This window comes from Heterodontus francisci, chromosome 37 (assembly GCF_036365525.1).
Source record: "Heterodontus francisci isolate sHetFra1 chromosome 37, sHetFra1.hap1, whole genome shotgun sequence".
NCBI classification, from domain to species: Eukaryota; Metazoa; Chordata; class Chondrichthyes; order Heterodontiformes; family Heterodontidae; genus Heterodontus; species Heterodontus francisci.
The window spans coordinates 16,453,542-16,741,899 of NC_090407.1; the positions used below are offsets into that span (position 1 = coordinate 16,453,542).

Here is a 288,358-nt window from a genome sequence, read left to right on the forward strand (position 1 = left end):
AGCTGCTCTCAATGATGAACCTGGCAGGGGCAGGCACACAGCCCTGAATAGCCTCTCCCCCATTCACTCCCTGCCTTTTCTAACTCTTTGACAGAGATAAAAATTCAATTCAGAGTGCTTGCTATAGAGGGAGTCTTGTAGAACAGAGGAATTTTTATCTCAGTTCACTCATTGAGAACTCAACACCTCTCACTGACCAGATGTGGGAGGAGAATTCCCTCAGTCCTGCTCCAGAATCCTGACTCAAAATGACATTCATCAGAAACAACATACTCAAGGATTCCCTTCACCTCTCCTGAAGAAACGGTGATGACAGGTTATAGGACCACGTGAAGCTGACCCTTTAAAAATCACTGGTAGGACCTCAGGTTGAATATTGTGCCTAATTCTGGACACCAAAACTTTAGGACGGATGGCAAGGTCTTAGAGAGGGGTTTAGAAAAATTTACTGGAATGATTTTTTAAATTCATTCATGGGATGTAGGCGTCGCTGGCCAGGCCAGCATTTATTGCCCATCCCTAACTGCCCTGGAGAAGGTGGTGGTGAGCTGCCTTCTTGAACCGCTGCAGTCCATGTGAAGTAGGTACACCCACAGTGCTGTCAGGAAAGGAGTTCCAGGATTTTGACCCAGCGACAGTGAAGGAACAACGATTTAGTTCCAAGTCAGGATGGAGTGTGACTTGGAGGGGAACTTGCAGGTGGTGATGTTCCCATGTATTTGCTGCCCTTGTCCTTCTAATTGGTAGAGATCGTGGGTTTGGAAGGTGCTGTCTAAGGAACCTTGGTGCATTGCTGCAGTGCATCTTGTAGATGGTACACACTGCGGCCACTGTGCGTCAGTGGTGGAGGGAGTGAATGTTTGTGGATGGGGTGCCAATCAAGCGGGCTGCTTTGTCCTGGATGGTGTCGAGCTTCTTGAGTGTTGTTGGAGCTGCACCCATCCAGGCAAGTGGAGAGTATTCCATCACACTCCTGACTTGTGCCTTGTAGATAGTCGACAGGCTTTGGGGAGTCAGGAGGTGAGTTACTCGCTGCAGGATTCCTAGCCTCTGACCTGCTCTTGTAGCCACAGTATTTATAAGGCTACTCCAATTCAGTTTCTGGTTAATAGTAACCCCGAGGATGTTGATAGTGGGGGATTCAGTGATTGTAATGCCATTTAATGTCAAGAGGAGATGGTTAGATTCTCTCTTGTTGGAGATGGTCATTGTCTGGCACTTGTGTGGTGCAAATGTTACTTGCCACTTATCAGCCCAAGCCTGGATATTGTCCAGGTTTAGTTTAGTTTAGTTTAGAGATACAGCACTGAAACAGGCCCTTCGGCCCACCAAGTCTGTGCCGACCATCAACCACCCATTTATACTAATCCTACACTAATTCCATATTCCTACCACATTCCCATCTGTCCCTATATTTCCCTACCACCTACCTATACTAGGGGCAATTTATAATAGCCAATTTACCTATCAACCTGCAAGTCTTTGGCATGTGGGAGGAAACCGGAGCACCCGGAGGAAACCCACGCAGACACAGGGAGAACTTGCAAACTCCACACAGGCAGTACCCAGAATTGAACCCGGGTCGCTGGAGCTGTGAGGCTGCGGTGCTAACCACTGTGCCGCCCCAATCAACGGATCAGATCTAAGCTCTGCAGTCCTGCCACATCCAGTTGTGAATGGTGGTGGACAATCAAACAACTAACTGGAGGAGGTGGCTCCACAAATATCCCCTTCCTCAATGATGGGGGCAGCCCAGCACATCAGTGCAAATGAAGCTTTCAGAAATATTTTTGGGTCACTTTGATAAACCTTAAGCTGTTAATTTTACCAATATTACCCTCAAATATAATCAAAATGCACATTAATAAAAAAATTCCAGTCTCAAGGTACAGGTCTTGTTGCATTTCTGCACAGACTGCTTCAGTATATGTGGAGTCGCAAATGGTGCTGAACATTGTGCAATCATTAGCTAACATCCCCACTTCTGACCTTATGATTGAAGGAAGGTCATTGATGAAGCAGCTGAAGATGTTTGGGCCTAGGACACTACCCTGAGGAACTCCTGCAGTGATGTCCTGGAGCTCAGATGATCAACCTGCAACAACCACAACCATCTTCCTTTGTGCTAGTTATGACTCCAACCAGCAGAGAGTTCTCCCCCCGATTCCCATTGACTCCAGTTTTGCTAGGGCTCCTTGATGCCATACTCGGTCAATTGCTGCCTTGATATCAAGGGCAGTCACTCTCACCTCACCTCTTGAGTTCAGCTCTTTTGTCCATGTTTGAACCAAGGCTGTGATGAGGTCAGGAGCTGAGTGGCCCTGGCGGAACCCAAACTGAGCGTCACTGAGCAGGTTATTGCTAAGCAAGTGCCGCTTGATGGCACTGTCAATGACCCCTTCCATCACTTTACTGATGATTGAGAGTAGACTGATGGGGTGGTAATTCGTCAGGTTGGACTTACCTTGCTTTTTGTGTACAGGACATACCTGGGCAATTTTCCACATTGCAGGGTAGATGCCAGTGTTGTAGCTGTACTGGAACAGCTTGGCTAGGGGCGCGGCAAGTTCTGGAGCACAGGTCTTCAGTACTATTGCCGGAATATTGTCAGGGCCCATTGCCATTGCAGTATCCAGTGCCTTCAGTCGTTTCTTAATGTCATGTGGAGTGAAATGAATTGGCTGAAGTCTGGCATCTGTGATGCTGGGGACTTCAGGAGGAGGCTGAGATGGATCATCAACTCGGCACTTATGGCTGAAGATTGTTGGAAATGCTTATCTTTCACACTGATGTAGTACCAGGGGATGAAAGACTAGAAATTGGGCTTGTTCTCTTTAGAGCGGTGAAGGTTAAAGGGAGATTTAATAGAGGTGTGCAAAATTACAAGAGGTTTTGTTAGAGTTGATAGAGAGTTTTCACTGCCAGGAGGGTCAGTAACCAGAGGACACCAATTTAAGGTAATCGGCAAAAAAAACAGAGGGGAGGAGAGGGGAATTTTTCACGCAGTGAGTTGTTATGATCTGGAATGCACTGCCTGAAAAGGTGGTGGAAGCAAATTCAATACTAACTTCCAAAAGGGAAAAATTGAAGGGGGAAAAATATTGCAAGACTATGGGGAATGAGCAGGAGAGTGGGATTAATTGAATAGTTCTTTCAAAGAGCTGGCACAGGCATGGCGGGCCAAATGGCCTGTTTCTGTGCTGTAAGATTCTATGTGTAAGCCATTGTCCTTTTCCTCCCTGAGCTACATTGGTGCTCTGTTCTCCATAAATAGTGCCGCTTTGCCCCTTCTCCAGGGATTTGTGAGGTCAAATGAACAGGGCAAACATTCAGTGCCACCAAAAAGAATAATAAAACCGGTGAGTATTGCCACCACTGTATCAGCCAATGAGTTGGAGGTGGAGGGGGACTGACAGCAGGACTTGCAGCAAACAGTTTATTTTACAGCAAAATCTATTTACTCAGCAAACAACAAACACAGTCTATTTAAATAGAGTCTCTATGAACTACAGCAAACAGAACTCACGACCAAAACTACAGCAAAGGGACAAATTTTTAAATGGCTGCTGAGGTGGGACCAGAGGCACATGGGCCCGCAATTTCCTGTTACTGACCAGTGCGCCGGTTTGCCGCCATAGTTCCACCTTGGCCATTTTTGAAGAGCCTGGTTTGTGGAGAGGGGATGGTTACCTGCTCGCAAGCAGTGGGTAGCCTATTAAGGAAATTAAAGGGCTTATTGAGGCCAATATTCTGAGGCCAACTGGAATTTTCTAGTTGGCCGGTGGGTCCACCCCTGCAGCCAACATACTGAGTCCTGTGGCGGGGTTCCCCCCTCTACAGAGGTGGTCACACAGTTGTGGTCACCTTTTGCTTTTAAAGTTTTTAAAAAGTCTTCAGAGGGCGCCTCCATCTCGAGGCCCCCTCTCTTTCACCTACCTACATCGGCAGTTCCCACTCTGATGGTGGGGCAGCCGATGTGTCACTGCTGTCATAGCCTCCTATTGGCCCTCCAGCCTTGGGAGCCCTCCCTATGTCCTTAATTGGATGGGGCACCCAGCGGTGGCCACTTAACTGGCCGCCTCCTTAAAAATCACCCTCTGGCTCCCAGATCCTGGATCCCAAATCGCCCTCTGTGTGAAATGCCAACCTACATTTCTTCCCGATGGTGGTATTGGGACCCACAATAGAACTGGAATTATTTCTCCAGAGAAATGCAATCAGTGGAGGATAGTTACATAGAAATTATGTGCATAAAATCAACCCCAGTCCTTTACAGCAGTGTGGTGTCCAGGCATGATTGACGGGATATTACCCAATCATCTCCATTCTACCCAGGACTAGTGGTGTCACTATATGGAGCCTAATAAGACCCAGGGGAAAGTCTGTAATTGCTCAGTCCGTAAATGTGCTGCCCTTTGTGCAGGTCAGCCCTGATTCTACTTGACAGTGCCAGTGGCAGTGCTCCTATAAGGGCCTCTGTAACTCAGTTGGGGTGGGTGTGGGGGGAATCAAACAGTCACGGTTTCCACTTTTAATCACCATCCAAAGACCCCCACCTCTGGAGGGGGAGTGCATGTGAGTTGGCCCTGGGTGAGGACAGGATCTGACTTGGCTGTGATTATTTCCATGGGTGAATAGCCAACCAACTGAATTTATCTTCACGCATAAACAATGGCCACTTGGGCAAGAAACTGAAGGGCGGCTGGTACTGGTGGAATCCTTTCCCTAACAGGAGTTTGGGAGAGGAAGTAAGAAAAATTGGATGGGGAAAGGAAGAAAACTATTCAGGAGAAGTAGTACAGATTCACAAGTCATTAAAGGTAGTGCCACAGGTTAACAAGGCCATTGTCACAAAAACCCTATATGTCAAAAGGAAAATATTAATTTCATTGGTTGGAACCTTACATTGGACTTTTATTGGAAAAGTCTTACAAGTAACTTTTTTAAAAAACTGGCAGCCAAGATGGTCACTGCAATTTACATTTGAAACACCAAAAGATCAAACTGGAAACAAGTCCAATCCAGCCTAGCCAGAACAATGGGTGGCTCTCAGTGATTAAATTACCTGGAATGGCCTTATCAGCACAGTCGTCAAAGCCATCGACACCCACTGACTTTGAAAGAGCCAACCACCTCCAAGTGTGACTGGACAGCTTGAGGTGTAGCACCTTCAATCTCAGAAAAAATTCCATGAAAACCTCATTAAAACAACAAAGGGGCTAATGGCATCATGTGACTGCCTGCGCAACTCTGGAGAGACTGTAAACTTTGTCACACAGAAAGCAGACAAAGTAGCTGAAAAGTCATCAATGAAGCAGATCGCTTTCTCTCTCTATCTCTCCCCAGAAAGAATCAAGAGAATCAAGGTTGTGACTGGGAGCACCCTCAAGCCTACAGACCACCACAGCCAGCAACCAGGGGATGAGAAGCAACTCCCTCTTCTGCCTCCAAGAGCCCTGGGCAAAGCAAGCCCACCACCGTGCACGTGACCCAGCGAGGACTTCAGGAATACATTTTCAGCTGAGGTCTATTAGACTCAGAACTGTATTTAAATTCTATTTATTCCAGACTTTAATCCAACCACCGAATCTGTTTTCCCTCTGTAATCGATTTGTGTGTGTGTGACTCTCATGTGAATGTGTAGCGGATTTTTAACCGGGTTAGAGTGTTAAGAGAAATAAACTTACCTCTTTCTTGTTTAAACTCAAGAAAACCTGTCTTACTGGTTCTTTTGCAATTACATTAGAGGAACAGGAGCAAGCGCTTATGGAGGTGGTAAGTTCAACCACTGCGTTAAAAAAGGATAAACCCTGTTGCGGTCCAACCAGAGAAGTGGCAAAAGGGGAGCTTGAGACTCCCTCCTCACCTGGCCATAACAGCCATAAAAAGTGCAAGGAAACAAAGCACCAAGGTTCACTTCTGGAGGGATAGAATTATGTTAAACTTGTACAGAACCTTGGTTAGACCACATTTGGAGTACTGTGAACAGTTCTAGCCTCCATATTACAAAAAGGACACAGAGGCAACAACAACAACTTGCAGTTATATAGCACCTTTAACATAGTAAAATGTCTCAAGGCACTTCACAGGAGCGAGAGCAAACAAAATTTGACACCGAGCCACATAAGGAGAAATTAGGACCAGTGACTAAAAACTTGGTCAAAGACGTAGGTTTTAAGGAGCATCTTAAAGGAGGAGAGGCAGGGTGGTTTAGGGAGGGAATTTCAAAGCTTAGGACCTCGGTAGCTGAAGGCACGGCTACCGATTGTGGGGTGATGAAAATCATGGATGTGCAAGAGGCCAGATTAGAGGAGTACAGAGATCTTGGGGGGCTGCAGGGCTGGATCGAAGGTACGGAGATAGGGAGGGATGAGACCATGGAGGGTTTTGAAAAGAAGGATGAGGATTTTTAAATTTGAGATGCTGCTGGACCAAGTAGGTCAGTGAGCACAGGGGTGATGGACAGATGCTGGAGCTTGTGCAATAAAGATTCACAAAAGATTTATGATTCTCGAACTGACAGGGCACATCTATCAGGAAAGACTGAACAGACTGGGGCTCTTTTCTGTCGAAAAGAGAAAGCCGAGGGATGATCTAATAGAGGTTTTTAAAATTCTGAAGGGGTTTGAGAGGTTTGATGGAGAGAAGATGTTTCCACTTGTTCCGAATCCAAAACTAGGGGCCATCAATGTAAGATAGTCACTAATAAATCCAATAAGGGTTTCATGAGAAACTTCTTTATTCCGAGAGTGGTTAGAATGTGGAATTTTTGACCACATGGAGTCGTTGAGGTGAGGTGAACAGCATAAATGCATTTAAGGGGAAGCCAGAGAAACACATGAGGGAGAACGTAATAGAAGGATATGGAGATAGGATGATATAAAGTAGGGTGGGAGGAGGTTCATGTGGAGCATAAATACTGGCTTAGACCTGCTGATTCAAATGGCCTGTTTCTGTGCTGTAAATTCTATGTAATCCTGTTTAAAAGATAAGTGAAACAAATTTACTTTACGAGGAATAGACGTGACCTCATATTCAGAGAAACGCCAGGTCAATGTCTGATTAGAATTGTAGCTCTTGGCTGCGGGCAGCAATTGAAGTCAGCCATTGCAGAGTTCTAAGGGCAGTAGGAAGAGCTGGCCTGTATTTGTGAGCCTACAAGCACGGAGGGGCAGGTCACTGGGGGAGGAAGTGCTGTTGGTTTTCAGATACAGCTGTTAAGAATGTGGAGCTGAAAGAAGCCTCTCATGAGGCAGGAAGCCAGGATGGAATGCGATGCCCTCCCAGTGCTGGGCTCAAGCCAACAGCTGGCCCTCGCTCCACACAGGCCTCTCCCGCACTCTCTCAGCCAGCCTGTAGTGAGAGGCCCACAGGCATTAACCCTGTGATTTCCTCCAGCACTGCTCCTGTTTAATTTATAAGCGCTCGTGTTGCCTGCGCAATACTTTTTAACCCTTCGAGGCACCGCTGTGGGGAAGTTTTTTTTTTAAAAGGCTCGCGTTTCTCAGTTGTTCTGGAGAATTTTTTTTTTCAAGTCTCTGCTTTGGGCTCACTGGGAACACAGCCACTGGTACTGAGCTACACAGCCCAAGAATGTCCCAGGTTGGATCCCACGTCTGTGCTGGGCTGACCGAAAAGATGGTACCATTAAGCTCAGTGTCACCGAGAGCCGCTCATTACTGCACTGGCGCCCATTGGAATGTGAGTGCTGGAGCATTGGACTCAGGTGAGATGCCCACTAAAGTTGAACAGCCAGCTGACTCATGATCTATTTCATATTGGATATATTGGAGGATTGCCACCATCCATGGCACCCCCAAAAAGAGTCAGTACCTTTAGGAGAAGGGAGAAGTAGAGTGGAATCAGACTCTTAGATGTCTAATCTCAGGCAGGAATACAAAATTTCACACCCGTCTACAGGTCCTGGAAACCAGAGCAAAAGTGGCATCAAGCGAGGCCAGGAAATTGGGCTTCAGGATGGAAAACATGTGCTGGAGTTAAAGAGGAGAAATATTCCATTCTGTTTATTTCAAAACAAAACATTTTCTTGAGGTGAGGGTGGGAAGGGGTGTTTCGTGCTGAGGAATGGAATATTTTATTTAACGTCAGCGCTGAGCACTCCAAATTCAGGCAGACACAAGACAGAGCTCCCTTAGCCCTGCCCAAACAATGTGCCTTAGCCCCCGAGTGCACAAATGTGGACTTGACTTGCCATTGGCCATCTGAAAAACATTGTGAATTAGTACCACATTGGAGGCAGGTTTGTGTAGCCAACAGAGGCTTTCATTCAAGTGATATGGGCTGGAGGTGAAAAACCAGCATCTATCCCATTGCACTTATTCACCTTTGTCTGAAGACGTGAAGCCAAGCCAGCTCTGGGTAACTTCAATGAAATCTGAGATGGGGGCAAAATTCAATAATTGAGACTGAATTTCGTGTACAATCCAAAGCAGTTGTAAGGGAAAGAAATACTAGCATTTATATAGTTCCTTTAACAATCTCAGGACATCGCAAAGTGCTTTATAGCCAATGAAATATTTTTGGAGTGTAGTCACTGTTGTAATGTAGGAAACTGGACAGCCAATTACTCCCAACAAAAAGCAATGTGATAATGACCAGATAATCTGGTTTTTAGCGATGATAGTTCAGGGATTAATGTTGGCCAGGAGAACTCACCTCTCCTCTTTGATAAAGTGCCATGGGATCTTTTACGACCACCTAAGAGGGCAGATGTAAAACTGTTACAAATTTTAACCAGTTGTCAATGGTTAAGAGCTGGTGTAAATCTCACCAGAATGATGATGTGCTAATAGCACTCAATGTTCCAGGATCAGTCATTTGTATAATTATTTCCAGTGCCAGGTGCTGATTTGGTTGGCATGATATTGGGAGCAGAAAATTGCATGTTGGTGAAATTTCAAAGGATGTAGACAATTAAAAGGAAGTGTCAGAAAATAAAGAAAAGGACTTGCATTTATATAGCACCTTTCATGACTTCAGGACATCCCAAAGTACTTTACAGCTAATGAAGTATGTTTTAAAGTGTAGTCACCACAGTAATGTAGGAAACGCAACAGCCAGTTTGTGCACAGCAAGCTCCCACAAACAGCAATGAAATAAATGATCATCTGCTTTTCAGATGTTGTGCAGGACACTGGAAAGAACTCCCTTGCTCTTCTTTGAAATAGTGCCATGAAATCCTGAGAGAGGATTCACCTGAGAGAGCAGATGGGACCTTGGTTTAATGCCTCAGCCAAAGAACAGCATCTCCAACAATGCAGCACTCCCTCAGCACTGTACTGGGAGTGTCAGCCTGGATTAGATGCTGAAGTGCCTGAGGCAGGGTTTGAACCCACAGATGAAGAGTGCTATGAACTGAGCCACACTGATAAACAAACAGCCTTGAAGACATTTCAAGTCATTGGTAGCCTTGCAATCCCACCCAGTCTGGCTTTCATGTGACTCCAGCCCCATGCTATCTGGCTGTCTTTTAATGAAGAAGGGAATAGATTGTGTTCTTGCTGGCAGTTTGTTCCCAATGAATAAATTAGGGAGGACCCAGGTCACAATCCAGAGGAGAGGAATTTTCCAGATTTTTAGCACTAAATTAGCCTGGATTTATATCTAGTTTTTCACCTCTCTCAGGAGATCAGCTGGTTTCAGGTGGTGTAGGAGTGTATATATTGCGATCCACAAGGTATCACAATTGTGTGGGGCAGGCTAAATGGACCTCTTCCTATCCATCATTGTTTGTAGGGTCTTAATGCTCTCAGTAAAGCTAGGGATGGGCAATCAACATTGCTAGTCCTGGCTCACTATTGCCATTTCAGGAAGGAAACTTGTTGTCTTTACCTGGTTTGACTCATATATGACTCCAATCCCACACCAATGTGGTTGACTCTTAACTGCTCTCTTAAGTGCCCGAGAAAGCCATTCAGTGGTATCAAGACTGCTAGGAGCACCTTTACCATACTGACTGCATCAGTTCAAGGAGAAGGCTCACCACCACCTTCTCAGGTCAACAAGGATGAGCAATAAATGCCAGCCTTGCCAGCGAAGCCCACATTCCAAGGATGAATTAAGAAAAGGTGCCCTAACACCACATGGCACAACCCTGCATCTTGCTCATTGCTGACCCAGACTCACTGAAGACAGTTTGCTATAGTCATTACCAGGCAGGTACAACAAAGACTTCATATGTGGATAGTAACATCTTATTGACTGCTGGACACCTTGGCCTACCTTCTTTCATGCAGTACCATTGATGGCATGACATGTTGTGATTGGTATGTTTCCAAAGAGCCATCCTGCATGATGGTTAATCCTTCACATGTCATTCCGGTGAGGCTGGGTCTGTTGTCATGGTTTCCCTTAGAAACAGGAGTTTCTGGAGCATGGTCTGCCACAGAAAGGTTATGTGCATCTTTTTCTGTAGCTGCTGATGTGTGGTTAATGATGGGTGGGAAAGGAACACCTCTGGTGCACCCTGACATGCTTGGCATCCCTCCACTGGACCTCCTCTTCTTCCTCCAAAAAGCTAAGATGGGGACAGGATGGGGGAATTCCCATTTTGAAGCCCACTGCTGGTAAAAATGGAGCTGGAAGAAAGACACGGCAGAGCGATGACTATCAGCTCAAGCAGAAACAGAAAATTAGGAACAACTGGCGTTGACAGCGCTGAATGAATTGTTTTAATGGGCCCTTTAAACATGCCTCTGTATACAGTTCAGAGACTGGTAACCTCAATTAGCCTGGACACTGATTATACATCAATGTCATCATGATCCAAAAAATAAATAGGAGGCATCAATATGTCAATCCCATTTTATTTAAAGATTACTGCTGAAGTCCTGCCAATCCAGGAAAAGGCTGATGAGGGCACTGAATCCCAAGTAAAGATGTGGCCCCTTTCAGAACATCACCTTTGAAAGGTAATTGCGACTGGAGTGGGGGGTGACTTTTCCCAGCCAACTGAGTATAAAAGGGTGAGGTTCAAGAGAAGTAGGAAAATGCTGAAGGATGTACTGAGAGATCTTGTCTAGCATGAAATATAAAAATGTTTGAAACTCGGATTGCTTGAGGAATACTGTTTGTTGAAGGAAGCAGGCTATGAGACAGTTGGACTGTGTAACAATAGATATAGTGCTCTGCAGAAGGTGCAAAATAAAATTTACAAGAATGATACCAGACTGAGAGCTTATATAAGTATCAGAAAGGCTGGTGCACTTTTCTCTAGAAAACAGAAGACTGTGAAGTGATCATATACAGGCCTTTGAGATTAAAGGGTGTTTGGTAGAGTAGATGTAGAGAATGTGTTTCTATTTGTGGGGGAGTCCAGATGTCTCTGCTCTCTCTAACCAAGGGTCTTTCAGACCAGTTGTAACGATCTTTTGCAGCAATCAGCTCACAAAGTGCAGACAAAAAAGGAGTTGATAGTGGGACCTCTCGCCTGTGAGACTCAGTACCACACTTGGGTAGTGCACAGCCACTCAGACATCAGCACAGCTTGTACCAAGTTTATTTCCTGTGCAAAGGATATGGATATAAGTAAAGGTTATCTGTGATAAAAATTGCTTATCTATCACTTTGCTTCCTTTCCTGAGACACAAACAGATAAGTAGAAAATTCTGACCTCACAATTTATACAATTTGTCAGAATCAAATTACTACTTTTTCAAAACTGTAACATGAGGACTCTCTTCCCAGGGCCAAACATCCTGTGTGAGGAACACCAGTCAGGGCACAATTCCATCCACACCAGACACCAGTCAGGGCACAATTCCATCCACACCAGACACCAGTCAGGGCACAATTCCATCCACACCAGACACCAGTCAGGGCACAATTCCATCCACACCAGACACCAGACAAGGGTTAAGTTCCACCTGCACCAGACACCAGACAGGGATATAGTTTCACCCTCACCAGACACCAGACAGGGATATAGTTCCGCCTTCACCAGACACCAGACAAGGGTTAAGTTTCACCCTCACCAGACAAGGATATAGTTCCACCTTCACCAGACACCAGACACAGATATTGTTTCACCCTGACCAGACACCAGACAAGGTTTAGTTCCACTATCACCAGACACCAGACACAGATATTGTTTCACCCTCACCAGACAGCAATGCTGGGTGATGAGTCGGTTTGGTAAGGAGACACTAGAATGGTTGAGGAGATGAAGGCTGGGGAGTTCCAATTGACACAGCACCATTTTGCAAATAATGTTAGACTGAATATACATAAGGTAATCAACAGATCTGGGTGTAAAATTTATAAATTCATACAGCGCAATGTCTTACTGTAATGTTTATTATTGATCAAAAGCTTGGGATCAGTTTTGGATCTTGTGGTGGATATAATTCAATATGAATTAGTGTAAGGAATTGTGTAGAAATGGTAAGGGGCAAACTCCATGAATGGTATGTTATGAGCTGGGGTAAAATTGAAAGGTGATCTTTTTGTTGTGTCATTACACCTTCCCTCAACTCTGCCCATACTGGCTCTGGTTTGAGAAAAATTTGGGTGCAGTGTTGTCGAAGGATTCGCACGTTAAACAAAGTCTGACAGGGGCCGTGACATGAACGCTCCTTCTGTGGCCCCTAACTGAAAGACATCCAGGGTTATTAGCAGATTTGGCATTTAACACACCCGATGACTATGTGCAGCAGGTAGATTGTTCAATTCTATTGTTGAGTCAGAACAGTGTAAGGTGGAGGATGTTGTGTTCAACCTGTACAGACTGGTCAGACTGCAGCTTGAGTACTGTGTGAAGTTTCAGTCATTAAGACACAAAGGAAATGGATGTTCCTGTCCAGAAGGCACTGGAGACAGGAGCCAAGAGGTGGGTTTATTCTCCTGTCCTGGCCAATATATTTATCCCTCAACCAACATTGTTAAGATAAATGATTACATTGTGGTCTGTATGTGTATGTGTGTATTATAAGGCTGTACTGCAAACTCATCATCTTTCTTTAAACCAAAGGCCATGTTTATTTTCCAATATTCTCCTTTCCTCTCCTGAATGTTCTGACTCCTCCTGGGGAACCAGTGAGTCTCTAATAGCTTATCCCAAGCAGATAATTCAGCCAAGACTATGAGTGCAGTGGGTACTTGGATGGGCAGATTTGGGTGGGTATAGCAGCCCAGTCCTGCCCTCGTTGACCTCCATGCCCACAGGCTTGCCAGCAGGACCACTGGGTGTTGGTTGGGAGCAGGAACCCAGGATGAATCCTCTTTCAGTGGTACTAAGCCCAATTGCAGCGTTCCAATTGCCCCTCCAGCACATCAGGGTCCTGGGACCTACTGAGTGCTTAACCTGCCATTTGCGGAAGAAAGTTTCATATTTCTACCACCCTTTGTGTGTAGAAATGTTTCCCAACTTCAATCCTGGAAGGCCTGGCTGTAATTTTTAGGCTATGTCCCCTGGTCCTAAACGCCCCAACCAAGGCAACTAGTTTCTCTCAATTGGCGCAGTGGTTAGCACCGCAGCCTCACAGCTCCAGCGACCCGGGTTCAATTCTGGGTCTTGCCTGTGTGGAGTTTGCAAGTTCTCCCTGTGTCTGCGTGGGTTTCCTCCGGATGCTCCGGTTTCCTCCCACAGCCAAAAGACTTGCAGGTTGATAGGTAAATTGGCCATTATAAATTTCCCCTCGTACAGGTAGGTGGTAGGGGAATATAGGGACAGGTGAGGATGTGGTAGGAATATGGGATTAGTGTAGGATTAGTATAAAATGGGTGGTTAATGGTCGGCACAGACTCGGTGGGCCGAAGGGCCTGTTTTAGTGCTGTATCTCTAAAATCTAAAAAAAAAATACTCTGAGTTCCCGCTAATGTTTTGAAAACTTTGATAAAATCATCCCTTAATCTTCTAAATTCCAGGAAATACACCCCAGTTTATATAATCTCGCCTCTTAATTTAATCTTTGGAGTCCAGGTCTTGTCTTAGGCCTCCTTGTCTCGAGAGACAATGGGTAAGCACCTGGAGGTGGTCAGTGATTTGTGGAGCAGCGCCTGGAGTGGATATAAAGGCCAATACTAGAGTGACAGACTCTTCCACAGGTGCTGCAGATAAAATTGGTTGTCGGGGCTGTTACACAGTTGGCTCTCTCCTTGCACTTCTGTCTTTTTTCCAGCCAACAGCTAAGTCTCTTCGACTCGCCACTCTTTAGCCCCGCCTTTATGGCTGTCCGCCAGCTCTGGCGATCACTGGCAACTGACTCCCACGACTTGTGATCAATGTCACAGGACTTCATGTCACGTTTGCAGACGTCTTTAAAGCAGAGGCATGGACGGCCGGTGGGTCTGATACCAGTGACGAGCTCGCTGTACAATGTGTCCTTGGGGATCCTGCCATCTTCCATGTGGCTCACATGGCCAAGCCATCTCAAGCGCCGCTGGCTCAGTAGGGTGTATATGCTGGGGATGTTGACCGCGTCGAGGACTTCTGTGTTGGAGATACGGTCCTGCCACCTGATGCCAAGGATTCTCCGGAGGCAGCAAAGATGGAATGAGTTGAGACGTCGCTCTTGGCTGACATACGTTGTCCAGGTCTTGCTGCCGTAGAGCAAGGTACTGAGGACACAGGCTTGATACACTCGGACTTTTGTGTTCCGTGTCAGTGCGCTATTTTCCCACACCCTCTTGGCCAGTCTGGACTTAGCAGCGGACGCCTTTCCCATGCGCTTGTTGATTTCTGCATCGAGAGACAAGTTACTGGTGATAGTTGAGCTGCAGTCTCTCCAATTCTAACATATCCTTCCAATGGAGCAGTGCCCAGAATTGAACAATTAAATTCTGAGGCACTTCACTCCCTCCTTCCCATCCCCCTCTTCCCTAATCTGCACTCCCTACAGTCCAGTGACTTCCATAGTCTCCTGTGCTTCCACTCAGTTTTAGTCTTTCTGTTCATTATACAGCCAGCAAACTCAATCAATTTCCTCTTTGAGCACTGAGCGTTACTGTGTTTATTTCTTCTCTCTCCAGCTGACGTTTTCTCTTTAACAATCTGCCTTTCTTGTCAAAAAAATTCCCCTTGTTCCAATAAACATTTTTATTAAAAAAGTAAAAGGCTTTATGAAAACAAATCCATGGAGTGCATGATGTTAATGAACCATTCCATTAGAGATTGGGAATTAACAACTAACATTAGACTCCAGCAGATGAAACCCGGAATGGATGTTTGTAAGGAAATGAATGTTTGAATAAAATAGAGAGGGTGGCACTCCCTGAGGGGTGTCGTATGAGCTCTTTAAAAAAAAATCATTCTCAGTTTGTGGGCATTTCTGGCATTTATTGCCCATCCCTAGTTGCCCTGAGAAGTTGGCAACCTTCAGTTCACCCGGAAATTGCACCAGGCAAGTATATTTGTTTTAAATGTTTGCTTCTTGGTGAATTTCACATTATAAATAGATGAAACAAACTCCAAGTTTGAGAGTTGTTGCTGCATTGTCTGCAGCCAAGTTGAATTTCCCATTGGCAGATAACCATGGACAGTTACCATAGTGACCCATTAGATTGCATAGTTTAATGCATGTTGGCTCCATTCTGGTTCCTCACTGTTTAATTGGACCACCTTGTTTTATATTTGATATCAAGGGTCTTCTCCTTGAAATTCCCCCCACTCCCTGCAAGAAAGGGCAAACACCTGGGGTCAGTGCCTGGCCCCCATGGTAGGATAGTCTGCCAAAACTCGATGACCAGATTCAAACATGCTGATTGGGCAGTAGACTTGAGGTATCAGTGCCCAGTGTCTTTGCACTGCAGAATGGGCTAGTGCTTACTTTAGGATATAGTATGTGAGTAATTTGGGACATGCCGTGATAGGTATAACATGCTTAGGAGAAACAGGTGAGTTTGGACCTATGGATTCCCAAAGCTCTCCGTCACTGGGGGTTTCCTCACCTCATGTCTGTCATAGAGTCATAGTCATAGAGTTATACAGCACAGAAACAGGCCCTTCGGCCCATCATGTCTGTGCCGGCCATCCAGCACCCAACTATTCTAATCCCATATTCCTGCACTTGGCCCGTAGCCTTGTATGCTATAGCGTTTCAAGTGCTCATCTAAATACTTCTTACATGCTGTGAGGGTTCCTGCCTCTACCACCTCTTCAGGCAGTGCGTTCCAGATTCCAACCACCTGCGGGGTGAAAAAAATTTTCCTCAAATCCCCTCTAAACCTCCTACCCCTTATCCTAAATCTATGCCCCCTAGTTCTTGGCCATGTGAGCCACATGGAAGATGGCAGGATCCCCAAGGACACATTGTACAGCGAGCTCGTCACTGGTATCAGACCCACTGGCCGTCCATGTCTCTGCTTTAAAGACGTCTGCAAACGTGACATGAAGTCCTGTGACATTGATCACAAGTCGTGGGAGTCAGTTGCCAGCGATCGCCAGAGCTGGCGGGCAACCATAAAGGCGGGGCTAAAGTGTGGCGAGTCGAGAGACTTCGCAGTTGGCAGGAAAAAAGACAGAAGTGCAAGGGGAGAGCCAACTGTGTAACAGCCCCGACAACCAATTTTATCTGCAGCACCTGTGGAAGAGTCTGTCACTCTAGAATTGGCCTTTATAGCCACTCCAGGCGCTGCTCCACAAACCACTGACCACCTCCAGGCGCTTACCCATTGTCTCTCGAGACAAGGAGGGCAAAGAAGAAGAAGTTCTTGACCCCTCCGCTAAGGGAAAAAGTTTCTTCCTATCTAACCTATCAATGCCCCTCATAATTTTGTACACCTCAATCATGTCCCCCCTCAGCCTTCTCTGCTCTAAAGAAAACAACCCTAGACTTTTCAGTCTCTCTTCATAGCTGAAATGCTCCAGCCCAGGCAGTATCCTGGTGAACCTCCTCTGCACTCTCACCAGTGCAATCACATCCTTCCTATAGTGTGGTGACCAGAACTGTACACAGTACTCCAGCTGTGGCTTAACTAGCATTTTATACAGCTCCATCATAACCTCCCTGCTCTTATATTCTATGCCTCAGCTAATAAAGGCAAGTATCCCATATGCCTTCTTAACCACCTTATCTACCTGTGCTGCTGCCTTCAGTGATCTATGGACAGGTACACCAAGGTCCCTCTGACCTTCAGTACTTCCTAGGGTCCTACCATCCATTGTATATTCCCTTGCCTTGTTAATCCTCCCAAAATGCATTACCTCACACTTCTCAGGATTAAATTCCATTTGCCACTGCTCCGCCCATCTTACCAGTCCATCTATATTGTCCTGTAATCTAAAGATTTCCTCCTCACTATTTACGATACCACCAATTTTCATGTCATCCGCAAACTTACCGATCATACCTCCTATATTCACATCTAAATCATTAATGTACACTAAAAACAGCAAGGGTCCCAGCACTGATCCCTGTGGTACACCACTGGTCACAGGCTTCCAATCGCAAAAACAGCCCTCGACCATCACCCTCTGCCTCCTGCCAACAAGCCAATTTTGGATCCAATTTGCCAAATTGCCCTGGATCCCATGGGCTCTTACCTTCTTAACCAATCTCCCATGCGGGACCTTATCAAAAGCCTTACTAAAATCCATGTAGACTACATCTACTGCTTTACCCTCATCTACACATCTAGCCACCTCCTTGAAAAATTCAATCACGTTAGTTAGACACGTTCTCCCCCTGACAAAGCTATGCTGACTGTCCCTGTTTAATCCCTGCCTCTCCAAGTGGAGATTAATCCTGTCCCTCAGAATTTTTTCTAATAGTTTTCCGACCACTAATGATAGACTCACCGGCCTGTAATTACCTGGTTTATCCCTGCTACCCTTCTTGAATAATGGTACCACATTTGCTGTCCTCCAGTCCTTTGGTACCTCTCCTGTGGCCAGAAAAGATTTGAAAATTTGTGTCTGAGCCCCTGCTATCTCCTCCCTTGCCTCACATAGCAGTCTGGGATACATCTCATCTGGGCCTGGGAATTTATCCACTTTAAAGCCCGCTAATACAACTAATACTTCCTCCCTTTCAATGCTAATATGTTCCAGTCTGGGTCAGTTTTACACTAAGTTATAGATTGCTATGATTAGTCAACAACTCCATTATTGTTGTGTCATTTTTTAAATTTTTATTTAGAGATTCAGCACTGAAACAGGCCCTTCAGCCCAGAGTCTGTGCCGACCAACAACCACCCATTTATACTAATCCTACATTAATCCCATGTTCCCTACCACATCCCCACCATTTTCCTGCCTAGGGGCAATTTACAATGGCCAATTTACCTATCAACCTGCAAGTCCTTGGCTGTGGGAGGAAACCGGAGCACCCAGAGGAAACCCACGCAGTCACAGGGAGAACTTGCAAACTCCGCACAGGCAGTACCCAGAACTGAACCCGGGTCGCTGGAGCTGAGGCTGCAGTGCTAACCACTGCGTCACTGTGCTGCCATGTGACTACAAGGATGGTAGAAGGTGAATTAAATGGACTTTGGTCTCTCTTCTTCCAGCGATTCCTATGTCCAGGAGAGAGAGAATTGGAAAGGCTAGATGTTCTAGTGGTCCGTTATCCTGTTTGTGTGCATAGTACAACCCTCCGAAGTCTCTGCACTCCTCCAATTGTGGCCTCATTTTTATCACCCCACTATTGGCACCCATGCCTTCAGTTGCCTAGGCCCTAAGCTCTGGAATTCCTTCCCTAAACCATTCCGCCTCTCTCTCCTCCTTTAAGACACTCCTTAAAACCTACCTCTATGACCAAGTGTTTGGTCACCTGCCTTCATGTCTCTTTAATGTGGGTTGGTGTCAAATTCTTTTGTCTGACTATGCTCCTGTGAAACGCCTTGGGACATTTTTCTAGGTTTCAGGTGCTGTACAAATGCAAGTTGCTGTGGTAGAACTGAGCGGGAAGGTTGGAGTTAATGAAAATTGTAGACTGGAGCTGTGTGAGTGCCAACGGCAGGGGAAGGGCTGGACTCCTTGGCTTGGAGACTGAGCTGGATACATTTCACCCTAGGTGAATTACTGAAAGGAAATGACAGCATCTCATTTTTTTGTCACAGGGATACATAAATCATCCTTCAAGTAGATTTGTTGATGCCTGTAACAGAATAGACTATTGTTTTATACAGACATCCTGTTGCAGCTGTTCAGCTTATCCAGCACTTAACCCTCTCAGCTCTGGTTGATGTAGCACATTCTTTTTTCTTGCAATTTTTGTTTTAAAAAACTCGTGCCAATTTTCTCCCCCTTCCCTTCTGAAGTTGCTGACTCCTTACTGGCGCCAGTCACCCTTGCTGCTCCTCCTCTCCTAAAAGATCAGCTTGTTCGGCAGGGGTGGTGTTGGGAGGGGAGAAAACTGGTAGACGAAGGAGGGGGAGGATCAAATGGGGAAGAGAAAAAGACTGAGTTTCTTTTCCCTTCTGAGAGCCCTGAGATGCGGCGCCCCTGATTGGTGGCCAGCGTTACGATCTGCTCTGGGCTTCGACATGAGTTGACACAGCTGGGAAGAGAATGCAAAATGGCAAAGATATGGGGGATGGGCCAGAGGGAGTCTGCTGAGTTAGAACCGAGCACCGTCACCGAAATAGACCCTGTTGAAAGAAATGTGAGAGCCTTGTGGTGCCAAGGGGGTAATTGGACAAGGTGCAGTTCAAAGGTTCAAAAATGAAAGGAAATTCAATGGTTCCTCACCATTCCCCCACTCGGGTTGCCAACCCTCCAGGATTGACCTGGAGACTCCAGGAATTAAACATTGATCTCCAGGACACTGCTGTGAACACGTGGCTACAGAACTGGTGTAGGAGGGAGGGATTCAGATATGTGGATCATTGGGATACCTTCTGGGGAAGGTGGGACCTGTACAAGAAGGACGGGTTGCATCTGAACTGGAGGGGCACCAATATCCTGGGCGGGAGGTTTGCTAGAGCTCTTCGGGAGGGTTTAAACTAGTTTGGCAGGGGGATGGGAACCGGAGCTACGGATCAGTGGATGGGGTAGCTGTTGAACAGGCAGATACCGAGTGCAGAGAGTCTGTGAGGAAGGTTAGACAGTTGACAGGGCAAAGTTGCAGCCAGTATGATGGGTTGAAGTGTGTCTATTTTAATGCAAGAAGTGTCAGGAATAAGGGTGATGAACTTAGAGCATGGATCAGTACTTGGAGCTACGATGTTGTGGCCATTATGGAGACGTGGATATCACAGGGGCAGGAATGGATGTTGGATGTTCCGGGGTTTAGATGGTTCAAAAGGAATAGGGAGGGAGGTAAAAGAGGTGGGGGAGTGGCATTGTTAATCAGGGATAGTATCACAGCTGCAGAAAGGGAGGTCGTCGAGGAGGGTTTGTCTACTGAGTCATTATGGGTGGAAGTCAGAAACAGGAAAGGAGCAGTCACTTTGTTGGGAGTTTTCTATAGACCCCCCAATAGCAACAGAGACATGGAGGAACAGATTGGGAGGCAGATTTTGGAAAGGTGCAGTAGTAACAGGGTTGTTGTCATTGGACTTCAACTTCCCTAATATTGATTGGAACCTCCTTAGTGCAAATAGTTTGGATAGAGCAGTTTTTGTCAGGTGTGTCCAGGAAGGTTTCCTGACTCAATATGTAGATAGGCCGACGAGAGGGGAGACTATGTTGGACTTGGTGCTTGGCAACGAACCAGGCCAGGTGGCAGATCTCTCGGTGGGAGAGCATTTCGGTGATAGTGATCACAACTCCCTGACCTTTACTATAGTCATGGAGAGGGACATGAGCAGACGGGATGGGAAAATATTTAATTGGGGGAGGGGGAATTACAATGTTAATAGGCAGGAACTGGGGAGCATAAATTGGGAACAGATGTTCTCAGGGAAATGCACGACAGAAATGTGGAGGTTGTTTAGGGAGCACTTGCTGCGACTGCTGGATAGGTTTGTCCCGATGAGGCAGGGAAGGGATGGTAGGGTGAAGGAACCTTGGATGACAAGAGATGTGGAACAGCTAGTCAAGAGGAAGAAGGAAGCTTACTTAAGGTTGAGGAAGCAAGGATCAGACAGGGCTCTAGAGGGTTACAAGGTAGCCAGGAAGGAACTGAAGAATGGACTTCGGAGAGCTAGAAGGGGACATGAAAAAGTCTTGGCGGGTAGGATTAAGGAAAATCCCAAGGCGTTCTACACTTATGTGAGGAACAAGAGGATGGCCAGAGTGAGGGTAGGGCCGATCAGGGATAGTGGAGGGAACTTGTGCCTGGAGTCGGAGGAGGTAGGGGAGGTCCTAAATGAATACTTTGCTTCAGTATTCACTCGTGAGAGGGACCTGGTCGTTTGTGAGGACAGCGTGGAACAGGCTGATATGCTCGAACAGGTTGAGGTTAAGAGGGAGGATGTGCTGGAAATTTTGAATGATATGAGGACAGATAAGTCCCCGGGGCCAGACGGGATATACCCAAGGACATTATGGGAATTGAGGGAAGAGATTGCTGCGCCTTTGGCGATGATCTTTGCGTCCTCACTGTCCACTGGAGTAGTACCGGATGATTGGAGGGTGGCAAATGTTGCTCCCTTGTTCAAGAAAGGGAATAGGGATAACCCTGGGAATTATAGACCAGTCAGTCTTACGTCGGTAGTGGGCAAATTATTGGAGAGGATTCTGAGAGACAGGATCTATGATTATTTGGAAAAGCATGGTTTGATTAGAGACAGTCAGCATGGCTTTGTGAGGGGCAGGTCATGTCTCACAAGCCTTATTGAATTCTTTGAAGATGTGACAAAACACATTGATGAAGGAAGAGCAGTGGATGTGGTGTATATGGATTTTAGCAAGGCGTTTGATAAGGTTCCCCATGGTAGGCTCATTCAGAAAGTGAGGAGGCATGGGATACAGGGGAAGTTGGCTGTCTGGATACAAAATTGGCTAGCCCATAGAAGTCAGAGGGTGGTAGTAGATGGATAGTATTCAGCCTGGAGCTCGGTGACCAGTGGTGTTCCGCAGGGATCTGTTCTGGGACCTCTGCTCTTTGTGATTTTTATAAATGACTTGGATGAGGAAGTGGAAGGCTGGGTTAGCAAGTTTGCCGATGACACGAAGGTTGCTGGAGTTGTGGATGGTATGGAAGGCTGTTGTAGGTTGCAACAGGCCATTGACAGGATGCAGAGCTGGGCTGAGAAGTGGCAGATGGAGTTCAACCTGGAAAAGTGTGAAGTGATTCATTTTGGAAGGTCGAATTTGAATGCAGAATACAGGCTTAAAGACAGGATTCTTGGTAGTGTGGAGGAACAGAGGGATCTTGGGGTCCATGTCCATAGATCGCTCAAAGTTGCCACCCAAGTTGATAGGGTTGTTAAGAAGGCATATGGTGTGTTGGTTTTCATTAACAGGGGGATTGAGTTTAAGAGCCGCGAGGTTATGCTGCAGCTCTATAAGGCCCTGGTTCGACCACACTTGAAATATTGTGTTCAGTTCTGGTCGCCTCATTATAGGAAGGATGTGGAAGCTTTAGAGAGGGTGCAGAGGAGATTTACCAGGATGCTGCCTGGACTGGAGGGCATGTCCTTCGAAGAAAGATTGAGGGAGCTAGGACTTTTCTCATTGGAGCGAAGAAGGATGAGAGGTGACTTGATAGAGGGGTACAAGATGATAAGAGGCATAGATAGAGTGGATAGTCAGAGACTTTTTCCCAGGGTGGAAAGGGATATCACCAGGGGGCATAATTTTAAGGTGATTGGAGGAAGGTTTCGGGGAGATGTCAGAGGTAGGTTCTTTACACAGAGAGTGGTGGGTGCGTGGAATGCGCTGCCAGTGGTGGTAGTAGAAGCAGATACATTAGGGGCATTTAAGCGACTCTTGGATAGGTACATGGATGATAGTAGAATGAAGGGTAGATAGTTAGTTTGATCTTAGAGTAGGTTAATAGGTTCGGCACAACATTGTGGGCCGAAGGGCATGTACTGTGCTGTACTGTTCTATGTTCTATGTAACCCAGAACAGCAATCAAAAGGGTCATTTCCAAAAAAAATTTGTGTTTTTAAAAATATTTATTTGAAAATGTTTGCTTTTTGCAGTATAAAAATATTGGTGGTGTGATAAGAGAGTCTGGGCAGGGCAGTTGGGGGCAGAAGATCATATGATAAAACCGCCAGGAATAGCTCCAACCAGAGTTGGCAACCTTTTCTCCAACAAGGCAAGAAGTGACAATGAGGAGCTTTCTCAGAGGCAGGAATGTGGACTTCGAGGATAAGGAGGTCATTTAACTAGAAGAGAGCTACAGGATGTTCAGCCTTTGGGGTTGTGGATGTGGGGCAGATAGCCAGCTGTGTCAAGATGGCGAATATGGTAAACCCAACGAGAAAGAAACAAGATAGAATGTGTATTTTATAACGTCTTTCATGACGTAAGGAGATCTCAATTCGCGTTACAGCCAATTAAATATTTTTGAAGTGTAGTTACTGTTGTAATGCAGGAAACGCAGCAGCCAATTTTCACACAGCAAGATCCCACAAACAGTAATGTGATAATGATCAGCTAATCTGTATAACTGATGTTGGTCGAGGACTAAATATTGGCCAGGGGACCAGAGAGAACTTCCCTGCTCTTTATCACTATGGGATTTGTTACGCCCAGTTGAGAGGGCAGACAGGGCCTCAGTTTAAGAGATTGAATTGAGTAATTAGGTGACTCATGATATATGTGGGGCTTGCAGGAATACTGGAACATCAACTTACATGCTATCCCACTGTTTATCCACAAGTGACAGGAAATGGATGTGATGGGTTAAATGTACAGTTTCTAAAAAAACACTTGACAATTGTAATTTCCATCTCCTCAATTCTCTTCCCTACCCAAGCTGCTGAATTCTAACACAGTAGCAGATGGCACCTCTTCCAATTGGCCATATCTTATGTGGTGGCCTAGGTGACGAGTTTTTGGCTATCAGGCAGGGTGAGCATCCTGGTCAAACCTGATTCCACCCTCACCCAGTCTCCAAACCCACCTGGAAGATGAGGCCTCAGTTTAACCTTTAGCTCAAAGGACAGTCAAGGATTGATCTCACTAATTTTGCAAGCAGATCCCGAGCAGGAGGTGGGGGTGGGTAAGGCCAGGGCAATACTGATAACAGCTTTTTATTTCCAAATTTCAAGTTTGCAAACTGCCATCGTGGGATTTGAACTCAGGTTCATTAGTCCGGGCCTCTGAATTACCAAAACAAAAGCAAAATACTGCGGATGTTGGAAATCTGAAATAAAAACACAAAATGCTGGAAATACTCAGCAGGTCTGGCAGCATCTGTGCAGAGAGAAGCAGAGTTAATGTGTCAGATCGATGACCTTTCATCAGAACTGGCCCAATTCTGATGAAAGGTCACTGACCTGAAATGTTAACTCTGTTTCTCTCTCCACAGATGCTGCCAGACCTGCTGAGTATTTCCAGCATTTTGTGTTTTTATCTCTGAATTACTAGTCCAGTAACGTAACTACTACGCTACCATAGCAATCCTACTCAGCATAGTATCAGTGGCCAATCTGTATCCCATCCATGCTCACTGGATGCCAGAAATGGGCAAGTATTACATTCCCCAGCAATGACATTCCTTCACTTACAAAGTGCATTTATATGGTGCCTTTTAGATAACTAAACACCCCAAAGCCTTATACAGGATGGAGGGGGTGAATAAGGAAAAGGGGTGGATATGGGCGTGGTGGGGGGAGGGGGGGAAGTGTAGTGTTGCCAATTCTGGTTGGATGTATTCCTGGAGGTATCATCACATGACTTCCTATCTCGAGCCATCCCACCCCCACATTCTCACCATTGGTCACAAACTTATCTACCCTCGTGGTACCCCACCTTCCTACACCAATTGGAAAGCAAATACTCTTCCAATACCTGACTGGATGATTCTTGGCTCTCGGGCAAACATTCTTTGTTCCCATGCCCAATATTTTTATAATTAAGAAAACAAAACAACTTGTACTTATATGCACCTTTAATGTAATAAAACGTTCCAAGGCGCTTCACAGGAGCATTATAAAGCAAAATTGGAAGCGTTCAAAATATTTTTTAAACAAACATTATGATCTTTCTCCCTGGCCTTCCTTCACAGCAGTGGCCTAGAGATTAGTCTTTAATTCCTGGAGCCTCCATGAAAATCCTGGAGGGGTTGGTAATCATAGAGGAGTGGTGGAGGCTGAGCAGGAAGTGGGAGCGGTTAGGGGAGATGCTGAAATGCACAGTAAGCTTTGAGGAGGCTTTTGAAGGTGTGGAGAGAGGCCAGGCAGAAAAGAGGCCCAGGCAGAGAAGTCACGGAAAAGATCTGAATCAATGATAGCGTGAGGGAAGGATGGGGATCTGCAATAGAATGCATAATGCAAGCTGAGACATGGGGCTGGAACAATGAAATTCACCAGAAAAGATAATGCTCTTTTCTTATAAGCCCGATCATGTCCTACTTACTGGTGGCTACAATTTAGATACTAAAAGTACTGAGTGAAATGGGTGACCTAATGCCAGTCAGATTTGGCCAGGAGCCCTGTACTTGTATTCATTCCACTTTATCAACTAGTTACCATTTGACTTAAAACGTTCAAGGAGCAATCTTCAAGTTCCGGGAATAGTTACATCTGCAAACTTGTAGACAAGGCTGAAGGAACAAAAAGTATTGTATTCACACTAGCTGTTCTGTGTAAATAATGTTACAGGTTGTGCTTTATACAAATGCAAGACAACTCTCCAAATGTGATACATGTCACCCTCCGACGCCCTGGCCACAGGGACACTGAGACCAAATGTATTGATCTTACTTCCTACATTATACCAGTGACTACACTTCAAGAACATTCTGTGGTGGCAAAAGGCACAGCATAAACACAAGTCTTTTTTTAACAGGTGGATTTTCCAAGATCAGCTAACTCAACACAGCCTTTCTGATCTGTGTAGTTCAGCTCCTCAATGGATGGGTCTTCCTAAAAATAAAAAAGGGTTTAATTCATAACAAGATGCTAATGTTGCATCTAGTGCAGAACTCACTAATGCTCAGCATAGTGGGGAAAGTCTTTGCTCGAGTCGCTCTGAACAGGCTCCAGAAGCTGGCCGAGCGCGTCTACCCTGAGGCACAGTGTGGCTTTCGTGCAGAGAGATCGACTATTGACATGCTGTTCTCCCTTCGTCAGATACAGGAGAAATGCCGTGAACAACAGATGCCCCTCTACATTGCTTTCATTGATCTCACCAAAGCCTTTGACCTCGTCAGCAGACGTGGTCTCTTCAGACTACTAGAAAAGATCGGATGTCCACCAAAGCTACTAAGTATCATCACCTCATTCCATGACAATATGAAAGGCACAATTCAACATGGTGGCTCCTCATCAGAGCCCTTTCCTATCCTGAGTGGTGTGAAACAGGGCTGTGTTCTCGCACCCACACTTTTTGGGATTTTCTTCTCCCTGCTGCTTTCACATGCGTTCAAATCCTCTGAAGAAGGAATTTTCCTCCACACAAGATCAGGGGGCAGGTTGTTCAACCTTGCCCGTCTAAGAGCGAAGTCCAAAGTACGGAAAGTCCTCATCAGAGAACTCCTCTTTGCTGACGATGCTGCTTTAACATCTCACACTGAAGAATGCCTGCAGAGTCTCATCGACAGGTTTGCGTCTGCCTGCAATGAATTTGGCCTAACCATCAGCCTCAAGAAAACGAACATCATGGGGCAGGATGTCAGAAATGCTCCATCCATCAATATTGGCGACCACGCTCTGGAAGTGGTTCAAGAGTTCACCTACCTAGGCTCAACTATCACCAGTAACCTGTCTCTAGATGCAGAAATCAACAAGCGCATGGGTAAGGCTTCCACTGCTATGTTCAGACTGGCCAAGAGAGTGTGGGAAAATGGCGCACTGACACGGAACACAAAAGTCCGAGTGTATCAGGCCTGTGTCCTCAGTACCTTGCTCTACGGCAGCGAGGCCTGGACAACGTATGCCAGCCAAGAGCGACGTCTCAATTCATTCCATCTTCGCTGCCTTCGGAGAATACTTGGCATCAGGTGGCAGGACTATATCTCCAACACAGAAGTCCTTGAAGCGGCCAACATCCCCAGCTTATACACACTACTGAGTCAGCGGCGCTTGAGATGGCTTGGCCATGTGAGCCGCATGGAAGATGGCAGGATCCCCAAAGACACATTGTACAGCGAGCTCGCCACTGGTATCAGACCCACCGGCCGTCCATGTCTCCGTTATAAAGACGTCTGCAAACGCGACATGAAATCGTGTGACATTGATCACAAGTCGTGGGAGTCAGTTGCCAGCATTCGCCAGAGCTGGCGGGCAGCCATAAAGACAGGGCTAAATTGTGGCGAGTCGAAGAGACTTAGTAGTTGGCAGGAAAAAAGACAGAGGCGCAAGGGGAGAGCCAACTGTGCAACAGCCCCAACAAACAAATTTCTCTGCAGCACCTGTGGAAGAGCCTGTCACTCCAGAATTGGCCTTTATAGCCACTCCAGGCGCTGCTTCACAAACCACTGACCACCTCCAGGCGCGTATCCATTGTCTCTCGAGATAAGGAGGCCCAAAAGAAAAGTGCAGAACACAAACTTTTTTTAAATGATTGAAATCTTTTCTGTCATAAGGCTCTCCCAGTGGTCCAGGGAGAAGTTTAAATCATAACAGGCCAAGAAGGCCTTGGGATTTAGTTCCTTGTCTGTATTGAAACTTTCACTACCTCAGGACTCCTCAAAGTGCTTCCCAACCAATGCAGTTGCCCAGAGGTAAATGCCAACATCTAATTTGCTGCACCTAACCAAGTTTGTCTGAAAATGTGCAACAAACCAAGGCTTTGGGTAACTTTGATGAAATCTGAGTGGTGAGCAAAAGGAAATAACTGGGTCTGAAATTCACGTACTATCCAAACCAGTTGTAAAAGAAAGAATAGAAAGAACTTGCATTTATATAGTGCCTTGCACAACCTCAGGACATCCCAAAGCAGTTTTCAGCCAACAAAGTACTTTTGAAGTGTAGTCATTGTTGTGATGTAGGAGACATGACAGCTAATTTGCACACAGCAATGTCCTTCAAACAGCAATGTAATAATGACCAGATAATCTGTTTAGAGATATAGATATAGAGATATAGAGATACAGCACTGAAACAGGCCCTTCGGCCCACCAAGTCTGTGCCAACCATCAACCACCCATTTATACTAATCCTACACCAATCCCATATTCCTACCACATCCCCACCTGTCCCTATATTTCCCTACCACCTATCTATACTAGGGGCAATTTATAATGGCCAATTAACCTAGCAACCTGCAAGTCTTTGGCATATCGGAGGAAACCGGAGCACCCGGAGGAAACCCACGCAGACACAGGGAGAACTTGCAAACTCCATACAGACAGTACCCAGAATTGAACCCGGGTCGCTGGAGCTGTGAGGCTGCGGTGCTAACCACTGCGCCACTGTGCCACCCAAAGGTGCTATATAAATGCAAGTTTTTTCTTTCTTAACTGTTTGTTGAGGGATAAATATTGGCCAGGACACCAGGGTGAACTCCCCTGCTCTTCTTCAAATAGTGGCTGTGGTATCTTTTATGTCCACCTGAGAGAACAGATGGAGTCTCGGTTTAACATCTCATCCGAAAGACGGCACTTCTGACAGTGCAGCACTCCCTCAGATGGTCTTTATAGTGGAGAAGGGACTCCACTTTGCCGTGTGGGGTCTCAGTTAAATTAGCGTCAGAGTTTTATATAGTTTTATATTCTTTCATGGGATGTGGGGATTGCTGGCAAGACCAGCATTAATTGCCCATTCCTAATTGCTCTTTTGGAGAAAGAGCTGTAAACAATACAAAAAATAAAATAAATAAATAAAGTTGTAGGGAGGTTGTGGTACATTACAGACAGCGTACACACAGTTTGAGTGTATTTTGGGAGAAATTGTTCAGTTCCATTGTTTGTTAATAAACACACTACCTTAAGAAATGGTGTTCTATATGTAGAGCAGCCTTGGGGCACTCTAAGCTTAACAATTGCCTTTATGCAGTCCACAGCTCCCTTTGGACTCAGCCTGCACAGCACAGCCAGATTTAAGAAAGCCAGTCATTGTTTCACTGCCATGTGATTCCCTTTTAATGGAAAGCAGAGGCGCAGTGTGAAATAAATCCACAAAACAAGCATGAAACAGAGAGCGAAGGAGGGAGAGAGTAAGAAGGAAACAAAAAGGGAGAGAGAGAGAAAACAAGGAGAATGGGAACTGAAGAAAAGAGAAAGTCAGAGGGTTGGGAGCAAGCGCTGAAGATACAGAGGAATCAGAACAAGAGGCCATTCAGCCCCTCGAGCCTGTTACGGAGGAATGGAAGGAGGCTATTCAGCCCCCGAGCCTGTTACAGAGGAATGGAAGGAGGCCATTCAGCTCCTCGAGCCTGTTACAGAGGAATGGAAGGAGGCCATTCAGACCCTCAAGCCTGTTACAGAGGAATGGAAGGAGGCCATTCAGCCCCTCGAGCCTGTTACAGAGGAATGGAAGGAGGCTATTCAGCCCCTCGAGCCTGTTACAGAGGAATGGAAGGAGGCCATTCAGCCCCTCGAGCCTGTTACAGAGGAATGGAAGGAGGCCATTCAGCCCCTCGAGCCTGTTACAGAGGAATGGAAGGAGGCTATTCAGCCCCTCAAGCCTGTTACAGAGGAATGGAAGGAGGCTATTCAGCCCCTCGAGCCTTACAGAGGAATGGAAGGACGCCATTCAGTCCCTCGAGCCTGTTGCAGAGGAATGGAAGGAGGCTATTCAGCCCGAGCCTGTTACAGAGGAATGGAAGGAGGCTATTCAGCCCCTCGAGCCTGTTACAGAGGAATGGAAGGAGGCTATTCAATCCCTCGAGCCTGTTACAGAGGAATGGAAGGAGGCTACTCAGTCCCTCGAGCCTGCTACAGCAGAATGGAAGGAGGCTATTCAGCCCCTCGAGCCTGTTACAGAGGAATGGAAGGAGGCTATTCAGCCCCTCGAGCCTGTTACAGAGGAATGGAAGGAGGCCATTCAGCCCCTCGAGCCTGTTACAGAGGAATGGAAGGAGGCCATTCAGCCCCTCGAGCCTGTTACAGAGGAATGGAAGGAGGCTATTCAGCCCCTCAAGCCTGTTACAGAGGAATGGAAGGAGGCTATTCAGCCCCTCGAGCCTGTTACAGAGGAATGGAAGGAGGCTATTCAGCCCCTTGAGCCTGTTACAGAGGAATGGAAGGAGGCTATTCAGCTCCTCAAGCTTGCTCCATCATTAAATTAGATTGTGGCTGATGTGTACCTCAACTCCATTTGCCAGTCTGTACTTCATATCCCTTTAAACCTTTACCCAAGAAGGGAGGAAGCTAGAAAGAGGAAGATAGGTCAGGAAGAGTTGGGTCAGACAGATAACGAAACATAAACAGCCTCAGCCAAAAATAATGGTTTTGCCATCCAACATCACTGTGTTGCTTGTTCTCCTGCTTGCAAACTAAAAGTAAAAACAACTAATAGCAAACAAGAATAGTGTGCTGGTTAGTGTGAAAGAAGTTACTGGTGGAATGAAACTTGGGAGTATGTCTCCAGTACTGTCCTGGGTGTGCAGACTTTGTTGCTACAACAAAAAGTATCCTTAAAAGGGACAGTGGCAGTGGAGCAGTGAATTTGCAGACAGTTTGAAGTCCTGGTGCAGTGACCGATAACTCACCTGAGAATTCTGTTTACAAATCCAATCTGACTGCTGGGGGTGAGTTTGCTGCAGTAGAGGTGAACTCTGGAACTGAGCTTCTTCTCAAAATTAAAGAAAGGACTTTCATTTATATGGCACCTTTCACAATCTTAGGATGCCCCAAAGTGCTTTACAGCCAATGAAGGTCTTTTGAAGCGTGGTTACTTTCTGTAATGCAGGAGCGTGGCAGCTAATTTGCATATAGCAAACTCCCACAAATAACAATGTGATATTGACCAGATAATCTGTTTAGTGATGTTGCTTGAAGGATAAATATTGGTCAGGATGGCAGGGAGAACTCCCCTGCTCTTCTTTGAAATAATGACATGGTATCCTTTATGTACACCTCAGAGAAAACAGATGGGGCCTCGGTTTAACATTTCATCTGGAAGATGGCACCTCTAACAGTGCAGCACTCCTTCAGTAATGCACTGGTGGGTCAGCCTTGGTTTGATGTTTCATCGGAAAACTTTTTTTTTTCAATTTTCTCCCCCCATAATATTGCCACTTCATTTGGGATATAGCTTTGGGCAGTGAACTACCTCCCACCCCCACCACCCACACCCCCCCCCCCACCCCACCCCCCACCGTCCACCAATACCTTGGTAATTGCATGTGAATCTAGTTTTGTATGGCTGTTCAACTATGGGAGTTTGCCTGGAGGGTAACTGACTGGATCGGGTTGGCTGCCTGATTGTTTCCTGATGGTCTTCCATCAGTTTCCTGCTCATTTCCCACAAATTTCCTGATGTTTAGGTTAAAATCAACTGCAAGCACTTTTCAGTAGGGGATCACTGGACAGCATCAGGTTCGTGAATCCTGGCTGATGGTCCATTCAGAGCAAGGTACCGAAAGGGCTGCTGTTGCTTATGGAACTGCACCTCAGCAAAAATCAGGACCTCCAAGGGTAGAAAAGAGGGTTGTCAACCCTCCCTGATTGACCTGGAGTCTTCAGGGATTATAAATGAATCCCCTGGACACTGCTCCGCGCAAAACCCAGGGAGAAAATTGTTGGAAGGCTGGTTGACTGACAGGCAAGAATCATCCAACTGGGTAATGAACAGTCTGCTCGTTTTGCAATTTGCGTGGGATGGTGGTGAGATTGGACATGTTGGGCAGGAGAGTGGGGGCAGGGTGATTTGAGGCAGCTGATCAAATGATAGAACCTCCCAGATGTCCAACCAAGAGTTGGCAATCCCAGTTCTGTGTGATATTTTGATGGCTGTATAGACGTGTCCTTTCCATCCAATTGTGGTCTGTCATTGTATAAAGTGTATTGCTTACTTAACTCCAGCGCGAGTCTCTCGCTGTTCTTTTCATAGATGTGCCTGCAAACATACTGCACTGTTATCTCCACAACCATGTCAGAACATATTGTTTGTTTTCCTTTCCTCCCATGGAAAGGCCAGTCTCCTCCCTGGTGAGAAGAAGGGCGTCAGAGGAACACAAGTCTTACACTGTGCTGATCAGTGCATCTTTAACCCTGTTAATGACACTATGAACACAGATAACCTCCAGACTTGATTATTGCAATGCGTTCCAGGCCAGCCTCCCATCCTTCGTAAACTTCAGCTCATCCAAATCTCTGCTGTCACTATGCTAACTTGCACCAAGTCTCGTTCACCCGTCACTCCGTGCTTGCTGACATACTCTGGCTCCTGTTCCACCATGCCTCCATTTTAAACTTCTCATTCCTGCGTTCAAATTCCTCCATGGTTTCATCCATCCCTCTATCTGTAACCTTCTTCAGCACTACAACCACCTCTCCCCCTGAACACTCCATTCCTCTAGCTGTAGCCTCTTATGTATTCCCCACTGGCCTGCAATTGTGGCCATGTCTTCAGCTCTCAGCCTCATGCTCTAGAATTCCCTTAAATCTCTCCACCCTCCTTAAAACCAAACCTTTGGTTACCTTTTCTAATGTCTCCTTCATGGGTTTGGAGTGCATTTCTTTTCAATTAGGTTCCTGTGAAGCACCTTGGGATGCTTTCCTACATCAAAGGTGCTATACATATGCAAAGTGTTTATGTTTTATGCGTGTGCATATACATTTGCATATGCATCTGTATGTGTTTTATTGGGTGTGTGTGTATATATATATATATATATATATATATATGAGTGTTTGTGTTTCTATGTGTTTGGCGGGTCATTATCTCACCGCTGTTTGTGTGGCCTCGCTATGTGCAAGTTGACTGCCGGGTTTCCTACATCACAACAGTGGATACATTTCTCAAGTACTTCTTTTGGTTGTAAAGCACTTTGGGACATTCTGTGGAAGGCACTATAAAAATGCAAGTAATTTATTTCTTTCTTGTGTGTATGTTTCTGTCTGTATATTTATTTATGTGCATATATGTGTGTGTCTGTATGGCATGTGTGTGCACGAGTGTCTGTCACAAGAACACAAGAAATAGAAGCAGAAGTAGACCATATGGCCCATCGAGCCTGCTCCGTCATTCAATATGATCATGGCTGACCTTGGGTTTCAATTCCACTTTCCTGCCCACTCCCCATATCCCTTGATTCTCTGCGTGACCAAAAATCTATCTATCCCAGTATTCAATGATGCAGCATCCACAACCCTCTGGGGTAGAATATTCCAAAGATTCACAACCCTTTGAGTGAAGTAATTTCTGCTCATCTCAGCCCTGAATGATTGACCCCTTATCCTGAGACTGTGTCCCCCTGTTCTAGATTCCCTGACCAGTGGGAACAATCTCTCAGCTTCTAACCAATCAAGCCCTGTCAGAGTCTTGTATGTCTCAATTACATGTATGTGTATGTCTCTGAATATGTGTTCATGTGTGTGTCTCTGTATGTGTTTATGTTTGTGTGCGTGTCTGTGTATTTTTTGTTTGTTCATGGGGTCTTTGCCAAAGCTAGCATTTATTGCCCATCCCTAATTGCCCTTGAGAAGGTGATGGGGAGCCGCCTTCTTGAACCACTGCTATCCTTGTGGTGTCCCAGTGTTGTTAGGTAGAGGTAGGGAGTTCTAGGATTTGACCCAGCAACAGTGAAGGAACGGCGATATGGTTCCAAGTCAGGATGGTGTGTGACGTGGAGGGGAACCTGGAGGTGGTGGTGTTCCCAAGCATCTGCTACCCTTGTCTTTCTAGGTGGTAGAGGTCGTGCATTTGGAAGGTGCTGTCAAACGAACTTGGCACATTGCTGCAGTGCATTTTGTAGATGACAGACACTGTGCGCCAGTGGTGGAGGGGGTGAATATTGAAGGTGGTGGCTGGGGTGCCAATCAAGCAGGCTGCTTTTTCCTGGATGGTGTTGAGTATGTGTGTGTATGTCAGTATGTGTGTGTGGCTATATGTATCTGCGTGTATGTCTGTGTGTGTACATATGTGTCTGCATGTGTGTCTGTGTACGTATGTGAATGGAATGGTAGCACCAGTTAATGACTGTGTCACTTTTGTTTGGATTATTTTTGCTTGCTATTGTGTCTTCACACATTTCCCACACTCACTGCCAAACCTGGAAGGATCTCTGCTGTGTTTTTGCAAGTATGTGCACATTTGAAACCCACTGGAAGTTGCTTGAGGTGTTGAGCTGAAAGGATCGAGAGAAATTCCCCAGCAGCCTTACTCATTGAATCAAGATGTACCCTTTCACAGTGGTGTGGCACTAATTTGTGGAGGGGAGGGCCCGAGGAATTGAGTCCAATTTCTACTTTCTACTTGGATCTTTGTACTCCAATCTCGTTTCCCTGTTCCATCCCCATTTACCTTTAAAGATTTTTTGTGCCCCACCACCCACCGCAAGAGTTTACCTGATTTCCTCCAAAATGTGACAATTATCTCGGTTTTGCAGCCACTTGCAGTACAGTATCCAGATATGATGCTTGATTGGGCAAAACAAGACAATCACCAAAACTGACTACTAAACACTTGCAGTCTCAGTCGGATCCCCAAGTGGGGGGGGCGGGGGTGGGGTGGGGGGGGGAGGGGGGAGAACAGTGGGCGAGGGGGGTAGGGGGTATGGCGGGGGTTCAGTTTCAGTTAGAACCGGGAGAGTGATCAGTTCTCATGACTCCTGAGACATCTCCATGACAACTGCCGTAAATATTAGTGTGGACAAACGCTGCAGTATACACCATTTCTGTGGCAACCGCTATAAACTTTGTAAAGCACTATGGTAACCACAGGCAGTCATAATTGCGTAGTCTGCATTTGCTGGTGGGTAAGGTTAAATGCTCCGGGCTCTACTTTGAGTTACATACCTAACTGGTAGTAAGTTCTAGTACTGCTGTCAAAACATACCCTTCGATGGTATGTAGTTTTGACAGTTCACTTTTCAGTACATCTTACAAACTAAAACTGGTGAGTACAATTAATTGTACTGTAATACCTAGAAACATAGAAAGATTTAAAGTTTAGAAGGATGCAATTCGGCCCATCATGTCTGTGCTGGCAGAAAAAGAGCCATCCAGCCTAATCCCACCTTGCGGCTCCATGTCCGTAGCCCTGTGGGTTATGACATCACAAGTGCATATCCAAGTGTTTCTTAAATGCAATGAGGGTTTCTGCCTCTTAATCCTCAACTCACTTCTAATCCTTCTAGCAATTACTTTAAATCTATGCCCCCTGGTTATTGCCCTCTTTGTTACGGGAAAACGATCCTGCCCATCCACTCCATCTCGGCCCCTCATAATTTTATACACCTCAACTAAATCTCCCCTCAAACTCCTCTGTTCCAAAGAAAATAACCCCAGCCTATCCAATCTTTCCTCAAAGCTAAAATTCTCCATTCCTGGCAACATTCTTGTAAATCTCTCTAGCATGATCACATCCTTCCTGTAATGATAATAATGTAAAGATAAGTGTTTGTGTGAAAACATTTTTCTAAACTTCCTTGCTGTTTGAACTATAACAACCCATGTTTATGTAACACCCTGAATGTAGAGAAACATCCCAAGATGTTTTACAAATGGGTAAAAGGTAGAGGAACAGATACTGAGCCTAGGCCCAGAGTCAGCTAACCTAACACTGACCTGGGATCAATTCTGTGACCACAGTGCACAGTCTGAAGAGGCCATTCACACCCTGAGCCATTGTGATAACTTAGACTAAGCATTTTTAAGGTGTGCTTACTTGGCCGTGTAAGGGTTAAAAGTGTTCGTGCTATCATTTTGTTGGCCTGTGATATGTGTCAGCACAGATAAAGGGAAGATGGGTCAAAAAGATTTCTTTCCTCCCGTTTAAACCTCTGGAGACCAGGAGTAATGATGAGCTCACACACTGATGCACTCATCCGTTTCTGATCCAGTTTGCACAGCAAACATGACACTTGAGATGGGTTATGTTCGTTCTGCAGTGTTGTCACAGACGGGAGACAATTTGAATACTGAATTTCTTTCCCAGCTTTAAAACCAGCCCATGCTGCCTATGAACAAATGGCCACCTAGTTGATTTTCTATTACTTTCAGATGCCATGATACATGGGTTAAGTATTCTGACATAATCGGAAAGTGATGCTCAGGCTATACTCAAACTTCCGACATGTGGTATCGTTGGTGAGGTCACCTGCTTGAAGTGGAAAGTCAAAAAATTACCCTCATAAATCACCTTAAAAAAATCCAAGACTGATTTTTGTTTTACCAATGGATCTCCCATGATGTTATATGTGGGGAGTCAAAACCAAGTGTAGTCTCTAGGTAAGACTGGGGTTCACAGATGTAATTCAGCCCCCATTGTAAAGTCATACATTCTGTCTTTATTTTTTTCTGATACTGGTATCCTGTGATTGACTCTTAACTGCCCTCTGAAGTGGCTGAGCAAGCCACTCAGTTGTATAAACTACTACAGAAAAAAGCACAGTGGGAGTACATGGACTGCAGCGGTTTAGGAAGGCAGGTCACCACCACCTTCTCAAGGGAAATTAGGGATTGGCAATAAATGTTGGCCTTGCCAGCGATGCTCGCAACCCGAGAACGCATTTATAAAAAACCGCTACAGGTTATGTACCCAGGACATACCTGGGATGATGAAGGAGTCTAGGAGGTTGGGCTGATAGGTATGATTCTGTGAGTATGACTGTGTTAGGCTGTTGCTTGCCTAGTCTGTGGGACAGCTCACCCAACTTTGGCACCAGTCCCCAGATGTTAGTGAGGAGGACTATGTAGGGTCGAATGGACTGGGTGTACCTTCGTCGTGTCCTGATTTGATGCCTAGGTCGTAGCCAAGTGGTTTGTTTGTTTCTTTTTGTTTTTCTTATTCTCTGTGACGGTTTTGATACAACTGAGTGGCTCACAAGGCCATTTCAGACGATGGCTATGAGTCAATCAAGTTGGTGTGGGACTGGAGCCACATATAGGCCAGACTGGGTAAGGACAGCAGGTTTCATCGCATTAAGGCCATCAGTGAATCAGTTGGGGTTTTATGACAATCCAATAGCTTCAAGGTCACTTTTACTGATACCAGCTTTTTATTTCCCGATTTATTTATTTTTTAAAAAACTAAAATTGCCATGGGATTTGCATTCACCACCTCAGGATTATTAGCACAGACCTCTGGAATACTAGTACAATAACATAACCACTACATGACTGTACCCAAATATTTACCCCTCCACCTTTTCTCTAACATCTAACTCTTGGGAGCATAGCCCTACAGTTACTGATAGTTCCCACCATTCTTCACGTTTGTCTAGCCTAGTGCTGCTCAGGAGTGATGGCTCCTTCTCACATTCCTAGGGAGAATTCACTAACACTGATAGGTATCTTTAAGATTCTTGTCTTTTATCTCTGATCTACTATCTTTTTTCCTCCTATACCCTTCTCTTCTCCTCAATCCCACTCCTTTACATTTCCTCACCAGCCTTTGGTGAAGATACACACACAGTATATGGAGATTCCAACACAGAAACTGGCCATTTGGCCCAACTAACCAATTGTTTTTTTTTACAACAATCCAACAGTTTTCATGGTTATTCTAATGTTTACAACTTGTCACAGTAAGATTCGAACTCACAACCTGTGTCTGGATCTAGTCCCACTGTGTCCCAGTCAAACAAACACTCTCCCTTCCCACCTCTCAGTGATTGATGAATATGTACAATATCAGAAGGTCATGACCCTTGAATTGGAATTCAGGAACTAATGTGTTCCAATTCAAGGGGCGTTGGAAGAGACCGTGTAAACCACAGTGGCATTTCTTTTACCCTACAATCTCCCATTTAGGATTGTTTCATCATCTCCAACTCTCTCCACCCCCACCCCGCATTCCCTCTGTGGAAGGATGTTAATATTGGACTGATTGGGACAGCCTAGCAAAAGCTAGATTAAAATGGAGATACTAGAAATAATTTCAAAATTACACTAGTACACCGATTGCAAAGTGTTTAGACCCAATCTTCAATTCTTTTAGATTTGGAACTGAGGGCAGGAGAAACTTCTTCAGAGAGAGAGAGTTGTAAGGTTGTGTAATTCACTTCCAGGGTTAGTGGTTGAGGCAGAAACTATGTCAACATTCAAGATTACATTGGACAGGTGAATGAAGGAAATGTGGGAACACGGCAGAGGTTAAATGGAGGGAACCTACCCACCCTGGCCTACATGTGACTCCAGGCCCACAGGACAAGGTTGATTCTGACTGCCTTCAGAGTAACTAGAGATGGGTAATAAATGCCTTTCCAGCACTGATCACAAGAACAAATTTTTTAAAAACATAACAATCATCTCTGTCAGCCAATCACAGAGCAGTGCAGCTCATAAAGAACTTTGCTGCTCCCTCACTGTGCCTGACTCCAGCTCAAGGAAGTATAATTTCAGCTCTGTCTTTTCCTCTCTTTCCTGAAGGCATTGCACTTTTGCTGGTGCCCAGGTTCTCCAGTCTCCTGTATCTTGCGAAATGCCAATTTCTCATGTGAGAGTCGACACTGTGAGTGCTGGACGGCCATTCTACTGAGTCCAGTCCTGTTTTCATTAGATGGATGCTCTTTGCAGCAGGGGCACTGGGTAGAGATCAGGAGCAGGAATCTGAGCTTTTTTTAATACCCCTCCTGCCTCCACCCCACCTCAGCCCATCTACAGCTGAAACTCTAAACCATGCTTTTGTTAATTCTAGATTCAATAATTTCAATGATCCCGAATGGCCTTCTATCTTCCACCTTCTATAAACTTGAACTCATCTAAAACTCTAGTACTCTTGTCTTAACTCGCACCAAGTCCCACTCACCCATCATCCTTGTGCTCACCGACCCACAATGACTCATGGTCTGGAAATGCTTCAAGTAAAAAATTTTCATTTTTGTTTTCAAATCCTTCCATGGCCTCGCCCCTCCCTATCTCTGTAACCTCATCCATCCCTACAACCCTCTGAGATCTCTTTACTCTTTCAATTCCTTCGCTCCCACCATTGGCGGTCATACCTTCAGCTGTCTCGGCCCTAAGTGGTGGGTGGTGGATTTCCCTTCTTAAACTTCTATGCCTTTCTTTCCCTCCTTTCAAGATGCTTCTTAAAATCTCCCTCTTTGGCAGAGCTTTTAGTCACCTGTGCCAATCTCTCTCAATGTGGCTCAGTGTCACATTTGGTCTTGTAATGCTCCGGTGGAGTGCCTTTGGATGTTTTACAATGTTAAAGGCTGCCTTTAAATGCAAGTTGTTGTCCTGTTGCTCGTAGCCCTGGAGGTGCTCAGATCTGCTTTACCCACCAGCCCAAACATGATCAACTAAATCGGCATAGACTGGAGACTGAACCTGTCCGGTTTGTGTGGCTCGGTGTTGCACCAAGTGCTGCATTTTCCCAGTGAGCCATGGAGGGAGCTGATACAAATATGCTGCTGGTTATTTGAATCAGAAGTAGCTGAAGTCAGCAGAATGAATTGACTATAAATTATTCATAAAGCTCCTTTAGTTTCCTTTCTCTCACTCACTCTGATACTACCTTCCTGTGAGATTCAGAGGGCTGTCTATGCAGAGCTATCATCCTAGAGCCTGGTGGCATTCTGCTTGCTCTGCCTGGAATGAACAATCCATTGCCTGATGGATTGAGGCTGGCTGCCGTCCAAACCCACACCAGACTATCCTGAATGTTAGCTGATTAACAGAGCATTCATTGTGCTGAAAGGGCAAACCACAAACCCATCTCACATCTGCAAGAAAATACGAGCCCCAGCTGGCAAGAGTTTCAACAATTACAACTCCACGATGAAGTAAAGATTGTATTTTGCGGTGGGGGCGGCTAGAAAGGGAGCTGTGTGCAGTCCCTCTTCTGATTAGTTGCTTGATTGGAGAAGGGAGGGGTAGCAGAGGGACAGAGGTTGGCGGGTGGGGCAGGAGGCCAGCCGATCACTTGGACCCAAAAATAAAGTGGTACTCGCGAAAAACTGCTGCCCTCTGCAGTCCAACACATCATTTATCTTTCAGTTTACACTCTGGTGATACACTGACTCTGAGAAAACCTCCCAACAAACGGCCCGACTTTACTCAGCCAATGTTCATGTGACATGTGAATGGGCTGCTTTAGGGTTGCCAACTCTGGTTCGATGCATTCCTGCAGATTTCATCAGATGACCTCTCAGCCTCCAACCACCAGCCTTTTTTTCTCATCTCAAATATTTTTAAAGCTAATAAATTAAAGTGTTCAAAAGAAAATGATAATAAGACCCCACAAGATTGTAAGGCCCTTATGATTTTTCTCCCAGGTTGCTTGCAACAGTGACCTGGACATTAATCTTTAATTCCTAAAGACTCCAGGGCAATCTTGCAGGGTTGGCAACCCTAGCCTGCCTACAGGTTATATAAGCACAGGTGTAGACGAACATATGTGGGACAGACCTCTGAGAAGGTGACGTAATGGTAATTATCACTAAACTAGTAATCCAGAGTGCCAGGCTAATGCCCTGGGGACATAGGTTCAAATCTCACCACTGTCAGCTGGTGGAATATAAATGCAATTAATTGATAAAAATCTGAAATTGAAAGCTAGTCTCAGTAATAGTGCCGAAAACTATAATTGATTGTCAGAAAAACCTATCTGGTTCACTAATGTCCTTCCAGGAAGGAAATCTGCTGTCCTTACCTGGTCAGGCCTACATGTGGCTTCAGACCCACAGCAATGTGGTTGACTCTTAACTGCTCTCTGAAATGGCCTAGCAAACCACTCAGTTGTCAAGGACAATTAGGAATGGGCAACAAATGCTGGCCTTGCCAGTGATGCCCACATCCTATGAAAGAATTAAAAAAAGTTACCCAGAATCGGCCATGGAAGAGGACTGAATGAATCCGGGCACTGAGCGATACGGGGGATGTTTGCGATAGTGCTGTCTTTACTTGGTGATCTAAAACTAACTGCGGGGAAGAATAAGTTAGACCTGTCCAGCCTCCTCTTGCATGCTACTGTTTTACTTTCCACGGAAGGCAGTGACTCACCTCGGGTTAAGCAGCTCAAAGCAGCCCTTTGGTACCCAGTTCCAGTGGCTATATTGAGATTGTGACCCAAGATAATGAGTATTGGCAGGATATTTGAGAGTGGGAGGAACATCACAGCCAAGTCCAATCCCAACATTACCCAACAACCATACAAATGACCTTTCCTATTGGGTGAAGGGGTCATCAGATGGCAGTCAGGAGCATGACACCCCCGTCCCCAGCCTAAGCTTTCCCTCTCCCTTTGAGGTATTAGCCTTGGTTCCATTAGTAGTACACTTGCCTCTGAGTCATGAAGGCAGTGGTTCAAGTTCCACTTTACAGCACATAATCTAGGCCAACACTTTCTGTGCTGCACTGTTGTAGGTAGCGTCTTTTGAATGAGACATTAAACCTGCACTCTCAAGTGGATGTAAAAGATCAAGGGAGTTCTCCTCAGTGTACTGGTCAACACTTATCCATCAATCAACATCACTGAAACTGATTATCTGTTCATTTATCTTACTGCTAACCTTGCTGTGCACAAATTGGCTGCTACATTTCTCTATAGTACAACCATGATTACACTTCAAAAGTACTTAATTGGCTATAAAGCACTTTGGGATGACCTGAGGGTGTATTGCTGTAATTGCTTTAGTGTCACAGTGGGCCATGCCTTTACCCACTGAGGAGCCATGCGAATGCTGGTACTCTGAGTGTAGGCTTGTGATGCAGTGTAGAAGAATGTTCTCTCTCGTACTCTGTTGCTCGGTGAGGAGCATGAGCTGTTGGACATGCAGTCAGGTGAAGCTCATTGTCAGAGGGGTATAGGGTTGCTCTCAAGCAGCTCGTGCACTTCCTAGTGGCTGACTCAAGCAGAATGTTGGCAGAGGCCTGGGAACCAGAGGCGGTATCAGGACAAGCCAGTTTTTATTTGCAAATATCTAAAGTCTAGACCACAGAAAAATCTAACTGTGTGAAAGTCATATTTTGTGGAGATTTTAGTAATTAAGGTTTTCAATTCATATTCATCATCAGCAAAGTCAACACCAGAGTGTGACCCCTGACCCCTACCTAGCTGCCATCTGATTTTTGGACTTGGTAAAAGCTGGCACCCCTAACCCCGTCATGGCTGGGCATGAGGGCATTTGGTTTCAGGCAACAACACCGAAAGGACTCTACACGGAGAGAACCAACTTTAGACAGCCAGAGACACCAGGCTGCTTTCATAGCCTGACATAGCCCAGCTGACATCTGCAGAGGTCTCATCATCCTCCAGGGGACTGAGGACAAATTGCTTTCTAAGTAACTATAATGGCGACCACTAACAAACTCAGTTAGTGTTGGCAGGCTTTTGCCTTGCGCTGTCATCCCTTTTGTCATTTAATCATTCCTGCCCTCCATTCTACGACAGATCTTGCTTGCCTTTGCTCTTTTCTTGACCCCCCCATTTCTTTCTCTCTCCACAGATGTTACTTGACCTGCTGAATATTTCCAGAACTTTTTGATTTTTCTTTCAGATTTCTAACATTCACAGTATTTGTGCTTCTGTTTTAGTAAAGGCAAGCTATTTGACTGTAGGGGGTGCCACAGTGGAAACTAATCCTGCTCTCACCCAGCACTTCCAGCAGTGGCAAACAGTTCACACTTGAAGAAAGGCCAGTTAGTTAAGATACTGTAAGGGAACTGTACCCTGGTAAGTCAGTCCCTTCAGGAGAGAGAATGGTGCAAAAATGATACAGATGGCAAATGCAATGATTAAGGATCACGGTGTTACAGCCACACCAGGGATGTAAAAGTCACCAGAGATTAAGGGGTTATCTAACTGAGGTACTTAATATGATTAAAAGATTTGATAGGGTAGATAGAAACTATTTCCTCTGGTAGGGGAGTCCGGAACTAGGGGGCATAATCTTAAAATTAGAGCCAGGCCATTCAGGGGTGAGGTCAGGAATCACTTCATCACACAAAGGGGAGTGGAAATCTGAAATAAAAGCAAGAAATGTTGGAAATACTCAGCAGCTCTGGCAGCATCTGTGGAGAAAGAAGCAGAGTTAACTTTTCAGGTCAATGACCTTACATCGAACTCAGTTCTAAAGAAGGGTCACTGACCTGAAACATTAACTCTGCTTCTTTCTCCACAGATGCTGCCAGACCTGCTGAGTATTTGCAGCATTTCTTGTCTTTATTATTAGTGGAGATCTGGAACTCTCTCCCCCAAAAAACTGTGGACGTTGGGGGTCAATAGGAACTTTGAAGACTGAGGTGGATAGATGTTTGTTAGGTAAGGGTATTAAATGTTATTAAACCAAGGATGGTAGATGGAGTTAAGATACAGACCAGCCATGATCTAACTGAATGGTGGAACAGGCTTGAGGAGCAGAATGGACTCCTCCTGTTCCTATAATTCCCCTTCCAACCTCTTCCCCCACTCCTGAGTGGATTTCTCCCTTTTGTCTCCTTCCAGCTCTGCATTTTGGGAGAAGGAGGCTACAAGTAAAGTCATTTTACACAGCCTCTGTTACTGGTGCTGTTAACTACAGAGGTAACCTCCTCTCCATTTGATGCTGCTGGTGACCCAATTGAGATCAGTAACTTGGGACAGATTAGAGGCTCACTCAAGTCTGAATGTTGCTCTTAGAAACAGCTTGAACCAGGATTCCCAGCACACAAGGCACTGTGCAGATGATCTGTAAACCACTGTTTCATGCATCAAAGCATTTTCTCCCAAATGGTTTATAAATTTCAACCAGTACAGAAAAAATGAACCATCTCGAGAGAATTAAAATGACATGTTGAACTAATGATGGAACACTGAGAGTTTCCAACTGAAGGTCAAAATAAATAATTATGGGCCTAGATCATTGGGTCCAGAGGAACTGGCAGGGGATGTTGGAGGAGGGAGGAGTAGCCATGGTTGGGATGGTAGGGGAGGGGCAGGGTTGCTGTAGATCGAGAAGCAGAAGCGCACGGGTTGACTGTGGGCTGGATCAAACACTGATTAAGAATGGGAAGACAATAGTCACAGTAAATAAAAAGAAAGCAGGTCACTCAGCTAGCTGAAATACCACAAGAATAAACAGTGCTGGAAGAGGAATTTGGGGACAGAAAAAAAACAGATAAAGAAGAGGGAGAGAGAGAAAAAAGGAACGGTTAAGAAATACCAGAGGCCAAAGAAGCAAGTCACCTAGAAAGGCATGTTTGGAGCATTCCAGACTTCACCAATCCTGTCACAAATTCCCCCCAATATGGATCCTTAACAGGCTAATGATTGCACTGTGGTAATTTTTAAAATTCCCCTTAATTTTATCCACTGCATACAATCATACAGTATAGGAGGCCATTTGGACCATCATGCCTGTGCCGACTCTTTGTAAGAATGCTCCAGTTAGTCCCATTCTCTTGCTCTCTCCCCATAGCCCTGCACTTCTCTGCAAAAAGGAAGGGTCACAGTTTGGAGGTCAATCTGGCAGATCATCTGAGTAATAATTCTTAAGTAGCAGGGCATTTGACTGTGGGTGACTCACAGGCGAGCTTGCTCCTATCTTCATCTAGTGTCTATAGTTACTGGATAATGGTCAAGAGTAGGGCAGCTTTGTTTCTCCCTACCTGGGGCAGTGAGGCAAATTATAGCTCCTCTATAACCAGTCCAGCTGAAATCTGCTAACTCGACGTAGGCTAGGGAGTGAACCTGTTGTGCATGGCACAGTTACACACTAACTAAAACATTGGAGAAGTTGTACATTCCGATGGTCAAGCAGGCCACTTAAAGTACATTATTTAACTTTTTTTTTTACAGAAAGTGTTCGCTGCCCAATCTCTCTTCAGATCTGACCATCCTGTCTGCTTCACAACACTAACCTCTCGATGAGACAGAAAGCCTTTCCCACCAGCAGCTGCATTGAAAGCTTACAGACTCTTGCAGTTTTAAGGGAAGTGAAAACATTCAAACACATGATTTATTAAATAGAGATTTAAATAAAATATTTATACCTTAATTAACTGAAGTAAACAGAGTATAAAAAAAACCTCTACTCTGTTCTGGTACAAATCTGTTCTGAAAAAGACACCTCCGCTTACAACAGGGACTTTTCTTTCTGTGCATTTGTTGGTCCCAATTATAGACCAGACTATTTTGGGACTGGGTGTTTACTGTGGTTTCGCACATTCCCTTTCACTTCTCAGAACTGGACTCGACTCTGACCCAGACTAATGGGATGAGAGTCTCCTCTCTCTGCTGACTGTGAGAGTGCAACATGAAATGATGATATCAAGGGAGAAGGAAAAGATCAAAGAAGAGGGGTCTCTCTAGGAGATCAAAGGGGTGCAGGACAAAAATAATACACTGATATTATTGTTTAAACTTCCTTGGACGTAATGGTCTTCAGGAATATCATTAGTTGTTGGGCACCTTGTGGTGCTCCTTTCTGCTACCCTTTTTGTTTCCTTTCTGTGGTATAATCTTCAGGAGAATGAAAGCAGGTGAGAGAGTGCGACCCAGGAAAGGAGGAGCTGTCACGTCCTTCACCATGATAATATAGTCACCTGAAATTAGATATGCACATTTTTAATTTTTATCATTTTAACTTTATTTGTTCCCCCCAGTTTACTTCTCCCATTCCCCAAAGGCAGGGTCCTACTGAGGTATACAGTTCCACGGGCACTGACAGTAGTGTCCCATACCCTATCCAAGTGGGCAGTTTTTTAGTGTGAGTCTTACAGAAGAATCAGATATGTCTTCACACAACTAAATGTGGCAAACTACTCACTGTGGACCTGTCCTGCCCTGATAAGATCTCTGCTCTCCTCCATTTCTGGCCTCTTGAGCATCCCCGATTTTCAAAACACAGCAGCTATGCCTTCAGCTACCAAAGCCCTAAGCTCTGAATTTCCCTCCCTAAATCTCTCTATCTCTATCCCCATCTTTAATACACTCATTATAACCTATCTCTTTGACCAAGCTTTTGGTCACCTGTGCTAGTATCTCCTTAAGTGGCTCGATGTCAAATTTTGTTTGATAGTTGCTCCTGTGAAACACCTTGTGGGTGTTTTACTTCTTTAAAGGCACTATATAAATACAAATTGTTGTTGTTGATACTCACTGTAGGAGTCACAGGATAGGGGTCAGGAGTAGGAACCATGCCTGCTTTTCCCTTGCTATTCTTGGGGGAAGGAGGCCAAATGTAGCAACACTACTGTGGCCCCAGATAACTCAACACAGATCAGGGATAAAACCTGGGAGCATCTGATCAGTGTGGCTTGGGAGTGTGGTCTAATGCAGGTCGTCTCATCCTTTGATGCTGACTCCTGTCCCTTTTAGGATGTAACAGAATAATATTTGTTGGAAGCTCAGCACAAGGGTCCTTTATTAATCCTGTAGTAGGCACACTCTGCTGGTGGCTGGGTGAGTAAGTGTACTATCTGGTGTGATATTGGTTCATATAAACCAGAGAGGTCTCGCTTTAATTTCAAGTCTGTGGTGATATTATTTGGGATGTAATAATGCCCCTGGGCTAGGCAGCAAAATCAACCAGCGTTCTCCTGATCTCTCTTGTGATCCTGGTGAGAAGGTGTGCATTGATGTTGAAATGATGACAGGATTCTGCTCATTTGTAATGACAAACAGCCAGCCTCCTGACACTCAATGTCTAGAAACAGTAGGAAAAGGAGGAGGCCATTCAGCCTGTTCCGCCATTCAATTAGATCTGCACCTCAACTCTATTTTCCCATCTCCCCATCTCAGCTCAATATAAAAACAGAGGAAATTTGTGGCACAGAAGCAGACCATTTGGCCCATCATGTCTGTGCCAGCATATCTCTTGGTACCTTCACCTAACAAAAATCTATCGCTGTCACAGGTTCACGGGAGGAATGGGAAGTTGGGTTGGGTAGTGGAAGGCTGCTGACGCCTGTGGAACTGTACCCAGCAAAATTTGACACTTTCTGGGTGGGAATGTCTCCAAATTAAGCATAATATTGATCTTTTGAAGAATCAGACAAGTCACAGTGTGTGTGCTTGCTGTGCGGCAAAAATATTTTTACAGCTGAATCAAAAACCTGTACAAAAGGTCATTTTATCATGTCTTGAAAGACATAATTTAGAAAAAGAGGAAAATTGAGCTTACAAGAAAACAGCAGCCCAGTAGAAAAATAGAGAAAATGACTTGCATTTATATAGCACATTTCCCAACCTCAGAACATCACAAAGTGCTTTACAGCCAATTAGTTTTGAAATGTAGCCACTGTTGTAATGTAGGAAACACAGCAGCCAATTTGCACACAGCAAGATCCCACAAATAGCAATATGATAATGACCAGATAATCAGTTTTTACTGATAAAAACAGAAAGTGCTGGAAATACTCAGCAGGCCTGGCAACATTTCATCATGAAAGGTCATCGACCTGAAACATTAACTCTGTTTCTCTGTTTTTATTTTAAATTTCCAGCATCCGTAGTACTTTGCTTTTATTTCAGTTTTCTGTGATGTTGGTTGAGGGGTAAATATTGACCAGGACACGGGAGAGAACGCCTCTGCTCTTCTTCGAAAGAGGATCTTCTACTTCCACCTGAGAAGGCAGACAGGGCCCTCGGTTTAACATCTCATCTGAAAGATGGCACCTCCAACTGTGCAGCACACCTTCAACCCTGGGCATGCCAGCCTATATTTTGTGCCCAGGTCTCTGGAGTGGAACCTGAATCCACAACATGCTGACTCAGAGGTGAGAGAGTGCTTCCTACTGAATCAAGGCCGACGCTTTGGTCTAAACCACATAAAAGATCATTTCTCTCTGTCCGACCTGTGAGCTGTGGGCTGAGTGTTCAGGAGTGCGTGATGTAAAGCTGGTGAATGAAGCCTTGCTTCATACTGAGCACTCAGCCCCAGCATTCCCTATGCTTTGAGTTTCTAATCTGACATGAAGTATTGAGATCAACATTAGTCACTACACAACAGGTGGGCTGAAATCTGGTTTTAAGAAAAAGATATTATTTAATAATCGTAACCACTGGTGCTATGCTGGTACAACAACAAAGAAATAATGCAGGGAGTCAGGATTGGGATGCTGACAAGCTCTGACTTGAGTACAGAGTAGGTTTAGCTGTCCAATGTGATTTCCTTCACTGTTTTGTGTTGACAGTCCAGGCAACTTTTTAAGTTCTGGAAATGCTAATCAGCACTCCATGCAATGCCAGCTCAGAGTGTGCCATGTGTATTGGATTATATGCACCATGCCCACTGTACCACCTCGCTTGCAAACTACAAATTGAACAACAGTGTTCTACATTACAACAATGAAAGAAAGAACTTGCATAATATAGTGATTTTCACAACCTCAGGATGTCCCAAAGTGCTTCACAGCCAATTAAGTACTTTTGAAGTGTGGTCATTATTGGAATATAGGAAATGTTGCAACCAATTTGCTCCCACAAACAACAATGAGATAATGACCATATAACCTTTTTTTTAGTGATGCTGGTTGAGGGATGTCCAGAGGTTGTGAAAGGCGCTATATAAGTGCAAATTTTCTTTTTCTACAAAACAGAATAAAAACCTTCTCTCTCTATGCCGTCACTATATTTCACTTTGATTTGAATTTAATTTAAATCTTGATCTAGTTACAGGTGTGGAACAGACCGGGCTGATCCTGCTTAGGGAGGGGACAACTGCTGCGCTGAACTAATTTTGGGATTAATCTCGCCACCTGTGCTGCAGCATTTTGGGGCTCCTGCTTGCCATTCTGGTTCCAAACAGGTTGAACCTCCTCTCTTACCTGGTCTCACGATCTGCCGATCTGTGGTATTCAGCACCTTCTTTGATTTTCCACCCAATTTGATACTTACATCAGATCTGAAAAGAAAAACAACATACAAGTGACTAGCCAGCATATTTCCTTTACCTGTCCTCTCCGTGGTAACACTGTATTTTGTCCTTCCAATCTGCCCCTGAATGTGTTGACGCTTGCCTGGGGTCAAGATCTGATGGGTTCCTGGTAATTCTTGGTCAATTGACCATTCTTCCCATGGACAGCAATTGGTTGGGCAGGCTATTTGACTGCAAAGGGTGGGGTGGAGGAAGGGGAGGTTAACCCTGTTATCACTCAATGTCCAAATATACATTTTACAGCTAGGTAGCTGTCAGGGCTCCACGGATGATTCCATAAGACAATAACAGGAGAGGAAAACCATCCAGCCCATCTTAGTTCATCCATCCAGAATGGCCCGAAGACTTCCCCAATTGCAGCATCCACTTTGTTCTTTATTGATTTCAAGATTTTTGCCTCCACTACTCTATCTGCAGGCCCATTCCATGTACTGAAGGCAGAACAGAGCCATTTGTGGATGGGGATTACTTAATATTGGTCTAAATTTTAAAAATATGTAATTTAATTCACGTGGAAATACACAGACAAATGTCTTCACAGTCCCAGCCTTCAATGACCGTATCAGACTACTGACAGCAGTGTGAACCTCACGTGGTATGTTGCGCTCTATAGGATAGTTGTTACATGGTTAGGGGCATGTTTTGTAGAAGGCACTTGATTTAATTTATTAGGGAGAGAACAATCAATAAGTATGGAGTAAAATTTGGCTGCGGTGTGTTACAAGGCGATAATTCAATCGCAGACATCTAAAGAGCCCTGAAAGGAAGTTCTGTTTGGTTCCAGAGTATTAACAGAAGGGAGTGTCTGAGACTCACTGCTGGGCAGTCGATATCCTTTGCAGAAAATAATTAACATTAGTTTTACATTTTAAAACAAAACCCCTTCAATCCTCTCCCCTCCTCTCCTGCAGGTACCGGAAGGGATTTTCTGCTGATAATCCATGACAGTAAACTATTCGTTTTGAGTAGTTTTCTATTGACATTATGATCAGGAAATCAAGGCTTAGGACTCTTGTTGGGGTCTGATTCCATGGCAGTAGCAGCCCTCCAGCAAGTTAGCCAATTCCTGGAAGGCTACTTGGTAAAATGGCAAATATATAAATATATACAAATATATGACACGGAACACAAAAGTCCGAGTGTATCAGGCCTGTGTCCTCAGTACCTTGCTCTACGGCAGCGAGGCCTGGACAACGTATGCCAGCCAAGAGCGACGTCTCAATTCATTCCATCTTCGCTGCCTTCGGAGAATACTTGGCATCAGGTGGCAGGACTATATCTCCAACACAGAAGTCCTTGAAGCGGCCAACACCCCCAGCTTATACACACTACTGAGTCAGCGGCGCTTGAGATGGCTTGGCCATGTGAGCCGCATGGAAGATGGCAGGATCTCCAAAGACACATTGTACAGCGAGCTCGCCACTGGTATCAGACCCACCGGCCGTCCATGTCTCCGTTATAAAGACGTCTGCAAACGCGACATGAAATCGTGTGACATTGATCACAAGTCGTGGGAGTCAGTTGCCAGCATTCGCCAGAGCTGGCGGGCAGCCATAAAGGCAGGGCTAAATTGTGGCGAGTCGAAGAGACTTAGTAGTTGGCAGGAAAAAAGACAGAGGCGCAAGGGGAGAGCCAACTGTGCAACAGCCCCGACAAACAAATTTCTCTGCAGCACCTGTGGAAGAGCCTGTCACTCCAGAATTGGCCTTTATAGCCACTCCAGGCGCTGCTTCACAAACCACTGACCACCTCCAGGCGCGTATCCATTGTCTCTCGAGATAAGGAGGCCCAAAAGAAAGAATACAAATATATAAGAAGGGGGGGAGGCAGAAAACAGGTAACCATAGGGCAGCTAGCTTGATGTCTGTCGAGGGGAAGGTGTTGGAATCGATCATTAAGGAAGCTATAGCTGGGCACTTCAAAAAAACTCAAGGTAATCGGGAATAGCCAGCATGGTTTTGTGAAAGGGAAATCGTGTTTAACCAATTTATTGGAGTCCTTTGAAGGATTAACATACGCTGTGGATAAAGGGAGCCCGTTGACGTACTGTACTTGGATTTCCAGAAGGCATTTGACAAGTGCCACATAAAAGGGTTATTGTGCAAAGTAAGAGCTCATGGATTAGCATGGATAGAAGATTGGCTGGCTGGCAGAAAACAGACAGTATGCATAAATGGGTCCTTTTCTGATTGGCAGGAAGTGACGTGTAGAGTCCCACGGGGGTCTATGCTGGGGCCTCAACTTTTTACAATTTATATCAATGACTTAGATGAGGGGAGCAATGGCATGGTAGCTAAATTTGCAGATGACACAAAGATAGGTAGGAAAGTATGTTGTGAAGAGGACATAAGGAAGTTGCAGACTGATTTAGATAGGTTGAGTGAATAGGCAAAAATCTAGCAGATGGAGTACAATGTGGGAAAATGTGAAGTTGTTTACTTTGGCAGGAAGAATAAAAAAGCAGAGTATTTCTTAAATGGGGAACGACTGCAGAATTCTGAGGTGCAGAGGGATCTAGGTGTTCTAGTGCATGAGTCACAAAAGGTTAGTATGCAGGTACAGCAAGTAATAAAGTAATAAAATGGAATGCTATCCTTTATTATGAGAGGAATTGAAAATAAAAGTAAGAATGTTATACAGGGCATTGGTGAGACCACATCTCAAATATTGTGTGCAGTTTTGGTCTCCTTATTTAAGGATGTGAATGCGATGGAGACGGTTCAGAGGAGGTTTAGTAGATTGATACCTGGAATGAGCGGGTTGTCTTATGAGGAAAGGTTGGACAGACTGGGCTTGTTTTCACTGGAGTTTGGAAGAGTGAGGGGAGACTTGATTGAAGTATGTAAGATCCTGAACGGTCTTGACAAGGTGGATGTGGAGAGGATGTTCCCTCTTGTGGGTGAGTCCAGAATTAGGGGGCACTGTTTTAAAATTAGGGGTCACCCTTTTAACACAGAGATGAGGAGAATTTTTTTCTTTCAGAGGGTTGTGCGACCTTGGAATTCTCTGCCTCAGAAGGTGGTGGAGGCGGAGTCATTGAATATTTTTAAGGCGGAGGTAGATAGATTTAGGTAAAGGAATCAAAGATTATCGGGGGTAGATGGGAGTGTGGAATTTGAGACAGAAACAAATCAGCCATGATCTTATTAAATGGCGGAGCAGACTCGATGGGCTGAATGGCCTACTTCTGCTCCTAATACGAATGGCTATATGGTTGTGGCGGTATCATAGCCAAACCGTTGCTTGTTATTACATGGGCTCGGGAAGGAATGCATTAGGTTATGAACCCCATAAACTGTCTGCAATCTGTGTAGAAATAATTAAACATCAATTCAGAGTTTAGGTTGCCTTTTTCTGTGATTAAATGCCTGGTATGGATAAATTGGATGATACTACCTTTACCTTTACATACCTGTGTGGAGTTTGCAAGTTCTCCCTGTGTCTGCGTGGGTTTTCTCCGGGTGCTCTGGTTTCCTCCCACAAGCCAAAAGACTTGCAGGTTGATAGGTAAATTGGCCATTATAAATTGTCACTAGTATAGGTAGGTGGTAGGGAAATATAGGGACAGGTGGGGATGTTTGGTAGGAATATGGGATTAGTGTAGGATTAGTATAAATGGGTGGTTGATGTTCGGCACAGACTCGGTGGGCCGAAGGGCCTGTTTCAGTGCTGTATCTCTAATCTAATCTAAACATATACACAAAAACACAAGGGATATAGAGAGGAAAGAATAATAGTGATGGATATCCATTCTATGGGAGTAATATTACCCCCAAAAATGGTTGGATTTGGGTTGAGTGAGATGTTAAAATGTAAAAAAAATCAAATTTGAACCCAATCTGCCTCTCACCCACTTGCTTCCAGTTATAATGGTGGTGGGATTGGGGAGGGTGGGTGGGTGACCAGTCCGCTCAAGGAAGGTGGGTTGGTCATTTAAATATCTTTATGAGGCTGTGAATCTCAGATTTTATCGCCGTTCCAGCTTTAACACTGGCTGGCTGGGTTTCTCAGGCCTCAAGAAACCTGGTACCTAAAGGGAGGGGAGGACTGCTGCCTTCCTCCCCCAACAAAATCCACTTGGACCAACACCCCCTGGTGACTGACCACCTCCCCACCCCCCCCACTCCGTCCACCCCGATCTCCCATCTTCCATCTCCCCTAAGAAATCTCTCTGAATCTCTACAATCACCCGTCAAGACTCCAGACCACACTATGTCCAACCCCCTCATTGTGATCTCTACCCCAAGGAGCAGGAAATCTACTTGTTACTGGGCAATGGCCCCTTCTGGAGTGTTTCCTGCCCAAAAGGGACCCAGGCCTGTCAAGCAAGCTGACCTCCCGGTGGGGAACCTGTTAAAAAAAAGCACACATGCTGTGGAGTTAAAACTTCATGGCGTTTGGGGAAACCCAGACTTCCAGGTTTCCCAACCAGAACTCTCTGCTTGGAAAGCCCACCACAGTAAATATCGGCACCTAAAATTCTCAACTCTACTGTTCCCATATTTGGAGAGCCCTTTTGTATATCTCTCTCACTCTCAGACATGATACAGAAAAAAAATTTGGAGATGAGGAAAAATGTTTTCACTCAGAAGATGGTGGGGGTCTGGAACAGCCTGCCGGTAAGGATAGTTGAGGCAGAAACCCTCAACTCATTCAAAAGGAGTCTGGATATACACCTCAAGTGCCGTAATCTGCAGGGCTACAGACCAAATGCTAGAAGGTGGGATTAGACTGTGTGGATCGTTTTTCGGCCGGCATAGATACGATGGGCCAAGTGGCCGCTTTCTATGACGTAAACTTTCTATTTTCACAGCTGACCCTTCTCACACCTCTGCCCCTCTCTCTCTGCCACATTCGCCTACAAACTGCAAAATGGCATAGGGCCCAGACAATGTCGGGAATGGTGCCCCATGCCATTTTGCTTGCTCCCCTGCCTCCGATGGCAGAATTTTATTCTGCCCCATATATTCCCTTTTTAAGCAAGAAAATTAAAGTTTGAAGCCATCAAGCCATCGTTTATGCCCAGTAAATGCAGCATATTTAAGAAATGAAATCATGAAAGCTTTTCAATTTTAATGTAACTTATTCTGAGGCCAAAAAAATTGCATTCAAAGAAACAGAAAATACAGCGCAAGTTACGGAGAGGAGAAATTGGTGAAAACTGCTTAAAAGAATCACCATAAAATACCAGAAAGAAGACTTTGGATCCTACAATGCTTAAAATTTTGCAGCGTTAATGGGAATCAATAGAACTAAAACTGGGGAGTAATGTAAAACAGGCTATCAACACACAATCACCCACTTCACCCTCACACAAATCTAAATTACCGCATCGCTTTCGGCACAGTGTTACACAATTACAGGTTCTGTCTTTATTCTGGTCTCTCCTTATTTTGCTGGCGTTGGGCCCTTTATGTTAGACCGCACTCTCTGACTGCACTCTTGCTGTCAAGCACAACCCCTGCAGCATTTATCCTTTGACTGGAGTTATGTTGCACTCAATGCGAAGTCAATCCAAGGTAACAGCCTCCTGAAAGGGCCTCGCCCTTCATAGCTTTAATGTGCTTACTAGTCTGCCACTTTTGGACTGTAGCAGTGATATAATCTAGGGTGAAGTGGTTTTAAAAGACCCAAAAGTAGCAGTGGAACTGCAGCCTGAGTCTTCTGCATTGCACCATCTGCATATTAGCTGACAACAGTGTTAGTATTACTCACAATTCACATATCTATATCCTGTTGTCAGCCAGTTCAATAGTGCAGTAAAGATCAAACAAATCTACACCCTCCAAGGTCACTGGCCTGTCAGGTGAAGACTCATCTCAGTTGAAAACCAAATCCTTCACTTGCTTTCTACTTAAAGATGCACAAGGATTTTTATTCTCTCCATCACTAAGACGGTCTTACAAACTACGACAGCAGGTAGGTTGCCATGTCAACGTATCAATATTTTATTTTGTTCTTTTTCAACCATTAGACAAATACATAGAGTGAAGGCATGGACTCAACCCTCTCATGATGCTGTGTGTGGGAGGCAGTGTTGTAATAGAGAGAAGCGTTTAAAGGGATATACGCCCCCATGAAAAGAAGTCACTTACCCTCGTGTCACTTAGCCCCAATGCGTCACTCCCCCTCTCTGCATCAGACACCCTTGCTGCACCACTCACCCTCACTGAGTTACCCTTGCTGCATTACTGACACTCATACGTTATTCGCCCTTGCTGCATGATGCACCCTCACTGTGTCACTCACTCACTGTGTCTCTCACCCTTGCAGTGTGATGCACCCTCTTTGCATGATGTACCCTTGCTATGTCACTCACTCACTGCATCACTCACCTTCACTCCATGATGCACCCTCTCTGCATTACTCACTCGGTGTCATTCACTCTCACTGTGTCACTCACCTTTGCAGCGTAATGCACCCTCACTGTGTTACTTTGTTCCATTACTCACCCTCATTTGGGTCCCTGCTCTCAATCATTATCCAGTAACGCTGGAGCGTAGGACAAGTGAGTTCAGAGTTGAATTTGGCTGTGCTGCCCCCATCATGGTCGAATGGCCTGATGATACTCAATCACTGGGCTGACACAGCTGTTACCTGCTGAGTGGGCAAGGTAGCTGGGGATGCCCAACGCTCATAGGACCACATCCAGCAAGAATCAACAGTGAAACCATTGCAACAAGAGTCAATGGTGTAACCATGTTCAGAGGCAGTCAACAGTAAAACAATCACAATGAAAGTCACTGATGAAATGTGTACAGAGAGTAAAAGGTGAAATCATCGCAGTGAGACTCAACAGTGAACCCACTGCAGCGAGACTCAACTGTGAAACCATCGCAGTGAGACTCAACAGTGAACCCACTGCGGCGAGACTCAACAGTGAACCCACTACGGCGAGACTCAACTGTGAAACCATCGCAGCGAGACTCAACAGTGAACCCACTGCGGCGAGACTCAACTGTGAAACCATCGCAGTGAGACTCAACAGTGAACCCACTGCGGCGAGACTCAACAGTGAACCCACTGCGGCGAGACTCAACTGTGAAACCATCGCAGTGAGACACAACAGTGAAACCACGACAGCGAGACTCAACAGTGAAACCACTGCGGCGAGACTCAACAGTGAACCCACTGCGGCGAGACTCAACTGTGAAACCATCGCAGTGAGACTCAACAGTGAAGCCACTGCAGCGAGACTCAACAGTGAAGCCACTGCAGCGAGACTCAACAGTGAAACCATCGCAGTGAGACTCAACTGTGAAACCATCGCAGTGAGACTCAACAGTGAACCCACTGCGGCGAGACTCAACAGTGAAGCCACTGCAGCGAGACTCAACTGTGAAACCATCGCAGTGAGACTCAACAGTGAAACCACTACAGCGAGACTCAACAGTGAACCCACTGCGGCGAGACTCAACTGTGAAACCATCGCAGTGAGACTCAACAGTGAAGCCACTGCAGCGAGACTCAACAGTGAACCCACTGCGGCGAGACTCAACAGTGAACCCACTGCGGCGAGACTCAACAGTGAACCCACTGCGGCGAGATTCAACAGTGAACCCACTGCGGCGAGACTCAACAGTGAACCCACTGCGGCGAGAATCAACAGTGAACCCACTGCGGCGAGACTCAACAGTGAAACCATCGCAGTGAGACTCAACAGTGAAACCATCGCAGTGAGACTCAACAGTGAACCCACTGCGGCGAGACTCAACTGTGAAACCATCGCAGTGAGACTCAACAGTGAAGCCACTGCGGCGAGACTCAACTGTGAAACCATCGCAGTGAGACTCAACAGTGAACCCACTGTGGCGAGACTCAACAGTGAACCCACTGCGGCGAGACTCAACTGTGAAACCATCGCAGTGAGACTCAACAGTGAAACCATCGCAGTGAGACTCAACAGTGAAGCCACTGCGGCGAGACTCAACAGTGAAACCATCGCAGTGAGACTCAACAGTGAAGCCACTGCAGCGAGACTCAACAGTGAAACCACTGCGGTGAGACTCAACAGTGAAACCATCGCAGTGAGACTCAACAGTGAAGCCACTGCAGCGAGACTCAACAGTGAAACCACTGCGGCGAGACTCAACAGTGAAGCCACTGCGGCGAGACTCAACAGTGAAGCCACTGCAGCGAGACTCAACAGTGAAACCACTGCGGCGAGACTCAACAGTGAAACCATCGCAGTGAGACTCAACAGTGAAGCCACTGCAGCGAGACTCAACAGTGAAACCACTGCGGCGAGACTCAACAGTGAAACCACTGCGGCGAGACTCAACAGTGAAGCCACTGCGGCGAGACTCAACAGTGAAGCCACTGCGGCGAGACTCAACAGTGAAACCACTGCGGCGAGACTCAACAGTGAAACCATCGCAGTGAGACTCAACAGTGAAGCCACTGCAGCGAAACAGTGGTGAAACTGTGTCCAGAGAGAGAGTCAACATATTCAGGAGAGGAAGGGAGGGAATATGGAAGACAACTGGCTAAAAGAAACAAAGAATATTTTCCTGAACATTGTATGGCAGTTGGTTGAAGAAGGTCTCCATTGTAGTAGAGGTGGAGGGGTTGTCGGGGAAGTGGAGAAACTTGCTGGGGTTCTGGTGCCAGTCCATGCAAGGTCTCTCATGTGAAAAGTGGTGCAATCCCATCACAGAATGCCTGCTTGTTCCACTTTTAAAAAGGGGAAAACTATCAAACACATTGTATTTTGGTTCTTGGCTGAAACATTCGAATTTGACTCAACTCGTTAGTTTGACCTGGCAGCGTACAGTCGGGAAGGGGTTAAAACAGCTGGCATTCCCATTACCTCAGCGGCAGCATCCGCTCCATATAGTGTGCTACATTCTTATTTCAGCATTGCGTCAGAAGAGAAGCATTCATCCCGAGCAGCAGGGATTTAACATTTAAGCCCACAGCAACCAAATTACATCCGTCAGATCCAGCTGGTTGGTGTTCAGGCCTTACACCTGCTTTACTTTATTATTTGCACCATGAAGGGACAGGCTGTACATTTGGAGACAGGCAACCTCTGAGGCTCAACACACCCCAAAGAAACTCTAAATTTTGTTTCAATAAAAATACATCTTTTTTCCTTTGCCAGTGACTCTCTTGATATAGACCCAGGCACGCCATGTATGCCCCAGGATAGATCCCTGGTCTGTGCTGTTAGCTAGTGGCTACAAGGCCTGCTACAAGTTGGCTTCATTGGCCCCAAAGTAAAAAAATATCAGTCAGGGTTCCTGCTCCTGATCACTGTCCAGTGATGCCTGCTGGGGGAGGCCAGGACCAGGCTTAGCCATAATTCCTGGCCCTTCCCAATTTCAGTAACTAATGTCTAGACTTACACATGACAAGTGGAAACTTGTGTGGGGTGCCGGAGAGAGGGGATGGAGTGGGACCTTTGGAATTGTCCCCCAATGAGAACCATCACCTTCAGGGGAGAAACCTAGAAGGGATAAAACATTTTCATATTGTAGTCTGAAGGGCAAAACTAAGACTATTACAACAGGGAGCAGCTCAAAAGCGACTCTTCAAAGAACCAGCCAGAGCCGCTGAACTCTTCTGTGTCTGTGCATCTGACCTCATTCTGTTCACATTGGAGACAGAGAGAATTCTGTTGGAACTGGTGGAATACCTAGTCGGCGACTGATGTGGTTTTTGTCAAATAGTCGAAACCTTGAGGATGCAATCAGCAATCGGAGTGCAGGGGCTGCAGTAGGGTTGCCAACTCTGGTTGTACGTATTCCTGGAGGCTTCACAATATGACCGCCTGCCTCCAACCAGCCCACTCCCCATTGGTCCATTCTTGTGGTGCACTGCTTTCTCATGCCAATCGGAAAGTAAACAGACTTCAGATGTAACACAGTGTAACATCAACTAATTATTGACTCTCAGTCAAGCAGCATTTTTTCCCACCACCAATATTTTTATAATAAACAAAAGTGTTCGAAGAAAATGAAAAAACCTGCAATAGTTTTTAATGCCCCTATGACTTCTCCAAGACTACTCACAGCAGTGTCCTGGAAATTATTTGTTAATTCCTGGAGACCCCAGAGTTGGCAACCCTAGGCTGAAGCAATCTGCTCTTTGATTTCTCGGGTGGTAAAGCCAGTGTATTACACTGGTCAGACAGGCCAGAAGGGTTCAGGCTCGACCTCTGGTCTGTGCCAAGTTCTTAGCTTGGGTGGCATCAAAAGCATTTTGATTTGCCTCAATGTGCCTTCCATAAGGGTGGTAGAAAAACGAACCAGGGCTCCTGTTCCTGATCTCTTATCCAGTGACCCTCTGCTATAAAGTGGAAATATGTGGCTAACATCTGCATAGAATCATACAGGACAGAAGGAGGCCATTCAGGCTATCGTGTCTGTGATGGCTCCGAAAGATCTGTCCAATCAGTCCCACTCAACCCCTACTCTTTCCCTGCAGCCCTTCAAATTTTTCCTTTTCAAATATTTATCCAATTCAATTTTGAAATTTACTATTGAATCTACTTCCATTACCCTTTCAGACAGTTTCTGTAACAGCAGCATCCGAGAAAGGAAAGGACAGGGCTCAGTTGTGATAGCCACCAGTAACATTCATGGTCCAGGGCCCACAGGCCACTTAAACAATGTACCACAAGGGACAATATCAGCCGAGGAACGAAGTGGGCATAAATCAGAAAAGGAGGGGAGAAAATGGCAGAGGAAATAAAGATTAACAAGCAGCTGGCAGCATGTTTAAAGCTATTTCAATTTTGGGTTTTGCTCTTGGGGCTCGGGACACAATCAGAAGCAGTTGATTGAATTGCTGCTCTGCAATTCACTGGCAACCACCAATTACCCCCCAGGCTCTCATTACACTACCCATTTAAAACTTTACACCACAACTGGGAGAAAGGTTGCTGCAGAATGGGAACAGCTTCACTGCAGTAATTACTGATCCTTGATGGTGGAACTGCCAATGTCCGTGCATAGGCAGTAAGGTTTACCTACAGGTCTCAGTAGTAGGTAATGAGGTTGATTGCAGAAAATGCAACTGCCGCTTTCATTCTCTCCTTCCCCACTCTTCTTCTGATTGTATTGACTAATAATGGAGCACAGTCCAACAGGGTCTGGCTGCCTATCGATACCCCACCCAAGCAAATATTCAAATGAGAACCTAGTGAATGATGGTGACCTATTCAACTAACCCTGCTCTCACCTGATGTGCCTCTATGGCAGGGTGAGCACTAGATGATTTCCCTGCCACCATCACACCGAACCCCCACCACCCAGTTCAGGAGCACTAAGGAATTTCTAGCACCTCAGTTGTTTGCTTGGTACCCAAGCACTGATCTGCGATAAGACTTGGCAAATCCCTGGGTAGTACAACTCAGTTCCACACTGGGCAGCTCCATTACCAAACTTTTATTAACCTGAAACTGTAAAATATGCTGCAATTGACTTCCTACACTGGCTCTGTGGGTAAAGGCATCACTTGATGCAGTACTAAGCTACAAAGACCTGAAGGTCTTGGGTTCAATTCCTGGTCTGTGCTGATTTATCTTATCTCAGACTGAGCAACTGTTGGAGCACCCTGTGTTGAGGAGAGGTCTGGAGACTTTGTAATGGTTCCCAGTCCTGACCACAATCCAGTGATTTCCTTCTGAAAACTGTATATATGTTAGGGCTGTGTACATATGTCTGTGTGTGTTGAGTGAGGGCAGAAAAGTAAGGATTGAGTTTAGCTATGCCACCTTCAGTGGTTGGATTGCATACTGACTGGGCTCTCCTCTGAAGAATAGCCACTTGAATGAGGAGAACACACAAGAAGGAATTCTGTGAAGGCTTAGCCATTGGTGCCAGAGCAATGGGTGGAATGTCGCTGGGTTGATGAAATGGGTTTATAGATTCCATATGGCTTGCTGCTGAGATTTCTGATTCAGGATGGGAGTGTTTTTTTAAAATGAAAAACATATGTAAATAAAGCAACAATCTTTCCAAGCATAGTTCACCCATTAATAACCAAATATCATAAAAATGTTGACGTCTATCAGAGGGCTGAATCATCCAAGCATGACTGGAACATTCCTACAAGGAATGTTTATTTATTGGGAACTGCAGTGAGTGAAAGTAACACTAGAGAAGGCAAAGAAAGCCAGACCTTTTATATTCCTTCATGGGATGTGGGCATCCTGGCAAGGCCAGCATTTATTGCCCATCACTAAATGCCCTTGAGAAGGTGATGGTGAGCCACCTTCTTCAACCTCTGCAGCTCATGTGGTGAAGGTACACCCACAGTGCTGACAGGTAAGGAATTCTAGGCTTTTTACCCAGTGATGATGAAGGAAAGCTGATACATATTCAAATTAGAATTGTGTGTGTGACTTGGAGGCGAACTTGCAGGTGGTGGTGTTCCCATGCAGCTAGGGCCCCTGTTTTTCTTGGTGGTAGCAGTCGTGGATTTGGGGTGTGCTGTCAAAAGAGCCTTGGTGAATGGCTACAGTGCATCTTGTAGATGGTACACACGACAGCCACTGTGTGCCAGTGGTGGAGGGAGTGAATGTTTAAGGTGGTAGATGGGGTATCAATCAAGTGGCTGCTTTATCCTGGATAGTGTTGAGTTTTCTTGAGTGTTGTTGGAGCTGCAATTGTCCAGGCAAATGGAGAGTTTTCCATCACACTCCTGACTTGTGCCTTATAGATGATGGAAAGGCTTTGGGGAGTCAGGAGGTGAGGCACTCACCAAAGAATACCTAGCCTCTGATCTTTTTTTTAAATTCATTCAGGGATGTGGGCGTTGCTGGCTAGGCCAGCATTTATTGCCCATCCCTAATTGCCCTTGAGAAGGTGGTGGTGAGCTGCCTTCTTGAACCGCTGCAGTCCATTTGGGGTAGGTATACCCATAGTGCTGTCAGGAAGGGAGTTCCAGGATTTTAACCCAACGACAGTGAAGGAACGGCGATATAGTTCCAAGTCAGGATGGTGTGTGACTTGGAGGGGAACTTGCAGGTAGTGGTGTTCCCATGCATTTGCTGCCCTTGTCCTTCTAGTTGGTAGAGGTCGCAGGTTTGGAAGGTGCTGTCTAAGGAGTCTTGGTGCATTGCTGCAGTGCATCTTGTAGATGGTACACACTGCTGCCACTGTGCATCGGTGGTGGAGGGAGTGAATGTTTGTAGATGGGGTGCCAATCAAGATGGCTGCTTTGTTCTGGATGGTGTCGAGCTTCTTGAGTGTTGTTGGAGCTGCACCCATCCAGGCAAGTGGAGAGTATTCCATCACACTCCTGACTTGTGCCTTGTAGATGGTGGACAGGCTTTGGGGAGTCAGGAGGTGAGTTACTCGCCTCAGGATTCCTAGCCTCTGACCTGCTCTTGTAGCCACGGTATTTATATGGCTACTCCAGTTCAGTTTCTGGTCAATGGTAGCCCCTAGGATGTTGATAGTGGGGGATTCAGCGATGTTAATGCCATTGAATGTCAAGGGGAGATGGTTAGATTCTCTCTTGTTAGAGATGGTCATAGCGTGGCACTTGTGTGGCGCGAATGTTACTTGCCACTTATCGGCCCAAGCCTGGATATTGTCCAGGTCTTGCTGCATTTCAACACGGATTGCTTCAGTATCTGAGGAGTCATGAATGGTGCTGAACATTGTGCAATCATCAGCGAACATCCCCACTTCTGACCTAATGATTGAAGGTAGGTCATTGATGAAGCAGTTGAAGATGGTTGGGCCTAGGACACTACCCTGAGGAACTCCTGCAGTGATGTCCTGGGGCTCAGATGATTGACCTCCAACAACCACAACCATCTTCCTTTGCGCTAGGTATGACTCCAGCCAGTGGAGGGTTTTCCCCCTGATTCCCATTGACCTTAGTTTTGCTAGGGCTCCTTGATGCCATACTCGGTCAAATGCTGCCTTGATGTCAAGGGCAGTCACTCTCACCTCACCTGATCTCTTTGCCACTGTATTTATATGGCTGGTCCAGTTAAGTTTCTGGTCAAGGGTGACCCACAGGATGTTGATGGTGGGGGATTCAGTGATGGTAATGCCATTGATTGTCATGGGGATGTGGTTAGATTCTCTCTTATTGTTTGGCACTTGTGTTGTGTGAATGTTACTTGCCAATTATCAGCCCCAGCCTGAATGTTGTCCAGTTCCTGCTTCATTATCTGAGGTGTTGCGAATGGAGTTGAACACTGTACACCATCAGTGAACATCCCCAATTCTGAACTTATGATGGAGGAAAGGTCACTGATGAAGCACCTAAGACACTGCCCTGTGATGTCCTGGGCTGAGATGGTTGGCCTCCAACAACCACAGCCATCTTACCTTGTGCTGGGACCGCAGGGAATGGGAGTGTGGGTGACTGAACACAACTGGCCTGGTTATTGGGTGTTCCTGCTCAGAAAATACAAACTGCATGACACAAAACATTTGATAGCTACAGGAATGATCTATTGTGTTTCTGCGAATGGGCAAGTGCCAAGCTGGGAATATGCCACCCAGCCTTTCTGCTCTTAAATACTATTCAGTGACCCCTTGCTAGAAAGTTTCACACATGAATGTTGAAAGAGGATAGGATTGGACTTGGCCACGATGACTCCTGCAGTCAAATAGCCAGTTGACACTCACTGCCTCGTTCACACATGAAAACTGGTGTAGGAAAATAACAAGGAAATGGTAATAGAATGAATGGTGACTTGGTGAAGTACTGGACAGTGACTGGCAAAAGTGTAACCATATCCCAGCAGGAGAGTGACTGGCACATAGGCTTGCATGGATCATAAATGCCTGCATCAATCAGTTGAGCCAGATGGCCTGTGTTTCTGCTGTGGACTCTATATAATTCTCTATGTAAGTAGAACCATATCCTAGCAGGACAGTGACTGACACAAGTGAAACTGTATCCCAGCAGGAGTGGCTGACACATTTGACCCATATCACACCAGGAGAGAGACTGAAACAAGTGGAACCATATCCCAATAGGAAATAAACTGGTAGAAGTGGGATCATATGTTATCAAGCACCTTCAGAAGAGGAGAGGAAACAGATGGAATAGGAAAGATGACTAAAAAAAATTTCAGAGGTAATAATATCGCTTTAAGATCCGCCTATTCTCTGTATTTTACAGCTTAACTCATTCGGTACAGACCCTGCACGGACCTGGGGCTAGCTGTATATTGGAGCATTTCAAAACCATCTTGGAAAACAAAAATTAAGGTTGAAATTTTTTTTGAAGCTTCTTCGAAATGGCATCACCATCGGATCGGTTGACTATGAAATGATTAGCTTGTTCAGTACTTCATGTCCTTGGCAGCTTTTAAATGTGATTCGTTTGCCCAAAGCAACTTAACCACCATCATATGGGACGTGGGTTATTTTTGCTAATTGAATTGAAAATGCAAGTAATTTGCTGAGATTTTAATCAGTTTTGACTCAGTTGGTGCATGTGCAGCCTTGTAAGAACCTGGCTCCAACTGACCTGAATGGGTCCAAGGCTCCATCCCCTGTTTATACTGGGTTAGCTGATCTCACCTGGGGAGATGAATGGGTCCTACAAATGGTTCTGGATGCGGCGTGTGTGTTTGTATGTGTGTGGGGGTGCGGGGGGGGTGCAGGTGGGTGGAGGGCGGGTGGCCGCAGGTGAGTAATTGTGAATGGTATTTGCCCCTGGCAAGAAATGAGGTATCAGAAAAAATGTGCTGCGCAGCCTTGTAAAGTGGTGACCAATCGATTTAATTTGTCACAATAATTGGTGACTGATGTTTTTACTGTTGCAGCATTACTATTTTACACCAGAAATAAAATGGAAAACACTGGACCTTAAACCCGAGGGGAAAATATAAACTAGCACTGTTGGATTTTATAGAGTACAGATTATTTACTTAGTTGCTATAAGCAGTGAAATTTATCAGCTCTGTTTATGTACCTGTTCAGAATTCAGTGCTTGTGTTATACTACCTCTGGGTTCTAGGGTCCCATTTATATGTGTTTAATACATTCCTGCCCCAGAGTTGCACTGGTTCTCTGTGCTGCTAGATAAGGTGATGTCACAGAGTTACCTGCTGTGACCAGTCTGCTAGACAGCATTACTACATGAGGTGCTAAGTGCATTGTTGTGACAACACATTTCCCAGCTTGAAATGACTGTGACAGATACACTGCAGAATACTTTTATGACTCCACTGTGTGAGGCAGGAAAATCAGAGCAGCAAGCATATCCTCAGCTAGTTTCCAGACTGCAGATTAAAACCTGCGAACCATTCAAGTATTTAACATACGCTGCTGTTGTGTTTTATTTAGCGTGCATTTATTTGCTAATTCTCTTCCCTTCTTTCTGGAAGACGCTTGCTACGACGACCCACAGAGTCAAATGACACTCACTGACTGGGCCCACTCATGACGAATGGCCAAATGGGTGAAGTGTTAGAGGGTACCAGGTGTAGGTGGAACTTTGGAATTAGTTATTGCCCCGTGTGAGTGTTTGCTGGCGTGTGTGTGTGTGTCTGTGTGTGTGTCACCATTAATACATCTGCATCCTGGTGTCCCTATTGACAGGTTCTCTTTTCCGGTTACAAGCAAAATCCTGCACATGCTGAAAATCTGAAACAAAAGCACAAAATGCTGGAAACCCACGGTCAGCATCTGTAGAGAAAGCAGGCGTTCACATTTCGGGTTTGCACCTGAAGTGTTAACTTACCTTCTATGTTCTTGTGTCTCTATTAACAGATTCTGCGTTTCTACGTTTGCAAGTAATCCCATTAAAAGACTCTATGCTTGTATCTCCAAAGGGATAAACACTCATGGCCCCTCATATTTGTAAGCAGTATTTCAGTCAGTTTCAGGAGAGTTACTGTGCATCATTTTCTCACCTTTACATTCAGTCAGTCTACATTGGCATGCTGGGCTCTGCTTTTGCATGGAGCCCCACAACACCAACAACAACTTGCATCTTTGACATAGTCAAATATCCAAGTGCTTCACAGGAGCAGAATCGACAAAATTTGACAGTCATATAGGACACATTAAGACAGGTGACCAAAAGCGTGGTCAAAGAGGTAGATTTTGTGGAGCATCTTAAAGGAGAGAGAGATAGAGAAATGGTGAGGTTTAGGGAAGGAATTCCAGAGCTTAGAGCCTAGACGGCTGATGGCACGGCTGCAGGCAGTGCAGGAATGTGCAGGAATGCATCATGCTTTTACATTTATATAAGTGTCTTCCCTATCCTGACAGGCAACTCGCAGACCAACAGTTTTGTGACTCTATGACGCCCTCTGATAACAGAGAACGGATCTCCTTCTGTCGGCTGCACTGATGTAAGGGTCATTATATGAACGCGTAATCCTGGCAATGAGCCTCGCCCGCTGGCAATTTCCTACGACGTGCTCCTGATGTGCGATGTTCCCCACTGGGAGCATGATTTTGTAAAATTAGTCCTACAGTGCAAAAGCAATTAGTTTTGGACACCTGCAGCCACCAACCAGCAGCAAATGAGGTGACTTTAGTTCCATCTCGGTGAGCTAGATTTGAACCAGAGATGAAAGGACAATTTACTGCGTCAGCCATTCCCTCTCTGAAGGTGAACCCTGAGCTTTCTACATTTGCACTTTTTTTTCTTATTGTGAACAATGTTGGTCTATCAGCATTTATAGACAGAGGCTGCGATTCCAGCAGGATGCCAGCAGAAACCCAGCAGATCCCAGCCACCAAGCTTAGCAAACCTGGCAAGTATACTTTGTTGCAGCTGTCACCTGTGCCATATCAATGTGCCACTAATATGGCATTAAAAGATGGGCTAAATAGCAGCCTCTATCCAAAGCATTAATCCAATTTTTATCTTTGCAGCTGCTGACAGATCTCCTCTGTATTTCTAGCATTTGCTGTAACCTTTTAGAATTAATTTGCCAACCACATTGAGATGTGTAATTATTTTTATGATGTTGGTGCTCTGTGGGGCACTCTACCTAAAGGTCTCAATGTGCTTCTGTGACAGACTGTGCAAAAGTGGCCCATCAAGATATCGTCACCTCAGCAACTTGACAGTCCTTGCTCCCCAGACCAGCAGCTTGTTACTGAAGAAAATGAGCTAACAACTGCTTGCTGCTTCTCCCCAGGCTCAGGGCATTGTGTTAAGTGCTACACAGAGGCCCTTGTACTGGCTAAGCTGCAACTCACACCCACCTGCTCTCAGTTATCTTCTCCTGTGAGACTGGTCCTTTGTCACTCAATGTTCTACTGCTCGACTTCTTGCTCATTTTCTGCATTTAAGAAGATAGGACACAGTGATTTATACAATACAAAGTACAACAGACATCTCGTTTAACACTAGCTTGGGCTGGTAAGTGGCAAGTAATATTTGCGCCACAATTCAGTGCTAGGTAATGACCATCTCCAACAAAAGAGAATCTAACCATTTCCCCTTGAATTTCAACTGCTTTACCATCACTGAATCCCCCACCATTAACATCCTGAGGGTTACCAGTGACTAAAAACTTAATTGGACCAGCCACATAACTCCTGTGGCTACAAGATCAGGTCTGAGGCTGGGAATTCTATGGTGAGTAACTCACTTCCTGACTCCTCAAAGCCTGTCCACCATCTACAAGTCAGCAGTATGATGGAATACTTTCCACTTACCTGGGGATGAGTGCGGCTCCAACAACACTCAGGAAGCTCAACACTATCCAGGACAAAGCAGCCCGTTTGATTGGCACCCCATTCACCATCTTAAACATTCATTCCCTCCACCACCAGCACACTGTGGCACCAGTGTGTACCATCTACAAGATGCACACCATCCACTTGCCAAGGCTCCTTTGGCAGCACCTTCCAAACCCGTGACCTTGGTCACCTAGAAGGACGAGGGCAGCAGATGCTTGGGAACACCACTACCTGCAAGATCCCCTCCAAGCCACACACCATCCTGACTTGGAACTGTATTGCTGTTCCTTCATTGTCACTGGGTCAAAATCCTGGAACGCCCTTCCTAACAGCACTGTGGGTGTACCTCTACATTGGGGAGACCAAACGCAAACTGGGTGACTGCTTTGCGGAACACCTTCGCTCAGTCCGCAAACAGGACCCTGAGCTTCCGGTTGCTTGCCATTTCAACACTCCCCCCTGCTCTCATGCTCATACCTCTGTCCTGGGTTTGCTGCAGTGTTCCAGTGAACATCAACACAAGCTCGAGGAACAGCATCTCATTTACCGATTAGGTGCACTACAGCCTGCTGGACTGAACATTGAGTTCAATAATTTCAGAGCATGATGGGCCCCCCATTTTACTTTTACTTTTTGTTATTTTTTTCTTTTTCCTTTTTTTATATATTTTTTGTATTTATTTTATTTCATCTTAGTTTGTTCAGTTTGCTTACCCACTGTTTTTTTCATGTTTGTACTTGCGGCTGTTCAATTTTCAGTCCGTTAACACCCTTTCTGTACTCATGCTTTGTCTTTCAACACACCATTAACATATCTTTGCTCCATGACCTTCTGGTCAGTTATTTGGACCTTGTCCTATCTACACCTTCTCCTTTGTTATCTCTTGCCCTACCCCCACTTTACTTGCTTATAACCTTTTACATTTCTAATATTTGCCAGTTATGAAGAAGGGTCACTGACCTGAAACGTTAACTCTGCTTCTCTCTCCACAGATGCTGCCAGACCTGCTGAGTGCTTCCAGCATTTCTTGTTTTTATTTCAGATTTCCAGCATCTGCAGTATTTTGCTTTGAACCCTGCCTAATAGAGTGGGTACTTATGCCATTCGTAGACTTAGACCTGGAACTTCCCCTTGTCCAAATGGTTAAGTTCTACACTATGTGTCGCATTTAACAACTTGGGTATGCAGACCTTTGTGATGTTCTGATTAAAGTAGTAGAACTTGAGGTGTACTCCAGTGGGAGTAGTGGCAAAGTAGAGATGCAGTTCGTCACTGAGAATACAGCATAAAAGCTTTTGGTTAAAGTTATTCTTTTTTTTAAATATAGCTCAGCAGGACCAATTAGGATAGGACTGTTATAAAAATCCAACTGAACAAAGTCTTTTAGGGAAGGAAAGCTGCTGTCCTTACCCAGTCTGGGCCTATACCTGACTCCAGTCCCACACAAACATGGTTGATTCTTAAATGGCCTATTAAGGAGAAGGCCCCACCACCACCACCTTCTCAGGGTAACTAGGGATGGGTAATAAACGCTGGTCTTGCCAGCGAGGCACACATCCTGAGAATGAATGCTGAGCAGGGTAAGATACTGATTGAAACCAAGCTGCTGTGAGGCTGGCAATCCCATGTGCTATTTTGAAGGACAGAGAACTGCGTTCCTCCTCAAACCTTGCCACCAAAAAACACTGGTCGTTTAACACACTGCTGTTTGTAGGGATCTTTCTTTGCAAAAATCAATGGCTGCATGTCAGCCTTCACAACAACAGTGACTAACTTTGAGAGTAATTCATTGGCTGTGAAGCACGGTGAGATGTAATAAGATGTATAAAAAAGTAGGCCCTGTTTCATAGAGGAATCGAATGGTGAAGTAAGCACTGATCTGCATTAGTGATTAAATAGTTCTGGGCACATCATTAGGCTTTTCATGCCAGTGGGAATTGTCAAGGTGCCATATGTGGTTGAAACCTGTCCTTGAAGCTGGAAGAATGCTACCTGCAGCTGGCTGGGAACTGCTGACATGCATGTTTGCTTATTTAAGCTTCTATCCCCTGCAGCAGGAAGATGCAAACCCCATTCACAGCTCCACCATGCCCTCCCAACACCTGTGGAACATATGCCAGTCCAAACATGCAATACATGGGCTGTTGTGGGAGCTGTAACAGTACCAAATGTGCAGACCACTGTGGTCTTTCTGTGAGCTCACTCTACTCTCATGAGGCCTTTCATCGATCCTTAACTCCTGCCAACCCACCACCTCCCCCTCTCCCACCAGGATAATCTGGAGTGACAGAATTTTCCCTCCTCAACATCAAACCCCAGGACAAACCCACAGTTACTCCACTGCCACTCAGATCTGGTTGCCAGACTCCCATGCCCCCACTCTGTCTCCGTATGACTTGCAGCCACCTGCCAGAGAGTAGTCGTGACCCTCCTGACAAGTTTAGGCTAAAATCTGCAAGTTCTTCACGCCCTTTTAAGATTTGAGATGGATTTCTGTTTACAGTAATGCAGGCAGAAAACCTTGGAAATTATTGAAAAGGCAGATGAATACTGTGAATGGCTTTCCTCTCTGTTTCTATCTTGGGATCTTGTGAAGTGTACACAACAGTTTGTATATACTTCCCCATGCATATATATGAAGGGTATAGATTCTGTCCACCAAGATTGATTACTTGAAGGGGAGAGCTGAGGGAGGGAGCCGTGTGACATCAGTACAGATTCTGAAAGCCTAGAGTTCAGTTAGATGTTCGTGTGTTCTTTTCTGAGGGTAATCGACCTCTGGAACAGGTTACCAGTGAATGCTGATTTGCTGCAAGTTTTCAAAATCGAGCTGAATAAACTGTGAATGGAAGACATTTTGAGTTATAGCGGGTAGGTGGGTTATGGAGATAGTGATACCAGTCACCATAATCTCCTGCAGCTTGCTCTTAAGAGGATGGAAAGGAAATTCCCAGAGTTTTATCCTAAGGGATTTTCTTACTTATCCCAGGAAACTGCTTGCCGGGGTCAGTGGGTGGAAGAGGTGAGCCAAATGGTGTGTGGAAGTGACACAATGTTGGGATAAGACAGGCTTGATGGACCAGCCAGTTTGTTTCTTTTTGTATGTTCATGTGACCCAATATGCCTTGTGACCCAACCAGATATGTACATTTTTTGCTGATGACAAAATTCTCAGTGGAGATGCTGCAGTCCCTGATCTCTCACCATCACATCCTATCTCTTCCCACAGGTGTTACTCCCTGACATGCTGAACAAAAATTACATTGCATACAATATACAGCACAAAAACCGGCCATTCGGCCCAACTAGTCAGTGCTGGTGTTTATACTCCATATAAGTCTCCTTCCATTCCAGCTGCCTCATCTCAGCCTTTCAGCTTAACTTTCTAATATTTTGATCTGGGACATTATGAGTATCACAAATAGAGAGGTTTGGGTTCTGGCAAAGTGAACTCATCTGTGGCTTAGTGAGTAGCACTCTGGCTTCTAAGTCTGAAAATTGTGGGGTCAAGTCCTACTCCAGACACTTGTGCACAGAAATCTAGGCTGACACTTCAGTGCCGTACTGAGAGAACTCTGCACTATCAGAGGGGCTATTTTTCATATGAGAATATCAACTGAGGCCCTGTGTTCCCTCTCAGGTGGATGTAAAAGATCCCATGGTGCTATTTTGAAGAAGAGCAAGGAGTTATCCCTGGTGTCCTGGCCAATATTTATCCCTCATCAACATCACTTAGAAAAAGAAAGATCAGCTGATCATTATCACCAAGGTTGTAATGAGGTCTGGGTTCTACAGGGACACTCGGTTCCAGACATCATTACAGCCTTTGTCTGAACATGGATAAAAGAGCTGAATTCCAGAGGTGAGGCAAGAGTGACATCAAGGCTGCATTTTTGACCGATTGTGGCATCAAGGAGCCCTAGCAAAACTGAAGTCAATAGAAATCAGGGGAAAACTCTCCACTGGTTGGAGTCATATCTAGCACAAAGGAAGATGTTTGGTTGTTAGGGACCAATCATCTCAGCCCCAGGACATCGCTGCAGGAGTTCCGCAGGGCAGTGTCCTAGGCCCAACCATCTTTAGCTGCTTCATCAATGACCTTTCCTCCATCAGAAAGTCACAAGTTGGGGACGTTCACTAATGATTGCACAATGTTCAGTAACATTCGCAACACCTCAAATACTGAAGCAATCCGTGCTTGCATGCAGCAAGAACTGGATAACATCCAGGCTTGGGCTGATAAGTGGCAAGAAACATTTGTGACACATAAGTTCCAGGCAATAACCATCTCCAACAAGAGAGAATCTAACCATCTCCCCTTGATATTCAATGGCATTACTATCCTGGGGGTTACCATTGACTAGAAACTGAACTGGACCGGCCATATATCGGGCGGCACAGTGGCGCAGTGGTTAGCACTGCAGCTAACAGCTCCAGCAACCCAGGTTTGATTCTGGGTACTGCCTGTGCGGAGTTTGCAAGTTCTCCCTGTGACCGCGTGGGTTTTCGCCGGGTGCTCCGGTTTCCTCCCACAGCCAAAGACTTGCAGGTTGATAGGTAAATTGGCCATTATAAATTGCCCCTAGTAAAGGTAGGTAGTGAGGGAAGGTGGGGATGTGGTGGGGAATAGGGGATTGATGTAGGATTAGTATAAATGGGTGGTTGATGGTCGGCACAGACTCGGTGGGCCGAAGGGCCTGTTTCAGTGCTGTATCTCTAAATAAAAATAAATATAAGTACTGTGGCTACAAGAGCAGGTCAGAGACAGGCAATTCTGACAAGTAACTCATCTCCTGACCCCCCAAGGCCTGTTCACCATCTACAAGGCACAAGTAAGGAGTAATGAGTGCAGCTCCAACAATACTGAAGAAATTCAACACCATCTGAGACAAAGTAGTCCACTTGATCAATATCCCATCCACCATGTTAAACATTCAGTCCCTCCACCACTGGTGCTGTGTCAGGTGTGTACCATCTACAAAATGCAATGTATCAACTTGCCGAGCACCTTCCAAACCTGCGACCTCTACCACCTAGGAGGACAAAGGCAGCAGACGCTTGGGAACACCACCACATGCATGTTCTCCTCTAAGTTACACATCATCCTGACTTGAAACTATATCGCCATTCTTTCACTGTCGCTGGATCAAAAACCTAGACCTCACTTCCTAACAGCACTGTGGGTGTACCCAGAGCATATGGACTGCAGTGGTTCAGGAAGGCAGCTCACCACCGCCTTCTCAAGGGCAATTAGGGATGAGCAAGAAATGTTGGCCTTGCCAGCAACGCTCACCTCCTATGAACAAATTTAAAAAAAACTCACATTGCTGTTTGTGGGACCTTACTGTGCACAAATTGGCTGCTGCATTTCTCTACATTACGACTGTGACTATGCTTCAAAGAGTACTGCATTGGCTGTAAAGCGCTTTGGGAGGTCCTGAAATCATGAAAGGGGCTATATAAATGCAGGTCTTTCACTTTTTTATTTCTCACCACACTGAGCCATTCTAATGGTTCAGTAAGAAGATTCAGTACCAACAAGGGTAGTTAGTCTTAAAGGTCTGCTTAGGTCGGGAAAAAGAACCCGACCCGAACCCGACCGATCCACAGCCGACCCGAGCCCGACCCGGCCCGAGGCCCTCCAATTCCGCCCCGAGCCCGACCCAACCCGAGCCTGACCCGACCATCCCTTTACTTACCTTCTGACTGGGAGGCTCCACGAAGCTGCAGCGCATGCATGATGATATCATAGTGACATCACTCGCTCACTGCGCAGACTCAGTTTCGTCTTGGACTCCCAGCTCAGCTAAGTTTTTTATTTTGAATACTTACCGGCAGAGCACTTACCCTGCGTGGCCGGCCCGACCCGACCCGACCCGAGCACGAAAGCCGGACCCGGAAGAGGGGCCCAACCCGACCCAAACCCGACACATGTCGTGGGTCCTGTCGGGTTCGGGTCAGGTAGCAGGCCTTTAGTTAGTCTTAATAATCATCATGAACACATGATTGGCAATCTGCCTGCTTTTCTGGTATATTATCCAACTGGTGCAGAAAACTCCTCCCCCTGGGAATCCCCACATTGTGAGTTGGTTGCTCTATGGAGACACTTACCCAAAGGAGGAAGGGATCAGCAAGTGAGTCATTGCAGTGATGGAGTGCTAAGGGGCTCTGCTGAGAAAAGTCATGCAGTGTGGGTGTGTGGTGGAATTCACAGAATGGATCTCGAAAGGAACTTCGAAAATACAAAATTGAATAAATATTAATTCTATTAAGTTTAGTTAAGTCTCACACAGTCAGGCAGGAAAGATTAACAGAGAGGGAGCTCCCTATATGCCACACTTCAGTAAGTTGGCCAAGACCTACTCTGAAGCTATCAGCAAATGTTGGTGGGCTGAAATATCCCACCAGCCCTGTGGATTGAGGATGGTATTAGATACGTGTGTGGGGAATCATTTTTGAAATGTGTTTTTGTGTGTGTGTGTGTGTGCATAGCTCGCTCCCACCCTGCCTGAACACGATCGTGGAAGAGTGGCCCCCGTGACACCATCTCATACTTCTATGTTTCCTATCTCCTCTCCGAGTGAGATAGCTTCATCAAACAACATCATGGATCAGAATCAAATGGGTTGGGTCACTGTCTAGATCTTAAAAGATGCCTTGTATGAAAATTTGAGAAGCACGTTGATTTTGAAGCTTTTACCTTTTCCAGTTCGTCCAGAATCATGAAAGGGCGATAGCAGACTGGGGGCAAAGAAAGTGCAATGTTCCGAAACACTGCGTAGCCAGATTCTGCTCTTTGATTGGCCAGAGCAGGAACAGAATCCTTTTCCACTGCTGGAGACAGCTGGCACCCTACAAAAGTATGAACAGTCAATTAGTACATCCACATTGACCACTGATATCCCTGTTGTTAGGATCACAAATTCAGAACCAGGCAATCGAGCTTAATGTGACATTTTGTTAGACACAACCTTTAGTCTCCACCCTATCTCTCTATTGCTTAAACCCCCTACAAAAGCAACTTTCTTTTATATTGCACTTTTAACAAAGTAAAAACATCCCAAGGTGTTTCACAGGAGTGTAATCATCGAAACTTTGACACCTAGCCACATAAAGAGATATTAGGATAGGTGACCAAAAGCTTGGTTTTATGGAACAATTTAAAGGAGGAGAGAGAGGTAGAGGTGGTGAGGTTTAGGGAAGGAATTCCAGAGCTTAGGGTCCAGGCACCTTTTGGCACAGCCATGAATGATGGGATGATGAAAATTGGAATGCACAAGAGGCCAGAATTGGAGGAGCGCAGAGATCTTGATGGGTTTTAGGGATTAAGGAGGTACAATGGCATGAAGGGGTGAATCTACTTTCCAAATAAGTATCTATCTCCTTTTTAAGCATCTCAATTGAATCTGCATTAATTGTCACTACCCTTTGAAGAGATTTTTTTCCGGATTTGCTTTTAACTGGCTCAGTTCAGATGATAAGATTTTGTGCCCCTTGTTCTGGATTTCCAAATTAAGAGTCAAGAAGAGTCATTCACTTTCTATCCTGTTAATTATTTTTAATCTCTCAATTATCAGATCACCTCTCAACCTCATCTCCAAGGAATATAACCCAAGGTTACCCAGAGTCCCATTATTGTTAGGTGTACTGTTTTACATTAACTGTCATCTCATTTTGCTTACCAAGCTTCCTCTGCTGAACAATTTGCAACAGTAGGCTTTGACAGCCTAACTCAGAAGCATAATGACACAAATTAATGAACAATGAAATGTGACACTAGGACAGATGTTTTACTTATTGACAATAATTTGAGCTTTTACTTTTTTTATTACTTGTTCTTGGGTTGAGGGCATCGCTGGCATGGCCAGCAGTTATTGCCCAACAGTAGTTGCCCTGTGAAGGTGGTGGTGGGCCTTGTCCTGGAACTGCTGCAGTCTGTGTGCCAATGGTGCTCCCACAGTGGCGTTACGTAGGGGGATTTTAGAGACTTTGACTCAATGATGATGAAGGAAGAACAATATATGCCCAAGTCAGATGGTGTGTGACTTAGAGCAGACAGTGTTCCCATGATATTGCTACTCTTATCCCTCCTGGTGGTAGAGGTCACAGGAGTAGGAGGTACTATTCCAGTAGGCTCACTGAGTGTATCCTGTAGATAATATACACTGGCCAGTTGTGGAAGGGTGTATATGCAGCTCAGGTACAGGAGCGCCGATCAAGCAGACTACTATGTCTTGGATGGTATTGAACATCTTGAGTTTTGACCTACTGGCTCCTAGTTTGACAATGACTGAATTTTGAAATCCTCATCCTTGTTTTCAAATTTCTCCCTGGCCTCACCCCTATCTCTGTAACTTCCCCAGCCCTATAAGCCTTCGGGATCTCTGCACTCTTGAATTATGGCCTTTTACACCCCCCCTGATTTTAATCACTCCACCATTGGCAGCCGTGCTTTCAGTTGCCTTGACCTGAAGCCCTGAAATTCCCTCCCTAAGCTTCACCTCTCTCTCCTTTGAAATGTTTCTTAAAACCTACCTCTTGGATCAAGCTTTTGGTCATCTGTCCTGATATCGCCTTCTGTGGATTGGTGTCAAAAATGTTTTTATTGATAATGCTCTTGTTAAGCGCCATAGGATGTTTTGCTATGTTAAAAGTGCTATATAGATGCAAGTTTTTGTTGTCGTAGTTGATGAGCTGCATGCAGCCTGGTGAATGGTGAGTGCTCCATCATATTCCAAACTTGAGCCTTTTGGATGATAGAGAGGCATTGACAGGTCCTCTAACATTCCAGTGGTGGTGGGGTGGGGGTGACTGGGTAGTGATGAGCAGAAAGACCATGGCTGATTTTCACCTCCATAGCTCCTTAGTCCAGAGGTCCTGAGCTATTTGTAGTTCCACTATCACCTGGGCTGGGATCAGCTAACTTAGCACAGATCAGGCACTGAACCTGGGACCTTCGTAGTCTCTATGGTCCAGCTGCTCACTAGATAGGGCATGATTTGTAAATCTGCAGAGTTTCTTGTAATGAAACTTCTTTGATTATCCTTGTGACATGCAGTAGGTCCCTGGCTGTTAGGATGAGCGGATAGTTCACTTTGAAGACATGTTGCCAGTTCCACCCTAGAGGTGGCTCGTGGGGAGACATTTTTTTTACATAGTATTTACAGCACAGAAACAGGCCATTTGGCCCAACTGGTCTAGGCCGGTGTTTATGCTCCATATGAGCTTCAATCCACCCTACTTCATCTCACCCTATCATATGGAGTAGTTGAGGCGAATGAGATAGATGTATTTAATAGAAAGCTATATAAGCGCATAAAGGAGAAAGGAATAGGAATCTGCCAGAATTTCTTGAAATGAACCCTCTTTGATTATTCTTGTGACATGCCTTTCTCCCTCTTGTGCTTTCCATTAAATATATCTATTGCATTCACCTCAACAACTTCATATGGTAGCAAGTTCCATTTCTTACCATTCTCCTGAATTCTCTATTACATTTATTGGTGACCATCCTATATTAATAACCCCTAGTTCTGATCTCCCCACAAGTGGAAACATCTTCTTTATGTCTACCCCATCAGCCCTCATAATTTTAAAGACTTCTATTAGGTCACTCCTTAGCCTTCTCTTTTCTAGAGTGATGTGGGCTTAGCCAGTTGATTTTATTTATTGGAGTAAAGGTCTAGTGTATGCTCGCTGTCCTTCCCTTGTTCTCCCCAGAGGAAACAGGAATTAAGGGAGGAATTGAAGTTAACCAACTTTGTTGAGATAATGAAGCATGGGACTGTGTGTAATACCCTGTGGGTAGCAGTGGCAGTGCATTTCTGGTTGCTGAGCATCACTATCACCATGGTACTCACTGACTTAAGTTAGAATGCCAAACGCAGTGGAAACCATTGATCCTGCCAGAAGAACAGGAGAGATAAATCTGTTTGTGTTAGCAAACAGCTCACTTCCATGCTGTCTGACACTCAGAGTCAATCACCTAATCCTTTCCCATCTGTTCAGATTTATATTTCTTGAAGATTAAAAAAGCAACTGCAAACATACTTACAATTAACTCCTCAGAGTAACTGAAGGGCTCTGGAATAAAAGCTGAGCGTGAAACACTCACCTGGAGTGATGCTGGTGATAACCCCAGTGGCATTGCAGGGCAAAATGCTGGAGTCTGTGCCTCACAGCAACAATAGAACTTTCACTCATAGCCCCAGCCTCTATGTTACATTTATTTGTAAGGCTTGGACTGCACAGAGCTAAGTGTTTGTTTCAATCTGGAGGCTATTTTCACTGGCTAATAGGTCACTGGGTCCGATGCATGAGACATGCTCTCAGTTGCCCTTGGCAGTGTTAATTGCTAATTTCATTTATTAATGTAAAAGGTTTATCGAAAGTGTATTGGCTGAATCAGTCACTACTTTTCAGGTGGGAGGAAGGTCACCTCTGTTACAATCAGCAGAGCACTTAAGTGTACAAGTTACAGGTTTGCGTTTTCTTACTGCCAAACATGCCTTGTCTACCTTTTCCTGAGGTTTCTCTCCTACAAGCTCTGACTCCTTCCCAGGGATAAGGTTCCACACCTAAGTGACTATCCTTTGTACTTGAGAGTATAAAGCTATTTGACTGTGGGAAGGCATTAGATCTGGCCTTCAGCTGAGGTTAGCACACAGGCACTTGCCCACTGAGATAACTTGACAGTGATGGGAGTCTCCCCTCTCCCAGCCCTGGCACACTGAGGGTGATGGTAACGTCCTAATGCCACACTATCTGGGATCAACTAACTCAGCACAAGCCTGGGATCGAACCTGATATATGCCTCAGTACCACAAATTCCTGCTGCAATTAGCCAGTAAGCATGCTCTGGTAAGTGTGTGATAAAGTGGGTTATTTCTTAATTAAATATATAGGTTAATAATACATGCCCCTTCTTAACATTGTAAATATTATCTGATTATTGTTCATCTAAGTGCATCATTAAAAATATTACATCGGAGTACACTTGCTGTCTATTATGCTGTATTACAAACTCCTATGTCCACATTTCTTAAAATGAAAACTGCCTATGTAAACTTTTCATGTTGCAATTACACCCTCCCACAGTGGAGGTGCTACAGCTTCATGTGAATATACTTGGTCTCAACTTTCTACTGCAACACCACAGGAGATTGGCTAGATTTTTTGGGGGGTGGAGGCGAACTCTCCATAAGTAGCCTTAAACTGTCACTTTATAAATATAAAAAGGCCATTTTACAAATTATTATGACCACGAGAAAGGTGTCTAGCAGTCCTTCTCAGCCTTCACCTGGTCTTACTGTAACAGGATTTAATTTTAAACACACCGTGTTTTGAGCTCACCCTTGGTGAATCCTTACCGATTTCCAATTATAAGGTAAAGAAACGAGCACAAACAGGCTTCCTTAGTTTTAAAGGTGAAATTTTATTAAAACTTAAACTCTAATTCGGTTGACACCTACGGATACATAACTCGCCCACGCTAGCACGCATACACGATACGCACATGCAAATACAGACAGAGAAGAGCAGAAGAAAGATAAAGTGAAAAGGTTTGAGGCAATATATGAAGAGTTTGTTATGGCTCTTCGAGCTCACTGTAGAGTTCTTTTGTAGGTTGATCTTGCTTTTCGTTGGGGCCCAGTATTCTTCTTAAACCTCATTCACTGTAGGAGACTTTTCTCTCTTGGGGTTCATGTGTCTTCAATGGATTCCGAAGCTGGTGAGAGAGAGATGGGAGCCGACAGGTCAGAGATGTTCTCAATCCAGGAGCTTTCTGTCTTCAAAAACTATTTCTCCAATTTAAAACTCTCAGTTCAAAACTCTGCAACAGCCAGTTAGTCATGTGACTAAACTGGTCTGACCATGTCAGTTCTGTGTATTGTATGGGAGCAGGGGATAGCTCCTTTGTTCCAACACCATCTGCTAATATGCAAAAATGTCTTTCCGGCTAGGAGCCTGGCAATTCCATGTAACAGGCCCTCTTTTCCTCCCAGCAACAATTTGAAGTTTAATGTCCATGTGGAAAAATTAATGTGCCTCATTCTTGGCAGGTGGGGGCCTGCATGACAAAATAATCAGAATTGTTGGTTGTCCTACACTATCCAGTATATGAAATTCCCTTAAGTGTATGCAGAGTATGAGTTGTGCAGTGGTTAAGCAGACTGACACCTCTAGGGTCTCAGTTAGAATCTGAACCAGAGTAATGGGTTGACCTCTCTTGCTCTGCTCTAGGGCTCTTTTTCCTCTCTGTCAGCTGTTTCTTCACCCCTCTTCCCTCCAGCATCTTCTGTGCTGATTTCAGTCTTTCTCTCTCTGCCACTATAAAGGGTTCTATACAAGATAAGCCTGGCAAAGATCTGCAGCATAAGAACAGGATATTCTTCAACACAAGTTTGCATTAAATTAGCAGTCTCATTCAGAGGCAATAAGGATGTGTAAAAAATGGAATACTTTATTGTAGGAGGTGTGGTTGGAAATTAAGCAGCTTTTATATTGGATTCCAAGCCTTTGGCCTTAGCACCTCCAATAAAGTTACTTTAGGGTCTTCACTGGCTGTGTGAGACACATGTCGGGAAGTAGTGACGATAACATGCCACAAAACCAATGTAAAGTAGGTAAAACTATTCTATTGGGACAATCTAGGGATTGAGGGAGCTATACTCTGCACATAACCCTTGCTATACCTGAACTAGGAATGCTTTCTATTAGGTTGGAGTAGAACTTCCTCCCTTGTGCTATGTTAACAAAATTGTTAAGCCATTAAAACTGATTTGTTAATGACTAATTTAAAATAGAATATAGAGGAATCTTATCCAAGCAAATTAATCAATTCATCAAAAACAGGACACGGAGGAACATTTATCCCACAAAGTAAAACGTTGAGCTCCAAGGTGTCAGAGTCCTGAGGCTGTAGCCAGGTAAGGGGTGGAGTTGAAGGTGTGCATATGCAGTTTGCAGTGGTGACCAAAGATGACCGGAAGAAGCAACAGTTAATCCAAGATTGCACGCATAGAAACACACACACTCAGGCACACACACTCACACACACACCCACACACATACGCACATACATACGCACACACACACACACATAAAGGTAGTGGAGGGATTGAGAGAAGTGGTGGAGAGATAGAACTGGGTGTCATTGGCATATAAGTGGATGACATTACCAAGGGAAAACCGGCAGATGAGGAAGAGGATGGGGCCCAAGGATGGGCCCTTGGGTGATTTCGGAGGTGATGTGGAGGGCTGGAAACGGAAGCTAATGTTTCCTGGTCTGTCTCACTGGTCAAGCTTGAGGGGTCATTGAGGAAGCCACTGAAATATAAAAATCAGTTGCAGACTGAGTGCCTTTGACTGAGAAGGGAAGACTGTTTCCCTCTTTGATCATTAATGCAATCTAATATTCATGCACCTTTTAGCACCAGTGCAGTTAAACTGTACACAGCATTTCAGTGCTGACAGTAATGTATTACCCTCACCTGCAAAAAAGGTGGGAACTTATACACTTTACAGGCTACGGCCTTCCTGCCTATCATTTACTTGGCTTGTATGATTAATGTGACCCTAATTTGCTATAACACATACTGCACCATGATTCTGCCGGTGGAAATAGTTTTCAGCTGAGTAATTGGGAAGGAGAGTAAAAACAGACTATGGAGGGAAAAGAACAGCTGACCGATGGAGATAGCCTGAGATAGTGCAAAAGATTCTATGGGCGTGCCAAGAGCAGAGCAGGAGATGTCACGTCAAATTGAGCAGATTTCCATGTTCTCGGCCTCTCCTTCCTCTCAGCATTTGCCAGACGTAGCGTCTGGCATCTCTTGCACTGTCCTCACTGCTCTTGGTTTATGCCCAGCATTTCCTGTGTAGTTCTGCAACCTTTTCTTGAAGTCTTTTCTTTCTCTAGCATCGCTCTCCCCTCTTGTAAAGGAGCTAACTTGGACCCTGTTATGGTTCCACAGGCACCAACAACACTGTGACATCTTGACAGCTCACAAGATGACCAGAGTGATGCTGAAAACCTGGCACATGGGAATGACGGGCACAGAGCAGACTCCTGCCACTCCAACGTACAGCTGCACCTGGAATCACTGATTCATTAAAGCAAAACAGCTTGTCAATTTGAAGCTTCACATTTTTGACATGACAGAGTTCTGTAATGTTCATGTGTTGGTGAGTTTGTAAAGCCGCTGGCACATCCACAGGAAACAGAGACATGAGGCCATGCCATTGGCATTCTTTCCTTGGTGAGCCTGAGGTTACTTGATAGCAGATGACATCACATCCAAGCCTGATCCTGTATGTCTACACGCACTAAGATCACTGAGTGATCAGAAGTGATTTGCCCCAACAAACCCAGCACTGTTGAGACTAATTGTAAGAAAGAAGAAAGAAAGATTTGCATTTATATAGCGTCTTTCACAAGCTCAGGATGTCCCAGATCACATTACAGCCAATGAAGTACTTTTGAAGTGCAGTCACTGTTGTAAGAAATATAGAAGCCAGTTTGTGCACAGCAAGCTCCCACAAATAGTAATGTGACAATGACCGGATAATCTGTCTTTCGGTGTTGGTTGAGGGATAAATGTTGGCTAAGACACTGGGGAGAACTCCCTAGCTCTTATTCAAAATAGTGCCATTGGATGTTTTACATCCAACTGAGAGAGCAGACAGGGCCTTGGTTTAATGATTTGTCCGAAAGATGGCACCTCTGGCAATGCAGCACTCCCTCGGTACTGCATTGGAAGTTTCAGCCTAGTTCAGCTAACTCAGCACAGACTGGGGAATCAAACCTATGACCTTCCCGAATCTACAGCTCAATTTTACACCAACTTTGCCAACTGAGGCATCAGGAGAGCTACCGAGATATCAAGAGTCAGACAATGCTGGTGGAAGTAGTTTATAGGTCCCCCAACAGTCGATATACCATTGGACAGAGCATTAAACAGTAATTATTGGAGCTTGTAACAAAGGCAATGTAATAATTGGGGGAATTTTAATCTTCATATAGACTGGACAAATCAAATTGGTAGATCGAAAGATGAGTTTGTGAAATGTTTTTGTGACAGTTTCCTGGAGCAATACATCGTGGAACCAAGTAAGGATAAAACTATTTTAGATATAGTATTGTGTAATGAGGCAAGGTTAATTATTAACCTCATAGCAAAAGATTTGGCGAGTCGAAGAGACTTAGCAGTTGGCAGGAAAAAAGACAGAGGCGCAAGGAGAGAGCCAACTGTGTAACAGCCCCGACAAACAAATCTTTCTGCAGCACCTGTGGAAGAGCTTGTCACTCTAGAATTGGCCTTTATAGCCACTCCAGGCACTGCTCCACACACCACTGACAACCTCCAGGCGCTTACCCATTGTCTCTCGAGACAAGGAGGCCAAAGAAGTAAAAGATCCACTGGGAAATAGTGATCATAATACAACTGAATTCCATGTGAAGCTTGAAAGCGACACACTCCAATGACAAACAAGAACTTAAACAAAGCCAATTATATAGGTATGAGCAGAGAGCTAGTTGAGGTTGACTGGGTAAGTAGAAGGTATGGCAGTAAATAAATAGTGGGAAACATTTAAAGAAACAATTCAAAATGTTCAACAAAAAATATTCCATTGGCTTACACAGGAAGTTAAGGATAGTATTAGATTAAAAGAAGAGGCTCATAATGTTGCAAAGAATAGTAACAAGTCTGAGGATAGAGAATGTTTTAGTAACCAGCAAAGGGCCACCAAAAAGTTGACAAAAAGGGAAAGAATAGAATACGAGAGTAAACTAGCAATGAATGTTAAAACAGATTGTGAGAGCTTTAGCAAGTATATAAAAAGGAAGAGATGAGCTAAAGTAAATGTTGGTCCCTTAGAAGCAGAGACAGAAGAAATTATTATGGAGAATGAGAAAATGGCAGAGACATTGAACAAATATTTTGTGTCTGTCTTCAGAACAGAATACACAGGTTACATACCAGAAATAGAGGGTAACCTAGAGGCTTAAAAGAGTGAGGAAACAAAGGTAATTTTTTTTTTTGAAGCAGCGATAGTGCGAGCGAGGTGGCAGCTGGGAAGGTGAGTTTCAGTTTAAATTAACTTACCTTTTGTTTCGGCAGCTTTTTTTTGAAGCGGACACGGGGACTGCTGGGTAAGTAAACCTATATATTTGGGTAGTGGCTAAACCCGAAACAGTACACATGTAGTGTCTCCCACCCATCCTCCTCTTCTAACCAAAAAAAAAGGACTCTTGCGTGGAGGGTTTGGTAAGGTAAGGTTTTCCTTTTTTTTAAAAATCTCTGTTGTCAATATAGAGCCGACGGGATGGAAGCTAGGGCAGTTGCATGCTCCTCTTGCAGGATGTGGGAGGTGAGGATCACCACTTCTGTCCCTGCTGACTTCACCTGTGAGAAGTACACCCAACTCCAGCTCCTCGCAGACCGCGTTAGGGAACTGGAGATAGATGAACTTTGGATCATTCAGGATGCTGAGGGGTGATAGCGAGCAGTTATAGGGAAGTAGTGACACCTAAGTTACAGGATAAAGGTAGCTGGGTGACCGTCAGGGGAGGGAAAGGGAATAGGCGCACAGTGCAGGGATCCCCTGTGGCCGTTCCCCTCAATAATACATATACCGTTTTGGATACGGTTGGGGGGGATGACCTACCAGAGGAAAGCCACAGTCTCTGGCACTGAGCCTGGCTCAGTGGCTCAGAAGGGAAGGGGGGAGAATAGGAGAGCGATAGTGATAGGAGATTCAATGGTTAGAGGAACAGACAGGAGATTCTGTGGTCGCAAACGAGACTCCCGGATGGTATGTTGCCTCCCGGGTGCCAGGGTCAGGGATGTCTCGGATCGAGTCCACAGGATTCTTAAGGGAGAGGGGGAGCAGCCGGAGGTCGTGGTACATATCAGTACCAATGACATAGCTAGGAAAAGGGATGAGGACCTGAAAAGCGAATATAGGGAGTTAGGTTGGAAGCTGAAAGGCAGGACGAGCAGAGTAGTAATCTCAGGATTGTTATCGGTGCCACGTGCTAGTGAGGCTAGAAACAGGGAGCGAGTGCAGCTGAACACGTGGCTACAGAACTGGTGTAGGAGGGAGGGATTCAGATATGTGGATCATTGGGATACCTTCTGGGGAACGTGGGACCTGTACAAGAAGGACGGGTTGCATCTGAACTGGAGGGGCACCAATATCCTGGGCGGGAGGTTTGCTAGAGCTCTTCGGGAGGGTTTAAACTAGTTTGGCAGGGGGATGGGAACCGGAGCTACGGATCAGTGGATGGGGTAGCTGTTGAACAGGCAGATACCGTGCAGAAAGTCTGTGAGGAAGGTTAGACAATTGACACGACAAAGTTGCAGCCAGTATGATGGGTTGAAGTGTGTCTATTTTAACGCAAGAAGTGTCAGGAATAAGGGTGATGAACTTAGAGCATGGATCAGTACTTGGAGCTACGATGTTGTGGCCATTATGGAGACGTGGATATCACAGGGGCAGGAATGGACGTTGGATGTTCCGGGGCTTAGGTGTTTCAAAAGGAATAGGGAGGGAGGTAAAAGAGGTGGGGGAGTGGCATTGCTAATCAGGGATAGTATCACAGCTGCAGAAAGGGAGGTCATCGAGGAGGGTTTGTCTACTGAGTCATTATGGGTGGAAGTCAGAAACAGGAAAGGAGCAGTCACTTTGTTGGGAGTTTTCTATAGACCCCCCAATAGCAACAGAGACACGGAGGAACAGATTGGGAGGCAGATTTTGGAAAGGTGCAGAAGTAACAGGGTTGTTGTCATGGGTGATTGGAACCTCTTTAGTGCAAATAGTTTGGATGGAGCAGTTTTTGTCAGGTGTGTCCAGGAAGGTTTCCTGACTCAATATGTAGATAGGCCGACGAGAGGGGAGGCTATGTTGGACTTGGTGCTTGGCAACGAACCAGGCCAGGTGGCAGATCTCTCGGTGGGAGAGCATTTCGGTGATAGTGATCACAACTCCCCGACCTTTACTATAGTCATGGAGAGGGACATGAGCAGACGGGATGGGAAAATATTAAATTGGGGGAGGGGGAATTACAATGCTATTAGGCAGGAACTGGGGAGCATAAACTGGGAACAGATGTTCTCAAGGAAATGCACGACAGAAATGTGGAGGTTGTTTAGGGAGCACTTGCTGCGACTGCTGGATAGGTTTGTCCCGATGAGGCAGGGAAGGGATGGTAGGGTGAAGGAACCTTGGATGACAAGAGATGTGGAACAGCTAGTCAAGAGTAAGAAGGAAGCTTACTTAAGATTGAGGAAGCAAGGATCAGACAGGGCTCTAGAGGGTTACAAGGTAGCCAGGAAGGAACTGAAGAATGGACTTCGGAGAGCTAGAAGGGGACATGAAAAAGTCTTGGCGGGTAGGATTAAGGAAAATCCCAAGGCGTTCTACACTTATGTGAGGAACAAGAGGATGGCCAGAGTGAGGGTAGGGCCGATCAGGGATAGTGGAGGGAACTTGTGCCTGGAGTCGGAGGAGGTAGGGGAGGTCCTAAATGAATACTTTGCTTCAGTATTCACTAGTGAGGGGGACCTGGACGTTTGTGAGGACAGCGTGGAACAGGCTGATATGCTCGAACAGGTTGAGGTTAAGAGGGAGGATGTGCTGGAAATTTTGAATGATATGAGGACAGATAAGCCCCCGGGGCCAGACGGGATATACCCAAGAATATTACAGGAAGCGAGGAAAGAGATTGCTGCGCCTTTGGCGATGATCTTTGCGTCCTCACTGTCCACTGGAGTAGTACCGGATGATTGGAGGGTGGCAAATGTTGTTCCCTTGTTCAAGAAAGGGAATAGGGATAACCCTGGAAATTATTGACCAGTCAGTCTTACGTCGGTAGTGGGCAAATTATTGGAGAGGATGCTGAGAGACAGGATTTATGATTATTTGGAAAAGCATGGTTTGATTAGAGACAGTCAGCATGGCTTTGTGAGGGGCAGGTCATGCCTCACAAGCCTTATTGAATTCTTTGAAGATGTGACAAAACACATTGATGAAGGAAGAGCAGTGGATGTGGTGTATATGGATTTTAGCAAGGCGTTTGATAAGGTTCCCCATGGTAGGCTCATTCAGAAAGTGAGGAGGCATGGGATACAGGGGAAGTTGGCTGTCTGGATACAAAATTGGCTAGCCCATAGAAGACAGAGGGTGGTAGTAGATGGAAAGTATTCAGCCTGGAGCTCGGTGACCAGTGGTGTTCCGCAGGGATCTGTTCTGGGACCTCTGCTCTTTGTGATTTTTATAAATGACTTGGATGAGGAAGTGGAAGGATGGGTTAGCAAGTTTGCCGATGACACGAAGGTTGCTGGAGTTGTGGATGGTGTGGAAGGCTGTTGTAGGTTGCAACAGGCCATTGACAGGATGCAGAGCTGGGCTGAGAAGTGGCAGATGGAGTTCAACCTGGAAAAGTATGAAGTGATTAATTTTGGAAGGTCGAATTTGAATGCAGAATACAGGCTTAAAGACAGGATTCTTGGTAGTGTGGAGGAACAGATGGATCTTGGGGTCCATGTCCATAGATCGCTCAAAGTTGCCACCCAAGTTGATAGGGTTGTTAAGAAGGCGTATGGTGTGTTGGCTTTCATTAACAGGGGGATTGAGTTTAAGAGCCGCGAGGTTATGCTGCAGCTCTATAAGGCCCTGGTTCGACCACACTTGAAATATTGTGTTCAGTTCTGGTCGCCTCATTATAGGAAGGATGTGGAAGCTTTAGAGAGGGTGCAGAGGAGATTTACCAGGATGCTGCCTGGACTGGAGGGCATGTCTTACGAAGAAAGATTGAGGGAGCTAGGGCTTTTCTCATTGGAGCGAAGAAGGATGAGAGGTGACTTGATAGAGGGGTACAAGATGATGAGAGGCATAGATAGAGTGGATAGTCAGAGACTTTTTCCCAGGGTGGAAAGGGCTATCACCAGGGGGCATAATTTTAAGGTGATCGGAGGAAGGTTTCGGGGAGATGTCAGAGGTAGGTTCTTTACACAGAGAGTGGTGGGTGCGTGGAATGCGCTGCCAGCGGTGGTGGTAGAAGCAGATACATTAGGGACATTTAAGCGACTCTTGGATAGGTACATGGATGATAGTAGAATGAAGGGTAGGTAGTTAGTTTGATCTTAGAGTAGGTTAAAGGTTCGGCACAACATCGTGGGCCGAAGGGCCTGTACTATGCTGTACTGTTCTATATTCTTCTATGTTCTTATAATCAGTAGAGAAAAAGTATTGGAGAAACTTAAGGGACTAAAATATGACAAATCCCCAGGACCAGACTGCCCACATCCTAGGGTTCTAAAAGAAATCATTTGCACTGGCTATGATTTGCCAACATTCCCTAGATTTAGAACTGGTCCCAGCAGATTGGAAGTTAGCGAATGTAACACTGCAATTCAAGAAAGTAGGGAGAGAGAAAACAAGGAACTACAGGTCAATTAGCCTGACATCAGTTGTCAGGAAAGTGCGAGAATCTATTATTAAGGCAGTCTTAACAATGCAGTTGGAAAATCACAGTATGAGCAGGCAAAGTCAACATGGTTTTACAAAAGGAAAATCATGTTTTACAGATTTATTAGAGTTTTTTGAGGATATAAACAGTAGGGTAGATAAAGGGAACCAGTAGATGTAGTATACCTAGATTTCCAAAAAGCTTTTGATAAGGTGCCACACCTCACCTTGGACCGGAGCGGCGGCAGTCGGCAGGCAGACTTGGGAGGAGGCGGATCCAGAGTGGGACCTGTAAATAGAAAGTGCAGGGCTTGAGGCCTACACCTACCTTGGACCGAAGCAGCGGCAGTCAGCAGGCGGACCTGGGAGGAGGCGGATCTGGAGCGGGACCTGTACAAAGAAAGAACAGGGCTCGAGGCCTACACCTACTTTGGACCAGAGTGGCGGCAGTCAGCAGGCGGACCAGGGAGAAGGCAGATCCAGAGCGGGACCTGTGAAATAAAGAGCGGGGCTCGAGGCCTACACCTACCTTGGACCGGAGCAGCAGCAGTGGGCAGGATCACTGTCTGTGTCGGCATGTGCTGAGTTTCAAAAGAGGAAATAAGACTTACAGGAAATCTGTAAGCTGATTGGTTAGGTAAGTAACAGCTGTTATTACCTGTAACTAGCTTTAAAAAAATCTGGGGAGAGAAAGTTATTTTTTAAAAAAACCTTAAAACCTACCTTATAAATGATAAGGTTAATACTACTAAGGTCTGTTTTTTAAAAATGTATTAATAATTACTCATTAGAATATTGCTGTTTGGACAGAGTGAGGCTGTGAGTTGTGTGTGAGGGGAAAGAGGTGCTCTTGGTCTCTTTCTTTTCTTTTCAGCACGGTACAGGGGAAGAAGCTGATTGGCAAGTAACTGGTAAGTTATTTCACTTATTATATTAGCAATAGTTAGTTTGCAAAGCTAAGTAATGGCAGGGCAGCTTGGCCAAATGGAATGTGCCTCCTGCGGTATGTAGGAAGTCGTGGACGCACCATGTGTCGTTGACAAACACATCTGCAGCAAGTTTGAGAAGCTTGAGTTCCGGGTTTTGGAACTCGAGCGACGACTGGAGTCACTGTGACGCATCCGTAAGGCAGAGAACTATGTGGATAGCACGTTTCAGGAGGTAGTCACCCCAAAGCTTAAGAGAGCACAGGCAGAGAGGGACTGGGTGGCTGCCAGACAGTCAAGAAGATCGAGGCAGGTAGTGCAGGAGTCCCCAGAGAGCATCCCACTTTATAACCGGCATTCAGTTCTGAGTACCGATGGGAGAGAGGGTTCCTCTGGATAGTGCAGCAAGAGTCATGACCAGAGCACCATGGGTGGCTCAGCTGTGCAAGGAGAGGGGAGAAAGGACAAGAGAGTAATAGTGATAGGGGATTCTATAGTTAGGGGCAGATAGGCATTTCTGTGGTTGCAGATGCGATTCCAGGATGGTATGTTGCCTCCCTGGTGCAAGGGTCATGGATATCACCGAGTGACTACAGGGCATTCTGGAAGGGGAGGGTGCACAGCCAGAGGTTGTGATCCACATTGGCACCTATGATATAGGAAGAAAGAGGGATGAGGTCCTGCAGGCTGAGTTTAGGGAATTAGGATCGAGATTAACAAGCAGGACCTCAAAGGTAGTAATCTCCGGATTACTCCCAAGGCCACGTGCTATTGAGTATAGGAATAAGAAAATACACCAGATGAATGCATGGCTGGAGAGATGGTGCAGGAGGGAGGGCTTCTGATTTCTGGGGCATTGGGACCGGTTCTGGGGAAGGTGGGACCTGTACAAGCCGGACGGTCTGCACCTGAACAGGACTGGAACAAATATCCTTGCAGGAAGGTTTGCTAGTGCTGTTGGGGATAGTTTAAACTAGTTTGGCAGGGGGATGGGAACCTGAGCGCAGTCTTAGATAGGACGATTTCAGGGCAGGGAACAGGAGGCAGAAAATTAGCGAGTGACTCTGAAAGACAGAAGAAGCAAAGGTTAAAATGTGTGCATTTGGCAGTGTTAAAGGGTATTTATTTAAATGCAAGAAGTATAGTAAATAAAGCCGATGAGCTGAGAGCACAGATAGACACATGGCAACATGATATCATTGCTATGACAGAAACGGCTCAGAGAGGGGCAAGAATGGCAGCTCAACATCCCTGGAAATAAAGTTTTCAGGCGGGATAGAGGGGGAAGTAAAAAAGGAGGGGGTGTAGCATTATTAGTTAAGGAATCAGTACCAGCCTTGAGGAGGAATGATATGCTAAATGAATCATCAAACGAGGCCATATGGGTGGAGCTCAGAAATAAAAAAGGGGCAGCCACACTACTAGGAGTGTACTATATCATATCCCCCCAAATAGTGAGAGGGAGGTAGAAGAACAAATATGTAGGCAAATTTCTGAGTGCAAAAACTATAGGGCAGTAATAGTTGGGGATTTAAACTACCCCAATATCAACTGGGATGCAAACAGTGTGAAGGGCACAGAGGGCACAAAATTCTTGAACTGCAGTCAAGAGAACTTTTTTAGCCAGCGTGTAACAAGCCCAACGAGAGGGGGCACAATTCTAGATTTAGTCTTCGGTAATGGAGATGGGCAAGTGGAGGAATTAACAGTGGGTGACCATTTTGGAGATAGTGACCATAATCCAGTAAGTTTTAGCATAATCATGGAAAAGGACAAAGATAAAACAGGAGTGAAAGTTCTAAATTGGATGAAAGTGAATTTTAAGAAACTGAGAGGTGACCTGGCGAAAGTCGACTTGATACAGCTACTTGAGGGAAAATCAGTGGAAAACCTGTGGGAGGCATTCAAAAGCGAGATACTACAGGCATAGTGTAGGCATGTCCCCACTAAGATAAAGGGTGGTACGGCCAAATCTAGAACCCCCTGGTTATCTAGAAGCTTATAGGGTAAGCTGAAGTAGAAAAAGAAAGCTTATGATGATCACAAAAATCTCAATACTTTAGAAAGCCTAGAGAAGTATAGAAAGTGCAGGGGTGAAGTACAAAAGGAAATTAGAAAAGCAAAGAGAGGACATGAAACATTATTGGCAAGTAAAATCAAGGAAACCCCAAAGATGTTTTATCAGTACGTTAAGAGCAAGAGGATAACTAAGGAAAGGGTAGGGCCCATCAGGGATGTACAAGGAAACTTATGCGTGGATGCAGAAGATGTGGGCAGGGTTCTTAATGAGTTTTTTGTCTCTGTCTTCACAAAGGAGAGGGTTGATGTAGATATTGTAGTTAAAGAGGAAGAGTATAAAATATTAGATACAATAAGCATAATGAGAGAGGGTCTGACATCCTTGAAAGTGAATAAATCACCAGAGCCAGATGGATTGCATCCCAGATTGTTAAAGAAAGCCGGGGAGGAAATAGCAGATGCGCTGAGGATCATCTTCAAATCCTCACTAGATACAGGCGAGGTGCCAGAGGCTTGGAGGTTTGCGAATGTTGTACCATTGTTTAAAAAGGTGCCATGGATAGGCCAAATAATTATAGGCGGGTCAGTCTGACCTCGGTGGTGGGTAAATTGTTAGAATCTATTCTGAGGGACAGGATAAACTGCCACTTAGAAAGGCAGAGATTAATCAGGGATAGACAGCATGGATTTGTTAAGGAAGGTCATGGCTTACTAACTTAATTGAGTTTTTTGAGGATGTAACAAGGATTGATGAGGGTAGTGAGGTGGATGTGGTCGACATGGACTTTAGTAAGGCATTTGACAAGGTCCCACATGGCAGACTGGTCAGTAAAATGAAAGCCCATGGGATACACGACAATGTGCCAAGTTGGATCCAGAATTGGCTCAGGGCCAGGAAACAAAGGGTAGTAGTCGACAGATGTTTTGTGAATGGAAAGCTGTTTCCAGTGGGGTTCCACATGGTTCAGTGTTGGGTCCTTTGCTGTTTGTGGTATGTATTAATGATTTGGACTTAGGTGTGGCAGGCATGATTGGGAAATTTGCTGATGACACAAAAATTGGTCATGTAGTTGATAGTGAAGAGGATAGCAGTAGACACCAGAATGATATCAATGGTTTGGTTGCGTGGGCGGAACAGTGGCAAATGGAATTCAATCCAGCTAAGTGTGAGGTAATGCATTTGGGGAGGGCAAATAAAGTGAGGTCATACATAATAAACAGGAGGATATTGAGAGGGGTAGAAGAAGTGAGAGACCTTGGAGTGCATGTCCACAGGTCCCTGAAGGTGGCAGGACAGGTAGATAGAGTGGTGAAGAAGGCATATGGAATGCTTTCCTTTATTGTCCGAGGTATAGAATTCAAAAGCAGGGATATAATGCTGTAACTGTATAAAATGCTGGTTAGGCCTCTGCTGGAGTATTGCGTACAGTTCTGGTCACCACGTTACAGAAAGAACATAATTGCTCTGGAGAGAGTACAGAGGAGATTTACAAGAATGTTGCCAGGGCTCGAAAGTTGCAGCTATGAAGGAAGATTGGATAGGCTAGGGTTGTTTTCCTTAGAACAGAGGAGGCTGAGGGGTGACTTAATTGAGGTGTGCAAAATTATGAGGGGCCGAGATAGAGCAGACAGGATGGACCTGTTTCCCCTAGCGGAGAGGTCAATTACCAGGGGCACAGATTTAAGGTGATTGATAGAAGGATTAGAGGGGACATGAGGAAACACTTTTTCACCTGGAGGGTGGTGGGTGTCTGGAATTCACTGCCAGGAATGGTGGTGGAGGCAAATACCCTCAATTCTTTTAAAAGGTACCTGGACATGCACCTGAAGTGATGCAAGGCTATGGACCAGGTGCTGGAAGGTGGGATTAGATTGGGCGGCTAGTTTCTATTTTTTTTCTTCTCGGCCGGCACGGACACGACGGGATGAATGGCCTCCTTCTGTGCTGTAATTTTTCTATGGTTCTAAAAGGTCAATGGACAAGATAAGGGTACATGGAGTTGGGAGTAATATAGCATGGTTAGAGGTTTGGTTAACAGACCAGAAGCAAACAGTAGGCATAAATGGGGCATTTTCAAGTTGGCAGGCTGTGACTAGTGGAGTGCCACAAGGATCAGTGCTGTGGCATCAGCTATTTAAAATCTATATTAATGACTTAGACAAAGAGACAGAGAATAATGTATCTAAGTTTGCTGATGATACAAAGCTAGATGGGAATGCAAGCTGTGAAGAGGACACAAAGAGGCTACAAAGAGATATAGACAGGTTAAGTGAGTGGGCAACACGATGGCAGATGGAGTACAATGTGGGGAAGTTTGAGGTTATTCACTTTGCTAAGAATAGAAGAGCAGAATATTTTTAAAAGGTGTGAAACCTGTAAATGTTGATGTTCAGAGAGACTTGGGTGTGCGCGTACAAGGAACACAGAAAGTTAGCATGCAGGTACAGCAAGCAATTAGGAAGACAAATGGCATATTGGTCTTTATTGCAAAGGGATTGGAGTACAAGAATAAAGAGGTCTTGCTATAATTGTACAGGGCTTTGGTGAGAGCACATCTAGAGTACTGTGTGGAGTTTTGGTCTCCATATTTAAGGAAAGGATATACTTGCATTGGAGGCAGTACAATGAAGGTTCACTAAATTCGTCTCTGGGATGAGAGGGTTGTCCTATGATGAGAGGCTGAGTAAATTGGGCCTATATTCTTTGGCGTTTAGAAGAATGAGAGGTGATCTCATCGAAACTTACAAGATTCTGAGGGGGCTGGATAGGGTAGACACTGAGATTGTTTTCGCTGGATGGGGAATCTAAAACACGGGGGCACAGTCTCAGGATAAAGGGATGATTATTTAGAACTGAAATGAGGAAAAATTACTTCATTCAAAGGGTTGTGAATCTTTGGAATTCTCTACCCCAGAGGGTTGTGGATGTCCTATTGTTGAATATATTTAAGGCTGAGATGGACAGATTTTTGGTCTCTTAGGGAATCAAGGGATATGGGGAGGGGGCAGGAAAGTGGAGTTGATACTGAATGGCGGAGCAGGCTAGACAGGCCGTATGGTCTACTCCTGCTCCTATTTCTTATGTTCTTACATGCATACTCCAACACACGTGGGCATGGTATCACAATGTAATAGCAAGACCCCCACCCCGCCGCCACCCCCCCCCCCCACACCCCAACCCCTGGAAAGTGCATGTGTATTAGTTGTCGAATGAAAAGATAATCAGGCTGTTCTGCCCACAATGGTCCAATAGTCTACTGACATGCACCACCCAAGCTCAGTCGTGGGAGAGGTACTGGAGCCTGTGGATCGGTACCCCAGTAAGAGCCAGAACCTTCAGGAGAGGGGAGAAAATTGACAACAAAAAGTCATGTCTGCCCACATGTAGCTGTGGTCAATAAATAAAATGTTGAATGCATTGCTGCCCTCACTATTAGCCATGCTTAGAACAATATTCTGTGCTTGCCAATGCTGTGTGAGCTCTTATGATTCAATGTAAAATCATTTACCATTAGATGTGTTAATGTAATAGCTGAATGGCTTAATTAATTTTAAGTGGGTAATAAGTTCTATTTGACAATTCATTATTTTTCCTTTAGGGGGTCAGAAAATAGCTTAACTCATTCACTGCACATTGGCAATGTCACCTCACTCGACCCAGATTCAACCCATTCTCTACAACTGCTCCCGGAAATTTCTGTTTAAATGACAGTTGCGTATTTATCTAAAATTAAGGTAAAACAGTAGGATCCTGAGAAATATCAGACAAGATGCTGAAACAAGGTCCTATCTGCGCACTCAGGTGGAAGTAAAACATCCTAAGGCAAGAACTTCAAAAGCTAGACTTGAAACTTGTCTCTCTTGACATTGTTAGCTGGTTAGTGCACTGCCCAGTGTGGAGCTGAGCCATTGGGAACAGAAACAGGTTCTAGGATCTATCGCCAGTCTGTCCTCACTATCCAAGCATGGTAGAGGAGTGTCACAGTTGGCCTCAGGGCCCCTGGGCCAGGGGAGGGGTGGCAAGAGGGGAAAAAGCGGTTTGGGTTCCTGCTCCTCGAGAGAGTGCAGAGGAAATTTACCAGAATGATTCCAGGGATGGGGGATTTTAGTTGCAAGGTTAGGGTCGGAAAATCTGGGTTTGTTCTTAGAGCAAAGGAGATTGAGGGGAGATTTAATAGAGGTGTACAAGATTATGACAAATTTGTGTTAGATAAGTTAGACAAGGAAAAACTGCTCCCATTAACTAATGGTACAAGGACTAGGAGACACAGATTGAAGGTTTTAGGCAAGAGATGCAGGGGGAATATGAGGAAGAACTTTTTTACGCAGCGAGTGGAAATGACCTGGAACTCGCTGCCCACAAGGGTGCTGGAAGCGGAGGCAATCAATGATTTCAAAAGGAAACTGGATGACCACTTGAAGGAAATAAACTTGTAGGGCTATGAGTGGGGGAGTGGGACTGACTGGATAGCTCCATGGAGAGCTGGCATGGACCCGATGGGTCGAATGGCCTCCTTCTGTGCCATAAATGACTGTATGACTTGATGTAAGGGTGTGGTGGTGTTGGGTGTGGATAGGAAAAGGTTCAGTTGTGATGCCCTGCATGCCCATATGGCCCCCAATACTGATTGGGCTCATGCATGAAGAATAACCATGTTGACAAGGTGCTGGAGTGCAGCCGGGACCTGTGGTTCCATACCCCAACAGGAGTGGGGAGGACAATAATTTTATTTTAACAGGGTTGACTTCAGCAGCAAATGATATGATCACCAGTCAATAATAAGGAGTTCAAATAATTCCCTTCTGTTCAATACCTTTTTCCAGCTTAATCACCTGGAATGTAATGGTTTTCTGTATCCTGCCCCCTTGCAATTCCCTCATACTCCATATTTCTTTGCAGCTTTATAATAGTTTTAGCTTATGCCCCTTTGAGTGTCCAGACACTTCAAGGCTCTGTGAGTGTGTGAGAGACCTTATCAGCCTATCTACTCTCATGCATTATAGAACTGTTTGTGAAATGAATCATTTACTCTCTAATACCTAGCTGCAGCTGTGCTTTGAGTGCTAGGGGTATGCTCTGTGCCAGTAATTTGCACACATCCTTTCTGGTCATCTTGCGAGCAGCAAATGAACACAAACCATGTCCCGAACAGAGACTGAAATCAAGCAGTCGGTCAATCGGCTGCCTTTCATGCAACTCATAGCAGTTAGTTACACAGCAACACTGAGAGGGGTTATAATCGTCCAGCTACATGGCTGGGAACTGTCGATAGCAGTTAGCAGCAGGGGCAGGTTACACATCTATTGTGTGTCTATGCCTTAAAATGTAGTCTTGTAATATCTTTGTGCAAAAATATAATGCGTTCTAAGGCCCCAGTCCCAACCTCAGTGCATTCCACTGTATTATTCATTTCCTATACAAGCTGCCTCTCATGAGTGTTTCAAAAGCAAGTCGCTGGGTTGAAAGAACAGGGTGTTAACTCACTAGATTGCTCAGTCTTCTTTCGATGCTTATTTTAGCTCACTGTCTGTTTGAATCCAGTTTAAGAGTGATTGGCTGGTGAATCCTGTTGATTGATGGGATGATTGTCTTCTCTCTCAGCTAGTTCTAAGTTTTTTTAAGTGAACTGATTTTCAGGCTTTCAACTGATATACTGCCCATAATTCAGTACTAAATTGGCAACCTTCCTCAGGGAGCCCTCAAAGGTGTTAAGGTTTGGAGAAGGGAAATGTCATGTAGAGCTGTTTTTCCAAGGCTGGGGTCCAGGCACGTAGAGTAGAAGGAGCTTTCCCCTATTATTTACCCCAGCGACCTGCTTCTGAAACTCTCGAGAGAGGCTACAAAAGCAGCTGGTGTAGGAAAGGATAATACAGCAGGGTGCTCTCCTGAGATTGGGCTCAGGCTTCTGAAGGCATTATATTTTTGCACAGAGATATTACAAGACTACATTTTAAGGCAAAGATACTCAGCAGGTACTTATTCAGCTCCTGCTGCTCACTGCAATCAACAATTCTCAGCCATGCAGCTGGGCTGGGGACCTGCTTGTAGCCTCTCTAATTAATGTGTGCCATACCTGACCCAGGAGTGCCCAGTACTGGTTAACCAATGTCCAGTTCCCCGCTTTGACAACCATAAAAACGTATTAGCAATATGAAATAATGAATAACTTATAACACTCTGGTCATTATTAGCAGTAAATACAGTAAGTAATTCAACTGGAATCGATACACCAAGATTTAACTCTGCTGTCTTTGCAGATGTGAAAGTGGAACCAAGAGTGGAAACCTAGTGAAGCTCCAGTGAGGTTAAAATTTTAACCTGAATACAAGACGTTAAATAGAGAGAAATACAAATCTTCCAAATTTTTTTTAAACCCCTTTCATCTTCCTTATTGTACTGGTGACAATCTGTATTCTGCTGATAGATATTTCACCAGCCCTGCTCCTGACCCAGGGTTAATGACATGCACTGCACACCACCCTGATCAAGTGAATAAAGCAGATTTTTTTTCTTTACGGGATCTCTGTAGTTTAGAGTGAAAGGCTAGGTCACAAAGGGAAGCAGCAGCGAGCAACTCCCTATGTGTCTCTTTTAATTAACACACTCGTAACTAAACCTGCTGGCCAAGGTCAGACACCCGTCTTTCTCAGACAGGCAGGAGGACGAGACTCAGAACAGCAGGGATGAGGACAAGGGAATTGACCTCTCCAGGAGCAAAATGTCAATTAATTATACTTTTACTACCCTCTCAATTATTACACGCTGATAAGCTGAATAGGATATCTGAAGACTGCACTAAATCATCAGGAACACCCCGGCTGGTGAGTACAGTGTGACAATTACCATAAAATTCACAGATGTGGTGGCTAATAATAGGGCATAAATAGTTATAGGCTGTTTATGGCCTAATCCATACACCTGTCATATTTCCCATCTCTTTAACTGGACAGTTTTTCACACTATAGAACTTTAAGATGAGAGGCAGAAAAACCACAATGATCAAGTGTTTGAAGGAAAGCAAGTACTTTACACAGTGCTGTTTAGGCTGCATTTACACTGTAATTGTTAGAATGAGGCAGTTCAATTTCCTACTGATGCTCAGACGTTGTAGATTTGTGGATGAGGATGGGGGTGGGGAAGAAAACAAAGTGCAAAATACTGCAGATGTTGAAAATCTGAAATTAGGTCAAGCTGCTGGAAACACTCAACAGGTCAGGCAGCCTCTGTGGAGAAAGGAAGATAGAGTTCATGTTTCAGGTCAAAAGCCTTTCGTCAGAACAGAGGAATAAATCAGCCGGGGCCTCTATTCCCAACTGGCAGTCAGTACATGGAGCCAGCATCGGGCTTGGCTGTGATGCTCTTCTGGTTGATTAGCCATCAAAACTCACTTTCTAGAGCTCATAAACAAAGAATGGATACTTGAGTGAGGTACTGGAGGGCTGTTAGGGGCCTGTCAAACCATATCCAGCAAAGCTGGCACTTTTAGAAGAGATGGGGAGAAAATTGACAAAAGAAAACTACTGAGGGCGATGTGGGTCTCAATGTCGCTTATCTGCTGATCGTACTGCTAACGTTCATAGCTGCCTGCAGGAACTCAGGCCTTAAATCAGGAAGCTGCTACTTCTCAGTACATTGTGGAGGTTTACTCAGAGCTGGTGCACTTGATCACAACCTTTGTCTCTTCCGACACAGTGTGCGCTTGGTCAACTTCCCTGAAGCAACAGCAGGCACAGGGCAGTCTAGATCGCTCAGGAGCTGATAACTGAGCGCTTGTTGTAATGAGCCAGGTAGGAAGTTTCACTCACCATGCACTATGAAACATCATTCACAAAGAGGATAATGATGCTTGTGGCCTTGGGGGAGACAGGGGTTGGGGTGGGGTGATCCTGCTTCATTATTTTGTAGATGCAGTGATTCTCCTTCACCCACCTTCTCCCCTTCTTGGCGCCCTTCTTGGGTGCTGATTTCTTCTCCTCAGGCATTGCCATGTTCATTTTTAAAAATCGTGTTCCTGGAATTCAAGCCTCAATCCCCTCCATTGAAGACTGCATGGATTGAGGGCCACAGCTGGGAGGATGACATGCACTAGTGAGATTGAGTCCCCCATGGATTATTTGATGAAACAGGGCTGAATAATAAAAGAGAAAGCAGATAAACTAGATAATGGAGGTCATTAAAACAAGGCCAGGATATGTGGAGTCCCAGAGGATTTAGAAGGTAGGGCACCATTAACCTCCCCATTGCATCTTACATAAGACATAGCTTTTGAACGCAGAGCTAGATTTAATGCTGTGTATGTACTGCCCCCTACACCAACACTGATCTACTAACTCACATCAGCCACTGGCTTGAATGACACATTTCTTATAGCTCCAACAATACAGACTGGGAAAACCCCAGGTCTGATCTCCAGTCTGTGCTATTTTAGTTGAATTTCAGTCAGGCCTGTGATAGGAGCACTACAATTGGCCTCAGCACCCCTGGAGTAGCCAGGATTCTTGCCACTGCTCTTGCTGAAAAGCACCAGTGTACAGATGTGTGAGGACAGCTTCAGCTTTGAGACCCCCCCCCACTTCCTATTATTGAATACCCCATCAACACTCAGTATCTATGCTCATGTGAAGAATGAACACTCAGCCAAGATACTCCAGTTTCAAGTGTGGAGTATAAACACCAGCATGGACCTGTTGGGCCAAATTGCTTGTTTCTGTGCTGCAAAATTCCATGTAATTCCATCCTGAGTTAGCAACTTAAGGAGGATCGGATAATTCTGATGCGTTGCTGAAGCTTTTGCTAACGCTGTTGGGGAGGGTTTAAACTAATGTGGCAGGGGGATGGGAACCAATTGAGGTCAGTTGACAGTAAGGAGGTAGTAACAAAAGCCTGTAAGGAACTAGATAATGAAGTCAGTGTGACTAAGGGGAAGAGCAGGCAGGGAGCAGATGATGAATATAAAGGGACTGGTGGTCTGAGGTGCATTTGTTTTAATGCAAGAAGTGTAGTAGGTAAGGCAGATGAACTTAGGGCTTGGATTAGTACCTGGGAGTATGATGTTATTGCTATTACTGAGACTTGGTTGAGGGAAGGGCATGATTGGCAACTAAATATCCCAGGATATCGATGCTTCAGGCGGGATAGAGAGGGAGGTAAAAGGGGTGGAGGAGTTGCATTACTGGTCAAAGAGGATATCACAGCTGTGCTGAAGGAGGGCACTATGGAGGACTCGAGCAGTGAGGCAATATGGACAGAACTCAGAAATCGGAAGGGTGCGGTAACAATGTTGGGGCTGTACTACAGGCCTCCCAACAGCGAGCGTGAGATAGAGGTACAAATATGTAAACAGATTATGGAAAGATGTAGGAGCAACAGGGTGGTGGTGATAGGAGATTTTAATTTTCCCAACATTGACTGGGATTCGCTTAGTGTTAGAGGTCCAGATGGAGCAGAATTTGTAAGGAGCATCCAGGAAGGTTTTCTAGAGCAGTATGTAAATAGTCCAACTCGGGAAGGGGCCATACTGGACCTGGTGTTGGGGAATGAGCCCGGCCAGGTTGTTGAAGTTTCAGTAGGGGACTACTTTGGGAATAGTGATCACAATTCCGTAAGCTTTAAAATACTCATGGACAAAGACGAGAGTGGTCCGAAAGGAAGAGTGCTAAATTGGGGAAAGGCCAACTATACCAAAATTCGGCAGGAGCTGGGAAATGTAGATTGGGAGCAGCTGTTTGAAGGTAAATCCACATGTGATATGTGGGAGGCTTTTAAAGAGAGGTTGATTAGCGTTCAGGAGAGACATGTTCCTGTGAAAATGAGGGATAGAAATGGCAAGATTAGGGAACCATGGATGACAGGTGAAATTGTGAGACTAGCTAAGAGGAAAAAGGAAGCATACATAAGGTGTAGGCGGCTGATGAAAGACGAAGCTTTGAAAGAATATCGGGAATGTAGGACCAATCTGAAACGAGGAATTAAGAGGGCTAAAAGGGGTCATGAAGTATCTTTAGCAAACAGGGTTAAGGAAAATCCCAAAGCCTTTTATTCATATATAAGGAGAAAGAGGGTAACTAGAGAAAGGATTGGCCCACTAAAGGACAAAGGAGGAATGTTATGCTTGGACTCAGAGAAAACGGGTGAGATTCTAAACGAGTACTTTGCATCGGTATTCACCGAGGAGAGGGACATGACGGATGTTGAGGTTAGGAACAGATGTTTGATTACTCTAGGTCAAGTCGGCATAAGGAGGGAGGAAGTGTTGGGTATTCTAAAGGGCATTAAGGTGGACAAGTCCCCAGGTCCGGATGGGATCTATCCCAGGTTACTGAGGGAAGCGAGAGAGGAAATAGCTGGGGCCTTAACAGATATCTTTGCAGCATCCTTAAACACGGGTGAGGTCCCGGAGGACTGGAGAATTGCTAATGTTGTCCCCTTGTTTAAGAAGGGTAGCAGGGATAATCCAGGTAATTATAGACCGGTGAGCCTGACGTCAGTGGTAGGGAAGCTGCTGGAGAAGATACTGAGGGATAGGATCTATTCCCATTTGGAAGAAAATGGGCTCATCAGTGATAGGCAACATGGTTTTGTGCAGGGAAGGTCATGTCTTACCAACTTAATAGAATTCTTTGAGGAAGTGACAAAGTTGATTGATGAGGGAAGGGCTGTCGATGTCATATACATGGACTTCAGTAAGGCGTTTGATAAGGTTCCCCATGGCAGGCTGATGGAGAAAGTGAAGGCGCTTGGGGTCCAAGGTGTACTAGCTAGATGGATAAAGAACTGGCTGGGCAACAGGAGACAGAGAGTAGCAGTAGAGGGGAGTTTCTCAAAATGGAGACGTGTGACCAGTGGTGTTCCACAGGGATCCGTGCTGGGACCACTGTTGTTTGTGATATACATTAATGATTTGGAGGAAAGTATAGGTGGACTGATTAGCAAGTTTGCAGACGACACTAAGATTGGTGGAGTAGCAGATAGTGAAGGGGACTGTCAGAGAATACAGCAGAATATAGATATATTAGAGAGTTGGGCAGAGAAATGGCAGATGGAGTTCAATCAGGGCAAATGCGAGGTGATGCATTTTGGAAGATCCAATTCAAGAGTGAACTATACAGTAAATGGAAAAGTCCTGGGGAAAATTGATGTCCAGAGAGATTTTGGGTGTTCAGGTCCACTGTTCCCTGAAGGTGGCAACGCAGGTAAATAGAGTGGTCAAGAAGGCATACGGCATGCTTTCCTTCATCGGACGGGGCATTGAGTACAAGAGTTGGCAGGTCATGTTACAGTTGTATAGGACTTTGGTTCGGCCACATTTGGAATACTGCGTACAGTTCTGGTCGCCACATTATCAAAAGGATGTGGATGCTTTGGAGAGGGTGCAGAGGAGGTTCACCAGGATGTTGCCTGGTATGGAGGGCGCTAGCTATGAAGAGAGGTTGAGTAGATTAGGATTATTTTCATTAGAAAGACGGAGGTTGAGGGGGGACCTGATAGAGGTGTACAAAATCATGAGAGGTATAGACAGGGTGGACAGCAAGAGGCTTTTTCCCAGAGTAGGGGTTTCAATTACTAGAGGACACGAGTTCAAAGTGAAAGGGGAAATGTTTAGGGGGGATATGCGTGGAAAGTTCTTTACGCAGAGGGTGGTGGGCACCTGGAACGCGTTGCCAGCGGAGGTGGTAGACGCGGGCACGATGGAGTCTTTTAAGATGTATCTAGACAGATACATGAATGGGCAGGAAGAAAAGAGATACAGAACCTAAGAAAATAGGCGACATGTTTAGAGAGAGGATCTGGATCGGCGCAGGCTTGGAGGGCCGAAGGGCCTGTTCCTGTGCTGTAATTATCTTTGTTCTTTGTTCTTTGGCATAAATACGTGTTAATAGCAGGGATGCACAATACAAGATTGGAACACACTATTCAGTAACCAATCTGTTCAAAGAAAACTACTATGAAGCCACAGCGCTGATCAGGTCAGTGAATTTGCTGTTGAAAGGTCCATTGCAAAACCCTGTGTTGGAGTTGATGGTGGAGGGGGCCCCAAGGAAACATGCACCCTACAAGATAAGAAGGAACTTGTATTTATAAAGCACCCGGTCATATCTTCAGGACAACCTGATGCAATTTGCATACACTGAATTATTTTTTGAAGTACAGTCACTTATTATGTTGACAAACACACTCTGCAATTTACATAGAGCAAGATCCCACAAACAGCAAAGAGATGAATGATCAGCTTTTGGTTCATTTCAGAGTTCTAGCATCTGCAGTATTTTGCTCTTGGTATTTTAGCTTTTGGTGGTGTTGGCTGAGAGGAAATGTTGGCCAGACACGAGTAAAGCTCCCTGCTCTTCACAATTAGTATCGCATGATCTTTTTCACCACTCGAGTCGGCAGATTACACTGTCCATATTGCAAAGTACTAGTTAGATTGCTACCGGTTTTGTGGTAACATGATCAGAAGCAACATTACGTAAATTGCACAGGACAGTTCACTTCATTCACAATATAGTACCTACATATATATTATGTACACGCATATATATGTGTGGTTCAGGCTGCACCTCCAACAATGCAGTACTCTCGCAGTGGTGTGTAAATGCTTCAGCCCAGATATGTGCTGAAGTCCTGGTGTGGGCCTTGAACTCACAAGCTTCTAACTCAGGGGCAAGACAGCCAACAACTGAATCAAACTGACATTCTGTGTATTTGCATTGTCAGTCAAATGCAGGGGCTGACAGTTTACAAAGACAGCACCAAGGTCTATATTGGACTAAATAAATTGAATTAGTTCCCACTGAGGTATTATATTAGTCAGAATTTTTCCTTCCTCCCATGAAGGTGTCAACTCAGGCTGGGATACAGTTCTATCACTCTTCAGTAACCTAAGCAGCAGTGTGAAGGAAGAATATTCCCATGTTAAATATTTATTATCTCAATGAGGACATGCTGTAATTCCACGAGGGAATCCTTCTGCTGCTAAGCCAACACCATAATGAAATTAGTTACTGTACGGCCCAATTATAATCTCATCTGAAATCCTTTCCACGCTGATAGGCTACAGTGTCACAAAGGTGATTGCAGTAAATCCACCGTCCTGTTGCATGCACGTGGCAGAACATTCATCCAGCATCTGTTAAGTTCCTAAAGGACCCAAAGGGACAGAAGCTTTCTCTGTCTTCCTCTGTTCTACATCAAACCTACTGGAGTGTAATATTTCCGATGCCAAGAACCTCAACACTCTTCCATTTAGAACACATCCTCTGTCCAAGGCTCAGTATGCTCCCACATTACAAATAAGCAGTCTGCCTCCAAGTTATTGATGATGATGACTGTATATATCTCTTTCAATGGCTCTGGTATGGATTAAAATTATATTTAACTTTTAGTTTCATCCTCTAGTACCAGAGTGGGAAACCACTGGTGCCAATGCTCACAGGTGGACTTAAGCTGTCACTCACCTGGTTCTTCTCAGTGATGGGAGTTGAACTTAAGGCACCTGTACACTATGGGCATCATTTTGCCATCATCCGCTCACAGCCTGGAGCTTCGCTGACAGTGAATACAGGAGTAGAGATAAGGAAACAACACTGTAGCTCTGACTTTCCAAACTGCAGTCACCACCAAGAAGACTCTGTGCCAGATTACCGCCATATACAAAGGCAGTTCTTTTGGATGGGATGTTAAACTGAGACCCCTGTATTCCCTCTTAAGTGAACATAAAAGGATGTAAAATCGTAAAATATTTTGAAGAAGGGCAAGGTAATTATCCCCAGTATATCCCTGGCAAATAGTTATCCCGCAAACAACATTACTAAAACAGATTATCTGGTCACTATCACATTGCTGTTTGTGGGAGCTTGCTGTGTGCAATTTGGCTGCTGCTTTTCCTACATTACAACAGCGACTACTCGCAGTGAAATTGTCGTGAAAGGAATTTTAAAAATATTTTTAAATTACAGTGAAAAATGATGCAATGCAGCAATTTCACAGCCTCTTGCCTGAATGAGATGGGAGTCAATCAAACTAGAGAGAGTGGGAGAATAGAAAACACTCTGTGCCTGCAGATAATAAACTGCTGAAGGCATTGACTTGGATGTTGGACTATTATTGTCCCTGTGGATTCAGCCTGCCAGAAACTGCTACAGTCACCAAGATTTAAGAAGTTTGTGAATGCACTGCTTTACTGGCCCGTACTGGAGATGCATCAATGCCTTTGCAAGGATACACTAACATAATTCTTTGGTTTTGTTTTCTATGGAGCAGCAGCTGAATTGAAAAGATTACATATGTTCATTGGCTTTTTTTTTAGAACTGACTCAGCAACTTTCATCAATAACAACCAACTTGCAGCTCTATAGTGCTAGTCACATGCAGGAAGATGTCTCAAAGTGTTTCACGTTAAGGGGTTGGGGAAAACAGAAGTGGGAGGTTAATGACAAAACTGAGCAGGGTTTAAGGTAGGGGCTTGAAGATACAATTCCATAAAAAGGCTTTTAGGAGGTCTTTTGATTGCAGGGAGGGAAGTATAAGGTGGCGGGAATTAGGCAAGGAGATCTGTAGGAAAGGAGAATGTTTGCTGAATGAATGGCTATCAATGATGGAGTGGAGGGGTTGGTGGGCAAGGAGGTTGGTATTAGAAAAGAGGTGGGTGTATGTGCCAATATAGGGCTGCAAGAACCCAAATCTCCCTATTCAACATCTTGTTGTATTCATTGAGTGTCATCAGTGGTAGGTATATAATACTCTTGCTGCCACAAGTGGCACATTGTTAATATAAAGCAGCCCAGCTTTCTGCCTCTAATTGCATCCTAGCCTGCATCTTACTAGACAGAGCAGCCATTGGAGCTGTGGAAACATGGGACACTTCAATGCAGTACTGAGGAAGTGCTGCATTGTTGAAGGTGTCATCTTTGGGGTGAGATGTTAAAGCAAGGCCCCTTCTGCCTGGTGAACATAAAAGCTCCCATAACAATATTCGAACAAGAGCAGGGGAGTCCTCCCCGGTGTCCCAGCCAAGATTTATTCCTCCATCAACATCACTAAAACAGATTATCTGGTCATTATCACATTACTATTTGTGGGATCTTGCTGTGTGCAAATTGGCTGCTGCATTTCCTACATTACAACAGTGACTACACTTCAAAACTACTTCATTGGCTGTAAAGTATAATGGGATGTCCTGAGGTTGTGAAAGGTGCTATATAAATGCAATCTTTGTTGTGTGTCTTGATGACCAAAACTCGACAGTTCTCAAGGTGCTGACTGACCAAAGTACGCATGATTTCCATTTTTCCTTTCTATATGCAATACTTCAAAACACTCCCACAGGGGATGCTGAGACCAAGTGGGCCCACATCAGAGACGCCATCTATGAGTCAGCTTTGACCACCTACGGCAAAAGTGCGAAGAGAAATGCAGACTGGTTTCAATCTCATAATGAAGAGCTGGAACCTGTCATAGCCGCTAAGCGCATTGCACTGTTGAACTACAAGAAAGCCCCCAGCGATTTAACATCCGCAGCACTTAAAGCAGCCAGAAGCACTGCACAAAGAACAGCCAGGCGCTGCGCAAACGACTACTGGCAACACCTATGCAGTCATATTCAGCTGGCCTCAGACACCGGAAACATCAGAGGAATGTATGATGGCATGAAGAGAGCTCTTGGGCCAACCATCAAGAAGATCGCCCCCCTCAAATCTAAATCAGGGGACATAATCACTGACCAACACAAACAAATGGACCGCTGGTTTGAGCACTACCTAGAACTGTACTCCAGGGAGAATGCTGTCACTGAGACTGCCCTCAATGCAACCCAGCCTCTACCAGTCATGGATGAGCTGGACATACAGCCAACCAAATCGGAACTCAGTGATGCCATTGATTCTCTAGCCAGCAGAAAAGCCCCTGGGAAGGACAGCATTACCCCTGAAATAATCAAGAGTGCCAAGCCTGCTATACTCTCAGCGCTACATGAACTGCTATGCCTGTGCTGGGACGAGGGAGCAGTACCCCAGGACATGCGCGATGCCAATATCATCACCCTCTATAAAAACAAAGGTGACCGCGGTGACTGCAACAACTACCATGGAATCTCCCTGCTCAGCATAGTGGGGAAAGTCTTTGCTCGAGTCGCTCTGAACAGACTCCAGAAGCTGGCCCAGCGCGTCTACCCTGAGGCACAGTGTGGCTTTCGTGCAGAGAGATCGACCGGTGACATGCTGTTCTCCCTTCGTCAGATACAGGAGAAATGCCGTGAACAACAGATGCCCCTCTACATTGCTTTCATTGATCTCACCAAAGCCTTTGACCTCGTCAGCAGACGTGGTCTCTTCAGACTACTAGAAAAGATTGGATGCCCACCAAAGCTACTAAGTATCATCACCTCATTCCATGACAATATGAAAGGCACAATTCAACATGGTGGCTCCTCATCAGAGCCCTTTCCTATCCTGAGTGGCGTGAAACAGGGCTGTGTTCTCGCACCCACACTTTTTGGGATTTTCTTCTCCCTGCTGCTTTCACATGCGTTCAAGTCCTCTGAAGAAGGAATTTTCATCCACACAAGATCAGGGGGCAGGTTGTTCAACCTTGCCCGTCTAAGAGCGAAGTCCAAAGTACGGAAAGTCCTCATCAGGGAACTCCTCTTTGCTGACGATGCTGCTTTAACATCTCATACTGAAGAGTGCCTGCAGAGTCTCACCGACAGGTTTGCGGCTGCCTGCAATGAATTTGGCCTAACCATCAGTCTCAAGAAAACGAACATCATGGGGCAGGACGTCAGAAATGCTCCATCCATCAATATTGGCGACCACGCTCTGGAAGTGGTTCAAGAGTTCACCTACCTAGGCTCAACTATCACCAGTAACCTGTCTCTAGATGCAGAAATCAACAAGCGCATGGGAAAAGCTTCCACTGCTATGTCCAGACTGGCCAAGAGAGTGTGGGAAAATGGCGCACTGACACGGAACACAAAAGTCCGAGTGTATCAGGCCTGTGTCCTCAGTACCTTGCTCTATGGCAGCGAGGCCTGGACAACGTATGCCAGCCAACAGCGACGTCTCAATTCATTCCATCTTCGCTGCCTCCGGAGAATACTTGGCATCAGGTGGCAGGACCGTATCTCCAACACAGAAGTCCTCGAGGCGGCCAACATCCCCAGCTTGTACACACTACTGAGTCAGCGGTGCTTGAGATGGCTTGGCCATGTGAGCCGCATGGAAGATGGCAGGATCCACAAAGACACATTGTACAGCGAGCTTGCCACTGGTATCAGACCCACCGGCCGTCCATGTCTCCGCTTTAAAGACGTCTGCAAATGCGACATGAAATCCTGTGACATTGATCACAAGTCGTGGGAGTCAGTTGCCAGCGTTCGCCAGAGCTGGCGGGCAGCCATAAAGACGGGGCTAAAATATGATGAGTCGAAGAGACTAAGTAGTTGGCAGGAAAAAAGACAGAGGCGCAAGGGGAGAGCCAACTGTGCAACAGACCCGACAAACAAATTTCTCTGCAGCACCTGTGGAAGAGCCTGTCACTCCAGAATTGGCCTTTATAGCCACTCCAGGCGCTGCTTCACAAACCACTGACCACCTCCAGGCGCGTATCCATTGTCTCTCGAGATAAGGAGACCAAAGAATGGAGAAAGAATGGAAAGAATGCAATACTTCAGACTTGCCTGCATTGGCGCAGTGGTTCGCACCGCAGCCTCACAGCTCCAGCAACCCGGGTTCAATTCTGGGTACTGCCTGTGTGGAGTTTGCAAGTTCTCCCTGTGTCTGCGTGGGTTTTCTCCGGGTGCTCCAGTTTCCTCCCGCAGCCAAAAATACTTGCAGGTTGGTAGGTAAATTGGCCATTATAAATTGCCCCTAGTATAGGTATGTGGTAGGGAAATATAGGGACAGGTGGGGATGTGGTAGGAATATGGAATTAGTGTAGGATTAGTATAAATGGGTGGTTGATGGTCGGCACAGACGCGGTGGGCCGAAGGGCCTGTTTCAGTGCTGTATCTCTAAACTAAACTAAACTACATTCCATCCCCCATTGTTTGACCCACTTGCATATTTTTATTTTGGCTCACTGTTTAGTTTTTGGGCTGCTTTTCACTGCCCTACTTTGGCACCATCTGCAATTTTACCTGATTTGCATTGTGTTTCAGAATCTAAATAATTTATGTAAATTAGGAACAGTATTGCTCCCAATACTGAGCCCTGGAGTGTCCCACTCAGTACTTCTCCCCAACCTGGCATTACCTACCCCCCACTGTCCATCACACCAGTAGCTGCTGTTTTATACCCTTCAATCAATTTCTGCCAAAGTAGGGCAGTGAAAAGCAGCCCAAAAACTAAACCCAAGTTTAGCCTGAAACCTCACACCTTTGAGCATTATTAGTAATCATTTATGTGGAACTTAATCAAATGTTTTTTTTAAAGTTTAAATACACAATCTTCTGGCTGCATAGAAGTCTAACTCATTAGCTGACAAACTGATGTCAATAGTCACTTTACAAGGTTATAGGATTTACAGCCAACCTGGGTGGTCACTTCCTCTAACAAACTTAAGTAGAGTTTTTTTTAACATCCTGAGATTTGTGGATGCTCCACCTTCTTCTCCACACTGTGATAACGTACTAGCCAGAGATGCAGTACTGTGTGAGTGCAATTCACAGCCAAAGCCAGCTCACAGGTCCTGCCGGCAGAAATTTTACACTGTATGGTTGCCGACTCTGCTTGAACATATTCCTGGAGCTTTCATCAGATAACCTCCTATCTCCATTCGCCGCGTCCCCACACCCCTGCGATCCGTTGCCTAACATGTCCATCCTCACTATACCTTGTCATCCCTCGCCAATTGGAAAGTGATCTCTTTGTTACCCAACTGATTGAAAGTCAATAATTATCCAAACAGTTCTTCGCCTCTTCACCTCCAATATTTTTAAAATTAGGAAACGAACGTATTCAAAGACGACAAAGAAAAAAATACAATTTTTTAATGCTTCTCTGATTTTCCCCCCGGGTTTTTGTTCACAGCAGCGTCCTGGAGATGAATCGTTAATTCTTGGAGACTCCAAGATAATCCTTAAATGTAACTCTAGCTACTGGTCTTGGACCCGTAATCCTTTCCTTTTGGGCCTCCTTATCTCGAGAGACAATGGATACGCGCCTGGAGGTGGTCAGTGGTTTGTGAAGCAGTGCCTGGAGTGGCTATAAAGGCCAATTCTGGAGTGACAGGCTCTTCCACAGGTGCTAAAGAGAAATTTGTTTGTCGGGGCTGTTGCACAGTTGGCTCTCCCCTTGCGCCTCTGTCTTTTTTCCTGCCAACTACTAAGTCTCTTCGACTCACCACAATTTAGCCCTGTCTTTATGGCTGCCCGCCAGCTCTGGCGAATGCTGGCAACTGACTCCCACGACTTGTGATCAATGTCACACGATTTCATGTCGCGTTTGCAGACGTCTTTATAGCGGAGACATGGACGGCCGGTAGGTCTGATACCAGTGGCGAGCTCGCTGTACAATGTGTCTTTGGGGATCCTGCCATCTTCCATGCGGCTCACATGGCCAAGCCATCTCAAGCGCCGCTGGCTCAGTAGTGTGTATAAGCTGGGGGTGTTGGCCGCTTCAAGGCCTTCTGTGTTGGAGCTATAGTCCTGCCACCTGATGCCAAGTATTCTCCGGAGGCAACGAAGATGGAATGAATTGAGACGTCGCTGTTGGTTGGCATACGTTGTCCCGGCCTCGCTGCCATAGAGCAAGGTACTGAGGACACAGGCCTGATACACTCAGACTTTTGTGTTCCGTGTCAGTGCGCCATTTTCCCACACTCTCTTGGCCAGTCTGGACATAGCAGTGGAAGCCTTACCCATGCGCTTGTTGATTTCTGCATCTAGAGACAGGTTACTGGTGATAGTTGAGCCTAGGTAGGTGAACTCTTGAACCACTTCCAGAGCCGTAATACAGTGTAGCAATGTCTCTTAATTGGCTTTGATATAGCACAGCCAGGGGCAAAGTAAATTTGCTGAACTTGCTGAGACTGGCTGCTGGGAAGACCTGAATTTACTGGATTTTCCTGCCTGCTGGCTTTAGTGAATCCACAAGTCTAGGCTGGGGTTGCTGCTGGTTGTGCAAGGCTTGCCTGTCGGGAACAAATGGCACTAACCTCAACATAAAAGCAGCTTTCGAGTCTGGTGCCCAGCATTGATACAGCGAGGCCAGTCTTGGCATCCTGACTCTAAAGATTCACATGTTTCTTTATGTCACTTTCTACCACTAAATACAGTGCACGCTAATGCACTTAAGAACAAGTCTGATTACACGTTTGCTACATGTTTGGATTTTCCCCTTTATTATAAATTGATACAGGATACTCGATAAGAGGAAGGTGCTCTTTTATAAATTTGTTTCTTTTCCACCTACAGTGCAAGCTGGCATTCAGTGATGTGAGGTGACCTTGCACTCCTTTGTCCTGTAATCATCCTCATTAATTATCCATTAACGATCCATTGTCACACAACAAAAGCCTCTGAATGTCTTAATTGCCTACTAGAAAAGGTGAGAATGAGAAGATGTGCTAATGTATTTCAGTATTACTTGTGTGTGGTTTCAGAATTTTCCCTTATACTTCCATTTATATTAAGAATTTCCCACAACGACACTGCTGAAGTTGGCACATATTGGCTTTGCCTGGCTATCTGAGTTATAATATGGTAGCAAAGAATGGCTGCCTAAAGGTGAAGGATATAACTGGAGCCTATTTTCCGCACACTTGCAACATGTGTCGGGTTTGGGTCGGGTCGCACTTCCGGTCCGGCATTCGGGCTCGGGTCGGGTCGGGTCAGGCTGGATCGGACACGCTCTATCACCACCTCAGATAAGTGACTCCAATGTTAGTTTACATTTTGGACTTTTAAAGGTGGTTTTATTAGTTATTTTATGCTTGTGCAGGTAAGGAACAAAGTGAAAAACGGAAGGTAGGTTAACTGATGGTCGGGTCAAGTCAGGTCAGGCGCGGAAAAAAATGGAAGGACTCAGGCTGGGTCGGGGGCAGGGTAGGATGGGGTTCTGTCGAGCTCGGGTTGGGTCTCATTTGCAGAACCGAGCAGGCCTTTATTTCTGGGTCAGATGTGGCCAACTGGTTGTTTGGCATTTGGTGCTTTGGATGGGAGATGCAAAGCCAATCAGCACAGCGATTACAGATGGGGTTGATCAGGGGATAAAAACAGAAAATGTTGGAAATACTCAGCAGGTCGGGCAGCATCTGTGGAGAGAGAAGCAGAGTTAACGTTTCAGGTCAGTGACCCTTCATCAGAACTGGCAAATGTTAGAAATGTAATAGGTTTAAAGCAAATAAAGCAGGGGTGGGGCAAGAGATAACAAAAGGCAAGATGTTGATAGGACAGAGGGTCACAGAGAATAACTGACCAGAAGGTCATGGAGCAAAGGCAAACGGTATGTTAATGGTGCGCTAAAAGACAAGTACTGTGTTTCAGTTGTGGCAGAGCAGAGCGATCAGAGTGCGAATGGACATACCACCACCAGGATTGGGCAAACAGGGAGCACATTGTGGCTATCATCAGCAACGTCAGAAAGATAGCGGATAGCGGATTTCCTCACTTCTTTCAGTAAGGAGCAGCAGCCAGTGAATAATAAATAATCAGCAGTAACAACACAGTCACCAAAGCTTCCTCTTTGAACCCACTCATTCTGGCGGTTGCCAGTAATGCTGGGGTTTAGGGCCTTCTAGTTACATCAAGTGAGTAAAACAATAATAATAAAGATATTTATTTAATTGTATAACTAACTTTTACACAGGAAAATACTTGTGCTGTGTTTCGGGGGTCTGTGGAATTTTTACATTGCAGGAAGGGGGGGCCTCAGAAGCAAAAACATTAAGGAGGCCTGATATAGGAAACATGATAGTTAACCTGTACACAGTAAACTCTGAGATGAATCACTACTGTAGTTAATCCGTTTTTGGTGATGCTGGTTGAAAAGGAATGTTTAATAGCGAACTAGAGAGAACTCCCTGCTCTTTGAATAGTGTCATGAGATCTTTAATATCCATCTGAACCAGTGAAATAGAGAGACTGTGCCACAGAGTAACTTCTCAACTGAAGGACAACACCTCCGACAATGCAGCACTGCCTTGGAATTTCGCAATACGATCTCTCTTGTAATAGAAACACACTCGCTGCTTTCTCGCAATCCATGTTCTGACTGCTTTCTTTCATTTTCTGAAGCAGGTCTGTAGTATAAGACAGCTAAAGGAGTACAAACTGTGCTTGTACTAATTACTGGGACTGTTCTAATATTTTATACAAGGTAGCAGGCAGGGTAATTCTGCCCGTGATTTTCACTGCCAGTAACGGAGTGGGTGGCGATGTGAACCACATGAGTAGGCAGTGCATCATGTGCGAGAGTTGGACCAAAAAGGCAATTTGGTTCAGGGATTGCATATATAAATGTCATATAACAAAAAGGGAGATTAATCACTTTTAGGTGCAGTAATCATTCTTTAGAGGAAGGTTACACTCCATATAACGTGGGTAAGCTAAAATATGCAACTGGAAAAATCGAAAGGACTGAACTGTGTGATCTTCGTTTATGCCACCAGCAAGAATTGTCCCCGTGCTGGATATTTTCTTATTTTCAACCAAACATAGCGGGTAGCAAAAAGTTCTGCTAAAAACAAATTTCAATACTTTTTTGTTTAGCAGCAGATACATCTGGAACATTCTGGATTCCCTCTGTTACTATAATTGTGGTGTCAGCCGTGGCTTACTGGTTTAGCAGTCTTGCATCTGAGTTAGAAGGTTGTGGGATCATGAGTATAAAATTTGAGCAGTTACTCCAGTGCAGTGCTAAGGAAGCAGAACCGCGCCCAACAACAAAAATAACTTATATTTATATAGTGCCTTCAACTTACTAAAACATCTCAAGGCGCTTCACAGAAGCATTATAAAATGAAGTATGACACTGAGCCACAAAAGGACATATTAGGTCAGATGACCAAAAACTTGGTCAAAGAGGTGGGTTTTAAGGAGTATCTTAAAGGAAGAAAGTGAGGTGGGGAGGTGTAGGGAGGGATTTTGGAGCTTGGGGCCTGGGCAACTGAAGGCACAGCCACCAATGATGGAGTGATTAAAATCAGGGATGCTCGAGAGGGCAGAATTAGAGGAGCACAGATATCTTGGAGGGTTGTGGGGCTAGAGGAGATTACAGAGATAGGGAGTAGCAAGGCCATGGAGGGATTTGAAAACAAGGATGAGAATTTTAAAATGAAGACGTTGCTTGACTGGGAGCCATTGTAGGTTAGTGAGCACAGGGATGATAGGGGAATGGGACTTTGTGTGAGCTAAGACATGGGCAGCAGAGTTTTAGATGACCTTAAGTTTACGGAGAGCAGAATGTGGGAGACCAGCCAGGAATACGTTGCAATAGTCAAGTCTAGAGGTAACAAAGGCATGAATGAGGGTTTCAGCAGCAGATAAGTTGAGAGGGGTGAAGTCAGGTAATGCTTTGGAGGTGAAAATAGGCGGTCTTAGTGATGGCGCGAATATGTGGTCGGAAGCTCATTATGGGGTCAAATGTGACGCCAAGGTCGTGAACAGACTGGCTTAATGTCAGACTGTTGCCAGGGAGAGGAATGGAGCTGGTAGCTAGGGAATAGATTTGAAGCAGGGACCGAAAACAATGGCTTCAGTCTTCCCAATGTTTAATTAGAGGAGATTTCTGCTCATCCAGTACTGGATTTCGGATAATTTAGCAACAGTGGAGGAGTCAAGAGAAGTGGTGGTGAGGTAGAGCTGGGTGTTGTCAGCATACATGTTAATGCTAATGCTGTGCTTTTGGATGATGTCGCCGAGGGGCAGCATGTAGATGAGATATTGGAGGGGGTTAAGGATAGATCCTTGATGGACATCAGAAGTAATGGTGTAGGAGCAGGAAGAGAAGCTATTGCAGGTGATTCTCTGTCTAAGATTAGATAGATAAGAATGGAACCAGGTGAGAGCAGTCCTACCCAGCTGGACAACAGTGGGGAGGCACTGGAGGAGGATGGTGTGGTCAACCATGTCAAAGACTGCACACAGGTTGAGAAGGACAAGGATGGAAAGTTTACCTTTGTCACAGTCACATAGGTTGTCATTTGTGACTTTGATAAGAGCTGTTTTGCTACTGTGGCAGGGATGGAAACCTGATTGGAGGGATTCAAACATGGAGTTCCGGGAAAGATGGGAATGGATTTAGAAGGCAACAATATATTCAAGGACTTTGGAGAGGAAAGGGAGGTTGGCGATAGGATGATAGTTTGTAAGGGCAGTGGGGGAAAGGGTTGTTTTTTTTTTAGGAGAAAGGATGGATGGGGGAAAAGCAGAAAAACACCAAACTGCATTTTAGAAAGGATCTTAATTAAAAGTAACAACTAAAGAGAAACTTACACTCATGTCAGATTGCATAAATGGTGGTAGAAATATGAATTACTGAGCTTTTCACATTAAAACCCAAAAATAACAATTACAAGCTTTCTTCAGCTATGGTACACAATAGGATGCCTGCCACATTCCTAAAAGCAACACATTCCTCAAGTCCATTCCCTTTTTCTGGCACATTGTTGACTATATCGGTGCCGTTTCCTGCTCTCGTCGAGGACTGAAAGATTTCATTTCCAACCTTCCCTCACTTTCACAAGGTCCCTTTCCAACTCTTCCCTTCCCCTCCTCAACTTCTCTAGCTTCATTTCTAAGGATAGGCTATGGACCAATATCCAATGTAAATCCACTGACTCCCACAGATAACTTGACTACACTTCTTCCCACCCCACTTCCGGTAACGACTCTATTCCATTCTCCCTGTTTCTCCAACTCATTTGTTCTGTCAATGCCACTTTTCATAACAATGCTTTTGATATGTCTTCCTGTTTTCTCAACCAAGGATTCCCCTCCACTGTGTTTGACCTGGCCCTTGACTGTGTCCGTCCCATTTCCCACACTTCTGCTCTCACCTGCTCACTTTCTCATCTCCCTCCACAGATGCTACCGGATCTACTGTGTATTTCCAGCATATTCTGTTTTTATCACATTCCTTCCACAATTCAGATGTTACAGTTTAGCATCACCTCTACCTTATCATGAGCAATGCCACATGCAGTCATAACAGCATAGAGGAAGCCATTCGGCCCATCGAGTCCAGGCATTAATAAATCTAAAACGAAATGCTTGTCTCATTAATAATCATGAAACTACCAGATTGTTGTAAAAGCCCATTTGGTTCACTAATCTCCTTCAGGGGAGGAAATCTGCCGTCCTTACCTGGTCTGGCCTACATGTGACTCCAGACACACAGCAATGTGGTTGGCTCTTAACTGCCTTCTGAAATGGCCTAGCAAGCCACTCAGTTGTATCAAACTGCCACAGAAAAGTCAAGGAAGAATAAAACTGGGTGGACCACCTGGCAACGACCTCGGCACCGGAAATGACAAAAGCACGCTCTGCCTGGTCGATCTCGCAAAGTCCTCCTTACTAACATCTGGGGACTTCAGCAAAAATTGGGAAAGCTGTCCCACAGAATAGTCAAGCAACAGCCTGACATAGTCATACTCACTGAATTATGCCCTACAACCAATGTCCCAGACTCCTCCATCACCATTCCTGGGTATGTGCTGTCCAGCGGGAGGACAGACCCACCAGAGGTGGTGGCACAGTAGGATACAGTTGGGAAGGAGTGGCCCTGGGAGTCCTCAGCATTAACTCTGGACCTCATGAAGTCTCATGGTATCAGGTCAAACACGAGCAAGGAAACCTCTGCTGATTTCCACTTACCGCCCTCCCTCAGCTGATGAATCAGTGCTCCTCCATGTTGAACACCACCGGAAGAAGCACTGAGGGTAGCAGGGGAACAGAATGTACTCTGGGTCAAGGACCTCAATGTCCATCACCAAGAGTGGCTCGGTAGCACCACTACTGATAGAGCTGCCCAAGCCCTGAAGGATGTATCTGCCAGACTGGGTCTGTGGCAGGTGGTGAGGGTGAGAGAATGAACAAGAGGAAAAAACCTACTTGACTTCCTCCTCACCAAAATACCTGTCGTAGATGCATCTATCCATGACAGTATTGGTAGGAGTGACCACCACACAGACCTTGTGGAGATCAAGTCGCATCTTAACACTGAGGGCACCCTCTATCGTGTTGTGTGGCATGACCACCATGCTAAATGGGACAGACTCAGAAGAGATCTTGCAGCTCAAAACTGGGCATCCATGAGGTACTATGGGTCATCAGCAGCAACAGAATTGTATTCAACCACAATCTGTAACCTCATGGCCTGGCATATCCCTCACCCTACTATTACCATTAAGCCAGGGGACTAACCCTGGTTCAATAAGGGATGTAGAAGAGCACGTCAGGGGCAGCACCAGGTTTAACTAAAAATGAGACACCAACGTGGTGAAGCTACAGCACAGGACTGCGTGCATGCTAAACAGCGGAAGCAGCATGCTATAGACAGAGCTAAGCGATCCCACAACCAACAGATCAGATCAGAGCTCTGCAGTCCTGCCACAGCAAGTCATCAATGGTGGTGGACAATTAAACAACTAACTGGAGGAGGAGGCTCCAAAAACATCCCCATCCTCAATGATGGGGGAATCCAGCACATCAGTGCAAAAGACAAGGCTGAAGCATTTGCAACCATCGTCAGCCAGAAGTGCTGAGTGGATGATCCATCTCAGCCTCCTCCTGAGGTCCCCATCATCATGGATGCCAGTCTTCAGCCAATTTAATTCACTCCACGTGATATCAAGAAACAGCCGGCACTGGATACAGCAAAGGCTATGGGCCCTGACAACATCTGAGCTCTGGTACCGAAGACCTGTGCTCCGGAATTAGCCACGCCATTAGCAAAGCTATTCCAGTACAGCTACAATACTGGCATCTACCCAACAATGTGGAAAGTTTCCCAGGTATGTCCTGTCCACAAAAAGCAGGACTGATCCAATCCGGCCAATTACTGCCTGATCAGTTTACTTCCAATCATCAGCAATGTGGTAGAAGGTGTCGCTGACAGTGCTATTAAGTGGCACTTACACAGCAACATCCTCCTCAGCAATGGTCAGTTTGGGTTCCCCCAGAGGCACTTAGCTCCAGGCCTCATTACAGCCTTGGTCCAAATATGGACAAGAGAGCTGAATTCCAGAGGTGAGGTGAGAGTGATTGCCATTGATACCTAGGCAGCATTTGACCGAGTGTGGCATCAAGAAGCCTAGCAAAATTGAAGTCAATGGGAATCAGGGGAAAACTCTCCAATAGTTGGAGACTTGTTCCCCTGGGAGTGAATCACAGTTTACCTACTCTTAGGAGATACTTGCCAGGTCTCGGAAAATGTGAGTGTGATTCTACATATTTTGTAAAATGTTTTTTTAATCCTCTGCTGGATTGAAATGAGTTTAGTAATCCTTCTGGCTTTTTGTCTTCATAAAACCTTGATCCTGGTAATGTGCTGAGGTTGGCAGCTCTGTATATGGTCAGAGATCTGACAGCCAGCAATTCCGGCATACTTGATCTGCTTAGGAAGCAGGACCAGTGAGCCCCAGACTGCAGTAATAAAATTAAATCACTCTTAAAATAGAAATGATTGGAATTAAATAATTACAGGAATCCAAACAGGATATGTTGTCGCTGAATTGGTTATGGGCTACAGCCTATAAAACACCCTCAGGGAAAGGAATGTTGCAAATGAATAAGGTCAAGTGACGAGGCAGAGATTTTTAAATAATTACATTTATGAGGCCAATAAATTACGATACATTTTCCCATTTTCAAATGACTGCATTAGTCCTTTTATTCTTCAGTGGCTTTTTTTTCCCTCTCAAGGACTATTACCTCCCTCAATAAACAGGATGAGGTGATGACCTGTTCAAAGTCAATTGATGTTCTATGTGTATTAACCACGAGTTACACTTGGCTGATTCACTTGTGCTAATTTTCTTCTCGCTTTCTCCCCAATTTACAAACTCCAGGACTGTGAGGTATCCCAATGTTCAAGTCAGAAACTGATGCACTGGAGTGTCACTTTGTTACTGAGGGCATTCATTAAAAAAGTGACGGACAGATTCACTTATTGTAGTCAGCTGGGTTCATTATTGCACTAAGTTCTGATAATTCAGGTAAGAAACAAAAGGTATTTTTTTCTGAGTGCAATGTAACTAAATGTTGAAAATTCCATAGCCTAGACCACATATAACCGAACTAATTACAAACTGGCTGAGTAGCAAAGAGGATTGATTATTTGAAATTCCGAGGTTGAAGGAATTGGGAGATTCAACAAAATAATCTGCTTCTTGTCCTGCAAATCTGTCTTCACTTGTTGTCCTGTTGAATTAAACTCCAACTCAACAGCTAACAATTGAATGTGCGCATAGATTTCTTGTCCATCAACTCACTGTTTCATACTTAATTGCAGGGAAATTTATTTGAGGCAAATATCTTGCTGCTGATAATCTTTTCTCCTCCCAAAAGTAAGTTGTTTGGAATATAGAGAGAAACTCCATTATTAACACAGCAGTCAGAATGTCTGCATCGCCCTAAAAAATAACTCGGCAATCACACTTTTAAAAAAAGAGATGGAAAGACAAGTGTTTAATTCTGGGTTCTGATTTACAGTCTGATGAGAATCTAAACTTTGACTGTCCAGATTCACCACCAAACAATTAAACCCTGATTGACCTGACGCTCTGTGTTTCCTTAATAATTAAGACTTTGGGATCTTAGAGAGCCATCTTATGCGTAGGAAAATACATTGTGCATTACATGTTATAACATTTGTGTCCTTATTAATCTGCATATCACATGATTTAGTATGTTCAATGCTACGGTATGTCCAATGGTCATGCCCAGATGACACACACGTTTACCAAATACAGGAATAGGAATTTGCAATCTTAGTCAATCCACCACAAATAGAAGAATCACTGTTACGTAAGTTAGCTACAGGCGTGACAAGACTAAATGGCAGAATTTTTGTGAATTTTGTGCTCATCAATGTGAGGGATGTTAGTGCTCTGTGTGTCAGCATCAAACACTCTATCAGGTATAACAGCAGAGTAAATGCAATTTAATTCTGCCCCCAACTTCAAAGCCATCCCCAACTTCACCAGCGTGACCAATTTTTTATCCAATGCCACTCATCCTCTAGCCTTTGTCTTCATTGCCAAATTTGTTCAATTAATGCTGAATTAGAGGTAATTTTGTGTTGAGAGCATTCCGACTAAGGGCTTGATATATATATATATATATATATATATATATATATATATCTCATATATGGCACCAAACTGGCATTTATTAATTAGAATTCTATTTTAAAAAAGGTCCACAACAGTAAAATAAGACCTCCGAACATATCTATTTCTAAACCCTCCTTTAAATCTATGTCCAGCTCACATCCTCTGCTCTACTGTGTGCCCTTGCTCCCATTCTACCTTCGATGGCAGAGCTTGCAGTCATCGCAATCCACCATTGCCTTTCAGTTGTGTAGTGGTCATCTTACTAGAACAGTAATCCAGAGATTGTAAATTCAAATCCCACCAGGACAGTTTGAGAATTTAAATTCAATTTAAAAAAGAAAAAAGCTGGTATCAGTGAAAGTGAACATGAAGCTTTGGATTATTGTAAAACTCCAGTTGGTTCAATAGGGAAGGGAATCTGCTCTTCTTACCCTTTCTGGGTCTAAGTGACTCCATCCCCATCAATGTAGATCCCTGAAGTGAGCAAGCCACTCAATTGTATCAAATTGCTATCTTCTCAGCGGCAACTAGAGATAAACGATAAATACTGACCTTGCTAGTAACATCCACAGCCTGAGAATGAATTTTTAAAAAATCTCCTGCACCTTGACATATCTCTCTCCACTTTCAAAAATCTCCACATACCTACTCTTTCAACCCAACTCCTTCCCCGTATTTGGTTGCTCTGTGGAAAATAACTTATGGCATTTTGCTATTTTACATAAGTGCAAGTTTCTATTGTTGAACAATGGCCCTCCAAGATCTTGCACAATTGGAATCGGGAATAAAACTCTCCACTGGTTCGAGCCATCCCTAGCACAAAAGAAGATAGTTGTGGTTGTTGGAAGTCAATTAGCTCAGCCCCAGGGCATTGCTGCAGGAGTTCCTCAGGGTAGTGTCCTAGGCCCAACCATCTTCAGGTGCTTCATCAATGACCTTCTTTCCAACATAAGGTCAAAAGTGGGGTTCTCGCTGATGATTGCAGTGTTCAGTACCATTTGCAACTCCTCAGATACTGGACAACATCCAGGCTTGGGCTGATAAATGGCAAGTGACATTCGCACCACACAAGTGCCAGGCAATGATAGTCACCAACAAGAGAGAATCTAACCATCTCCCCTTGACATTCAACAGCATTACCATCGTTGAATCCCCAACTATCAACATCCCACGGATTACCATTGACCAGAAATTGAACTGGACCAGCCATATAAATACTGTGGCTACAAAAGCAGGTCAGAGGATGGAAATTCTGCAGCGAGTAACTCATATCCTGACTCCCCAAAGCCTGTCCACCTTCTACAGGCATAAATGAGAATGGATGGAATAGTGTCCACTTGCCTGGATGACTGCAGCTCCAATACTCAAGAAGCGCGACACCATCCAGGACAAAGCAGCTCACTTGATCAGCAACCCATCCACCACCTTAAACATTCACTTCCTTCACCGCCAGCGCATGGGAGAAGCTGTGCGTACCTTGTACAAAATGCACTGCAGCAACTTGCCAAGGCTCCTTCAACAGCACCTTCCAAAACTGCGACCTCTGCCACCTAGAAGAACAAGGGCAGCAGACGCATGGGAACACGACCACCTGCAAGTTCCCCTCAAAGTCACACACCATCCTGACTTGGAAATATATTGCCGTTCCTTCACTGTTGCTGGGTCAAAATCCTGGAACTCTCTCCCTGACAGCACTTTGGGTGCACCTGCACCACATGGACTTCAGCAATTCAAGAAGGCGACTCACCACCACCTTCTCAAGGTCAATTAGGATGGACTATAAATCCTGGCCTTGCCAGTGACATCCACATCTCAGGAACTAAAAAGAAAACATTGACTTACACTTTTATATCATGCAGCAAATGACCTCAATATGCTGCATATTACGCACACACAGATTTATCTATTATATATGTGCATAAATATATGTGTGTGTATATAATGTACTTTTTGTTTCCAAAAATTGCACTTTTTGCCTCCTGCTTTGGAACTATGTAGATACGGCAAGCATTTCTTACCTTTAATTCTGCACTCCTGGTGGAAGCAGCAGGAAATGATTAGTCAGTCATTTTGCTGCAAGCTCCTTTTCTCCTGTGGCCCTACTGTGCCAGGTCAGAGAAGGCAGACGAGAACATTGCGTGAGACTGTCTGGAAAACTGCCACATGGCGTTATGGAAAATGACAGGCTAACAGATGGCAGTCTCTCTCTCTGAGGAATTTATTACACCGCTCCGGAGGGTGACTGACTCTGTGACGGAGTTGTGTGTTTCATAATTCATCTTTTCTGCTTTTTAAAGGCACATGTCCCATTTACCTCGGTAAATCCTGGACTGTCTCGCATACAGAATAATAGAATTCTACAGAACTGCATCAAAAAATCTGGTTGCTTATTTGACTGTTTCTGCATAGGAGATGCTGCTGGAACATAATCCCCTACTGTTCCTGCAGTCGAGTGTTCTGCCTGATAGTATCTGAAAATAACTATTCATCCAATATTAAAGGCTGTTATCACCATACCAGTTGTTCCTCCCAATTTTCTCCCCTCCATTCCTGAAGTTTTGGCTCCTTGCTGCTGCCCCATACTCCTCTGGTGATGCACCCAATACCCCATCTTGTAAATGCAGCTATGGCTCAGTGGGTAGCACTCTTGCCTCTGAGTCAGAGGTCATGGATTTAAGTCCTACTCCAGAGACTTAAGCACAAAATCTAGCCTGACGCTCCAGTGCTGGTGGGCATAAAAGATCCCACAGCACTATTTCCGAGAAGAGCAGCAGAGTTTACCCTGGTATTTTGGCCAATATTTATCCCTCTGGCTTCATAAAACCAATTATCTGGTCATTATCACATTGCTGTTTGTGAGACCTTGCTGTGTGCAAATTTGTTGCCACGATTCCTACATTACAACAGTAAGTACCTTACAAAAATTACTACACTAGCTGTGAAATGGTTTGGGATGTTGTGAAAGGTGCTTCGTAAATGCAAGTTCTTTTTTTACAGTGAGTGTCAGCAGGCTATTGGACCTTGCAGGGCATCACAGTGAAGCCTGATTAATAGTCATGCATGTGCAGCTCCCATCAGGAGCAGAAATCCTTAATGATTCCTCCTCTCCTTCGCACAGTCGCATCAACTGCCACCAAGCTGAGATCAAATAAATCAACCCAAGCCAGGGATGGGACCTGATACAGTTTAGTGGAATACCATATGGTACTTTTATCTTTTAAAACATTGGAGACCTCTAACTACTTTTTAATGTAAAATGAACTATTATTATTTGCAGCTTGGTCCAGGAAGTAGCACTCATTTCTGTTTCAGAGATTATGGGTTCAAACCCCACTTCAGGACTCGTGTACATAATCTAGGCTGATATTTAATTGCAGCACTGAGGGAGTGCTGCATAGGGCTGCGTTTTACCGGCCTCTCGACATCGTCGCGCAGGGGCCAGTAAAATTCTGCAGAGAGAGAGGCCCACCTCAACCCGTGACGTCGAGAAGGGCCAGCCACAAATTACCGCCAGTGGGGGGACCTTGGTGCGGCCCCCCACCCCCGCCGCAGGGCGGTGGCACCACAATTAGAATATGTTAAACAGTACTCACCTCTGCAGATTATGCAGCCTGCTGCCTCTCCATGGATACCTCCAGATTTTTCGCTGAATGGGCGGCTGTCACGTGCCGTCCTGTTCACGATTGGAAAAGCCGGCGGGTCCTCAGAGGCAGAAGTTGTCACCAGAGAAGGTAAGTTCTGCTATTCAGGGGTCTCACTCTACATTACAGAAGGGAGGAGGGAGGGGGGATATTCAGGGGCCTCACTCTGCATTCTTAAAGGGAGGAGGGACGGGGGGATATTCAGGGGTCTCACTCTGCATACTGGAAGGGAGAAGGGAGGAGGAATATTCAGGGGCCTCACTCTGCATTCTTAAAGGGAGGAGGGACGGGGGGATATTCAGGGGCCTCACTCTGCATTCTTAAAGGGAGGACGGATGGGGGATATTCAGGGGCCTCACTCTGCATTCTTAAAGGGAGGACGAATGTGGAATATTCAGGGATCTCACTCTGCATTCTTAAAGGGAGGGGGGATATTCAGGGGTCTCACTCTGCATACTGGAAGGGAGAAGGGAGGAGGAATATTCAGGGGCCTCACTCTGCATTCTTAAAGGGAGGAGGGACGGGGGGATATTCAGGGGCCTCACTCTGCATTCTTAAAGGGAGGACGGATGGGGGATATTCAGGGGCCTCACTCTGCATTCTTAAAGGGAGGACGAATGTGGAATATTCAGGGATCTCACTCTGCATTCTTAAAGGGAGGGGGGATATTCAGGGGTCACTCTGCATACTGGAAGGGAGGAGGGAGGGGGTTATTCAGGGGTATCATTTTGCATACTGGAAGGGAGGAGGGAGGGGTTCTGGGATTACTGGAGGGAAAGCTTTGCGGGCAGGAAAGGAGGTACTGTGTACCTTCTCTCCGTAAACAGTGTATGCTCTGCATTTGTTTGTGATTGTGAAGGAGCAATGGCACTCTAGTCACCCTATGTGTGGGGAGGGTGCCAGAAAGGGTAGGAGCATTAAGGTTATATGGATGGTGGGGGCATTCGATTCAGCTGGTAGGATCTTGATGTGGTTATGCTGTGCCACTCAGTGTTGGCCAACATGAGCACTGCCATGGCATGCCACTTAGTTGGTCCATGAAAGCAGCTGATGTACCCGTCAACACCAATCCCTGTCGTGTTAGGAACCTTCAAATACATGAAGGGATCAACTTTATTTATCACAAGGAAATAGGTATGGCTCATCCTACACTGCGTGAACCTCTGCTTCTGAGGATTCGTATGTGCCAGAGGCAAAATCAACAGGCAGGTGTAATTCACCTGGAGGCCCCCGGTCGTGAGCAGCTGCCCCAAGAGAAGCTCGCCATTACGATTGCCGTGCATCTACAGGCCTCACATGACATGCGATCGGATGTCCGCACCAGTGTCAGAGGCGACTGCGCATGTAGAGGGGGTGGTGACACTTCTCTGTGCCCTGCTCAAAGATGACCTGTAGCCCATGGGCTTCGGTGGACATTCTATGCCTTTGCTCCTCATCGTGGCAACGGTTCTCAAGCTTGACACCTATGCAGCTTTTCAGGGGCCCACCAGAGACGTTTGTGGGATCAGACAGTCAGCAATGCACTGCTGCATCAGGGAGGTCACCAATGCCCTGCACCCGGAGGGCCAGTGAGTATGTCTGCTTCAGGACAGACTCTCACAGCCAGGCCCAGAGGGCCATTGGTTCTGGCACCATTGCCAGAGAATCATAGGTTGTAATGTTCATAGACTGCACTCTTGTGTCCATCAGGCCTCCTGCCAGGCTACCACCTGCAGACGTCACCATTAAAGGAATCCTATCAATTTAGGTGAAGATGGTATGTGATCAACCCAGATGCTTCATGCAAATATGACTGCTTCTCAGGCAGCTGTCATGACACCTGGGACCTGCACCAGTCCCAGCTGCCATCACTGCTCACTGAACTGGTTCAGATGGAGGGGTGGCTTCTTGGAGATAAGGGCTATCCCTTGCAGACATGGCTCCCGACACTAGTGAGAGACCCCACTACCGCTGAAGAGGAGAGATACAACGCCAGCCACTGAGCTACATGACCCACCATTGAGCAGGAGATCGGCATGCTGAAAGTGCACTTCCAATGCCTGGATGGATAGGGTGATACCCTGTACTACGGGCCAAAAAGGCCAGTTCCTTTCTTTGCTGCTCTGCGCAACTACACGCCCAATAGAGGCCAGGTCTGGCATGATGAGAGATGTCAACAGGATTCCTTCTCGGACTATGAGGACATTGAGGACCTACGACATGAAAGACGCATGGGAGGGCAGATGACACCCAGGCTCTGCATGCAGAGCTAGAATTGAGCTAGGGATGTACGGAAGTGGCATATCAGACAAAGGCTGTCTGCTCCATAGGAACTGACATGAGCTCTGCAAGCCACAGTTCACCCTCGCTCACCAGTCCACATCTGCAGCATCCCTGTGTAAACCATTAGAGGCAGCAGCTAACTGAGCCAATGTCCATGTCACTGCATCCGTGGAGACACTTATGAGTAATGGTGGCAAGGCAATGATGTTATTGCATATATTGGCCCTCCTGTAGGGCCACAGTGCAAAGGGATGTGACATTGACGCTACATGCTGGCACTCATCATTCACATAGAGAAAAGGACACACACGTTGGTGAAGAACATTTAGTGAAAGACGTACTGACATTGCTGTGACACCCGTGCATTCCTATCTGTGTTTGTGTGTTCTCTGTAAATCTCTGTAATACCTTTTATGGTCTATTTAAGTCTCACGTCCTGGAAGGTGCAAAATTAAGATTATTCACCCAGGTGCGGCATGCCTACAAGAAGAAATGTTACACTTGAGTGGACAAAGAGGATCGCAACTTCACAGGACACTGGAACACAGCAGGGTAAGTATGTGGCAGCAAAGCAGAAAGTGCTGGGGTAACTCAGCAGGTCAGGCAGCATCTGTGGAGAGAGAAGCAGAATTCAGGTCTTGAACTTGGACAAGTTAACTCTGCTTCTCTCTACAGATGCTGCCTGACCTGCTGGGTTTCTGCAGCACTTTCTGCTTTACTGCCAGATTGACAGCAGCCTCACTCTTCAGCAGTCAGGTATTTCTTTGACAGCTGTCAGGAAGCAGGTGCTGGTGCGCTTAAAATAGGGCCCCAGCACCTGCTGCACAACTGTCAAAAGGTCTCTCGCTACGCTGAATGTCCCGCCTCTCCCCATGTAATAAGGGGAGGGCGGCTCGGCGCCATGATGCTAATAAGCCCTTGCGCATAATATTGCAGGGGCTCTGTGGTGGTCGCTAAATGCAAGCACCCTTTGAATGAAATGTTAAACTAACACCTCATCTTCTGTTCAGCTGAACCACAACTGGTGTACTGTATTGGTCTCCTTATTTAAGGAAAGATGTAAATGCTTTGGGAGCAGTTCAGAGAAGGTTTACGAGGCTAATACCTGGAATGGGCGTGTTGTCTTATGAGAAAAGATTGGACAGGCTAGGCTTGTATTTGCTGGAGTTTAGAAGAGTAAGAGGCGACCTGATTGAAACATGTAAGATCCTGAGGGGTCTTGACAGGGTGGATGTGGAAAGGATGTTTCCTCTTGTGGGAGAATCTAGAACAAGAGGTCACTATTTAAAAATAAGGGGTCGCTCATTTAAGACAGAGATGAGGAGAACTTCTTTTTCTCTCAGAGGGTCGTGAGTCTTTGGCACTCTCTTCCTCAAAAGGCAGTGAATATTTTTATGGCAGAGGTAGATAGATTCTTGATGAGCAAGGGGGTGAAAGGTTATTAGGGGTAGGCGGGAATGTGGAGTTGAGGTTATAATTAGATCAGCCATGATCTTGTTGAATGGTGGAGCAGGCCTGAGGGGCCGAGTGGCCTATTCCCGCTCCTAATTCATATGTTTGTATGTTTGCATGGACATTGAAGATCCCGTGGCTATTTGAAGTCAAGCAGGATGTCCCAGCCAACATTCCTACTTCAAAGACATGACCAAAAACTGATGATCTGATTGTTTGCCTATTTGTTGACTATAAAGCACTTTATGAGATTGTGAGGATATGAAATGAGCTACATAAATGTAAGTTAGCTATTTCTATTGTGCAGCAGCTAAGACCAAAATAGTTCCTGTAAAATTGCCTCCACAAATATAGTATGAGTTGTGTGCTACAGACAAGGTTTGTCAAAGTTTACTTTTATCTGGCTTGGGGTGCTACAATTATCTTCAGTAACCTTGGGCTAGGAACAGGAAAAGCCCAGTCCCTGAATATTTTCTTGTGATTCTTGTAGGAAAGTGGGGGTGAGGACAGGATTACGTGATCCCCTGCAGTTGAATAGCCTGCCAACACAAGGCTAGGGTGAGGGCCATTAGTGTCTTACCAGCATATGTCAGCACCTTCAAAAGGACCCTCCCATCCCTGCACAAAGGGATGCATTGCACTATTTGCACCTATGGCTTCAGGTAACTTGAGGTTTCAGGCTCCAAAAAGGACATTTTGAACATCTTTCTGAGTGAGTCAGCAAGCCCGGTACCCTGTCTGTGCTGAGCAAAACTGCCAGGTGTGAGTTTTCAAGGACAGAGCAGTTCTCAAGCCTAAGCCTTTGTAAAACAGGCTCTCAGCTTATGCTTCACAGCATTAGCTGATGGATGGACCATTCCTTTTCCCTCTGTGTCTCACACCCACGTGACATCTGGAACACATTTTCTGCAGATATCCCATGGACAGGGTCAATGAAAATGAAAATCTGTGAGAAATTTGAGTAAAATTTGCTGGGATTGTTTGCAGAAATGTGTAAAAATCTGTGGGAAATCTATAGTCCACAGTCAGTTCATTCTCCCCCACCTCAAATTAATATAACAGAAGCAGCCATGATACCACCTTGTAATTTACAAATATGTAAACTGCAAATAACAAATTGCCATCCTCAAAACCACATAAGTTAATTCCTACTACTTTACATAACTCTAGAATTTTGGGCTAGAAATTGATCCGTGCCAGTTGTTGGGTTGCGATTTGCAATCTGCCTGCATTTGTTGCCATGGAGGTAGGCAGCATGTAAATTTGATGCCACATCCTCATTACCTGAATGTAGTGTTGGTGCAAAAGGACCCATGCTGCTGGCTGCCTCAGTGCTCAGCAGGAGGCCAAGCAGCATGTGCTGATAGCATGTGGTGGAGCCAGCTGCTCTTCTTAAAGGCAGTCTGTCCCTCAAATGGAAAACTGCACTGAATCACAGGAGGCTGCTGTTAAATGCTATTCTGAAGATGGAAGATAGAATGCCAGGACAGAGAGAGGATTCCCAGGTTCACGGAGGTGGCACTGGTGGCCTTAGTCATGGAGGTAAACAGGCGGAGAGATGCTATGTTTCAGGGGGGATGGAGGGCAGAAATCCCTCAAGAACAACACTGGAAGTATGCCAGGGGGTCAATTTCCGGCACCTGACCCCGAGGAGCTGGCAGCAGTGCCACAAGAAGTCTATTGATCTCACGTGGATGGTCAAGGTCAGTGAATGCATCTTCACATGACATCGCCTCCTCACCACTCCACCAACCGCTCATGCTGCTCAGTGCACCGCACCCCCCCCCCCCCCGTCATTCATCCAGCACCAATCGCTGGTGCTCAGGACTCATGCCTAACATCCAGATACTCCACTTCACCCTCACACACCTACCAATGCTGCTAGCCTCACACCCAGGTCCTATTACTTCCACAAACACAGTTATTCAACTGTGGCAGGCACATCACCCAAACACAGTGCAACACAATTACTGATATTTTTCCTTCTCCATTGCAGGACAAAGTGGCACACAATAGAAGGGAGCATAGAAAAACCAGTGGGGAACAAGGACGTCTACATCTCCTAAGCCTACTGAGGAAATGGTTCTTCGCATCATGGGGCTGGTTGTGACAGAACTCGGCATCTGGCATTGCTGAGAACATTGAGGAAGATGGTATATTCCTGCCTTATGCCTCTTCCCAACTCCCAGCTCACCCTCCTTCTGCTACCTGGCATGATGAGCAAGCTGCAGATGGCGTGACCATGGACCTCTGGCTTTACTCTCCAGCTCCCTTCCCTCACCCAACCTTTCCCTTTCTGATTTCCTGCTTTCAAACACACAAGAACTGCTGCCTGCCTAGCCACAGCACACCCAGAAGGAGGAGAGAGAGCAACAGCACAGCACTGATGAAGAGGTCCTGTCACTTGATTGACACACGTAGTCACCAGCTCAGATACTGGCACTGCACATACCTTAGAGGCAAGTATATATTTGGGACCAACACGTGGTGAGTCAGCAGCACAAGTGGGCTGCAGCCAGGCCAGGGGGAAAGGACACTTCATGTGCCAACTCATCAGAGAATGAGGTCACAGACCAGTTCTGCTACAGGAGACTCAGATGAACGTCCCGATGGGGCAGCATACATGAGAAATTGATGAGGAGGCACACCGACACACTGGGTGAATTGGTTAGCCTGCCAACTAGCCTCCTGTCACAGTTAAGGAATGTAGAGGAGTCTGGCTCCAAGTTGGCAGAGTGCATTGTGCAGAGCACTTCCTCTCCTCAGCTCCATCTCTCCGCTGTGCTGCTAATCCAGAGGCATTGCGACTGCAACCCCCATATCTGTTGCAGCCTGTGTGTGGAGAGGTCGCCAAATCCTCTGCCCTCCCAGTGATTCACCACAACACCTCCAAAAACACTGCACAGTACTTCCAGAGACTTTGCAATAGCAGAAATTATTCTAAATTACCTGTACTTGCAAGTTGGGTGCCTGGCCCTTTAAATAACAATCATGCTAGGCCCCTCTTCCATGGTCTTTGGTAAGTGACAAGCAAATGTGTCGAATGGCCCAACTTTGCAAATAGGGCATAAGTGACGTCATGACAGCACCAGGGGACACCCATGCGAGCCACACTGGAAATGGCTGGAAGTGCTTCTCGCCCCGCTCAAAGGGCCTCTGGCTTCCCAACTTACTGAGAGAAAGCTATTTAGAAATATAAAAACAGATAGTAAGAGTTTCTACAGGTTTTTTAAAAAGTGTTAACAAAGTGAGCTTTGGTCATACAGGAAGTGAGTCTCTGGAATTAATAAGGGAAAATAAAGAGATGGCAGATGAATTGAACAAGTATTTTGTATCGGTCTTCACTATAGACGATACAAGTAACATCCCAGAAATAGCTGTAAATCAGGAAATGGAAGGAAGGGAGTGAGGAACTCATGAAAATTACAATCACCAGGGAAGTGTTCCTGAGCAAATTGTTGAAGCCGTAGGCTGACAAGTCCCGGGTCCTGATGGACTTCATCCTAGGGTCCTAAAAGAAGTAGCTAGTGAAAAATAGTGAATGTAACTCCTTTATTGAAAAAGGGAGGGTGACAGAAAGCAGGAAACTACAGGCCAGTTAGCTTAACATCTGTCATAGGGAAAAAGTTAGAAGCTATTATTAAAGACGTTATCGCAGGGCACTTAGAAAAATTCAATGTAATCAGGCAGAGTCAACGTGGCTTTTTGAAAGAGAAATCATGTTTAACCAATTTATTGGAGTTCTTTGAAGAAGTAACATGTGCTGTGGATAAAGGGGAACCGGTGGATGTACTGTACTTAGATCTCCAGAAGGCATTTGTTAAGGTATCACATCAACGATTATTGCAGAAAACAAAAGCTCATGGTGTAGGGGGTAACATATTGGCATGGATAGAAGATTGACTAGCTAACAGGAAACAGAGAGTAGGCATAAATTTTCTGGTTGGCAAGATGTAATGAATGGTGTGCTGCAGGGATCAGTGCTGGGGCCTCAACTTTTTACAATTGAGCGAAATGACTTGGATGAAGGGATCAAACGTATGGTTGCTAAATTTGCTGATGACACAAAGATAGGTAGGAAAGTATGTTGTGAAGAGGACGTAAGGATGCTACAAAGGGATATAGATAGGTTAAGTGAATGGGCAAAGATCTGGCAAATGGAGTATAATGTGGGAAAGTTGTCCATTTTGGCAGGAAGAATAAAAAAGTATATTATCTAAATGTTAAGAGATTGCAGAGGGATCTGGGTGTCCTAGTGCATGAATTGCAAAAGGTTAGTATGCAGGTACAGCAAGTAATTAGGAAAGCTAATAGAATGTTATTGTTTATTGCGAGGGGAACTGAATACAAAAGTAGGGAGGTTCTGCTTCAGTTATGCAGGGTATTGGTGAGACCACATCTGGAGTACCGTACACAGTATTGGTCTCTCATTTAAGGAATGATGTAAATGCATGGAAGCGGTTCAAAGAAGGCTTACCAGACTAATACCTGGAATGGGCATGTTGTCTTATGAGGAAAGGTTGGATAGGGTAGGCTCGTATCCGCTGGAGTTTAGAAGAGTAAGAGAGGGCTTGATTGAAACACATAAGATCCTGAAAGGTCTTGACAAGGTGGATATGGAAAGGATGTTTCCCCTTGTGGGAGAATCTAGAACTAGGGGTCACTAAAGTTGGTAACAGGAGGTAGAAAAGTAGCAAGTGACATTAGAAGGCAGGCAAAACAAAGGCAAGCACCAACTAGGCTTAGAATGCAGAATAAAGTCAAATAGACAAGGTTAAGGGCACTCTCCCTGAATGCACGCAGCATTCGCAAAAAGGTAGATGATTTAAAGGCCCAAATAGAGGTAAATGGGTATGATCTAATTGCCATAACGGAAACGTGGCTACAGGGTAACCAAGACTGGGAACTGAATATTCAAGGATATTCGACATTTAGGAAGGTCAGGCAAAAAGGAAAAGGAGGTGGTGCTGCTGATAATAAGGGATGGGATCAGTACATTCGTCAGGGAGGATCTCAGATCGGAAGAACAAAATGTGGAATCTGTTTGGGTAGAGCTAAGAAACATCAAGGGGCAGCAAACATTGGTAGGAGTTGTTTATAGGCCAAACAGTAGTGGTAGTGTGGGGCATGGTATTAATCAGCATATTAGAGAAGCATGTCGCATGGGTAATACAATAATCATGGGTTACCTCAATTTGCATATAGATTGGGTAAACCTAATGCGCACTAATACTGTGGAGGACAAGTTTCTGGAGTGTGTTAGGGATGGTTTTCTAGAGCAGTATGTTGACTAGAGAAGAGGCTATTTTAGATCTAGTATTATGTAATGAGAAAGCTAATTAATAATCTTGTTGTAAAAGAACCTTTAGGGTTGAGTGACCATAATATGATGGAAGTTTACATTATGTTTGAAAGTGAGGTAGCTCAATCTGAAGCGAGAGTGTTAAATTTGAACAAAGGAAATTAGGAAGCTATGAGGGGCAAATTGGCTGAGGTGGATTGGGAAAATACATTAGAAGGTATGAATAGTACATAGGCAATGGATAGTCTTTGAAGAAATATTACATAGTTTACAGCAACTATACATTCCTTCAAGGCACAAAAACCCCAAAAGTAAAGGCAGTCAACGGTGGCTAACAAAGGAAGTTAAGGATTGTATAAGATTAAATGAAAAGGCCTATTAAGTTGCCAGAAATAGTAGTAAACCTGAGGATTGGGAGGATTTTAGAATACAGCAACGGTGAACCAAGAAACTGATAAAGAAAGGGAGAATAGAATATGAATGTAAGCTAGCAAAAAATATAAAAACGGACTGTAAAAGCTTCTACAGGTACGTAAAAAGGAAACGTTTAGCTAAGACAAATGTGGGTCCATTAAAGGCAGAGTCAGGAGAATTTATAATAGGGAGTAGAGAAATTATTTTTGTGTCTGTCTTCACTGAGGAAGATACAAGAAATCTCCCAAAATTGGAGATCCAAGGGATTAGGGGGAATGAGGACTAGTAAGAAGGTTGTATTGGAGAAATCAATGAAGCTGAAGGTTGATAAGTCTCCAGGACCTGATATTCTACATCCAAGAGTGTTGAAAGAGGTAGCTATGGATATAGTGGATGCATTGGTGATCATCTTCCAAAATTCTATAGATTCTGGAGCGGTTCTTGCAGATTGGAAGGTCACAAATCTCACCCCACTATTTAAGAAGGGAGCTAAAAACGGAATTACAGACCTGTTAGCCTTACATCAGTCATTGGGAAAATGCTAGCATCTATTCTAAAGGATGTGATAAATGGACACTTGGATAATAATCTGATTAGGCATAGTCAACATGGATTTATGAATAGGAAATCATGTTTGACAAACTTGTTGGAGTTTTTTGAGGATGTTACTAGCAAATTGATAAAGGGGAGTCAGTGGATGTTTATACTAGGATTTTCAGAAGGCTTTTGATAAAGTCCCCCACAGCAGATTGGTTAGCAAAATTAAAGCACATGGGATAGGAGGTAATATATTGGCATGGATTAAGGATTGGTTAACAGGCAGAAAGCAGAGAGTAGGAATAAACGGATCAGTCTCATGGTGGCAGGCTGTGACCAGTGGGGTACCGCAGGGATCAGTGCTTGCACCCCAGATGTTCACAATATATATAATTTGGATGTGGGGACCAAATGTAATATTTCCAAGTTCGTGGATGACAAAACTCAGTGGGAATGTGTGTTGCGAGGAAGATGCAAAGCGACTTCAAGGGGATTTGGACAGACTTAGTGAGTGGGCAAGAATATGGCAGATGGAATCTAATGTGGAAAAATATGAGGTTATCCACTTTGGTAGGAGGAATAGATGTGCAGAGTATTTCTTAAATGGTAAGAGATTAGAAAGTGTAGATGCACAAAGGGACCTGGATGTTCTTGTCAATAAGTCACTGAAAGCTAACATGCAGCTGCAGCAAGCAATTAGGAAGGCTAATGGTATGTTAGCCTTTATCGCAAGAGGATTTAAGTATAGGAGTAGTGAAGTCTTGCTTCAATTGTATAGAAGCTTGGTTAGACCACACCTGGAGTACAGTGTACAGTTTTGGTCCCCTTACCCTAGGAAGGATATTATTGCCATAGAGGGAACGTAACGAAGATTCACCAGACTTGTTCCCGGGATGGCGGGACTGTCCTATGAAGAGAGATTAGGGAAACTGGGCCAATATTCTCTAGAGTTTCGAAGAATGAAAGGTGATCTCATTGAAACCTACAAAATACTTAAAGGGATAGACAGGGTAGATGCAGGTATGATGTGTCCCCTGGCTGGGGAGTCTAGAACCAGGGGACACAATTTCAAAATAAGGGGGAAGCCGCTAAGGGCAGAGATGAGGAAAAATTTCTTTAGTCAGAGGGTTGTGAATCTTTGGAATTCTCTACCCCCAGAGGGCTGTGGAAGCTCAGTCATTTGAGTATGTTTAAAGCAGAGATTGACAGATTTCAAAATACAGATGATATAAGGGATATGGGGATAGTGTGGGAAAAAGGCATTGAAATGGATGATCAGCCATGATCATATTGAATGTCGGGGCAGGCTTGATGGGTTGAATGGCCTACTCCTGTTCCTATGTTCCTATTTAAAAATAAGAGGTTGCCCATTTAAGACAGAGACGAACAGAACATTTTTCTCTGAGGATCATGAGTCGTTGGAACTCTCCCTCAAAAGGCAGTGGAAGCAGAGTCTTTGAATATTTTTAAGGCAGAAGTAGATAGATTCTTGATAAGCAAGGGGGTAAAAGGTTTTTGTGGGTAGGTGGGAATGTGGAGATGAGGTTACAGTCAGATCAGCCATGATCTTATTGAATGGCGCAGCAGGTTCGAGGGGCTAAGTGGCCTACTCCTGCTCCTAATTCGTATGTTTGTATGAAAAATGCCAATGAGGGTTGGCTGAGTTTTCACAATGTAAGATAGAATGCAAAGGAACAGTGGAGGAAGGGACTGCAGTCTGGTTTGACTAAAGTGAACTGCTCATGAAAAAAAATCCCAACTCTTCAACTGGAATACACAAAAAGGAGACATTCCCTAGATTAGTCCATTCTGAGGAAGACCATTCGAACCTGTGCCTTCTAATGCATTTAAGGGGAAGCTAGGTAAACACATGAGGGAGAAAGGTAGAAGATTATACTGATAAGGTTATATGAAGAAGGCTGGGAGGAGGCTTGTGGGAATATGGACCAGTTGGACCAAATGGCGTGTTTCTGTGCTGTACATTCTACGCAATGCGTGCTGCTCATCATCATCTCTCTATCAATGTTCTATTGTTGCCTAATTGTTGTCTGTTCTCCATGCTAGTTAGCATCATAGAGGCCAACCAGCCAGCCACATGGAGAGGTAGATAGGAGAAGTGTGGCTGCCCCATCAAGGGTCAGCTTGAGGTGTTGAAGAATTGGAAACTATTAATGTAACAACATGGTCAGTGTAGCAACGGGAATGTTAATTTGTACAAGTTATTTGTTAACAACTGAGTTAAAACAGAATTGAAAGTCTATGACCATTTTTAAAATTTTAAATGGAGACACTGAAGCTCATATGTTCAGCCTGAGCAAAATCAGGGTGCTTCCCTGATGGGGCAGGACTTCCACCTGCTACAAAGTTGTTCCCTTGACCTTGCCTGATGTTCCAGCTTGGAGCCATTTAAATATATTTGGTGATTCCCCCCCACCTCCCCCCCCCCGAGCCTCCACCGAGAAGTCCTCTAGGAGTCAACTAAAGAGATTTACCTTGGAGCTGCCAGTAAAAGCTGAAATTTAAAAGAAAATTGCGCTATAGGCTGAGAAATTGATCACAGAACAATCAACTGCACAGGATTCCCAGCTTTCAAAAATTGCCATTGCAATACTGGATGCCATGGATAAACAGAAGTCCCTGGTGTTCAGCGTTGCTTTGGGTCAAATGACAGAAAATTCATCGCATGATGCATTTCTATTGCTTGAGTATCAGTTCAGTACATGCCCCATGTATGGGTGAACACGGACAGATCGATTGTCACCAGTCACGTCTGGCAGGAAACCTGATGGATGTGGATTTGGCAGTGAGCGTCCCTGTTCCTTTTTCCATTCCAGTGCCGCCCAGAACTTGGTGGTGGGAGGATGGAAGATCCTGTTTAGAGTATTTAACTTGCTAGTAACTGAAAATATCTTTTGTTATTCCACCAGGTTCCCCTCTAGTGAAGATGAGGATTTGCACTTGGAATGTTAAGAAAATTACACACTTAATATTTCACAAGTCTTATCAGAAGATTCTCATTTAGCATATCTCATTCTCAGTAGTATATGTTTAATAGGTTTCATAATTCATCTCACTCCCAATATTTCCTCCATGTTGACAGTTCTATTTACAGTCTCATATCAATATTCCTCTGCATTGGTTTCAAAATAAATCCGGATATTACTTCTGCCCTAATTACGTTGTACACAATGTGAGAAATGTACTCTGAGACTTCATAGTGGTCCCTTGTTTTATACTCAATGGGAGGGCACGGAAAGGTGATGCTGCTAGGTGTGTCATGTGCAGAGTAGGTCAGGAGCATCCATGCTGGCAGGAGCTTTGAGCCAACACGTTGCTCTGCAACCTCTGAAAGGACTGAGCCCAGAGTGACATTTTTTAAAGGAGACTCCTGGTATTGATGTGTTGCTCAAAGATACATGTAGAGTTCTTTCTGTGTCCTGTGCAGCTCACCAGTTGGCTATGCAGCCATGCACCTGTGCTTTTCCCTCAGCCAGGGGAGTACCTAGTAGCACATCCACAAGCAACACAGAAAAGTTCACAACATACAGGGAAACAAAGCAACTGAAAAATGTAATCAAATGAATTCACCTTAATATAACTTGCAATCTACCATAAAAAAGACTTGCCTTTATACAATGCCTTTCATGACCTCAGGATGTCCCAAAGCACTTCACAGCCAGTGCAGTACCTACTGATGTGTAGTCACTGTTGTAAAGAAAATTGTGCAAAGGTCAAACAAAGTGGCTAACTCCCATTATGTCGCCTGCAAGGGTCTGGAAGATTTCTGTGGCATAACAGTGGTGACCTTCACTGTCCCGGGTAGTGCATCGCAGATTGTTAACTGTCCCCACAAATCTTCATGGTTTCAGTGGCAGACTTCAGTCTCAGCCTCCCTGGTGAGTCTGAGCTTCCCCAACTATTACCCCTCCGCCATGCCTAGGTGGTTAACTCCATTCCAGTGCCTCCGTTGCCTGAACGTGGTGCAATTCCTACATACTGTGTGCTCCAGTGCCACACTCTCCTCCTACTACTGGCCACTACACTCATTCCTGGGCAGCAAACATCTTTCGCATCTTGTTAATGGTGATTTTCCAGGCTCACATCCCTGTGGCATAATACATACCTTTATTTGTCTCTGCTGGCTGTCACTTTGTGCTGCTCTCAACTGTCGTCTTACTAGAGAACCTGCAGAGGACTGAGACTAACTTGGTCTCTACCACCAGTAATTTAGCAGGTTTGAGGATCAAGTGTGAAACATTTCATTCAGTGACAAAAAATTGCATTTATACAGCACCTTTAACAGAAAAACACCTCAAGGGGCTTCACAAACATGTAACGAGGCAAAAATGGCACCATATCAAAGAAGACAGCAGGAGCAGCGGCCAAAAGCTTGGTTAAGGAGGGTCTTAAAGGAGGAGAGAGAGAGACAGAGCAGTTTAAGGAGGGGATTTCAGAGCATAGGTCAAAAGATCGGAGTCGAAGGAATGCAGAGATCTGGAAAGGGGGGAGTACGGGTGGGGTGTAGGTCTGGAAGAGGTTACAGAGATGGGGAGGGGCCAGGCCATGAAGGGATACCAACACAGGAAGCACAACACACCAAAATTTCACCTGTCGGCTATCAACCCAAAATACATCCAGAACTTGCAGATGCAGAAGCATAGGCATAACCAATAGGACTTATAAATAGTACATTGTTCTAAATAATGCCAGACTGCAGTAGCAGAGAAAAATTGAGAAGCTGTAATTCAAACTGAGAGTTCAAATGATAGGGACATCTGATAAGATTTAGTTACACTTATACATCCAATTGATTATTCTGTAGGGTAGAGGTGCTCACCCATGGAAAGGTATCCACATTGTGTGCGCATATTGGAAAATCCCAACCCCCTGGCCATTGGTCCACTGCTGAGTGTATGGTAAAAATCAGAGTTTGTACTGGTTATAAATAAAAATAAATGTGTATGCTCACTGTTAATGTCTGTCTAACTTCATAAATTCTTTATGTTTTGGTGCGGACAATGAAAAACACTCCCAGATGGATTGAACTGGGGCTATTAATAGTTAAATATGCTCATATTAGGATATTCCACCGCAACCCCCTCACCCCACCGACATGTTCCCTTTTTGGCTCATCATGCAGCAGCTCCAAGCCCTAAACCACCGCTGCTCTAAAGATTCATTGATGAATGATTACAGGATGGGGATAGACAAATGACTCCCTCAACAATCTCTCCACACTGCCTCCAATAAAACTGGGCACTCAGTATGTGTACATAACAGAAGAAAGAAAGAGAGAGTGAGAGATTGATAATGATACAAGGACATTTCTGTAATATAAGCAATGTTACATTAATTCACAACACTTTCTCTGCTTGCATCCAGTGTATTCTGCCAACATCATATCATTGTTGAGAGGGTCTGAACTGTTTACCTCCTTGACTATGACAATGGTTCAAATGGTATCTGTGAGCCAAGAAGCTGAGACTTAATTGATATTATTAGCAGAGCCTACCTGTGATGTAAAGAACTGGGAAAAGATGAAATAATTAACAAACTTTACATGAAGCTTCTTTCACCTTTCACTAAATAGATTTGCATATTGTCAATCTGTGAACTACCTTTAATTGGTTTTATGCACAAAGTAAAGTTTAATTTGTTCAGGAAATTGTTTATATACAATTCCCTGTGTTAATCGAAAAGCTGCACAAGGGATGTTTAATTTGATTTGGGAAAGATAACTATTGAGAATTCGTATAAATTTTGGTTTTGATTCCTGAACAAATAATAACTTAAATAGCTCTTGTTGAAGTGATGGACAGTTAATTCAAAAGATGTTCTGAAGAAATCATGAAATTCTCTGTCATTGAAAATGGTCAAAAAGGAAGATGGATTTGAGGCACAGTAATATCAGTTTGACAAAGCCATTTGCAAACTGTGCTTTACTAAGGATAATTAACTCATCAAGATGCTCCTTAAAACCTACCTCTTTGACCAAGCTTTTGATCATCTGTCCCAATTTTGGAACATAGAAACATAGGAGCAGGAGTAGGCCATTCAAACATTGAGCCTGCTCTGCCATTCAATATGATCATGGCTGATCATCCACTTCAATGCCTTTTCCCCACACTATCCCCATATCCCTTTATGTCATTGGTATTTAGAAATCTGTCAATCTCTGCTTTAAACATACTCAAATGACTGAGCTTCCGCAGCCCTCTGGGATAGAGAATTCCAAAGAGTCACAACCCTCTGAGTAAAGAAATTTCTCCTCATCTCTGTCCTAAGTGGCTTCCCTCTTATTTTGGAATTGTATCCCCTGGTTCTAGACTCCCCAACCAGGGGAAACATCATACCTGCATCTACCTTTTAAGTATTTTGTAGGTTTCAATGACAAATCTGGTGAACCTTCGTTGCACTCCCTCTATGGCAGTAATACCCTTCCTAAGGTCTTTCTTCTTTTGGGCCTCCTTATCTCGAGAGACAATGGATACGCGCCTGGAGGTGGTCAGTGGTTTGTGAAGCAGCGCCTGGAGTGGCTATAAAGGCCAATTCTGGAGTGACAGGCTCTTCCACAGGTGCTGCAGAGAAATTTGTTTGTTGGGGCTGTTGCACAGTTGGCTCTCCCCTTGCGCCTCTGTCTTTTTTCCTGCCAACTACTAAGTCTCTTCGACTCGCCACAATTTAGCCCTGTCTTTATGGCTGCCCGCCAGCTCTGGCGAATGCTGGCAACTGACTCCCACGACTTGTGATCAATGTCACACGATTTCATGTCGCGTTTGCAGACGTCTTTATAACGGAGACATGGACGGCCGGTGGGTCTGATACCAGTGGCGAGCTCGCTGTACAATGTGTCTTTGGGGATCCTGCCATCTTCCATGCGGCTCACATGGCCAAGGTAAGGGCACCAAAACAGCACATAATACTCCAGGTGCAGTCTAACCAAGGTTCTATACAATTGAAGCAAGACTTCACTACTCCTGTACTCAAATCCTCTTGTGATAAAGGCTAACATACCATTAGCCTTCCTAATTGCTTGCTGCACCTGCATGCTAGCTTTCAGTGACTTATTGACGAGGTCCCTTTCTACATCTACACTTTCTAATATTGTGAACAGCTGGGGCCCAAGTACCGATCCTTGCGGTACCCCACTAGTAACAGCCTGCCAACGCGAGAATATTTCCTATGTTGCTCAGTACTAAATGTTGTTTGATAACGCTCCTGTGAAGCACCTTGGGTCATTTTACACATTAAAGGCACTAAATAATTTCAAGTTGTTGATGTTATTGGAAGGAACATAAGACAGGAGTAGGCCATTCAGCCCTTCAAGCCTACCGCACCATTTAATTAAACCATGGCTGATCTGTATCTTGACTCTAGTTAAGATGGGTGGCACAGTGGCGCAGTGGTTAGCACCGCAGCCTCACAGCTCCAGGGACCCGGGTTCGATTCTGGGTACTGCCTGTGTGGAGTTTGCAAGTTCTCCCTGTGACCGCGTGGGTTTTCGCCGGGTGCTCCGGTTTCCTCCCACAGCCAAAGACTTGCAGGTGATAGGTAAATTGGCCGTTGTAAATTGCCCCTAGTGTCGGTAGGTGGTAGGGAATATGGGATTAAGGTAAGTAGGGTTAGTATAAATGGGTGGTTCTTGGTCGGCACAGACTCGGTGGGCCGAAGGGCCTGTTTCAGTGCTGTATCTCTAAATTAAAAAAACACCTTGGTTTAGTAAATCTATTAACCCTGTCTAACAAAAATCTACCTCAGTTTGAAATTTTCAATTAAGCCTCAACAGCTTTTTGAGAGAGAGAATTCCAGATTTCCACTATCCTTTGTATGAAGACAAGCTTCCTAACATCATCCCTGAACAGCCTAGCTCTAATTTTAAAGTTATGCCCCCTTGTTCTGAACTCTCCATCACAGGAAATACTTTCTCTTTATCTACCCTATGATATCTTTTAATCATCTTAAACACCTCAATTAGATCACCCAATAACCTTCTACACTCAATTGTTGTAACAGTTCCTATTTTGAAGGTAATTTAATGCAAAACTACATTAAATCCACTGGAGAGGGGAAATTGTTATCCTTTGAGACATTATCTCTATAGCAGAAGGTACAGCTTCTGGATCATTGGGGGCGGTGAGAAGATAGTACTAAACCCCACCCCCCACTCTCCCTAATTGTAGCAATCACTACAATGGCTGCAGCTCACAATTAAAATGAGTCAGTTTCCTGCGGGTCTCGCACCAAAATCGTACCGCAGAGTACTTAAAACCATCTTGTGGAAAATTGACCTTTATTTCTGCTGGGAAACACAAGCCATTAATTATAAACTATAGTGCCATTTCAATTATTGCCTCCTTTTGTCCTTAATAATAAAAAGGTACGTTGAGGTTATCTAACCTTCTCATTTGTCGGTGGCTCTGCAGCATTCTAATAATATGAAATCCAATTAGCAGAGTCAGAGAGTGTCGGGCTGCATAAGACTGGTCTTGCCTTGCACATAACAATTGTGCAATTAGCAGCACCTTGACTATAGCATGCTGGGTTAAAAAATACACAGACTTGTCACAGACCCCCTTAACTGGCACCAATTAAGTGAAATGAAGAGAATTGAAGTCAGTGATAATGATCAAGAGGAGGATGAGACGGAGGGGGCAGTGGAAGTAAGCAGCGTTAAATTATAATGGTGAAGTAATGGCTCATTAAATTCTGTTATTCACACACTGCTGCAGACATGCTGAATCTCCTTTAGTACTCTTAGTGGGAGGCTATCAGATGATAAGGTCAGATCATAGGACTAGATACAGCGGGAAACTGTTAATCACTTAATGTCTGCAAAGAGATTCTTTTTTCCATTTTTCATTCTTTATGGGTTTAAGAATATTGCTAAGAGCCTTTCAAAAAAAAATTGCCAGGATGGAAAATCTGAAACATAATCTTTTCTGTCAGATGAATTACTGCCCAAGCACTGATCACAGTAAGAAAGGGAGAAAGAAGGTGCATTTACAGAGACCATTCGAAGCAGACGGATCGGCAGTAAATGTGAGCTGCAGGAAGGGGTTGCTAATTTTGAGACATCTTCTGCATCTGCTGCAGATCCTTAAATCCAAATAATGGCCAGCCGTGAAATAGGATTTATCGGTCACTTGATGGCATGGTGGGTAGATACATCACATGGTGTGGTACGGAACTTTCCAAACTTGGTGGCTCCAGTTTTGATTTCTGGCCTGTGAAAGGGTAAGCTGGGGTCCTGCAATTGCCAGGGTTCCCTCTCCTGGTTTCTATCCAGTGCATGATAGGATCTGTGATGCCACCTATTATCAAACAGCCTACTGATACTCGACATCTAGATTCAAACAACAGTAACAACTTGCACTTATATGTTGCCTTTAATGCAGTAAAACATCTGAAGGTGCTTCATAGCAGCGTTATGAAGAATGGCCACTTGGGTGAGGTATTAGAGAGCTGCTGGTGTAAGTGGAACCAAAGCTCAGCAGGAATTAGTATCTGCAGATAGGAGGGAAGAAAATTGAGAAATAATATAGGGTTTATATTTTCACTGGTGAGACTGACAAGATAAGGTCTGTAGTCATTAGGGCTGTTTGAATGTTAAGGGCGGGGTGATTACCCCCATTTACGATCCCAAATGCTAACAAGTGATTTACTTTTTTTGACTTTAATTTAGCACCCTTAGTAAATCCAGGCAATCAACCTGTGCAACATTGGAAAGGAAGGAAATACACCTACTCAATATAACATTATATGCCGCAGTTGATTTCAAGTGCTATAGGGTAAATTTACCAGCCATGCTCAACTACTTTACAGGTCAGAGAAATGGTGCTACATTATCTTTGTCTCTGATCCGTGCTCACTGTGAGTGCAGCTCCCTGCTAAGAGCACAGGATCAGCAAATTGCTCTCATAGGAACATAGTAACAGGAGGAGGCATTCAGCCCCTTGAGGCTGTCCCATCAGGCTCATGTTGCTTTCAAATCCTAAAAATTCTCTGCAATTGTTTAGATCAATAATCAATTATAACAGATATTCACATTACTGCGCTACAATTTGTAGAAAAATATATGTGGAGGATCTGTGTCCAAGTATTTCTCTTATGGAAGAGAGATGGTAAACATGTTTTTTCAAATATTGCTTGAGCAGGATTAGGTTATCTAATACAAATGAACCTGTGGTAACTGTTTTTAGTTAGACATATAAAATTCTGTCAAAGGTTGGGTTTTCCATGTATATGACAAGACATAAGACCAGAAGAAATAGAAGCAGGAGTAGGCCATACGACTCCTGCTCTGCCAGTAAATAAGATTATGGCTGATCTTCTACCTCAACGCCACTTTCCATCTATCTCCATGACCCTTGATCACTCAGTGTTTAAAAATCTCAGTCTTGAGTATACTCAACACTGAGCATCCACAGCCCTCTTGGGTCAAGAATTCCAAAGATTCACACCTTTTGAGTAAGAAATTTCTCCTCAGCTCAGCCCTAAATAGCCGACCCCTTATTCTGAGACTACAACCCCTAGTTCTAGACTCTCCAGCCAGGGGAAACACCCTCTCATCATCTACCCTGTCAGACCCAGCTCCCCAGAGGGTCAGTTTGTATAAGCAGCATGGAATTGAGTCATACAACCTTGAACGTCCCAGTCCAATTTCCAGTCTGTGTTGTCAGCTGATTTCAACCAAGATAAGCATGGAGGAAGCCTCACTGTCTTGAACTAGGGTTGATTACATAGAAATAATATTCACATGTGGGCGTAGCTTTATCACCTGTAATATTAGTGTTCATTTCGATGGTTGAGCTGTAAAAGTGGCCTGCACAGAAAGCCTGAAATTCCCTGGAGTTCTCAGCAGTCTAAGAGTTAACAACACATGTTCTACGCACAAATACATTGACGTCAAATAGTTACTGGGCTTATTTTACTCCATTCCGCCCCTTAATTATTGGTTTAATTGGTGATTTTCTACTTGGGTGGTAATGCTTTACATCTGTGATTAAATCACAACAGAAAACAATGCAAAAGTACAGTTAACAACCAAAATTTCACCAATAGATGCTAATCGTGTTAAAACACTACACTAAAATGGGGACTATTAAAGCAGACGGCATATTTAGCATAGTCTCTGTTGAAATAAAATATAAGCATAATTTACTTCAAAAACAGTGTTTTTTAACCACTTGGCATAAAAAGAATGTATCATGGCAACTAAAGAAAGGAATCAGAAGCAGGAAAACAAACTCAGAGCTGGGAAGGAAACCAGACTCAGTAATTTTCCCCATTTTACTCACCATCAGGGCAGCCTATCACGCAAACTAATTCTAGAGAGGCTCTGTCTGGAACATATCAGGCTAACTTCTCACTTTTGTAAAAGGTAGACAGAAAAGAATAGATGATAGAGAAAGCAAAATATGATCTGTATAGTTTATTCCGGAAGGGATCGTCTGATGAGCCATATGCCAGTATAGATTATCCACAGTGTACTGAAAAAGACTAGGCCTGAACCAGGCTTTGTGGCATCATACCTTTCCCAGTTGGTAATGTTATTTCTCCCACTCCCATTTTCTCCTCACTGGTCCACTCCTAAAGTCACCAGTGGTCATTCTTCTCGTGAGCTTCAATGCTGTGTGATGGAGAGCTATTCAATCACGTTCAATTGATTTATTTGATTTAGAGATACAGCACTGAAACAGGCCCTTCGGCCCGCCGAGTCTGTGCCGACCATTAACCACCCATTTATACTAATCCTACACCAATCCCATATTCCTACCACATCCTCACCTGTCCCTATATTCCCCTACCACCTACCTATACTAGGGGCAATTTATAATGGCCAATTTACCTACCAACCTGCAAGTCTTTTGGCTGTGGGAGGAAACCGGAGCACCCGGAGGAAACCCACGCAGACACAGCGAGAACTTGCAAACTCCACACAGGCAGTACCCAGAATTGAACCCAGGTCGCTGGAGCTGTGAGGCTGCGGTGCTAACCACTGCGCCGCCCCTTTTTTTTTATAAGTTTGATTTGAATTGTGCACTGATTTGATGCCCATAGAAACACTCTGCAGCAGAGGCTACTGGATAATGATCTGGTGTTGGAACCCTGAATGATTTCCCCTTTTGCCAGTCCAGGAACAGCATGGGCAACTATAGTACCCCAAGTTCTGGCCTGCTCCAGATCAAATAACACAGCATCAATTGGAGAGGCAACCATTTGTAAACTGCTCTGTTTCAAATTAAGATATATTAATGTCTATACCTACCTAGACTTTGTAGTTGATCTACCCAGTGTGTGAAACCAGAGGGGTGAACTGTTCCAGAGCCAGAATGCAATATGGCATTCTGTAGTATCAGTGCTATTCTGGATGCAGGAGTATCAATGTACTGCAGGGTACTGGAGTATCAGTGTGATGCAGCATTCTGGAGTATCAGTGTGATGCAGTATTCTGGAGTATCAGTGTGATGCAGCATTCTGGAATATCAGTGTGATGCAGTATTCTGGAGTATCAGTGTGATGCAGCATTCTGGAGTATCAGTGTGATGCAGTATTCTGGAGTATCAGTGTGATGCAGTATTCTGGAGTATCAGTGTGATGCAGTATTCTGGAGTATCAGTGTGATGCAGCATTCTGGAGTATAAGTGTGATGCAGTATTCTGGAGTATCAGTGTGATGCAGCATTCTGGAGTATCAGTGTGATGCAGTATTCTGGAATATCAGTGTGATGCAGCATTCTGGAGTATCAGTGTGATGCAGTATTCTGGAGTATCAGTGTGATGCAGTATTATTTTATTTTTATTTTTATTTAGAGATACAACACTGAAACAGGCCCTTCGGCCCACTGAGTCTGTGCCGACCAACAACCACCCATTTATACTAACCCTACAGTAATCCCATATTCCCTATCACCTCCCTACACTAGGGGCAATTTACAACGGCCAATTTACCTAGCACCTGCAAGTCTTTGGATGTGGGAGGAAACCGGAGCACCCGGCGAAAACCTACGCAGACACAGGGAGAACTTGCAAACTCCGCACAGGCAGGACCCAGAATCGAACCCGGGTCCCTGGAGCTGTAAGGCTGCCGTGCTAACCACTGCGCCACTGTGCCGCCCATTCTGGAGTATCAATGTGATGCAGCGTTCTGGAGTATCAGTGTGATGCAGTATTCTGGAGTATCAATGTGATGCAGTGTTCTGGAGTATCCGTGTGATGCAGTGTTCCGGAGTATCAATGTGATGCAGTGTTCCGGATAATCAGTGCGATGCAGTGTTCTGGAGTTTCAGTGCGATGCAGTGTTCTGGAGTATCAGTGCGATGTAGTGTTCTGGAGTATCAGTGCGATGTAGTGTTCTGGAGTATCAATGTGATGCAGTGTTCCGGAGTATCAATATGATGCAGTGTTCCGGAGTATCAGTGTGATGCAGTGTTCCGGAGTATCAATGTGATGCAGTGTTCTGGAGTAACAGTGCGATGCAGTGTTCTGGAGTATCAGTGCGATGTAGTGTTCCGGAGTATCAATGCGATGCAGTGTTCCGGAGTATCAATGTGATGCAGTGTTCCGGAGTATCAATGTGATGCAGTGTTCCGGAGTATCAGTGTGATGCAGTGTTCCGGAGTATCAATGTGATGCAGTGTTCTGGAGTAACAGTGCGATGCAGTGCTCTGGAGTATCAATGTGATGCAGTGTTCTGGAGTATCAGTGCGATGCAGTGTTCCGGAGTATCAGTGCGATGCAGTGTTCTGGAGTATCAGTGCGATGCAGCGTTCTGGAGTATCCGTGCGATGCAGCGTTCCGGAGTATCCGTGCGATGCAGCGTTCCGGAGTATCCGTGCGATGCAGTGTTCCGGAGTATCAGTGCGATGCAGTGTTCTGGAGTATCAGTGCGATGCAGTGTTCTGGAGTATCAGTGCGATGCAGTGTTCTGGAGTATCAATGTGATGCAGCGTTCTGGAGTATCAGTGCGATGCAGCGTTCCGGAGTATCAATGTGATGCAGTGTTCCGGAGTATCAATGCGATGCAGTGTTCTGGAGTATCAATGCGATGCAGTGTTCTGGAGTATCAATGCGATGCAGTGTTCTGGAGTATCAATGTTATGCAGTGTTCTGGAGTATCAATGCGATGCAGTGTTCTGGAGTATCAATGCGATGCAGTGTTCTGGAGTATCAATGCGATGCAGTGTTCTGGAGTATCAATGCGATGCAGTGTTCTGGAGTATCAATGCGATGCAGTGTTCTGGAGTATCAATGCGATGCAGTGTTCTGGAGTATCAATGCGATGCAGTGTTCTGGAGTATCAATGTTATGCAGTGTTCTGGAGTATCAATGCGATGCAGTGTTCTGGAGTATCAAAGTGATGCAGTGTTCTGGAGTATCAATGTGATGCAGTGTCCTCCTCCTCCTCCTTCTTCTTAGGCAGCCCCTTGGGAGGGAGGATGACTTGCTTCCACTCCAGTTCTGAGATGGCTGATGTCCAATGCATGATCTGCAGACTCTGTCACGTGAGGGACAGGTGGTGCTTGAAGGATCAGGTAGATGAGTAGTTTTGAGGTTTGTGCATTCCCTCTGATGCCTCGACTTTGACTCCGCATGTTCCCGACGAAGTCCCTCGAGGTGTGTGTGAAGCCTTCCCAAATGAGCTTTTTCCATTTAGCTGGTCATGAGCCAGGGACTCCTACGAGTTGACAGGAATGATCTTTTCAGGGATGCGTTACGGACATCTCTAAAGTGTTTCTGCTGTCATCCTGGGAGTCTCCTTCCGTGACCAAGTTCGGAGTAGAATTGCTGCTTCAGGAGTCTGCTGTCAGGCATGCAAATGACATGACCCTCCCAGTGGAGCTGCTTTGGGTGATTAACACCCTGATGCTGGACAGGTATGCTTGGAAGAGGACGCTGCTGTTGGACCACCTTTCTTGCCACTGGATTTGGAGGATCTTGTGGAGGCACCTCTGCTGGTACTTGTCCAGTGCTTTGAGGTGCCTGCTGTACATTGTGCAAGTCTCTGAAGCATATCGGAATGTAGGGATCACGGATGCCCAGTAAACCATGATTTTAGTCTCGGATTTGAGATCTTGATCCTCAAATACTCTCTTTCTCAGCTGGCTGAAGGCTGAGCTGGCACATTGGAGGCGATGATGAACTTTGTCATCAATGTTTGCCTTCGCCAAGAGAAGGCTCCTACCGTATTAATGTGATGCAGTGCCCTACAGTATCCATGTGATGCTGTGTTCTGGAGTATCCAGTGAGCTTTTTGTTTTCCAAATCCAGTGATCTGCAAAGACGGGGTGATGGGTGAGTGGGTCTTGGTAAACAATAGGTTACTTGCAGAAGTGTTTTGGGTGAGCTGAAGTTTCTGGAAGGTGTAAGATAAAAAGAGCATTGGTATAGTTGAGTCTGGAGGTGCATGGATGAAAGCTTCAATGGCAAATGGGTTGAGAGAGGGGTGGAGGTGGGCAATGTTATGGAGATGCAAGTAGGTAGTCTTTGTGTTGGAGAGGATAAATGGTCAGAAGCTTAGCTTAGGGAAAACTGGAAGCTGAGGCTGCAAACAGTCTGGTGCAGCCCAGGACAGTAACTGGAGAAGGGGATGGAATTCGGTGCTTGTGTTAGGAGCCAAAGACAGTGGTTTTAGTCTGAATTGCAGCTGATCCAAGACTGGATGTTAGACAAGCTGTCTGACAACACAGAGGCAGTGAAGGGGTCAACAAAGACGGTGGTGGAGAGGTACAGCTGGATATTGTCAGTGTGCTTGCACGAAGCTGACCCAATGTCTGCAAATGATGTTGCCAAGAGGAGCACATGGAGGGGACCAAAGATAGAATTGTGAGGGACTTTGAGGTAACAGTGCAGGCATGAGAAGAGAAGCCATTATTTGAGGTTCTGGCTACAATTGGATACGTAAGAATGGAAGATATAGTCCTAAATGCGATACCATGTGAAACAGAAGGATACAAATTGATTCCTGGTCTCTGAAGAGCTGGCTGATTAAGTAATTGGTATGCTACATTTGGCCTCAGCACTCCTGCACTATGTAATGCAAAATCAGGCAGGGTTCCTGCTCCTGATCACTGTCCAATGACCCCGGTTGGAAAATGCTTGCTTGTAGATGTCAGATGAAGACAGGATCAAGCCTGGCGACATCATGTGTCCCTAGAACTACAGGTTGGACACGCCTGCTCCAGGCTGTCTGGGAACTGCTAAACTACTTTCTGTCAGTAAACACTAGTCCAAATTACACATATTCAAATAATTGTCTCACAAACACATCTATCTAGTCCAGTTATCCCCCACCATCTAATCCTACTTCACCTGAAGACTACCTTTGGTGTGTGACGCTGCAGGAGATTCACTATTTATATATAACTATGATACAGTGGATGCAGAACTTTGGATTTACATTAAAAGTTGTTTAGTTTTTAAAATCTTTAAGGATGATGGGATTGAAAGCAAATCTGTCATTTAGTCTCAGGGTTGGGCTAACATTCATGATCTCATCTCTCCATTACATTAATACTGCATTTCATTCCCTGCTATTCATTATTCTGTCAAACTAATCAAATCATTTTTTCCTTTTTCTGTCTGTTGCTACTCTCTACTCCTTTTGCTCCTGAAGGGATTGGTTCCATGATGGGGTATAGTTCCACAGATGCTGGTTGCCCTCCAGCACCTAAGCAAAATGAAAATTTTCCATTTGTGAACCGGACACTGAATGCAAGCAGATATCTAATAAGCAGACATAAACTTTCTTCTAGCAGGGGTCTTCAGATAGCAATCAGGAGTGGGAACTCCCTACCTTGCCATCTCCCTCATTGTCTTCAAAATACGGCCTCTTACTCAGCTCAGTTCCTACAGTTATTTTTCTTCCTTCTAATTTTACAAAGCACTTAGGGAGTTTGCTGCATGTGAGGACTGCAAAATAAATGAAAGTTATTGTTGAGTAAATATGTCACATAATATGGTACGGAACCATGCACACAGTCAGGAAAGTCCTAGTTTTAATCCTTGGTCAGTGCCAAGTTAACTGATCTCAGCCAGGATGGAGGTGGGCCTTGCTACAATTGAACTCAGTGTTTGCAGGTTGGATTGGGGAGAAGGTTTGATGGGAATTAGTCAGCATTCCAACTCTTGATCACTTATCCAATGATCCTGTTCTAGGAATGCATGTGTGGACCCCAGGTGAGAATGGGATCAGGCTCATCCACAACGTTCCAATAGATTGTCAATACAATCAACCGAGGCTCAGTGATAGGACTATTGCTTCTGAGTCAGAGGGTTGTGGGTTCAAGTTCCAAAACAAAACGTAGGCTGACACTGTAGTGCAGTACTGAGAGAGTACGGCACTGTCAGATGTGCTGTTTTTTGGATGAGATATTATGCTGAGGGCACGTTTGCCCTCTCAGGTGGACTCAAAAGATCCAATGGCCCTATTTTGAAGATGAGCAAGGCAGATGTCTGGTGACCAGGCTAATCTTTATTCCTCAACCAACATCGCTAAAACAAATTATTTGGTCAATATCATATTGCTGTTTGTGGGACCGTGCTGTGCATAAATTGGCTGCTGCATTTCCTACAACAGTGACTACACTTCAATAGTACAGTATCTGGCTATAAAGCACTTTGGAGTGAGGTCCCAGGGTTGTGAAAGTATATAAATGCAAGTTTTATCTTTCTTTCTTAATCATTACCCTGTCTAGACTCACACAAGAATCAGCTCTTGGGTGAGGTACAGCTAACCCAGTGGAGCCCTATCCCAACAAAAGTCACCAGCATCAGGAGCAGAAAGGCAAAGGGAGAAATATAGGGGGCGGGGGGGCGGTGGCAGTTGGGAAGAGTGGCGATGAAAGATGGAACTTCGCAAAGAGTGTGCAGTGGCACAGGAAGCTACCCAGGGTTTGTTTTTCTGCCTTTGTCCAACCTCAGAACAACCTGCCCACAGCATGATTATGAAAGAGCTCTGTCTGGAACATGTCAAGCTAACCAATTGCTTTGACGAACTGTAAACAGGACAGCATAAAATTTGATCTGCATAGGATTAAAAAAGAGGATCTTCTCAAGAGCTATTTGGCAGTACAGTTAATCTTCTGTGTACTGATAAACACTGGGTTGAAACACTATCAATTTCTGTCACAACTAATACCAGGTTTTGTGCTGTACAACCTATTCCAGTACTACAGTCAGTAGCCATCTGTAAATCATTGTGCCCTAAGCCATGCCATATCATCTGTGCTGGCAAATTAAACACATTTGGCAAATTCCTGCATTTTGTACTACTCTCTGAACAAGATTCTTCCCAAACGTTCCAGCTCTAACAGTTTGCCCCAAAATTAGTTCACTTGGATATCAAATGCTTAAAGAAAAGGGCAAAAGATTATCTTTCCTAAATCCTGTAGATATTCTTGTTGAAAATTCAACTGATAAAAGAGTAACTGGCAGCTTCCCGGGTGGTCTGGTTGGTCAGGCACCACCCACTGTAGTACTAAGCCATTCAGGCCAAGAACGGTCCTGATTTGAACCCTAGAGTTGGGTACACGAGTTACCTGATCACAGCCGCAGCCGGAGCTGGGGCATTACAACTGAGTTATGGGGTGAGGGGGAGGGGTGTAAAATCAACCCATGCTGTTGCTCTTGAAAGCTATCAATAGCCCTGTTGAAAGATGTGTGCATATAGAGTCATAGAGAGATACAGCACCGAAACAGGCCCTTCGGCCCAACGAGTCCACGCCAACCATCAACCACCCATTTATACTAATCCTACATTAATCCCATTTTTTTCCCTCTCACATCCCCACCTTCCCACACTAGGGGCAATTTTTACAATGGCCAATTTACCTATCAACCCGCAAGTCTTTGGCATGTGGGAGGAAACCGCAGCACCCAGAGGAAACCCACACGATCACAGGGAGAACATGCAAACTCCGCAAACCCAGAACCGAACCCAGGTCGCTGGAGCTGTGAGGCTGCGGTGCTAGCCACTGCGCCGCCCAATATGGATGAGGATATTTTGAGTGGGGATAGGATCAGGCTCATTTGTGGTGCCTTCCATGGCAAAATAACCTGACAGGACTTACAATCTAGCTGCACACAAAGAATAGCCACTTAGGTGAAACCGGTACCTATGGAAATGTACCCCAGCAATTGTAGTCACTTCAGCAGAGAAGATGGGGGAAAGCTGCAGGAGCAAATGACATCTTATCTATTCAGTCACAATAACAGGCTTACAAGGGAGGTTGTGTCAACAAGATACAAGTAAGAAAGCATTATAGAGACAAATGGAGCCAGGGTAGTCGATACTGGTGGGACATATACCGGGAGCTTTCATCACATGACCTCCAACCTCTAATTGCCCCACCCAATCAAACAGCCTTTTTCCTCCGTCTTCAATATTTTTATAACTGAGAAATGAAAATGTTCAAAGTAAATAAGAAATTACACAAGTTGTTTTAATGCCTCTATGATTTTTGTCCTGGGTTGTCTGCAGCAGTCTCCTGGGGATTCATTTTTCATTTGTGAGGACTCCAGGAGGACCCTAAAGGGTTGGCAACCCTACACACATTACCTGCAAGTGTGTTAATATTTGTCACTCTCTAAAGAGACTAACCAGATCAGAGGGATTTTATTTTAATGGGGACTGAATTCCAGAACAAGACAGTGTTGGACAGGAAATAACTTTGAATGAAATTGCTACAAACCAGGATATATTCCTACTGCATAAATATATGCATGAAATAAAGAACTCGTATTTAAATAGCACTCATCACATCTCTCAGGATGTTGCAAAATACTTCATATCAAATGAATTACTCTTTGAAGTTCAGATTGTTAATCAGGTAGACATGGCGACGATTTTTCAGAGCAAGGCCCCACAAACAGCAATGAGTTGATTTACTAGTTCCCTGTTTTGTGGCAGGGTTGGTTGTGGGACTATTTGCAAGGGCACCAGTAGAAATCCCTGTTATTTTTCAAATAGTATTATGAGATTTTTAACATCCACTGGAATCACTGGGCCAGGTAAAGTAAGCCTCAGGTTAATGTCACATCTGAATGATAGTACCCCCTTAGTACTCCACTACAGTGTCAGCCAAGATTATGGGCTCAGGTCTCTGGAGTCTAGCTTGAAACCACAACCTTCTGTTTGGAGGCAAGAGTGCCACTGTCTGAGCCAAGAATACCAATTTTACATTTGAGTTGAAAACGTACAAAGAGATGTGGTTAATTTTGCACAATGAATCCATATGTACAGCAGCAGGTTTGATAATGTGCAGTAAGAGAGGCTGCCTACAGGTGGCAGGAGTGAGTGTGTCTGAGAAGTCACCGCCTAATGAACCTAACCAATGGAAACCTTCCACATCCAGTTTTGACTGTGAGCTCTAAGGGAGGCACCAGCTGTGAAGAGGCAAATAACTCGCAGAAAACCAACAACCTGTGAAACATGCACTGCCCCAGGGACAGCAGTACACATGGATCCTCCATCCCTATCCATGCTGAAGCCACAGATGTGTGACATGTATTTGTGTCATTATACGTGTTGTCTGTATTAACTCTTTTACGGTCATTAAACTCCTGGCACGAAATGTCTCTCTGTAGATCATTATGACACAGATAGCGGCTGAACCAACTCCCTGTGTCACAACAGATAAAACCAATTTGTACCACCAGCACTTCTTATTGTTTGATGCAAGCAGAACTGTTTTTGCAACCCATGTTCTGTCAGTTGATGTGACATAAAGTAGGAAGTTAGAAACACTAAGGAAAGTCGGGAGGAACTTTTTAACCCAAAAAGAAACAGATATGTGGAACAAGCCATCAGGGAAAGCCATTACAGTGAACAGTAGAAATGGGTTCAGGTGCAATTAGGTGTCTTTCTGGAGAGAGAAGAAATAAAGTAGGGATGTCTACATTACTGCCTCTGGGCCATATGTGACCCATGAGACCTGCAATTCAGTTTTATTGATGCTAATATTTCTTATTCATAGTTTTTCCTGCTAAATTTCATGGGCCTGAGGAAAATGGTTGTTCTTAGTGTTGTTGCCACATTGGTGGATAAATCTTTAATCGGAAAATCAAGATTGATTAGTGTCAGTAACTTCAGACTTATGGAAATTGATCAGAACATGGCCTTAAAAGTTTATGTTTAAGCACCGTGTACATATTTTCATGACCACTTACACTCCTGGTTTAAGGGTTACAGGCAGGGAGGTGGAGTTGATCTATGACAAACAGCCATGGTCGCCAGGTTTAATGTGCTTTTTTTGTGCTCCTGAAAATGATTAGTTTCTACCTGCTGCTATTAGCACTGGCTGGTTGCCAAAGCTGTGAGGCAGTCAGCTCCTACACAATAGACACACTGCAGAAAGGACCCCAGGCCTCCTAATAATCAATGAAGGCTGGTGCAGTACTGGGGATCTGCCACTAGGGTATAATAAGGCTCAATTACCGTAAAGATCTTCCTCCTGCTGGTTTGTCCCTTTTCTTTCATTGACAGGTGAGTGGTTTGATGTACCTAGGAGACAAACAAAGAACCTTCAGTAAAATAAGTGATAGTTCGGTCATTGTCGCTCATGCTGTCCAAGCATTTGTAGGTCAGTTTTCATCAAAATAGATTGATTTACTTAGATTAACCATATACATATGGTATGGATAAGTGGATGTGATGTGCTTTTGTGAGGCACAGTGAAGCTGAAACAAGGAAAACAGTTATTTGTTACATAAATTCTAAATGATTACAGAATTGAGATTAGTAGCAAGTTGCATTTAAATAGGAGCTTTAATGTAGGGAGGGAAAGGCCCTACAGGGAGGAAGAAAAGAATGGACACCGAGCCTTTGTGGGTGAGTTGAGAGAGGTGATTGAAGGGATGTTGAGGGAGCTAGGATTTCAGGAGGCTTTTAAAGGTAAAGACTGAAGTAGATAAGGAGCCCCAGAGAGTAGTGCCAAGACAGTTGATGGAATTCTTTTTTATTGGTGAGAGAATAGTAGCTGTGGAGGAGAAAGGGGATTTGGGTCCATGTGCACAAATCACTAAAAGCTAGTGCACAGGTACAGAAAGTAATCAAAAAGGTTAATTGAATGTTGGCCTTTATCTGAAGTAGGTTGGACTTCATTTGTACAAAGCCTTGGTCAGATCCCATTTGAAGTACTGCGTTTAGTTTTGGGCACTGAACCTCAGGAAGGATATACTGGCCGTGAAGGGGATAAAAGCGCTGAGTCACCAGAAAGATACTGGGGCTTAAAGGGTTAAGTTACAAAGACGGTTTGCACAAACTTGGCTCATATTTCCTTGAGTTTAGGAGGTTGAAGGGTGAACTAATTGAGATGTTTGAAATGATTAGGGATCTGATAGGCTAGATACAGAGAAATTATTTCCTCTGGTGGGGACATTCAGAACAAGAAGGTATAATCTTAAAATTAGAGCTAGGACATTCAGGAGTGAAATCAGGAAGTACTTTTTCACACAAAGGATAATGGAAATCTGAAACTTTCTCCTCCAAAAGGCTGTGGATGCTAGTAAAAGAAAAAAATCTGCTTTCACAAGTTCAAAAGAGCAACATAGGCTTTAATTAATGTTGTTAATAATAGAGAACAAATGCTTAACATGTTCTTTAGACTTCCTCTAGTATTTTAATGGATGGCTTTAACCCATTTATTTTGACTTATTAAAGTCCATACAACTACTTTTGTTTTCACAATTACAATATCTCTAACCATTCCAGGAGGAATTATTTTTTGTTTGAAAGGCAGAATTACAGGAGGCTCCAAAATGCTGGAAAATTCACAAAGCACAGTGTCAAAAATCAAAACTTTCTGGGGTGTATGTCCCAGAGAAAACAAACCTCGTACCTTCATTAGTCACATCCCTCGCAGTAATTTTTAACTTTACAATTGTTGCAAACACCACTTTATGCAGTTTAGGATTTTTTTTCCTGCATAATGAAAGTGATCAAATGTTGGGTTCACCTGCAGTTTAAATAATCTTTGTGTCCCACTGCAGCCACCTATCTTCACAGCTATATTTTAGGGGTATATTTGGACTGTCAGCTTTTGTAAAGCTGTTGACCAGCTTTTGGTAGTTTTTTAATGGTGAAGTGTTGGAAGAGGGAAGCATGCACAGGAAGTCGGAGTTAGAGGAAGGGAAGCCATGTATGGCTGGACAGATTGATCAGTGAGTAGAAAACTGCCTTTGGATGAATAACTGAAAAAAGTAATAAATCAAGTAGTTTTGGTCTCCTTATCTAAAGGAGGATATACTTGCCATAGAGGGAGTGCAATGGAAGTTCACCAGACTAATCCCTGGGATGGTGTGATTATTTTATGAAGAGACATTGAGGAAACTGGGTCTGTATTTCTCTAGAGTTTTGAAGAATGAAACATTGAAACTTACAAAATTCTTACAGGGCGACAGGTTGGATGTAGATAGGATGTTTCTCCTGGCTGGCGAGTCTTGAACCTGGGGACAAAATCTCAGAATAAGGGGAAGGCCATTTAAGACTGAGATGAGGAGGAATTTCTTCACTCAGAGGGTGGTGAATCGTTGGAATTCTCTACCCCAGAGGGTTGTGGAAGCTCAGTCACTGGGCATGTTCAAGATAGAAATTGATAGATTTCTGGAGACAAATTACATCAAAGGATATGGAGATAGTGCAGGAAAGTGGCGTTGAGGTACAGGATCTAATTGAATGGTGGAGCAGGCTCAATGGACTGAATGGCCTACTCCTGTTCCTATCTTTCTAGAAAAATTCTATGGGGGTTATCTTGGGGAAAGGGTGAAAAAAGGCTGTATGTGGGTGCTGTGCTAATAAGATATGCCTATTTAAAAGTCTGGTTTTCGCCCACAATTTTGGGGCTAGTTGGTGATTACCATGATTTAAACGTGCCTGTAGGCACTAAAACAGACAACTGCAGGTATAGCACTCAAGCACTGATTAGGTGCAATTTTCTTGGAGTGGTATAAGTAGCCTTTACACATCCACTTCCACTGAATGTGTGGATTGCGCTGGCTGAAACACAACAGGATGTTTCAGGGTGACTCAGGGACTGAGGGAGAGGGTGCACAGCTTATTGGACACAACACTGAGGGTCCTGGTGGAGGAAGTCCAGAAGAGGAGGGATGTCCTGTATCCACAGGGGGGGAAGGAGGCCACTGGCGCTGCTCTGCCTGGTCTCATCTCCTCCTCCTCCAGACCAAGAGGGACCCCTAGCAAATTCCCAATCACCAATCACCCTTTCTCCTGGTGACATCACCAGTGAGGCAGAATAGCACAGCACTCACTCTCTTAGGTCCTCAGCGATAAACATTGATAGAGCATTGGTAAACACCTGACATAGTGTCCCAGAAAGTCTCCTGACATGTCTCAGAAGTCCTCTTCAAACACAGTGTAGTCAGCCCACCTCCAGCAGCAAGTGAACAGTGAAAGCTAAGCTTGGCTTTAAGTAGTGCTCACAATCCTCAGCTACGACTTGTTTACCCCTGTTCAACTGGTCAGTTAGGAGAGGTTGTTAATTGAAGCGCTAGCCAGCAAAATGGTTTGCAGCCTCTTTAATGAGTACTAGCAGGCAATTTAATTGCCAATCACAGCCTTAATCATCCTTGGGGTGGGTGTTTCTCACACACGTTTCAACTCCTTTACAAAGATAGTGTCTGGCACTAAAGGTGGGCTAAAGTGGCATTGCAGTTTAAGACTCCATTGTAACTACCTCAGAGGTCTTTAGCATCTAAAGTATCTGAGAAAATCACCCTCTATATCTTTTATTTAAAAAAATCAAGCAACTGGTAACGGCTGCAATACTGTAATTTTAATAATTAATTTTTAAGTCCTTATATTTTTCCCCTCCTCTGCTAAAGGCACTCACTCTTGTTGCAGTATAGTTCTATGAGCATTGGCAGCACTTGGGTCAATGTGAGCTACCTTCATGAGTGAGCCGAGGCAATGTGTGTCAATGGGCTAGTTGACAGCGGAGGGCATCACAGTGAGCCTGATCTGTCATCACCCACATATGTACTTTCCAGAAGAAGTCACTGAATAGTGATCAGAAGCAGCAAGTACAGTATTGCTGCTTTTTCTCCACTCTAGATCAGGAAAGCTGAGGCCAATTATAACAGCTGGCATCAGCTAACCTGGCACAGACTGCAGACTGAATCTGGGATATTCCTGGTCCATGTGGCTAAGTTCCACAGGGGGCAGCATTTTACTAACTGAGCCATCAGAGGAAAGATGAGCAGTTTGATCAAATTTTCCGTAAATTGTTAAAAGGTAAATTCCTTTGGTGGAAGGCATGATGTCTGGCAAAACAAATTGTGTAGGAAGTGCCCACAATTTATGGAAAATAAATTGGATTTAAATGTAAGCACCTCTAAACTGTGAATTGTTAATTATTCCATTATTTTTCCACACCATCTGGCTCGTTCAGAGTCATCAATTCCCGAAGATGTGATCTTTAACACCAGTGGCATCTCCATCGAATCTATTTACAGAAAAGCCTGCTCATCTTTAGTACAAGTCTTTAGACTTATTCTGGTTTCCAAGTCCTAGCCAAATTAAATAATACTGTGTAACCAGTTCACTCAAAGGCTGTGAAATAAGCCTTTTGGAATTGCCCACAGTTATGTTTGTACCCAACTTGATGACGGTACAATCGCAGAATAAAAATGTTAATTGCACAGTCTGCAGAAGATGACTCAATTTAAACCAAACTATAAGACATCATGCTCCCCTTAGCTGTCTTTCAAATTTACATGCATAGATTCTCTTATTGGTTGTGTGCTTTTTCCTCATTGGGTCTGTCTCACTCCTCATATCTCAGCCCTACTTTGCTGCTCACCTGCATGACCTGCACTCACTACCTCATTTTCTCCAGACCAATCGACTGCCTAAACACCATTTCAAGAACACAACTTAGCTAATAGCACTTAGGTGCTGGGGCCAACTGTAGCACTTCTATGACCAGCCCAGCTGAGATCAAGTAACTTGGCATAAACTGGACATCAAACCCGCATGGTTTCTGGTCTCTATCATATTTGGGAGTGTATTTAGCAATGGAGCCTTTGGAGGGAGATCAACAGCTATTCTACAAGGATTTTCACCAGGCAAAACAGGAACAACCCTTCTCCCACACACCGTAACTAATGTTGGAATCAAGCTGCTCCAAATAAGCTCTTTCTGCTTTGTGCATATTGGGTTTTGTTTATATTAGAATATGGATCTTACTACCACAAATAGTTGATGCAAATAGCATGGATGCATTTAAGGAGAAACTGGATAAACACGAGGTAGAAAGGAAAAGAAGTGTGGTGCATGGACCACTTGGGCCAAATGGTCTGTTTCTGTGTTGTACATTCTACTCAATTCTGTTATTAAAATACACAGTGTGACATGAGGAGAGCAGGCATATCAGCCTAAAATGTTGGAAACTGTTTCCATGCAGTTTCTTTTATTAAGGGATCATACCAAGCTGGATGTTCAAATTTAACTCAACATTTACATCCTTTTATGTACGTGAAAACTTTTTTTTCAGTGGAACGTCTCATTTAAGTAGTGCGAAAAAATCCAATGGTTAAGTCTCCTATCCCTGGTTGCATTCACCCAGGACAGTGGGCTGACATGTAACAGCTGAGTCCCAGCACCTCTGGAATTAAAGATAACTGCTGATCTTTGTTGAGCAAGCCCTGCCAGAAAGTGTAACCATGTGCACAGCGGATGAGGAGCAGGCTGGGCACTTGATCCCATGCGCAGACAGAATGGGGGATCAGAGAACTGTCACTATAGTATTTGTAGCCCCATCACCAAGCTGTGCTCCCTTGGAGTGGGGCTCCTGGCTGGGAGCACAGCATCAGTGAACTTATTTTATAGGTCGAACGATTGTGAAAGATGCATGGGAAATTCACTATTCAAAGGGTTAATTTGTTGCTGAGACTCTCAGCGATGAGGAGCATGTTGGAGTCTTTGAAGCACGATGTGGTAATTTTGATCTTTCAGTTTCTTTCCTCCTCAGACTCTTGATCTTTATATATTATACGTATATATAAATATAGGAGAAATCGTTTAGTGGCAGAGTTATAATTAAACACAAGGTTACATTTCAGCCAACAAAGATGTCAAAGACTTTGTAATAAATGTTATACATCAAAATATCATATCTTTAGGGTGCCCCTTTGAAGTTGATTAGAACAGAAGTTGTCTCTGGCAGCACATCACCCAGGCGTGGCTATTTATGAATGAGCTCTCTGAAGCTCACTTTGCCCGAGGGCCAGTCCATGGATATCACTGGGAATGACTGGAGAAAGGCTGACTTTGTCTTTCATCTCTTCGCCTGCTCTCTGCTGGCTTGCAGGATGAATCTGTGAATGTTCATGATGTCAGTGCACAGAGGCACCAGGTTTTCTCTTTTGGGAAACAGTACTGGGCTTCAAGTAAGACTCCTTCCATCACTACCAATCCTGCCACCCCTACAAGCTTCATAAATCTGCTGTGGCAAAGCTAACTGTGAATTACTAACAATCAGTTCTATTTAGTTATGGACATATTGCAGAAAGGCAAAATAACTTAGTCAAACAAGAGAGATGTATCTCATGTTAGGTCCCACCGTTAGAGAGATTGCTGACCACAGGATAATCTTATACCAGTAGAAACAAGAAGTACATTTTTCTGTGAAATAACATCAGTAAACCAGGCACAAAAATCAGAAAAACTAAAACAGGCAGCTTAAGGCCTTGTGAATGATGCTCAGAGGCAGTTTTTCTACAGTAACGCAGTGTAAGCATGGTTCAGTGGGTCACCCTCTGAGTCAGAAGGTTTTGGGCTGAAGCTCCATGCCAGGACTTGTGCACCCTTAGATCCTGAAATTCCACTGTGGGCAGTTGCATTGCTGCTCTCCGATACTGACCCCTGATTGACTTTGTGGGGTCAGTGAGAGGGCAGCTCTTTAGCAGGGGTACAGCAAGTAGCACTGCCACTTGGGAGTACTTCTTTGGGATCATGCCAGTGGAAATTTCACCATGGAAATGGACCTCTATGCACTCTCATCCGAACACTGCTCCAATCCGCCTCGGGGCAGAAAGCTGATCCAAAAGAATTTTAATCACATTTTTCCCTCTCTGAAGGCTGCTTGCTTTGGTAGGCCCACAGACTTCTTTGGTAAGGAAAATATGTCTCATCTCACATCATGCATCACAACTCACTGATACGCTGGGTCCCCAACCAGAGCTACGCACCGGAATTCCTGGCTTCGAAATTCCCCACCCTAGTCCCACTCTCATCTGCAAAGATCCTATATAACTAAATCTCCCTTATTTTCACCAGCCTCTGCTGAAGTTTAAAACCATGGTACTCCTCACCTCTCTTAGTCTAATGTTCTCCTAGGTGTCAGCTGTGGCTCAGTGGTAGCATTCTGCCTTGGAGTCAGAAAGTTGTGGGTTCAAGCCCACTCCAAGACTTGTGCACATAATCTAGGCTGACATTTTAGTCCAGTACTGAGGGAGTGCTGAAATGTTGGAGGTGTCTTCTTTTGGATGAAACATTAAACCAAGGCCCTTTCTGCCCTTTCAGGTGGATGTAAAAGATCCCATTGCACTCTTCAAAGAAAAGCAGAGAGGTTCTACCTGGTGTCCTGGCCACTGTTTATCCCTGCACCAACATCACCAAAACATTATCTGGTCATTTATCTCATTTCTGTTTGTTGGATCTTGCTGTGTGCAATTTGGCAGCTATGTTTCCTATATTATAACAGTGACTACACTTAAACAGTAGTTAAAAAGCATTTTGGGACATCCTGAGGTAGTGAAGGGTGCTTTTTAAATGTGTTCTTTTTTTCTTTCTTCCAATTCTCAAGCTTTTAAACCCAAGCCTGGCCTCACCTCTTCTGGGTTTAGCTCATCTTCTCCTTTTTCAACTTTGGTGGTTTCTCAATTGAAAAATAGCACTCAGCATAATAATTGCTCAGAAAAGTCTTAATGCACTTCACATATAGTGAATTACTTTTAAGTGCAGTGACTCGTTATGTGGGCAAGCATGATAGTCATTTTACACACAGTAGATAAATGGCCAGTTAATCTGTTTTTGTTGATGTGAGTGATGGTGGGGAGGAGTGGGTAAATGTTGACATTACACTGTCCAACTGAACAGGCAGACTGAGATTCAGGCCAACATATCAGCAAGACAGCACCCTCTGACAATGTCGGTGCTGTCAGAGCTGCACTGCAGTGTCAGCCTAGATTATGTGCTCAGGTCTTGGAAGTGAAAACTGAACAACCTACTAACACATAGAGCAGAATGTTACCAACTGAGCCAAGCAGACACCTGCAGGTTATTTGCATTAAAGATATTGTGCTGCATACTCTTACTGTGACAGGAATTGCTTGCAGCTCCTCTGATTGTCTTGTCTCCTGAAATGGTGACATCGCCCTTTTAAGAACTCCATTATTTTAAGCTACATAAAATATTTATAGAACAGCCTTATGCTATAGACCTAAGTACAGGTTTGTGCCAGTAAAAAGATCAATAAAGTATTTTCTGGCAGACTGTTGACACAGTCAGCATCTCCTGTCTCCTTGTGAGGGTACCAGCGGCTGCAGTCTGCAAGCTGCTAAGGCTGTCTGGAGACGGATGTGCTGCCTTCAGTCCTCTTGCTGAAGCTCTTATCGGACCTAATTCTGTTTAAACGCCCTTCATCAGCACAGCAACATTCATCAAGAGCTATCTAAAATTCCCCACACGTAATTCACTGGGGACAAGCATCCAGATAAATTCAGACCAGATTCAAAGGCTACAAAATTTGTTAATCCTCTAAAGCAGAAGTTTTGAAACTAACAAGCTCAGCAGTCAAGAAAGAACCTCCACAAAGCTGCCAGTGATACATATATAGGCTGTCATTAGTACCCGTTCCACCACTTCTTCCCTCCTGGAATACTGCCACTGGGAAAGAGGATCTAATTTTTTCTTCCTCCAGAGCAGTCTCAAGCACAGGTAGCCCTCTGCTATCTTGTTCTATGTGACCATTCTTCACTGAGCTTAGACAGTGAGTATTTTATCCACTTATTCACTGGTGGAAAGCATTGTAGCCAAGCCCAGTGATCCAGCTAAATAAGTAGTTAACTCAGTGCAGACTGGGGATCAAATTAGGCATCTTCTGATCATATGGCTCAGTGCTACACTGGCAGTGGCTGCAAGAAAAGATAAGAAAGGCTTGCATTTCTATAGCACCTTTCACAACCTCAGGATGCCCCAAAACACTTTATAGCCAATGAAGTACTTTTAAAGTGTAATCGCTGTTATAATGTAGGAAACACAGCAAACAATTTGTGCACAGCAAGATCCCTCGAACAGCAAAGTAATAATGGCCAGCTAACTGTTTTAGTGATGTTAATTAAGGGGTAAATATTGGCCAGAACTTCATTGCTTTTCTTCGAATGGCACCTAGCACATGCTAAGGATGCGGGATAACAAAATAAAATCAAGAGAAAACAGACATGGAGAAAGGAACATGAAGGAAAAATATAAACCTCAAAGCAATTCTCAAAGGTTTTCTTAGCCACTGAGGCATCTGCAAACTAACAAGCAATCCAAGTAGTGAAAAAGCAACTGCAATACAAAAGGACTTGTACATTGAAAATAAATTCTATGTGGGATTGGCTGACACAATTTTTTTTAATCCAGTGAACAATGTTTTACGTTGCAAGGTCTTCCAGGAAAAGTCACAATTGTGTGATTTTCTTTTTTTTTAAGTGCAGCTGCTTTCTGCAGACCCATAAAGCAACACTCTGTCGACATGCTTGCGGTGTCTCTCCCATCCAAATGCATTATTCACTTGTGCTTCCACTTCTATTTCTGGTGCACTTCAGCATGGTTAATACATCAAGTGCTGTTCCATAAGTGCACAAATCAATACAGAAGGAACACTAGGGCTGCAATATATAACTGTCCTATCTGCTTTGTCTAGTCAAGTTACTGGATTTTTTTTTTATAGCTGCTTAAAGTTGCCTATTTATTCAGTTCAGATCTGGAACAGTGTAGAAGGTCCTTCAGAAAATACTTTTAAAATTTCAGCTGTCCCACAGACTTCTGATGACTAAATATGGAATTTGCATGTTCATGAAAATACATTTCATTACATGCTGCAGCTTAACATTTTGGGAGCTCAGACAAAGTACTGTGAATCTGCTTGAATCTTTGCTGCTTTCTGGTGCTGTGCGTTTCTAGCACTTTTTCCCTTTATTTTGTATTTCAACTGAATTTTTATTGTGTTGCGGGTGGGGTAGGTGTGAGGGGTGGTGCCAAAGTTTGCGCTAATCAAGGTGTGAGATATCAGCACTGAGGATGGAAGATGCCCCATTGTTGGCAACTGATGCCTGTATCAAGTACTGCCAAGCCTGCTACCAGCAATGTGTCTCCACCCTTCTCCCAACCTCAGAATGGCACCTCCTACTGCATCAGCCTGACACTTCCAGTTCCCACACGAGCCGCTCTTCATTTCAGAATGTTAATTTGAGCGACATTCAAGATGTTTTGTGTGCTGTGCACCCACACCAACTCAGAACTGGGCTGAGACTGCCCAAGCTCAGTTCATTCAGGAGTCAGATAATCATAGAGAGACTTTCATCCCAGCAGTTTGGGTTGGATTTGAATCCAGGTTCTGGGGGTGAAAGAATACTATGCTTACCCACCACTCAGTACCCGTGCAAGGGATAGCATTCTGACATAACTCATAGAACTCCCAAGTTTATATGAAGGAAGTTTTGTAACTATTCTAGGACAGGAAAACACAGTCCAAGCAGTAGCTATTTAAACACAACAAATGAAACTCAATAGAACTCTGGATTTGGCCCAGTATGGTTAAATTGGCTCAAATCAGAGTTTCTTGTAATTTGAGTTTATTGATAGTTTGAGTCAACCTGTTTCTGTCCAGGTCAGCCTGCCCTCTGTTAACACTAACTTGTGGTATATCAGCAATGTCAAGCTGGCCTGATCTCCCTTAACAGAGCTGTCTATAGCTGACGATATCTGTGAAGGACTTTGGATTATTGTTCATAATTAAATTGAGAGGCACCAAGGTTGTGATACAGGATATGGCCAAGGATGAAAAGACTAGGAGAGAAGACAAGGAAGAAGTGATAAGGTGATGCTAAACTTAGGGTCTAAAAGTGTGTAGGTTGTAGGGGAGAGGAGGATGGAGGGTGGTGGAGAGTTCCACAATTGGGAGATCCCAGGAGAGAATGCATTCGAGTAGGAGATGGCACAATGTTTCATAGGGTTTAATTATCCACCTTTTCATAGTCAATGAGCAGAAAATCTACCCTCGATTTCAAACTCAGAGAGGATGCAAGGAGGAGGGAGGACTCTCTAATGCTATAATCTGAGGGGGCCCATTCTATGTGTCTCCGTATCTGTAGAATGCAAAACCTGGATGAAAAGGAACTCCGTAATTTTACTCTGGGGGAAAATAGTCTGCATTTCAGCTCGGGCAAGAAACTTTGATAAATAATTAAGATGAAAGCACTATTTGAAAATTTACAAAATTAACAATTCAGACAAGGAGAGATCTAAATTGCATCCTGTTCTTTGATGAATTAGCTAATCTCAGCTAAAGCAGTAGTTGGTGTGCTAATAAGTGATAGCAGTAGTCCTGAGCTAGGGAAGAAAAAAATATGCCAGGGTCCTATTCGTGATTTTCACCCAGTGAGCTACTGGATAGCGCATGTGAGTGTGTGTGAAAGCATATGTGAGAGCAAGCGAGCTTGTGTGTGTGTGTTGCATGTTGCGAGTGTTAAGTGTTGTGTGGTGTGTGTGTGTTATGTGAGTGTTGGGTGTGTGATATGTAAGTGTTATATGTGAATATGACAGTGTTGCGTGAGTGCGAATGTTATGTGAGAGTGTGTATGTTCTTAACAAGAATATGTAGGGGTGGGTGTGAGGGGCAGTGGAATAGCAAGTTGTGTTGTATTCTAGGTCATGGAGTTCACACAGAATATATCAAATATAGAAACTCCCTGACTTTGCCAAAAAGCCAGCCACTCCTTCTCACAATTGGTTTTACAGTACGGAAACCACAAAAGGATCTCCTGTCTGCAAAATGCGTAGAGAGATATAAAATTCAGAGAAACTGAAAATGTTCAAAACAAATGAGGGTGGATGAAAAAGGACCATTCAACTCCAGAATTTTGGAGGATTGACTTTGTAATGAGATGGAGTATTCACCATCAGTAGTGCAGTCTACTTGATCAGCACCTTGCCACTGGATTCAGCATGCATCCCCTCTGCCACTGATGCACTTTGGCTGCAGAATGTACCATGTACAAGATGCACTGCAGCAACTCGCCAACCTTATTTCAACAGCACCTCCCAGCCCCACAACCTCAACCACCAAGAACAACAAGAGCAGTAAGATTGCGGAAATGCCATCACTTTCAAGTTCTCCTGAAGTCACACCATGAATAAGGACACATAATCGCCGCTGGGTCAATATCCTGGAGTTCCCTATCTGACACCATTGCGGGAGTACCATCAACTTAAGAACGGCTGTGGTTTCTAAAAGGTGGTCCACCATGGGCAATAAAAACATGGTTTTTCCAGCACAACCCACATGCTGAAAACAATTTTTAAAAAAGCTGGCGAACTTACAGGGACGGTGTATACAATAGTGCAACTAATCAGTAAGAATCTGGCACTTGCGCTAGGCTAACAATTACTGTCTTGTGCATAGATGCAACTAGAGCAACCACTGTGGACTACCCTGTCCTGTCTGCTGCAGTCCCTGCCAATCTGTGTTACAGCCACGAATGCTGGCTCTGGATGAGTATTGATCATCCTGCCAAGCAGACTGCAAAACTAGCAGATACAGCAATCAGAAAGAAGGATCAAATATAAAAGTAACCAGTTGACGTAATCTTTTTCTTCAATGGAACTAGGTTAACTTGTCCTTCAGAACATGGGATCTGAATGGGGCTGAGGGCGACAGGTCTTCCTTTCCCCCGATAGCTGCCAGGGCTAAGAAGATTTATAAACAGCACGTTGTACCTTTTCGGATTTGGGAGATTACACAAGGTGTTAGGGCTTGTTAGTTGATTGATTTCCAGCAGCCTTAACCTTGTCCTCAGTAGACATGAGTCTGCAGCATAAACTGTTACCAGATTTGATCCCTGGTGTATGCTGAGGTAGATGATCTCAGCTGGGGTCAGCAGTAGGGACCTTACAATTGGCTTCGGTGTACATGGACAAAGGAGGGGGAAATTTCACCAGGATTCCTGCTCCTAATTGCTATCCAGTAGAGGTTTTCAAACTGTTATCCAAGACGGAATTTGAAGAGATCGTTAAGGTCACTGAGTTAGTGTCTGTTGGGGGCAGGTCTCACGATGTACTGTCTTGAGAATTCTGTATTTTATCTTTCATTCGAAAAGAAAGACCTGCATTTTTATAGTGCCTTTCACAATCTCTGGACTTCCAAAACAACCAATTAAGCACTTTTTGAAGTGTAGTAACTGTTGTAATGTAGGAAACTTACTGGCACATTGTTTTTGTTGCTGTGTAGTACACCTTCAGCAATAATGGCACTGTTTCTTTTTGTAATTGACATTGTCTTTAGGATGTTGCGCCATGGAGCACGATGAGGGGGAGGCAGAAGTGGGTCAATATTTGGAAGTGAGATTGTCTCCCCACACACAGGGAAATAAAAACTCTGGCTGTACAGTAACTGTTGCTATAAACTGGACGTGTAGGTGCAAGAAGGGTGGTGTGGGGGTTTTGGGGGAGATAGAATTCTGTATGATGCCTTCTACAGTCAAATAGCCTGTCAACTCCCACTCTCTGGGATTACAAATGGCCACTTGACTGAGATACCAGAGACCTGCCACGGTTTGTGGTACTCTACCCATCAAAAGCCAGAATCTTGTGCAAAGGTGGGGAGGGGAGGGAATTTTAAAAAACATACAGCAACATGCATTTATATAGCATCTTTAATGTAGTAAAACATTCCAAGGCGCTTCACAGGAAAATTATCAAACAAAAATGAACACCAAGCCCATAATGAGATATCAAGACAGGTGACAAAACACTAGGTCAAAGAGGCAGGTTTTGGAGTGTCTTAAAGTAGAAGAGGTAGAGGTTTAGGGAAAGAATTCCAGAGTTTAAAAAAAGACTTGCATTTATACACCGTCTTTCACAACCTCCGAATGTCTCAAAGTACTTTTGAAGTGTAGTCACCGTTATAATGTGGGGCCTAGGCAGCTGAAGGCACAGCCGCCAATGGTAGAGTGATGAAAATTGGGGATGATCAAGAGGCCAGATTTGGAGAAGTGCCGACATCTCATAGGGTTGTGGGGCTGGAGAAGGATACAGAGATCGGGTGAGTACAAAGTAACATAGGTGAATTGAAAATACTGAAACTCCAGAAATGCACATACTGATGTAATGTGGGGAGACGGTGGCATAGTGGTAATCTCACTGGACTAGTAATCTGGAGACCCAGGCTAATGCCCTAGGGACATGGGTTCAAGTCCCACCATGGCAGCCGGTGGAATTTAAATTCAATAAATTAATTTTTAAAATCTGGAATTGAAAGCTAGTCTCAGTAATAGTGCCATGAAACTATCATCGATTGTCGTAAAAACCCATCTGGTTCACTAATGTCCTTTAGGGAAGGAAATCTGCCGTCCTTACCTGGTCTGGCCGAAATGTGACTCCAGACCCACAGCAATGTGGTTGACTCTTAACTGCCCCCTGAAATGGCCTAGCAAGCCACTCAGTTCAAGGGCAATTAGGGATGGGCAACAAATGCTGGGCTTGCCAGTGACACCCACATCCCATGAAAGAATAAAAAAAATCCTCATGATTACACTTTCTGATGTGCCTCACTCTCCTCACCATCATCCTGTCTGGCTTCTCATGATACTCGTGCCATGAATGTAGCTGAACAGAAGCATCCGAAAAGTGCCAGGAGGTAACAAAAGTCCACCTCAACACCACAGGTACACAGTGCTCCCTCCACAGTCTCTTTCCAAATCTGTTTGCAACTCCTGACAAAGGTCAAGAACCGTATAAGTTAACACCAAAAATTACACGTTCTCAGGCCAAAAGCACAGAACCGGTGCAGATACACGGTCACACCTCTTTGCTGCACCATCCCCCACCTCACCCACCCCATCACCTTCTTTCCCTGTCTTGCCTCCCCATCATGTTGGACAGAAGTAGGCTTTGCCACTTTCTCTGCTGTGGAGCGGTGCAGTCTGTCCTGTGTCTTCACTGCCCTCTGCCGTCCTTAGCTCTTATTACAATCTTCAGTACTCTTTCAGGATCAGGCTGGAAAAACTGTGGGTGGAATGCAAGGTTACCGGATACACTTCAGTTCACTGCGCCCGTTTGTTGTCGAGATGGTCACGAGCTGCAGCTTTGCTCGCGTGTGGGGCAAAGTTTTCAAACCCTAGCATGGCACAAAGATGCATGAAAAAATAAACTGCGCTTATACACGTGTAAACCACAACTGTACGTTACTTGCCGAGAGTAAATGGAACAAGATGTGTTCACTAATTTTTTTAAATATTAAAACAAGCAAAAGCAGAGTGTAACTAAAAGCTGATATAGTGATAAAAAATGACTCCAGCCTTCAGCAGGGCTAATTACCAATTATTTTTCTCAATCACCGCTGTGATGCTAAACATCCCCACACTCTGGCATATGCTGGGACATGTTTAGTGCCACGTTTCACATTCAGGTTCCTATTAAAAATCCTCCAGGTTCTAACAACAGAGGACTGTGGCTGTGTAGGGTAGGCCAGAGGGAGCAGAGGTAGGGTGGATTCAGGTAAGTCATTGGAGCACCATTCCAGCAGCTCAAATGGTAACGGTTAATTAGCCAGCTCACAAAGGCTTCGTGGAACTAACCAACTCTGCTTTGGAGAATACAGTGTGAAAATATTCAACTAAGTCTTTCAGAATTAAGATGACAAAGGAAACGTCCCTAGATTACAACAGTGACTAACCACACTTCAAAACTACTTCAATGGCTGTAAAGTGCATTGGGATGTCCTGAGGACATGAAAGGTGCTATAGAAATGCAAGTTCTTTCTATCTTATATGTGGTACTGGTGCTGTTTTGAAAGGGCAAGGGGAAAGACATGCTCCACGATCACAAAATTAAAGTAATTCTGCATGGGTCTATTCACTATGGATGAGAATCTGCGTTTAAGTCTCTGATTTATGAAGGAAAATCATCTAGATCTAAGTCAGAAACTGATGTCCTACCAATGAATTTCAGGGGACAAAGCAGATACATGTTAACCCAACCCCCCCACCACCAAATTTCCAGACACACACAACCCCCAGGGGCTATCCAGGGACTATCCAAATTTATACACCTCCTATACTTCTCCAGGCACTCCAGACATGCGCAGCTCTCAGGTTGCATAGGCACCACTTCCCCAAACCCCTAAGGGCTCACAGTTCCCAAACCTCTAGGGTGTAAATGCACACAGATCATGAAATATAAGAATGAACACAGCAACAGGAGTCGGCCTTTTAGCTCCTCGAGCCTGTTCTGTGCCTCAACGTCATTCACCCGAAGTGACCAAGAAGTAGGAGTCCTCCCACCTCCCACTCAATTACATTGCTAGCCATTTCCTACATTACAACAATTACTACACTTCAAAAAGTACTTCATTGGCTGTAAAATGCTTTGAGACGTTCTGTGGTCGTGAAAGGCGTTATATAAATTTAAAGCTTTCTTTCTTTCTTTCTATTAGATCTAAAATAGCATAGGCAACTTTTCAATAGTGCACTTAGTTCAAATAGCTGTAAAGAAACATGGATAAAGATGCTGCCATTTTATCGGCAGAGTTGACCGAAGTGTGCATGGGGTGTTCGAGTCGAAGTGCGGGAGTGTGTAATGCTGGTGATACCAGCATTATACGCACAATCAGCAATAAACCATCTTGAACTATGGATACCAACTTTTCCTATTGAGGTGCAGGATCAATTAGCTCAATGGAGCCTTAGAGAGCTGAATAATCAACAACCATCACTGGACCATCTGGGAATGAGTTTAATTCATCTCCCGAGACCACCAATACCAGTTTAAAATAAATATGCAATGGGGAAGGGAAGTGATTGAAGTCACATATGCACAGGACACTGTGGAGCTCCACTGGATGCCATGGGCTGGATTTTCCATCCCGTTACTGTCCAATTTCAGATAGAAGTGGAAAGGTTGGGGTTCAGGGAATGGGCAGTGCAGTCATTCCACTGGGTCCCTGTTGTCCACCTGTACTCTCAGGATTATTGACCAGATGTGATGGTGGACACTGAAGATCTCTATCCATATTTGGGCAGGTGTGTTTAAAGCAGATTTTAATGATGGGCAAGCATTATCCAATGAATTGTAAACATTTATGAGCTATGCTATTGTGCTCTTGGCCTCCAAAATTGCAAAACAGAGGGTGAGCGATGGGTGTTAAAATTTAAAGATACATATTGTCTGGGTAAAAACAACTTGCATTTTAAAAGTGTCTTTAATATAGTAAAATGTTCCTGGGCACCTCACAGGAGCATTATCAGATATAATGGGCAGGATTTTCTCTCCAGGCTTCTGAACCCCGCCCCATGTGGGAAACAGTCACTCAATGTAATCTTCCCCAGAGCAGGCAATTAATGACCAGAGGGTGGGCTCACTTCCAATTAAGGATGGTGGGTGGGCTCTCGAAGCTGGAGGGCCAATCAGAAGCCTTCCAGCTTGAAAGCAGCAGCAGGATGCAATGGAAGATAAGTGAGGGAGAGGGCACTTCAAAATGGAGGCAATCTATCTCCAACTTGTTTTTATAGTTTAAATAAAAAATGGCTTTTGCAGCCCGGCCACCACTGTTGGGGGGAATCTCCTCTAAAAGGTGGCCTGCAGATACTGCTACACCCAGGCAGGCAGGGAGGGCCTCGAAACCTGCTTGGAGCACTGGCCCCCAGACTGGCAGCCAGGAGGCTGCCTCCCGGCAGCTAAACTGGCCCCAGCTGCCTGCAGGAACCAGGAAGCCAACTGGAAAATCCCAGTCAGTCTCCTTTAATTGGCCTTAAGAGCCTGATAGGCTACCTGTGCAGGCGGGTAGCTAAGCTGTGTTCCCATCCTGCGTCCGTGAAAATGGCCCAGGAGCGGGATGGAGCCGGGGAACTGGTATGCCTGCTGGCGGCGTTATTTTTAGAACCCGCCTGCCTCCACTTCCGTTCCAGGCAGGAGCTGAAAATCATGCCAATGTGAAAGCAAGCCACATAATGAGATATTAGGGCAGCTGACCTAATATTTGGTTAAAGTGGCAGGGTTTAAGGAACGTCTTAAAGGAGCAGAGAGAGAGAGAGAGGCCGTGGTTTAGGGAAGGAATTCCAGAGCTTAGGGCCTAGGTATCTAAAAATTCCACAAACAGCAATGAGATGAAGGATCATTAATTTGTTTTTGGGTACTGGCTGAGGGAGGAATGTTGATCATGATGTGCAGTGACTGGAGTAGCAATGCACCAAGCAACATTACCATCAGGCACAGAAGCAGCAATCCTAGCAGTCTGATTATGATAATCAGATAGCTTAATGTTCAAAATTAGAGTGGAGGAGGAAAGAGTTATCTGAGTGAGAGGAAGACAAATAAACAGCAAAACTTAAAAGCATCCAACTGCCATTTCTGACCATCTTATTCATACTCTAATTAATACACTAAAAAACATGCCCAGGTCCTGATGACTTATGGGTATATGCAGCTCTTCAAACTGTAAAGACCAGAAAGATGTAAGGTTTGATTTCCAATGGTGCTGAACTCGTCAGAATGGCACGTGACACATTACAGTTGGCCTTGGTGAGTGTGTTAATCTCCATTCCTGATTGCTATCTAAGAACCCTTGCATGAACCCTGAGCGAGAACAGTAGATGGCTTGGTTGTGATGAATAGCCTGGTGACATTCTCCGGGTTCATACACGAACAATGTGTCATTTGACGGGGGTAATGGAGGGCCCCTGGCACAGCTTAATACAGGCCCCATGCACATACCTGGCAGTAATCATTGTTCAAGTGTTTATCAACTCTTACCATGCAATGAACCATGCGTGTTTCAACGCTTACTGTGCAACAAGCCATGCATGTTTCAGCTCTGAGCATGCACTGAGCCACCTGTGTTTCAGCTCTTACCGTGTAATGAACCATGCGTGTTTCAGCTCTTACTGTGCAATGAGCCACGCGTGTTTCAACTCTTACCGTGCGTTGAGCCACATATGTTTCAGTTCTTATCAAGGACTGAGCCACTTGTGTTTCAGCTCTTACCGTGCAATGAACCACATGTGTTTCGGCTGCGTGTTTCAGCTCTTAGCGTGCAATGAACCATGTGTGTTTCAGTTCTTACCATTCAATGAGCCACGCGTGTTTCAGTTCTTACTGTGCAATGAACCATGTGTGTTTCAGCTCTTAGCATGCATTGAAGGGTTGCCCATTTAAAACAGAGATGAGGAGAAATTTTTTCTCTCAGAGGGTCGTGAGTCTTTGGAAATCTCTCCCTCAAAAGGCAGTGGAAACAGAACCTTTGAATATTTTTAAGGCAGAGGTAGATTGATTCTTGATAAGCAAGGGGGTGAAAGGTTATCAGGAGAAGGCAGGAATATGGAGTCAAGATGACAATCAGATCAGCCATGATCTTATTGAGTGGCGGAGCAGGCTCAAGGGGCCAAGTGGCCTACTCCTGCTCCTAATTTGTATGTATGTATGTGTGTTTCAGCTCTTACCGTACAATGAGCCACGCGTGTTTTCGATTGCTGCAAGAAAATCCAGTTTAGCTTCATTCACATCGCCGTCTTTGATGCTGAATGAACCGACCGTGGTAATTCCAGATTTACTTGATGCAGCACTGCCAGCCTTCACCTGTTCAGATTCAGGCACATATTGTGTCAGGGGATAGCTGATGGCATCATAGCCACTGCATGAACAGAAAACAAGAGTTTGATGTTTTAGTCACATCCAGTCCTGGGGAGAACCCCACGATTACCAACACGATGCACCTTGAATTATGGGCTTGAAATACATTGCGTGGAAGGCAAATCACCTATTCGGTCATAAAATAGCTAACTTTCCATTGAGGTTATGCAGCTCTTTGGCCATCCATTAGGAGGCTCACTATAGTGAGCCAGTGGAGAAGCTCCCTCTGATGTTCCCTCCCCACTGTGAGCAGATGTTAGATCTTAATTGCTTGCTGCACCTGCTTGCTACCTTTTAGTGACTCATGAACAAGGACATCCAGGCCCCTTTGGACATCAACACTTCCCAACCTCTTACCATTTAAGAAATACTCTGTCTTTCCATTTTGTCTACCAAAGTTGATAACTTCACACTTATTCACATTATATTTCATCTGCCATTTTCTTGCCCACTCATTTAGCCTGTCCAAGTCCCCTTCAAGCCTCCTTGCATCCTCCTCACAACTCACATTCCCACCTAGTTCCCATGCAACTGCTGTCCTTATTCTTCTAGGTGGTAGAGATCATGGGTTTGGAAGGTGATGTTGAAAGAGCCTTGGTGGGTTCTTGCAGTGCATGTTGTAGATGGTACACACTGCAGCCACTGTGTGCCGGTGGTGGAGGGAGTGAATGTTTAAGGTGGTGGATGAGGTGCCAATCAAGCAGGCTGTTTTGTCCTAGATGGTGTCGAGCTTCCGGAGTGTTGTTGGAGCCGCACTCATCCAGATAAGTGGACAGTATTCTATCATAGTCCTGAGTTGTGCTTTGTAGATGGTGGACAGGCTTCGGGGAGTCAGGAGATGAGTTACTCACCACAGGATTCCCAGCCTCTGACCTGCTGTAGTAGCCACAGTATTTATATGACTGATCCAGTTCAGTTTCTTGTCAATGATAACCTCCAGGATGTTGATGATGGAGAATTCAGCGATGGTAATGCCGTTGAACATTAAGGGGAAATGGGTGGATTCTCTCCTATTGGAGATGATCATTGCCTGACACTTATGTGGTGCGAATGTGAAGATGATGGTATGGACTTGATGAACCGAATGGCCCCCTTCTGTGCTGTAAATAGCTCTGTGACTCATACCTAATTCTCCTTCTTACATCCCACTTCCTCCTCATCCCACAATCTCTTCTGAATTACAAGCTGAAAATGGTGTAAGCATGCACCTATTACCTTGCCCCCTTCCCTCACTACAACCTTACCCTTGTGTGCCTTTCTCCTTTCAGACACCTAAGAAATGCAACCTGACCAGGCAGTGGAGGAACAGCAAGAAGACAGTGATGACAAAGACACACTGTCACTCAATGTCACACTCGCAGCTGCCAGCTCACATGCTGACACTATACGTAATTTAGATGATAGCATAGAGGTGGGATCTGCAAGTGGTGAGACATCGGGCATGAGTGGCCTGCAGCCAGGGCACGGGCAAGTATAGTACAGGTGCGAGCTTGTCAGAGGGTAAGGTCGCACATGAGTTCTGCTACAGAGGACACAGATGAGGACATCAATGGGGCAAGTTACAGAAGTAGGGCTCATGGGTACGTAAAATGAAATGCTTGATGCATTGGGAAGCCTGCCAGAAAACCTGCATTCAATGAGAAGGAACATAGAGGAGTCCGGCATCAATTTGGCTCAGGGCTTTGTGCAGAGCTTGGAGTCTATCCTTTCCAGCATGGAGGTCGCGGCCAACTCCATTAGCATGCTTGTAGACCCAATCATAATGTAGCTTCCGAGGGCAGATGTCTTAGCTTCCATTGCTGCACAAGTAGCTACCACCAGAAGTCTGAGTGCCACAGTGGAAGCTCAGATCGGTCACACAAGGTCAGCTTGCTGCCTTGCAAACTTGGACCGCTGCCATCATGGCTGTGGATATCAATGTTCAAAGAGACTTGCAGGGTGTCACAGCAGTCCAGCGATCTGTCTTCCAACAGATTACTAGGATTGCTGAGGCCATCCCAGGGAGTGCTCCATGGAGTATGAAACACTGTCCTTTCTCAGAATGACATCATTCCTGTCCTCTTCCCAGCCACTCCACAAGTGCCCTCATTGTTACCTGTCAACCAGCCCACCCAAATTGTTGCTGCCCATGACAAAATGGTGCAGTCTGAAGCTGGGCCTTCTAGGCCCAGAACGCCTCCAGGTTCTCCTCCAAGGCCACCTGCAGTTTCCTCCACAGAAATTCAGCAGCCTTCCACCAGCCATGTTACATCCACTGGGGTAGCACTTTGTAGGAGCACTAGCTCAGGCAAAGGCAGGAAGATAACAACTGAGGGAATGCAAAAAGGTTTTTAGTTTATGCTTGCTTGCAATATGGCATGATTTCATTTATAAATTTGGTTTGGAATGTTTATTTTGTGGTGACTTCTATTCTAGCACTGTTGCCAAGATGACAATGTGATGGTCAGTGACAAAGGGAAGCGAAGTTGTGGGACTGTTGGTGAATGGGGAATTGCAGTTGCGTTTATTGGTATCTCACTCAAAATAGTTCTTCACGTACATCCTGTCTAGGTAGCTGCCTCCCTTCCTGTTCCTCTTGCTCCTTTTCCTCCTCCTCCTTCTGTTGACAGCTTGACCTGCTGTAAGTGACCTCTACTCATTTTCCTGGTCATGCTCTATTCCAAGGGGACGGCCCACTAGTGAACCCATGTTGGCAGCAACTGGTTTGTGCAGAAGCCTTAGAGTTAGCAAAAAGTCATACCATACCATGTCCTGTAGACTTTTACAACTTGAAACAACTATGGAAAGCACCAAACACTTGTAGTATCATAGTAACAGACAGAAGAAATCAACCAGCAACTAACCTGAAAGTATTTGATAACCCTTTTAAATAGTGGTGGTGGGGGGGGGGGGGGGGGGTGGGGGGGGTCCTTCCTGCTGCTTAACCCGTGCTCAGCTGTGTGAGACTAAGAAAGGGTGTTGGCAGGAGCGATGAGCTCAAAAGTGGCACCATTGGCGTCAAATCAGCATGACTTAACATCATGATCTGCCTGCTTTGCATACCTCCCTGAAGGTCAGCTGCATATGCACCAATGCCTTCTTCAATATAGTGTCTGTCACGATTCATGGCAGAAGTGTGTGCACACGCATCAGACGCCTTTTTGGTCTGCAAACGTCACACATAACGCAAAAACAACGGGTACTACTAAGCCCAATTTCTCACCTCCTATTTCCTATTAGCCTCAGCCAGACATCCCAATGCAACTTGCCTGACAAATTCAAATGGAAGCAGGAGCCTCAAAATCGTGGGTCTCTTCGCCATCAGGACGAACAGTCGATCAGCACTCTCCACTGGCCGGTCAGCCAAAGGTCAAAATAGACCCCACTAAAAAGTAGCACACAGAGGAATCTCAACTGCAATGTGCTATACAGGAGCATTTTATATGGCTTCTCTAATAGGGAAAGAGTCAAAAACATATTGCATCAAAAACCATGTACTTCTCCTAATGGCTTGCTGGGTAAATGCACTGACTGGTACCAAGCCATACCCAAGTCCTAGTATGTGCTGTGTTAATTAATCCCAACCAGGGCACCTGTACAATTGGTCTCAAACCCTGGGCAAAGGGAGGAAAGGAAGTAGCCAAGGCTGTTGAACACTATTTAGCGACTTCTGCTGGAAAGAGCATACAGGTGTATAAGTGTCCGAGTACGCACTTGTTGAATGAGGGTCTAGATCAGGTTCAGTTGTGAGGTACTGAACAGTTGAACAGCATGTCAACACATACTATCCAGGTTCATATACGATAGGTAGCAACTTTGAATTCTACCTCAATGAGAACTGGTATCTACAAGACAGGAGGGAAAATCAGGTGATAAACACAACATCAGAGTTTGAGTGAGGCATGCCTGCATTATAGCATCACCCAGAACACTTACAGTGGTGTTTCAACAAGTGATTCTTCCAGATCCTCCAGCTCTAGGACGGTGCTGCTGACATTTGGGGAGAGCTTAACGTGCTTGACTCCTGCCCAGATCTGCAACACTCGTCCATTTTCAGCTAAAAGGAGACAAAAGCACATCACCATTAAAAGTTCTGTCTTCCACTTCAGTCCCTCTTCTATATACAAACCAGTGACTGACTAAAGAGGCCTCAGCTCACTGTTTATAACCATGTTGGGGTGCCCTGGCAACTTGGCTTTAATTGCTATTATATTTTTTGTCCTGTTTGAATAGGGCTGTTGTCTCATTGCCAGATAAAGTCTAGATGAGAAAAACAGGTTCTGTTAGTATCAGCAACTTGAGATATTTTGGAATTAGTGGGGGACATGGATTTAAACCTGATACATGGCCCATATGGCTCCATGCTACACACTAAGTGGCCACAAAGACAAAAGTTCTGGACACTCCTGGTTTATGAGGTCATCCAAACATCTGAATCACATTACAGGCTCGGGAGTATTGTATGGCCATTCAAAACCTTCTAGGAGGCAACGTCTGTATTCCAAAACAGATCACACACAGTGAGCCACATTTTTTTAATTTTTGAATTTAAAGAAACAAAAATGATATTTTGCCCAAATCTCTTTTTGTATTATACAGCCCACTTCCTGGCACAGTGACCAGCTGTCTAACATGTTCCAACATCTACTGGGAAATGCATTCTTAATTTACCCTTTCTCAGGGCATTAGCTCAAGGGGTTAAATATATCCGATACAAGAGTTTTATTATTTATTAATTCCACTCCCTCCCGAGAGTGCTGACTCTTTCTGGGGTACCTTGTCCAAATGGTTATTTTATCTTGAAGGGAGTACAACATAGATTTACTATACTGACTCCTAGAATGAGGGGATTGTCCTATGGGAGATTAGACTCGGCCGATATTCTCTGGAGTTCAGAAGAATGAGAGGTAATCTGATTGAAACATCTAAAATTCTTAAGGGGCTTAGGATGAATGCTGGATATTTCCCCTGGCTGGGGGGTGTAGAACTAGGGGTCACAGTCTCAGCAGGAGGGGTCGGTCATTTATTATTGAGATGAGGAGAAATTTCTTCACCTAAAGGGTTGTGAATCCTTGGAATTTTCTACCCCAGAGGACTGTGAATGCTCAGTTGTTAAGTATATTCAAGACAGAGATTGATAGATTTTTGGGAATCAGAGATATGGGCACAGTGTGGGAAGGTGGAGTTGAAATAGATTATCAGCCATGATCATACTGAATTGTGGCCTAATCCTGCTCCTATACCTTATGTTCTTATTTTCATGACAAAGAGTGTTGATGTGCTGGTCAGTTGTGGGGGCGGCGTCACAGCTGGGACCGATCCTGTCCCCAGCCCAACATGCAAACATGCATGAACTTCCCAGCAGGGGCCAAGAGTGGGAATTCCAACTGCTTTTCACCTCCCTAGATTAGGACCGCAGGGACCAGTTGCAACTACTGCCCCTGCCACTGTTTCCAACTGATATCAGCTAACTCAGCTGATCTATGATTGAGCATGGGACCTTCCTGATCTGTAGGGCTCAGTACCACACTGTATGGTGCACTTACTCAGCAAATCATTGGCGGGGAGGGGGGGGAAGTGGGTGGGGAGCCCCAACAAAAAGAATTGAAAATACAAGTGTGATATATTTATTAACCTGACAATAAAAAGAAATCCAATAGTTTTACATATATTTTTGTTGACATAGCAACAAGAAAGCAATAAATTCTTTTGCACAGCTGGAATCTAACATCTGTGCATTAGCAAGATTCTTGTGGATTTTTCAGTTTGAAGCCATCAGTAGAATGTTTCCAGGTATCTGTTGTCACAACAATAGTCTCGAGTTATTACTGCTATTATATGGGCAACAGATGGGTCGATCACCTGACTATGAGCAGATTAACCAGGCATTTATAACTTCCACAGTGAATGCTATAACATCAGAGAGCTGTGCCTGCCAAAAGGAAACATGAGAGAATCTGGCTGCCTCACTTCTTCCCAAAGATAGCTGTGAGGGGAATACAGCTCGATCCACTTCCAAACATTTTGGCAAAAGAAGATCACTGGAGGGCGATTTTACTGCACTATTGAGTAACTCTCCTGGTTACCCAACTGAATGCTACAAAAACGTTCTGCCCAAGCTACCCAACCTGACTCAAAGCTGTTAACACATATCATTGAAGCTGGATTGATGCCCAGCACCTGGAGGCAAGCAATGTTGTAGCATAGACATAAAAGAAAATCAAAAAGGATTTGTTAAATTCGATTCTTTGCACCTAATTTTCTCCTCTCCTTTTCCTGAAGTTACTGAATCTTGCTGGGCTACTGCCTCATCGCCAACATCTTGGATCTCACCCACATAGCCACCCCTTTCTGTGAGGCTCGATAGTGAGTCACCACAGACTATCTGAACACAGGGGTAAGCCAAGTCCTGTTCTCACTGAATACCCACACAGCACAATTTCCAGCATTTGACAGCAATCAGGTAAGACAGCCCTGGCTGATTACTTCCCTGGCCTCCACCCACTCTCCCCCACCCCACCCCCTGCCCCAGGGACACTGATGCCAATTTACTGCTTCCACTGCTGCCCTGACTATGGGGCCAATTTTAATCTTCAGGTCTATGTCATTTCTAAATGATTTAGAGCTGGTGCAAATCCCACCCGAAAGGTCAAATGCTAATAACACTCAATTCTCTAAAGTATGCTCATTACACAGTGCAGGATCTGATGGGTCTAAGGAAGACAGTGGCGAAAGATGATAAGTAAGTTAAATTTAAAGGAATGGGAACAATTTACACTTGGCACCAGTGCCAAATAATGAGTGTCATCAATTCTTCTTATTTAGAAAAAAAAGAGTTTAGCCTGCTGTAGCCAATCAAGTCAACAATGGAAACAGCACATAAATTCACTTCCTCTGTTTCTCCATGCCTTGGGGAAAGCTTATCATCCCATCCGACATAGCTTAACTAACTTCAGCATGTGGGGAATATCTTTGGAGACGCCACTCCCTAGCACAGCTTCATTACATTGTGTTTGTCCTGGTTTATGTGGCGTACCTTCACACTGGGCAGAAACATTGGAGAAGCGAGAAGCATTAGTTTATATTATTACAAGTTGAACGAGCAGAACTCCAGTGAGCCTACCTCTTTGGATCCTACTTTCTCTATAAACAAAGCAGACTATCATTGGTCCACAGGGAGATCTGTCTCTACACGCCCCATTTGCAAGCTCTATCTCTAAAAAGCTGGACAAGTGCCAGTCTGTAGTAAGGGTTGTCTCTGCAGGCCTCGTTTATTGTCTCATCTCTATAATAAAGCTGAACAAGCACCAGCCTATAGCAGCCTGCCTCTGACAGTCCCATAAATGCCTGCTCTGCAATTTTAAAAAGCTTTTCTTCACCTTTTCTTCCTATGTTTTGTATTTTGCATCATCTTTTACTTTCCTTCTTTTTGATTTCTCTCTCTTTCTCTTTATCCTTTTCTATTATTCACCAAATTATTCTTTGTTTTACTGTCTCAGGTTCCTGCTATTCCTGGTTCTTTCTCACGCTCTCTCTCTCTTTAATTTTGGAGTCTACTTTTTATTTTATTCTTATTTCTTTGCTACGCTTTGTCCCTTATCTGGCTATCCGTTTCTCAGGCCTCACAATATCGCAGCTCCAGTCCAAATATGTCTGCTCTAATCTGTTGGCTTTGGGTCAGCGCATTGAAATAGCTTCATTGGTTTCTGCAGTCCAACTCCAAAAATGCTTTATATTTGCTCCTTCAACTTTCTTCCCTTTTCCCTTCTGACATATACTGTAGTACCTCTCTGTAGTCCATCTCTGACACTTCCCTTCCCTTCTTCGACTTCTCTGTCTCCATCTCTGGGGATAGGTTGTCTACCAATATCCATTATAAGCCCACTGACTCCCACAGCTACCTCGACTACACTTCTTCACACCCTACCTCCTGTAAGGACTCCATTCCATTCTCCCAGTTTCTCCGTCTCCGACACATCTGCTCTGATGATGCTACCTTCCATGACGGTGCTTCTGATATGACCTCCTTTTTCCTCAACCGAGGATTTCCCCCCACTGTGGTTGACAGGGCCCTCAACTGTGTCCGACCCATTCCCCGCACCTCTACCCTCACCCCTTCCCCTCCCTCCCAGAACCGTGACAGGGTTCCCCTTGTCCTCACTTTTCATCCCACCAGCCTCCATATCCAAAGGATCATCCTCCGCCATTTTCGCCACCTCCAGCGTGATGCCACTACCAGTCGCATCTTCCCCTCCCTTCCCGTCAGCATTCCGAAGGGATCGTTCCCTCCGCGACACCCTGGTCCACTCCTCCATTACCCCCACCACCTCGTCCCCGTCCCAGGGCACCTTCCCTTGCAATCGCAGGAGGTGTAATACCTGCCCATTTACCTCCTCTCTCCTCACTATCCCAGGCCCCAAACACTCCTTTCAGGTGAAGCAGCGATTTACTTGTACTTCTTTCAATGTAGTATACTGTATTCGCTGCTCACAGTGTGGTCTCCTCTACATTGGGGAGACCAAGCGCAGACTGGGTGACCGCTTTGCGGAACATCTCCGCTCAGTCCGCAAGCAGGACCCTGAGCTTCCGGTTGCTTGCCATTTCAACACTCCCCCCTGCTCTCATGCTCACATCTCTGTCCTGGGATTGCTGCAGTGTTCCAGTGAACATCAACGCAAGCTCGAGGAACAGCATCTCATCTACCGATTAGGCACACTACAGCCTGCCGGACTGAACATTGAGTTCAATAATTTCAGAGCATGACAGCCCCCCACTTTACTTTCATTTTTAGTCATTTTTAGTTATTTTTTCTTCCTTTTTTTTTTGCATTCCTTTTTACATTTTTTACAATCTTTTTTTGCATTTATTTCATTTCATCTTAGTTTGTTCAGTTTGCTTACCCACTGTTTTTTTCAGGTTGTTTTTCTTCAGGTTTGCACTTGCTGATGTTCAATATTCAGTATATTCACACCTAATCTGTACTCATGCTTTGTCTTTCAACACACTATTAACATATTGTTTGCCTTTGCTCCGTGACCTTTTGGTCAGCTATGTGGCCTGGTCCAATCTGCACCTTCTCCTTTGTTATCTCTTGCCCAACCCCCACCTCACTTGTTTATAATCTGTGACTTTTCTAATATTTGTCAGTTCCGAAGAAGGGTCACTGACCCAAAACGTTAACTCTGCTTCTCTTTCCACAGATGCTGCCAGACCTGCTGAGTGAATCCAGCATTTCTTGTTTTTGTTTCAGATTTCCAGCATCCGCAGTATTTTGCTTTTATATTACTGTAGTACCTCACCAGGTAACTATTTTTCCTTACATGATCCTTGACATTGCTGCTGGCAGGGCATTCCACCATGGGGGTCATCATAGCTGGACTTGATCCTGTCCTTATTTGACATCTGCATACATGCCCTTTCCAACAGGAGTAACTGGCTTGCTGTCTAGATCAGGTGCTCGGGTTTGTATAGCTTGGCTCACTGCCTGGCACGGAACTAACAGCAGAAGAAGCCATGTCTATTTACTCTGAATGAGTGTGTCAGGGTATTAGTTCCCCCAGTTCACCAGATTAATAGAAAATGGGCATGATCAGTCTGCATTTACACCACTCTGCATATTGTAAATAAGACATTAGGTGCAGTAATACAAAATCAGATCAGCATCAAATCCTTCCAGTGCTGACAAAATTGTGAGCATTTGTAGGAAATGCTCACATAGCCTAACTGTTTGTTCCTCCCAAAAATTAGTCTTTTTGTTGCCGGCCAGCTTGTCAGTTTGGTTTTGGTTTGGATCAGTTTTGCTAGTGGGAAATCAGAGTTGCTACTGACAGGTCCTAGCCCTTAGCAAGCATTTGCTGTCTGTGAAATAAATTAAATGGGAGTCTTAGTCTTTCAGGTACTCTTTGTGCATTTAAAATTTGTGAAATATGGGTCATCTGCTGCAGGCTGTCGTGGATGACATCTAGCGATGCACAATCTAAAATAATGGGACAAAGCGGCTACTTTATTCACACCTCCCAGCCCAAAAAACGTTACTTTATAGGTTTAAACATTTTGCTGCAAGCTATTAAAGATCGATCACAGCCTTAAAGGAATACAAAACCATTGCAACATTGGTATTAGTTTACAAAATAATAATAGATGCTCTATTTCTGAGGCCGGTTATTAATTTGTGTTGAGAAATCCCACCCTTTCTAGACCACATGTTTCCCACTTCACCTTACCCTGAGTAGTCATCTCTGGCCAGAGCTATTTCTTGTCTTGTGTCCTCAGGGTGCTCACCCTGCTGAGGTATGGTTCCTCACCCAAGTGGCAATTCCTCATGTGTGAACTCAGGAAGCAAGTGTTGCAGTCTATGGAACTGGGGGTGGTGTTGGCAGGGGCATGGAGCAGGGAAAGGGATGGGAGAGTTGAGATGCTTCACATCCAAACCTAAATTTGCACATATGCCCTTTCTGACTGGGGTCACTGCAAAGTGATCAGCAGCACTGAGGTTAAACGCAGCAGTACAACCAGTGCTCCAACTGCGATTAACCAACTGGGTATGCTGACCAGAGATCAAAGCCAAGGCCTTCCAAGCCTGTATGACTAAGCTACTGGAGCAGCAGCAAATCTTGAGTGGTGTTTGCTTGTGCTGTCTGGGCACCCTGTAATTATGATAATGGACAACCCTTACCTTCTATAAGTTCTCCTTCATTGTTTTGGAGTTGAACTTCAATTGTAAAAGGAGACCCCTGCACCACCTCCCGTATTTCCTCACCGAGGATCACCAGTTTAGTGGCTTCAGCTTTTCCCAAAAAGAGACAGATTCCATTATTTATAAGATGTTGTTAGTCACACATTGTAAGACAAGCAACATTAGACTTTGTTTTCAAAGTAACATCTGATGTGTAATGTGTGGTACTAGAGGTGGAATGTCCAGATATTAGGTTGAGGGTTACGTGTTGACAAAATTGTAACAGTCTCTCCAGCCACAGACTAATGAATTAATTCTTTTAGGAATAAAGTGTTATATTTCTTTCTGAATTTTTCATTCATTGTGGACAAATGTACTGCACATATGAAGAAAAATGGGTGCCAAAGAGCGAAGGATGAAGTTGAAAGATCTGGGAGTATTAATGAACTCAATGCTCCATGTGATCAATCACTGCAGAGCAGCAATCAACAAAACCAAAAGAATGCTGAACCATAAAATCAGAAAGAAAGTGTACAAGCCACAGGAATTCATGTTCAAACAGTGCAGTGATCGAGTTAGACCACACCTTAAGTACTGTGAACAGTTCTGGTCATTGAGACACAAGGGAGATATTTAGAGAAGAAACACCAGAGTCTAACATCAGAGGAAATGCTTAGTCTTATCCTAAGGTTCATTATAGATAAAAAATCTTTCCCCAGGTGGCATGAATAGGGCAATGGAATTCAGTTCATCTAGTCTGAGGAACTGCATGATTCAGTGCATTAATATCTTGAAGGGCGCTACAACAACAACTTATACGTAAATTATGGTTACCCAGAAGGTTCCTGTGGAACTGTACCCCAGCAAGAGTCAGTGCCTTAAGGGAGATAAGGAGAAAATATAGCACCTTTAATGTTGTAAAACGTTCCAAGGCACTTTACAGGAGAGTTATAAAACAAAACCTACATTGGGCCACATAAGGAGATATTAGGGCAGGTGACCAAAAGCTTTTTGTTTATTCACTCATGGGATGTGGGCGTTACTGGAAAGGCCAGCATTTATTGCCCATTCCTAATTGCCCTCAAGGAGGTGCTGGTGAGCCACCTTCTTGAACCGCTGCAGTCCAGGTGGTGTAGGTACATCCACAGTGCTGTTATGGAAGAAGTTCTAGGATTTTAACTGAAAATTTTTGGGAAGTCAGGAGGCGAGTTACTTGGTGTAGAATACCCAGTCTCTGACCTGCTCTTGTTGCCACAGTATTTGCATGACTTGTCCAGTTAGCTGGTCCTTCCAGCTTGGTCAAAGAGTTAGGTTTTAAGTGGCATCTTAAGGGAAGAAAGAGAGGCAGAAAGGTTCAGGGAAGGAATTCAAGTGCTTAGGGCATGGCAGCTGAAAGTGTGGCCGTCAACAGTGGAACGATTAAAATCAAGAATGAAGAGGCCAGAATTGAAAGAGTCCAGATGCCTTGGAGAATGAAAGGGCTGGAGGAAATTACAGAGATAGGGAGGGGCAAGGCCATGGATGGGTTTGAAAATAAGGACAAAAATTTTGAAACCAAGGCTTTTCTTAACCAAGAGCCAATGTAGGTCAATAAGCCCAGAGGCGATGGGTGAGAGTTAGGACAATGGCAGCAGAGTTTTGGATGATCTCAAATTTATAGAGGGTCGAATGTAGGATGCTGGCCAGGAACGAATTGGGATAGTTTAGTGTAGAGGTTACAGAGGCATGGATAGTTTAAATCCAGCCCATATTAATGGATTAAAAGTCTCCACTCTTTCCTGGCTATAGGTTTCCTGCATTCAACTAGCCTGGGCAACACAAACCCAATTTTTACTCTCTTTAGTGACATATTTCCCCCTTATCCCCCTTAAAGCACTGACTCTTGCTGGGGTATAGTTCCATAGGAACCTTCTGGGTAACCATAATTCACATATAATAATTGACAGTAAATACTGGCTAGCTATTCTAACACCGAATGCATCACAGATAAGTTTGATTGTGTTTTCAACCATTGTCCATACATTGGACCTCCAGCTGAACTCTGAATGATTTTCCCCTCCCTAATACAAAGAATTAAGCGGAATCATCCCGGAGAATGTTTCGCACAAACACTTGCTCGCCAATTCAGAGACTGATGATGGACGAGCAGTTGTGCACGTGCAACCTAAGACAGTAATATACTGGTTATGCTACTGCACTAGAAAACCAGAGGTCCTGAGTTCAAATCTCACCATGGCAACTTACGAATCCAATCAATCTGCTAATTTGTTACTAATATTAGGGAAGGGAACCTGTCACCTCAACGCGTGACTCCAGTCCTACACCACATGAGTGACTCTTAATGTCCTCTGAAAAAGCCTGGCAAGCCAATCAGTTCAATTCAACCAACAATGATGGTCAATGATGGGCGGCACAGTGGCGCAGTGGTTAGCACCGCAGCCTCACAGCTCCAGCGACCCAGGTTCAATTCTGGGGACTGCCTGTGTGGAGTTTGCAAGTTCTCCCTGTGTCTGCGTGGGTTTTCGCAGGGTACTCCGGTTTCCTCCCACAGCCAAAGACTTGCAGGTTGATAGGTAAATTGGCCATTATAAATTGCCCCTAGTATAGGTAGGTGGTAGGGGAATATAGGGACAGGTGGAATTAGTGTAGGATTAGTATAAATGGGTGGTTGATGGTTGGCACAGACTCGGTGGGCTGAAGGGCCTGTTTCAGTGCTGTATCTCTAAATTTAAAAAAATAATGTGGCCTTGCCAGTGTATCCACGCTGAGGACAAATAATAAAGAAAAGGCCTATCAAGGGGAAATATACCTTAACAAAAGAAGAGGGAGTTTCAACATTAGCAAACCATAAATTACAGCAGTTTGGAGAGCTTACAAAATAATTTTTGTGCAGAAACATAAAATGGGGAAAAAGCAGGGCTGTCTTGTTCCAAGCAGCAATATTCATTTTTTTTTTAAATCACACAAAGAGCGCTTGCCCTTTAAATTGTCATCCAGATCTAAACTTCTTACTACCCTTCATCACTAAAACAACACAGACAGGACAATTGTTAATCAATGTCTGTGTTATCAGTGCGACACATGGAACTGGTAATGCAGTCTGAAGGGTACGCACCGGCGGGACGACCATTGATCCACATTCCATCATAAGTGACTCCGCTGCAATGAATCAGGGAGCCTTGCCCATTAAACAGGTCATTTCTCCACTGTCCCTGAAATGAAGGGAAAAGGTTTCAACCACAGCTTTATGTTGTCAATTAGCAACTACTATATTCCCCCACTTCAGAAGAGTATTCTCCTGAGAAGCGTACCTTTCACAAAACCATCCCCCCAATACAGAACAATAGCCTCCACATAATCATACCCTCCCACAGAACCATACCCCCCACTATAGAACAATAGCCTCCACATAATCATACCCTCCCACAGAACCATACCCCCCACTATAGAATAGCCTCCACATAATCATACCCTCCCACAGAACCATACCCCCCACTATAGAATAGCGTCCACATAATCATACCCTCCCACAGAACCATACCCCCCACTATAGAATAGCCTCCACATAATCATACCCTCCCACAGAACCATACCCCCCACTATAGAACAATAGCCTCCACATAATCATACCCTCCCACAGAACCATACCCCCCACTTTAGAACAATAGCCTCCACATAATCATACCCTCCCACAGAACCATACCCCCCACTATAGAATAGCCTCCACATAATCATACCCTCCCACAGAACCATACCCCCCACTATAGAACAATAGCCTCCACATAATCATACCCTCCCACAGAACCATACCCCCCACTATAGAATAGCCTCCACATAATCATACCCTCCCACAGAACCATACCCCCCACTATAGAACAATATCCTCCACATAATCATATCCTCCCAGAGAACCATAAGGCCCACGCAAACAGCAATCTCCAGAGAACCATACCAATTATTGAACCATACCTTCCACAGAATCATTCACCGAGTACAACATCATAATCTCCACACTATAGAATCATATCCCCCACAGAACCATATGCCCCACTATAGTACCATATCCCCCATTACATAACATATGACCATTAAAGTACTATACATGCCCAACAGTATCATATGTCCATATTGTTATAAAGGGAGCTTGACACTGCATCTAACAGCGCTATACATAGTCTTGGAGTCTTTGCTGTTGACACTGCCGAAATGTAAAGTGTTCCAATCCCAGCCCCTCATCTTGATGAGCACAAAATGATAAACTATCGTAAATTGCAACAAGTTTAAAGCAATGAACTGAAACTCTGAGAAAACTTCCTCCCACCTGCAATCAAGCGAGACAAGCATTCAACAGATCATACCTCTCCCTCCCATTATCACCCCATCTCCTCTCCTGAAGGCACTGGCTCTTCCTGGCGTAGAGTTCCACAGGTGCCAGCAGCCCACTACCGTCTCATTTAAACTGGCCATTCTTCGTACCAGAGCCTAGACAGTGAGTGTTGGCTATCCAATAGTGAGGAGCAAGTCAGTGCCAAGATTGTTATATGAGTGAGGAGGACTTTGCACCGCCAAATTTTTTGAACTGACTCTTGAAGTATTCATAGGCGCCATTACTGCCCTCCCAGCATTCACTATCTGCACATGGTAATGCTGAGACCTACAAACAGTCCCAAAACCATTGGATCAAATCAGCCTCTTTAATTTTTTATTCCCTTGTGGATCTATCCAGATCGGCTATTTACCAAAAATGAATGCACTTCACCGGTTATGCTTCACTCCACCTGGTCTGCCTGGTTGACTTTAGGTCTGATACCCAGAGGTGAAAAAGTAGTACTGGAACATATTGTGCCACCCTGCCCCTGTGCACAACAAAAGCATTGGTGGTTTCCAAAGCAACTCCAGTAATAAATGCAGCCAGCAGCTGTTTGTGTGTCTTTTAACATATGCAGGATGTTTGTGTACAATCATAAGAGTCGGCCTGTAAATAACACCGGCCTGATTCTCAGAGGTATTCCTGAAAAAGGATCCAGGGAGATAAAACGAATACCCTCCTTCAGAGAGACCGGAATGCATAGGGATCACATTCCCATCAACTTACTTCCCTAAAACTTCACAGGTGAGAGGACCCATAAGAACCCCCATCTGTTCCGTGCAGTAAACAGCCACAGCTGATTGAGCAGGTGTGGACGAGAGCAAGGTCTCCTCTGGGAAAGACTGCAGTTTACAGGCAGCCAACAAAACCCTCCCTACTCCAAACATTTGCAACAATTGAAGTAAAATGTCTGCTTTGGAATCCTAGCCAAAGCCAGACAGATGCTAAATAGACCTACATAAGAACATAAGAAATAGGAGCAGGGGTAAGCCATATGGCCCCTCGAGTCTGCTCCACTGTTCATAAGATCTTGGATGATTTTTGACATCAAATCCACATTTCTGTCCTATGCCTTCATTCCCTTAGTGTCCAAAAATCTATCAATTTCAGTCTTGACTATACTCAATGGGTACAGAATTCCAAAGATTTGCAACCCTCTGAGTGAAGCAACTTTCTCCTCATCCTGAGACAATGGCCCCTATTTCTAGATTGTCAGTATTTACCCTGTCAAGTCTCTGAGAATTCTATACATTTCAATGAGATCACCTCTCATTCTTCTAAACACCAGAAATATAGGCACATTCTACTCAATCTCTCCTTAAAGGACAACCCTCTCATCCTAGGAATCAATCTAGTGAACCTTTGTTGCAACCCATCTAAGGTAAATATATTCTTCCTCGGGTGAGGCAACCAAAACTATACACAGTACTCCAGGTGTTGCCTCAACAAAGCCCTATATAATTGCAGCAAAACTTCCTTATTCTTATATCCCAACCCCCTTGCAATAAAGACTAACATAACATTTGTCTTCCTAATTGTTTGCTGTACCCGCCTATTAATTTTCTGTGGTTTGTGCACAAGTACACCCAAATTCCTCCGAATACCAACATTCACTAGGTGCTCACCTTTTAAAAAATATTCTGCTGTTCTATTCTTCCTACCAAAGTGATAATTTCACATTTCTCCATGTTGTATTCCATCTACCACCATTTTGCCAATCACTTAGCCTGTCCACATCCCTTTGCAGCCTCTTTGTGCCCTCCACAAGGCTTACTTTCCCACCTAGCTTTGTATCATCAGCAAATTTGGATATTTACACTCTGCCCCCTCATCAAAGTCATTGATATGGAATGTAAATAGCTGAGACCCAAGCACTGGCCCTCATGACAACCACCCCCCCCCCCACCCCAATTGAAATGACCTGTTTATTCCTACTCTGTTTTCTGTCCGTTAACCAATCCTCAATCCAAGCTAACATACGACTGCCAAATCCTGTTGATTTAGTTTTCCGGCTCTAATTCGTCCCGTTTAGACTCTGAACGTACAGGCCCTCTACACCTCCGTCCCTCATCAGGACGTACGGTCCCTCTTCACCTCTATTCCTCACCAGGATGTCCAGTCTCTCTAGGGGGTAATGTATTAGCTTGGATTGAGGTTTGGTTAGTGGGCCTGGAACTAGAAAGGGATCATCCAGCGTTCACCAATCCATTGGGCAGAGTGAAATAGGTTATATTCTTATTACTGTTTGAAGTGATTTGTTGTTGATCCAAATACTCTGATCCAACCATACAGCACAGTCAAAGTCACAGATGCAGTCTGATTAGAAGGTCCAACTTCCTCCCCTCCTTGATCCATACTAGCATACAGTTCCACAAGCATGGGTTACCCTCCTTGCCCAAAGTGGCCATTCTTGGACAGTGAGTGTCAACAGGTTATTCAACCTTTTAGGGGGACAAAGAGAAGCCCAATCCTATTCTCTCATCTGAGACCTAGGGTCACTGAATATTCATCCGGAGCAGGAAGTCAGGTTAATTTTTCTCTCCCTAGCCCAGTACACTAAGTTAAATTGTATTAGCCTTTTGTCATTCTGGTTGAGATACAGACTGGGTATCAAACCTTTCTGGTCTATGTAGCTTAGCGACACACTGGTCAGTGCACTTCGAAACTGAGCCATTAATGGCAGCTGCATTCAAATACTTTCTCCCATTCTCAACCTTTTGTACATGACAGAATACCCTTGTGTCCATTGAACAGGACACAGAGCGCATGCAAGAAAACAGACGGCCAAGAGGGAATTATAAGAGAGGAATCCACTCCAGAATTTCAGAAGAATGAAGAGGAAAGAAAAGAATGTTTTTTCCCCCCACACAGATGGTTATTAGAACATGGAATGCTCTAACACAAGGGGCTGTTGAGGTAGAGACTGTAACATTATTTAAAGGGGAACTGGATAAGCATTTAAAAAGAATATAAAAGGGCAGAGGGAAAGGGAAATGGAATTACAGTAGATAGCTTTAATTGAAGTGCTCGTACTGATACTGGTGCAATGGATCGAATGGTTGTTTTCTATGACTCTATCACTTCTCAAATTTGAATAGTAAAGCTCCAGCCCATTTATTGAGCTTTTAAATGGTATGCTTGACTTAATTCCTTTAAAGTCAAGGGCAATGCAAGGGAATGGGAAATTTTTCCACTTTTTGAAAGCAATGTTAGCATTGAGAATTCCCAGGTTGGACACAGCAAAGGATAGATGCATGATAATGTTCCCAATGTACTGCCTTAATTACATATGTAACCTCAGTCTTAGGAAAGTATCCCTAACCTAACCAGTGTAACATTTCCAGCCATTCTCATGGTTTCCGCTTCATGGGATTATCAAATAAGTATCTGTGTGGTCCTTGGCTGGTGAGGAACTGGGTGTGGCCATCCAGTCATTTCATGTCAAACTCCCACAGGCTGCAGGAGCACATTCTCTTCCCATTAGTTTGAGCCTGAAGGGCAGAGTGCTAACACATTGCGCCATCAGTTTGGGGAATGTTGAATTTTGACAGTTTTTTCCCCCTTCCCTCACTCTGGTAGAAATAAAACAAGCTTATTTAAACATTCATTTTCTCTACTTTGTATCAGGCCACTTATTTGCTCATCCAGTGGCCATTTGCATGTGTGAGCTTTGAAAGGCTACCTGAGTGTGGAAAACATCACAGCTAAACATGATCCTGTCCTCTCCTGGCAGTCATCCACCCACATTTCCAGCAGGGAGGTGAGGAGCAGGAACCTGAGCCAACTTTATACGAGATTGCATTCATAGATTGTACACCATGGAAACAGGTCATTCGGCTCAACTGGTCCACGCCAGTGTTTATGCTCCAAAACAGCCCCTTCCTACCTAGATAACCTATCTCCTAACTAGATAGTCAGCACCCTTTGTGCTTATTTTACGTCACTGTCCATCTGAATCCAGCTTAGATGAATCTAGCTGATTGACAGGATGAATGTCCCTTCTCTCAGACAATTCTAAGGCAGTTAAGAGTTTCAGATTCTCAACCAATATACTGCTCGTAATGTGGTACTAAATTGGCAATGTCCCTCAGGGAGCTCTCAACGGTGGTAAGGTCTGGGAAAAGGAAATGTCAAACTGGTGTAGCAGGGTTATTCTTCTAAGGTTGGGGTCCAGGCATGTGACTGGGGTACAGCAGACTTTGCTCTTCCTAACACAGGGATGCTCTGGCCAGCTACGGTGCTGCCTGATTGAATTCAGCTCGTGATGAACTGTTGAAGGGGAGGGAGGAACTTAAAACAATTACCATTACCAGGGAAAGGGTACTGAGAAAAATTATTAGGACTAAAAGCTGACAGGTCCTGATGGACTTCATCCTAAGGTCTTAAAAGAAATGGCTGCTGAGATAGTGGATGCATTGATTTTAATTTTCCAGAATTCGCTAGATTCTGGAAAGGTCCCATCAGATTGGAAAACAGAAAATGTAACTCCACTATTCAAGAAAAGTGGAAGACAGAAAGCAGGAAACTACAGGCCAGTTAGCTCAACATCAATCGTAGGGAAAACTATGGAATCAATTATTAAAGAGGTTATAGCAGGTCATTTAGAAAATCTCAATGCAATCAGGCAGAATCATCATGGTTTTGTGAAAGGGAAATCATGTTTGACTAATCTATTAGAGTTCTTTGAGGAAGTAACAGGCAACGCAGATAAAGAGAAACCTGTGGTATACTTGGATTTCCAGAAGGCATTTGACAAGGTTCTACATCAAAGGTTACTAAACAAAATAACAGCCCATGGTATAGCGGGTAACATATTGACATGGATAGGAGATTGGTTAACTAACAGGAAACAGAGAGTAGGCATAAATGGGTCGTTTTCGGGTTGGCAAGCTGTAACTAGTGGAGTGCTGGGGTCTCAACTATTTACAATCTATATCAATGACTTGGATGAAGGGACAGAATGTATGGTTGCTAAATTTGCTTGTGACAGAAAGATAGGTAGAAGAGTAAGGAGTCTGGAAAGGGATACAGCTAGGTTAAGTGAGTGGGCAAGATTTGACAGATGGAGTATAATGTGGGAAAGTATGAACTTGTCCACTTTGGTCTAAAGATTAGAAAAGCAACATATAATTTAAATGGAGAGAGATTGCAGAACTCTGAGATGCAGAGGGATCTGGGTGTCCCAGTACACGAAACACAAAAAGTTAGTTTGCGGGTACAGCAAGTGATTAAGAAGGCAAATGCAATGTTGCCGTTTATTGCAAGGGGGGTGGAATATAAAAGTAGAGATGTTTTGCTACAGTTGTACAGGGCATTGGTGAGACCACATCTAGAGTATTGTGTACAGTTTTGCTCTCATTACTTAAGAAAGGATATAATTGCATTGGAAGCAATTCAGAGAAGGTTCACTTGACTGATTCCTGGGATGTGACCATAATATGATAGAATTTTACATTATGTTTGAAATTGAGGTTGTTCAATCTGAAGCCAGGGTGTTGTTAAATTTGAATAAAGGAAATTATGAAGGTATAAGGGAAAAATAGGCTGATGTGGATTGGGAAAATACAAGAAAAGGTATGACAGTGCACAGACAATGGATAGTCTTCAAAGAATTATTACATAGTTTACAGCAACTATACATTCCTTCAAGGCACAAAAACCCCAAAAGTAAAGGCAGTCAACTGTGGCTAACAAAGGAAGTTAAGGATTGTATAAGATTAAAAGAAAAGGCCTATTAAGTTGCCAGAAATAGTAGTATACCTGAGGATTATGAGGATTTTAGAATACAGCAAAGGAGGACCAAGAAACTGATAAAGGGAGAATAGAATATGAATGTAAACTAGCAAAAAAACATAAAAATGGACTGTAATGGACTTCTATAGGTACATAAAAAGGAAGAGTTTGGCTAAGACAAATGTGGGTCCATTACAGGCAGAGTCAGGAGAATTTATAATGGGGAGTAGAGAAATGGCAGAGAAGCTAAATGATTACTTTGTGTCTGTCTTCACTAAGGAAGATACAAGAAATCTCCCAGAATTAGAGATCCAAGGGACTAGGGAGAATGAGGAATTGAATGAAATTAGTATTAGTAAGAAGGTTGTACTGGAGAAATTAATGGGGCTGAAAGTTGATAAGTCCCCAGGATCTGATATTCTACATCCCAGAGTGTTGAAAGAGGTAGCTATGGAGATAATGGATGCACAGGTGATCATCTTCCAAAATTCTATAGATTCTGGAACAGTTCTTGCAGTTTGGAAGGTAGCAAATGTCACCCCACTATTTAAGAAGGGAAGGAGAGAGAAAACAGGGAACTACAGACCTGTTAGCCTTACGTCAGTAGGAGGGAAATGATAGAATCTATTCTAAAGGATGTGATAAATGGACACTTGGATAATAATGATCTGATTGGGCATCGTCAGCATGGATTTATGAATGGGAAATCATGTTTGATGAACCTGTTGGAGTTTTTTGAGGTTGTTACTAACAGAATTCATAAAGGGGAGTCAGTAGACATAGTATACTTGGATTTTCAGAAGGCTTTTGATAAAATCCCCCACACGAGGTTGGTTAGCAAAATTAAAGCACATGGGATAGGAGGTAATATACTGGCATGAATTAAGGATTGGTTAACAGGCAGAAAACAGAGAGTAGGAATAAACGGGTCATTCTCGCATTGGCAGGCTGTGACTGGTGGGATACCGCAAGGATCAGTACTTGGGCCCCAGCTGTTCACAATATCTATCAATGATTCGGATGTGGGGACCAAATGTAATATTTTCAAGTTTGCAGATGACACAAAACTAAGTGAAAATGGGTGTTGTGAGGAAGATGAAAAGTGGCTTCAAGGAGATTTGGACAGACTTAGTCAGTGGGCAAGAATGTGGCAGATGGAATATAATGTGGAAAAATATGAAGTTATACATTTTGGTAGGAGGAATAGATGTGCAGAGTATTTCTTAAATGGTAAGAGATTAGAAAGTGTAGATGTACAAAGGGACTTGGGTGTCCTCGTCAATAGGTTACTGAAAGCTAACATGCAGCTGCAGCAAGCAATTAGGAAGGCTAATGGTATGTTAGCCTTTATCGCAAGAGGATTTGAATACAGTAGTAGTGAAGTCTTGCTTCAATTGTATAGAACCTTGGTTAGATCGCACCTGGAGTACTGTGTGCAGTTTTGGTCCCCTTATCTTAGGAAGGATATTATTGCCAGAGAGGGAGTGCAATGAAGGTTCACCAGACTTGTTCCCGGGATGGCGGGACTATCCAATGAAGAGAGATTGGGGAAACTGGGCCTGTATTCTCTAGTGTTTCGAAGAATGAGAGGTGATCTCCTTGAAACTTACAAAATACTTAAAGGGATAGACAGGGTAGATGCAGTTAAGATGTTTCCCCTGGTTGGGGAGTCTAGAACTAGGGTACACAATTTCAAAATAAGGGGGAAGCCACTTAGGACAGAGATGAGGAGAAACTTTTTCTTTCAGAGGGTTGTGAGTCTGTGAACTCTCTTCCCCAGACAGCACTGCAGGCAGCGTAATTGAATGTTTTTAAGGCAGAGGTGGACAGATTCTTGGCAAACGAGGGAGTCAAAGGGTATCGGGGGTAGGCAGGAAAGTGGAATTGAGTCCACAAACAGATCAACCATGATCTTACAAAATGGCGGAGCAGGCTCGAGAGGCCTAATATTCCTATTTTGTATGTTCGTATGCTTGAAACCTACGGCAATAAGCAGCTTCATCAAAGTTTTGAAAGAAAGAACTTGCATTTATATAGCACTTTATCACACCTTCAGGACGTGCCAAAGTGCTTCACATCCAATGACTTACATTGAGCGTGACCAACCGAGCCAAGCTGACATACCAATGGTTCATATCCTTTGTCTGCCCTGGGCTTACTGATCCCAGGAAAGCTAGAATAGGCCTCAACATTCCAGTGTTATGGAGGATTTGGGGTGGGGGGTGAGGAAGGAACAAAGAAGCAAGGAATTCTTAGCTTACAAAACAGTTTAAAATATTAAAACCATTAACCCCCAGTCCTATCTCCCCCCATGCTGTGAAGGACTGCAACATTTTCACAGAAAAGGAAAGGACAGGAGATTTACACCCTAACCCATCATTGCTGACCTTCAGAAGGAGATGTGAAGGAAGCAAAAACTGCAGCTAAAAACCTGACGGCCAACTTTCAGCATAAATTTGTATTACATACACATATTTGTCACAGTGCAGTCGAGAGTTTCTAAATGATTAAGCGCTGTTTGCAATAGTGTTCAGCAATCAACACGCAAAGAGGTATTTGCAGCAAATCCAAACATTCATTCTCATAGGCAGATAGTAATTCCCCACACAAAACTCCACAGTCCCAGCCACTAGAAGTCAAAGATGATTCATTACCCAGTTGCTGGATTATTACAGAATTGTTTTGCTAAGTGCTTTGCAAAAAAAAAATTCCAAAGTCCCACTGTCAGCATGACAGACAAGCAAAGTAAAGTAGGGAGCTTTAAAACAAGGATAGTGTTAGGATTCTCTGGTTCTTTGCTTATTTGGATTTCTCTCTGCTGCTTTGTTTGGTTTTTTTTGTTTGGTGATGCTGAGTGATAAAGTTATTGAGGGAACTGGCTTGGAGGAGTTGCTGCGTGTTAGTGCGAAGGAGCTGAAAGTCACACACATATTCAAAGTGACACAGCCACTGAAGCACACAGGGTCTAATTGGCTTTTTCCCACTTAAGTTGGTTCAGTTCTCTTGCACTGTCAGGCTCAGTAACTCCTCCAAGTTTGTCCCCTAATGTATTTATCCATGCACACAACTTTGTGGGTGCCACCATTCATTGCCCACCCCTTTGTTACCATACTGATATCTTTTCTGGTGCTAATCCACCACCGATATACTTCACTACTGGCTGTGGTGGGATCTAAACTCACAACCTCTGGGTTGCTTGGCCAGTACCATAAGCACCAGGATACTGTAACTGCATTCTCCTTTTATGAGGAATGGAGTGACAAAAAATATATACCATAGAACAAACTTGGTTTATTGTTGAGATTTAAGCCTCTACATAATCAATATCTTTTGCTTTTCCCATTGTAGAGTCCAAGATTTTTCTTGAGTTACGCCAACCTTAATATTACAATGTAATTCACATAAAGTTAAGAAACAACAACTTGCATTTATATAATGCCTTTACTGTAGTAAAAGGCATAGATAAGTCAGACAAGAAAAGACTGTTCCTATTAACTAATGGTACAAGGACAAGGTGACACAGGTTGAAGGTTTTGGGCAAGAGATGCAGGGGGAATGTGAAGAAGAACATTTTTAAGCAACAGGTGTAATGACCTGGAACTCGCTGCCCACAAGGGTGGTGAAAGCGGAGACAATCAACAATTTCAAAAGGAAATTGGATGGGCACTTGAAGGAAATAAACTTGCAGGGCTACAGGGTCGAGCGGGGGAGTGGGACTGACTGAATTGCTCCTTGGAGAGCTGGCATGGACTCAATGGGCCGAATGGCCTCCTTCTGTGCCTTAAATGACTTAATAAAATGTCCCATGGTGCTTCACAGGAGCATTATCAGCCAAAATTTGAAACAGAGCCACATAAATAAATATTGGGACAGGTGACCAAAAGCTTGGTCAATGAAGTAGGTTTAAGGAATGTCTTAAAGGATGAAAGAGAGGTGGAGAGTTTTAGGGAGGGAATTCCAAAGTTTAGGGCCTAGATGGCTGAAGGCACAACTGCCATTGGTGGGGCAAAGAAAATCAAAGATGCGCAAGAGGTCAGAATTGTAGAAGCACAGAGTTCTCAGGGACCTGGAGGAGATTACAAGGAAGACCATGTATGGATTTGTACGCAAGAATGAGAATTTTAAAATCGAGGCATTGCTGGGCCAGGAGCCAATGTAGGTCAGTGAGCACAAGCTTGATGAGTGATTGGGACTTGATGTGAGTTAAATATGAGCAGCAAAGTTCCCTTTCTTAAGCTGAGACATATAGACCAGGAAGTTTGCAGGTTCGCTCAAGGTTCTCAGCTGAAATGATAGCGAGCTTCAATTGGTTTCAGTGTTCTTAAGGGAGAATCTCCATGGAGAGAAGGGAGAAAGAGCTGACCAATTAGTCCCTCCTCCCTGCTCTTTCCCCATAGCCCTGCAAATATTTTCTTTTCAAGTATTTATACAATTCCATTTTGAAAGTTACTGTTCAATCTGCTTCCACCACCCTTTCAGATCATTGTGTAAAAATGTTTTCCTCATTTTTTTTGCCAATTATTTCAAACAAATGGCCTCTGGTTACCTGCCTTGCTGCCATTGGAAAAAGTTTCTGCCTATCTACTCTATCAAAAACCTTCATAACTTTTAACGCCACTATTAAATTTCTTTGTTACCTTCTCTGCTTCTGTGGCTTACATACAGGTCAAAAACATTTTTGGGATGGTTTGCCAGTTTGGAACAGAGATAACATTACATTGCTGCTTCTGCCCTGAGACTTTAAGGATGATGAGGTAATGTTCTAATGGTGCATTTCCTCACCCACTGGTGGGGAATTCAGGCATGCAATGTCATTTAAAATAATATACAGAAAATGGGCTGTACATACCTGGATTCCCAACATGCACACTCAGCAGGCACTGCTCCCCATCAGTGATGCCAGTGTAGAAAATTACCCTTCTTATACTTTAATCAGTAATCCCTGAGCTGGTTTGTCTTTTTAGCTTTGAGACACCTTGCAATTCTAAAAACTGAAGATGAAGAAAGCCTCTCAGGTTGCATTTACACCAAAATGGTGTAAAGTGGTTTTGCTTCTTATCAGTGCTAATAAGTTGCAATCTAAACCTGGAATCAGACCCCAGACAAATTCCAATGGGTGTGTTGGCTAGGGAAGGTGGATCTGGATGGATGTGGTGGGTTGGGGGAGATGGAGTACCAATGTGAATTTGATGGCCTCAATAGCCTTTTCTCCTCCTCAACCTTTTCTTATGATCGCATGGCAGTGACTAGAGGCAGGCTGCAGATAGTTCTACTCAGAGCTAAAGGGAAAACAGACTGGTTTCTATCTCTTTATTCAAGAAGCCCCTAGGCACTTCATGCCATACCTTTGGCAAACGCGAGAAGCAGAATGCAGACTGGTTTCAATCTCACTCTAAAGACCTGGAACCTGTCATAGCCGCTAAGCGCATTGCACTGCTGAACTACAAGAAAGCCCCCAGCGAGTTAACATTCTTAGCACTTAAAGCCGCCAGAAGCACTGCGCAAAGAACAGCCAGGCGCTGTGCAAATGACTACTGGCAACACCTATGCAGTCGTATTCAGCTGGCCTCCGACACCGGAAACATCAGAGGAATGTATGATGGCATTAAGAGAGCTTTTGGGCCAACCATCAAGAAAATTGCCCCCCCCCTCAAGTCTAAATCAGGGGAAATGATCACTGACCACGCAGGCAAATGGACCGCTGGGTGCAGCACTACCTAGAACTGTACTCCAGGGAAAATGTTGTCACTGATACCGCCCTCAATGCAGCCCAGTCTCTGCCAGTCATGGATGAGCTGGACGAACAGCCAACAAAATCGGAACTCAGTGATGCCATTGATTCTCTAGCCAGGAAAAGCCCCTGGGAAGGACTGCATTATCCCTAAAATAATCAAGAGTGCCAAACCTGCTATACTCTCAGCACTCCATGAACTGCTGTGCTGGGATGAGGGAGCAGTACCACAGGAAGTGCGCGATGCCAATATCATCACCCTCTATAAAACAAGGGTGACTGCGGTGACTGCAACAACTACTGTGGAATCTCCCTGATCAGCATAGTGGGGAAAGCCTTCACTCGAGTCGTTTTAAACAGACTCCAGAAGCTGGCTGAGCGTGTCTACCCTGAGGCACAGTGCGGCTTTCGAGTAGAGCGATTCACCATTGACATGCTGTTCTCCCTTCGCCAGCTACAGGAGAAATGCCGTCAACAACGGATGCCCCTCTACGTTGCTTTCATTGATCTCACCAAAGCCTTTGACCTCGTCAGCAGACGTGGTCTCTTCAGACTACTAGCAAAGATCGGATGTCCACCAAAGCTACTAAGTATCATCATCTCATTCCATGATAATATGAAAGGCACAATTCAGCATAACCGTGCCTCATCAGACCCCTTACCTATCCTGAGTGGCGTGAAACAGGGCTGTGTTCTCGCACCTACACTGTTTGGGATCTTCTTCTCACTGCTGCTCTCACATGCATTCAAGTCTTCAGAAGAAGGAATTTTCCTCCACACAAGATCAGGTGGCAGGTTGTTCAACCTTGCCCGTCTTACAGCGAAGTCCAAAGTACGGAAAGTCCTCATCAGGGAACTCCTCTTTGTTGACGATGCTGCATTAACATTCCACACGGAAGAGTGTCTGCAGTGACTCATCGACAGGTTTGCAGCTGCCTGCAACGAATTTGGCCTAACCATCAGCCTCAAGAAAACGAACATCATGGGACAGGACATCAGAAATGCTCCATCCATCTATATCGGTGACCACGCTCTGGAAGTGGTTCAAGAGTTCACCTGCCTAGGCTGAACTATCACCAGTAACCTGTCTCTAGATGCAGAAATCAACAAGCGTTTGGGAAAGGCATCTGCTGCTATGTCCAGACTGGCCAAGAGGGTGTGGGAAAATGGCGCACTGACACGGAACACAAAGGTCCGAGTGTTTGAAGCCTGTGTCCTCAGTACCTTGCTCTACGGCAGCGAGGCCTAGACAACGTATGTCAGCCGAGAGCGACATCTCAATGCATTCCATCTTCGCTGTCTCCGGAGAATCCTTGGCATCAGGTGGCAGGAACGTATCTCTAATGCAGAAGTCCTCGAGTTGGCCAACATCTCCAGCATACACGCCCAACTGAGCCAGCGGCGCTTGAGATGGCTTGGCCATGTGACCCACATGGAAGATGGCAGGATCCCAAGGACGCATTGTACAGTGAGCTCGTCACTGCGATCAGACCCACTGGCCGTCCATGTCTCCACTTTAAAGACGTCTGCAAATGTGACATGAAGTCCTGCGGCACTGACCACAAGTCGTGGGAATCAGTTGCCAGCGATCGCCAGAGCTGGCAGACAGCTATAAAGGCGGGGCTAAAGAGAGGCGAGTCGAAGAGACTTAGCAGTTGGCAGGAAAAGAGACAGAAGTGTAAGGAGAGAGCCACCTGTGTAACAGCCCCGATAACCAATTTTATCTGCAGCGCCTGTGGAAGAGTCTATCACTCTAGAATTGGCCTTTATAGCCACACCAGGCACTGCTTCACAAACCACTGACCACCTCTAGGTGCTTACCCATTGTCTCTCAAGACAAAGAGGCCAAAGAAGAAGATTCAAGAAGCCCCAAGGCACTTCATGCCAAGCAAGAAGAGAAATTAGGGGAGGAGGAGACTGAAGGCACAGTCAACGGTTTTTGAAAATGTGGGAGAGAGGCATCAAAGGGAAGGAATTTAGGAAAGAGAGTTCCTGAGAGTGGGGCTTAGGTAGCTGAAGGGTCATCTACCATTAGTGGAATAGAGGGAAGGCATGAGGAGTGTGCAGAGGAGGTCCAAATCAGAATAGCAGAGAAGAAGGAATTCACCAACAAAGGTCACAGTATATTACCCTATTCACTCCTCATATTATTACCTTGGTAGATTTAAGTTTATCAGGATTCCAGGAACTCAGAATATTCAAAGACTTTTAAAATTTATAACTAACCTAAACTCCCAAATACACAGACACTACACGCATTAAAAACAGTTCCAGTGAATGGTGTGAAAAGAGAAATGATTATACTATGGGAAAGTGATGTTATCAGGCACTGAAACTGAATTAATTCATTCATTACACAGTGCCATGGTGAGGTAACGTGTTCCTGCCTGCACGCACTCCACACAGCTGCACTACTGACGTCTGGGGAGACTGGAGCCTGGAGCCTGCAGTGGGCAATGACGCCAAATGGCATCCACAGTCCTGCAGCAGTTAACCATTCGAGTACCAAAGTTTTATTTTCTGCCAAGACTGGATTTAAATGTCCCTTCTCCCCATCGAACACTGCCATTTAAGAGATGGTCGATGATGCTGTGCACTTTTCTGATTCTGTTTGATAATCAGAACTCAAAATGAAAGGATAGGGAACAAAAGGGCAGAGGAAAACCATTTTTATAGAAAACTATTTATTTAGGACTGTACTTTTATTTGTTCTTTTGATTAAAAAAAGCATGTTTCATTATTTTGTTCCCATCCCTTTTCCTCAATACACAAAGAATTCCCCAGCTAAGAGGGCAGGTTGGCCACCAGCTCCCAGGCCTTTGCTAATGGTGCCCTATAACCCAGCTGCAGCAGCAGCCTGCGACAATCCCCCTCTGACTTTTCTCTTCAATGGCAAAGCTGGATTGGGAATTCACTGCATGCATCGTTCCATGGAGGTTCCACATAAACCCATTGACAATCCCACAGAGGGAGAAGCCCCATTTAGATTAGATTAGATTAGATTAGATTAGAGATACAGCACTGAAACAGGCCCTTCGGCCCACCGAGTCTGTGCCGAACATCAACCACCCATTTATACTAATCCTACACTAATCCCATATTCCTACCAAACATCCCCACCTGTCCCTATATTTCCCTACCACCTACCTATACTAGTGACAATTTATAATGGCCAATTTACCTATCAACCTGCAAGTCTTTTGGCTTGTGGGAGGAAACCGGAGCACCCGGAGAAAACCCACGCAGACACAGGGAGAACTTGCAAACTCCACACAGGCAGTACCCGGAATCGAACCCGGGTCCCTGGAGCTGTGAGGCTGCGGTGTTAACCACTCCACAGCAGAGGTGAACCCCACCCCCCCCTTCCCACTGGCCCTCACTTTCTGCATCTACTGTTCTGTGGCAGAAATAACCCCCATTTACTGCTGCACAGCAGGATAAACCATCATTTATCGTTCCACATCTGGATGAACTGTCATTTACCTCTCCACATTGGGTGTGACTCCCCCATTTACCGCTCCACAGTGGGAGAGAACCCCCGACTTACCACTCCAAAGCAGGATAAACCGCTGCATTGCTCTCAGTGGCCTGAACCTCCATCTACTACCCCACAAGGCTGCCACTGCTTCTCAGAATTAAAAAAAAACTGCACTCAAGGGTTTTAAAATTTAAAAACAGCTCTATTCCCAAGAGAAAGACTTTGCGGTTTAGTTCAAAAGCTGATATTTCCATTCTGCCTTAATAGAAAATGCTTCAATTGAGAGAATCATAACATTTAAAGCTGAAAACATTGAAAGCTAAGCGCTGTAAAAGGCCCGTGTGTTATGGTTCTGAATGGGAAGTTGCCACCCTTCAACCCCAGACTGTGCTGCAGTTAGCAGATCTCAGATCAGACTGGGGTTCAAGTGTTGCATTTGATCCGGATGCCTCATCTAGTAAAGTCAGGAGAGTTCAACCTATGTCACATGAACCATATCCAGCCCTGGCAATCTGGCGGATTAAATAGAGGCAACACAGTTCTCTTTATCCTGGTTTGCCCTGTTTGAATTTGATGGGCCTGAAGGTTTGAAATGGGCTGTTCTCTTTTGGTGGACAAATTCTAAATTAGAACATAGAGACCAGCTAGTACCAGCAACGTGAGATACATTAGGAATTAATAGGAACATGGATTTCAACTTTACATGGAGCCCACAGGGCACATGGCGACATTGGGTGAGCATCAGATTGGGGTCAGCTGTGATGCCCTCCACTGTCAAACAGCCTGCTGATGCTCATTGTACAAGTTCTCACTTGAGGAATAGCCACTTGATTGAGATATGGCAGGGCTGACACCATTGTTGGAGGGGTAACCAGGTAAATGTCAGTGTTGTCAGGCTAGGAAGGGACGAAAGCCAAAGTGTGGGAAGGAAGTCAAAGAAGAGAAACTTTTGAATATTTTGCAATGTGTTATTCCCAGACTTTTTGAAATAAAATTGCAGCTTCAGAAATTTCAGTTGGCTTCTGATTCTGAAAATTTGCAGTCTGTTAAAGCCTGCAACGTGTTGCCTTTGAGATGAAAAGTGTGCTCACAGTGACATCTACAGCCAAATAGGAATACCTCATAAAGGGAACCGTCTGCATACTGCAAGATGCCATGGCCCTGTCGCCGGTTCAGGACCCAATCTCCCTGGTATTGGTCCCCATTCCTGAATAAGAGGAGGAAATATGAGTCATGCTTTCTATTTTTCTTTTCAATAAATTCATAAACGATTCATTGTAAAATATCAAATTTTAAAAAATGTGGTCAGCTTGTTTCCCCCTCTGCTGGCAGGCAAGAGCACCGACCAGTTTGAAACAGAGCTGTACAGACCAGGAGGTACAATCCCTTGTTGGGGGCAACGGTAAGGGTGCTACAATTGACCTTAGAAACCCTGGGCTGGAGGGGAGGGAATGGGGATATCTGCCATGGTTCTTGCCCCTGTTCATTGACCACTGCTGAAAAGGGCACATTGGGTAAGGAGAAAATAAGTCTATGCTACAATTCACCCCCTTGGAGAATAGCCAGCCAACAGTCATTGCCTGTGCTCACAAATAAAGAATGATTCTTTGGGCAAGGCACCAGAAGCTTGTAGTGCCCATGGAACTGCACTACAGCATGAGTCAGCAACTTGTAGAAAAATAAGAAAAGGCAAAGAAAATGCTGGCTAAGTATTAGGGGCAGGCGCAGGACAGAGGACATCAATTCAGCTGAAGCTGCAACGCTGCCAATTTACTATTGGAAAGTTTTCTGCTGTTGCTGTTGTTGGTATGCTCAAGCTGCAGAAAAATAAATAAATCTGTTCTCTGCAGGCTCCAGACCGTCTGCTGGAGTTTCCTGAAGTGAAGCGAGACAAAGAGGAAGTACCGTAAGATCCAGTGCAGCAGGCGCAACTTCACACTTAAGCTACAAGCACACTACAAGTCATGTTTTGCTGCCAGGTATAACTGATGTCAATTGTGTTTATTACAAAACTATTTTCTTAAAATCTTTGTAAAATTTTCACAAACCATTTTTTATTTCCTTCAGGAAATAAGAGGACAGTCATGGGTCACTAGTAAGCAAATGTATTGCTGAGACTGCGCCAATAATTGCTTTAGTAGAGAAAGCCAAGATGGCAGCTTCCCAGCTTCACCTTACTGTCCTTTTTGGCTGCACCTATTTTGTAGAAATCAGTCTCAAACTTTTAAATAGGTTCCAAATAAGTTAATAAAAAGTATTGAAAAGGAAGAAATAATTTGTATTTATGTAGCATCTTTGATGTCCTCAGAATGTTCCAAAATTCTTTACAGGTTAAACATCCACTCTCTCCATCAGTGGCACACCATAGCTGCACTGTGTACTATCTATAGGATGCACTGCAGCAATCTGCCGAGGCTTTCTGGACAGCAAAGGCTGCTAACACATGGAAACCTCATCACCTTGAAGTTCCCCTCCAAATCACACATTATCGTAACTTGGAAATATATCAACGTTCCTTCATCACCACTGAGTCAAAATCCTGGAATTTCCTACCCAAAAGCACAGTGAGAGCACTTTCACCACACAGAGTATAGTGATTCAAGAAGGCAGTTCACTACCACCTTTGCAAAGGCGACTAAGGATGGGTAATAAATGTCGGCCTTGCCAGCAACGCCCACATCCCAAGAATGAAAGAAAACAGCTAATGAATTACTTGTGAACTGTAGTCACTGCTATTTAATAGGCAGATAGGTGAGATAATTTGTGCAGTGCCACCAACAGCAATGACATGAAGACCAGTTTATGTGTATTGCTGGTGTTGGCGGAGGAATAGGTGTTAGCTGGAACACGAGGAAAAGTCCACTGCTTTCATTCAAATAGTGTGATAATTTACAGTCAGGCAGACGGAGCCTCAGTTTAATGTCTCATCCAAAAGATGACACCTCTGACAATGTTGCACTCACTCAGCACTGCACTGAGGTGTTAGCCTAGATTAAATGTTCAGGTACCAGAAGTGGGATTTGAATGTACAACTTTCCCACACAGAGGCGAGAGGGAAACCCCACTGACACTCATTGACAATTGCACTCCCCCCCGAGTTTATCTTTACCAACCAGCTCCTTCATGAGTGTCTCATATAATTCTATTTTAGCCGAGTCAGGCGCTGACTCTGTGGAGCTACACTGGCACATTTGCATTGGTTAGGACTTTACACTGCCGTAACCTTCGATTAACTTTATATTCCTGTTCTGGAGACATACACAGATCAGGCTGGTCAAAGCAGCAGCATTTGTGATAGCTAATGAAAAGACTGGCCCAGACTGTACTGCTTCTCCTCAAGACTTTAGAAACCATAAAATGAGTAGTCTGAGTCAAATATCTTGCCATGTTATTTACTCCAAGTCATTAATGTGTAAAAGTGATCTTGGCAACTCCTCTGACAGCTAATTCGGTAAAGGCATTGCTCAATGTAGCACAGAGTCAAACAGAGTAGAAACTTTTACTCCCCAGTCTGTGCTAAATCTGCCAATCTCAGTGGCATGAAGGGGAGCATCTAGCAATTGAGCTTAGCGCCTTCGTGTTGTGGGAAGTGGGAGTGAGGAAAATCGGCTAACGTTCCCGCTCCTAAATACTATCCAGTGCTCTCTGTTGGAAAGTGCAGGTGTGTGGACTTAAGGTGTGGCCAACAGCAGCCTCCGCTGTGGCTTACCAGGGTCAAACACTGGCCAGCCATGTTTAGCTAAGATCAAAACTGGACAGGGGTAGGGAAAAGCATATGACAATGCTTTTCTAATTAAGTTTATTAAAAACATTAATAACACAGCAATAAATTAATGTTCGCACATTGCAACTAAAATAGGCTTCGATTTAAAAAAGGCAACTTTTGGCAGCAGATTTCCATTTTGGAATTTCCAGACGCCCACTCAAAAACTTGACTATCCAGTTCAAGACTATATGAACAGCCTGCCAAAACACATGAATAAAGGCTGCTTGGATAAGATATAGTAGAACCGTTCTCCTGCATTACTCAGTGCCTATGGAACTGTATCCTAACATTACTCAGGACCTGTGGAACTGTACCCCAATGTTAGTCAGTGCCTGTGAAACTGAACCCTGATGTTAATGCTAGTCAGTGCCTCTGTGGAACTGTACCCCAATGTTACTCCGTGCTTGTGGAACTGTACCCCGATGTTAATGTTAGTCAGTGCCTCTGTGGAACTGTACCCCATTAGTCAGTGCCTGTGGAACTGTACCCTTGCATCACTCAGTGCCTGTGGAACTGTACCCCAACAATACTAAATGCAGGTGGAACTGTAACCCAGCATTAGTCAGCACCTGTGGAATTGTACCCCAACATCAGTCAATGCCTGTGGGAACTGTACCCCAGCATTACTCAGTGCCTGCAGAAAACTGCAGCCCAGGATGGAATCAGTACCTTCAGGATACAAATGAGGAAAAAATAAAATAGAAAAAGCAAGGTAGCTTTTATATAGCACTGGGATAATTGTACACATTTACCAACTGAAGCCCATAGTTCAATGGCAGTGTGAGGAGTTGGAGTCACTAGCTGCAGCCTGAGCACAATATGAATGCATTCGCAGACAGTACCAAGTTAATTCCCTTTTCCCTTGATTCTGGCTCTCTCTCAATGTCACCTGCTTTTCTCCCTCCTTGCTTTATTTCCTTCTCTCCTGAAGATGCCCAGTCTTGCCAAGTGTCCACTGATACCTCAATAAGACAGTCATTAAATGCATGCGAGCCCAGCCAATGAGTGATTGGCAATTGATTTAACTGCGGAGGGCATCTCAGCTGAGCCTATTGCCTTCGTCACCCAACAGCCACAAACTATGAGCGCAGAGAAATGGAGGAATTTCCCCTCAAAAGCATTGATGATATTTCTTCCTCTCATTCACCATATTTACGGCTCTGCACTTTTGGTTTTCATTTTTGAAAGGGTTTCCCAGGAGATTTTCCAGCTAGAAAGATTTGCTGATGGGGTGAGATGAAGTAGGGTGGGAGAAGGCTTATCTGGAGCATAAAAAACCAGCATGGGCCAGTTGAGCCGAATGGCTTATTTCTGTTATATAAATTCTATGTAACTCTGTATGTAATATTTTGGGACTTCCAAAATTGGATGAATGGAAGAGGAGATAAAAGCTTGGTGGAAATCAGAAAAATAATACAACCATATGCAGCTGGAAACAGCTGTGTGGCTCATTGTGCATCCGCTAGTACTGCTTCACTAACTAGGAGGACTTGAGTGGCAATATGAAGGGTTTTCAGCTCTGGACTTCACTTACTTATAGTACATCTCTCCTTCTCCTTGTTTCTTATTGTTGTGGAAGGAGCCTCGGTATACCTGGCCCTCACCATCAGTCAGTGCTCCATGTCCTAAACAAAGAAATAAGATACAGTTAGATATTCTGCCAATAGAAAGCAGAGAGTCAGTCACTGGTTCTATAGTTATAGGGAATGTCAGATGACACAGCATGAAGCTGCACAGCCAGGCTGCAGATGGAGTCAGAATCAGACAAAAATTCATTCACCTGCTCGGGCACCGAAGTGAAACTCCCCTTCATACTGGGAACCATCTAGGTACTTCTTCACTCCATATCCATGGATCTCTCCCTGTGTGAACTGTCCGCTATATTCATTTCCTTTAAAAATGTAAAAGCAATTCTTCATTTTTTTTAAATTTCTAAATTCCTCACCTTCACTTCCTTCAGATGCTGAATCTTTGCTAGGAGCTGTTTCAAAGGGCATCAAGCACTCCAGTACCTCATTAAACAGCCATTCTTTGTGTGAAGTGTTGTATTTAAATGTATATTCTTTCCCCCCAAAAGAGGTTGATCATTTGCCAGTACTGCAGCGAGCTTCTATTGTTTATGCATGAGCCAAAACAGTAAGTGACAAGCAGGCTGTTCATCGACAGTGAAGCCCGATCTGTCCTTACCCGATATCCACACACAGGCACTTTCCATAAGGGACCCACTAGAAAATGATTCACACTGAACTGCAAAGTGACCATCTATTTTTGCCTCCGTAACATCATTGTCCCTGTCTCAGCTCATCTACTGATAAAACCCTCATCTATGCCTGTGTTATCTTCAGTCTTGATGATTCCAATGCTCTCCAGGCCGGCCACCCACCATGCACCTTCTCTAAACTTGAGCTCAACTAAAACTCTGTTGCCTATATCCTAACTTGCACCAAGTCCCATTCACCCATCACTCTTGTGCTTGCCGACCTGCATTGCCTCTCGGTCTGACGACAACTTGATTTTGAAATTCTAATCCTTGTTTTCAAATGCCTTCATGACCTCTTGCCATCCCCATCTCTGTAACCTCCTCTGTGCTCCTAGAATTCTGGACTCTTGAGCAACACCAATTTTAATCGCTCCACTACTGATGGCTGTGCCTTCAGCTGCCTAGGTTCTGGAATTCCCTCCCTAAACCTCTTCACCTCTCTACCCCTCTCTCTCCTCCTTTAAGATGCTCCTTAAAATTTGCCTTTTTGACCAAGCACTTGGTCATCTGCCTTAATATCTCTTTATGTGGGCCAGTGTTAAATGCTGTTTGATAATCGCTCCTGTGAAGTCCCTTGGGATCTTTTACTACATTAAAAGCACCATATAAATGCAAGTAATAAAATAATGAAAGGTTCTGATGAAAGGACACAGACTTGAAATGTTAACTGTTTCTATCTCCACTGATGCTGCCAGACCTGCTGAGTATTTCCAGCACTTTCTGTTTTTCATATTTCTAGCACCTGCAGTATTTTGCTTTTATTTATATAAATGCAAGTTGTTATTGATCAACTGAAGCACCAGGCAAGTTTGAAACTCTAGCCATCCTGATATCCAATCAACCTTCCACAACGGATGGGGATAAATAAGAACTGTCCGAGAAGAGCCCAAAGAATTTAGAAACAAAGTCCGTACAGGAAATAAAGACAATTAATAATTTCTAATTGTTCATAAATACAAAATGTCATAATGCATTGAAATGTTTAATCATGTGTGTGAGAGACATCACTGAAGTGAAAATGACAAATAGCTAGCTCACTTGCTCACTCTTTCTCAATCCCTGGTTTGCTAGGTTCTATTTTTCTAAAAGAGGATGTGCTTTTAAGCTCATCCGTAAGAAGTTATTCGAACAGGGAGAAATGTGAGGAGTTTGTGTACCTGAAGAGGCCCAGTAACGAAAACCATTCCCTTCCATTTCTCCGTTCACAAATTCTCCCTCGTAGTAACTGCCATCCTTCATCAGAAACTTCCCTATACCTAGTGTGGACAAAAATAAAATCAATCACAGCCTTCATGTCTGACACAGCCAGAGAGTTCAAATTTGAACTGTGTGACCTGTTTACAAATTAGAGAATAGTGACGGCAAGCAATGCCAAGACAGACCGGAGTTGCTCTCTAAAAAGGTTTGTTTGAAGATATACATGACCCAGGAGGAAGAAAACCGGAGGCAAAGATTGTAACCCAGGTTTAAGAAAAAACACCTGTAAACATAGAGCCATGGACATGTTGTGACAGGTCACAGAGAGTAGTCCCTATCATGAGAAGGCACCTAACATAAAAAAAACTTATGGAAGCATAGAATCTTACAGATATCAGCTATTGCTTAGTGGGTAGCATGCTCACTTCTGAATCAGAAGATTTTGGGTTCAAGGTCCCACTCCAGAGAGTTAGCACAAAAATCTAGAGTTATAGAGTCATTTACAGCACTGAAGGAAGCCATTTGGCCCATCGAGTCCATGCCGGCTCTCCACGGAGCTATGCTATCAGTCCCACTCCCTGGCTCGATCCCCATAGCCCTGTAAGTCTATTTCTCTCTGGTGGCTATCCAACTTCTTCTTGAAGTCATTGATCATCTCCACTTCCATCACCCTTGTGGGTAGTGGGTTCCAGGCCATTACCACCTGCTGTGTAAAAAAAAGTGCTTCCTCATATTCTCCCTGCATCTTTTGCCCAAAACTTTCAAACTGTGCCCCCCTAGTCCTTGTACCATTTGTTAATGGGAACAGCTTTTCCTTTATCTAAGCCTGTCATAATCTTGTGCACTTCTACTAAATCTCCCCTCAATCGCCTTTGTTTTAAGGAGAACAAATCCAGGTTTTCCAATCTAACCTTGTAGCTAAAATCCCCCATCCCTGGAACCATTCTGGTCAATCTCCTCTGCACCCTCTCAAGGACCCGCACATCCTTCCTGAAGACTGACACACTAGTGTAGTACTAAGGGAATGCTGCAGAATCGGAGGTGCTGTCTTTTGGATGAGTCATTAAACCGTCTCAGGTGGACATAAAAGATTCCATGGCAATACTTTGAAGCAGAGCTTGGAATTTATCCATGGTATCCTGGCCAATATTTATCCCTCATCCAACAAGTAGATTATCTGGTCGTTATAACATTGCAGTTGTCGAGTTTGCTGTTCGTAAATTGGCTGCCCTGTTTCCTACATTACAACAGTGATTACGCTTCAAAAGTAGTTCATTGGCCGCGAAGCACTTTGGGATGTCCAGAGGTTGGGAAATGTGCAATATAAATGCAAGTTCTTTGACAGCACATAAAGAAGGAGGTCATTGTGACTGAAAGGTCTTATATCTCAGAAAGCAGCACATGGATAACTTACCATGTTTTTTTCCATTTTTCCATTCTCCCTCATACTGAAAAAAGCTGTTTGGATAAACGTACAGACCAAACCCTGGAAAAAAAAACAATGTCCTGATTAGCTTTGACGTGTGGAGCTGTAACCATGTTTGTCCCTGGGCGTGTAAACTCACACTGTATTACAAAGGCAAAACAATCAAGAAAGCATTTGATTCAGAGCTGCACCCCGAGACTTACAAGCAAATTTACAAGTAGACAGCATAAAGTTACCCAGATGACACCAGGGATGTGGAACTGTAGTTATCAGAGATCTGACCTACTGGGACCTACTGCCACTGGGGTAAAGGTAACAAAGGAGAGATTCAATAAAGGCTTAGAAAATGAAGAGGGGCTCTAGCCCACCTGGGCTACTCAATTTCTGGCTACATTTCTCTCCCACACTCCTGATCTTTGACTCCTGGTGCGGAGGGGTGAGCAATTCAGAAGACCTCCTCATGGGACTGCTCCTGTTTCAGGCAGTGAGCAGTCAAGGGGGTTCTTCAGTCTTGGAGTGTCTATCTCTCTTCTGTATCTAAGTCCATGCCCGGGTGTCCCTGGAGAAGGAGCACATGGTCTCTGCTGGTACGCCTGAGCGTACCAGAGGAATTGGAATGCACAACAGACACAGGCAACAACATTTCAATTTGTTAAGTTTAATTTTAATTATAATTTGCAGTTTTTTGTTTTTGCCCCATTAAAAAGGCGCCATGTTTGTTAATTCGATTTTTATTGATGATACCTGTCATCCTAATTGGCACTTAAAAGAGTGGAAAATGATGAAGGGTTTTGAGAGTGAATGGGGAAGGACTTTGGTTGGGTAGTCAGTGGGAAGATCACCAATTTAACATTGCAAATAAGAAAGCATGATTGTTTTTATTTACTGTTGAGATGAAGGCAACGTTGGCAAGATCACTTTTATTGCTCATCCTAGTTGCAGTAACATGATGCTGGCCATGGGCCTTGTGCTAGTGATTGTTTTTAGCACTGAGTGAGATTGTTAGGCCACTTCAGAGATTCCCCATTCACTAAAAGAGGCAACTATATAACAATCCAATTCATGGTCATTTTTTTCCCTGAGGCCTTCTCACAAATTTACCAGATCGACTGAATTCAATTTCACCTGCTCTCAGGCAAGGCAGAAAACTGAGGCCCCACCTGCCCACACAGGTGCATACAACATGCGTCATGGCACCATTCAAAGAGCCAGGAAGCAACCTCCCCCCCCACCAGTCAATCCTTTTCCCTCAACTAATGCCTTAAAGAGATCAACAAGTTAATAGAATCAAAGAATGGTTACAGCATAGAAGGAGGCCATTCGGCCTGTCATGTCCTTACCAGCTCTCTGCAAGAGTGACTCACTTAGTCCCACTCCCCTGCCTTTTTCCCATAGCTCTGTAACTTTTTTCTCTTCAAATAATTATCCAGTTCTCTTTTGAAGGCCTTGATTGAATCTGCCTCCAGCACACTCTCAGGCAGTGCATTCCAGATCTAACCACTCACTGCGGAAAAGGTTTTCCTCATGTCACTGTTGCTTCTTTTGCCAATCATCTTAAAGCGGTATCCTCTGATTCTGGATCCTTCCGCCAATGGGAACAGTTTCCCCCATCTACTCTGTCCAGAACCCTCATGATTTTGAACACCTATCATCAAATCTCCCCTTAGTTTTCTCTTCTCCTAGGAGAACAGCCCCAGCTTTTCCAACCAATCCCCGCAACTGAAGTCCCTCATCCCTGGAACCATTCTTGTGAATTTTTCTGCACCCTCTCTAATGCTTTCACGTCCTTCCCAAAGTGTGGTGTCCAGAATTGGACACAATATTCCAGTTGAGGCCAAACCAGTGTTTTATACAGGTTTATCATAACTTATTTATATTGCCTCTCCTCATTCTTCCTACCAAAATGAATCACTTCATACTTTTCTGCATTAAATTTAATCTGCCGCTTGTCTGACCATTCCACCAGCCTGTCTCACAGTTCACAATACTGTACTTCCAAGTTGTCTCATCTGCAAATTTTGAAATTATGCCCTGTACACCCAAGTCTAGGACATTAATATATATCAAGAAAAGCAGTGGTCCCAACACCAACCCTTGGGGAACCTCACTATATACCTTCTCCCAGTCTGAAAAACAAACATTCACAACTACTGTTACCTGTCACTCACCAATTTTGTATCCATGCTGCTACTTTCCTGTTTATTCCATGACCTCCAACTTTGCTGACAAGCATGTTGTGTGACACTTTACCAAATGCCTTTTGGAAGTCCATGTACACATCAACTGCATTACCCTCATTAACCTTCTCTGTTACCTCATCAAAAAACTCAAGCAAATTCATTAAACAAGATTTGCCCTGAACAAATCCATGCTGGCTTTCCCTACTTAATCCACATCCAAGCAACTATTAATTTTGTCCCGAATTATCGTTTCTAAAAGCTTCCCCACCACCAGGGTTAAATTGACTGGCCTGTAGCTGCTGGACTTGCCCTTTTTTGAACAAGGCGTAACATTTGCAATTCTCCTGTACTCTGGCACCACTTCTGTATCTAAGGAGGATTGGAAGATATTCAATTCATTCATGATTTGTGGGATGTTGCTGCACACAAGTTGGCTGCTGAATTTGCCTACATAAAAAAAGTGACTACATTCAAAACGCAAAGAGCTTTTCTTTTTTTTTGGGGGTTGTTGAGCACATGATAAAATGCTATATAAGTGCACGTTCACACCCAGGCTTCATTTCCACAGCCAATGGTAACCTCAGTTGGCCACTAACATGGCCCTTAACATTCCCAGGTTGGGGACAGAAAAATCAACCAGGGTCACAATCTACTAATTCTTGCTGGAAAATGTGTAAGGAAGAAATCAGAGGAGGGCAGAACTGGGCTGAGCTGTGGTACCTTGCAAGGTACAACTGCCAATCGACATTTACTGTCTGGGCTTAATCATTAATGCTAATGGTGTTAGGGTTTAGGGTTAGTGTTTAAGAGTTGGGATGAGTTGTCGGGTTAATGGTTAGAGTTAGGGGTTTTGTGATATTCTGCATTTTTTGACAAAGCAGAAGCCACCAGCAACAACGCCATAATTACTAGGCGCCTTGTCCAAACTTTTACTCAGGCAGGCACCGTTCCTTTAACCGGCCGGGCCCCTCTCCCGTTCAGCGGCCTCACCATCCCGCAGCTGCTGCTTCATTTCCCCGACATAACGACCAGAAACCCCCGGCTTGTCCATCGCACCGCGGCCCCGACAACAATAACGTCGCCGCCCATTGGACACCCCACAGGCACCGTTGCCAGGGAAAAGCCACCAATCGCGATGCGGAGGTTCCACTCCTTAACCAACGGCAAACAATAGGAGGCAAGATGGCCCCGGTAGGAGGCTTCTAGGAGCTGGTCCTCCAAGTACTTGCGCCACCTATAGGTCATAGTGGAAACTGGTCATGCTCCAAGGAAGCCATGTGACTACTACGTTTCAGCTTTAATTGGCCTCAGTACCCTCTTCAGATGCAAGATTCTGTAATTGCTTCCACCTGCACAAGTCAAATGCACAGACCTGGATACAGACCCACCTCCAAATACAACTTCCCATGTGAGTTCCAAATCTGTGTCTTGCCCAGTCCTCTTCTTTTATGCCCCCAAATCAGACTCTAGCCTCTTGCTCTCGGGCTCTAGTGGTTCACACTGTTACATGTTTTGAACATAATTCTTTACCTTACTGACAAACTGGATGTGATCAGGCCAGAGACAGTACAAAGGGGATTCAAAGATGTTGCCAGAAATTGAGAATTTTAGCCATGAGGAAAGAGTAGATAGGCTGTGTTTATTTTCTGAGGAACAGAGGAGGCTGAGCAGAGATTTAATTATGCATAAAGTTATGTGGGATCTAAATAGAATGGTAGGAAAGGGCTATTTATGTTTGTAGGAAGCATAGATTTAAAGTAGTGGAAGGATTTGAGGGGAGTTGAGGAATCTTTTCACCCAGAGAGTGGTGGGGTTTGGAACTCACTGCCTGAAAGGCTGGTAGAGGCAGAAACCCTCTGCATTTAAAAAACACTTGGATATCGGAACATAGAAGCAGGAGGAGGCCATTCAGCCCATTGAGCCTGCTGCACCATTCAATCCATCGAGCCTGCTGCACCATTCAACCCATCGAGCCTGCCCCGCCATTCGATATGATCATGGCTGATCATCCACTTCAATGACTTTTTCCCACATTATCCTCATATCCCTTTATGTCATTGGTATTTAGAAATCTGTCAATCTCTGCTTTAAATATACTCAATGACTGAGCTTCCACAGCTCTCTGGAGTAGAGAATTCCAAAGATTCACAACTCTCTGCGTAAAGAAATTTCTCCTCACCTCTGTCCTAAGTGGCTTCTCCCTTATTTTGAAATGTGTCCCCTGGTTCTAGACTCCCCAACCAGGGGAAACATCTTACCTGCATCTACCCTGTCTATCCCTTTAAGTATTTTGCAGGTTTCAATGAGATCACCTCTCATTCTTCGAAACTCTAGAGAATACAGGCCCAGTTTCCCCAATCTCTCTTCATACGGGAACAAATCTGGTGAACCTTCGTTGCACTCCCTCTATGGCAATAATATCCTTCCTAAGGTAAGGGTACAAAAACTGCGCACAGTACTCCAGGTGCGGTCTAACAATATACAATTGAAGCAAGACATCACTCCTCCTGTACTCAAATCCTCTTGCGATAAAGGCTACATACCATTAGCCTTCCTAATTGCTTGCTGCACTTGCATGTTAGCTTTCAGTAACATATTGACAAGGACACCCAGGTCCCTTTCTAACCTCTTACCATTTAAGAAATACTCTGCACATCTATTCCTCCTACCAAAGTGGAATAACCTCACATTTTTTCACATTATATTACATCTGCCACGTTCTTGCCCACTCACTAAGTCTGTCCAAATCCCCTTGAAGTCACTTTGCATCTTCCTCACAACACACATTCCCGCCTAGTTTTGTGCCATCTGTGAACTTGGAATTATTACATTTGGCCCCCACATCCAAATCATTGATATATACTGTGAACAGCTGGAGCCCAAACACTAATCCCTGCGGTACCCCACTAGTCACAGCCTGCCAATGCGAGAATGACCCGTTTATGGGCTACGGACCTACTTGGAAGGTGGGATTAGACTGGATGGCTCTTTCTCAGCCAGCATGGACACGATGGGCTTCTGTCTGTGTCATAAATCTTTCTATGTTTCTAAACTCCAGCTATTAGTGAACACCAGAAATTCAGTGACCAGTCCCTGCTCTCCAAACTCTAATTTATATAGCGTCTTTCACAACCTCAGGACATGCCTATGAATCACTTTTTGAAGTGTAGTCACTATTGTAATGTCGGAAACCCAGCAGCCAATTTGCACAGTGCCAGCTTCCACAAACAACAATGTGATAATGACCAGATAATCTGTTATTAGTGATAACAATTGAAAAGTAAATATTACCCCAGGACACTGTGGAGAACTCCCTACCCACCCTTCCCCCCCACCCCCACCCCCACCCCCACCCCCACCATCTTCCCAAGTCAAGTCATGGCTGGGAATTTCCTCGGTGCTGCTGTTCCACTGTAATTTGGCTGGAAGTGCAGCAGAGCAGGAGCAGCTCTGAGGAAATTCCTAGCTTGGTGTTCAGTCTCCCTTTCCCCCCAATCCCCTTCCAGTCTGCAGCCTAAGTTCTGGCCCAGCCTATAGTCTTCCAGCAGACTTTCCCCACCCACAGCTGGCCATGCCAGCTACACGGCCTTGACCTTAGCCCCACAAACAATGCCACAAATGATCCAATAATATATATTGACTATATGTACACAGCATTTCCTGTGCGCTGGTAACATCCTGGGTCAGGTGAAGCCTGCAATTCTCATCAGTCTATATCAGTAGTAAAGTTAAAAAACCACACCATAAGATTATAAGGGAGTGGAACCAAAATATGTACTTCAAGAGGCGGGTCAGTTCAGGGAAGTTTTATTTTAATATTACTATTGATATCAAATAAATGCTTTTCATTGATGCAGTACTACATCAACATAATGAATGACATCTCACATTTTGTTCAAGTAATAATTAACTATGTACAGACTCTTGTTTTCCTGCAATCAACTGTGGGTTACCATTTGATAAACTTGCACAAGAATTTCTAGGAACAGGAAAAGGCCAATATGTCCAAACAAGTCTGTCCCTTTCATCAGAACTCGACCCCACCTTCTCTCCATTATCTGTTAGGACCTTGTCTCTCTGGAAGCACCTCAGATGACTCTTTGAGACTAGTAACACAGCCTATATGGGTTGTATTTTCTGGTAACCTATTCTACAATTTATTTAACCTTCAGGTGAGGAAAGCTGTAATCGACACTCCTTCTTGCTCCTAACCATCTCACTTGGAATTTGAACCTTTCACCACCCTAAACCATTAAAGAAAGACTTGGATTTATGTAGCACTTTTTGAACGACTTCGGAACATCCCAAAGCCCTTTACAGCCAACAAAGTACTTTGGAAGTGTAGTCACTGTTGCACTGTAGGAAACATGCACACAATTTCCACAGAGCAAGGTCCCACAAACAGCAATGTGATAGTTTTTAGTGATGTTAGTTGAGGGATAAATATTAGTCAAGACAGAGGGGAGAACTCAACTGCCTTTCTTCAAAATAGTACCACGGGATCTTTTACATCCACCTGAGAGGGCAGGTAGAGCCTTGGTTTAAGGTCTCAATCAAAAGACGGCACCTTCAACAGTGCAGCACTCCCTCAGTATTACACTGACGTGTCAGCCGAGATTTGGTGCTCAAGCCTCTTGAGTGGGACTTGAACCCACATCCTTCTGACAGAGGAGAATGTGCAACACACTGCGAGAATAGCACAGAAGGTCGGGGACCACAGTGGGGATAAGGCAACAGCAGAGAGAGAGTGAGAGAGAGAGCACTGCTCAAGAAAAAAAAGTGACACCACAGGAAAGCGGGTAGGTGATTGGTTGGTGAGTATTTCTTTTTTTCTATCCCTGAACTAGGGCAGTTTTTCAAATTAGGAGCCAGGAAATTAATAACCTCAAACAGGTGGAGTATAACAGTGTGTGAATTCATATGAGTAGTAGCACAGAGCATGTATAGAGACATTCATTAAAATTAACGGTTTAAACAAGGTGCCAAATAGTTTCTAAAAGGGGGAATTTTTTTAGACCATGGATGGGCAGCTGCGGCCTATTGCTTGCAATTCCTATGCTATGTGGGAACTCCAGGAAACTTCACCCGTTTTGGGTGATCACGTGTACAGGAGGTGTCTCTAGCTGCTTCAGCTCGAGCTCAGGATTTCCGAGCTTGAGGAGCAGCTGGAATCATTGCAGAGCATCAGGGAGGATGAGGGCTTCCTGGATTATACCTTCCAGGAGGTGGTCACTCCACAGCAATAAGAGTTCAGGATACCAGGTGGGTGGCCATTTGGAAGACTAGGGAAGAGGCAGGAGGTGCAGGAGTCTTCAGGGTGTGTAACACTCTCAAACAGGAACTCAGCATTGGAGACTGCTGGGAGTGAAGACACTGTGAAGGAGTGCAGTCCAGAGCAATGAGCAAGGGACTGTGCAGGAGGGAGCAACAAAGTGTGGAAATGCTGCTGTTACAGGAGATTCCATAGTCAGGGGGACAGACAAGCACTTCTGTAATCGTCATCATGAGTCCCGCATGGCTTAATTCCTCCCTGGTGTGAAGGACCACAGAAAGGGTGCAGGACATTTTGCAGGACAAAGGGAGTGAGCAAGAAGTTGTGGTACACGTCAGTACCAATGACATAGCAAGGGCAGGTATTGAGATCCTACAGTCAGATTTTCAGGAGCTAGGGAAGAAGTTTAAAAAGTAGGACCTTGAAGGTAGTAATCTTTGGATTACTCCCAGTGTCATGCAGTAGCAGGAGTAGAAATAGGAAGATAGGGAAGATCAATGCGTGGCTTGAAGTATGGTGCAGGAGGGAGGGCTTCAGATTCTTGGGCTATTGGGACCAGTTCTGGGGCAGGAGGCACCTATTCAAAAGGCACAGGTTCCACCTCAACAGGACTGGGACCAATGTCCTTGCGGGGAGGTTCACTAGTATGGTTGGGGAGGGTTTAAACTAAATTGGCAGGGGGTGAGCACCAGCATATAGAAGTAAAAAAGAGGAATAAGGTGCATGAAGGAGTGAGAGTGTTGGATAGTACTAGAGAAGGAAGTAGTACCATATTAGATAGGAACAGACTGAGAAGGGCTATGAGGAATGCAAAGACATGATTACAATGCATGTATGTAAATGCATAAAGTGTGGTGAATAAGGTTGGTGAACTACAAGCACAAATAGCAGTATGGGAATATGATGTAGTGGCAATAACAGAAATGTGGCTTAAAAATGATGCAGACTGGGCGCTTAATATATAAGGATATAAAGTGTTCAGTAAAGACAGAGAAGGAAGAAAGGGAGGTTGGGTGGCGGTACTGATTAGGGAAGACATTGTAGTGCTGGAAAGGGAGGATGTCCTTGAAGGGGTAAGGACGAATCCATTTGGTTGGAATTGAGGAGCAAAAAGGGTGTGATCACACTACGAGGGGTATTCAATAGACTTCTAAATAGTTGAGATAGAGGAGTAAATCTGCAGGGAAATCACAGAGATATGCAAGAACTATAGAATGGAGATACTGGGGGACTTTAATTACCCAATTATCGATTGGGATAATTTTAGAGTAAAGGGAAAGGTGGGGGAGGAATTCCTCATGTGTTCAGGAGAACTTCCTTGATCAGTATGTTCTCAGTCCAACTAGAAGAGAGGCATTGCTGGATCTGGTGCTGGGAAATGAGGTGGACCAAGTGTTTGTGGGGGAGCACTTGGGTAAGAGTGATCATCATATCATAAGGTTTAGACTGGTAATGCAGAAAAGCAAGGAACGATATAAGGTAGAATGTCTAAATTGAAAGAGGGCTAATTTAAATGTGATGAGAAGGGATCTAGCCAGGATAAAATGAACCAAAGACTGAGAGGCAAAACTGTAACTGGAAGAGATACTTCAGGTACAGGTTAGGAACATTCCAACAAGGGCGGAAGGAGGGGGAACGACAAACAAGGCTCCTCGCAAGAGGAAGAAGATAGAGATTATGATGAAACAAAAAAGAGGATGTATGATGCATGTCAGGTGAATTCTTCAAATGAGAACCAGGCCACATACAATAAGTTGAGGGGGGAGATGAAGAGGAAAATACGACCGGCAAAGAGAGAACATGAGAATAGAATGACAGTCAACATAAAAGGGAACCCAAAAATCTTCTACTGGCATGTAAATAGTAAGTAGTAGTAAGAGGCGGAGTGGGGCGTATTAGGGACAAAGAGGGTAATAAATGCTTAGAGGCACAGGGCAAGGCTAATATACTTAATGAGTATTTTGTATCAGTGTTCACCAAGGATGAGGAATCTGACAAAATATCAGTAAAAGCAGTGAGAGTATAGGTAATGGACAGGGTAAAAATTGAGAATGAAGATGTACTGTAAAGGCTATACATAGGGTAGATAAGTCACCTGGTCTGGATGGCTTGCATCCCAGGTTACTAAAGGAAGTGGGGGTGGAGATAGCAGAAGGGCTTGCCATAATCTTTCATTCTTCCCAGAATATGGGGGAAGTGCCAGAGGATTGGTGAGTGGCAAATGTGACACCCTTATTCAAGAACGGGTGTAAGGACAGTCCTAGCAACTACAAGCCTTTTCGTTTAACATCAGTGGTGGGTAAGGTTTTAGAAACAATAATCAGGGGAAAAATCAACAGGCATTTGGAGAGATTTGAGTTAATTAAGGATAGCCAGCATGGATTTGTAAATGGCAGATCATGCTTGACTAATCTAATTGATTTTTAAGTAACACAGAAGGTTGATGAAGGGAATGTGGTAAATGTTATCTATGTGGATTTTAAAAAAAGCATTTGATAAAGTACCAAATAAAAGGCTGGTTAACAAAATTGAGGCTAATTGAATAGGAGGGTCAGTGTCCAATTGGATAAAAAATTGGCTGAAGGACAGAAAACAGTGAGTCATGCTAGATGGTTGCTTTTCAGACTGGAGGATGGTAGACAATGGTATTCGCCAAGGGTCAGTGCTGGGACCACTACTTTTTTTCGTATATATAAATGACTTGGATCTTGGAATACAGAGTAGAATCTCAAAATTTGCCGATAATACCAAACTTGGATGAGTGGCAAACAGTGGGGATGTTATGAACCGCCTGCAACAGGACATAGATAGGCTAGCAGAATGGGCAGAGAGGTGGCAGATGGAATTTAATCCAGACAAGTGTGAGATGATGTATTTTGGCAAAAGGAATAGGGTGAGGCAATATAGACTTAATGGCAGAAAGTGCTGAAAATACTCAGCAGGTGTGGCAACATCTGCGGAGAGAGAGAAACAGAGTTAATGTTTCAGACCTGAAACGTTAACTGTTTCTCTTTCTCCACAGATGTTGCCAGACCTGCTGAGTATTTACAGAACTTTCTGTTTTTATTTCAGATTTCTAGCATCTGCAGTATTTTGCTTTTATAGACTTAATGGCGCAGTTCTAAAGAGTGTGCTGGAACAGAGGGACCTGGGGGTGCATGTGCATCAATCTTTGAAGGTGACAGGACATATTGAGAGAGTGGCTAGTGAAGCATAAGCATTCTTGGACTTCATGAATAGATGCATGGAGTACAAAAGCAGGGAACCTTTATAAAGATCTGGTTAGGCCACAACTGGAGTGTTGCGTCCAGTTCTGGTCACCACACATTAGGAAGGATATGACGGTCCTTGAGAGGGTGCAGAGGAGATTTACCAGAATGGTTCCAAGGATGGGGGATTTTCATTACAAGGTTAGGTCGGAAAAGCTGGGGTTGTTCCCCTAAAAACAAAGGAGATTGAGGGGAGGTTTGATAGAGGTGTACAAGATTATGACAGACTTAGATAAGTTCGACAAGGAAAAACAGTTCCCATTGACTGATGGTAGAAGGACTAGGGGACACAGATTTAAGGTTTTGGACAAGAGATGCAGGGAGAATGTGAGGAAGAACTTTTTTATGCAGCAGGTGGTAATGACCTGGAATTCGCTGTCTACAAGGATGGTGGAAGTGGAAACAATGAATGATTTCAAAAGGAAATTGGATGGGCACTTGAAGAAAATAAACTTGTGAGGCTATGGGGATCGAGCGAGGGAATGGGACTGACTGGATTGCTCTGCGGAGAGCTGGCATGCACTCGATGGGCCAAATGGCCTTCATCTATGCCATAAATGACTCTATGACTGATACCTTGGTCAGATATCCTCGAAACACTTACGGTCTAGATCAACCCATGAAGAATGATAACCTGACTGAGGTATGAGAGAGACACTGTTCTCTTTTCCAATTCTGGCCTCTTGCGAATCCCCAATGTCTTTCGACCCTCCGCTGGTGGCCGTGTCTTCAGTTTCCTGAGTGTAAGCTCTGGAATTCGCTCCCTAAACCCCTCTACCATTGTGTGGGATACCACTTCTTAAAGCCTACCTCTTTTGACCAAGCTTTGATACCTATCCTAATTTGTCCTTATGTGGTTTGGTGTCAAATTTTGTTTAATAAAACTCCTGTGAAGCACCTTGGGGCATTTTACTCTATTAAAGACACTATATAAATGCAAATTGTTGCAGAATCATAATTCTATAACAGCTAGCATTTTAGAAAGCAGGGACATGTGTATGGGAAAAACAGAAACCCAATTCCCAGCACAGGAGTGAGGGCTTTATCCTGATTTGTTATTGGATAACTGCACATCAAAATGGCAGAGAAAGCTGGTAGTCAGGATGAACTGCTGCATCCTGAAACAGCAGACTGAGATAAAGGCTCCACTGTAGCACAGGGCTGCACTCTGCCTCTCCCAGCTCCTCCACTGAAAAGGGATTAAATCAGTGGAATTTGGAGCAGTGTTGAGACATGGATTCCACTCTGCCACAGAATACAATATACGTTCAGCTCCACCAGTGGGTCATGTCTGGGCAATAAGTTACAGCTAAGCATTCAATGGAGTGATGCTCTGCATAACTGTAGGAATTGGGCGGGATACCAGTCCTGCAATTGGATTATTGTTGAGCACTCAAGTGAAAGATGAAGTCATGCACTTAGTTACAAAATTTGTATCTCTGTATCATTTACAAGTGGATTCCTTTGTCTTTTTAAACTGGCCATGGGCAGCTTGTTTTCTGATTGTGGGGCCCAACTTTTCTGGCACCTTGTCCGAGGCCTAGGGCAGAAAAAACACATTCTGTAACTCTGGTTTCTCTCTCTTTCTCTCTCCCAGCTTTGCGCTTTCTCCTTGCCCCAGCAAGCAGCCCATTGCTTTGGGAAGCAGGCCATCTTGTGGTGAGTTGAAGAAGGTGGTTGGAGGGAAAACATAAAGAAATAATTTCAGGTCCTGACAACATTTTCCTCTCCTCAGCCAGGCGGGGAGCTTCCATGGGGTCTCCAAGAACCCATCCACCTTCATGTGTGAGCCTACTGCTAGGGCCGAGTTAGTCAGAGGGCAATTTAGAAAATAAAAACTGAAAAGTGCTCAGCAGGTTAGGCAGCATCTGTGAACAACTTATATTTATATAGTACGTTTCATTGAATAAACCACCCCAAATGCTTCACAGGAACATCAAAAAGCAAAATTTGACACTAAGGCATATAAGGAGATGTTACAGCAGCTATCCAAATGCTTTGCCAAAGAGGTAAGTTTAAAGAATGGCTTGAAGGAGGAGAGAGAGGTTTAAGGAGGGAATTCCAAAGCGTAGGGCCTTGGCAGCATGGTCACCAACGATGAAGTGATTAAAATCAGAAAAGCTCAAGAGGCCAGAGTTAAAGAAGCGCAGATATCTTGGAGTCAGTTCTGACAAAATGTCACTGACCTGAAACATTAACTCTGTTTCTCTTTCCACAGTTGCTTCTGACCTGCTGAGTGTTCCCAGGATTTTCTGTTATTATTTCAGATTTCCAGCATCTGTAGTATTTGGCTTTTGAAGACGGCTTCGGAGCTTTACTCAGATATCCTCATTCATACACTTCCCAGCAGGGGTGACGAGACAATGGATAGGAGTGGGAACCCTGGCTGATTTTTGTTCCTCTGGGGTGCCAAAGCCAATTGTAGCTCCGCCTACTGTTCAAGTTACCAACCATCCAGTTGGAACCAGACTATCAAGGTTTTAGGGGTTCTTTTTGTGTTAAGACTGATATGTTATCACCTCTCAAATCCATACCCAACTTTCCCAGAGCTCCACGTTTGAATCCCTCCAATTGATTTCCAGCCCTGCCACAGTACTGAAACAGCTCTTATCAAAGTCACAATGTGACTGTGCCAGGTAAACAATCCGTCCTCATCCATCTCGACTTGTCTGCAAACTTTGAGACAGTTGACCACGCCATCCTCCTCCAATGCCTCTCTGCTGTTATCCAGCTGGGTGGGACTGCACTCACCTGGTTCCATTCTTATCTGTCTAATCATAGCCAGAGAATCATTTGCAATGGCTTCTCTTCCCACTCCTGCACTGTTACCTCTAATGTCCCCCAAGAATCTATTCTTGGCTCCCCTCCTAATAATCTTCATGCTGCCCCTTGGTGACAGCATCCGAAAACAGAGTGTTAGTTTTCACACGTACGCTGATGACACTCAGATCTAGCTCACCACCACTTCTCTTGACTTAGCTGCTGCTTCTAAATTATCAGACTGCTTGTCACTACTGATGAACAGAAATTTTCTGCAATTAAATTTTGGGAGGACCAAAGCGATTGTCTTCGGACCCTGCTACAAACTCTGTTCCCTAGCCAGCAATTCCATTCCTCTCCCTGACAACTGTCTGAATCTGTTCGCAACCTTGGTGTCATATTTGACCGAGATGAGCTTCCAACTGCATATTCGCGCCGTCACTAAGACCACCTATTTCCATCTCTGTAATGTTTCCCCACTCTGCCCCTGCCTCGGCTCATCTTCTGCTGAAACCTTCATTCATGCCTTTGTTACCTTTAGACTTGACTATTCCAATGCACTCCTGGCTTGTCTCCTACATCCATAAACTTGAGGTCCTCCAAAATTCTTCTGCCCATGTCCTAACTTGCACCAAGTCCCATTCACCCATCACTCCCTGTGCTCACTGGCCTATATTGGCGCCCACTTTAGCAACATCTCAATTTTAAAATTCTCATCCTGGTTTTCAAGTCCCTCCATGGACTTCCCCCTCCCTGCCTGTATAATCTCCTCCAGCTCCACAACCCTCTTAAATTTGTGCTTCTTTAATTCTGGTCTCCTTAAACTTCTCTGCCTCTCTTTCCTCCTTTAGGCACTCTTTGAAATCTATCCCTTTGACCAAGCTTTTGGCCATCTGAATTAATATCGCCTAATGTGGCTCGGTGTCAAATTTTGCTTTAAGTGCCTTGGAACATTTTATTACATTAAAGGTGCTATATAAATACAAATTATTGTTGTTGTAAATGCAAAGCTGTTCCCACAAGGACACAATCAGAGGGGGAACCATCACTAAAACTTTATTTCCCTCCCACCCCATCCCCAAGGTGATTGGCCCCAAAATACTAATTTTTAAACAAGAACATAACCTAAATTGGTAACCATGAAATTATTAGAAATTAATCCAAAAATTCCAGTGCCCAGAGGAAATCCAGTGAGTTGGTAGATGGCATATTTGAACACTGGATATATCAAGGTCCAACACTGCTTCTTAAACAAGGCATATGCTGGCAGCAATCTGCCCGATTGCACACACACAGACTGAGTTCCTGTGCATCAGTTGTCAGTGAAAACAGCCTCTGTTGTCCACATCTTTTTGCAATTACACTTCCTGCTTTGAACCTGCCAAGTCTCCCAGATTGTCCTGGAGTTTCCAGGAATTAAAAGTTAATCTCCTGGATCCAGCTGCAAGCAAAACCCAGGAGAAAGTTTATTAGTTTTAAAAATAGAGCTGGAGGGATACAAGACAGTCAAGAACCATCCAATCAGGAAAGGAAATGTCTGTTCACCTTCAAATTGGCTGTGGGAAAGCAGGGAATCGGAAGGATGGACATGTCAGGTGACCAATGGCGGGATTGGGGGGGCAGGTTTGGAGGTCATGTGATGAAACCTCCAGGAACACATCCAACCAGAGTTGGCAACCCTACCTGGGCCAGGCAAAAGGCTAAAGAAATCAGGCAACTCATCACTAACTCGAATAAAAGCAAAATACTGCAGATGCTGGAAATCTAAAATAAAAACAAGAAATGCTGGAAATACTCAGCAGACCTGGCAGCATCTGTGCAGAGAGAAGCAGAGTTAACGTTTCAGGTCAGAGACCCTTCTTCAGAAATGGCAAATATTAGAAATTCTCCCATTCCATTCTCCCAGTTTCCCTGTCTCCGACGCATCTGCTCTGATGATGCTACCTTCCATGACTGCGCTTCCGATATGCCTTCCTTTTTCCTCAACCGAGGATTCCCCCCCACTGTGGTTGACATCCTGTCTGGCCCATTTCCCGCACCTCTACCTTCACTCCTTCCCCTCCGTCCCAGAACTGCGACAGGGTTCCCCTTGCCCTCACTTTCCACCCCACCAGCTTCCATATCCAAAGGATCATCTTCCGCCACCTCCAGCGTGATGCCACCACCAAACGCATCGTCCCCACCCTTCCCCTGTCAGCATTCCGAAGGGATCGTTCCCTCCGCGACACCCTCGTCCATTCCTCCAATACCCCCACCACCTCAACCCCTTCCCATGCAATCGCAGGAGGTGTAATACCTGCCCATTTACCTCCTCTCTCCTCACTAGCCAAGGCCCCAAACACTCCTTTCAGGTGAAGCAGCGATTTACAGGGTGGCGCAGTGGTTAGCACTGCAGCCTCACAGCTCCAGCGACCTGGGTTCAGTTCTGGGTACTGCCTGTGTGGAGTTTGCAAGTTCTCCCTGTGACCACGTGGGTTTCTGCTGGGTGCTCCGGTTTCCTCCCACAGCCAAAGACTTGCAGGTTGATAAGTAAATTGGCCATTGTAAATTGCCCCTAGTATAGGAAGGTAGTAGGAAAATGGTGGGGATGTAGTAGGGAATATGGGATTAATGTAGGATTAGTATAAATGGGTGGTTGTTGGTTGGCACAGACTCGGTGGGCCGAAGGGCCTGTTTAATGCTGTATCTCTAAATAAATAAATAAAAATAAAATACTTGTACTTCTTTCAATTTAGTATACTGTATTCGCTGCTCACAATATGGTCTCCTCTACATTGGGGAGATCAAACGCAGATTAGGTAACCGATTTGCGGAAACCTCTGCTCAGTCCGTAAGCATGACCCCGAGCGTCCGGTTGCTGGCCATTTCAACACTCCCCTGTGCTCTCATGCTCACATCTTTCTCCTGGGATTGCTACAGTGTTCCAATGAACATCAACGCAAGCTCGAGGAACAGCATCTCATTTACCGATTAGGCACGCTACAGCCTGCCGGACTGAACATTGAGTTCAATAATTTCAGAGCATGATGGGTCCCCCTTTTTATGCTTAGTTATTTTTTTCTTTTTCCTTTTTTATTTGGTTATTTTATTTTAGGTTTTTCAGTTGGTTTAATTTGTTTCCACTGTGCTACCCACTGTTTTGTTTTTAATTTTTTTTAATGTTTGTGCTTGGAGTGCTCTGTACTTTACAGTCATTCACACCCTCTCTGTACTAACGCTTTGTCTTTCAGCACACCATTAACATACCGTTTGCCTTTGTTCCATGACCTTCTGGTCAGTTATTCTCTGTGACCTTGTCCTATCGACACCTTCACCGTTGTTATCTCTTGCCCCACCCCCGCTTTACTTGCTTAAAACCTTTTACATTTCTAATATTTGCCAGTTCTGATGAAGGGTCTCTGACCTAAAACGTTAACTCTGCTTCTCTCTGCACAGATGCTGCCAGACCTGCTGAGTATTTCCAGCATTTCTTGTTTTTATTTCATCACTAACTCGGATCTGTGTGGCTCTGCACTGGGAGATACACTTACGCAGGGAAGGATCACATTTTAAAAATATATAATTTTTAAAGTTATTCTTGGGACTTTGGCATTTCTAGAAAGGTTAGGATTTATTGTCTATCCCTAGTTGCCCTTGAGATGGTGGTGGTGAGGTTTCTTCCTGAACCGCTGCATTCCGTGTGCTGGAGGTGCTCTCACAGACTGGTAGGTTGAGCGTTCCAGGGTTTTGACCAAACAACAATGAGACAATGGCAATATAGTTCCAAGTCAGGATGCGACTTGGACATTGAAATAAGTCACATTGAACACACATGAAATCCCACTGTGGCAAATGCATCACAAGTTTTTTTAGTGATGCTCCTTACCCCAAAACATACACTGTCTCTTTAAAAAAAAAAAATGTGGCTGCTCATTGTTTTGCAAATACCTTTCCCCATGCTCCACAGTCAACCGAGCTCCATCCAGCCATGTATCAACTTTCTATGTGCTTCGTTTATTTGTGTGGGTGTTTCAGCAAACAGCAATGTCGGCATTTGATTCATCATTGCTGAATGTGAGATAAACTGCAAACCCATTTTTAAAAAATTAATCATAGGAACAGGAGCAGACCATACAGCCTCCTGAGCCTGTTCCACCATTCAGTCAGATTGTGGCTGATTTCCACCTCAACTCCATTCACCTGATTTTGCTTCAAATCCCTTGATAACCTTACCCAACAAAATTCTATTCATTTCAGTCCTGAAAACATCAAACATCCAGCATTGAATCTCTATAAACACCTCAATTAGATCACTGGTCAATTTTCTAAACTCAAGGGAATACAAGCCAAGATTTAGCAAGCTGGCTGCAAAATTTAACCCTTTAAGCCCTGGTATCATTCTAGTTAATCTGAGCTGCATCCTCTCCAAGGCCAATATAATATTCCTGAGGTGTGGTTCCCAGAACTGTGAGAGCACGATCTGTGATGGAGTCTGACCAAGGTTCCATACCACCGAAGCATCACTTGCTCGCGTTTGAATTTCAACCTTCTAGAGTTAAAGGCCAACACTCCCTTTAGTTGTTGATTACTTTTTGTATCGGTGCACTGGCTTTTAGTGATTGGTGCAGATGGCAGTTTGAAAAAAATCTGGAAATAAAAAAATGGTATCAGTAAAAATGACCACGAAGCTGTTGGATTGTTGCGAAAGCTCAGCTTCACTAATAGGGAAGGAAATCTGCCATTGATACCTATTCTGGCCTACAGGTGGCTCCAGTTGACTCAGCTACTCTCTGAAGTGGCCCAGCGCATCACTCAGTTGTATCTCAGGAGAATTAGGGATGGGCAATTGATTCCAGCCTAGGCAGCCATGCCCATGTCCCATGAATGAATAGAAAAAGTGTGGAATTCTGGGTCATAAACCATTGTTAAAGTAGATTCCATAAATGTATTTAGAAGGGAATTAGATAGTTGCTTGAAAAAGAGAAATATTAAAGGGTCTGATTGTCAAGCAGGAGATCAAGATTAAAGTGGGTGCCTCATGTAAAGAAAAACACTTGTACATACTTGATGTTTCCGTTTCTGCACTAGAACATTCTATGATGTTCCTTCTCCAAATCCTGGGATTAACCCTGACATTGGCCCCAACAGCCGTTTATGAGTTGATTAAGAATGACAGTAATTCATTTTAATGTAAAAATGTAACTGTCGCACTCAGAAAAACACAGTCCCATGTGTTTAAGTCAGTTTTGAATACTGATGAGAATGATGGTTCCTCTGGGGAGTGCAGCCGGAGCCAAGACTATGGCACCAGGGGTGGCTCAGCTGTACACAGGGGCAGGAGGAAGATTGGGAAATCAATAGTGACAGGGGATTCGATAGGGGAAAAGACAGGCATTTCTGCAGCTGCAGACATGATTCCAGGATGTCAAGTTGCCTTCCTGGAGCCAGGGTCATGGATGTCACTGAGTGGCTGCAGAGCACTCTGAGGAGGGTGGGTGAACAGCCAGAGGTCATGGTCCATATTGGTACCAACAACATAAGTAGAAAGAGGGATGAGGTTATGCAGGCAGATTTTGGGAAACTAGGAAGGAGACTAGCAAGCAGGACTTCAAAGGCAGTAATCTCTAGATTATCCCCAATACCACATGCTAGTAAATATAGAAATAGGAGGATAGAGTAGATGAATGTGTGGCTGCAGAGATGGTGCGGCAGGAAGGGCTTGAGATTCCTGGGACATTGGGACCTGTTCTGTGGGTGGTGGGACCTGTACAGGCCAGATGGGTTGCACCTCAACAGGGCCAGAACCAATATCCTCGTGGGATGGTTTGCTAGTGCTATTGGGGAGGGTTTAAACAAACTTGGCAGAGGGATGGGAATTAGGATGTGGCATTAGAAAGGATAAACAAAGTGCACAAAGGATTGGGAGAGACAGAGAGCACTAGAGTAAGAAATAGTAAGGTATTACGTGGAGTCAAACTAAGAGGGAATCCAGTATGGTCTAAATTAGGTTTATGTATTTGAAAGCACAGAGCATGGTAAATAAGGTTGGTGAGCTACAGGCACAGATGGCTACTTGAGAATATGATGTTGTGGTGATAATGGAGACTTGGCTCAAAAAACAGCATGACTGGGTACTGAATATTCCTGGATACAAGGTGTTCAGGAAGGATAGAGAATGAAAGAAAGGAGGAGAGGTGGTGTTATTGATTAAGGAGAATATTACAGTTTTGGAGAGAGAGGATGTCCTGGAGGAGTCAAGGACAGAATCTATTTGGTTAGAGTTAAGAAACAATAGAGGTGTTCCACAGGGATCTGTGCTGGGACCACTGTTGTTTGTGATATACATAAATGATTTGGAGGAAAGTATAGGTGGTCTGATTAGCAAGTTTGCAGACGACACTAAGATTGGTGGAGTAGCAGATAGTGAAGGGGACTGTCAGAGAATACAGCAGAATATAGATAGATTGGAGAGTTGGGCAGAGAAATGGCAGATGGAGTTCAATCAGGGCAAATGCGAGGTGATGCATTTTGGAAGATCCAATTCAAGAGGAAAGTATACAGTAAATGGAAAAGTCCTGGGGAAAATTGATGTACAGAGAGATTTGGGTGTTCAGGTCCATTGTTCCCTGAAGGTGGCAACGCAGGTCAATAGAGTGGTCAAGAAGGCATACGGCATGCTTTCCTTCATCGGACGGGGTATTGAGTACAAGGGTTGGCAGATCATGTTACAGTTGTATAGGACTTTGGTTCGGCCACATTTGGAATACTGTGTGCAGTTCTGGTCGCCACATTACCAAAAGGATGTAGATGCTTTGGAGAGGGTGCAGAGGAGGTTCACCAGGATGTTGCCTGGTATGGAGGGCGCTAGCTATGAAGAGAGGTTGAGTAGATTAGGATTATTTTCATTAGAAAGACGGAGGTTGAGGGGGGACCTGATTGAGGTGTACAAAATCATGAGAGGTATAGACAGGGTGGATAGCAAGAAGCTTTTTCCCAGAGTGGGGGATTCAATTACTAGGGGTCACGAGTTCAAAGTGAGAGGAGAAAAGTTTAGGGGGGATATGCGTGGAAAGTTCTTTACGCAGAGGGTGGTGGGTGCCTGGAACGCGTTGCCAGCGGAGGTGGTAGACGCGGGCACGATAGCTTCTTTTAAGATGTATCTAGACAGATACATGAATGGGCAGGAAGCAAAGAGATACAGACCCTTAGAAAATAGGCGACATGTTTAGATAGAGGATCTGGATCGGTGCAGGCTTGGAGGGCCGAAGGGCCTGTTCCTGTGCTGTAATTTTCTTTGTTCTTTGTTCTTATTACACTACTGGGTGTATTCAATAGGCCACCAACTAGTAGGAAAGATATAGAGGAACAAATTTACAAAGAAATTACAGAGAGGTGTAAAACTGTAGAGTAGTGATAATAGGGACTTTAATTATCCTAACATAGACTGTGATAGTAATAGCGTAAAAGCCAGAGAGGGGGAAGAGATTCTGAAATATGTTCAGGACAATTTTCTAGATCAGTATGTTTCCAGTCCCAGTGAGGAAAGGATCTAGTTCTGGGAAATGAGGTTGGTCAAATGAATCAAGTATCAGTAAGGGATAATTTAGGGGACAGTGATCATAGTATCACAAGGTTTAAGTTAGCTATGGAAAAAGACAAGGAGCAATCTAGAGTAAAAATACTTTATTGGAGGAGGGCTGTGATAGTTGATATGGACTTCCAAAAAGCATTTGATAAAGTGCCACATAATAGGCTTGCCAGCAAAGTTGAAGAATAAAAGGGACAGTGGCAGCACAGATATGAATTTGGCTGAGACAAGAAACAGAGAGTAGTGGTGAATGGTTGTTTTGCAGACTGGAGGAAGGTATAAAGTCAGGTCCCTAGAGGTTGGTACTAGGATGCTGCTTTTTTTGGTATATATTAATGACTTAGACTTGGGTGTTCAGGGCACAATTTCAAGATTTGCAGATGGCACAAAACTTGGAAGTATTGTGAAATGTGAGGAAGATAGTGATAGACTTTGAGAGGATATAGACAGGCTGGTGGAATGACGGACATGTGGCAGATGAGATTTAATACAGAGAAATGTGAAGGGAGACATTTCAGTAGGAATAATGAAGACAGCTAATATGAAGGGTAAAATTGTAAAGAGGGTGCAGGAACAGAGAGACCTACAGGTATATATGAAAAAATTGCTGAAGGTGGCAGGGCAGGTTGTGAAAGTGGTGAAAAAGGCATGCAGGATCCTGGGCTTTATAAGAGATATAGAGTACAAAAGCAAGGAAATTATGATGAACTGGTTCGGCCTCAACTGAAGTATTATATCCACTTTTGGGCTACACACTTTAGGAAGGATGTGAAAGCTTGAGAGGGTACAGAAAAGATTTACGAGAATGGCTCCAGGGATGAGCGACTTCAGTTACGTGGATAGATAAAAGAAGCTGGGATGTTCCCCTTAGAAAAGAGCGGAGATTTGATAGAGGTGATCAAAATCTTGAGCAGTCTAGACAGAGTAGATAGGGAGAAACTGTTCCCATTGGCAGAAGAGTCGAGGACACTGATTTAAGGGGATTTTATTTTTTATTTTATTTTTATTTAGAGATACAGCACTGAAACAGGATACAGTTGGGTCTTTCAAAAGGGAATTGGATAAACAGCTGAAGAGAAAAGAATTTTCAGGGTTACAGGAATTGACCGAATGACCTAATTCTGTGCTGTATTCATTCTATGATATGTTGTTGGCATCTTTCTCAGCCTAGGTGATGATGAAATTCCCTGGGAGAAATACACCAGAATGACATCTTGCAACTTCCTCAATCCTGGTGATTGACAGGTGAAGTCCATGTGGTAACATAGGCAGCGGAGCTCCGCACAATCGATGAGAGCCAATCGATGTTAGCCGGTGGCGGCCGGTCGGGTCTGGCTGGGAGTGGGAACGAGGCCGCAGTGACGTGTTCAGTTGGGGAGCGGAGGCCGCAGCGAGCGAGTGGCTGCTCAGGTGAGAGAGGCCGGGGAGGTGAGTGCGGGGAGCGGCCTGCGCCGCCCTAACCTGACAATACGACTGAAAATACCGTAACTCGAACGGTTGCGCTTCGCCGCTCTTTTTACCGTCAGCCTCCCGTGGCGCTTTTTTCTGTCTCAGGCACGGCCGCTGACGGATGGGAAGACCGGAAGCTGCCGGCGGGCGCGCGGTGCACGCTGGAACTTGCTGTTTTATTGCGTCACCGGAAACCGTGTCGTGCGGCCCTTACTCACTGACGGACTTCAAGTCCCAGCATGCTCGCGGGCCACAGAATTAATTACTCTTTTACATCGAAACAGCTAACATTCGTGAATGAGAGTCGGATCTTTATGCCGCAGCTCATTTTTCTTTCTTCTCTAAACTCAGTAATATCGAGTTTAAGAAGGTCCTGGAGTTAAAAGGACGCGAAAAATCGACCCGGAGCGGTGTATGGTGGGAATGTAGTTCCTGATCTGAAACAGTGAATGGGAGGAGTAGACGGGTGGACTACACTTCCCATGATGCTTTGCGGGGGCCAGCGCCTGCATGGGGCTTCTCTTTACCTGTCTTACAGTGCTGCTAGTCAAATACATTGCTTCCAATTGGTGTCTCTATAGTTGAAACTCTCACCTCCTCGAGGTAAAGGCCTCCGGCTGAGGCTGTGACTAACTGCAGATGACAGGTGTTTCCTCAGTGGTATCTTGAATCTTTGGTTTCATTTTCAGAGAAAGGCAGATGTGTTGTAACTTTGCTATTTGAGGAAACATATTGTAAAGGTAAAACCAATTTGGTTCGTCGAAGTCTGATATTCTAATCACCCAGTTTTGAAAGAGTGTCATCATATTGTTCTTTTACCATGGGTTGTCCCATGATCTTGAGTAGCACTGACAAGGGCAATGAGAGGTAAACATCAACCTTTTGTTGCCCATAGTTTCATTTGACCTCAGTCATTGTGACAGTAACTCTTCAGTAACCAGTTCAGGGTTAATATGTATGAATTACTTACTGTACACAGGAATGTTGTAATCGCAAGAGAAGTACAAATTTCCCTTCTGGCATTCTGGTTTACTGTCTGAAATATTTTTTCTACTTTTTCTTTCTGTGGGGGTAGAGCATTTTGCTTCTTGCTTAGAGATCTGTGAACACTCAATGATGTGTTTCAGCCCCCCCTTGTTTCCTTTTTTGTTGGAAGTAGCTTGGGTGCGTTAGTTGGTTGCGACTTCAGGTTGTTCCACTGGTGGTGTGATTTTCCACAGCCTTCCAAGTGATGCCGTACTCCAGTGATATCACTGTGAGAACATAGGAATAGGAGTAGACTTTCAGCCTTAGAATCTGTTTTACCATTCATTTAGATCATGGCTGATCAGTCTCTTAACTCCATCTGCCTGTCTTGGTTCCATAACCCTTAATACTTTTGGCCAACATAAATCTTTCAATCTCAGTTTTGAAATTTTCAATTGACCCTGCCTCCCCACCCCATCCCCCCCCACCCCACCCCACCCCACCCCACCCCACCTAGCCTCAACAGGATTTTAGGAGTTATCTTGTACCAAAAATGGCCCTTCATGTTGTGACTCACTTGTAATATCTGTGAAGGAATGTAGTTAATTTTCTGTAGAGGATAATCAGTTCAGAATATGCACTCATCTCTTTATCTGGTAATTTATGACCAATAATGGATCTGACACTGCAGAGATCAGAAAATTGGAAAATGCTTTTGCAAAAGCCAAAATAATCTAGGCTGTTGGTAAATACCCCACAGAACTCAACCATACAGACCACAGAATGCCAGGTTAGATCACTGGCCTGTGTTGAGTTAGCTGATCTTAGCCAAAATAGGAGTTGGGACATAAGTTAACAGTGCCCTGAGCTAGAGAGGAAAAGATAATTTAGGGCTACAGCTCCTAATTGTTATCCAGTGATTCCTTCTGGAATCATATCCCAGTATGAACTAGTGCCTGCAGCAGAGGAAGGGTGAAAGAGAAAAGTAAATTGCTCCACTTTGTTAAATTTATACTGAGTATTTTCTAATTCTCTGAATTCCTTTTCCATTTTGAAGATGTTTAACTGCTGGTGGGTCTCTCCATAGCCTTTTTAACAGCTTTGAGTTGTGGGCGAGCAGGAGCAATCTGGACTTAACTAACACTGGCTGATGTAACTGACACTTTAAGTATATAGTTAAAGGTTTAAAGCCATAAAACCATTGCTATATCTTGAACACACTGGGATTTCTCAGCAAAATTCAGAATGTGCTAACTACACACGCTGAGAAACAGCAGATAAGAATATCACTGATTTTTACTGCAGTGTATATGTTTAGGTAATTCAAGACAAGCTCCGAAAGGAAGCTCCAGGAATCCCACCACCTAAAGGAACATTTAAATGTTTTATTCCTCCATTTTGCTGAACAAAATCAAGAATTTTTGTTAATTATTCAAGTTGTAAGAATCTGTTATGATTGCATATAGTTACAACATGAAAACAGGCCATTTGGTCCAGCCAGTCTGTGCTGGTGTTTATCTGCCACATGAGCAGTAGATTCTAATCCCATTTGCCTGCTCTGTTCCCATATCCCTTTATTGCCCCTTTTTCTTCAACCATCTATTCTTAGATGCTGATATAGTCTCTGCTTCAATCTCTAATTTGCATTCTGCAGAATATCGACTTTTTTTTCCCTTTCATAACGTTTCTCCTGCCCTGCCCCAAATCTCTTAGATCTTTAAGTCCAGCTTAGTCTTTGCAGTAAGTTGGTGCTGCACGTGATCTCTGTTATTTAAAGATCCAACGGTGACATTTGAAAAAGAACGGGGAATCTCCCAATGATCTGGTCAATATTTCTCCCTCAACCAGCACCCTTAGAATAGATTCACTGGCCATTTATGTCACTTTCTCTTTGTGGGACCTTGCTGTGCACGAATTGACTGCTGCAATTTGCCTACATATCATTGTCTGCCCTTCTGAGTGTTTTATTGGACGTGAAGCACATTGGGATGATGTGAGGACATGATGAGGCTCTATTTGAGTGCACATTCTTTCTTTTCCTGCTTTCCTGACATCCCCTGAGAGAATAGAGTTGCTTGCAAGAGTGAAACTGAGGCACCTTGGGTGGAAACTTCTGACAGCAAGTGAAGGCAGTTAATGAATGAAGATTGCTCTAGCTGACAAGGGTAAAAGAAGATAATTGGTATGGAGTTATTCAAAGTAATCTGTCTGGGAAGGGGAGAGTAATTATTGTGATACGTCAGAACGGACAGTACATTGATGGAGTGGGTGAAGGAGTGCTTCTTGATGCAGTGTATTCAATAGGCAGGGGCTGCATGTGATATATTTAGCAGTCTCTCTGACATGGTGAATGGTGTTAGGATACAGATCAGCCATGATCTAATTGAATGGGGGAACATGCTTGAGAGGCTGAATGGCCTCCTGCTTCTGTGTTTCTGTGGTGTTGGGGAACAGTTGTGCACAAGTGATCATGGTACCATTGCATTATAACGTCCGCCTGAACAGGTAGCCAGGGCCTTGTACAGGGAACGGGTGTTTTCGCTATTGAAGATATTGGGGATATTTTTGATCTGATAGCTTAGGTGGCAAGGCTGATATGGCAGAATAGCAATCTGCCTTGAAAGTCTCATTAAGAAATTGGACTACTTGAATCTTAAAAGCACAGGAACATCATTTATCAGTTGCAATGATGACTCGACTAACATAGAAACGTAGAAAATAGGAGCAGGAGTAGGGCATTCGGCCCTTCGAGCCTGCTGTGCCATTCATTATGATCATGGCTGATCATCCAACTCAGTAACTTGTTCCCGCTTTCAACTCAACTCTCAATCTCTCCTCATATGTCAGTCCCGCCATCCCAGGAATCAGTCTGGTAAACCTTCGCTGCACTCCCTCTATAGCAAAAACATCCTTTAAGATAAGGAGACCAAAACTGCACACAATATTCCAGGCGTGGCCTCACCAAGGCCCTGTATAATTGCAGCAAGACATCCCTGCTGCTGTACTTGAATCCTCTCGCTATGAAGGCCAATATACCATTTGCCTTTTTTACCACCTGTTGCACCTGCATGCTTACCTTCAGCGACTGGTGTACGAGAACACCCAGGTCTCGTTGTATATTCCCCTCTCTCAGTTTATAGCCATTCAGATAATCTGCCTTCCTGTTTTTGCTACCAAAGTGGATAACCTCACATTTATCCACATTATACTGCATCTGTCATGCACTTGCCCACTCACTCAACTTGTTCAAATCACCCTGAAGCCTCTCTGCATCCTCCTCACAACTCACCCTCCCACCCAGTTTTGTGTCATCTGCAAATTTGAAGATATTACATTTAGTTCCTTCATCTAAATCATTAATATATATTGTGAATAGACTACCAATGTCCCACATGACACATTCAGCAGCAAAAATATATAAATAAAATGAACTAGTAGAGGTAGGTTGTGGGTTCATGTCTCATTTCAGAGACATGAGCACAAAATTCAGGCTGACACTCCAGTACAGAACTGAGGGAATGTTGCACTGCCAGAGGTGCTCTCTTTCAGATGAAGCATTAAACTGAGGCCTGTCTGCTTACTCAGCTGGATGTAAAAGATCCCATGGCACAACTGGAAGAAGAGCAGGGACTTTACCTGGTGTCCTGGCCAATATTTGTCTCTGAGCCATGATCACTAAAACAGTTTATCTGGTCATTATCACATCACTCTTTGTAGGAGCTTGCTGTGCACAAACTGGCTGCTGCTTTTCCTACATTCCAACACTGACTATTGACCAAGTCCAGCATTTTAAGTAATTGTAGATTTGATATAAAAAGCGCAGAATTCCGTGGTGTTGCTAGTCTTGAAAACATCATCACTTCCAGGCATTCTAGGTCTTTTTCTTGCTGTAATACATGTAAACATTTGGCTGATCAACAAATCAACTGTTGGGATGTATTTGAAGATCAATATTATGTTGGAATGTGCTACCACAAGGAGTAGTTGAGGCGATTAACATAGATGTATTTTAGGGGAAGCTAAATAAGTATATGAGGGTGAAAGGAATAGAAGGATATGCTGATAGGTTTCGATGAAGAAAAGTGGGAGAAGGCTCGTGTGGAGCATAAATGCCAGTGTTGACCACGCTAAATGGCCCATTTGTGTTGTATGTTCTATATATGTAATACTTCATTGGCTGTGAAATGCTTTGGAACAATCTGAGGCTGTGAAAGATGATATAAATATAAGAATTTGTCTCTTTTCGATAACTAACGAACTGTATATTATGTAGTGAGAGTATCCTTCACACTTCAAAGTTTCTGAAGCACATTAAAGAATGGAATAATTCATGGTGAGGTTGATTATAGGTTAGTTTGTGTTGATGAGATGAGTTTGTCAAACATCTCTCCCACCAACTGAACTATGATTGATCTCAGGACCTTCTTAGAGCATTTCCCCTGCACGGCATTGCATCTTACAAGGACAGGCCAGATTTGCATTGAAATATCACAGCCGCACCACAAGAGATCTATTAGTACATTTATTGTGAGATAACACTTCAGACTGACGATAATCTTGTCAGGGTGTAAATTGCTAAGCTTTACTGCCATTGAATTGAATTTAAGATCATAAACTACAACATTGTTGCCATGTAAGCACTCTTGGACATCCATTAACCTCCAAGGTACTGCTTTAAAGTGTTTTCTAGTAACTAAGTGAACAAGACACATAAAGAGAGAACTTGCATTTATGTTAATACCTTGCACAACATCAGGGTGTCCCAAATCATTTACCGCCAATGAAATAGTTTGGAAGTGTTGAACCTGCTGACTCGGAGGTGAGAATGCTACCACTGATCCAAGCTGACCCCTCCCCATGTAGTCTTATACAAACTTAACTTCTCCCTTTGTTCTTAATCTTAAGAGAATTTTCTTTTGCACTGAGCGTTGTTAGGACATGAAATGCCTTAAAAGAATTAGTGGCGGCAGCGGAATCCATTTGTGTTTTGAAAAGTGAAGTAGATAAACAGTTTGGAGGGGGGAAAAAGAATAAAATTGAGAAAATGCGAAGGAATGCGGGGAAAAAAGTGGATAGATTTTTTTCAGAGGGTTGGCACAGGCATAATGGGCCAAATGGCACCCTTTTTAAGCTGTAAAATTCTATCATCTAGTGGTTGGTACAAAAACCAATCAAAAAGGCTAATAGCCTCAATCTCAAGGGGGCTGGAATACAAAGGGGAGGAAGTTATGCTTCAGTTGTATAGAACCTGGGTCAGACCCTATTTGTCGTACTGCATTCAGTTCTGGGCACCATGTCTCAGGCATGATCTATTGGCCTTGGAGGGAATCAGCGCAAGTTCACCCGAATGCTACCGGTGCTCAGAGTTAAATTTTGAGAACAGGTTTGCCTAAACATGTTTTGTATTTCTTTGAGTATAGAAGATTGAGGAGTGATGCAATTGAGGGTTTTAAAATGTTAAAAGGATTTGTTAGGAGAAACTAGTTCCTCTATGCGGGGAAAGTGTGTAGGGGGAATGTCCAAGAACAAGGGAGCACAATTTTGAAAATACAGCTCGGCTATTCAAGAGAGAAATTACATAGAAGTACATAGCATATTCTTCTTTCTTCTTTCTTTTGGGCCTCCTTATCTCGAGAGACAATGGATACGCGCCTATACAGCACAGAAACAGGCCATTTGTCCCAGCCAGTCCATACTGATGTTTATGCTTCACTCAAACCTCCTCCCATCCTTCCTCATCTAACTCCATCAGCATTCCTGTTGTTCCCTCCCCCTTGTGCTTATCTAGCTTCCCCTTAAATACATCTATACTGTTCGCCTAAACTACTTCCTGTCTACTGAGTTCCACATGCTCACCGTTGTCTGGATAAAGAAGTTTCTTCTGAATTCCCTATTTGATTTCTTGATGCCTGTCTTATATCGAAGGTCTCTTGTTTTGCTCTTTCCCACAAGTAGAAACACTGTCTTTGGGGGAAGTCCAGAACAAGAGGGCTTATTAAAATTAGAGCACAAGAGATTCAGGGGTGATATTGGGAAGCACTTTTTCACAGAAGGTCGTAGAAATCTGGAACTCTTCCCCAAAAGCCTTTGGAATCTAGGACAATTTGAGCTTTCAAGACTGAGATTGAAAAACTTTTGCTAGGTGAGGATATCAAAGGATATGGGGTAAAGGTGGGTAAATGGACTTGAGGTAGAATCAACATTATCTAATTGAGTAGTGGAGCAGCTCAAGGCCTTGAATGGCCTCCTCTTGTTCCTATATTAACAAGCCTGTAATATTGTTCCCCTTTGATTTAGATTTCTCTCTTTTACCATTAGATTTAAGCTTTCTCCCATTTACACTCCCTGTATTAGAAATCTGTGCAGTTCCTTTTCCAATGAGTGAAGGTCTGTTTGAAGCACAAGAAGATATTTTTGAAATACAACAGATTCACAACACGTTTCTTCACTTTGCCCAAAAATGTTAGTGATTCTTGATGGAATTCCCAGTTAATATTTAGACCTATTTCCCAGATATGAAGGACAGAAATAAATTGTTTTAAAATCACTTGCTTTTGGTGAGAAGAATTTATATTGCTTGGCTCATTGACTTTCTAAGAACCATAGCAAAATATTTATGAACGATTCAGATGAGCCCTGTGATCCAAGGCTATGCTTAATTAACCTCAATTTGGAAGAATTGGTTGCTGTCGTTAGGAATTCAGCCCTATTGAAATAAGTGGGAAGTTGAACTTTATTTACGGACTAAGCTTGTTCTTAAGGTAGAACTTGCAGTAAGCATCGTTAGTATTGGGCACTGCAAGTGTGTGAATAATTAACGAGTTTAAACATTGCAAGTTAAAGCTTGACGTTGAGGAACAGTTCAGTGTTATTTTAAAATACATCCACTTCACTCTGGTGAATTGGTACATGTGCAGTAATGGCTTACAGTTATCATGTAAATGGAAAACCCTCATTAATGTTATAAACCAAATCCATTACACCACTGTAACGTTACCAAAAACACCCCGCAGCAATTAGAGCATGGAGGAGCTCTTTCAGCCCACTGTGCCGGTGCTGGTTTCAGCTCTTCAACTCAGGCTGCCTGCTTTAATCCCATTTCCCTGGCTCCTCCTGTACCCTTTTATATTATTCCTTTTCGGGTAGTTGCCCAGTTGGTTTTAACTGATATGACAGTCACTGCCTCTATATCTATCCCCTTGTGGTACGGCACTCCGGGTTTCTCTCTAGTCGAAGACATTTCTTCTAATTGTCCCCTTTGTTTTAGTGATGATGCAGTCTGACGAAGCCTTTCACTGCTTGAAATCTTTCACACTTTTGAAAAGCTTGATTACATCCCCCTCTCTGCAACCATCACTCATTCCAGTGGGAAAAAATCCAATTTCTCTAAATTTTCTTCATAATTATAAGACTTAATCCTACTATTTTAGTGAATCTTTCCTCTCTGCATGCCTCAAATACCCTTCCTATACTGAGGTGCCCGGTGCTACACACAGTACTGCAACTGTTGCCAAACCATTTCTAGAAATTCAACATTACTTCCTTGTTTTGAAACTCTGTGTTCCCTCTGTAATCTTTTAACACAGTATCCTAAGAGTGGAGATTACGATTGTGGCCTCCACAGCCCACTGAGAGTTACTAAATAAAAGAAAGTTCTACCATCAGCTTGTAATGTTCTTTATTTTATGAAGAAAATAATGTGAAGATCCCAGGTTCAATTCCCAGTCTATACTAGGACAGCTGATTCTCAGTAATGGTGCTACAGTTGGTCTTCACATCCATCTGGGCGAAGGAGGGGAAAATAAGCCAGGGTTGCTGTTCTTGATCACCCGGTGGTGACTCCTGCTGGAAATGTGCTTGTCTACTGGGAGTTGGATCCACCTCATCCCCCACAGCGAATAGCCTGCTAAAGTTCTGTGACCAGGGTTTAACACGAATGGTTGTGCAAAGGCGAGACAAGTTTATTGGAGGTGGTTGGTGCCTGTGGAATAACACCATCAGGAAGAAAAGGGTGAAAATGAGAGGAATAACAACAAATGGGAGTTGTTGGGATGAAAGTGTGTTGTGCTTCTGTTCAAATCTGCTGCAGCCTAAAGTAGCAGGATGCAGGGGTTCATACACCCGAAAGCGGCAGGACGCGGGCGTTCATACACCCGAAAGCGGCAGGACGCGGGCGTTCATACACCCGAAAGCGGCAGGACGCGGGCGTTCATACACCCGAAAGCGGCAGGACGCGGGCGTTCATACACCCGAAAGCGGCAGGACGCGGGGGTTCATATGTTTAATGTCTTCGTTCCTTGTCACACGCTTAATCGCCATTTTATCAGACCTTATTAGAATATGAAATGGCTGCTAGACAGCAGTGACACACGTCAGGTATGTTTGAAGGAAGTGTGCAAAATAATTTCTGTTTTTCAGACTGACAACTGAGGAAGGCTTGGCCAGTAGAAGATGGGTTGACATCACAATTTTTTCAATTTTTTAGTTCCACACATTTCTCTCCAACAAGGATGTTGTCATCTGTTTTGAGTTACTTGAGTGAAATTATTTAAGTCGCAGTACTTTGGGCTTAACCTGATGCCGAGTTAAGCAACAAGCTTTTGAACCCTGCAAATTCAAACAGAGCCCCTTTCAAAAGTTCAACAATGTACACTTTTTTTTTATATAGAACCTCCAGCCACACCATGTTTATTTTATCCTTTCCAGTGTTCTGAGAAGTTTGCATGAATTCACTATCTGACCTCAGGTTTTGAATGTTAGCAGTTTCCTTGAGCAATGTAAATTTTCATCCCTTCATCAGAAGTGGATTTTTAATTGGAACACACCTGAATTGTCCAAGTCCTCCTTTACTCTCACAGCATTTCTTTTAGTGTTTTTAGTTGGAGAGGAGGTGACATAGTGGTATTGTCACTGGGGACATGGGTTCAATTCCCACCACAGCAGAAGGTGGAATTTGAACTCAATTCATAAAAATCTGGAATTTTAAAAAAAAGCTAGTCTAATGGTCATGAAACCGTTGTCAATTGTTGTAAAAACCCATCTGCTGTCCTTACCTGCTCTGGCCTACATGTGATTCCAGATCCACATCAATGCGGTTGATTCTTAGATGCCCTCTGAAATGGCCTAGCAAGCCACTCAGTTGTATCAAACTGCTACGAAGTCTAAGAAAAGGAATGAAACCGGACAGACTATCCGGCATTGACCTAGGCACTGGAAACGACAACGGCAAACCCAGCCCTGTCGACCCTGCAAAGTCTTCCCACAGACTAGTCAAGCAACAGCCTGACATAGTCATACTCACAGAATCATACCTTACAGACAATGTCCCAGACATCGCCATCAACATACCTGGGTATATCCTGTCCCACCGGAAGGACAGACCCAGCAGAGGTGGCGGTACAGTGGTATACAGGCGGGAGGGAGTTGCCCTGGGAGTCCTCAACGTTGACTCCAGATCCCATGAAGTTTCATGGAATCAGGTCAAACATGGGCAAGGAAACCTCCTGCTGATTACCACCTACTACCACCCCCCCCCCCCCCCCCCCCCCCACTCCCCCCTCCCCACTCCCCCCTCCAGCTGATGAATCAATACTCCTCCATGTTGAACACCATTTGGAGGAAGCACTGAGGTTTGCAAGTGCGCAGAATGTACTCTGGGTGGGGGACTTTAATGTCCATCACCAGGAGTGGCTCGGTAGCACCACTACTGACCGAGCTGGCCGAGTCCCAAAGGACATAGCTGCTAGACTGGGTATGCGGCAGGTGGTGAGGGAACCAACAAGAGGGAAAAATATACTTGACCTCGTTCTCACCAATCTGTCTGCCACAGATGCATCTGTCCATGACAGTATTGGTAGGAGTGACCACCGCACAGTCCTTGTGGAGACAAAGTCCCGTCTTCACATTTGAGGATACCCTCCATCGTGTTGTGTGGCACTACCATCGTGCTAAATGGGATAGATTTCAAACAGATTTAGCAATGCAAAACTGGGCATCCATGAGGCGCTGTGGGGCATCAGCAGCAGCAAAATTGTACTCAACCACAATCTGTAACCTCATGGCCAGGCATATCCCCCACTCTACCATTACCATCAAGCCAGGGGACCAACCCTAGTTGAATGAAGAGTGCAGGAGGGCATTCCAGGAGCAGCACCAGGCATACCTTAAAATGAGGTGTCAACCTGGTGAAGCTACAACACAGGACTATTTGTGTGCCAAATAGCATAATAAGGATGCGATAGAGCTAAGCAATCTCATAACCAACGGATCAGATCTAAGCTCTGCAGTCCTGCCACATCCAGTCATGAATGGTGGTGGACAGTTAAACAACTAACTGGAGGAGGTTGTCCACAAATATCCCCATAATCAATGATGGGGGAGCCCAGCACATCAGTGCTAAAGATAAGGCTGAAGCATTTGCAACAATCTTCAGCCAGAAGTGCTGAGTTGATGATCCATCTCTGCCTCCTCCTGAAGTCCCCAGCATCACAGATGCCAGTCTTTAACCAATTCGATTCACTCCGTGTGATATCGAGAAACGACTGAAGGAACTGCAAAGGCTATGGGCCCTGACTGCATTCCGGCAATAGTACTGAAGACCTGTGCTCCAGAACTTGCCGCGCCTCTAGCCAAGCTATTCCAGTATAGCTACAACACTGGCATCTACCCAATAACGTGTAATATTGCTCAGGTATGTCCTGTACACAAAAAGCAGGACAAATGCAACCCAGCCAATTACCGCCCCATCAGTCTACTCTCAATCATCAGTAAAGTGATGGAAGGTGTCATCGACTGTGCTATCAAGCGACACTTGCTTAGCAATAACCTGCTCAGTGACGCTCAGTTTGGGTTCCGCCAGGGCCACTCAGCTCCTGACCTCATTACAGCCTTGGTTCAAACATGGACAAAACAGTTGAACTCAAGAGGTGAGGTGAGCGTGACTGCCATTGACATCAAGGCAGCATTTGACTGAGTATGGCATCAGGGAGCCTTAGCAAAACTGGAGTCAATGGGAATCAGGGGAAACTCTCTGCTGGTTGGAGTCATACCTAGCGCAAAGGAAGATGGTTGTGGTTGTTGGAGGTCAATCATCTCAGCTCCAGGACATCACTGCAGATGTTCCTCAGGGTAGTGTCCTGGGCCCAACCATCTTCAGCTGCTTCATCAATGACCTTCCTTCAATCATAAGGTCAGAAGTGGGGATGTTCGCTAATGATTGCACAATGTTCAGCACCATTTATGACTCCTCAGATACTTAAGCAGTTCGTGTAGAAATGCAGCAAGACCTGGACAATATCCAGGCTTGGGCTGATAAGTGGCAAGTAATATTCGCGCCACACAAGTGCAAGGCAATGACCATCTCCTGCAAGAGAGAACCTAACCATCTACCCTTGACATTCAATGGCTTTACCATCGCTGAATCCCCCACTAGCAACATCCTAGGGGCTACTATTGACCAGAAATTGAACTGGAGTAGCCATATAAATACCGTGGCTACAAGAACAGGTCAGAGGCTCGGAATTCTGCGGCGAGTAACTCACCTCCTGACTCCCCAAAGCCTGTCCACCATCTACAAGGCAGAAGTCAGGAGTGTGATGGAATACTCTCCACTTGCCTGGATGGGTGCAGCTCCAACAACACTCAAGAAGCTTGACACCATCCAGGACAAAGCAGCCTGCTTAATTGGTACCCCATTCACAAACATTCACTCCCTCAATCACCGACGCACAGTGGCAGCAGTGTGTACCATCTACAAGATGCACTGCAGCAACACACCAAGGCTCCTTAGACAGCACCTTCCAAACTGCGACCTCTACCACCTAGAAGAACAAGGACAACAGTTGCATGGGAACACCACCACCTGCAAGTTCCCCTCCAAGCCACACACCATCCTGACTTGGAACTATATCTTGGAACTTCACTGTCACTGAGTCAAAATCCTGGAACTCCCTTCCTAACAGCACTGTGGGTGTACCTACCCCACATGGGCTGCAGCGGTTCAGGAAGGCGGCTCACCACCACCTTCTCAAGGGCAATTAGGGATGGGCAATAAATGCTGGCCTAGCCAGCGATGCCCACATCCCTGAATGAATAAAAAAAATCAGCTACCTTTTCTGAGCATTCTTCAAGTGATTGTTTAGGGTTTTAAATGGATCGCATGAATCTTGCAGCCTTCTAATCCTATTTATCATCTATTTTGCTTTTTGGTGTTTGCTCACAATTGAATGGAGTATTTGCATTTGGAAACATAGGAATGGGAGTGGACCATTCAGTTCCTCAAGCCTGTTCCTCGATTCAGTTAGATCATAGCTGATATGTATCTTATCTCTATCTACCTGCCTTTGTTCTGTAACCCTTAATATTCTCGTTGAACGAAAATGTATTGATCTCACTTTTGAAATTTTCAGTTGGTTCCCCCCCGTCCGTCCCCTCAGCCTCAGCAGCTTTTGGGAGAGAGAGTTTCAGATTTCCACTACCCTTTGTGTGAGGAAGCAATTCCTAACATCACCCCTGTTAAGGTTCTGGACTCTCCCATCAGAGGAAATAGTTTCTCTCTGCCTAACCTGGTAAGTCCTTTAATCATCTTAAGCACCTCAATGATATCATCCCTTAATCTTCTGTACTCAGGAGAACAAGCCTAGTCTATGCAACTTGTCCTCATAATTTAACCCACTTAGTCCTGGTATCATTCTTGTGTATCAGTTGGGAATTATTCAGCTGCATAATGTGGCCTTGCTATGCAGAACCAATGCTACATACTGAATGGGGTTTGTGCTTTTTAGAACAGTATGGGCAATACCAAACTTGGCTAATTGTCCTTTGCAGAGCTGCTTATCACAGTTAACATTGTGCACCTGGTTGTATGTCTGACAAGTTTTCAGTGCGAATGTTCCATCTGCCGCGTTGCGGTGAGTTCATTAACAGTTTTGTTGAATTTCTGCAAGCTTTGCCAAAGGTTGTTCTGTCAGAACCAGAAATATGGTATCTTTTAGTCTGTATTCTTTTGTATTTTCTGTGTATCATTTAATCCTTCCACATTTACTGATTGTGTGTCCAGCTCTCCTGAAACACCCTCGTGTTTACAGTTGGGAATTTCTGTTCTTAAATAATTGACAGTGTTGCTTTTAAAGCGACTGTCAGGAAGTAAGTGTTTTGCCCTTTCTCTTCTCTCGCCTCACCCCCACCCCCCCCATTACCATTTCTGTAACAGTCTCATTACTTGGGAAAATGGAAAAGTCCAGGGGATATCTGCTTCACTGTCTTCCCTTGTCCCAAACCCACTGGCTGGATCCTTCCCCTTGCTACTCTTCTGTTAGGCTTCTCAATGTTGTCCCAGATTCAGAGGAGTTTACTTCTGACCTAAGTGCCTGACAGAGTAGCCCCTGATCTGCTATCTCTGTCTATGTTTGTGCAATTTATTTTCGACACTCCTCACATCCTTTCTTGCAAATCTTCATTTTGGTTTATTCTGTTTTTGTTCTCTCTCTCATGTGCAGTATCTGACTCTGTTCTCTTTTACAGTTACTGCATCTAATTCTCACTTCCCTAGGAGCCCTCTTGCCTGTCATTTTATGTTGTTTTGTCCCCAGCTTTTAACACTCTGTGCCCTGATTCTCTCTCTGCATTTGAGAAAGTGAGAACTTACATTTATATAGCGCCTTTCACAACCTCGTCCAAAAGCGCTTCACAGGCAATGAAGTGTAATCACTGTTATAATGTAGGAAATGTGGCAGCTAATTTGCAAGCCCCCACAAACAACAATGATGTAATGACTGGTTAGTCTGTTTTAGCAATGTTGTTTGAGCGCAGACAGGATCTCGGTTTAATGTCTGAGCTGAAAAAAAAGCACCTCCAACAGTGCAGCACTCCCTCAGTATTGTGCCGAGTATCAGCTTCGATCAATCTTCAACCTACAACTTTCTGACTCAGGACGAAAGTGCAACCACTGAGTCAAGGCTGACACCGAGGAAGAACGGGAGGCTGAGCGAGATGAGAAGTTGTTGATAAAGACTGAGTTAGGGTAGTTCAGGTGTCACTACTGGACCAAGGCTAACACCCTTTTGATTCATTGGTTATCGATTGCATGCTCTGTATAGTCTATATGGGAATTATCTGTGCCACTACCCTTTTTGTTTCTCTACCTGTCACATTGGATTTCACATAGCCCCTTTAGCAATCAAAAAAAGATTGGAATATATGCTGTCCTTCTGCCACCTAACTTGTGTATCAGATTTAAGACCAGAGTTGAAGTGCTAACTGATGATCAATATCTAAACCAACAACCATACCACCTCCCCACTCATTCCTGTGAAATCTTTACTTGCCCAGTGCGACTCTATTGCTTGAACTGAATTCCTTCAATTGTATTTCCTCAGAGAAAGGCTCCCTGATGAAATATGATCATTCTTTGGCCGAGCAGCAATGTGCACTTGGCAAAAAAAAGGCGTGTCAGCGCAGGCAGAAGAAAAAGTAACGTCAGTCTATCTTGTTGGCATAGAATATCTCACAGTTTGCGCTTTCTGTACACTCCCTGATCTGGAGCTCCAGCCAGATCAGCATATCAACAGGCTGTAAAAGTTTAAGCAAGTACACCAGAACGCTTCTGCTTACTTCAGCAACCCTGTTCTAAAGTTTGGGTTTGGCATAACCTGCTTATTGAAGGAACTGTTTTCATTGTTTGTGTTATAAAATGCCTACCGTAAACATTAGCTGCTTTTGTACATAAAATCATTGTAACTTTACAGTTGATATTTTGATGAAAATCCAGCATCATGCATTTCTACTTGATTTTGGGATAGGACAACCATGGCAAAGTAGCCTTTATTGACCATCCCTTCCCCCAGGGTAATGTGTCAAAGCCTGGGACAGGTCACATATAGGTCAGACTGGGTAGGGTTGGCAGATTTCCTTCCCTCCCATGAAGGTCATTAGTGAACCAGTTGGTTTTACACCACAATCGGGCAGTTTTCATGATCATTTTTTCAAGTGCTGGCCCACAGATTTTATTGTATTAGATTCTGTAACTTCTCAGTGAGATTTGAATTTGCAGCCTCTGGGTTGTTAGTCCAGTACCATAACCCCTACAACTTTAATCAGAAAGAGAAGGAGTTGGAATTGGTAGCGCTGTCTGTTCAGGGTGATGAAACAACAATAACGTGCATTTATTTAGCATTTCTGTAACATGCCAAAAAGCTTCATTGTAGGCTGTCAGACTCAAGCAGGAGTAGGGTGCAAGGGGAGGAGACTGAAAATGTAGTGGAAGCAGCAGGTTTTAAGGAGGTATTTGAAGATGGGGAAAGATGTAACATGATGAAGGGATTTAGGGAAGGAGTTCCATATTGTGGGGACAAGATGGTTGAATGTTCTGCCACTGATGGTAGATTGCACAGTTGACCAGGGTTGGAGGAGAGGACAGTGAGTGGAGGGAATGGGAGCTGGAGCAGATTGCAGCAGTCGGGAGAGGCTACGGTAACGTAACGTATAGTCTGTTCATGAGAAGTAAACTGTCCAGCCTCTCAATCTATTTTGTTTTTCTACTAGAAACAGTATGTCAGAAGGGGACAGTAGTGGAGATGCCATTCATGGGAAACCATCAGCAATTAGCAGGTTTTTTACACAGATTGGACAGGTAAGATATCATCCTTTTCCCTTCCTTCCCCCTTCCCTCCGCCCACACCGCAGCGGTTAACCAACGTTCATCTAATTTCCCAAATCACAATGGAGCATTGCTGTCTCTGTGAGAATTCAAATCCTGTTTCTCGTAGTTGATTAAGCAATTATAGTTAATTATTAAATAAATCATAGAATAAGAATGAACCCTACTTTTTTTCCAGTTTAAGAATGAGTTGAATCTAGCAAGTGCCCAGCCAAACTGGACAAATATGAATTAACACTATTCGTCTGTTGGAGATGTGATCCCATTGATATTGATGGTTCAGAGAAAGCTTTTGTTTTGTACCTCCCTTCCTTTTAAAGAGGCCACTGATTTTGTTTTGGGGTATACTTCCATGGTTAACTAGCTGCCATGCTGCCCATGTGGCCATTATGTTGGCAGGCTATTGGATTATGGCGGGGGAGCATGGATCTCCCGGTCTTTACCTGACATCCACACAGGCGGCTTTCAGCAGAAGGCCCTGTGTAGCATTCGCCCATTTCTGCTCCCCCGCCCAGAGCCTCGAAGATCTGTTGTAGCAACTCAGCAGCTGCCCCTGGCTGAGTTCAACTAACTCTGCACCTTCCTTATCTGAATATTGCTACCAGATGGGGTAGTACATTAATCTTAAAGGAAAAGTCAACATAGAAATAAACGCTCAAATCTTAAATATTTTCTTTTTAGATCTACCAGTCCTCCTTAGACAAGTCCACACCCTATGGCATCATACGATGGATTGTAACATTTGTCTTTGGTGCAGTCTACATGATTAGAGTTTATATCCTGCAGGTGAGTACATTGTTAACATAAAAGTATTGTCGCAGTGCAGATTCTAGCCTGGGTCTTTGCCAGAAAACTGAGAAGCAAGCCCCACACAAACCTTTTCCTTTTTGCTGAGGAGATTTTAGGATGGGATACAGTGTGGGGCAGTGCGGTTGAACACTGCCCTCTCGCCTTTGTGACCTGGATTCAAACACAGACCAGACTAATGGGATGTTTCTCCAGCCTGATGTAAAAATGCCCCATTTCGTACCTACTGCCACATGAACTGAGTGTAGTATTGGCAGCAGCAGTGGTGGAAAAGCCAGTGAAACAAACCAGTTACCCTTGTGCTTTGAGAAAGGCCGTAAGCACCAGCGAATCCTTACTGAATGAAAGTTGTGGCAAATGTTATTGTGGTAGAGGCTGGTTTTAGATTTAATGACATCCAGTTGTTGGCAAGCATTCTATTTGCTCTTCTCTCCCCGTTTGCCCTCCTGAACAAGCTGACTCTCCTGGGGTACAATTCAGTGGCATTATCTGCCCTTTAGGAGTCTTCCCAAGTGTCGCACTTCATGTGCAAATCCAAACAGTGGGTGTTGCCAGGCAATGTAACAAAATGGAGCATCATAGTCAAATTCACCAGAAGTCCACCTGCAGCAGCACTTCATGAATAACATTTTGTTCCCCCACCCCATAGCCAGGGACACTAAGGCCAATTACCTCTTCCCCACCTGAGGATAACTAACTTGACACGGGCCAGGGATCATTCCCTGGATCTTCCTGGTCTGCATGCCTTGGATACTGATTATCATAGGATAAAAGATGCCAAAAATGGACAGTAATCCTCCTGTTTGAATCTTCTGGGTCTGCGAAAGGAACATAGGAACAGGAGAAGGCCATTTAACCCCTTTCATCTGCTCTGCCATTCAGTGAGATCACGGTTGATCTGTAACCTAACTCCATGTATTCACCTGTGCCTCATATCCCTTAATGTTTTTGGTTAACAAAAATCTATCAATCTCAGATTTAAAATTTATGATTGACTTAACATCAACTGCTGTTTGCGGAAGAGTGTTCTAAACTTCTTCTCTTTGAGTGTAGACGTGTTTCCTAACTTCAATCCTGCAAGATGTGGCTCTAATTTTTTGGGCTATGTCCCCTAGTCCTAAACTCCCCAATCAACAGAAAGAGGGTAGATAGTTTTTCACTATCAGTTCCCCTTAATATCTGAAAACTTTGACCAACTCATGGCTTAACCTTCTAAAGTCCAGGGAATACAACTATAGTTTATATAATCTTCCCTCATAGTTTAACCCTAAGAGTCCAGCAATGATTCTGATAAATGCAATCATTCTATGCTGCACTCCCTCCAAGGCTAATATATCCTTCCAAAGGTGTGGTGTGCAAAATTGAACACCATACTCCAGATGTGGTCTAACTTCTACCCCTTATCTGCTAGTCCTGTGAATATAAAGGCCAGCATTCCATCAGCCTTTTTGATTATTTCTATACCTGCCCATGACATTTTAATGATTTATATACTTGGACCCCCTCAGACTCTCTTGATGCTAATTTGTGGTGTTTTTCTTGTTCAGGGATGGTACATTGTGACGTATGCCTTGGGGATTTACCACCTGAACCTCTTCATTGCGTTCCTGTCCCCAAAAGTCGACCCTTCACTAATGGAAGATTCAGGTACTGAGACTTCAATGGATTTGTGCGAGTGAAGATTTGACATGTCATTAATTTAAAGAATTCTAGGACTCGTGAAATTTGATTCCTTTTATTTAAAGAAGAGTGACCAGAAATATTACTGAATAGAATTTTGGAAAAATAATCATCGGACTCAATTTGTGTTTGTTGTGGAGAAAAGATTGAGCAAGGCGACATGATACCAGGACTCAACTGATGGGAGAGCTGAATACTACAGATAAAAGCAGCATGTTTAACTGGAATTGTGAGCAGTGAACTAGAGGACAGAGTTAACAAACTTCATGCTATCAGGAGTTTAGAAGGTTCTATTTCTGCCAGTGTTGGAGATAATGTAAATCCCAGATAAAGCAGCTGATGCTGAGTTTATTAACACCTTTTAAAGCACTTTAATATTGTGTCCAGGCTGTGCCAGTGCCATTGGTTCACAATGCATGGGTACCACACAGCCCAGTAGTATAACTGAGTCCTCTCAGTCACAGAATCATTACAGCACAAAAGGAGGCCATTCAGCCCATCATGTTCACACTGGCTCTCTGAAAGAGCAACTCACTCAGTTCCATTCCCCTGCCTTCTCCCCATAACCCTGCACATTCTTCCTTTTCATATATCTGTCTAATTACCTTTTGAATGCTTCAATTGAATCTGCCTCACCACGTTCTCAGGCAGTGCATTCCATTCCTTAACTACTCGCTGCGTGAAAAAGTTTTTCCTTATGTCACTTTTGCTTCTCTTATCAAATACTTTAAATCAGTGCCCTCTCGTTCTCGATCCTTTCACAAGTGGGAACAGTTTCTCTCTATCTACTCTGTCCAGACCCCTCATGATTTGGAATATCTCTTATCAAATTACCTCTCAGCCTTCTCTTCTCCAAGGAAAACAGTCCCAACTTCTCCAATCTATCTTCATAACTGAAATTTCTCACCCCTGGAACCATTCTTGTGAATCTTTTCTGTACTCTCTCCAATGCCCTCACATCTTTCCTCAAGTGCGGTGCCCAGAATTGGACGCAATACTCCAGCTGAGGCCGAACTGTGTCTTATACAAGTTCAACATAACTTCCTTGCTTTTGTCCTCTATGCCCCTATTAATAAAGTCCAGGGTACTGGATGTTTTATTAACCACTCTCTCAACCTGTCCTGCCACCTTCAATGACTTATGCAATGACTAATGATCTTAGAAAATTTGCAAGTATATATAAAGGGTTGGCCATTTAGGACTGAGATGAGAAATTTCTTCATTCAAAGTGTTGTGAACCTTTGGAATTCTCTACCGAAGAGAGCTATGGATGCTCTGTCGTTGAGTATATTCAAGACTGAGATCGATAGATTTTTAGATACCGGGAGAATCAAGGGATAGGGGGATAAGGCAGGAAGATGTAGGTGAGGTCAAAGATCAGCTATGATCTTAATGATGGAGCAGGCTCAAAGGGCTGAATGGCCTACTCCTATTTCTTATGTTCTCCCTTAAGTCCTCCCTAGACAGGAACTTTTGGGTATAAGTGGGGATTGAAACTTCAAATTTATGCTAACAGTTTTAGTACTGTTTAAGTGTAAGATTGCCCTTGAAAAACTATTAGAGTTGAATATTTTCCATGTAAATTGACACAGGAGTTGATAGTATAATTACCTTAAGATACTGAGACACAATGCATAGTTCTGTTTAGTATTGTAGCATTCCAGGATTGTAGTAGTTATAGTATTTCTGTTGTAACATGTACAGTTGTAATGGCCTTTAATGTATTATAGTGGTGATTCTGTATTGTAGTGATATTTCCATATTGCTGTGGTGGTGTGCCAGTATCATAGCAGTAGTATTGAAGTAGTGGTGTTTCAGTATTGTAATGTTATTGTTTTATTTCCCTTGTAAGCTGAAACAGCAGTAGAAATGACACTGCAGCATAATAACAATATCATTCTCATAATCGACTGACTGCTAGATATTTTAGCTGGCCTGGTCTCAAAGCAGGTCTTGTACATTGACTAACTTTATATTCAAAGCTGCCATGTTGGCTACAGATCAGCCAGTACAATGGTGGAACAGGCTGAAGGGACTGATCAGCCTGTTCCTATTATATACAATTCACATAGTTTGGTAGTATTTATCTTTATATCTTTATGGGCGGCACAGTGGCGCAGTGGTTAGCACCGCAGCCTCACAGCTCCAGCGACCCGGGTTCGGTTCTGGGTACTGCCTGTGCGGAGTTTGCAAGTTCTCCCTGTGACCACGTGGGTTTCCGCCGGGTGCTCCGGTTTCCTCCCACAGCCAAAGACTTGCAGGTTGATGGGTAAATTGGCCATTGTAAATTGCCCCTAGTGTAGGGAGGTGGTAGGAGAATTGAGGGAAGGTGGGGATGTGGTAGGGAATATGGGATTAATGTAGGATTAGTATAAATGGATGGTTGAAGGTCGGCACAGACTCGGTGGGCCGAAGGGCCTGTTTCAGTGCTGTATCTCTCTGACTCGATATCTGTGGCATTGCAGCTGTAACCCAGGTGACAGGATTTAGCAGCACTGGCACAGCATAAAAGCTTTTTAAAGAACCAGTGGAATTGGATTGAGAGTTCCAAGGATAGAGATAGAGAGAGATTGATTGAGACAGCTCAGGACTCCATCATTGAAAAACATCAAGGAGGAGAATGGGTCCGAGACATAGGATGTAAGATTAGATTGATATCCTGGAGGATTCTTTGATTTACATTTGAAGAGGTAGATTAAAAAAAAAACTTTGCTGGATTTTTCATTGGGGATTAAATGGATTGGCTGGATCCCATTATATGTGTGGATGGAACAGGTTTAATGAGCTGAAGACACATAGCAGGTCCACCGGCCTCTGGGGCGAGAGCAGACAGTAGTCAGTGATTGGTGTGCACACTCTTCTTTGAGAGTGCAGAGACGAACAGACATATTAATGTGATCAGAAAAAGGCAGGGAATATACATTTTGAAAATAAAATTCTGAAGAAACCTCAGTGGAATAATAGAACATATTTCAGTGAAGTAAAAAATAAAAGACTTCGGTTGGATCACATTTGGAGTTCTTCGTACAGTTCTGCTCGCCATATTATTAAAAAGATATAGAGGCACTGGAGAGAGTGCAAAAAAGATCTACAATGATGATACCAGAACTGTGAGGTTATACCTATCAGGAAAGGATGAACAGGCTGGGGCTCTTCTCTTAAAAAGAGAAGACTGAGGGGTGACCTAATAGAGTAGAGGCCTTTAAAATTATGAAAGGTTTTGATAGAGTAGACATGGAAAGTGCTTTCACTTGTGGGAAGAACAAAACTAGAGGCCATAAATATAAGATCCTCACCAAGAAATCAAATGGAGAATTCAGGAGAGACCTCTTTACCCAGAGAGTGGTGAGAATGTAAGAACTTGCCACCACAAGGAGTGGTTGAGGTGAATAGTATAGGTGGGGGAAACTAGATAAGCATATTGGGGAGAAAGGAATAGGGGGTTATGCTGATGGAGTTAGATGAGAAAGATTGGGAGGAGGCTCAAGTGGAGCATAAGCACCAGCATGCACTGGTTGGGCTGAATGGCCTGTTTCAATGCTGCGTATTCTAAGTAAACAAAGTATGTGCAAATGATTGAAAGAGTGTGAAATTAGAGGGAATGGGAGAAATGGAAAACCTGGGGTGGGGGCAGGAGTGCTGTCTGGACTGAAATTAAAACCAGTTTTAAAAAGACTATATAGCTAAAGGAATACGCCTGCTCGCACCTGATTTTTCAGTTTTGTATGAGAATCCACACAGGAAACATTGTCTGTCTATCCTCACAACAGCTGCTGATTGACCTGTTATGTGCTTCCAACTCCTTCTGTTTTTGTTTCAATTTTTCAGCATCTGCAGTATTTTATTTTTAATTAATGAGTTGAATAGCCTTTTCATACTTTGTTGTTAAGCATGTTCCAGCACTGAAACAGGCCATTCAGACAGTCAAGCCAGTGCCAGTGTTTTTCTCCATATGAGGCACCAAATCTAATTCCACTCTCCTTGCTGTTCGTATCCATTAACATTCCTCTTTTATCAAATGGTTACCTTAATTCGCTTGTGGGATGTGGGCATTGCTGGCAAGGCCAGCATTTATTGCGCAGTCCTAATTGCCCTTGAGGAGGTGGTGGTGAGCTGCCTTTTTGAACTGCTGTAGTCCATGTGGTGTAGGTACACCCACAGTACTGTTAGGAAGGGAGTTTCAGGATTTTGATCCAGCAAGGATGAAGGAACTGTGATATATTTCCAAGCCAGGATAGTATATGACTTGAAGGGAACTTGCAGGTGGTCGTGTTTCCATGCGGCAGCTGCCCTTGTTCTTCTAGGTGCTAGAGGTTGCAGGTTTGGGAGGTGCTGTTGAAAAAGCCTTGGTGCATTGCTGCAGTGCATCTGGTAGACGATACACACTGCAGCCACAGTATGCTGATGGTGGAGGGAATGAATGTTTAAGGTGGTGGATGAAGTGCCAATTTTACCTGCCTTTTTGAAAGAACTTACAAACTGGTATTCAGTAATGGTTTGTGGCGGAGAATTCCATATGTTAAACACCCTCTGCAAAGAGATTTTATTCCATCATGGATCTTGGAGACCATGGTACAGACCTAAAGTGTTTTAGTGAGATCTATATATGTTGTGCTCATTTTTGCTTTGTTCCAAGAAGTGTTTTTAATTTAATCCCAGCTGAAAGCTGTTCTTTGTGTTCCTTACTCCATGAGGAATGGTGAGGCTGAGCATTCATCAGTGTTAAGTATCCAAGTTGGCGTCATTACAGTGATACTGGGAGAGTAGCACTAAAGTTTGCCTTGTGATCTAGTGCACTGGTTCTGTCCTGCAATTTCTCCCTAGCTGCCTATCCGGTGGAACCCTTAGGGAGGGTCAGTTAGGAGATCCACGCTTCCTGCACATCCAACAACGCTCTTGGCTAGGAATATTTGGGAAGTGTAGCGTTTTCTATCTTTATGTTGTTACTGAGCCTATTGCAGATGGCAGGTTGTCAGTGGAAAATTCTTTTAAAAGCTTGCTGCTGTTCCTATGCACCAGTGAATGGCTCTCTCCTACATGCGTGTGAGTAATAATTACAGCTACAAAAGCAATGTCAAATTTAATCAATGAGCTTTACTTGTCTGACTTATTTGGTGCTGTGAATGTGTAGCAATTACACTGCCAGTGAACAGGGGCTCCCCATGGGCCCAGAGCTCATGTAATGGGGAAGAGGCAATTATTAATTCAGGTTGACTGTGTTTTTACATTCACTCTTCCTTTGTATATGTTTCCACCTGACACTGTTCTTCTGACTGATGCTCTCCGTTTAGTCTCCGGAGTGCACAGTAGAAATTTATGTGCACGATTAAGGATTCACCTGAAGATGCTGGCTATTGTTGGGGTACCAGCGCCCCGTGGTCATACTTTGTGTTTGAGCCTCGACATTGGTCATCACTGTGGCCATATGATGATGGAGGTGATCACAGCTGAGCCCGTTCCCGTTCATCCACTTACAGATTCCAGCTAACATGTGCCGTTGGGCAGTGAGAGACACTCCTCCATCCACCACCAAAAATTCAACTAGATCACATATGATCTACCCATCACATATCCATGCTGACTCTCTCTGACCAGCTCACACTGGTGCCAGTGCTCAGTAACTCAGTCTCAGAGATTCTAGTAAGGTCAGGTGGCGACTTTACCTACTGCGCAATTGGAACTTTAATATGTCTCATACGTAAGGGTACTGGTGAGAATAAAGTTCTGATTCCAACTGATTTTTTTTTGTGGCTGTAAAAACTACACATTTATCATTTAAATAAAAAAATAGTATACTGCATATTATAAATAGAATATTTCTTGTGCAGCAGTGCGTTTTGATAGACATAAGCACAGGTAGTGTCACAGGTGAGACAGGGTCAGTCTCAGGATTCCACTATGACCCACCATATTTGCCTAGAAGTGTTTTGAAGAGAAACATTTCTTTTTTAAGTAACTACAGCTCAAATTGCCATGTCTTAAATTCTGGATCCATGTTATAATACCATCAAAGGTCCATGATATAGAGCCTCCCCAAACACACTTAAACAGGAAGGAACATTGATCTAATGGGTACTATGCATACTATACTGTCAGCTGCGGCTAACTGGGTAACACTCTCGCCTCTAAGTAGCAGGTTGTGGCTTCAAGTCCCACTCCAAGGACTTGAGCACAAAAATCTAGGCTGACACTCCAGTGCAGAACTGAGGAAGTGCTGCACTGCCAGATGAGATGTTAGAGCAGATGGGGTCTTGGTTTATCAGGTGGACATAAAAGATCCCGTGACACTATTTCATAAGAGAGCAAGGGATTTCTTCCTGGTGTCCAGGATAATATTTATCCTTCAAACAACAGATAATATACACAGATATACTGGCCATTATCTCATTGCTGTTTGTGGGATAGCTGTCATGTTTTCTACATTACAGTGGTGACTTCAAATACTTAATTAGCTGTAAAACACTTTGGGACAGCCTGAGGTTGTGGAAGTGCGATATCAATGTAAGTTCATTCATTCTGCGAGGCTGCTGCATTCCGACTGTTGGTAAATGTTAATGTTATTTCTCTCTTCTTCCCAGACGATGGACCTGCTTTACCGACAAAGCAAAACGAGGAGTTCAGACCCTTTATAAGAAGGCTTCCAGAGTTCAAGTTCTGGTAAGTGATTTGGAGACGAGAACAATGATCCTCCACAGTGACAGCACCACCAAATCCAATCTTTGTATTGCTGGTCCCTGCTTCATGCAGTCTGGGGCCTGGTCTTTTACCTCTTAGTGAGCTAACAAAAGAATTTGGGCAGAGGACAGTAGAGGGTTATTAGCTTTATTTTTGGATGTAGTGGGTCTGGCAGTTGACAGCTAGCCAGAACTGCACAGCACTCTGCTTGTGTCATGATGTTTTGCATTGTAATAAAGCACGCTGATATACTCAGCTGACTTGCTGTGTTTATAATGCCGAGGGAGATGATTGTGCAGGAGGCAGTTTGAAATACCCACGGAAAACATTTGGATCACTTTGGACAAGAAGGAAGTACCATTTTGCAGTTTAAAATAATTACCAGCTACCGAGCACATCATTGAATTACATAGAATTTACAGCTCCGAAATAGGACATTCGGCTCAGCTGATCAATGCCAGTGTTTATGTTCCCCATGAACCTTCTCCCACCCCCATTTCATCTCATCCTATCAGCATATCCTTCTATTCCTTTCTCCTTCATGTACTTATCTAGCTTCCCCTTAAGTGCATTTATACTATTTTCCTCAACCGCTCCTTGTGGTAGCGAGTTCCACATTTTAATCACTGGGGAAAGAAGTATTCATTTTTTTTGTTCATTCAGGGATGTGGGCGTCGCTGGCCAGGCCAGCATTTATTGCCCATCCCTAATTGCCCTTGAGAAGGTGGTGGTGAGCTGCCTTCTTGAACCGCTGCAGTCCATTTGGGGTAGTTACACCCACAGTGCTGTTAGGAAGGGAGTTCCAGGATTTTTACCCAGCGACAGTGAAGGAACGGCGATATAGTTCCAAGTCAGGATGATGCGTGACTTGGAGGGGAACTTGCAGGTGGTGGTGTTCCCATGCATTTGCTGCTCTTGTCCTTCTAGTTGGTAGAGATCGCGGGTTTGGAAGGTGGTGTCTGAGGAGCCTTGGTGCATTGCTGCAGTGCATCTTGTAGATGGTACACACTGCTGCCACTGTGCATCGGTGGTGGAGGGAGTGAATGTGTGTAGATGGGGTGCCAATCAAGCGGGCTGCTTTGTCCTGGATGGTGTCGAGCTTCTTGAGTGTTGTTGGAGCTGCACCCATCCAGGCAAGTGGAGAGTATTCCATCACACTCCTGACTTGTGCCTTGTAGATGGTGGACAGGCTTTGGGGAGTCAGGAGGTGAGTTACTCGCTGCAGGACTCCCAGCCTCTGACCTGCTCTTGTAGCCACAGTATTTTTATGGCTATTCCAGTTCAGTTTCTGGTCAATGGTGGCCCCTAGGATGTTGCTAGTGGGGGATTCAGCGATGGTAATGCCATTGAATGTCAAGCGGAGATGGTTAGATTCTCTCTTGTTGGAGATGGTCATTGCCTGGCACTTGTGTGGCGCGAATGTTACTTGCCACTTATCAGCCCAAGCCTGGATATTGTCCAGGTCTTGCTGCATTTCTACACGGACTGCTTCAGTATCTGAGGAGTCACGAATGGTGCTGAACATTGTGCAATCATCAGCGAACATCCCCACTTCTGTCCTTATGATTGAAGAAAGGTCACTGATGAAGCAGCTGAAGATGGTTGGGCCTAGGACACTACCCTGAGGAACTCCTGCAGTGATGTCCTGGAGCTCAGATGATTGACCTCCAACAACCACAACCATCTTCCTTTGCGCTAGGTATGACTCCAGCCAGCAGAGGGTTTTCCCCCTGATTCCCATTGACCTCAGTTTTGCTGGGGCTCCTTGATGCCATACTCGGTCAAATGCTGCCTTGATGTCAAGGGCAGTCTCTCACCTCACCTTGAGAGTTCAGCTCATTTGTCCATGTTTGAACCAAGGCTGTAATGAGGTCAGGAGCTGAGTGGCCCTGGCGGAACCCAAACTGAGCGTCACTGAGCAGGTTATTTCTAAGCAAGTGCTGCTTGATGGCACTGTTGATGACACCTTCCATCACTTTACTGATGATTGAGAGTAGGCTGATGGGGCGGTAATTGGCCGGGTTGGACTTGTCCTGCTTTTTGTGTACAGGACATACCTGGGCAATTTTCCACATTGCAGGGTAGATGCCAGCGTTGTAGCTGTACTGGAACAGCTTGGCTAGGGGTGTGGCAAGTTCTGGAGCACAGGTCTTCAGTACTATTGCCGGAATATTGTCAGGGCCCATAGCTTTTGCAGTATCCAGTGCTTTCAGTCGTTTCTTGATATCATGTGGAGTGAATCGAATTGGCTGAAGTCTGGCATCTGTGATGCTGGGGAATTCAGGAGGAGGCCGAGATGGATCATCAACTCAGAACTTCTGGCTGAAAATTGTTGCAAATGCTTCAGCCTTATCTTTCGCACTGATGTGCTAGGCTGCCCCATCATTGAGGATAGGGATATTTGTGGAGTCATCTCCTCCAGTTAGTTGTTTAATTGTCCACCACCATTCACAGCTGGATGTGGCAGACTGCAGAGCTTAGACCTGATCCGTTGGTTATGGGATCGCTTAGCTCTGTCTATTGCATGCTGCTTACGCAGTTTGACACGCAGATAGTCCTGTGTTGTAGCTTCACCAGGTTGACACCTCACTTTGAGGTATGCTTGGTGCTGCTCCTGACATGCCCTCCTGCACTCTTCATTGAACCAGGGTTGATCTCCTGGCTTGATGGTAATGGTAGAGTGGGGGATATGCCGGGCCATGAGATTACAGATTATGGTTAAGTACAATTCTGCTGCTGCTGATGGCCCACAGCGCCTCATGGATGCCCAGTTTTGCATTGCTAGATCTATTCGAAATCTATCCCATTTAGCACGGTGGTAGTGCCACACAACACGATGGATGGTATCCTCAATGTGAAGGCGGGATTCCGTCTCCACAAGGACTGTGCGGTGGTCACTCCTACCAATACTGTCATGGACAGAAGCATCTGCGGCAGGCAGATTGGTGAAGACGAGGTCAAGTATGTTTTTCCCTCGTGTTGGTTCCCTCACCACCTGCCGCAGACCCAGTCTCGCAGCTATGTCCTTTAGGACTCAGCCAGCTCGGTCAGTAGTGGTGCTACCGAGCCACTCTTGGTGATGAACATTGAAGTCCCCCACCCAGAGTACATTTTGTGCCCTTGCCATCCTCAGTGCTTCCTCCAAATGCTGTTCAACATGGAGGATTACTGACTCATCAGCTGAGGGAGGGCGGTAGGTGGTAATCAGTAGGAGGTTACCTTGCCTATGTTTGACCTGATGCCATGAGGCTTCATGGGGTCCGGAGTCAATGTTGAGGACTCCCAGGGCAACTCCCTCCCTACTGTATACCACTGTGCCGCCACCACCTCTGGTGGGTCTGTCCTGCCGGTGGGACAGGACATACCCGGGGATGGTAATGGCAGTGTCTGGGACATTGTCTGTAAGGTATGATTCCGTGAGTATGACTATGTCAGACTGTTGCTTGACTAGTCTGTGGGACAGCTCTCCCAACTTTGGCACAAGCCCCCAGATGTTAGTAAGGAGGACTTCGCAGGGTCGACAGGGCTGGGTTTGCCGTTGTCGTTTCCGGTGCCTAGGTCGATGCCGGGTGATCTGTCTGGTTTCATTCCTTTTTATTGACTTCGTAGCGGTTAGGTACAACTGAGTGGCTTGCTAGGCCATTTCAGAGGGCGTGTAAGAGTTAACCACATTGCTGTGGGTCTGGAGTCACATGTAGGCCAAACCAGGTAAAGGCAGCAGATTTCCTTCCCTAAAGGAGATTAGTGAACCAGATGGGTTTTTACAACAATCGACAATGGTTTCATGGCCATCATTAGACTAGCTTTTAATTCCAGATTTATTAATTAAATTCAAATTCCACCTTCTGCTGTGGTGGGATTCGAACCCACGTCCTCAGAGAAATACCCTGGATCTCTGGGTTACTAGTCCAGTGATAATACCACTACGCCACTGCCTACCCTTGACAGTTCCTTCACTGCTCCTACTGTTGTGTGGAGGCTGGTACAGTGATATTTACATCACAGGAGTGCTGAGCTGATGTCTGGAAACACTGATTGGGGCAGAAGGTAAGTATACCTTCATGCAGCCTTGTACAATGATCTTACAGGAGAATGTGTAATATGTGTTGTACTGAAAGAGCCTGAGAGGTACCAACAATACCTTGCATTTATGTAGCAGTTTTAACGCAGGTCATCCCAAGGCACTTCACCAAAAAGCAAGGGGAAAGAATGGACATGTGACCAAAAGCCTGGTTCAGAGAAGTGGGTTTTAAAGAGGATTTTAAATGAGGAGAAGGAGGCAGAGGGATTTAGGAAGGGAATTCCAGAGTCTAGACAACTAAAGGCACATCTGGTTCAGCCTGAGACCGTTGCTGGGGAGGATATGGGAGAGGTGGCAGGAGTATGGAGTTTGTGGCAGGGCCTGAAGACTGTTGCTTCCTCCACTGTCTTTGTGAACAGAGGCTGCACTCCATTAGGATAACCGAGATGCTGCTATAGTGAAAAATTGCCCAATGGTCAGGTTCTTCCCCTAGAACTGACCAAAACAAACCCAAAACAGTAGCCATCTGATTTATATCATCTACAGCATTTCCAAAACTTATTAATCCTGCACTCCTTATCAAGATCAGAAATACCACCTGTATGGATTCCTCAGTAGTTTGTTTTGGAGACTGTTAAACATGGTGACAGGTTTCAGTTTATACCCATCAGCCAGCTGACCAGGCTACTCATTTCCAGCTCACTACACTTTGAATTTGTCAAGTGAATCACAAGAATTTTAAAGAGATATTGCTAACATTGCAGGACTCATGATTGAGTATTTGCATTGTTTTATTTAGATACTTATTCTAAATACCAGTCAAACTCCATGGCTTTGCACAGGCAGTCAAAACCTAGTGTAGTCTTCAGTTGAAACTGGATTAGTAGGTCAGGGATAATTGGACCTGGCACTAGATTGTGAGCTTGAACACTTAAAGGTGCAAGAATGCTAATATCAAGAAGTAGTGGTTGGTGTCATCAAGCTTGGCTTTTCAAAAGGCTGTTGAATTGTCATCGGAAGGAAAGATTGAGGGAGAAGAGGAACTCCAGGAGTTAAGAGTTGGAGCGATGAGCATTTTGAATTTATGGTCAGCTCGCTGAGTCTGGACACTGTGCCAGCTGCCCTCTGTTGGGATTCCTATTGGCAACTTTAATAATGTCATAGAATCATAAAATTGTTACAGCACAGAAGGAGGCCATTTGACCCATCAAGCCTGTGCCTGCTCTCTGCAACAGCAATCCAGCTAGTTCCACTCCCCCACACTTTTCCTGTAGCCTTGTCATTTTTTTCCCATCAGGTACTTACCTAATTCCCTTTTGAAAGCCATGATTGAATCTGCCTCCATCATCCTTTCAGCTATTGCATTCCAGGCCATAACCACTCGCTGCATTTAAAAAAAAGTTTTTCCTCGTGTTGTCTTTGGTTCCTTTGCCAATATCCTTGGGTCTGTGACCTCTGGTTCTAGACCCCTCAGCCAATGCAAACAGTTTCTCTCTACCTACTCTATCTGGACCCCTCATGATTTTGAACACCTCTATCGAATCTCTTCTTAACCTTCTCTGCTCTGATGATCAAATGTCCCAATGATTGAATTGCTGAAGGCAGAGAGTAGCTGAGCCATGCTGACCAGAAGGTCTTGGGTTTGATTCTCAGCACATGCTGAGTTAGCTGAACTCAGCTGAGGTGGTAGTATGGACACTGCAATTGGCCCCAGTATTTCTTGGCTAGGGAGGTGAAAATCAGCCAGGACCCCCCCTCCTGATCATTTTCCAGTGAGCCCTGTGCATTGAGAGTAGAATCATATATGGCTGTGATTTCCCCCTGCAGTCAAATAGCTTGAAGATAATTGCTGTCTAGGCTCATGGATAAAGAATGGCCATTTGGAGGGTGGCTGGTGTATGTGAATCTGCACCAGACAAAGAATCAGCATGCTGAGGATGAAGTGGGGTCAAATTTGCCAAATAAACATGGTAACTGACACTTTTTGTCTACTTTTGGTTCCAGGCACTCTGCTACAAAAGGAATAATAGTAGCCATGGTTTGCACATTCTTCGATGCCTTCAATGTGCCCGTTTTCTGGCCAATCTTGGTCATGTACTTCATTATGCTCTTCTGCATTACCATGAAGAGGCAGATTAAGGTAAATCCAATGGATTGTGTGTGACACTCTGCATTACAGATAGAATGCAGACTTGAAATGCCAACCCAACAACAAATTTGCCACTGTTAGCATTTTTGTGTGAGGCAGAGAATGAAACCTCTATTTCAGAAGGGTCTCAATGCCTTTGATGGCAGGGCATTGCATTGTTTATACTGCACGGTTGGTTCTGATGGCAGTCTTATTGCTCTATTCTGTAATGTACAGGGGCCACACCATTAACTATGTATATTGCGTGGGTACTGAAGGACTTGGGTGGAAGAAATCCCAAACTGCAGCTTTATCACACAAGATGGAGTCTTGTAAAATACTTGAGGACATCAACAGGCACGTTCTCAGAGCATTGTGCCTAAAACCCAATTACTTTACTGTGCTTTATATTTATGCAATAGGGGTTTTGAGGTACAAGGAATTAGGATACAGTCTTTTCACTTGAAGAGACTGGCTTCAAACCACCCCCACCTGTTGGGGGTGATGATCCCCCAATGCTGCAGGGTGTGCAGATCCCAGTGGAAATCAATTTGGGCATTTCCAAGTAGGTCCAAGTTGACAAAAAAAATGCGAACAATTCAATGCAAATGGACCCTTGTGACGTTGGCTTTAAGCCATGTTGTTGGGTCAGTCGATGGAGTTTACCTAGTCAAACAAGCCAAAAGGCCACTGGTCAGTGCTGAGTTGGTATAGCAGTCTGGGTCTCAGGGTGGTGAGCCCTGGGTTGAGGAATAAAATAAATCAGCTTGGGATCCCACTCCTGACCACTATCCAGTGACCAGTATTGGAAATTTGCATGCATCAGGACTGGCTTGGGCTCAGCTGTGATGCCCTTCAAAGTCAAGTAGCCTAGCCCTTGCCTTGGATCACATACTGAGAGGGGCCATTTTGGTGAGGTCTGGATCGCGCCCAGTACCCACATAACTGTACTCCCTGGGATGGTAGGGGGTGCTGTGTGTGAAATTGTTGTGTGTGCAGCTGGCCAGTATTGTTCCGTAATTTTTCTTCTGCCCTTTTCAACAGCACATGATCAAGTACAGATATCTACCGTTCACACATGGGAAAAGGACATACAAGGGGAAGGAGGATTCTGCGAAAGCATTTGCCAGTTAGAGAAAGTGTTGCTTGGCACTCCTGGATTATCTACTCCCCTTCCCCTTTACATGTAAACATTGGACAATAATCACAACAGTGACATGACTTTATTATTATCATGTTTGCTCCAGGCCTTTCTGAAGGGTACATTTTAGAAGGTGATTTAGTTTTGAGATTTTTTTGGCACAGAGACATTGTCTTTATAATATGATATATATACAGACTTTTTTCCTGACCATTTTGAGTTAATTTATAGGTGACTTCATTTAAATTTCCCTTTAATTGTATTCCCTATGCCAGTTGCTTCAACTGTACTTCCTCCTTTTTGTCATTTGGAAAAAAAATAATTAAAATATCAAACCAGTTCCATACTGGGGTAAACACATTATTTGCTACGACTCCCCAAGTTACTGAGGTTTTTGGGAAGAAACTGTTGCAGTATTAAGATACAACAATGTCAAGTAATTGGTATTTATTAGTTGGGAAAGGGATAGCTCTTTACTACATTTTCAGGGCCTAATTAAATTTTGGAAGCTCAGTTTTCACATTGAGGCCTCTTTGGTGGGGTGGGATGGAGGAGGTGGGCAGAGTCAGGGTTGCAGTGGGAGGGGTTTGGAGAGTGAGAGGAAAAAGGGTTGTGAGAACACTAGAACCCAGGCTTGCGGCTTTTGAAGCTGAAATGCTCGCTTCCGAGGGTTGCAGGACCAAGCAGATTGAAGATGGGGATTGGACATCCCTCCCCTCTTGTTTTTAAATCCCAGAATCAACTTGAAGGACATTGCCATCTAGACCCTGAGTCCTGACATTGTACTCTGAATTCAGCAGGCTGGACACTAATTTAATAACGGGGGAGAAATCAAATTTTGATCACATACTTTTCTAGTAGGGGAACTCGAGGCACTGAGCTTTGAACTTTGGATTGTAACAAGGTACCAATAGATTCCAGAATTTTAACAAGTATGTGCTTGAGACCTGGCTTTGATCTGTTTGTTTAAACTGCTAAAGTTTGACAGTTTCATGTATGCAAGGGGAAGGAGGTAGTTTTAAGGTACAAGGGAGCTTTCTTTATTGTACTTGCAGAGGTGGCTGTGTTTATGGCATGTAGTAAGCCCACCATAAGAAATGGGGAGGGGGGGAGAGGGAAAGAGGGATGGATTTAATTGTAAAAGAAAACTTGAGACAGAATTACTCTGAGGAGTAGTTAGGGAAAACAAAGGGATACTGGGAATGTTCCAGAACAGACCTGTAGACATTTGAACAGTTCAATCACTCGTCAGAGAAATCTGACACACTAAAAGTTATGACGGGCACTAATTTGGACCTCCTGTTGGAGTAAGATGGTGGAATAGGTGTATTAAATTTAGGCCTGTAGTGGGTTGCTAGGATGATTTAAAATAACTAAGTAATATATATGACAGTGGGATGGGTAATGAAGGAGCAGCTAGGAGTACTGTTGTGTAGCTCTGTGATTGGATTATTCTGTGGAAACAAAACACCAGCTACCCATCGTGCCCTGTAGCAGCACTGATGCCAGCTGAGGCAGCACTAGGGGGTGCTCCAGGGCTAGGCGGCAGCCAGGGGCCCTGACTGCAATCCGGGACACCCCAGCTGGAAAGTGCACACCCGTGAATATCAGATACGATATTTCCCCTGGTCAAAAAGCCGGCTGAGACTCACATGGATGAGTAAGTGAAGGCCTGATCGACCTGAATGAAGCCTCAGCATGACTCAACACATTCAGGGGAGGAGCAAAGAGGAAAAATTAGTTTATTGATCTTTGGACTAGATAATTTTGAGCTCTCCAGCCCAATAGTAGGTTATGACTTTCAGAGGTGGGTTAATCTATTCCCTGATGCAATGATGTCCTGATTTGTACCATTGAACTAACAGATTAGAAACACTGTAAGTAGGTGTGTGTATGAGAGTACGGGCTCTTCTCTCTCCCCCAATTTACTCTGATTCTGTGGCAGGTTTAACCTCACGACTCGAGTATTGCAGACTTTAAGTGTCGGATAAATACCTTTTTAATTAAAATCAGTCATTAAAAAAAAACACATTTGGAAGTCCTTGCCCTTTAGGAACTGTCTCATTGTCTATATGAAACCTATCAAGAAAACTTGGGTTTGCCTGTGATACATGCTAGTCAATTTACCCAACTTATTTAGGAATGAGTTTGACTTTCCATTCCAGATTTTTTTTTACCATATTTGATGGAAGGTACAGTACATTGCACCTGACTTTAAGATGCACTTATCCAATGGGTTTACCTAAGAGGGGTCGTGGGAGCCTAAATAATACTGTACATTGCAGTGTGTTCAGTGTCCCCATAATAGTTGGGTAGGTTACTGTAACTCCTGGCTTCACATTGCTTAAAGTAACATCAAATCCTTCCTGTGTGCACTAGATTTTCTTTGTAAGTATGCATTTCATTCTAATTTTGTATTTAAAGTGATTTCAAACCAGAAGGAAATTTAAATCAGCACAATTAAGTTTTCCCACATCCTCATTTCTTTCTGCCCCTCCCATCCCCAATCAGACCTGGCTTCACTCAACATGTAGGACAAAAGCCAATCTGGTGCTGTCGCTTGGGAGTCAGCAAGTGCTGCATACTAGGAATGCCCCTGTAACTCTGGGTTTGATGGTCAGGTCAGCCCCATACCAAACTTGCATTTTTGTTTGCCTTGGAGTGCATTTGCTATATATATGTATAGATATATTTTTAAACTTTAAATCGCAGCAGGAATGCACCTAATGATGAGTGTGATGTGCAGGAGCTGATGTGATTGGAGTGCATGTCAATTCAGTACTAAGACAGGTGCCAGGTTATACCAACTCTTGCTGGAGTATTGTGACTTGTCCACTGTTACCTTGAACCTTGAGGGAGGGGTCTGCTTGACACTGCAGGAAGATACAGGATGGAGTGGGGCAGGTGGGGGATTGTAGACAGGGACAGAATCAGCTAGGGTTCCTGATCAAGTCAGATGATCTCTGCTAAAAGATGCGTGTGTGTGGATGTTTCAGGATCAAAGTTAGCTGTTATGCCTTACTCTCCATCTGCTTCCTACCCCCCCAGGGCATTACAGACTTAGTCTAGACTGGTATGTGAAGGGCAGCCTGCGCAACTGTACCCTACCATGAGTCAGCAGCTACAGGGAGAGAACTAGAGGGGACAAAACAGAAAGAGGTCCTGGAACCAGGGAAATCTCGTCATGCTGCTGTGCTTGTGAATCTGTTTGTATTGAGCTGCACCACGCCAGCAGTTATTTAACATGTTGCACATTTACTGGGATTTGTCGCCATTGACAGCACCTGTTCTTGAACAAACTTTTCACCTCGCAGAGGGGCACAGCGCAAGAGCAACCTGCTGGTGTAAATGCAGCACCACTCAGCAGACAGATATGGAGATATCTTACAATTCACTCGTTCTCCCTCTGATGTCAGGTGAAGCAGCTCCAACAGCGCTGTGCTTGTACAGAGATTTTATTTTTTTAAGATTAACCCTGGCTACCTGCTGCTTCACACTGTAAAAATGCCCATACTTCTGCTGTGTCACTTGCATTTCAGTGACAGGACCCTGCAGCATCTTATACTCTGTCTGGAGGTAAGACTCCCATCTTCCTTTGTCTTTTTTCATTTTTTTTTTAAAAGCCTGTCTCTTTCTGAACTGAGATTGTAGTGAGATGGATCTTTGAGCCAATGAGGGTGGAATTACTGGTGGTTGCAGTACTGGTGCTGGGAGTAATTGGAGATGAATTTAGAACATCGCACAGGAAGTGTATTATACAACATTAAAGTTGTTTATTTTTTAGCTTAAGTGGGATTTTTGTTCCTCTAGTGTTGTGGTCCCAGTGTGATGTAGGTGAGTTTGATGCTTTAAAACTAGACTGGAAAGAAAGCAGCCCTTACAATGGTGCATTTATATAATTTTATATGAAACCAAATCACCAGTCATTTTACAAATGGAACATTGTCTGCATTCTGCTGTACCACTGTTCCACAAATTCATTCACATCTAATTACCTTTCTTCAACTAAACATGTTTCTTGTTTTAAGTTCTCTTGATTCTGCATCACAGATGTTATTACTTTTATTTTACTTGTAATAATGAAAACAATTACATTTGTAATGCTGTTTCTCAGCCCTCTTCCCTCTGGGAAAACAAAAATGAAACAATTAAATAAAGTGACTGGCCTGACCATTGAACTGTGGTTACTTATTTGCATAGTCAGTCATTTTCCCAAAGTATGAGCAAATGTGTTGGAAACTTAACATTTCTCTGCAGATTAGGAAGGTCCTAGGTGTGTGTTCTGCTAGGCTGGGCAACAGTTGGCCTCATTCACACTTAGGCTGGGTGGAAGCAGCAGGGAGATGACCAGCCAGGACTCCTACATGCTCACTGTTGGAGAGCACCACACTCTTCTGAGGCTTTCCACAGTCGAATAATCTCTTACCCCCAGTGCACACGCGCAGAACGAGTGAGCTATCAAGAGATTTGCTGGAGCCAGTGGAACTGAACCACAGGAATGTCCTGGGGGATAGGAGGGGAAACAGCAGCAAGGTTAAAATGTATAGCACTTCAATTCTCTAATGATCGGACAACAGTCTGGACTCCAGGATTCTTGTGTGACGTTAAAGCAGTAATCCTTGGGCCTATTTGTCCAAGTACAGTTTACTGTCTGACACAAGTCCCAAGAGCGGACACAGAATGAAACAATTGGGGCAGCACTATCATTAGGCTGCCACATTGTTGAGGAGGACTACTGTCACCCATATGGAAGTGCCATCAAGAGAATTCCATCAAGGCTCCACTTTCCTACTTCACAACAGTGATTGTTTCAAAAGTAATCCATTAGCTGTAAAGTGCTTTGGGATCTCCAGATGTTGTCAAAGGCACGACAGAAATGCGAGTTCCTTTCCCTTAAATGTAATGACGCAAGTAGATGAGTCTGTGAGGCTGGAATGTCTCCCGACAAAGCGGACACTCTGCCTGAAAATAAAATTAACAAATTAACAATCGTCCTACAGAAATCAAAGGAAATGAGAGTTAATACAGTGCCTCAAAACAGCTCAAAGCTCTTCACATAATATGGTGCTTGAAGTACAGTGACAGATGTTGATGTGGCACACAATGAGCTGAATTTTAATCGCGTGACCCGGTCCTCGGCGATGCACTTTCAACTCGGCGGCCTTCCAACATGGAAGGGCCACCAAGGATCCCCCGCGATATTTTGCACGGGGACTCATTTAAATAGTGGGGGTGGAGCAGACATCCCCAATGACATGTAGGGGCGACCGCCACATCCCCGGCAACGGGGTCCAGCGCCACCGCCATTTTTAAAGGGCTTTAAGCCCTTAGAAGTCATTTTACATTTTAATGGAATTTTTTATTAATACATAATAAAGATATGGAGGCCCTTCCCCAACCCCCACAATGGTCATTTCAATGCCCGAAATGACCAACACATGCCTTTTTCCCTACCCCGAACTTTACCCCTTAAACTTACAACATTTGGCCTATAACCCCTTCCCACCATTCTCAGATCCAATAAAAATTGACTTCCCGCTCCTCCACACATCCTGCCCTGAAATTTTTATTACTCCCCCTCCCTACCAGGTTCTTGCCTCGAACTCCGTGGGGAGTTCCGAAGGCCGAACGGAGGCTGTAAAATCGGCGTGGGATGGCAGGTAAGTTAATTTGAATATAATTAATGTGAATTTACATATGCAGATGAAGGGCCCGCTGCCAGGCGGCGGGGGGGGCCGTACCGAGGTCCCCCGCCACTGGTAATATGGGGCGGGCCCTTCTCGACGTTGTGGGTCAAGGCAGGCCTCTCCCCACAGAATTTTACCGGCCCCCGCACCGCTACCCATGGCGTTGAGGGGCCAGTAAAATTCAGCCCAATGAGTCCGACTGCCTCCACTTCTCCCTAGTGAAAGGAATACTGTTAGAAAGATGGTGCTCATGCTGCTATATATCAGACAGACACAAAGATGCCTTCCTTCTTTCCCCAGGCGTGCACTCAAACCCATATCCACACCAGCCCTACAACCCTCAGATCTCCACTCCTCAAACTCTGGCTTGTTGCGCATCTTTGCTTTTCATTAGTGGCTGTGCCTTCTGCTACCTAGGCCCTAAGCTCTGGAATTCCCTCTCTAATCTTCTCCACCTCACTCCTTGAAGACATTCCTGAAAACCTAACCCTCTGATCAAGCTTTTGGTCACCTGTCGTACTCTCTGTTATGTGGCTCAGCGTCAAATCTTGTTTGATAACACTCCTATGAAGAATCTTCAGATATTGTACGCCATTAAAGGCACTATATAAATGCAAGTTGTTTGTTGTTGTCTCACCTTTGTATTGCACCATTCAGTGATACATTCCCAGCAGAAGAGATGGCCACAGGGCGTGGCCGTCGAGTGCCTACGTTCTTCCAAACACAGTATACACCTGGAGCTGCGGACTGAAAGGTCCCGAGAGGGATTTCTATGAGAAAGAAAAGATAAAGTAATGCTTTCATCAGTCGCCAACTTGTTTTAATTCCCGTATTAAAAGAATCTTACTTCTGTGTCCACATTCTGTCAACTTGTTCCATTATAAAGTTCTATGTCTATATTTATAATGGTAATTACCTATGTAAACTGGTCACAATAATTGCACCCTCCCTCCAGGAGCAGTGCTGTTGCATTTTGGAATAGGATTTTTTTTTTAAAAAGTATACAATGCATGATTTCAAAGTGAGAAATATTATATCTGTGATCCCCTTCTAACCCAGCATGTTAAGGCCAATTAGGTGTTAGCCATGGCTCAGGGTCGCATTCTTGCCTCCAAGACAGATGCTCGTAGGTTCAAGACTCACTCCAGATATGTGATCTCATAATCTAAGCGACACTCTAGACCTGAGGGAGTGCTGCACCGTCGGAGCTGCCTTTTTTGGATGAATGTTAAACCGAGGCTCCATCTGCTTTCCCAAGTGGATGGAAAAGATCCCTTTGCACTACCTTGAAGAAAAGTGGGGGGCCTCTCCTGATGCCCTGGGCAATGTTTATCCCACAGCCAACAGGTTATCTGGTCATTTATTTCTTTGCTGTCTGTGGGACCTTGTCAAATTGACTGGCACGTTTCCTGCATTACAACATTAATACTTCAAAAGTAACTCGCTGCCTGTAAAGTGCTTTGGGCCATCCTGTGGTTGTTAAAGGCATTTAAATGTAAGTATTTCCTTTAATGGTAGTGCCCCAACTCAGATCAGCTCACTCCACACTGACCATAAATTAAACATGGTTGCTTTTGGCTGTATGGCTCAGTACCACATTGGGCAGATTATTTTAGCCAATATTAATAATGTTAATAAATGAAGATGTCTGCCTCCCCAATTAGCATAACTGCACTAATTGGAACTTTAGTCATTATTTAATCATGTTTGGTAACAAAGGTGAAACACAGGGCCCATCTCACCCATACCTTGAGCATGGAAGGTTACGATGAAGAATCCATTCTTGCCGGGCACGCCGCCTTTGCCGGTAGCTGTTGACCTGCATAGCGATCGTCAGGGCCAGCTGCAGCAGAGAAACCTTCCCCAGCAACTTGTAACTCTGTCGAATTCCAGCACCATCACTGAACAGACCTCGCACGCACAACTACACAGCACAGAATCAAGGAGGAGCAGTCAGTAAACTGCACGGTAAAATAACAGTGTTGAAATACACACAGTCCAAATCAATCTATAGTATTGAGACGTCTATATTATATACATAATTCCTCAATGTACGCAGGGATTGTTCTTCCCTAGGATATACACAAGACCCCATCTTATCTGCAATATACAGTTGCTGCTATACTTTATCACACTGGTGTAACAATACACATATTATCTACTGTTCTTAATGGATTGGCACATAAAGAGCTTACGTAGTTGATGCTGGTGAATCTTTTGGCAAAGTGATAGAAAGTTCCATTGAGGTAGAAAATGCCCAGGTGCAGACGATGGAGGAAGGAGACAGCCTGTCGCAGGATATAGACAGTCTGCAGCAACACTTTCTTCTGCTGCTCAGTCAGGGCACTGGCTGCCCCCTGCAACCAGTGGGAGACCCCTGGCCTTGCTGGCACCCGTCTGTGCTCCAGTGCCTGGGACCCCTCGCTCTCTGTCTGTAGGTCCTGCTCAAGGCGGTTCAGTCCTCGATCCAACAGATATGGAACACAAGTGTGAAGGACGATGAGGGCTGCCCGCCTGGCTGGAGCTGGCACCCGCTTCCCACTGGGGTCCACCTGGATGATGTTAACGTACTCCTCACCCAGCGTCTGGTAACCTGTGCAGTCAAAGCATCACAGCAGTCATCTTGAAACTCTCAATTACAACAGAAACTTACATTTGTATAGCACATTCGACATAGGTAAAGGTCCAAAGGCACTTCAAAGTGCCATAACCAATTAATCTCAAAAACTAGCATGATGGCAGGACACGTTAAGAGTTCCATGGCACTGTGCCACACAACAGAGCAAAAACAGAGTCACAAACCACCCATCTATCAATCAGACATGAAGTAATTGAATGGTGGAACAGGCGCGAAGGTCAAAATGGTCTCCTTCTGTTCCTATAACCTTCCCACCACCGTTGCTCCCCGCAAACTTAATGAAGACACACACAGTTTTAAGGATAAGGACATCTACACCAGTCATTTTGTTTGCTTTCCATTACTCCTGGCTCGGCAACATCAGCACAGATCAGGGATCAAATCTGGGATATAATGGGTGCATTTACTTTATCGCAGTGCCTCCATGACAGTCTAATGGAAATGGCCTGACCTCCCTCGATGTGACAATGACTCCAACCAGCAAATTGTTTCTAGGTGCATTGACAGGGCCTGGACCAATAATGCCCTGGATTTGGGCACTGGCAGAGTCAAGGCATAGTCCAGCTCGCACCCTCTCAGGAAATTTAAATAACTGGATTTGTCTTGAATTTCCAGCTTGGGCACACCAAGAGGATGGCTGGTAGGATGGAGCAGAGTGGCAGTGTCATGTACACAAGTATACCGTTTGTACCTGGGAGATGCTAGGAGAGGCTGAGTCGCAATCGATGGACAGGCAGACACACATAACAGATGAAAGCACTTAAAAAAAGAGGGAGACATGGAACACACAGATCTGTTTAGTGGACAGATTCGTGTGATAAACAGTGACGAGTACAACAAGGTAGCATCTGCTTATAAAAAGAATGAACGTGGTGCCCAGTAATAACGGAGCCTGACCTGCTAAGGTAGTTAGAGAAAAGTACGTCAGGTCTGCCAGCAACTCAATTTCCTTCCTCCATTCCAACCATCGCTTAGCACCTGTATAGTGCAGGAAAGAGACAAATTAACTATATATTTACCTAGTTATAGTAGGGTACTGAGCCAGTGAAATATGTGCACTGGGTAACACACGAGTTCCAGAGCAGCACAACATGGCTGCGCATTCGACAGCATGTAATGTGGGTACAGGTTCTTAGGGCTCAGGGGATTGGGGTTAATATATTAACATGGACTGAGGATTGGTTAATGGACAGAAAGCAGAGTAGGAATGAATGGGTCATTTTCAGAATGGCAGGTGTGACTAAAGGAGTGCCACAAGGATCAGGGCTTGAGTCTCAGCTATTTACAAACTACATCAATGACTAGGATGAGGACACCGAGTGCAATATATCCAAGTTTGTTAAAGATACAAAGCTGGATGGGAACTTAAGCTGCAAGAAGGACACAAAGAGACTGCAAAGGGACATAGCAATTGAGCAAGAAGGTAACAGATGGCCAATGGAGTATATCGTGGGGAAGTGTGAAATTATCCATTCTCCTGCCAAAGTGGAAAAGCAGACTATTTTTTAAAAGGTGAGAGACTAGTAAATGTTGGTACTTCAGAGGGATTTGGATGCCATTGCACAAGAATCACAAAGTTAACATGCAGGTACAGCAAACAATTAGGAAGACAAATGCTATGTTAGACTTATGGCAAGAGGGATGGAGCGTAAGAGTAAGTAAATCTTGCTGCAATTACATAGGGCTTTGGTGAGTCCATACCTGGAGTACTGTGTATAGCTTTAATCTCCTTGCCTAAGGAAGGACATTCTTGCCTTGGAGGGAGTGCAAGGAGGATTCGCAAGATTGATTCCTGGGATGAGAGGAGGGTCCTATGAGGAAGGATTGAGTAGAATGGGCCTATATTCTCTGCTGTTTAAAAGAAAGAAAGGTGATATGATTGAAACGCATTAAATTCTTAAGGGGCTTGACAAGGTAGATGCTGAGAGGCTGTTTCCACTGGCTGGAGGGTCAGTCTCAGGGTGAGGGGTTGGCCCTTTCAAACTGAGACAAGGAGAAATTTCTTCATTCAGAGGGTTGTGAACCTTTGGAATTTGCTACCTCAGAGGGCTGTGGATGCTCAGTCGATGACTATATTCAAGATTGTGATTGATGGATTTTTGAGCACTAAGGGAATCGAGGGATATAGGATGGGAAAGTGGTGTTGAGGTAGCAGCTCAGCAATGATCTTCCTGAAGGATTGAGCAAGCCTGAGGAGCAGTATGGCTTTCTCCTGCTCCTACATCTTATGCTGTTGGGTTCTCGAATGATATTTAACTCAGAATAAAGGGGACTGTGATGTGGGAGGAGAGTGGACAGAGTGGGGGGGAGGGGGGGGGGGGCAACTAAATTTCAAAATGGGAAAGAAGGAGGAACCTATTCCAGGGTGACCGGGGGAGGGGATAATGATTAGACCCAGCTGCGGTACACGGTCATTTTAAACAGAAATGCACTGTTCTGAAACACAATTCAAAGCACAAGATTTGACCTTGGGGCGAAAACAGACGATCTCCCTCACCCCCAAAAAATTAGGGGTCTTATGAAAAAAAACAGTAAAAGTGTCTTCATAAAAAAATTCTAATGCAGGGTGTCCAAAATACAGCAAACGGATCACATCTGGGCTCAGCACCACCCCAGCAAATCAGATCAAAGTCCAAGTGACTGTTCTACTTGCCCTTTATACTTCTCACTCGCTGGTCTGTTTGAACTTTGTGAACCTGGGTGTTAGGAAAATGGCTGTGAATGTGTTGGTAGCTGAATCTTAAATGAGGACACTGACATCTGAACACGAGTTATATGGAAAGATGGAATAAACTTTATATTTTCCTGAGGATCCATGTTGCACAAACAAAAGGCTGACATATCGTGTACTCCCACAGTGCAAGGTACAGGCAGTCTCACCGGCAAAGATCTGGAAAGCCTCGTTGATGTAGCTCCGCAGTGAGCTCAGGTAGTACTCGTCCTTCTGGTTGGAGCGAATCAGCTGAGGCTGGTTCACTGGCAAGATGGGCATTGCAGACCCTGTACTAAAGGAACACGGGCATTAAACAGCTGGAACCACTGTATCCCCGAGACCCCGCACCCAGGCTCATCACCCTCCCACCCCGAGACCCCGCACCCAGGCTCATCCACCCACACCCCGAGACCCAGCACCCAGGCTCATCCCCCCACACCCCCACACCCCGAGACCCCGCACCCAGGCTCATCCCCCCACACCCCGAGACCCAGCACCCAGGCTCATCCCCCCACACCCCGAGACCCAGCACCCAGGCTCATCCCCCCCACCCCGAGACCCAGCACCCAGGCTCATCACCCCCCCACCCCGAGACCCAGCACCCAGGCTCATCCCCCCCACCCCGCGTCCCAGCACCCAGGCTCATCGCCCCCCCCACCCCGAGACCCTGCACCCAGGCTCATCCCCCCCACAACCCGAGACCCCGCACCCAGGCTCATCGCCCCCCCACCCCGAGACCCAGCACCCAGGCTCATCCCCCCCACCCCGCGTCCCAGCACCCAGGCTCATCGCCCCCCCCACCCCGAGACCCAGCACCCAGGCTCATCCCCCCCACCCCGCGTCCCAGCACCCAGGCTCATCGCCCCCCCACCCCGAGACCCAGCACCCAGGCTCATCCCCCCCACCCCGCGTCCCAGCACCCAGGCTCATCGCCCCCCCACCCTGAGACCCAGCACCCAGGCATCCCCCCACCCCGCGTCCCAGCACCCAGGCTCATCCCCCCCCACCCCGCGTCCCAGCACCCAGGCTCATCACCCCCCACCCCGAGACCCCGGACTCAGGCTCATCCCCCCACACCCCGAGACCCCGCACCCAGGCTCATCCCCCACCCTGAGACCCCGCACACAGGCTCATCCCCCCCCCCCCACCCCGAGACCCGGCACAGGCTCATCCTTCCCCCCCCCCCCACCTGAGACCCCGCACCCAGGCTCCCACCCCCAGACCCCGCACCCAGGCTCTCGCCCCCCGGGACCCAACACCCAAGATCTCCCCCAGACCCCGCACAGGCTCACCCCCCCCCCCCCACCCGAGACCCCGCACCCAGGCTCTCCTCCCCCCCTTCCCCACCCCAGACCCCGCATCCAGGCTCATCCTCCCCCCCACCACCCGAGACTCCGCACACAGGCTCTCCCCCCCGAGACCCCGCACCCAGGCTCATCCCCCCCACCCGAGACCCCGCACCCAGGCTCATCCCCCCCACCCGAGACCCCGCACCCAGGCTCACCACCCCCCTCCCACCCGAGACCCCGCACGCAAGTTCTTCCCCCCCCCACCCCACCCCCAGACCCCGCACCCAGGCTCATCCCCCCCACCCCGAGTCCCAGCACCCAGGCTCATCACCCCCCACCCCGAGACCCCGGACTCAGGCTCATCCCCCCACACCCCGAGACCCCGCACCCAGGCTCATCCCCCACCCTGAGACCCCGCACCCAGGCTCATTCCCCCCCCCCCACCCCGAGACCCGGCACAGGCTCATCCTTCCCCCCCCCCCCCACCTGAGACCCCGCACCCAGGCTCCCACCCCCAGACCCCGCACCCAGGCTCTCGCCCCCCGGGACCCAACACCCAAGATCTCCCCCAGACCCCGCACAGGCTCACCCCCCCCCCCCCACCCGAGACCCCGCACCCAGGCTCTCCTCCCCCCCTTCCCCACCCCAGACCCCGCATCCAGGCTCATCCTCCCCCCCACCACCCGAGACTCCGCACACAGGCTCTCCCCCCCGAGACCCCGCACCCAGGCTCATCCCCCCCACCCCAGACCCCGCACCCAGGCTCATCCCGCCCCACCCACCCGAGACCCCGCACCCAGGCTCACTCGGGTTCGCTGGGCTGTGGCAGTTGCTCCTGCAGTGAGCTGGCACAGGTGAGATGGGCCGAAAGTCCTCCGTCCACCTTCCCCGTTTTATTAAAATTGGGGAGAATTCCCAGTGTCGGAATCGGCGAAATGTTCCTCAGAGTGCCCGGACTCCGGGCACCCCGCTCTGGCAATAACTCCCGACGGCCGGCCTTCCTCTTCACCCGGGGCCGGGGTCTGGACAATCAACAGGCCGCAGCTGCATACCCCGATCCCCGGCAGCCCGTTCCCCTGGGCACCGGGCTCAGCAGGGGAGAAATCCAGATCCTGGGCCGAAGCCTCGGCCTGGTCTCACCGCAGGATCCGCAGCTGCACTCCAACACCCCGGGCACAGCACCGCCTCCTACCGCCCGGAGGACACATAAACCAGGTGAATAACCAGCAGAGAAACCCAGTGAAAACCAGCACAGAAACCAGGTGAATAACCAGCAGAGAAAACCAGTGAAAACCAGCACAGAAACCAGGTGAATAACCAGCAGAGAAAACCAGTGAAAACCAGCACAGAAACCAGGTGAATAACCAGCAGAGAAACCCAGTAAACAACCAGCAGAGAAACCCAGTGAAAACCAGCACAGAAACCAAGTGAACAACCAGCAGAGAAACCCAGTGAAAACCAGCACAGAAACCCAGTGAATAACCAGCAGAGAAACCCAGTGAAAACCAGCACAGAAACCAGGTGAATAACCAGCAGAGAAAACCAGTGAAAACCAGCACAGAAACCCGGTGAATAACCAGCAGAGAAACCCAGTGAATAACCAGCAAAGAAACCCAGTGAATAACCAGCAGAGAAACCCAGTGAAAACCAGCACAGAAACCAGGTGAATAACCAGCAGAGAAAACCAGTGAAAACCAGCACAGAAACCCGGTGAATAACCAGCAGAGAAACCCAGTGAATAACCAGCAAAGAAACCCAGTGAATAACCAGCAGAGAAACCCAATGAAAACGAGCACAGAAACCCGGTGAATAACCAGCAGAGAAAACCAGTGAAAACCAGCACAGAAACCCGGTGAATAACCAGCAGAGAAACCCAGTGAATAACCAGCAAAGAAACCCAGTGAATAACCAGCAGAGAAACCCAGTGAAAACCAGCACAGAAACCAGGTGAATAACCAGCAGAGAAAACCAGTGAAAACCAGCACAGAAACCCGGTGAATAACCAGCAGAGAAACCCAGTGAATAACCAGCAAAGAAACCCAGTGAATAACCAGCAGAGAAACCCAGTGAAAACCAGCACAGAAACCAGGTGAATAACCAGCAGAGAAAACCAGTGAAAACCAGCACAGAAACCCGGTGAATAACCAGCAGAGAAACCCAGTGAATAACCAGCAAAGAAACCCAGTGAATAACCAGCAGAGAAACCCAATGAAAACGAGCACAGAAACCCGGTGAATAACCAGCAGAGAAACCCAGTGAATAACCAGCAAAGAAACCCAGTGAATAACCAGCAGAGAAACCCAATGAAAACGAGCACAGAAACCCAGTGAATAACCAGCACAGAAACCCAGTGAATAACCAGCAGAGAAAACCAGTGAAAACCAGCACAGAAACCCGGTGAATAACCAGCAGAGAAACCCAGTGAATAACCAGCAAAGAAACCCAGTGAATAACCAGCAGAGAAACCCAATGAAAACGAGCACAGAAACCCAGTGAATAACCAGCACAGAAACCCAGTGAATAACCAGCAGAGAAAACCAGTGAAAACCAGCACAGAAACCCGGTGAATAACCAGCAGAGAAACCCAGTGAATAACCAGCAAAGAAACCCAGTGAATAACCAGCAGAGAAACCCAATGAAAACGAGCACAGAAACCCAGTGAATAACCAGCAGAGAAAGCCAGTGAATAACCAGCAGAGAAAGCCAGTGAACAACCAGCACAGAAACCCGGTGAATAACCAGCACAGAAACCCGGTGAATAACCAGCAGAGAAACCCAGTGAACAATCAGCAGAGAAACCCGGTGAACAACCAGCAGAGAAACCCGGTGAATAACTAGCAGAGAAACCCAGTGAACAACCAGCACAGAAACCCGGTGAATAACCAGCAGGGAAAGGCAGTGAATAACGAGCAGAGAAACCCAGTGAAAACCAACACAGAAACCTGGTGAATAACCAGCAGAGAAACCCAGTGAAAACCAGCACAGAAACCCAGTGAATAACCAGCAGAGAAACCCAGTGAATAACCAGCAGAGAAACCCGGTGAATAACCAGCAAAGAAACCCAGTGAATAACCAGCAGAGAAACCCAATGAAAACGAGCACAGAAACCCGGTGAATAACCAGCAGAGAAACCCAGTGAATAACCAGCAAAGAAACCCAGTGAATAACCAGCAGAGAAACCCAATGAAAACGAGCACAGAAACCCAGTGAATAACCAGCACAGAAACCCAGTGAATAACCAGCAGAGAAAACCAGTGAAAACCAGCACAGAAACCCGGTGAATAACCAGCAGAGAAACCCAGTGAACAACCAGCAAAGAAACCCAGTGAATAACCAGCAGAGAAACCCAATGAAAATGAGCACAGAAACCCAGTGAATAACCAGCACAGAAACCCAGTGAATAACCAGCAGAGAAAACCAGTGAAAACCAGCACAGAAACCCGGTGAATAACCAGCAGAGAAACCCAGTGAATAACCAGCAAAGAAACCCAGTGAACAATCAGCAGAGAAACCCGGTGAACAACCAGCAGAGAAACCCGGTGAATAACCAGCAGAGAAACCCAGTGAACAACCAGCACAGAAACCCGGTGAATAACCAGCAGGGAAAGGCAGTGAATAACGAGCAGAGAAACCCAGTGAAAACCAACACAGAAACCTGGTGAATAACCAGCAGAGAAACCCAGTGAAGACCAGCACAGAAACCCAGTGAGAACCAGCACAGAAACCCAGTGAATAACCAGCACAGAAACCCAGTGAATAACCAGCAGAGAAACCCGGTGAACAACCAGCAGAGAAACCCGGTGAACAACCAGCACAGAAACCCGGTGAATAACCAGCAGAGAAACCCAGTGAATAACCAGCAGAGAAACTCGGTCAATAACCAGCAGAGAAACCCAGTGAAAACCAGCAGAGAAACCCAGTGAATAACCAGCAGAGAAACCCAGTGAATAACCAGCAGAGAAACCCAGTGAACAACCAGCAGAGAAACCCAGTGAACAACCAGCAGAGAAACCCGGTGAATAACCAGCAGCGAAACCCAGTGAATAACCAGCGGCGAAACCCGGTGAATAACCAGCAGAGAAACCCAGTGAATAACCAGCAGAGAAACCCAGTGAACAACCAGCAGAGAAACCTAGTGAAAACCAGCACAGAAACCCAGTGAATAACCAGCAGAGAAACCCAGTGAATAACCAGCAGAGAAACCCAGTGAAAACCAACACAGAAACCCAGTGAATAACCAGCAGAGAAACCCAGTGAATAACCAGCAGAGAAACCCAATGAAAACCAGCAGAGAAACCAGTGAATAACCAGCAGAGAAACCCAGTGAAAACCAACACAGAAACCCAGTGAATAACCAGCAGAGAAACCCAGTGAAAACCAGCACAGAAACCAGGTGAATAACCAGCAGAGAAAACCAGTGAAAACCAGCACAGAAACCCAGTGAATAACCAGCAGAGAAACCCAGTGAATAACCAGCACAGAAACCCAGTGAATAACCAGCAGAGAAACCCAATGAAAACGAGCACAGAAACCCAGTGACTAACCAGCACTGAAACCCAGTGATTAACCAGCAGAGAAACCCAATGAAAACCAGCACAGAAACCCAGTGAATAACCAGCAGAGAAACCCAATGAAAATGAGCACAGAAACACAGTGAATAACCAGCAGAGAAAGCCAGTGAATAACCAGCAGAGAAAGCCAGTGAACAACCAGCACAGAAACCCGGTAAATAACCAGCACAGAAACCCAGTGAATAACCAGCAGAGAAACCCAGTGAACAATCAGCAGAGAAACCCGGTGAACAACCAGCAGAGAAACCCGGTGAATAACCAGCAGATAAACCCAATGAACAACCAGCACAGAAACCAGGTGAATAACCAGCAGAGAAAACCAGTGAAAACCAGCACAGAAACCCAGTGAATAACCAGCAGAGCAACCCGGTGAAAACCAGCACAGAAACATGGTGAATAACCAGCAGAGAAACCCAGTGAATAACCAGCACAGAAATCCAGTGAAGAACCAGCAGACAATCCTGGTGAAAACCAGCACAAAACCACGGTGAATAACCAGCAGAGAAACCCAGTAAATGATCAGCACAGAAACCCAGTGAATAACCAGCAGAGAAACCCAGTGAAAACCAGCACAAAAGCCCAGTGAATAACCAGCAGAGAAACCCGGTGAATAACCAGCAGAGAAACCCAGTGAATGATCAGCACAGAAACCCAGTGAATGATCAGCACAGAAACCCAGTGAATGATCAGCACAGAAACCCAGTGAATGATCAGCACAGAAACGCAGTGAATAACCAGCACAGAAACCCAGTGAATGATCAGCACAGAAACCCAGTGAATGATCAGCACAGAAACCCAGTGAATAACCAGCACAGGAACCCAGTGAAAACCAGCCCAGAAACCCAATGAATAACCAGCAGAGAAACCCAGTGAAAACAAGCACAAAAACCCAGTGAAAACCAGCATAGAAACCCAATGAATAACCAGCAGAGAAACCCAGTGAATGATCAGCACAGAAACTCAGTGAATGATCAGCACAGAAACCCAGTGAATGATCAGCACAGAAAACCAGTGAAAAACAGCACAGAAACCCAGTGAATGATCAGCACAGAAACCTGGTGAAAACCAGCTCAGAAACCCAATGAATAACCAGCACAGAAACCCAGTGAATGATCAGCAGAGAAACTCAGTGAATGATCAGCACAGAAACCCAGTGAATGATCAGCACAGAAACCTGGTGAAAACCAGCTCAGAAACCCAATGAATAACCAGCACAGAAACCCAGTGAATGATCAGCAGAGAAACCCAGTGAAAACCAGTACAGAAACACAGTGAATGATCAGCACAGAAACCTGGTGAAAACGAGCTCAGAAACCCAATGAATAACCAGCACAGAAACCCAGTGAATAACCAGCACAGAAAACCAGTGAATGATCAGCACAAAAACCCAGTGAATGATCAGCACAGAAACCTGGTGAAAACCAGCTCAGAAACCCAATGAATAACCAGCACAGAAACCCAGTGAATAACCAGCACAGAAAACCAGTGAATGATCAGCACAGAAACCCAGTGAATGATCAGCACAGAAACCCAGTGAATGATCAGCACAGAAAACCAGTGAATGATCAGCACAGAAACCCAGTGAATGATCAGCACAGAAAACCAGTGAATGATCAGCACAGAAACCCAGTGAATGATCAGCACAGAAACCCAGTGAATGATCAGCACAGAAACCCAGTGAATGACCAGCACAGAAACCCAGTGAATGACCAGCACAGAAACCCAGTGAATGACCAGCACAGAAACCCAGTGAATGATCAGCACAGAAACCCAGTGAATAACCAGCAGAGAAACCCAGTGAATGATCAGCACAGAAACCCAGTGAATAACCAGCACAGAAACCCAGTGAATAACCAGCACAGAAAACCAGTGAATAATCAGCACAGAAACCCAGTGAATAACCAGCAGAGGAACCCGTTGAAAACCAGCACAAAAACACGGTGAATAACTAGCAGAGAAACCCAGTGAAAACAAGCACAAAAACCCAGTGAAAACCAACATAGAAACCCAATGAATAACCAGCAGAGAAACCCAGTGAAAACAAGCACAAAAACCCAGTGAAAACCAACATAGAAACCCAATGAATAACCAGCACAGAAACTCAGTGAATGATCAGCACAGAAACCCAGTGAATGACCAGCACAGAAACCCAGTGAATGATCAGCACAGAAACCCAGTGAATGATCAGCACAGAAACCTGGTGAAAACCAGCACAGAAACCCAATGAATAACCAGCAGAGAAACCCAGTGAATGATCAGCAGAGAAACTCAGTGAATGATCAGCACAGAAACCCAGTGAATAACCAGCACAGAAAACCAGTGAATGATCAGCACAGAAACCCAGTGAATGATCAGCACAGAAACCCAGTGAATGACCAGCACAGAAACCCAGTGAATGATCAGCACAGAAACCCAGTGAATGATCAGCACAGAAACCCAGTGAATGATCAGCACAGAAACCTGGTGAAAACCAGCTCAGAAACCCAATGAATAACCAGCACAGAAACCCAGTGAATGATCAGCAGAGAAACTGAGTGAATGATCAGCACAGTAACCCAGTGAATAACCAGC

The 288,358-nt window shown here is 44.7% G+C and overlaps 3 protein-coding genes and 1 long non-coding RNA gene across 12 annotated transcripts; 2 read left to right on the top strand and 2 right to left on the bottom strand.

Moving 5' to 3' along the window:
• Positions 1 to 44,952: 44,952 nt before the first annotated feature.
• LOC137352084 (MORN repeat-containing protein 1-like) lies at positions 44,953 to 216,647 on the bottom strand. Of its 7 annotated transcripts, none has more exons than XM_068017164.1 (15): positions 216,490 to 216,647; positions 213,308 to 213,379; positions 211,854 to 211,952; positions 210,217 to 210,327; positions 209,971 to 210,061; positions 205,790 to 205,877; positions 188,475 to 188,571; positions 185,360 to 185,470; positions 178,621 to 178,741; positions 174,516 to 174,706; positions 155,233 to 155,298; positions 74,201 to 74,352; positions 67,021 to 67,097; positions 48,765 to 48,841; positions 44,953 to 45,539 (listed from the first exon to the last, which is right to left on the bottom strand). In XM_068017164.1, the coding sequence occupies exons 1-15, from the start codon at positions 216,548 to 216,550 to the stop codon at positions 45,391 to 45,393; spliced, it is 1,563 nt and encodes a 520-aa protein (XP_067873265.1). In that variant the 5' UTR covers positions 216,551 to 216,647; the 3' UTR covers positions 44,953 to 45,390. The 7 variants fall into 7 exon arrangements, 5 of the variants coding, with proteins under 5 accessions (XP_067873265.1, XP_067873266.1, XP_067873269.1 ...); XR_010969634.1 differs by lacking the exon at positions 67,021 to 67,097 and adding an exon at positions 88,162 to 88,264 and having other exon boundaries at positions 45,517 to 45,539; XR_010969633.1 differs by lacking the exon at positions 44,953 to 45,539 and adding an exon at positions 88,162 to 88,264.
• On the top strand, positions 97,612 to 122,676 carry LOC137352086 (uncharacterized). Its single transcript, XR_010969635.1, has 4 exons — positions 97,612 to 97,742; positions 111,329 to 111,461; positions 118,924 to 119,070; positions 121,324 to 122,676. It is a non-coding gene; the product is annotated as an uncharacterized lncRNA (long non-coding RNA).
• Positions 216,648 to 235,692: 19,045 nt separating the features above from the next.
• On the top strand, positions 235,693 to 272,505 carry rer1 (retention in endoplasmic reticulum sorting receptor 1). 2 transcript variants are annotated; one of them, XM_068017172.1, is made up of 7 exons: positions 235,693 to 235,777; positions 252,323 to 252,410; positions 253,119 to 253,223; positions 254,792 to 254,891; positions 261,503 to 261,581; positions 267,625 to 267,760; positions 268,793 to 272,505. In XM_068017172.1, exons 2-7 carry the CDS (start codon positions 252,330 to 252,332, stop codon positions 268,880 to 268,882), a joined length of 591 nt encoding a protein of 196 aa, XP_067873273.1. In that variant the 5' UTR covers positions 235,693 to 235,777; positions 252,323 to 252,329; the 3' UTR covers positions 268,883 to 272,505. The 2 variants fall into 2 exon arrangements, with proteins under 2 accessions (XP_067873273.1, XP_067873274.1); XM_068017173.1 differs by having other exon boundaries at positions 235,698 to 235,795.
• Positions 272,506 to 272,777: 272 nt separating this feature from the next.
• On the bottom strand, positions 272,778 to 282,402 carry pex10 (peroxisomal biogenesis factor 10). Of its 2 annotated transcripts, none has more exons than XM_068017171.1 (7): positions 282,023 to 282,402; positions 280,095 to 280,214; positions 278,112 to 278,192; positions 276,772 to 277,169; positions 276,325 to 276,500; positions 275,214 to 275,346; positions 272,778 to 273,851 (listed from the first exon to the last, which is right to left on the bottom strand). In XM_068017171.1, exons 2-7 carry the CDS (start codon positions 280,204 to 280,206, stop codon positions 273,783 to 273,785), a joined length of 969 nt encoding a protein of 322 aa, XP_067873272.1. In that variant the 5' UTR covers positions 280,207 to 280,214; positions 282,023 to 282,402; the 3' UTR covers positions 272,778 to 273,782. The 2 variants fall into 2 exon arrangements, with proteins under 2 accessions (XP_067873272.1, XP_067873270.1); XM_068017169.1 differs by having other exon boundaries at positions 280,095 to 280,219; positions 282,023 to 282,401.
• Between the last annotated feature and the right edge of the window lie 5,956 nt (positions 282,403 to 288,358).

Excerpts from the sequence above, each read along its gene's own strand:
- LOC137352084 (XM_068017164.1), bottom strand. The coding sequence starts at position 216,550 with ATGGACAAGCCGGGGGTTTCTGGTCGTTATGTCGGGGAAATGAAGCAG. Across the intron at positions 211,953-213,307 it reads GAAAAATGGAAAAAAACATG|GTATAGGGAAGTTTCTGATG; the intron begins GTAAGTTATCCA and ends TGTCCACACTAG. Across the intron at positions 188,572-205,789 it reads CAGACGGTTCCCTTTATGAG|GGACAGTGGAGAAATGACCT; the intron begins GTATTCCTATTT and ends CCTTCATTTCAG.
- pex10 (XM_068017171.1), bottom strand. The coding sequence starts at position 280,206 with ATGCCCATCTTGCCAGTGAACCAGCCTCAGCTGATTCGCTCCAACCAG. Across the intron at positions 276,501-276,771 it reads GATTCACCAGCATCAACTAC|TTGTGCGTGCGAGGTCTGTT; the intron begins GTAAGCTCTTTA and ends TGTGCTGTGTAG. Across the intron at positions 273,852-275,213 it reads CTGAATGGTGCAATACAAAG|GCAGAGTGTCCGCTTTGTCG; the intron begins GTGAGACAACAA and ends TTTTATTTTCAG.
- rer1 (XM_068017172.1), top strand. The coding sequence starts at position 252,330 with ATGTCAGAAGGGGACAGTAGTGGAGATGCCATTCATGGGAAACCATCA. Across the intron at positions 252,411-253,118 it reads TTTTTACACAGATTGGACAG|ATCTACCAGTCCTCCTTAGA; the intron begins GTAAGATATCAT and ends TTTTCTTTTTAG. Across the intron at positions 254,892-261,502 it reads TTCACTAATGGAAGATTCAG|ACGATGGACCTGCTTTACCG; the intron begins GTACTGAGACTT and ends TCTTCTTCCCAG.